Source organism: Amblyomma maculatum, chromosome 1, assembly GCF_055883805.1.
Source record: "Amblyomma maculatum isolate TAMU_Amacu chromosome 1, ASM5588380v1, whole genome shotgun sequence".
NCBI lineage: Eukaryota > Metazoa > Arthropoda > Arachnida > Ixodida > Ixodidae > Amblyomma > Amblyomma maculatum.
In genome coordinates this window covers 434,824,240-435,112,597 of record NC_139344.1, presented here as the reverse complement: position 1 = coordinate 435,112,597, position 288,358 = coordinate 434,824,240, and the positions used below count along the sequence as shown (strand labels likewise).

Genomic DNA, 288,358 nt, shown 5'->3' with positions numbered 1-288,358 from the left:
ATTTGCACACTACTGTTCAGTGCTTTGTGTGTGAAAGTAAAGCAGACAACAGGAAACTTGAACCTGTTGCATATTCTATTGTCTGCTTTACTCTCGCGACAAAGGCATTGAGCACTAGTATGTGACTGAAATTTCCATGGCACATGCTTGCTGAGCTTTACACGAATGTTATTGGCAAGTTTTTACACTAATAGCGGGCCCTGCAAGCATGTTCCGGGAAACGTCCGAATGTCCGCCTCCGGCTGCCCGTCGGACGTCCGTGGGACGCGATCCGGATCCACGAACGATAGTCCGACGGACGTCCGCTGTACGTATATCGAACATAACCGGACTTCCGTCGGATGTCCGAAGGTCCGAGAACGGACGTCCGTCGGTCGACCGTCGGACGTCTATGGCCGTCTGGGTTTTATCCGCTTGCGCTCAGGTAAGTAGTGTCAATCCATTGCGCCGCTGAACCAATGGTTACGGCAGGCTTTAAATGCGCTCTTATTCATTTTTACAATATTTGTGCAATCTGTCGCCAGGTGACACTCATCAGAAGACCCTACCGCTCAGAGAACGAGGTCTCGCACTCTACTTTCTCTCTTCTGTCCGCACGAGGCAGCGGAGGTTGCTCAGCTCAGCTGCCTCAGCTGCCCCGCCGGGGTGATGCAGTGGTAAGGCACCCGAATACTGTGCTGGAGTACCCGGGTTCGAACCCGACCTCGGCGGCTGCGTTTCGATGGAGGCGAAACGAAGAGGCATCCGTGTGCTTTGCGATGTCAGCGTTGTTTTTGTTGTGGCTGTAGGAAGAAAGAAAAGAAAATGCACGGGCCTGATACTGGCTCTGTAGCTGAACCAGCTCCGCTGCCGTGTGCAGGCAGAAGAGAAAAAAATTTGGAGGACGCTTAAGCTTCGCCTTCAAGAGTATAACGCGATAGCGTTATTGCACCTCGTTCGCATAGCCCAGCGCTACCGGCACTGGTAGACGGCGCCGCTTCCATCACACGCGTCTCAAGAGCGAGCCCGCAAGGCCCTGCAATACAACACCCGTCGACCTGCCAAGGAGTGTAAGACAATGCGCTACGGTGCAGCAATCACTGATGAGGCGCCCCGCGTCGGACTTTGCACTCACGAATCACGCGGTGAGCGCCGAGCAACGCAGCGTTCGGCGCGGCAACGAAACGTGCGCCTGAGCAAGCGGAACGAACCAAAGAACTCGGTGTCTCGGAGGGAGAAAGCCGGGTAGCGACGCGCCATGAAGGCGGACGCGATCATGGGGCTGACGCCTTGATGGGATCGTCCTCTATCTCGCTTGGGAGCACCACGCAGAAGCATAATTCCTCGGAAGCAGCTCGGCACACATCGCAGGGGACGCTTTCCCAGCAGAAGCGCTACGGCGCAGCGATCACGTCAGAGGCGTCCGGCATCAGACGCTGCACCTAGCAATCGCGCTGTGAGCGGAAAGAGGAGCCGCGTCGCCTAAACACCACTGTTCGATTGACGCACGCTGGATGTTGGAAGTGGAGAGAGCGAGGAAACTTATTAAACGCAAGGGTATTGAGGCATCCTCGCACCGGTACCCACGCGGCCCGAAGGGGAGAAGCGGGGGAGCGAAGATAGGGATCTAAAGAAAGGAAAGACGCTTGATTCTACAACCCGTGAGGGTGCACGGCGAAACGTCAGGGGCGAGTGGCGCGCCACGTGTCGGGGGTGGGCCGCACATTGCGAGGAGGGGTTCTTCTGTGTTTGCCACAAGATGGCTCTGCATTTGCGCAGAGCGCAGAAGAAATGTAGCGGAAACGTACTTCGCTACTCGTGTAACTGCGACTTCTGTAAATAACGTGCTCATAATTACCGATATACACCGCAGTATAACGTTCTACGGCACGTTTCTAAGGCAACACCGCATTCACTAGAAGCGCTTTTGTACCGCTTTCAAGCATCGAACTCGTGGCTGAGTGGTAGCGTCTCCGTCTCACACTCCGGAGACCCTGGTTTGATTCGGGCACCAAGTGATTACAGCGCTCGACTACTGTTCCCAAGAACCCGGGATCGATTCCCGGCCTCGGCGGTCGCTTTTCGTTGGAGGCGAAAAGCAATGCGCCCGTGTGCTGTGCTATGTCAGTGCACGTTAAAGAACCCCAGGTGGTCGAAATTTCCGGAGTCTTCCACTACGGCGTCTCATACCTGAGTCGCTTTGGGACATTAAACCCAACAAACCAACCAAACCAACCTGGTTCGATTCCCACCCAGCCAATCTTGGAAGTTGCTTTTTATTTATGAAGTGCATGCCGGGATTTATTGCCCACGGCCAACGCCGCCGACGCCGATGACACCGGCTTTTCTGCGACATGAGCTCCTTAACGCTGTCGCGTTAATAGACAAGACAAAAGGAGAGGGAAAGATGCGCCCCGCAACAAGGGCCGTTGTCCACCACCACCACAGCGGTGGCGGGTGCAATGACGGCCTACAACAGATAAAAAATTTAGGGACAGGCCAGCCCCCGCCGCAAGCGGCGGTGACCCACCTGCCCCAGCTCCCGATGTCAGCGCACGTTAAAGATCCCCAGGTGGTCGAAATTCCTCCGTAGCTCTCCACTGCGCCTCCTCTTTCTCTCTGTCCACTTTTACTCCCACCTTCATCCCTTCCCTTATGACGCATTAAGGTGTCCACAGAAAACAAGTGAGACAGTTACCGCGCCTTTGCCTTCCTATAAATCAATCAATCAGTCTTATACACGGCGAAAAAATAATTGGTTCCCGGGAAGAAAAAGGCGCAGTATCTGTCACATTTATTTCTTTCGACACCTGACCGCGCCGTAAGGGTGATTGATTTGATTTATAGGAAGTGAAAGGCGCGGTAACTATCTCACTTGTTTTCTGTGGACACCTCAACCGCGCCGCAAGGGAAGGGAGGAAGGTGGGAGTGAAAGTTGAAAGAGAGAAAGAGGCGCCGTAGTGGAGGGGTACGGAGTAATTTCCACCACCTAGGGATACTTAGGGCTCCAATCCGAACACTGTCTACTGCCGTACTCTGTTCGACCCCGAAAGGCATCAACGCTGACAATGGCGCGCCTACAGCACTGGTTGTAACGTGAATTGCAACAAGTGAATCCACACAACGCCTTACAGGCACTTTACCGCATGATGTGCATTACCGCGTCACTACAACTACAATTCTGTTCTGATCTCTAATCTGAGCATGGGTAAAGCGCAAAACTGCGATTTAAGGGCGAGAAAAAAACTGATTTATTTATAGGAAGGGAAAGGCGCGGTAACTGTCTCACTTGGTTTCTGTGGACACCTCAACCGCGCCGTAAGGGAAGGGAGGAAGGTGGGAGAGAAAGTGGAAAGAGAAAGAGGAGCCGTAGTGGAGGACTCCGAAGTAATTTCGACCACCTGGGGATCTTTAACGTGCGCTGACATCGCACAGCACACGGATCATTAACGTGCGCTGACATCAAGGGCGAAATAATTATATAAGATCTGGTCGCAGGCAGCGGCCGTGAGAGTGTTGCAACCACGGTGGAAATTGGTGCCACGCCGAAATCGTTGCATCACCTCCAATGGAGATTTCGCTACAACAGAGAGACCGAGGTTCCATAAGGGAGGTCTGCTGACCACCGTCTAACAGCCGCTTTCGCCTCATCGCACTTTAGTGGTCCAAAGTGCCCCCTATAATTTTGTAGCCATGTAGAAGCGTAGCCGCGAAGATGTAGCTCTCGCGTAAATCCAGGTTTAAATACGAACTAAACCACACTTATTTATTATATTATTACGGGATATTCCTGTCCATCCTTATATAGGTGTACGTGAGTGCGGGCATCTTGCCGTTTTCGTTTAGCGAAACGTGTTCATTTGAAAGCTACGCTGAATGTCCTTGAAGTTTAGATGGTAAGGTAAAATTAATTCTTAACTTCCAAATTGCCCATTATTTATATTCCTACCGGCATACCCTCTATATATCTCACTTGTGTATTGCGGTGCAGAGATCCGACAGGCTGAGTCCTAAAAATATCTGGGTGTAATACACCACTCCCAGTTACACCGGTGGCCTCATATCAGCAGCAATTGCCTGAATAGCGAGCCAGCTTTTAGGGATCCTAATCAGAATTAGCCACAAGAAATTCGGTATGCGGAGAAGTACTCTTTTGTTCCTGAGTTTCATTTATGTGATATCAATTCTGGAGTTCGGTTGTTTTCGTTTCTCAGGTAGTCCTAGATACAAACAACAATATTTGTTGCTTTTGAAGAGGCGCTCTCTACGGCTGTCTTTGTTTACCAAAATCCGTTTCCAATGCAGTCCTCCCATTAGAGGGTATGCACGAGATTTGAACTCTCGTTTTGAGCTTCTCACAGAAAGAACCTTTTCTATGAACACTTTAGCCTAATCTTGTCCACTGTGGAGATGGGAACTCCGTCTGCCTTTAGTTTGATTCTCGTTCGTTCTTTGAACAATCTGCTATCTAGTGGCTGATCCTAGAATCCTAAGTAAGTGGCTGCAAGAAAACGGTCGCCACAGAGAAGCTATAAAGGAACTAGTAGGCTGCGCTCAACAAATGGTATGTCTAATTAAACGCATCGCAAATCGCAAGTCGGGCATTAGGGAAGCAAACCTCTTATGTCTTTTACATGTGTTTGTCATCAGCAAGATCATCTACGCAGTGCCGTACTTACACCTTGTCAACTGCGAGAAGGCTAACATTGAAGCAATCATCAGGAAGAGAATAAAAACAGTCCTTGATCTCCCGATCATTCCCTTACGGAAATGCCATATCTGGACTTATAAAAAAAATCCAGATCAGGTATATCAGGAATTGGGCAGATATGGTATATTAGGACAGATTGGGGCCAGATAAAGCATATCTGCTCAATTCCTGATTTCGAGTACCAGATAAGGCATATCTGGTTGTATATGCCTGATCTGCCCAATTCCTGATTTTGAGTACCAGGTAAGGCTTATCTGGTCAGATATGCCTTATCTACCCAATTCCTGATTTAAAGATCTAGCCCGCATGGCAGGTAGGTTTTGAACTATAGATCTATATATCTGCATATCAACATAACACTATTACAACACACACAAAACAATTTCAGTATTCCAGCTAAATGCACGCTCAATCAAGTTTGCCAAGGAAAACCTGAATTTCCCCTTTTATTTCAAACCTTACGGGAAAATAGCTTTGAAACCACAGGTTTTCTTTTTTCCCTGCCTATATGGAATCGCTCAAAGACGGTTCTGAATTACGTGTGTATACCGAGGGTCAAAGACATGCTTATCTGTTAGTAAATATTGAGATTCTACTCATTTACGCGCGATACTATAACAAACTAACGAGATATCTGAACAGAATAATGTCTACACGAGAAGCTAAAGTGAAATACATACCTATTAAATTAGATATTACATTTTCATTCTGCTCTTTTACACACAGAGCTTTAACCAGTAAATGCTTTTAGTTTGAGCTGGTTTACTTGCGAAGCTAACTAAAATAAATGGCTAATAATCGAACTAGACTATTAAAATGAAATTTAAAGGTTTGTCGACACCCGGAAAAGGTACCGCTAAACCGTAGGGCGATAAAACACACACTGCTGGGACAGCTGATAATACCTAAACCTCAGCAAAGTACATATAGGCTGTCAGGAAGTACTGGTGTTACCTTAAGCAGAGACTGCAGTGCAAAATGAGCGAACGCGCCTAACTCGTGGTTGCTTTTCAAATTAGGAGAGAAAACAAAAAAAGCATGTCCGATGGCATTTGTCATGACAGCGACAACTCTGCCCCTAAACCAAATCAAGCATGAAGCTACTTAGTAATAATAATAATAATAAACAACGAAGGACCCTATCCACTCACTGAAATTTGTCAAAATTGCTAGAGCGAAAGACAAATAGCAACGAAATGTACGAAAAATATCACATACTGGCAATTACTATCCAATTTACTGATTGGAAAATTAATTTGCCATCAAAATAATAAAGTGAACAATATCCTGAGGCTGGCAAGTGCTAGTTCCCGACGAGAAGTATCACGCTCACGGTTTTGGTGATCGGGCGTGAAGATGAGGCGGCACGATGAGGGTGCGATCCGACAAAATGGTGAAGATTTGGCCGGGCCACCCAGCGCAGAATCCCCGAAAAGCTCATTCGACCATCAGGTTCGCTGCCAAGGCTGGGGAGGCAGCTTGCACCCGCAGTGGTACACAGTAATTTCCGCTGAGCCAACGGTCAGACTGAAGTTCTTGTAGGTTTGCTGTCGCATTTTTGTTACATGCACACAGCTAATAGCGAACAGGCGCTGGCACACGCACACACACCAGCATACACAACATGCAGCCCGCCCGCCAGCCGCACTGAACTCCGATGTCTGCCGCCGAAAAGGAACGAGATACCAAGTACTTAGGCGCACGGAGTTGAAAGGGGGAGGGGAAAGAAGCAAGCACACACAAAACGGAGAGCGCGAGGCCTCCGCGGTATAGAGCGTGGCAGCGAGGAGGAGAGATGAAATGCGAGCCAGCTACGCAGGGGCCGCCGCTGTCTGAGAGGGAAGAGGGGAACGCGGGAGAGGAGGAGTCACTGTCTAGCTACTGCGGCCCTCGACGAAGCAACCGCCAGCTGTCGCTGAGGGTGAGTCACCATCTGACAGCGCGGAGGGGGCCGTATACTGAACTGCCATCATTTTCTTGATATTTTGAATCGCTCAACTTAACCGAGCATGCTTTTGTGCACCGGACTGCGGCCGCATTTTAAATGAAAATACGAATTAGTAGGCGAAAAGAGGAGCATGTAGCTATAACCCAGCGCCCTCCTGGATTAAGGAACACATGGTGTAATAATTATAGTGCAGCGAAATCTCCAGAATATTTGAAATATCAGCCGTAGCTATTTTCTAAATTGGATACAATTAACACGCAGGCCATGCTGAGTGTAGAAAAATTGAAGCTCGACCACATGATGCCAATATTGGATATTTGCAGAAAGTAGACGAAGGCCATATATTGCTAATATACAGTGACTATGGCGCCTACATAATTAAGGCCCCAATGAGGTTATATAAAGTCTTGTTGATGCCAGGCATATGGCCCTGGTCTGTCTATATAAGGTCATGACGATGCCATATATGCCCTTTATCAGGCCACATAAGGTCGCGAGGAAACCATATATGCCCCTGATCAAGCCATATAAGGTCCCGTTAGCCGTTCAGATATGGATTATATGTTGCATGATATGGCCAAATCTGAGCCATATAAAGGCAACATTTTGTACATTTATGACCTTATCTGGCCCAGATAAGGACTTACTTGCTGCCCTATACATTTGTATCCGGCAGCATATGTTCCATATCTGAAGCAGATATGGGATTTCCATAAGGGTTACGTCTACGAACCGGCTAATGAAGCAGGGCTGCACAATACACTGGAGGGTGATAGAGGCAAGCCAAATCTCTCAGTAGGAAAGACTGGCAAAGACCTGGACGGGAAGAAGTATGCTGCTCAGTTTAGGCATTCGATACGAAAGTCAAGGGGATGGATATCCTGATGGAAGACCGGCATAGACTAAAAATCCTGCCGCTGCCACGAAACATGCATCCAGAGCATCACCAGGAAGGAAGAAAGAAAAGGGCGCCAACGCTGCGGAAGATATATCAAGGAAGACAGTATGTGGTCAATGTCGACACCGCAGAGTATGAGGAAAGGCAGGTTATGGTTTCGGGAGCGTCATTAAAGAAAGCTAATAGGCGGCTCGGTTAGGACGAGCTTAGTACACACGGCTGAAGAGGTGGTGATTGCCTTTACAATAGTATGGGACAATGGCTACGACGATTATAAGTGATTCGAAAACACTAAAATGCAATTTTCTCAAGGGAAGGGTCTCTCCACAGGTAAAAAGGATACTGAAATCTAGTCGGCATGAAGGAATAATCCTGCTAATATGGGCACCAGCCCACTCCCAGCTTCGGAGAAATAAGGGAGCTCATAAGCTTGCCCGCGGTCTCACCTTCCGGGTAGACTCTGACGCTCAGTACGCCCTTAGCAGGGACAGGCTAGTCAGCTATAAAGAGATTACTGAGCACTATCGGTTAATTAGGGTACAATACTCTCCGGCTGATAGGACACTAAATAAGGTCCAAGAAAAAATTTGAAGGCGATTGCAAACAAGGAAGTTTTCGAATCCAGCTACCCTAATTTAGTGGTCCCCGGAACAATTCTCAGATAGATGAAAACTATCTCAAGATAAAGCGGATCTGGCACATATGATATGGATGTTTCCAAAAATAAAAATATAAGTGAACCGGCAAAAATGAATGTTGGGAGACTCTACTGTTGAGCTCACAGCCTGAGACTCAGCTAAGAGTAATCCGATTGGCCGAACACGCCGCCCGGGTCCAAGAGCTCCAGGCCGCCGTGTAAGCGGCTAGGTTGACGACTATCCTATATCTGCTGGACATTACAGTTTTACCACCCCCACCCACCACTTCAGCCTCTGCCTGGAGTAGCTTCTCTCAATTTATTTGATACCAAGCTCTGTTTCTTGATTACCATAGGCTGTACGATACGGATTCACAATTTCCATTTACTCAGTCGTTGGGGCTCAAACTTACAGTTTCACGTAGGTCAGTGTGAGAGTTTAGTATTGTTCAAGCTACTTCTACACTGTTATAGACCAACACCGTGCTTACAAACAAAGGGGACGCTCGCAGTGCCGTAGCCGACTGGGGCTGAAAAGTAGGGTTTCCGCCCATAGAAATACATGGAACCGAAAGATTTCAAAAACGTTTTCTCATTTAACTTGGCACCTATGATGTCGTTATTCGACACAGAGCAACCATGAACATACTAGAACAGATCGTGAAAGTATGCAGTCTCATTACCGAGGCGAAGCATTTTTAAAACATTACGAAATGTAGGGGGGTACGAGTTGGGAGGGCGACGTATAGAAACACATGTACACACAACTTCAATATTTTTCTCGTTCCGCAGAGCACCAGAAGTGGTGGCCGGCCAATAAACGTTGGCCAGCGCTTTGAAGCAGCGTGTAAAAGTATGATGCGTCATTACGGAAATGCATTGAGAAGTCTTCCGGACTAGCGCAGGCGCTAGTGTATTTGATTTTTTCTCCGAGTCGCTTCACTGCAGAGACCATCCAGGCATAAATACCTGAAGGCATACAATTATTTTGAAACAGGTGGGTGCGTGCAAGGTAATCAACGAGCATATATGCTAGTTAAGTATTTTTTGTTTATTTTCTTGTTCCCCTTAGTATCGGTATGGTTCTAATATATCGTTCTGTTCTTTCTGTGTGGTTTCCTCGTCTTTTTTTTCTCTCCATACGGAGCGGATCATGCAGCTCGTGCACGGATGTAGGAATATAAATCCTCTGAAAATTTACGACTTGCTCATTACATGCATGTATCGCGACGCAACTACATATGCATTCATTTTAATACTTACCCCCTATTACTTAGCCACTATCGATGTTTACAAAACGCAATGATGTGCCCGTTATTTTGCGTTTTATTCCTCTCAATTTACAATATGCACCGTGTCTCGACGACATCATGGCTACCTTACGCGTCTCATGCGCGTCACCAGCACTTGCAATGATTTTTTTTACTTCCGCCATACAACATGATGCTGGGGCGTGGTACAAGATCGTCAAAAAAAAAAAAACCCGCTTAGGCAACTCACCTTCTCGGCGTGGGGGTTCGTCTGAAAACGCGCCGCACATATTTATTGTAAATATACTTTACAGAGATGTCAGACGCAAACTGTTGCACCCGTATATTCATGGTCTTAAAATAAAGCACCAGCTCTTAACAGATGACTGCTTTCGTAGGCGCTAAGTCAGCGTCTTTGTGAACTGTTCTTTACATATATTTAGTATGGACTGCGCTACCGCAATCCATTTCTAACTCCGTTTCTAGACAACGAGGGGTAATAAAGGTAGATTACCTCCGCAATGTGTTTACATGTGTGTGTTTACATTTGTGTTTACATATGTTTTTATGGGTCGCCCTCCCAACTCGCTCTCCCATACGCTTCGCGCTGTTTTAAAAACACTTCGCCTCGGTAATTAGATATCTTACTTTCACGATCTGCTCTACTATGCGCATGTTTGTTCTGTGCCGCATAACGGTATTATAGGCAATCCGTGAAATGAGAACAATGCTTTGAAATCTTTCGGTTCCATGTATTCCTATGGGCGCTAACCTTATTTTTCACCCCCTGTCGGACCAGCCTGGCGGCAGAAGCGCCACCGCATCATGGTTACGTCACAGATCAGCAATATTACGCTAGGTAGAACCCGGTAGCCCGTGGCTGGTCGCGCCGCGCGCCGCTTGACCTTGAGCCAGCGCTGCGCGTAACAATGGCGTGCCGTCGCCATGGCAACGAAGTTTCCATAGCAATACGATGACATTCGCTTGCTCTCTCATCTCTCATCCTTGCTCTCGCTCCGCGGCAGTTCCGCGGGCAGAGGAGAGGAGGTGATACTTCGCCCGATGCAATCAGCCAGCCGTGACATTAGAATTCACGTTACTCTATGCCCTGGACGGGAGCTGCTAACTCGGGTCGCTCATTTCACATGGGAGGGTGAAATCAGAATTAGCCTGCCTGATCCATGTGCATTTTCGTTACCCCATACGACAGGCAGGCATGACTATACGGCTTGGTTGAAGCGTGACTTTATAAGAGGGCTGGTAGCTTACGCTCTCGCGTCACACCCTTAAAGGATTAGCTGAAGTGTCCCCTATGTAAGCACCTTACACTGATAGTGCGTGATAGGGGAATAATGTAGCAGGCAAAAGGAGCTTCCGCCATTGATTTCGCTTTTCAACTAGGGTTAACCAGAACAAAACCGCAACTAAATTTTGACCAGTCGTTACCATCTAATGCAGAACACCTGAAAACCACTGTAATAAATGGCTACGTGGAAGATTTCTTACAACGAAATCCTCGTTACTTAGCTATGTTCACAGATATTTCCCAACGCGATGAAAAACAGCTCTAGGCATATATTCCCGGGCACTCAGTTGGAGTTTCTCTGTACAATTCCCAGAAGATACACGAATATTTACTGTTGCATTGCTTGCGGTTGGCATAGCAACTCAAACATTTATTACTCACGTAATCATACTCGCTAAATGACTGTCAATCTCAGCTGCACTGGAAAGCCAAACGACACATCTTTTGATGCAAACGCTTATGTTTTTCCTTCCTTTGCATTTACAGGAAGTGCGTTTTCAATTTCTGCATTGCTTGCGATTGGCCTAGTCCTTCAAAAACTTCCCTGTAATATTACTCACGTAATCATACTCGCTAAATGACTGTCAATCTTAGCTGCACTGGAAAGCCAAACGACACATCTTTTGATGCAAACGCTGATGTTTTTCCTTCCTTTGCTTTTACAGAAAGCGCGTTTTCAATTTCTGCATTGCTTGCGATTGGCATAGTCCTTCAAAAAGTGCCCTGTAATATTACTCACGTAATCATACTCGCTAAATGACTGTCAGTCTTAGCTGCACTGGAAAGCCAAACGACACGTCTTTTGATGCAAATGCTGATGTTTTTCCTTCCTTTGCATTTACAGGAAGTGCGTTTTAAATTTCTGCATTGCTTGCGATTGGCATAGTCCTTCAAAAACTTCCCTGTAATATTACTCACGTAATCATACTCGGTAAATGACTGTCAGTCTTAGCTGCACTGGAAAGCCAATCGACACGTCTTTTGATGCAAACGCTTATGTTTTTCCTTCCATTGCATTTACAGGAAGTGCGTTTTCAATTTCTGCATTGCTTGCGATTAGCATAGTCCTTCAAAAACTTCCCTGTAATATTACTCACGTAATCATACTCTCTAAATTACTGTCAGTCTTAGCTGCACAGGAAAGCCGAACGACACGTCTTTTGATGCAAATGCTTATGTTTTTCCTTCATTTGCATTTACAGGAAGTGCGTTTTCAATTTCTGCATTGCTTGCTATTGGCATAGTCCTTCAAAATCTTCCTTGTAATATTACTCACGTAATCATACTCGCTAAATGACTGTAAGTCTTAGCTGCACTGGAAAGCTAATCGACACGTCTTTTGATGCAAACGCTTATGTTTTTACTTTCATTGCATTTACAGGAAGTGCGTTTTCAATTTCTGCATTGCTTGCGATTAGCATAGTCCTTCAAAAACTGCCCTGTAATATTACTCACGTAATCATACTCGCTAAATGACTGTCTGTCTTAGCTGCACTGGAAAGCCAAACGACACGTCTTTTGATTCAAATGCTTATGTTTTTCCTTCCTTTGCATTTACAGGAAGTGCGTTTTCAGTGGATTTCGATGCACTGTGGCATTCCTTCGAATATGATAGGCGATGTCTTTAGTCAATTTAGCTCTAAATGGGCATGTTGCCAATGTTGTGTCTGACATTATTTCGCTAAATATATCCAGTTTTGAATTAATTAAAATATTACAATCCTTGAGCAATGAGGCACTTCTTCCGAGTCCATCTTTCGCTACACAAAAGGGAAGTTTCAGCCTTGGTTGCATTAATGCCGGAAAAGGTTATGCCACCGTAAAACGTAATATTTTTTTTAACAGACTAGCTCAACTGAATCCTTTAGCTTACTGTTATGATTGAAAACGTTAATTTCAGAAGTACAGATATTTTTGGTGCACACGTGGAGCCCTCTATCGTAATGCATATTCTCAATCTAGAAATGTGCCGTAAGGATCGGCTGTCTTTTAAATTTAGGTTAGTGTCATCCCAATTCTTCCTAGTTGAACAAATTTTGTGTACGCAAATGGATATTTATTCCCTTTAGCAGATTCTGCGGGCATATTTTGATGCTCGTAGACTATTGTTGGACGGTATTCATTTATTTTGGTATGTCAACAAATGGGGCGTGCCGGTATTTCCATCAGAAACTCCTTTGGCCATCGCTTCAACAGGATTTCACAGATGAATCCGGTTGAATATCTTCGTATGACATCAGCCAGAATTAGATTGGAACCTTCATATAGATAGCAATGTGCTTAAAAGAGACCGTGTTTTAGGCAGGCTGGCATGAAGTTAAAATAATATTGAGTTGCGTTGCGAAACGTTATTCTTACTATAAAAAGCCTATGTCAGATTTATATTTTAATTGGTAGTGTGCTGTTCTATGGTGTGCGAACTACAAGATTCAACAGTTATTCTTATTTGAAAGGTGTGCTGTGCGCCTCTCCCTTGGTCTCTTGAAATCAGCTTCAAACGCATTACTTTATCTGGAGGCCCGAATCCCTCACACAATTATTCCTGCTTCCAACTACTCACGGTGCGTACTTTCATCAGGTACTTTGGCCCGGTTTATTAAGTCAGTACTAATAACGTTGTGTCTCAACCGGCGGTTTCTTTTTTCAACGTGGCCACGGTGTCAATTGCCAAAAGTTAAGCTAACGCAAAAGCTTTCATTCCTGGTTGTGTTTGAGCTGGATTCATCGCGGGGGGTTAATAACTCGTAAGCAACAGTGGAAATTCATTTCGACCACATCGTCCCTCCCATGCGAAGCACTTGCCAGAAAACGTTTGGAACGCTTCTCTCTGCGAGGGAAAGTTCCACGCCTATACCTAGGCGCTCTAGTATGGCTCTGCCTGCCTTCTCTGATTCTAAATTTGCTGTCCGTAACATTGCGGGGGGCAGAATCTCAACTGCGGCGCAGAAGATACTGAAACTGACGATGCAACCATAAAGAGAAATTGAGGTGATATGGATGCCGGCTCACTTGGGGAATCCGAGAAATGAGGCGGCTCGCAACATGGCTCGAAGTTTCGTCAACCGAGTCGGTGGGTCTTTCGTATTCATGCGTTACTCCAAGGTGGGACTGTCATCTTTTCACGATATCACAAATCATATCATTACAGATTCGAATGGCACAAATTTCAACCACCTGAAAAAACTTTGGATAAGGCACAGGAGACAGCTCGGAGGAAACTCCAGCGAGATCCTTCCTTAACCCATATCTATTAGCAAAATTGTACCCTGATGACTTTAACCCCGCGTGCAGGTTCTGTGGCGAAGCAGCCACGTGTGGTCACATGCTATGGCAGTGTAAAGAAAAACCTCCACCGGAAGATCTAGTACAAATTACTTCTCTTGAGTGATGGGAGGCTGTTCTGGTCATCTCGGACCCGGGCATTCAAGCCTTGGTCACCGAGTGGGCCACCAAGGTAGCCGCCAGCCATGGACTGGAGGCCATCTAGAGTGGACCGTCTGCATCTCCATTTTCACGAAGTAAATGTTTTAGAATTCAACCTTCTCTCCGTTCACATAGGCAATGCCCTCCTCATGTTATTCTCGGTACTTCCGTCAGCTGCGAAAAGCGGCAGTTGGCATCTTTTCGGAGCATTTCGCTTGAGGCTTTTCTGTCCGCATTCCGGTTCACATTCCTATACTCTTTGCGGAAGTTTTGTCTAATGTATTCCCTTTACACAAAATTTTATGTCTCGAGTCACACGTTATCATTCTCGCTCAATGTTTGACAGTTTTAGCCAGGCTTGAAACATTACAAAAATATTATTTGGGCCGTTTCCTTCGAACGTTTATTCCATTCACATTTAAAGAGGTTCGTTTTGTCTTGGTTCAAGGCCATGCAGGTATTCATTCAAATGAAGTGGGTTGTTATCAAGATCGGCACTTATTTCGTCAGTGACATATATCGTCCCTAACTTCAGCGGGCTGGCGATTTCCAGGTTTAAGCACATTCCAGGAAGGCTACATGGTCCCTTACTAAATACCACTAATTATCAGAACTTAGTACATAATAGGAACATCCCGTCATGTGAAACCAGAATGTGTGAGGTATCAATTACGCGGCTCAGGTACACGATTCCAAGTTTGAATTTGTATTTATGCAGATGTGGGTGGACACATACAAAGCTATGTGACACAGGCGGGGTATACTATGGAGCATTCCTCCTCCCCTCTCCGGAATTCACACTGCCATATATGCTGGTGTTTCTTTTTGAGTGTATATTGTACACTGTTTCTTTTCTTAGGTTTTACTCCATTATGTTTAATTACCACGTTTGCTGTAATGCTCTGTTATCGTTTGTTTTCCGTGTTGCGCGTTGCTGTGAACTGTATGGGCAACTGTGACCCCGCCAGGCCTAACCGCCTTTTGTCGCAGTTCCTTCTTTCATTTTTTGAAAGAAAGAAAGAAAGAAAAAGACGTACGTGGATCCAGGCTAGGTCTGCTCTTGTCTCTGCCAGTGACACTATCATTTGGTACAAGCGCCAAAGGATTTGCATTAAGTTCAGTATGCGGGATTCTCTATGAATATATAATTGCAGTTGGAAGGTTTAAATTCTAATTCTTATACATTTCTTGGTGCCTTCTTTTTCCACCAAAATAATCCAGACCGAGTCTATCATTTTCAACAAGGTTGATGACTGGGCACGTTGGTATGGGTTCATACTTAACCAGCCAAAAGACGAGACACAGCAAAGAGGAGCCTTGTCCTGTCCTCCTCTTTTCTGTGTCTCGTCTTTTGGCTGGTTAAGTATGAATCTATTATTTTCACCTAGCCACCTGGGGATATATTTCCATGTACATACCACTACACCTTGGCCAATCCCTACATGTGTTTACATGCCATGTTTCAAACGGTCTAGAAGAAGGTTAAGTAATCGTGGTGCCCGGCGCTGCGGCATTGCGAGCCGTTGCGGAATTGGGAGCTGTAAAGAGTGGGTGATCCGTTCGCGCTTTAATATGAGCCTCTGCCGTCATAATCGTGAGCGAAGCTTTTTCGCAGCGAGCTACGTCCTAAAAACCCATCAGTTCCATCGCTAGAGCAATGTACCTTCTCCATATGCCTAACCTTACAGATCGTGTCTCTTGCGTGGGAACGGTAACTGGTAGAGAGCACTTTGTCAGAGTCGGTCAGCACCGGCGCTATATATGTATGAAATTGGAAATGCCCTATTCAAAAGATTAGTTTGATTAAAATACATTTAACGTATCAAAGCACATCAAGCTACAATGGACACTGCAGTCGAGGACTCCGGCAATTTATAGCACTTCGGGTTCAAATTTACACTGTCATGCACAATACATGAACGCCTTGCGTTTATCTTGGATTGAAACGCGGACTCCGCGGCCGCGATCGAAGCCAGTTCTCTCGCAGCCGCAGCAACTGAGGCACGACTATTAAAAATGGTGCACATGTTTGCATCTGGGTGTCCACTGCTACTGTATTTTCACACTACCAGATCACGGTTCCTAGCGCATACAATTTGTTGCTTCTGAGTACCCGGTTCAAGGATCCCGTCACACCTGAAGCTGCCAGTTCGATCAGGAGGTGAGCTGATGCTGTTATAATCGTAGCTTCGCGATATTTCTGCAAAACATTTTGCTGTATTTTTTGCCGTCTCTTACACGGCTTTAATTGCAATGGTACGTATTTTACGAGGTGTAAGTGTAGGATAGTCGGTTCATTGCAACAAAGCAATTCAAATGCTAGGGCGACATGGTAGGTTAGGACACCGCTTAGTAATGTTGTAAGTTTAACGATGGACAATCGCAAGTATATTATTGGTACAAGGGTAAATCGTCCCAGAACAGTCGATACCGTCAATCCGGAGCCAGAGCACTGAGCTATCAAACCTACGAAAATCACATGTGCAGCCTATAGACAGATTCATCATCGTCATCAGCAGCAGGTGGAGTATATCCACTCTCCCACATTCCTCCTACTATGTGGGTCACAAGGTACCTGACTCTACTTGACCCCAAACATTCCTCTGCACCTAAAGAATAGGAAAAAAGTAAAACGAGCCAGAAACAGGTCCCAAATAAACTAATGCTCACCACTTCTTCCCATATGCTCAGATAGTACGTATTTTCAATCACTATTTTCTACACTTCCAACTACCTGAATTTTTGCGGCGTTGCAACACCCTGGCTCCAATTGGGTCTCTGTTCCACATCTCTTACTCGCAAATATACACTTTACACAAATCCGTGTTTTATCACGATTTTGGACTTCTGAGCAATAAATGGTTTTTATGATGATATGGGTGATACAATAAAGTTCAGTAACGGTGTTAACGCAATTAAACCTCAAAAAACGAAACCCGCGGCTAGACTGCGCAAGACACGCACGTAACATTGTAATAATAACTTATATCTGTGGTTTCAGTGCACTGATAAATACACACATAGGATCAACTCGGTCTAAAATAGGAATCGGATGCTGCGTTGCTTGATTGCAGGACTTATTTAGTGCCGCCAACAATGCGAACGGCGCCATGAGGCATTGCGCGTATGACATGCTGAAGCGCTTGCGCTGAACAGCAGCTGTGAACTTTATATAAATATCTACACAGCACCTTTCTCACGGGTCATTTCAAGACAGATATATGCCTATACATTTAAAATGGCCAACACAATGAGATTGCCCCGTGCGGCATGAACAAACACCCAACCATGTTCTTTCCATCCTTACAGTTTAGGCATCGAATCTGCGCTCATTGCAACATGGCCATATTGACATGAAAGTGACGAAACCGCAACAAATGCTGAACATGAGAAAAAGGAATATTTTTTTTTGATTCAGAAGCGCATCATGTCATTGCTCAATGTTTAGCTCTTATTTCTTCTTGCGACGAATTAAAGGCTCTGCCAATATGCAGTGCTGTCTAGGTAAAGGATGAATGGTATTTAAACGCTTGTATTTACAAATGACTGCTTACAGCTGAAGATTTCTGCAATGATTCAGTAAGGATTACGTGTCGGTCCTAATGTACCACACACTAGCAGTTTTCGGCCTTATACAGCTTCCTACCTGGGCTTTACTTGCAGGCTCGGACTGGTACGCACAACACCCTCGTTTAGCGATGGCTTCCGCATCTGAGGGATCCCGGGACAAGCCTGGGCGCTCTCCAAAGGCGGAGGGAGAGGTGTCCAAGCTGTTGTCTCGGAAGAAGCGCAGTGCTCCAGTCACCGTAGCGCCTAAGGACGAGTCCCACTCATCACAGCCTGCTGAAGAGGGATTCAAATGTGGATCCTCGATTAGGATATCTTGCAGAATATCTGCAGGACCTGCCGATATCCGCCGCCGGCGCTCGTTGGCCGGCAGCTCCACCAACCGCCCTAAGGGAGCGGCTATTAAGAGGGAAAAATACGAGTCGTCAGGCTGCCCTTCTCCAATCCTCGCAAATCCCAGCCCCGTTGAGAGGGCCAGCACATCGTCTCTTCAACAAGGTGGGCCGATTCCTCCATCTCAAGCTCGGGACAAAGGCTCTACGCATGACCATATGCGTGAGGAAGCCGTTGGACAGGCCTCCGGTGTACTAAGTGGTGCTTCTCAGGGTGAAATGGCAAAGGAGGAAAACATGCTTGTAGCGGCGACTACTATCCAGCCTCCTCCAGCTCCTGGGAAGACGTCTACCACAGGCGATCCGCCCAAGGCTACTTTAATTCGCCCGCAGTCTAGAAAGTCCCCTTTAGACGATGTAAAGGTTACCGTGTCTCTTCAGAACATTGCGCCTCCACCCGAGTCTGGCGCTGATACCAGGGGCAGCGTGGTGAAACCAATGAAGAGCATCGTGATGAGCCCCACTATGGGAGATCTAAGAAACTTCGACTTGAAGGACATCGTGAGTTGCTTATTTTGACATTTCATGTCGACGTGCATTCTATATTTGAGGCGTCGTATGCCACATATGCAAGATACAGCTTACGAAGCGGCCTTCTAAGTTAGGTTTTCACTTATTCAGATATTGTCACATCATCCCACTATCATCCGCGGATATGAAGATTTGAAGTGCATGTAAAGAAACCGACACTTAACTGCCCCGCTTGAACATCAAATAAGAAAGAAAAAAACAATCATTGATATATTTTAGTCACGCGGGTTCCTGCTCACATGGCAAAAAGCACAAGGGTACTACATTATTTAGGGCAAAAAGATCATTATACACTTCCCAATCCTCTTCTTTATCACATCGTAAACTTCGCTATTCGGAGTTCAGCTCCGGATTTACCCTCGGTTTCTTTCGCTATGACCTCAACTTTGATCTCAAAATCTTTGTCTTCGCTAGCGGCGGGGTCCAGGCGTCCACATGGAAGAGTCTGAGATACTACGATTTTCCCCCTTTCTATTCAAATATTGCGTGACTTCCACCGAACAGTGAAACAGATACTGGGCCTTATTCTCCTCCTCCCCCCCCCCCCCCCCCCCCCCCCCCCGTGAAATATATATCAGGCGCCCCTGCGGGGCCGGTAATGGTTTTGCCCCATCGTTTGTGGCAGGGGCCCGCCTACCACCGGCGGTTGTACCTTTTTTAAGCTGTCATTGAACCCGTCACCGTTCAAGTGGCGTATGAGGGCTGTTGCAACACGCGTCTTTCTCTCTCTCCTCCTCTTTTTTGTTGCTTCTCTATTTTCTCCTATCTCCGCAGGACGTAGCGGAGGTGGTTAAGCTTCAGTGCCAGTATCAGGCCCGTGCATTTTTTTCCCACTTTCTACTATCGCAACCACCTCCATTTCCATCCCAAGAACAAATATAGTGTGTAATTGATCAGTGGATAATTCATGATTTAAATAATTTGTTTGGTAGGTTTATAGGGTTTAACATACTAAAGCAATCCAGCCTATGAGAGGCGCTGTAGTAGAAGAGTGCAGGAAGTTAGACCACCTTGGGCTCTTTAGCGTGCACAGACTTCGTACAGCACACGGACACATCTTCGTTTAGATGCCATCGAAGCGTCGCGCCGGCCGTCGGCCATCTTAACCACTGCAGTAGGGATCAACCCTGGGTGCTCCGGCAAAGTAGTCGGGCATCTAAACTATTGCACTACAGCGGCGGAGCAACATGCTGTGCACAAAATTTTTAGACTGAAATGGTTTGATTACCTCTCTTGATACACTTTCTAATTATTCCCACCCATTTGTGCACGCAATTGATGACCTTTCCCACTCGTTCACGTTCAAACATATTTCCCGCCACCGGAAGCTAGGCCTATGACACAAACTCCCGCTTTTACGGTCAAAACAGGCTCGGGATTCCCTTTACGGTTACCCGTCGACCACATGTGAGGTTTGAGAACACCGTTTTTAAACGTTAGGCCGGTCAACCAGCGATGTACGTGTGTAAGTGTGTCATTTATCATGTCCAAAAAGTCATCTTTATTCTTTTACAAACAATGGAATATTTATAACTAGAAGTCCGAATCACACTGCATAATAATCGAACAAAAAAACGCCACGACCCGATAGTGATGAAAACGACTCAGTTAATGACAAGAAGAAAAAAACACGATGAAGAAAACACTGCGATAAAAAAAGACTATAAAGATAGCGAACCAAGTATTCAATATATAAAAAGTAGGGACAAGAACTATAAACATAACGAAGCAAGTATTCCATATATGAAAACTATGGAAAAGAGTTACACAGAAACCACATCGTAAAAATACTAAGTCAGATCAAGTTAAAACAGACGCGAAAACAATTTTCAATTAACCTACAATATATGCCAAAAAGGAATTCTCATGGCTTTCTTGTTAGATCAGGCGTAGAACTCGCAGAGTTGATCGGTAGCGGCGGCCGTACACGAGGAGAAACGATGATTTGATCGCGGGCTCGGTGAAAAACGAGACGCTTTCCCAGGGCGGCCCCGAGAGAGGCTTGGAAGACTGAATATTCCCAGAGCGCACTGCCGCGGGCTTGCTGCTGCTTTTTTTATACTCCATATTTTACAGGAAAAAAGGCGCATATTTGTCACACATCTCCGAGGACACCTATACCGCGCCGTAAGGGAACAGAGGAAGATGATGAGGTGGGGAGGTAGGAACATTTTATTGCCATTGGAACAAAACGTGAGGGCGACGCTCCTATCATGGCACTCAATACATGGGAGGCACCCTTATAAGGCAAAAAAAAGTCCTTGAAGTGCAATCCTCTTGATAGCACTGGAAACGATGTTCAGTTTGTCTTGAGTTGAGGTGCTCTTCATGAGAGACTCCCAGTAAGACTCTGTAACATTCGGTGATGGGGGAGGAGGAAAGGTGGCGCATGTAAGAAGGATGTGTAGGAAGTGTCATGAGGTGCCATAGTGGTTACTAATACACAAGCATCAAGTGGGCATGTCGGCTGGTTCATGTCATAACGAGTTCGTCCATGCGAGTATGTTCTAGCGAATCGAGTTATGACAAAAAGAATGATTGCATTAGAAGATAAAATCTCACGGAGAAAATCATTTGGTGCATGTGGGTTGATTCGGTAATTAGAGGCAATTAAGTAATCAGACATGGAAATAGCGAGGACTGGTGATGGCGATGTCGAAGTGGTGTCACGAGGTACTCTATTTCTGGTGATGTAGGCCTAACTTCCGATGGCTTAAAATTTGAAAAGTCAGAAAGTGAACGAGCGGGGAAAAGGCGTTATTTGCGTGCACAAGTTTGTGGGAATGGTTGCAAAGTGTGCAGAGAGAGGTAATCAACGAACAACAGTCTGATAAATTTGGAGACCCCCGCAGAACCTGCAGTGGAGAAATGCTAAAGTCTGAGCGTTGCTGCTGAGCTCGGTACATCGAGCACCCCTTGTCGAGCACAGCCGTCATCCAATTGAAACTGTAAAATTTCACCGACATTCTGTAATTGGTTTAGAAGAAAGGAAAGGTGCAGTATCGGTCACACGAGGAATCCCGCTGAGACATCTCGCGGACGACACGCTCGCTTACGCATTTCTCCAGTGCAGAGTATGCTTGTTTCCGCGAAAACGTATCTGTGTGATGTGCGATGCAAGCGAACGTTAAATATCCGCAGAAGGTCCAAATTACTACGTAGCCCTCAATTACGGCTCCTCTTACACTCTTTTCACTTTCACACTCAATTTCCTCCCTTTCCTTACGCGCCATTCAGGTGTGGTGTTAAAACATTTATTGTGGGAACCAGGCTACATTACAAGGGTTGAAGTGGTTCCTGATCCAGGCTGGTGTCTGTCAGGCCGTGCCTGGCAGCGACCGCTTCAGTCAACCAGCATCTTTTGCTCTGCTGGGTCCGAGCTAGAGACCGCGATCTCCCAACCCTCTTGGTCCGTGAGGCCACGATGGGGCGGTGGCTTGAAATTTTCGCATAAACACATTATGTGACTGAAGGTGGCTCTAGGTGCGCCGCAAAGAGAGCATGTGGGGTCGTACCAGCCCGGGTGTGACAAGGCCGACCAAGCTGGAGAGGGAAAGATTTTGGTTTGTAGCTGTCGCCAGATTATTTGATGGGGTTTTGAGAGAGAGAGGTGTGGGTGGGAGATGTAGTCGACATCTCGTTCTCGGTAATGAAGTGTTATGTCATGATAGGTGAGAAGTCTGTCCCACGTGCTTCCCCAGTCTTCGGTATGCCCCGCTCGGTTGTCGTGCGCTCGAGCAGTTGAGTGGGCAGCCTCGTTACCGGGGTTACCTGCATGACCTGGTACCCAGACGTTGTGATTGGGTCGGGGAGCTGTGGAGCCCGAGGTTAAGATTTGATGGGCGACTGGGTGTGTTTTCCCTTTTGCGAAATTTTGAATACCTGGTTTAGAATCGCTGAAAATGAGTGTGGCAATGGAAGTGATGGCTAGCGCTATGGCTGCCTCTTCGGCTTCTGTCGACTGCTTCTGCCGAAGGTATAAGAAATCACACTGATGACATATGCCGTGCGGTATTTGTATTCTGTCGCGTCTACCTGGCCCGCTTCGGTGTCAGTCGCATGAGCTTTGATTAGCGCCTTGGCTCGAGCTTCTGGTCGTGCCTAGTGGTGAGCAGGGTACATATTTTTAGGCAGAGGTTGTACGGTAAGTTTGTCCCGGATATGTTGGAGAACTAAGTGGCTGTTTTCATTAGGTGGATCAATTGGTTGGAGTTTTAGCGCGGCGGGGATGAACTTGCCCGTTTCTTTGGAGGAAAGTTTGTTGATCTCTGCAGTACGATGGGCTTCAACTAGTTCTTGGATTGTGTTGTGTACTCCTATGTTTAGAAGGCGAGTGGTAGGACTATGTTTTGAGAAGTGAAGTGCTCTTTTGTAGGCCTGACGAATGAGTGCGTCCACTTCCTCTGTTTCTGCCTTTGTAAGATAGAGATACGGGAGTGAATAGACCATCCGGCTGATGAATGCCTGTACAAGGCGCCGGAGATCGTGCTCTCGCATGCCTCTGTGCTTGTTCGCTATTCGTTGGATGAGTCTGATAGTTTTATGGGTGGTGATAGTCAATTTCAGGATTCTTTATGTGTTGAGTGCATAGTTTGCAGGAACATTCCCAGAACAACAAGTTTGCTGGTCTCGGGTACTTGGAGCCCATCTATGGTGATGCATATGATGACATGCTTTTGCTTGGTAAGGCGGGGGTTTGGGTGGAGCAACAGGATTTCGCATTTGGTGGGGAAGCACGCGAGGCCGATGGAGGTTGCGTGCGTTCCCACTACGTCTGCTCCTGCTTGAAGAGTGTCCTCTATGTTTCCTACATTTCCTGTAGTTATCCACGGGGTAATGTCGTCCGCATAGAGGGTGTGGGAAAGGTTTGCGATTTGTGTTAGTTTGTCAGCCATGAGGGTGATAATAAATAGTAGGGGATAGAGGACTGATCCCTGAAGTGTTCCGCGACTGCCTAGAGAGAAAGTGGGTGATTCTATAGGGCCGAGTTTCAGTTTCGGGGTGAGGTCGAGTAGAAAGGCTGCAATATATGAGCGGATGCGTTCTCCTACCCCTAAGCTGAAGAGGACGTCAAGGATTCAGTCATGTTGTATATTATCAAATATTTTGGTGTGGTCCAGAGCCATTAAGGCTCTCGAGCGGTTTCGATGCTGCGGATGTAGAATTTCTTCGGAAATTTGAAGCATGATGTGTTGTGTGGATAAGTGGCTTCGGAATTTCAGAATCGTGTGTAGGAAGAGACTGCGAGTATACATGTGATTGTGCAATCAGTTAAGGATTTCATGGAGGCGAAGCAAAGAAGCCTCCGTCTGCTGTGAGATGTCAGTGCTGTTGTTGCTACTGTAGGAAGAAAGAAAACAAATGCAAAGGCCTGCTACTGGCTCTGTAGCTGAGCCACCTCCGCTACCTCGCTCGGACAGAAGAGAAAATAGAGAAGAAAGATACAGAAAGAAGAGGGAGAAAGACGTGCGTAGAAGCAGCCGTCGTCCACCACCGAAGCGAAACGGGCTCAATGACTAACTACAACTGATAAACATCTGGTAGCCCCCTCCGCAAGCGGCAGTGACCTACCAGTCCTAACCCCGTAGGGTCACGAGACGTCACCTCTAGTTCCCGATGCCAGTTCTGTTGTTGCGACTATACGGAAAAGGAAAAAGAAAATGCACGGGCCTGCTACTGGCTCTGTGACACTTTCTCTAGAAAGATTGTGTTTGGATGATACGCCATCACTCCGGTCGCGTGGCATTCCTTGGCGCATGTTCATGTGTGGGATTGCAGATGCCTGGAATGCTAACAAGGAGAACACATCTCTAAGAATCTCGCTAAATATGCCAGATCACGAATACAGATCTCGCACACAACTTTCGCGTACGGATTTCATTCCATGAGCCTGAAAGCCTTTCACCTTAAAAATGGACACGTGATTGTTTACTCGCTTGAGTTCCATTGTAAACGTTCCACGTTCCCGAAATAATTCCCACGGATAACTTTCGAACGCTTGTCCACGCATGTCAATGATTTCTAACACTGTGTGGACAAAATGAAAAGTAAATATTGACGGAAAATGGGTCACTCAATGTGAAATTTATGTTAGTTGACATGCTACTAACCTTCAAAATCTAATGCTGAAAATAGCGTATGAACACACCTACGCCCATAACACGTACGCCCATAACCATCGAGCTCTACTACCTGCTGAAATTATACCTACGACTTAGACTGTACTCAACAAAAGAATACTATATAAGTCAACAGCACAGATACAATTTATGCATCTTTGTGAAATCCTTGCTCCGGGTCTTTCAATCGATTGATACCTATTTTTTACGTCGTTTGACTCATCATCGACGTTGCATTTGTTTTATAGGCTGACAGCTTTTGTGCCATCCGACGATGGGCGTCCTTGAAATTTCGACAAATGCACTCTGTACGAAAACGGTACAGATAACCATAAAAGAAAAAAAATTAACGGGGGCATGCCCACTTTTGACCTTACTCATTGCGTACTCCTCTCGCGATGAGTTCGTACAAGAATCCCATCTTCACGGGGAAATTTTCTCTCAGTGCACCTAATAGAAAAGAAACAATCAGGAGCCATAACGCTTGTCAAACTGCACTTTAAACTTATGTTGCTCAATAACAGAGATATGTACTCATTAAATCAGCTGCATTAAAAATCGCATCATAAAAAACGGGATCCCAGCGCAATGTTCTGTTCACAAAAATGGCACATTGCAACTCCTTCGTCCGCAGTAAGAAAAAAAAAAGAAAAAAATTGTTGCTTGTTCCTGTCTCTAACGTCAATAATATTTTATTCAGCATAATATGTTACCTGGCGAGTACGCCCAATTGGCTCAGTTCACTGATTACAAGCTCCGCAACCAATAGGTACGTGTAGAGGTAATTATCAGTAACCGCAATTGCAAGTGGAAAGTCGCAGGGGCGAGGCTAAAATGAATTAGGCTTCATAAACTTCATCGGTCGCCTTCAACTCAACATTCTGCACCATGTGTCAGTCCTAAAATGGGGGTGTTTCAGTGCCGTACTCGATTGTAAACTCGCGAATCAGCCTAGACATCGACAGGGAATGAAATAAACTAGCACGGCGGGATCACATATTGACTAGTAAGCGGGTAGATGGAATACAAAGGCAGTGCACAATACGTTGAAAAATATGGATTATTGTTCGAGCAATCAACAATAACCTTAAAGCTATTGTTACGAAGCTGCAGAAAATGGCTATAGGAAAAAGAAATACCAACATGCGATCTCACCACATAAAATATCCCAAAATATCATAGCGCATGTAACCCCACAGGCAAAGTTGAAGTGAAGAGAGGTTAAAAGCGGATCATAAGCGCAAGGAATTCCGACATGACGAACTATAACTGGAGTCACTCAAGGATGCTATACACCGTTTTATATAAGTGCTGTTCTTTTGTGTAGGTAGCGCCATCTGTCGGCTAAATTGAAAATAACCACCATGCTGATATGTGCGGTCGCATCCGCTGAACGAGACGGGTAGCGCACATCAGCATCTCTGAGCTTTAGCATCCAAATTTTTGCTTTCGCAAAGCTTCTAACTGAAAGAAAAACGCTTTTCACCAGTAGTCAAGCCAGTCGATCACAAATGACCGGAATTTACACGCCTGATCTGGTCGACCGAGGACTTCAAGTCTAATTACAATTAATGTGTAATTCTTACCTGGTTCAGAGAGGCGGTGTCGCATCACTTGTCCCGAGTGTGGTCAACCAATCAATGCAGGACAGCTTTCGGTCCGCTTTTTATCGTTGAACGACTTCTATAGAGGGGCTGCCGAAACAGTTTGAGCAGTGAAAGCGAGGTATTTTGCCATTTCATTATTATTTAGAGGAATGCTACTAGCGTAACATTTGTTGTGCCCAGTGATCATTCATATAAGTTGTTTACTGCTTGAGCGGCTACTACGTCGAGTTCTCACTCCTACACTGCTGTAATATTTATACAGGTTCATTAATCATTTCGGGTTAATTTTACTCACGCTAGGTCACTTTTGTTGGGTGACAAAGCTGAGGACTTCGATCAATAGTATAGCATTGGCATATTTGGATATCCGATTTCAGCATTGCCTGCATGACTGAAGCACCGGATTGCCGATGCGTGCGCTGATTGGTGATGGCTATCCTCGGCGGCCAAAAACTGCTATCCTGGAATTTCTGCGACTGGCCTCTACAGCTACGCCTGTATGATGCTACCGTCATGTATATATTAGGCGAGATGAAATACAAAATGGACACTTTTCCTTATAAAATTATGACTTTATGGAATAATGTCCCACAATGACATCAGCGAAAGTTGCTTTTATAACGATTTTATTTATGATTACTGTCAGCCATCATGAGAGGCTGTAACAGGAGTGGGAATTCGGAAAAATGACAAATACAGAACACGATGAAAACCAATAGTCAACCTTAGAACGTCTCTGATAACACACAAACAAAACAAAAATACATCACACATAAATTGAAACAACACCTAGCTTACAAAACAGTATGTATGACCTCATCGCCCTGTGCTCTTGTGATGGATTAAATTTTCTAAAAGGTTCAGAAGGACATTCGATGTCCATACAGGTCCAAGGACCGCACAGGGAAGACGATCCTTCGAACTGGAGTTTTCTACGTATGCCGTTGTAAAGGACATGGCGTGACCTTTAGTACGTATGTACATTTACGAGAAAGGAAGCTTCAGGAGGCGCCTCAAAGAATGCCTAACTTTGCCCCAGTAACACAAAAACGACTCCTAACAAATGCTCCTAGAGTACAAAGCGAAGTTACGGTGCAGCTGACGGACAGGAATTCTACCCTCATGCAGTAGAAAGCTTTTTTATCTATGCGGCCTCTCGAGGAATTGCACAAATACCAGTAAAGGTGCAAAAGGCGCCCGCAGAGCCGTTAAACCGTCAAGTGTTTTATTTTGTGACTAAATCTTAACTGTAAATATGTAGCGTAATGATGTTTTATCATTTACAAGCTACAATTCGTAAAATGCTTTCATGTATTTCTTTTCGCCATCAGGTGAGGAGTCCTCGAGAGACCTTCAACGGTGACGCATGCTTCTTGCTAAAGAATGAGTTCTTCATGCCCTTCGTGGCTTTAGCGACCATGCTGTTTGTCCTCGTCGCGATCTTGTTCTTTGCTCGCCCTACCACACTAGAACTAAAGAAAGGGTTATGCGTCACAGATGACTGCCTCTCACACGAAAGCCTTCTCGAAGAGACTCGAGGCTTGGAGGTCGACCCCTGCCATGACTTCAGTGCCCACGTCTGCTTCAAGTGAGTACCTCCAAGAGAAAGGAAGAACATTAGGGATTTTGATAAATCCGTCATGGACGATATGGTGTATTCTTGGCTCCTCCACATGAAGAAATATATTGTCAAAGGGTCCACGTCTTTTCCAGTTTTCAATAAGGTATTAGCTATGTATGAGACATGCATGGGTAATTCGTCAACGTACGGTAGCGACTTGACGAGTTTCCGGCAGTTTCTTAACAACATCAGCCTACTGTGGCCGAATCCGCCAAAAAAAAGACATTGACGCACTCAGGGTTCTTCTCAGTCTTGCTTACAAACGGCAGGCAGCTTTTTGGTTTGAGCTGCGAGTCTTCTCTCTTGGAAAGGGTGCGTATCAAGGCAGGCAAAACATTATGCTAACGCCGGCTCGCCTCATCACCCGCTACCGCCTTATACACCACTCTGTTATAAGGAACGGAAAAGACACCTACTTCAAGTACTGGATGGACTTTTACAAGGCGCTTTTTGGCGACCCTACAAGAGCAAAGAAAGAACGGACGCTTATGGCAGCCTACATCGAGGGCAACATTCTAGAGACATTACACGAGGCGCTGCAGGCATCGCCTAAAGAAGCGGCCATGTTCCCCATAGGCGAGCTTGAAGTGTACACGAGTGGCATAAATTCCTCGCGGTGTCTCAAAGAGCTGCAGCACGTAACCACCCTAAACCCCATGCTTATTCAGGAGGACGTTTTTACTACGACCAATGTACTCTTCCTCCAGACAGTGGGCAACCTGTTCGCGAAATACACCAAGAATGAAATACTGGATTTTCTGGGATGGCGATTCGCTCAACACTACGGACCAGTGTCTGACAGCACTCTCCTGATGGCGCGTTTCGGTGATCACAGAACAGCCAGTAGGTTACGACCTGCCTTCTGCGGATATCATATTGAGGTGCCCTATAAGATGCTCCTCATAACAGCGCACTACATGTGGCATCTAACGCAGACAGACAAGGAAATGGTCGACGCCGGCTTCAGTCGCCTCGTGTCGACGGCTCTACGCTTGGTTAACGACTCGACTTGGTTAGACACAAAGAGCATAGATTTGGCCATCGATAAACTTCGCTCTGCTAGTATGCGGCTGTGGCCTCCTGCCGCATTCCTGAATGAAACTGACCTCGAAGAATTATTTCGATCGTTTCCAGAGGAAGAAGACTCATTTGGCGCATACTTCATACACTCTCGCCAGAGTATACAAACGATAAGCAGAACGGCGGAATACGACACAATGCTTGAAATGCCAGAAAACTACGCATTGCCTTATTTCGAGTACGACTATTTTGACAACACCATCGGTGTCGCCATCGCTGCCGTAGGCCGCCAACTGTTCTATAGCAAAGGCACTCTGGCCATGTTCTACGGAGGATTCGGCTTCCACCTCGCCTTAGAACTGGTCAAGGCGATGGATCAAGTGGGCACCCAGTGGCATCCGGACGGGAGATTAGTTGAATCTTTCCTCAGCGCCAACTCACAGGCTGTCTTCCACGAAAAGATCAAATGCTTCAACAGCACCAAGTTAAGGGACAAAGAGAGTGTGTTTCCTGAGATACCAGCGCTGCAGGTCGCCTACTCTGCTTTCCTCGACGCCGCCAACGAAGCCGGTAACACAACGCAGATAAGTGCCGACCTGACGGAAGAGAAAGTTTTTTTCTTGACGATTTGCTATATGACGTGCACCCGGCAAGACTTCATGAATCCGTTTGCTGCTGACTGCAAGAAAATCGTGCGACACTCTTCGGCTTTTGCAAAAGCATTCAGATGCCCCGAATGGTCCAGGATGAACCCCAGAAATAAGTGCACCTTTTTTTGACAGACATATTTTGTTTTTGTGTCAATGATTGAAGCTTGGCTACTTTCCTGTGTACTGTTCTTTTTTTGTTTGCATACCAAAAACATTGACAGGGCTTTATTCGTGCACAGTCTTTCGTTTATTGCATTTTGTCTGCTTGTACTCTTCAAACATTCAGTGAGGACTTTGAGGATTACAGATATCGTTTTTTAGTGCCCATTTAGTGAGTGTGGTGATTTAATTCTTATAGTTATTGGCACTGTTTTAGTAAGGCTTCGCGCTCTTGTGTAAAATAGCGTCAAAAACAGCTTTGAATTACTCCCAGAAAAACACAACTTAGAAATTCGCAATGATTCCTGCTTAAACCAGTAAACGGAGGAGGCTTCCACATTTGGCTGTCCGATCTTATTTTGGTCAAGCTCCGTGGAAGTTCTAGAAAAATTGTTTTTAATATACTCGATTCAGTTGTAACAACCAAGGCCAAATGCGAAGCCTTTTGACGAATCACGATGCCTTCTTCAATGTATTTTGGAAAGTGTTAGCTCGTCAATTGTGGGTGCACTCTAGTTACAGCGATCGATGGCACCCTAGTGTGTAAGAAAGGCGGTGCTCAGTGTTCCTGCGCCTCCATTATGACGTTTTTCATGCTATGACACTTTCAAGCGAGCTACAATGCCGGCTATAGTTGTGTGTTCATGTGGGTTTCCTTATCTAATAAAGTAAATATATCAATCTGCGCTTCTCGGTATATGATTTTTTGTTCATATGGCACCATTATGTTGTTTGCGAGACTATTTTGGTCTCTCAGTTTGCTTACATCTCAAAATGTTCGACCCCGAAATACTTTTCTTGGATGTAAATTGTTTTCAGAGTCACATACCGCCATAAGCTTTCTTTCTCTCTTTAGACATGCCTAATTGGCCCTTAGCCCCGAGCACAGTCATATACTCGAGTATTCCAATATATACTCGCAACCAAAGCCACCAGCGCGCTCAAAAATACATTGGTCTCTTTGTACTTCGCTGATATGAACAAGGGCTGAAGACAATCGTTGCCTAGGTTGAAGGAAAACTCAAGCAAACGCTAAGCAACCCCAAAGCTTGTGAGACCCACAAAAGAGTCTACAAGCCATCCTGATGGCGCCAGGGTTTGAGTAGATGGGTCGAATCAAATATTTTACTGTTCAGATAGCACTCGCTCCAACATTTTCTTCAAGACGTCTTGGTGAGCCAGTTTTGGAACGTTTCTACAGCGCCTAGTGCATTTTCTATATGTAAAAAGTTGGAAACAATTGAACATACCTTTCTAGACTGACACGATGCGGGTTTTCTTTGGGATGTCTTGAAACGCACCCTGAAAAAAAGTTACCTTTGACGCCTTTTTGAATACGTTTCTTACCATACGCGGAACTTGGTGAAGTGTCTTGCGACCTGTTAGGTTGCTCTGCATGGACAGTGTTCGGCGCACGCGAATGGATGTAAGACATGAACGTATTATTGTGCATCCTGCTTATCAGTATTTCACTGAAAGCATCGTGTACATACAGGAAGTGTTCGGGCCGCAAAATTCTCAACCTGAGGGGTTGCCAGTCTTGGACAAAATAAAATCATTTAATCCATTCTATCATCGTGCAGTAGCCATAAAGTGATTGTTGCTTTTATTATCATGTAAATGTATTTTGTGTTTGCATGTACTCCCAAGACGGTAATAAAGAGAAAAAAAGCCGGAGCGGTGCAGTGGTAAGACGCCCGACTACTGTGCCGGAGTACCCGGGTTCGATCCCAACTTCGGCGGCTGCGTTTCGCTGGAGGCGAAATGAAGAGGCATCCGTGTGCTGTGCGATGTCAGCTCACGTTAAATATCCCCAGGTGGTCGAAATTTCTTCATAACCCTCCACTACGGCGCCTCTTCCTCTCTTTCCACCTTTACGGCGCAGTTAAGGTGTCCACAGAAACAAGTGTGACTATTATTATTATTATGAAACAGTTTGTACAGTATTAAAATCAACAGGCTCACAAAATACGAACAGCAGCTTCCAATCCTCTCACATAGCTACCGCTCACAACCAGTACCACCTGCTTAATAACTTTTACGGCGCCAAGAAAAAAAAAGTGGCTTACCTTGGTTAAGCCTGGTAATTGTGAAAGCAATAGCTACGGCTACGCCTAGGTTCAGCTGGTGGTGTAGCTGGTTGTGGTGCTTGTGGTTATGCTTATGGTTATGCAGTGATTCACTCTGGCCACGGCATATGGTTCAACTATTGTTTATTTCGGGGTGCTACCTTGTTATGGACAGACCACGGCATATGGTTCAACTATTGTTTATTGCGGGGTGCTAACTTGTTATGGACAGACTGAAAATTGATATCTTGAATATCCAAGGTCACCCTTTCAACATAACAGTTATCCAAGTCTATGCACCAACCACTACTGCTGAAGAAGCTGCCGTTGAGAGATTTTATGCTGCCCTGCAATGCCTTTTAGACCGCACTCCATCAGACGTCCTTTTTCTCATAGGAGACTGGAATGCTAAGGTGGGGAGTGAAGAAATATCCAGAATTACAGGCTAGTTCGGTTTCTGTGTGCCAAGTGAAGCTGGGCAGAGGCTCGTCGAGCTTGTCAAGAAAAGAACCTGATCATAGCGAATACTCATTTTCAACAGCACAAGAGGCGCCTATACACATGGACTTCACCGGACGGTCTGTACAGGAATCAGATTGATTATAATCTTAGCCGGCAGAGATGGAGAAGCGCTATACAAGCAGTAAAAACAAGGCCTGAGACCGATTGTGGCACCGATCATCAGCTTCTTGTTGCCAAATTTAAGTTTCGATTGAGGAACGCAGACAACTAGAAGGCGTTTCAGGTATAATCTGGATCAAATTTAATCAGAATATGCTGTGGAAGTGAGGAATAGATTTCAAGAATTAGATCGAGAAGACAGAGAGCCTGAAGAGATGTGGACTGATGTTCGTGATATAATACAAGATGTTGCTGCTAAGGTAGTTCCAAAGCAACAGAAATGCAGGAAAGCAAACTGGTTATCTGAAGAGGCTCTGCAAATTGCTGAGGAAAAGAGGATGGTAAAAGTCATGGGGGAAAGAGAAAGATACAAGGTTCTCAATGCGCATTATCAGAAAATAGCAAGGAGAGATAAGAATGCCTTCCTGAACATACAGTGCCAAGCAGTTGAGGACAACAGCTAATTGAGGAACACGAGAGCTCTGTATAAGACAAATAAGATATCAAGAAGGACCCGGATGTGCAAACCCAACATAAGACGGTTGTGATTGCTGATCTAGAGCCGGGCATCCTGAAGAGTCAAGTTGAATGGGCCCTAGCCAGCCTTGCTAAGGGCAAAGCTGGCGGAATTGATGGCATTCCAGCTCAGTTGCTTCAAAACCTCAATCATGATGCTGTTGACGTTCTTTATAGATTATGTCAGCAAATATGGACAACCCTGCAGTGGCCGGAGGATTGGAGGTGGCCAGTTTACATCCCCATTCCAAAAAAACGCAGTGCCAAAGATTGTTCCAAATACCACACGATCGCGTTTTTTTCGCATGCTAGCAAGGTGATGTCGAAAATCCTCCAAGGTAGGCTGCAGCAGTATGGATCGGGAGCTTCTGGATGTGCAAGCTGGGTTTTGCAAGGGTAGATGAACTAGAGAACAGATTGACAACCTTTGCTGGATCATGGAAAAAGCAAGAGGGTTCCAGAAACCCATCTACTTCTGCTTCATTGATTATGCGAAAGCGTTTAGCTGCGTAGATCACAGCAGATTGTGGCAAGCTCTCTGAGAGATGGGAGTCCCAATTCACCTCATCTGTCTCCTCAGGAACCTGTATGAAGGGCAAAAGGCCACAGTCAGAACTGGGCATGGTCTTACTGATTGGTTTCCGATTGAGAAAGGAGTCAGACAAAGCTGCATACTGTCGCCCTGCCTATTTAACCTGTATGCTGAGTGAATCATGAGGAAGGCCGGTCTGGATGAGCCTTCAGCTGGAATGAAGATTGCTGAAAAACGTATCAACAACCTTAGATATACGGATGATACCACTTTAATAGCAGAAAGTGAAGAGGAACTCAAGAGACTTCTGATGCGCGTACGAGAAGAGAGTGAGAAGTTTGGGCTTAAACTGAACATTAAAAAGACAAAGATCATGGCTTCTTGGCCTATCATGTCCTGGAGCATCAAGGGACAAGCAGTGGAAGCTGTAACAGATTTTCTCTTCTTGGGCTCCAAGATTACCCCGGAAGGAGACTGCAGCCATGAAATTAGGAGATGCCTGCTTCTGGGAAAGAGAGCCATGGCTAGCCTTGACCGCCTAGTAAAGAGCAGAGACATTAGTCTGTCAACCAAAATTCGTATAACTCGTGCTAAAGTATTTCCAGTTGTGATGTATGGATGCGAGAGTTCGACTGTGAAGAAGGCTGACCGCCGAATTGACGCGTTTTAATTGTGGTGCTGGCGGAGACCCTTGAGAGTTCCTTGGACTGCCAGAAGATCAAACCAGTCGATATTGTCGACCATAAACCCTGAATGCTCATTGGTAGGTCAGATTCTAAAGTTAAAGCTCAGCTACTTTGGTCATCTGATGAGAAGAGAGGAGTCGCTGGAGAAAGAATTGATGTTGGGAAAGGTTTAGGGTCACAGCAGAAGGGGTAGGCAGCGAACGCGATGGTTAGATGGCATCCTCGAGGCACTGCAGATGAAGTTATGTGAGGTTAGCAAGACAGTGAGATACCGGAAAGCGTGGCGTGATATGGTCCATAGGGTCACGAAGAGTCGGACACCACTGAACGAAGAGTCGGACACGACTGAACGACTGAACTGAACTGAACTGACCTGGTTATCCCATTCATAACTAGTAGCGAGGCAAGGAATGCCGTGGCTGCAGCTATATACTTAGTTGTGGGTGAGGGTAATTCAGAATATACAACTGCAGCTCCCCCACCGGCTGCAACGGCATTCTTTACGCCAGCAGAAATGAAAGCATCCCTGGTTCCACCTGCCGCTAGGCCACCTTCTATAGTATCCAACGTTGCACCCCCGGCGGTAGCTGCGGCTGCAGCCCCATAATTCTTAGCTCTAGGAGCATGTGACACAACTGCAGCCCCGCGGTTGGTAGCTACCGACTCGCGAACCGACGGCGCGAGTTGGGGCCCCTGTTTTTGCGGCAGATGGGATGACGTCACTGCGGCTGTAGCGCTCCCTCACGGAGGGAGCGGGAGTTAGGCCGCGGCTGGTAGCTACCGCCTCGCGAGCCGACGGCGCGAGTTACGGTCCCTGTTTTTGCGGCATATGGAATGACCTCACTCCGGCTGGGAGCGGGACATAGGCCGTTATTGGTAGCTACCGCCTCGCGAGTTGACGGCGCGAGTTGGGGCCCCTGTTTTTGCGCAGCTGTGATTGGCGGCGCGCCAATGGTCATGCTAAAGGTCAATGATAGCTACCGCCTCGCTACGCGAAGGGCTGAAAAGTGAAAGTAGTATTGCTTTCGCAATAAAATTAGGATCAAAAGCTTTGCATTATAAAGATTCGGCTTCTGTTGCACACTGAAACTTTTAACCCGTTTCGCCGTCGTTTACGCAAGCACAACCAACCGATTTTAATGTTTGCTAATATATTTATTCTCTCGAGCGTGTACATCACTTAAGGTATCAGAATAATATGAGGATAGTAAAGAGCTGGAATCGCACTGACATGAGCGCTGAGAACCAAATGTACGCTCACCAAGTCTGAAATTTCAAAAGAAGCGCGAGACATGAAAGAAATGAATATAAGCAATAAATAATTACTTATCGGTTGTAGGTCTCATGAATGGAGTACATAGCCCATCCATAAATATTGTCGCTTCGGAGACTATGATAAAATTTGCACTAAATTCAATAAATGCGAGGTAAAAATTGCGATAACACTCACGGCATCTTTAGCGCCGAGAAAACATTAAGAAGCTATAGTGGCTCTGCTCAGTACAGGCAGCATGCTACCAAAACTATACACAGGAAAGCGGGGTCATGCTATCGAAAAAGATATATTGCCACAATAGTTGTTTACATTTCTTAGACACGAAGATCAGCTTGCTTTGTCAGAGTAGAACAAATTTTTCCCAAAATATTTTTGTAACATTTAATGCGGCTAGTGGCAGGTTGTCACGTCAGTCGTGATAACCCCGTTTCGGCAAGATTTCTGTTTTAATCACGACTTGCACGCGAGTCTGCACCTTCCTCTCTTAAGCTTCTGGTTTTTGCTTTTAAAGGTACCAAAAACGCAAATGGAATTCAACTTTCTGGAAGCAATTTCCCTGAATACAAAAGGCGCCCGTGTGCTGTGCGATGTCAGTGCACGTTAAAGAACCCCAGGTGGTCGAAATTACCGGAGTCCTCCACTACGGCGTCTCTCATAGCCTGAGTTGCTTTGGGACGTTAAACCCCACAAACCAACCAACCAACCAACCAACCAACCAACCAAATAGTGGAGAATCATTGATGCACTGCGTTATTGCAGAATGCCAATCCGTCTGCACTTATCTTATCAAGGATGCTTGAAATGGAGTGACAAAAACTGTTTTTCCGCCAGTTCTGCTTTATATATATTTGATAGCATATATACCCTACATAGTTCTGAAATAGCATTAATTTTTTTTCGTTTTGCCCCTGCTTTCGCGAATCCATGTCCTCCTCCTCAAGCGTCAACACTTTCCGTTTGTTTCTGCATCCACGCTGTGTACTCACTCTCTCTCTCTTTATGCTATGCCCATTGTTATCCTTTCTGTAGCCACCATTGCAGCGAACAAAGAAAACATCTGAGCACCTTGCTTAACTGTGTTCTAGGCAGTTTCTCAATCACACATCAAGCAATCTTCCTTACCATTTTCAACGGCAGTTTTTGTATTAATCGCTCAATAAACCTTGCTTAAGTTTTTTCGTGGAGGTTTTTGCTTCACACACCAATGAAACATTGCTTAACATTTTTGGGGGTTGCTTTCTTGCACCGCACATCAAAACAATTTTGCTTAACAATATACGAGGGGCTACTTGAAAGAAACCAAACGTATTTCCTTTTGAACCTAAGTATTCACATTTGCAGCCCAAACCTTCAATCTCCTTTAAAGTACTCTCCACGTTCACTAATACAATTGTTTAAACTGTCATTCCACTTTTCAAAACATTTTTAAATTCATCTTTTGTGATGCTTGACAGCACCTGCGTCGTTTTTTTCTTTGTCTCTATAACATCAGCAAAACGCTTTGCTTTCATATATTTTTTTTATTCTCAAAAAAAAAGTCACACCGGGCAATGTCCGGTGAGTATGGGGGGTGAGGAACAGGGGTCATACCAATTTTGATCAAATATTTATGATTGCACGAACTTTTTCAATATTTTTTTGTATTCGGGCCGTGGAAGGATGACCAGAACGAATTTTGTCATGAATTGACATTCCACTCATTTTGAAACGGGAGAACCGCTCAAACACTTGAGTTTTCCCCATAGCATCATCCTTGTACGCCGTTGTTAACATTTCAAAAGTTTCTGTTTTATTTTTTCTGAGCAGAAAGCAAATTTCACCGCCACACGCTGTTCATAAAAGTCAGCCATTGCAAAAACGACGCTCAAAGAAAACAGTTGTCACTATAAACTGTGCCGAAGCTAGTACGTGTGATCTGCAGCGACACCACTTGGCTGACTGACTCTGGATGGATGGATGGATGGAATATAGGAGCGTCCCCTTTGAAACGGGGTGGTAGCAGTAGCTATCATGCTCATTTTTCTCTCTACATCTTAGTTATTGATTTAGAATGGTTTACTAAACCACCATTCTATTTATTAAATTTTGTTCCTACATTACTAACATTATGTCACTTCTCTGCTTTTAAGCCACCAATCTTCCAGTCGTTTTGTGCTAGTTTCCACCGCCGGTTTATTCACCCGGCCACTGTTATCTCTAAACCCCAGAGCTTCAGAAACAGTGATTGCGCCTGCACCAACTTCCGGATGGATACCATTACATTCGAGTATAATATGGTCAATTGTTTCACTGGAGTTTCCACATAAAGCACATGCGTCATCTCCATTGTTAAATTTCTTTTTGTAGCTGCGTGTTTTAAGGCACCCAGATCTAGCTTCAAAAAGCAGGGCACTGCCTCTTGAGTTATCAAAGAAATCTTCCTTCCTGATCTGCATTTTCCACTTTCGGTATAATTCCACACTCTCTTTCTTTTCCATCGAATTTATCCAATTTTTACCTTCTGTGTTTTTCACCTGTTGCTTAATGCTCTTTATTTCTCCGTCTAGCATACTTACTAGTTAGTTTACTAGTTCTTTTCCTCCATTGTGAGTCAACGCTTTTTAGGTACAGGTATTTAAATACTTTAGCTGCCCATCTGTTACTGTCCAATTTCCTCAGGCGTTCCTCATATAATATTTTACTCTGAGCTTCCCGTACTTCGAAAGATGCCCAGCCCATATCTTCCTGTACCGCCTCATTTGTAGTTTTGCCGTGGGTACCTAGTGCTAATCGTCCAAAGGATCTCTGATTTGTTTCTAATGTCGACTGTACCTCTGATTTTAGGCACAAAACCGCATTTCCGAAAGTGAGTCCGGGAACCATAATTCCTTTCCAAGCACGAACATTGGGTAAGCATTGCATTGGGTAAGCACGAACAGGCTATCATCTAAGCGCCTACCATTTCTAAAGCCGTTCTGAAGTTCTTCGAGTATCTTGTTACTTTCAACCCATGCTTGCACCTTTAATTTCACCGCCTGCATGGCTAACCTGTACATAACAGATGTTATGGTAATCGGCTTGTAGAATTTTTGTGTGCATCCTGTCTCCTTTCCCTGTATAAATCAAATTCATTTTACTCTGCCGCCAGCTGTCCGGAATTTGCTTATTCGTTATGACTGTTTCCAGAGCTTTTAACAACGTTTTCTTACTTTTTGGACCGAGTTCATTAATCAGCTTGATCGGAATTCCATCTATTCCTGAAGATGTGTTTTTGGGAATATTTTTTTCTGCCTTTTTCCAGTTTAGATTGGTCAGTTCTAAGCTGCTTTGTATTCTGCTACCTTGTGTTGCTTCCTGATCAGCGGAGATTACCCTATCGTCGCTCTTAAATGACTCGGCTATAACTGATGTAATGTAGTTCACTGCGTTATCTCCCTTTAAACAATTTCCCTCGTTATCATGAATCCGATCCTGGAATATTCACTCTATGCGCTCCAAGTGGCAAAACACGGTACTACAAAAGCGCTGCCCATCAAATATTAGTTCGCTCTCTTCTGTGTACCCCTTCTCGTATCTACGGCAGTTTCGTCATCAGCTGGCATTAACATAATTTCCATAAGTTCGGCCCCATTTTGATCCGCTAAAAGCGGGCTTTCTTCTAGGTTTGTTGTTTTTGGACAACCAGAGCACAGAACAGTTGCAAGCTAAGTAAAACAGGTATTCGTGCGCTGTTGGCATGCCATATTCGGAATCTCAGGCCATGAAACAATATGTGATGCATCGCAGGCGCTCCGCGGAAGTCACCGCCCGGCCTTTTCGCATAAGTATGCGGTGTGTGAACTTGTTGCCTAATTGTTTATCATTATTTGCCACAAACTGCTGCATTTTTTTTTCACTAGTGCGTTTCGTTAGTTTACCTTCATTTCGAGTTATTTGTTTCACCCATTCCGCACGTTTCCTATCTCTTTACCATCTCTTTACCATTTACTTGCCATTTTCTGTTACATAGCTCTTTGCGCTGTTTTCAAGTTAAGCAGGACTTTTTACGTTAACCACCACGATTAAGCTCATAGGTGAGTACAGGTAAGATGCAACTGTTATACACTATCCCCTTGTATGATACCGGTCTACGAGTACTAGCCAAATGAGCTCCATCTTAATCTTATTCTTCTGTTTACTTGCCTTTCATTGCCCAGATCGGCGGTTACTACCTTTCCTAAGAAGACTTAATCGTCTACCAATTCTAGTACTTCGCTATTTATTGTGAACTGCTGTTCCTTCACGAGGGTGCCGAAGCTTACATTAGACTTCTGTATATTAAATTTAAGGCCTGCTTTCCAGCTTTTCCTCTCTTTGTCATGACAATAATTGATTGCCATTGATCCCCTGAGTTACATAGCAAAGCAATATCAACAGCAAATCGTGGATTGCTAAGGCACTCTCCATTAAACCTTATCTCTAACAGGTTCTTTTAAAATTCCCTGAATACTTCCACTCAGCAAGCAATTTAATGGTACTGGGAAGATTGTGTCTCCTCGACTAACGCCTTTCTTGATGGTAAATTTAATACTTTATTTCTTTTTCCGCTTATACTACGTCTAACGTTTCCATTTATTATAATATTTACGAGAAATATTCGTTTGATGTTTGTTCTACAGGCAGTTTACCTCAATCTAGCCATAAAGCTGTTGTATTGGTTGAGCGCAACGCTTAGCGTAAGCGTAAAAGGTTGAAAAATTACTGAAACACTTAAAACTCACCCTTACCAATATGGCGCTACGGAGGCGTCTGGTGTGCCACTATATTGATATACTGACGAAGATTCGCAGTTTGTCTATTATAGAAGCCCGCTTCGAACTGAGAACGCTAAAGAAACAAAGACGAGTTTCACCCAGGCGCCATCTGCTCTTGCAGCGCCGCATCAAATCGCAGGTGAAGCCTGGCCTCACCACAAGACGGCCCCACTATGCCACGCCAAACAAGAAAGGAGCGCAAATATGCATTTTATTACTACTTAAATAAATATAACTTTTCAGTATGCACATATTCGCTTAGGCGCACACGTAAGATGTAATTTGATGCGGATGATCTCGTGACATGCATTATTTCGCGGCCCAGTTGTAACATGCTTACATTCCATGTGACCGAATGGTATTGAATATGAATCTCGGCTGAAACGATGGAAATTGTTCTTTGTATTATGCGTTAGGTAATAGAGACTTACACTCATCTTGATTAACATTGCAAGGCCTAGTTTCCAATATAAGGCAAAAGTATTTCTTTCGTCATGAGTGACATCCCCAGTGTGTCTGCAGTGTTTGGGCCGAGCCTGTCAGCAGAGTGTACCCGCAGGACGAAAACAGGTCCCGAGTTCATATTTGGTCAAAGATTTGAGTTCCAGTAATGGTCGCTCGTTCGAGCATCAGAAGTGGCCATGGGTTCGAATCCACAGAAGGTCTGTGGATCGCATGCATCCTTCGCGTTGCGGCAACTACGGTGCAGCGGGTTACGTTGAGGGTTTGAATCCCTCGCACGCGTCACAGTAGCATAGCAACTGTGACGCCAGATCTCCAGCCAACGCAGGAGCGCTGAGAGCGTTAGTTTTCGCCTTCTACACGTACGATGTCCTATTTGTCTCCAATTTGTTTTACAATGCAGTCATTCATGCGTGATGTGTCTTCACACAACACCGGGAAATGTAGGTACTTATTGCGCCACCTCTAGTACCGATGGTAAGCCCTTGTTTGCTTGCTTGTCTGAAGACAGCTAAACCAGGCATAATTACCACAAAAATTGTCAAGCTGAAGCACGAGTGCGTTTTGTATACGTGGCGGCATTAGGATACCTCTTTTGGGCACAGCAAGAGAGCACTGTCAATCGTCGCCACCGATTCCCCTTTGGAGTCGATGGCCCATTCCTCGCACTGCTCATTGTCTGCCGCCGTCCTCATCGAATTCCATTCGTGGGCACTGTATCCAGAATAAGCCGCTGTTCATCGCCCCCATAGGTTGGCTTAAGAAGGCACCCATCTTTACAATGTGCTGCCACTAAGGTAACCAAACAGAAATTTCATCCAGCTTTATCTGAAGTCACATTTTCACTCCATACAGTCTCGAACCAAAAGAGAAAAGGAAAGCGGCGTGCAAGCATGCATAATTCCCATTTGGCCAGCTGATTTTCGTTTAGGTTTCAGGTTTCGTAGGGGTTCCTTGGTTATGTCGTTCCACGAGTGATGGACTCAAGCCCACACCCTTCTGTGGGCTTAGAACCCACGGTCACTGCTGGGGCTCGAACGCGCGACGTTTACCGGATTACAGCAGTAATTTTGCTGTAATCTTTCCGTCACAATTGCGACGTGACTTGCCTAACCTAATGCCGACGCCATCCAGGTGTTACCGTCAAGGTACGGCTTCGAAATGAGAACCTGGCATTTCGGCTACATGTGTGTCTTGCTGGAAATGAAACTAACCTGATTTCCGCCCCAGAACTCTGAGACTAGACCGAAATTTCGTTGACATTCAGGCGGGGTTCAAGCGATTTCTTTAACACAAAAGCGCTCCAGATATCGTTCTCCAGGATATCGGCGTCAGCGCTTAGAGCGAAAAATTGCGACCACGCGACAGCTGATAGTTGGCAGGTGCCATGCGCAGGAACATATAGGCCGACGTGTTTTGTGAGTTCAAGAGACCGCCTAATGTTACCGCGTGGGCGGAAGCTATTAGATTCTCCATTATCATCTTACATTGCATTCCCAAGACGTAATAGTAATTAGCTGTAAACTAAATGTACGGTGACATGACGAATATACGGTACAAGTTGGAAGGGGCCTTCTTGCCTTTTATTTATTGCACACCCCACACCTCATTCAATGTTGTGAAAGCTTTGAAATGAGTTTTTGGCAGTTATTATGCGGGAGTATACTTTTTTCTGTCAACACAGGTGTTACATATTACCCACCCTTATAGGACATTTTTATATGCTGGGGCAGCGCTAAGCCTATTATGTGCCAAGGCCCGGCTTAGAGGTCTGTGATCTCTAACATTGTGCAATGATGATACTGGCACCTCGCTCTTTACTGCTACGTAACAACTTCAAAAGAAGGCTTTCTAAAGAGACAGAAAAGAGAACGACACAAGAACGCCATGTCTGTTTTATAATTTGGCACAGGCTGCTCGAGACACGCGTTAGATCGTAACTGTTCGCACTTGACGCTCCGAAAAACCCTTCTTCAAATTCTGTATTTATTCTGCTCTTGGGGTTCTCATTTTCATTTTTTGAGCTCCGGTCAGAAGCCATTTGATAGCCAAGGCAGGATTGGGTAAATAACGTATTTATGGAATGCGTGGCAATATCCTGCCTTTATGAAAAATGCTGTGGCTTAGCTAGGCTATGCCCGGTTATGCCAGTGAAAGCTTTGTTATACTTGGCTATGTCCGTTCTTCACCTAGTTCAACCTCTGCTTGAAGCAAGCTGCCATTCATTCATCTCCGTTTTAATGTTTTAGGAACCCGCGCAATATCCGCGGGTTGTTTTTACCCAGTTTCCCGCTATCAACGAGTGGTCTAGGCTATAAGTCGAGATGGGAGGGCTAGAAAGTTAACCGGACATTTTCGAAAAGAAAAAGTCTTTTTCTTCTCATTTTTTTACGCCCGGAAAACAAAAAAATCCACACAGATTAGATGTCTCTAAAAAAATGAAAACATTTACTAATCCTTAACACTGATAGATCTGCTCCTTATTGGAAATAATCCTATCGATGTTATAGATCACTATATTTACTTCCTATCATTCGGATTTCGTGGCGTAATTTAAGCTCAGGTGAGAATCCTTGTCATAAGTGCTTCATCTACGGAAAGATTTTAGTGCGCCGAAATATTACATTTATATTTAGCTGTTTCGCTGAGAGTTTTCCTGCTCAGTGTCGAACTGTGAACATATAACATTTTCTCTTGTTTCACTTATCTCTATATCGAATAAAGTTCAGAGGGGGTAATTAGGCCGTAGCCTCATCGGGGAGGTTTCGTTCGGGTGTAAATACCGGTGCATAAGCGGCAGCGCCGGCCGATCCGCCCACCGACCGTTGATGCAGTGACTGGACGACGACGTGCGTCGCTGATCATTTCATAGTATGTCACAGTGCTGTGCTATGACGGGACTACAATTCAATGATATCGTTTTCAGCTTGATACGCCATTATTTGGCGCTAGCGATGGGCACTCGATCAGGAGAAAGAGCATCTAATCACTTTTTGAAAATGATTTAAAATATATTTCGACAGTTTGTTATGTCCAGCATTTGGCGGTGGGTTAGCTTAGGGACGAAATCCATAACATGCTTTATATACTCACAATTAGATGTCTCAAAACCTTAGGAAACAAAACAAAATTTGAATGCACGCAAAATCAATTGCAAGAAAAAGGAACTGAATCTCAATCGCTGGAAGACATATAGGAAGAAGCGAACATAAAAACTTCGCCACTACTCCTTTCTATGTCATTCGTTTATAAAAAAAGCGCTGAACATAACTGACAAATCACGCGTATTGACTAGAACGGATAAAGAAGGAAAACACACTGAAAAAGACCCTGCATTTTTTCATAAGGTTACTAGAGAAAAAGTTAACTTTTACCAAGACTTCACAACGTAACAAAAGGAGCCGTTGATATCACACGACGAGAATATTGATTAAAAATACTGAAATATGTGCAATGCTTATTTCTGCATGATTGTTTGGAAGGCAATATGTATACTCTGAGTCCACATTATTATTTACTCAAAAAGGCACACGTAAAAGTAACTGTATATAAAAACATAATAGGAACCTACAGAAATGTATCATGTACGTTCATATGCTCACGTGTTCACACGTTTGAAGCAAGGAAAAATGAGAAGACCCTGGACTGTATAAGGGAACATATTGTAATATAAAAACCACCACAGAACGTAGATGTGAAATGAGTAGGACAAACTAAACAGAAGAAAACAGAAGAACATGAGCAGATTTTATTCGAACATGACTGGGTGTAAAATAAAGAGAGCATTTAAGGTACAGCGGAATTTGCTGGCATTAGTCCGCCAATTATAAATGTTTAAAATCCGACATTTTGCGTCATGAGGACCATCTATGCGCGCAGACTATACATGATTTTCTGTTTTGGAGATCATTTGTCAGAGACCGAGAATAACACAGGTGGATGAAAAGCATGGGGGACGAGACGTGGGTAAACGTTCCCTGAGAGGCGCATACGCCATGTAACCGTGCTAAATAACATTAGCTCTGATATAAAATCAAGTTCGATATGCGTGCAGCACAGTGGCAGCGAAATTTAACGGGTTACGCGACACAAGCAGATGTCAAATTTTATAAATTATTTTTATTGGTTCGTGATTGGCATTCTGGGAAAGATGAAGGATGTGGTGGAACGAGTTTCCTATCCTTCGACGACGTTCAGGTGATGGTCAACGCTTCGCTTCAGGTTGAGTCTGCACTGGCACACGTGGCCAAGACACCTGCCTGAAGAACCACCGTCACCAATGCATCGCAGGTAACAGGTCGAAGGATCGCAGGCTTGTGCTTCAATGCATGGCACTGACGCTAGCGTGAGCACGACGAGAGTAGCCATGAACAGCAGTCCGGTTCCGTGGACCATGGTAGGCAATGTCGAGGTGCTGCATTAAAGTAAAATTGTAAATATTTGAAGAGCAAGCTTTTTTTTGGAATTGTTAAATGTTCGCCTATTCGGGCTTTGTTTTATTTGTTCTATACATTTATTTCGAACATATTACTAGCTTCTTTCGAGGCTGTTGCTCAGATGATACTGTACTTCGAGACTTGGCACGAATTGGCTATGTCAAGCCCCGGCCATGACGACAGTATTACAAATATTAAAAAAGCACAAAAATTAAAAAATATACCAGGTGTAAATTAACCCAGATCATTTCACCAGCCCATGTCTTTCCATTCCATTTCTTGCCGGAGGACATGTTGCAGCTGGCCTTTAAAATTGGTTGCATCTCCTTCCTCCGTAAAAATCATGCACTTATTCAATGGTTCAATGAATTGCTTTGGAGGTAAATTCAACGCCAGCAGCCTCGCGTTTCTATCCTTGGAATTTTGTCCGAGCTTACTTCGGAACTGTCCCAATCGAACAAGCATATGACTGATTTCAGCCGAAACAACTGGAGAAACAAGGAAAAAAAGGAGAAATATACAACTGTAGCTTTTCATTCTATGTAATCATCCTTTTGATGACACCGCCGCAATCAATAGTCCCTTTCGGATTGCAACTTCGCAGAAATTATACTATTCGTTCTATTTTACAGATAAAAGCAATATCTACTACCCGATGACCTTCGTCGCGTCTTCTAAGGTTTCCTAAGATAAAAGCAACGATCTTAGATATCAATCTACCCTGATTCGTACTTAGAAATACTTAAAACAAATGTACCTGCGCGTGTAAGATATTGCATCTAAAATGAATTAAGCAGAGCCCCCATGACTGGTAGACAAACTATGGCGGCTTTTTTCCTTGTTTCGAGGAAAAGCAGCCGAATAGTTTTCCACCTCATTCTGAAAGCCATATTTCAGATATATCCACAAATAAAAATTAATGAATAAGTGACGTTATAAGATTCGTAGTCCGTTCTCAGGCTTCGCGCAATAAAAGGAATGATAATGTCGTAATTAATGCATCTAAATCTAGCTTCGCCGTCTTTTCATCTCCTCACAAACATTTCCTGCATCTCTACATATTTCCCTCAATTCTCACATGCTTTTTGTCACTGATCATGTCATGTTTCTTCGCATAGATCTTGACTGTGACTTAAAATTTAACAGACATATCCTCCCTTTAAAAAAACAGCATACGGCATAAGGGTGCTCATCAAGGTGCGAAATTACTTCAATTTAAACACGCTCATTTCATTCTAATATGCTTTCATTCATAATCATATAAATTATTGGATTTGGATAAAGAACACACATACCGCCGTTACAACACATACAAGATCAAGCCATGCGCATCATTACGTCTAATGGCGCCCATACTGCAAGCTCATAACATCCTTGGAGTCTCATCCATGTTTCATTATTCTATTGGTATCCTCATATTTAGATGCATGAATGGATCACTTCCCATTTCAATAATTAACAGTACCCAGTTCCCGCGACTTGCTTTCACTCGGTTTTCATGCCAAAACAATTTTTTATTTCTTCCAAAACTTAGAAATTATTACGGCAGATTCACAGTTAATTTCTCTGCCTCATTTCTTGTAGAATTATTACCATTCAGTATAAAACAATCGTCTAACATTCATGCTTTCAAGCGTAGTTTTAGTACTTTTCTGCTCTAGCACCAAATTATGTTTTTTTCATTGATAGGAAATACTTATCACACATAAAATTTTTTCCTGTGTTTTACGTTAATATAACATGTTCCATAATTATGTTCTGTTTATATTCATGCCATCCTGTATTTCGGCGTGTTCTACATTTATATTACATAAAGGTTCAGTTTTCATGCGCTGGTGTTTGTGCGTAACCGTTTTTGTTTTGCATGCTTTTAACAGTAGGTCCCCTGTGCAGCCAATAGCTTTGGGGACCCTCCTCCTGTGTTTACCAAAATCTTCGTATTCAATTTTTTCTCGTTGAATAAACTCTGATTCTGAGGTCATGAGGACTTAGTAAAGTTGTGATATAGGCTATGGTGATGAGAAATTATGTAATATACAGAGAAACACAACAGACAACTGCTCAATCAGATTAGATGAGAAATTCTTCGTTCAGAACTAATGCGAAACACCATGAAGTTTGCAGGTTTGCGAACGTAACTACTTAATTGTCCATCCATAGGTATCGCAGCTGCTTTTCATTTTTAAAGTTTACGGCTTTGGCGAACAGTTTCTTTCTGTCATGTTTGAGGTACTCTTTACTTAGACAGAGATGAAAACTTCACCGAAAAACTCAACATTGATTGTGTGTGGACGGGCCTTGCAGGCCGTTCACATATGGTCATTCTTCTTGTAAAGACACGTGCAACTATTAATGATGGTATTTTTTATATTCTTTAGCAGTGACAGTACTCGGTGGTCAAGCGTGTTTTTCTTATAAGCAAAACAAACAGCAGAAACGACACCCCCGAGGCAAGGCAACAAGTGAAGGCTGTCTTCCAAATCTGCTCTACAGATTTGCGGCGACACAAAAGGGCACAGCCAAGATCAAAAACCCAGATGGGAGAATAGTTGCCATCGCCAATGTGCTTGACTCTGGTTACGCAATCCTCTCATTGCGTAGAAGGGACGCCATGAATATCTACTGTCGCAGCTCGCCAACCATTTACATGAACGCTTCGTTTTCGCGAGCCAAAGCTTTTTGAGGAGCAGTAAGTTCCGCCTTCATGGATCACTGCCTTGTCGTGGCGGAGGGGCTTGCGAAACTCGATGAAGTCGTGAGCTCTGCTGTGTAGGGCCACCCAAGATAGACAGGACACGACAGAGAGTTCTGACAAAATGTGATTCACTGGAGAAGGTAATGGCAACCCACTCGAGTATTTCCTGCAAAGAAAACCCTATGGCCAGTCACAATACCATCATCGATACGGCGCCGGAAGATGAGCCCCCCAGGTTGGAAGGCGTCCAACATGTTACTGGGGATGAACAAAGGGCGATTCCTAGTAGCTCCAGAACGAATGAAGCGGCTGGGCTAAAGCCAAAAGGACGCTCAGTTGTGGATGTGTCGGGAAGCGACCGGAAAGTCCGATGTTGCAAGGAGATATATCACATAGCAACATGGAATGTAAGATCTATGACGCAAGGTAAACTGGATATCATCAAGCGAGAAATGGACAGATTGAACATTGATATCTTGGGTATCAGCGAGCTCAAGTGGACCGGAATGGGAGAATTTAACTCCGGCGACCATTATGTCTTTTATTGTGGGCACGAATACAAGAGAAGGAATGGGGTCGCTCTCATAGTAAACAGAAGAATGGGCAAAGCAGTGCTAGGGTACAACCCCAAAAACGACCGAATGATTTCACTTCGGATCCAAGGTCACCCTTTCAACATAACAGTTATCCAAGTCTATGCACCGACCACTGCTGCTGAAGAAGTTGACGTTGAGAGATTTTACGCGGACCTACAATGCCTTTTAAACCGCACCCCATCATCAGACGTCGTTTTTCTCATAGGAGACTGGAATGCTAAGGTCGGGAGTGAATAAATATCCGGAATTAAAGGCAAGTTCGGCCTTGGTGAGCCAAATGAAGCTGGGCAGAGGCTAGTAGAGTTCTGTCAAGAAAACAACCTGACCATAGCGAATACTCATTTTCAACAGCACAAGAGGCGCCTGTACACATGGATTTCACCGGACGGTCTGTACAGGAATCAGATCGATTATATTATTTGCCGGCAGAGATGGAGAAGCGCTATACAAGCAGTAAAAATAAGGACTGGGGCCGATTGTGGCACCAATCATCAGCTTCTTGTTGCCAAAATTAAGCTTCGATTGAGGAAAACGCAGAAAACTAGAAGGCCTTTCAGGTATGATCTGGATCAAATTCCATTAGAATATGCTGTGGAAGTGAGGAATCGATTTCAAGAATTAGATCTAGAAGACAAAGAGCCCGAAGAGATGTGGACTGATGTTCCTGATATAATACAAGAAGTTGCTACTAAGGTAGTTCCAAAGCAAAAGAAATGCAAAAAAGCAAACTGGTTATCTGAAGAGGCTTTGCAAATAGCTGAAGAAAGGAGGATGGCAAAAGGTATGGGGGAAAGAGAAAGATACAAGGTTCTCAATGCGGATTTTCAGAAAATAGCAAGGAGAGATAAGAATGCCTTCCTGAACATACAGTGCCAAGCACTTGAGGACAACAGCCAATTAAGGAACACAAGAGCTCTGTATAAGACAATCAAAGATATCAGAGGAAGCTTCTGTGCTAAGCTGGGCGTGATAAAGGAGAAACGAGGCAAGGACCTCACTGAAGCCTCAGAGATAAAGAAGAGGTGGCAGGAATACACAGAAGAACTGTACAAGAAGGACCCGGATGTGCAAACCCAACATAAGATGGTTGTGATTACTGATCTCGAGCCGGGCATCCTGAAGAGTGAAGTTGAATGGGCCTTAGCCAGCCTTGCTAAGAACAAAGCTAGCGGAATTGATGGTATTCCAGCTATGTTGCTTCAAAACCTCAACCACGACGCTGTTAACACACTGCATACATTATGTGAGAAGATTTGGACAACCCTGCAGTGGCCACAGGATTGGAGGAGGTCAGTTTACATCCCCATTCCAAAGAAAGGCAGTGCCAAAGGTTGTTCCAACTACCGCACGATCGCGCTTATTTCGCATGCTAGCAAGGTGATGTTAAAAATCCTGCAAGGTAGGCTGCAGCAGTATGTGGATCGGGAGCTTCCGGGCGTGCAAGCTGGGTTTCGCAAGGGCAGAGGAACTAGAGACCAAATTGCCAACCTTCGCTGGATCATGGAAAAAGCAAGAGAGTTCCAGAAACCCATTTACTTCTGCTTTATTGATTATGCGAAAGCGTTTGACTGCGTTGATCACAGCAGATTGTGGCAAGCTCTCCAAGAGATGGGAGTTCCAATTCACCTCATCTTTCTCCTCAGGAGCCTGTATGAAGGGCAAGAGGCCACTGTCAGAACTGGGCATGGTCTTACTGATTGGTTTCCGATTGAGAAAGGGGTGAGGCAAGGCTGCATACTGTCGCCCTGCCTATTTAACCTATATGCAGAGTGCATCATGAGGAAGGCCGGTCTGGACGAGTCTTCAGCTGGAGTGAAGATTGCTAGAAAACGTATCAACAACCTTAGATATGCGGATGATACCACTTTAATGGCAGAAAGTGAAGTGGACCTCAAGAGACTTCTGATGCGCGTACAAGAAGAGAGTGAGAAGTTTGGGCTTAAACTGAACATTAAAAAGACAAAGATCATGGCGTCTTGCCCTACCAAGTCCTGGAGCATCAATGGACAAGAAGTGGAAGCTGTGACAGACTTTCTGTTCTTGGGCGCCAAGATTACCTCGGAAGGAGACTGCAGCCGTGAAATTAGGAGACGCCTGCTCTTGGGAAAGGGAGCAATGGTTAGCTTTGACCGCCTAGTAAAGAGCAGAGACATTAGTCTGCCAACCAAGATCCGTATAACTCGTGCTATGGTCTTTCCAGTTGTGATGTATGGATGCGAGAGTTGGACTGTGAAAAAGGCTGACCACCGAAGAATTGACGCGTTTGAATTGTGGTGCTGGCGAAGACTCTTGAGAGTTCCTTGGACTGCCAGAAGATCAAATCAGTCGATATTGTCGACCATAAACCCTGACTGCTCATTGGAGGGTCAAATTCTAAAGTTAAAGCTCACCTACTTTGGTCATCTGATGAGAAGAGAGGATTCGCTGGAGAAAGATTTGATGTTGGGAAAGGTTTAGGCTCGCCGGAGAAGGGGTAGGCAGCGAACGCGATGGTTAGATGGCATCCTCGAGGCATTGCAGATGAAGCTATGTGATGTTAAGAAGATAGTGAGAGACCGGAAAGCGTGGCGTGACATGGTCCATAGGGTCACGAAGAGTCGGACACGACTGAACGCCTGAACAGAACTGAACTGAAGTTCCGCCTACTTGTTTTAATTGAGTGAAACTTTCTTTAATTGGTTGCTGAAGTATTACACCCAATCACTCAGTCACGTTACTGCCGAGATCTGGTAGAACAGGAACGGAGCAAATATGTTCTTCGTTTTACCCAAAAGTGTAGCCGCCAAGGATACCAAGTAATCATTTAGTAGAGATTCAACATTCGCGAACCTTATTCTGCGCTAGAGTGCATCACATGACCACCAATAAAAAAACTTACTATTCGGCACCTATTTCGGCTTGAAAATTTATAAACCGATCAACCTACTATCTCTTACCTGCATGGTATTTATTTACTAAGATATTCGCTAACAGAATGAGGGCCCCCCACCTTAAAATTCAAAAAATTAAAACACCTTACAGACTTTCGTAAAGGCTTCGAGAAAACTGATCACATCCGCACTGTAGAAAAATGAGCATTATATAAATAGTAGGCATAGTTTGCAAGAAAGCGTTGCCTTTCGCCGAAACCTCAATGGTTATGCAGGCATTGCGAAATCAGGGTGTAAATGAGCATACGTGAAAGTATTGAAGGATTTCTTTAGTGGCTGCACTGGAACCATAGCCCTCTTTTTCAGAAAATAATGAAGTCCTCTTACAGAAGGAGGTAAGGAGAAATGATTTCCGCTGTGCTATTCAACACGTCATCACAGGACTCATTCGTGGACCGAAATGAATAGACAGAGATAAATAATAATGAACATTACCACATTATTGCCCCGTTTGCAAATTGCATTGTCTGTTTCTCTAAATGAAGGTATGAATTGGAGAGAGAGGGAGAGAAAGAGAAAAGAGAGAGAAGAGAGAAAGGCAGGGAAATTTACTAGGCGATTCCCTGTAGACTACCCTACACGTCGCGAGGGAAATCAAGGGGGAAAAAAGGAAAGATAGCACCAAGGAAAGGAGTCTGTCAGATGTCCAGAGATCTGTAGTAAAAGGGGGTAGACAGTGTAAATATAAAGTCGGGAAGTTAAATCTGAGTCTTTTAAAAACTTCAGGAGCCCCTTCACTGCTTTCCTATCAAATGAACGCGTCGTATAAGGGCGTAGAATCTTAGCTTTCATAAGAGGGCGAGGGTCCAAGAGGTGGAGTGTAGCTGCCAGAAAGGTACGCTCACTCTTAAATACAGAGCAGTCACACAGTATGTGAGCAATCTTTTGAACACACCCGCACTGCTCACACGTTGTGGAGTCAGCCATTCCGATGATATGGGAATAGGAATTTGTACACGCCACTAAACCCTAAACTGGCACAACAGAACAGCCTACTTATTTATGCAGAAAAATTTATTTTCACAAGACTGTGAATGAAATGTACTTTACTATAGACAGCGAGATGCTGAAAATGAGAACCCCAGTCGGAATGAAAAAGGAGTTTGAATGAACAGGACATAGTGTAATTCCTAGCAAGGTTACCGATAGTTGCCAAGCGTAAGTAACATTATTGCGAGAGAAGACTAACCTAAGAGAGGGGGCTAGATGTACGGATGAAGTTGGGATGTTTACGGCGATGGGCGGTCTGCAGCTGACACAAAAAAGGGGTTAATTCGAGAAATGTGGTAGAGGTTCTCGTTCTGCTGTATGTTTTGGTTTTAGTTTGTTTTAGAACATTATAGCTAACTGACGAAATAATGAACAAAGGATCTCTGACTGCTGACAGTTGTTAACATGAATTTTTAAACATTGCTATTGCGTCGTGACGAATACGTTTTACCAGACATGCTCTGTACTTTTCTCCACTAAGCAACACAGCAAGGGAATTCAGTTGTCCCGTTCAAGTCAACGTGGAAGCACAGCAGTAAAGTTTTTCGAAAGATGTGTGCAGTGCTGGCATCTAACCTGTACGTCTTTTTACATATTATGGCTAGGCGCATCATTTCCGATGCCGCTACTTTTCCTTCCCCGATAGCCATTCTTGGGATAAGTTTCTTGTCACCATCCTCAGGTTGCACAATCCTATGCCCTCGTCGCAACCTGTTCTTTTCAAAGCAGCCACCCCATGGTTCGTACTATGCTATTCACCTGCCGATTGCACCGTACTCACTTTATCCATAACTTCCCAAGCTACAAGGGCAATGTTTGAATTCCACGAGCGTTCTTTCTTTCCTCTACGCTTCTTTACTGAGGGCGACGTTGCTGGCGGAGGAGACCAGTGCTTGAGGAACGACCTGATAGAATATAACACATTTAAATGTAATTTTCAGAGCTGCAGCTGTAATACCCCCTTAATGTCCGTGATTAAAACCCTGGAGGGCATGTACGCACTTGGCATGTGCATAACTGCGCACTGAACGTTATGCTCTGAAGCTGGTGGGCTTTGTGGAAAAATATCATTGTCTAGGCTGACCGGGAACGCTAAAAGCAATAGTGTCAGAAGGCCTTGCACAGCGCGTTCGTTTCACTCTACAGAAGAGTAAATGACTGATTTATCTAAGCAGCCATCTAATACCGGCATCAGTGTCACAAATGAGGCCCGCTGTTGGTTGATTGGATAAGCCCTTCATTTCCATAGGTTATCGGCACGGTCTCTTTTTATAGATATACTTGTTTTCAATAGGTCTCGAAATAAACTTTCACAGGTGATTTGATATCTTGCTGCACCGTGCTACTCCTGCGCGAAAAAAAAATAATAGTCTTCGTCCTGGAAATACGCTGGCGTTCAAATATTGTTTTTATTTATTGTTTAATAGTGTAGGTGAGCCGGTGCCCTGGAAAAATCCAGAATCACTGGCTTCATCTCAAAGACTTCTTGATCCCTATTTAATGGCTTGCCATTAATGCTAGCCATTTCAGGGACGATTCCAGTGTTTCTTTCTTCATATATATATATATCAATCCGGCTTGTCGCTCGCTTTTTCCTACAAGCAATATGAGAGTACGGCATTTATGTTTAGACACTATACCAGCGCTGCTTCTTACCAACCGGCTGCCTGGAAAAAGACGATGTGTGATTGCCGTATCGCCTAAAAGCCATTGGTGTAAACTTAACGAATTGTTTAAGAAAATTAACCACTCAGATATATCTGCTAATTGCATAAAAGCAAGAAAGTATGCAAAACTATTACCAACAATGTATTTTGTTCTTGCCTCTGAATATTGCAGCAGCATAGAATGGCCAATGTTCTTAGTTTCTGGCTTTAATATTCTAATAATTACGCAAGAAAGCACCTCTCGCAAACTTTAACTCATTCCAAAGATACTGTGACTGGGCAGCACATAGATATTTTACCACATTATTCGTTTTGAGAACACCAGCCCGAGTGTGATTTATAAGAATATTTTTTTACCCATTGAATTGGTGCAATACAGATATATATCTACTTCAAGATATGAAAAGAGCACAACCGCTAAAATTCTCCCAGTATTTAGTTATCAGCCATAAATCCTAGACAATGCGGAGAGCGGTACTAAGAAAGCAATACTTCTTGTCTCACCATTCGAATCGCTACAAAGTTTGAATTAACTCTGGAATAGCTGTTAAACGGACAAAAAAGTAAACGAGAGAGAGGAGAGCAGAAAATAAAGCGAAAAACAGAGCTTCCCTAAGAAAACGCAGCACCACTTCGTAGAGCTTCGCTTCGAAACTTAGTGAGTGTTTGAAGAACGTTAGAGAGGGTAATTCTGGTTCGAAGGAGCGGGCGAAAAACTCAATACGCTCTCTACTGTCATTCACGCCTGAGTACTTGCTTCCAAGCAGCGACACTTCAAACCTCTGAAAGCATGTAACACGCTCATCGGCCTTCATCGGCCATCGGCACATAAGTTGCCTGCAATGGTCAGTCATGATCATTAGTCGTACTGTCATTTTCAGGGGTTCTAAAATTTTTGCTCACACTGCGCTATTTGCCTTGCACTGCTGTCACTTCGCTAACTTCTGGAAATGGCTCCTTTTCAAATTTTCCTCCAATGAAGTATGCGCCAAACTTATTTTCAGGGTTATGCGCATAATTGTTGTTCAAATCCAGAATCAATAACACTTGTTTAATAGCACTGGCGAAAATGTATAGAAGCGAACCCCGGCTTATAGGATTCACCACATTTGTTACTAGGTCGTTTTGAAATGTTTGCAATGCCACTGGGAATAATTGAAAATCACCTGGACCAGGGAAGGTACTAACAGCTAAAGCAGTTGGTCTCACACAATGTATGGCACTGTGAAAAAATATCGCCCACACCTTTACCTAAAACGAGGAAAAAAGGAGTGTCTAGTTTCGCATAGTTTAGCGTTAGCATTCCATCGGAAATAGAACGACGCCACTCACCGTATGGCTCACACGAAGACAGCAGCCCCGTTGTGATCAAAGCAGCTCTTGCTTGGTGGTAAGTGCTATGCGTGCATGGAACCACGTTCTTATAGCGCGTCGGTATTTCTATCCCATGAAGAGCAACAAACTGAGGAACGCGCAAACAACTGCGAAGGTAGCTGACCAGCTGAGCTTTTCGCGATGGCATGTTTTGGTGTTTCACAGATTCTGCACAGTTAAGCAACACAAGAGCGCAAGAGAAGGTAGAGGAGCTCTCTGAAAGCCTAAACTAATTTTCAGGGGCAATCAACAGCGTTCCTGACGACTGGGCCTTTCCCGAGGAAGGAATGTGCTTGCGTCGTCGCCACTCTATGTGCAGAGCAATAATGGGAAATAAATTATAACCCCACATACGACCCATCTACGTGCAAGCTTGGCAAATAAGCGTGATAAAGCAATTAACGGGAAATAGCAGTAGCAGTAAACCGCAGTTTAAGACCAAGGGCGGCTTCAGGAAATGCAATTTGTTTTGTCTGCAGGGAAGTGTGAGAAAACCCACCCACGCGCACTGAATTAAATGAACCTAAATTGTTGACGTAAGTATCTTGAGAATCATTGTTCTTTTTGCAGAAAACGGCGTTTAACCATAGACTTGAAAGAAATATTAGTAGCATTTTTAAAGCTTATGATGCAGAGAAGGTTGCCCTCATAAAGAAAGAAACTACCTGTGTTCAACTGCCTATAGAAAATATTTCCTTCAAGTCACGAGCTTGAAATCTTCGTTGCCGGTTTTTCCCGAAAAAAAAAAGGAACAACTACCAAAAGCGTACGCTAATATATATGTACAAATAATAAAATTGAAAACAGAGAAAGGAATACGCAATCGTTTTTTTTTTTTTTCAAGGCTAATAAGGTACACGCCGTTCAAGAGAACCAAATATTTTCAGGCAGCAGAAGAATTATGCGCATAATGACTTAAATATGAGAATGGGAATTTTGAGGCATACCTCCGGCTATTGCAATTGTGTTCGGTGAAGACCTTTTATGTGCTACAGTGAAGGAGATGTACTGGCAAGGAGAATAGGATACTGTGCTGACAGCGAAACGAAACAGCATGTTCTGAGACGCTGAGAAATAACGGTGTTGGTTTTTTTTTTTTTTTTTTAATGCAGGAGCACAAGGAAAGGTGTTTTGCGCAAGTCTCTCGACAGAATTCGCATCGCGTTTCAAATATCACGCTCATTTTCCTGGCCTGCTCGCACCTAAACTGAACGGCGGTCGCACGACGTGTGCGGAATAAAAAAAAAAGGTTGCGTCTCAAGTTTCCGGCCTATCTTTAGGCATCAGTATGAAGCAATATGGTGCCCAGAATACAAAGTAATAGTTAATGCTGTAGAAACAGTCGCCTTCGGTGTTTCCATTGCGTTTATATCCAATAGCCTATAAAAATTTACGGCCCCGCTTTGTCAACAGATTTAGGAAAAGGAAACATCAAGGTAGCTTCTCGCAAATAGCTGGCTGGCAATTTATCTGGGATAAATAACATCACATTCTTGTCGCAAGTACGAAATTCGCCAGAGAAAAAGTGGATAATGATTTTTCTTGCTGGTCATAGCTTTGATACACAGTATCTGTAGTATCTTGGGAAAATGTTTTGCGCGCACAGAGGATAACTAAAAAAAGACTGGAATTCCACGTAAGCAAGGACAGCATCCAAGTGACTGCGCACATGCAAGAAGAACAATTATTTATTTTTATTTCTTCAAATACCTTCAGGCCGGAAAAATTTGCTAAAGGCATGTGTTGCAGCTTCTCAGATACTACGCAGCAGGGCAGTGCGAAACGTCTTGAAGCCACACTTATTACGACAGAATACTCTCACGTTTGGAAATGTAAGCGGCGTAGTAGAATAAATTGCTGGCAAACCTAGGCTACTTTTTAGTGGTGTATAAGGCTAATATAAACAGCAGCCTCCTCGAATAATAGCCAGGACCCCAGCATGGCGATCGTAATTTGTGCATAATGGCCTGTGTTCGCTTGTGGGAACACATGGACAAGCATTGAAAGGGCTCAGTGAATTTTTGAGATATAAACTGCACAATAGAGTGGCCGCAACCCCTGCGTCTGCGCCCCTGAACTGCATATGGAGCATTTACTCTTTGCGCCGCATTCTGCGCAAGCTCAGAGTACGTTAATAAGTCCCTGGCTGTTTTATTCATCCCAGTGACATCCCTTGCGAAAACCTCACAGACACATGCGCGATTGTGGGACATTAAAACATCTAAAAGTTTCAGTTGACAGTCTTGCTATAAAATTGACGACTTGTTCACCCACCTTTATTCGTCCTTGTTGTGTTCAGCGTCCCGTTTAAAACTTTAGTATGCTATATTACCTTAGTCCGTTCACATAGTGACCAAAGCATCACTCATGAAACAGGGAGGTGCTTGCTTGTCCACTTCCCTCTACTTGAGCGAAATATTCAATGTTTCCAGTAAGCGACTTAATGAAAACTTTGAAAATTGTTAAGACCTAATTAAAGATATCGTAAGCACAAAAACTCTAAAATTGAACAACCGTGGAGCACAAGTAAGATGAGTCGAAAGGGTTAATGGTTCGTGGTGAAAGCAAATGTTGTAACTTCGATCTAATCACAATATTTCTTCATAGCAACCAATGACAGCTATGCATATCGCATCTTGACAGTTTCTTATTCGTGATTCAGCATCTGCGACGCCAAAAACATTTCCGGCGGTCACAGATACAATGTAAAACTACTGCTAGTAATTCTTCTTTTCCAGATCAGGGAAAAGAGCATAAAATTTATTCGTTTTGTAAAAGAGTAACCCCCAGGGCACCGCAAGAACGAACTGGTCTTTTAAATGTGAAAAGAGATTTCCCAGGGAGTGTGCTGAGGTTTCGGGCACTAGTTGCAGGTGGTAAATGGCGTCGTCGTGTATGATGTGGCGTTTCGTCGCCAGGAACAACCGCAATCGCTTTTCGATAGATTGAAGCAAAGGTTTCGAACAAGACACATAAGTACAATTACAGACAACTATTGTTTTAATTTTTCACAGGTATTCCTTCAAGAAACCCTCCACTAACAGTTCTTGGCTGTCATGGAAGAAGCTTTGTGGTCGGAGAAATAGAGAGCGATTGACTTATCGGAAGGAGGCGGGAAACAGCGCGTGGGCCTATAGGGACATTGCGCGACGAACAGATAGCAGCGACTGACTGATGCCGCTGACGCCGCAGCGAGTGAAGCTAGTGAGAACGGGATGTACGCACAGTGATCCGCTCATAGGGAACCGGCGTTTTGACAGCCGGAGAGCACTGTCACCGCTACGCAGGAAGAGGCGGGGGGGGGGGGGGGGGGGGGACCTCTCCTCCTTTTTCTGCATGGCGGTGACAGTGTTCTACGCGACTCATTGTTTTGACTCGCTAGCGGCGGCAGCGGCATCAGTCAGTCGCTGCTAGCACTGCTCGCGCCACTCTGCTGTACAGGAGGGAAGGGTAATTTGCAGTATATTTGTATGTTCGGAGTTCGCGCAGTTAAAAAAAAAATAAAATCTGAATAGCAGAGCGGGTTTTCAATACACGGACATCTGGGTTATGGGCCCAGCTTGCTTTCACTGCGCCACTCTGCTTTTTTTACTTCATAGAAAAACTTGCGTAAAAAAAAAAGGAAAAAAACTCCACTCACTTAAACTTGTCCATGTATGAAGTTACCGGGCTGCTTCATACAAGCCCGCGATATCCCTATCCCGACAATGCACCATCATCAAAACATCAAAATTTTGGGAGGCAAACACATGCATCTAGATACGGCATCAAGTTTGGAGGTTCTTCACGTGCAGCATACACTTTCCTCACCAAGCACACTGCTCCCGAAACAGGGATTTGGACGATCTTGGTGGCTCTGCGTGCCTGTCCATCATGCGGCTTTTTCAAAAACTGAACAGTCCCATCAGCACAAATAGATCGTAAGGTACGACAGAGCTTTGTCAGGAGGCAAAAATCTAATTCTATATGGCTTAATTTCAATGTCCTTTTTAAGAGTTCTTTGCAGTATGTCCCAAAAGAACATAGCATCATGGCACAGAATAAAGCAATGATCAATTGTCTCAGGAGCATTACAGAGACGACAATTCACCGACCAGGGCACAAATATCTCCTTATCACGAAGAAATGTCTTGACAGACAATGTCGCTGTCTGCAATTTGAAAAAGAATGTTTTTGCAGCTACCTGAATGTACATTTGCCTAACACGCTTTAGAACAGTGGTGGCTAAAAACACCAGAGAAGGCTGTCGATACAACGGTGTAGGAAACAAAGACTCAGTGAGAGCCTGGGTCATCTGCTTTCTCGAGAGACTATACAAATAATATAAAGAGAAACGCACAGTGAGAAAATTGAAAGTGTCAACAACCTCCTTAAAGAATCCCCATAATGGTCCCTCACGAGCCTGCCCAGTCGGCACGAATAAGTAAGGCAAATGTGGACTAAGACGCCTATTGAGCACAGCTGCAAGAAACGGATGGTTTGCCGATTTAAAAAAAAAAAACGGAAAACAATTTGATGCACAAACAAGTAAACAAGGCTCATTCCACCAGATTCTAAGAGACGGAACAAGTTTTCACGCAGCATGGGCTCCCATTGAGAGGGCCACACACATGTTGCAAATATTCTGTGTATAACTTGTACCTTCCTCCTCGCCCAATGCACGACATGAAGGACATACGCAAGCTTTGCAAACAAAAATATCCTACAGTCCTGTGCCCTAGCAAACACTGAGATTTCTCTGCACACCCAATTCTATGTTTGTCGACGAATAGGTACGATTTGTGAATCGCAGTAGGCTGCGCTAATGCGACCTTGGTGCGACGGAACCCCTAGGTACTGATCAGAACTACAGTCCGAGCATACGCCGCCAAACTGGCTTGGTCTTTATCTAAATTAAGAGCCGTGCCTGATACATCGCACAGCTGTTCAGTCAAGTGTAAAGCCTCAAGAACACTATTTTTGTCAGAATAAAAAAGGGCGATATCGTCCGCGTAGAAATCTTAACATCCCATTGAGCCAGAGAGAAACCACGGATGGCTGCACTGTTAATTACACTGAGACAGAAGGGTTCCAGATATAAGGCAAACAACAGTGCAGACACTGGACATCCTTGACGAACAGACGATTCAAGCGGTATTGGTTTCGTTGGCTCCTAATTAACAATTATTCTTGTATACGAGTTCATACAGCACAGTCTTATGCCTTTGAGCAAAAACGTCACCAATGTTTGCATGCTCCAAGATGCCTGACAAGACACCGTGCCAAACTTCATCAAACGCCTTTGCCAGGTCATTTGAATCAGAGCTACTTGGCCTGTCTCCTCTGATAATGTCCCGATTACTGAACGTGAATATGGATGTGTGTTCGAATACTGCACGTCTGATACATACCTCAGGCGAACCTAGTCCATAATACCAGCTGCAGACGACAGTAAATAACTTTAGCAAAAATATGTAATCAACATTACGGAGGTAATGTGGACGATATCTTTCAACAGTTTGCAACCAATTAGCACCTTCGCTTTAGGGAATTAATATTGTGTGGCCTGAATAGAAAGTGGGAGGCAGGAAACCCACATCATAATATGCTTGCAAAACTTCCATGAAAACAGATGTTAGGCAAGACGAAAATGTTTTATAGAGTTCGCTAGTAATACCATCTGGGCCAGAAGATTGTTGGTTCTGAAGTTCTGAAATGGCTGATTTAATTTGGTTCAAAGTGATGGTCCCTCTACTACAGCACACTTCTTATCGTCTGTTCGAGGAAAGTTCTCAAGCAAGAAATTTTAATCGGAACTTTGATTTGGATCTTCAAAACTGCCGAACAGCTTTCGATAATAATCATACAAAGCAACAAGAATACTAGCAGAATCACTGTATGTGCCAACACCATACTGAATTTCCAATATATCCTTCGTAAGAGCATTCTCTCTTTCATCACTCAGGGCCTCGCCGGGGTGGCGCAGTGGTTACGGCGCTCGACTACTGTTCCCAAGAACGTGGGATCGAATTCCGGCCTCTGCGGCCGCTTTTAGATGGAGGCGAAAAGCAAGGTGCCCGTGTGCTGTGCGATGTCAGTGCACGTTAAAGGACCCCAGGTGGCCGAAATTTCTACTCCTTCACTACGGCATCTCTCATAGCCTGAGTCGCTTTGGGACGTTAAACCCCACAAACCAAACCAAACCATCACTGAGGGCCCGACGTGAAGGTTGCTCGTCAAGATACCTTCGAGTCCTAGATCTTGTCAGGACCCCCGTGTATCTTTCCGTCACAAATTGTTGAAGCTCTGCATTAACGTTATTATTTCTTCAACATAGGCACTCGAGCTAACCATCTCTAGCTCATGTAAAGCTCATCTCTAACCTTGTAAAGATAACCAAAAGAAAACCGCACTTCCAGCACCTTGCAAGAAAAAACAACCTCGCGCAGGTAGCCAGTCACAGAACCAGGCATGTTTTCACATGACACAATCCATTCAGGGAGCAGCCACTGCAATCGCACTTGCATCACAGTTCTTAGAAAGATATCTTTTTGATCACGGAGGAATATAAACCGCGAAACCACTTGACGCAAGAAAAATGTGCAAGGTAAAGCCCGCCCCTTTTAACAGGTATAAACAAATACGTCCGGGCGGCTCACTGCGCCACTCTGCTTGACACAAGGGAAGGGTAACTTTCAGTGTATTTGTATATAATTTGCAGTATATTTGTGTGTTAGGAGTTTGCGCAGATAAAAAAAATGTGAATAGCAGAGCGTGGTTTCGATCCACGAACCTCTGGGTTATGGGCCCAGCACGCTTCCACTGCGCCACTCTGCTGGGCACAAGGGTGGGGAAATTAGCAATGTATTTGTATCTTCGGGGTTGCTCAATGAAAATAAAAATATCAGTAGCAGAGCGTGGTTTCGATCCACGGACCTCTGGGTTATGGGCCCAGCACGCTTCCACTGCGCCACTCTGCTGGACACGAGGAAACGGTAATTTGCAGTGTATTTGTATTTTCGGAGTTTGCGCAGCTAACAAAAAATTTAATAGCAGAGCGTGGTTTCGATTCACGGACTTCTGGGTTATGGGCCCAGCACGCTTCCACTGCGCCACCCTGCTTTTTTTCATTGCCTAATTTATTATCAGACTTCACACATATGGAACATCACACGCACATACCCACACAGAGAGAATATTACGCGAAAAATACACAAGGGTTAAAACCACACGACTTGGCCTGCCCGATCCCTTACAAATCAGTCATTTGCAGCAACACTTTCATTCCCGGAAGCCATTCAGGAACTTCGTCTTGTGTCTTGAAAACTTCAGTAACACTGGCAGCGACGTCGAGAAAATACTGTCATATTTTCCTCGCCTCAATGTCTGCATGCCTGAAAGCTATTATGGATCGCCAGATACTGTGCAGGCCCAATAACATGATCATTGCCAGCCGTAGCCCATCATCATCTTCAATTGGTAAAAATCGAATTCCGAATGCATCCACGGGTAGTTCTTTTTTAGTTGTTCGTTGTAGAAAATCCCAGAAGAAAAAGGCTTCCCAACAGTCTAAGGAAACGTGTTCGATAGTTTCCGGTTCGCGGCTTATAAAACAGGGATTTCCCCAAGGTACAAAAAAACTTTCATTTTTAAATAAGTTTTAACTTCAAGTGTATTGTTATGGAGTTTGAAGAAGAAAGCTTTTGTTCCCCCTCGTACAGCCATATTTTTTACTCGTTTAAGGACTGACTTCCATGGACCTGCACAGTACAACGAGCTGTACAAAGGCATCGGGAGAAAGACATCGCACAAGTCATTGTAAACTTTCTTTCGCGTCACAGTTGAAAAATATTTAAACGAAAAGCGGACTTGCAATACACGGCATGACATGTACACTTCTTTAAGAATTCTGAACATCCTCCCTTGCATGCTCGCAGAACTTACAACAAAATTTGGTAGCACTCTGTTCAATCTAACCTGACACACAGTTCGTAAAAATGGGTTCTTTGTATCACGAAAGAATATAAAACGGTTAACCACTTGGCGCAAATACCAATGCGCCAAACCAACTCCTCCAGAGCGGACGCGATGAAACAAGATGGTTCTGCGGATGCGGTCCCATGTACTTCCCCATACAAACATGGCGACCACACGGTGAAATCTCTGCACATTCACACGAGAACAATGCAGTAGTTGTAACACGTACAATATCTTGGTAACAAGAAATAAATTACAAATCGGAGCACGTGCGACCTCAGACCAACCGAATCCTTTTAGTCTGTCGGCCTTCTCACGAACTTCTAAAACCTGCTGATTCCAATATGACTCACTGTCACGGCAGTTTTCCAGTGGCACTCCTAAATACTTCACTGGGGTTGTTACCCAAGGCATCTTCACAAAATTCGCAGGGGTTGTGTGCCACTCTCCATGCCAGAAACCCAGACACTTATTCCAGTTCACAGCACTACCACTCAAAGAACAAAAGTCCTTCACCAATTTGACAACACTGCGAATGCTTTCGTAGTCGTTACAGAAGACGGCAATGCCATCGGCGTACGCGAGTATGCGGACCTTTGCTGCATGCAAACAAAAACCTCGGATACTGCGGCTCTCTAAAATGCTCAGACAAAATGGTTCAATATACAAGCAGGAAAGCAATGGCGATAGGGGGCAGCCTTGACGTACAGAGCGCTGCACTTGGATGCGCTCACCCACCTTCTTATTTACTATCAGGCGCGTCGTGCACCCTATGAACGCCATTGCGACTCCATTGCAAATAACTGAGCCCACATTTGCATGCTCTAAAAGTGATAACAAGACATCATGCGGCACCTTGTCGAAAGCTTTCTCTAGGTCAAGCTGGGCCATGGCAGCACTCTCATGCAAGGCATCGCAACAGTCCAGCACAGACCGTGCCTTGTGGATATTAGTATATATGCTTCGGCCTTTAATGCCGCTGGTCTGATGCGGTCCTACTAATTTTTCCATTACAGTTTAAGCCTTTTAGCTGAAATTTTCATAAAGATCTTATGTAATACCCCTTCAATGGGGCCTTTGAGGTTGAAGTAAATAAATAAATAAATATTTTGTGTTTGTCAGGGATATTGGTCTATAAGCGGTAACTCGCTGAAGCTTGGCTTCGTCAACCGTTTTTGTATTAAAATTGTATGGGCTGTTAGAAAAGACGGGGGGAAGCATACCCTTGTTATAGACCTCATTAAGTAATGTAGTTAAAACTGGGGCGAAATTGTCTTCGAATTTTTTATAAAGGGCGGCTGTAAGCACGTCTCGTCCTGGAGACTTTCCAGGGTTGATGTTTTCTATGGCTTTATTTACTTCTTCGAAGATTGGCAGCTCTAAACGTTTTTTTTTTGTTTCGTCAACCAGCATTGGCATAAGAGAAAGGCTACTGGACTTGTTCTATTTTAGAGCTTTGGGCTCTCAGTGCCGACGTGGGAGCTGCCCTCTACACCTGGCGCCTAGCCGATTGTCCTCCAGGACCCCTACTGTGGGAAATAAAGTTTTACCAAACCAAACCAAACCTTCTGTGTGACTAAAAAGTCCGCTGTAGAATTCACAAAAGGCCCTCTCTATGTTCGATTTATCTGAATAGACTGCAGCATTCCATTCTATTTTTATATCCAATTTTTGCTGACGTGCTGCTTTTCTAATCGAAGAGCACGTTTTGTGGGCATTTCACCAGCTAACAGGCGCTGTGCCCTCGTCCTCACCATCGCACCTTGATATCGCTCCGTATCTACTGCCTCCAATTTATGCTTGACGGAGCTGATTTCTTCCATGCACGAGCCCGGCTGTTTGCACTATTGCGTCAGTAGAAACGTGAGGTCCTTTCAAAGCGCCTTTTCTTTTACCTTTTCTTGCTGTTTCATAGCACACGATCATTCAATCGTATTTATCTATTTCCTGTTGAAATCTTTTTCATTTTTCTCCTTGCGATTCTTTACTGGCAATTCACATCTCATTTAAACTTGACACTACTTGTCTCACAAAACTATCGTCTTTCAGAAGCCTCTCATTAAGTTTCCAATTTTCCCATACAAATTTGTTTCGTTTTTCATTTCTTTTTCCAATCCCAAAGACAACAAGACAGTGGTCACTTAACGGCACTGGTTGTAAGTGGTATTCACAGCAGTATGGTATTAGTTTGGCAGATACGTATGCTCTAACCAAACGTGCGTGGCTTCTTCCCTGGAAATGAGTGAAAAGCGCTCCAGTACGATTTCCGATGCAATCGCCCACATCATCGAGATGGCATTGCTCAATTATGTCACTCAAACAGGCAGTACTCGCATCTCGAAAAGGCGTAGCACTAGTCTTGTCTCGGGCCACTCTGCTGGAAACGAGGGAAGGGTAATTTGCAGTGTATTTGTATGTTCGGAGTTTGCGTTAATATAAAATTTAAATAGCGAAGTATGGTTTCGATCCCTGGACCTCTGGGTAATGGGCCCAGCACGCTTCCACTGCGCCAGTCTACTGTTTATTTTTCTTTATTGCCTAATTTATCATCCGATTTACACATATAGAACATCACACACACACACACACACACACACACACACACACACACACACACACACACACACACACACACACACACACACACACACACACACACACACACACACACACACACACACACACACACACACACACACACACACACACACACACACACACACACACACGCACGCACGCACGCGCACACAGAGTCAATATTACGCGACAAATACACAACATGGGTTAAAACTACGCGATTTCGGTTGCGTAATTTATTACAAATCAGTCGTTTGCAGCAACACTTCCATTCTCGGAAGCCACTCAGGCTCTTCGTCTTTTGTCTTGAGAACTTCAATAACACTCGCAACGGCTTCGCGAAAATACTGCCCTATTTTCCTCGCATCAAAGTCTGCAAGCCTGAAAGCCATTCTAGATCGCCAGATACTGTGCATGCGCCTGATAGTAAATAAGAAGGTGGATGAGCGCATCCAAGTGCAAATCTATGTACGTCAAGGCTGCCCCTTGTCGCCATTGCTTTTCTGCTTGTATATTGAACCATTTTGTCTGAGCATTATATAGAGCAGCAGTATCCGAGATTTTCGTTTGCATGCAGCAGAGGTCCGCATACTAGCGTATGCTGAAGACATTGCCGTCTTCTGTACCGACTACGAAAGCATTCGCAGTGTTGTCAAATTGGCGAGGGACTTTTGTTCTGTGAGTGGTAGTGCTGCGAACTGGGATAAGTGTCTGGGTTTCTGGCATAGAGAGTTGCCCACAACCCCTGCCAATTTCGTGAACATGGCTTGGGTAACAACCAAAGTGAGGTATTTAGGAGTGCCACTGGAAATGGAAAACTACCGAGACAGTCGAATCATATTGGAACCAGCAGGTTTTAGAAGTACGTGAGAAGGCCGACAGACTAAAAGGATTCGGTTGGTCTATGGTCGCACGTGCTACGAATTGTAATTTATTTCTTGTTACCAAGTTATTGTACGTGTTACAAGTACTGCATTGTTCTCGTGTGAGTGGGCAGATATTCCACCGTGTGTTCGCCATTTTTGTGTGGAGAAGTACTTGGGAGCGCACCCGCCAAACCAGCTTGTTTCATAGCGTCCGCTCTGGAGGAGTTGGTTTGGCACATTTGTATTTGCACCAAGTGATCACCCGTTTTATGTTCTTTCGTGATACAAAGGACCCATTTTTCCGAACTGTGTGTCAGGTTAGATTGAACAGAGTGCTACCAAATTTTGTTTTCAGTTCGGCGAGCATGCAAGGGAGGATGTTCGGAATCGTTAAAGAAGTGTACATGTTATGTCGTGTATTGCAAGTCCGTTTTTCGTTTTAATCTTTATCAACTGTGACGCGAAAGTAACTTTACAAGGATTTGTGAGATGTCTTTCTCCCGATCCCAGTGTACCTCTGATTTGTACTCTTCAGATCCATTGAAGTCTGTCCTTAAACGAGTAAAAAATATGGCTGCACCAGGGGCAACGAAAACTTTCTTTTTCAAGTTCCATAGTAACACAATAGAAGTTAAGACTTATTTAGAAATGAAAGTTTTTTTTTGTACCTTGAGGAAATCACTGTTTCCATACCCCGCAAACCGAAACTATCGAACACGTTTTCTTAGACTATTGGGAACCCTTTTTCTTCTGGGACATTCCACAATGAACAATTATAAAAGACCTACGCGTGGATGCATTCGTAATTCGATTTTTACCAATTGAAGATGATGATGGGCTACCGCCGAACATGATCATGGTATTTTGCTGGCGCCACTCTGCTAGACACGAGGGAAGGGTAATTTGCAGTATATTTGTGTGTCATGACTTAGCGCAGCTAAAAAAAAAGTTTGAATAGCAGAGCGTGGTTTCGATCCACGGACGTCTGGGTTATGTGCCCAGCACGCTTCCACTGCGCCACTCTGCTTTTTTTTTTCTTTATTGCATGAATTGGTAAAAATACATCAGTAAAAGATTGTTGTTGCCATGCCCCTTGGCTGACAAGCGTGTCTAATGGACTTTCATTACCACAAGTTCGCCCATCAGACTCACGACCTCCTCCGCAGCGTCTTGCTACTTCAAATTTTTTTTTTAGTTTATACACTTGTTCAACAAAATAATCACATACAGATCGTGCATCAACATCACAGTGTCTATAGGCCATCCTACTCTTCCAAATACTGTGAAGGATTAATAGCATGATGAGGTCATACTGAAAATCATCATTATCAGTTGTCAAGTACCGAATTCCACGTGGCGTCAATGGCAGGTCTTTTTTAACTGTCCTTTGTAACACATCCCAGTAAAACACCGCATCCCAACAATCCAGGAACACTGCGCCACTCTGCTGAGCACGAGGGAAAGGTGAGCACGAGGGAAAGGTAATTTGCAGTGTATTTGTATGTTCGAGGTATGCGCAGCTAAAAGAAATTTGAACAGCAGAGCGTGGTTTCGACCCGATGACCTCTGGGTTATGGGCCCAGCACGCTTCCACTGCGCCGCTCTGCTGGACACGAGGGTAGGGTAATTTGCAGTGTATTTGTATGTTCGGGGTTTGCGCAGCTAAAAGAAATTTGAATAGCAGAGCGTGGTTTCAATCCACGGACCTCTGCGTTATGGGCCCAGGACGCTTCCACTGCGCCACTCTGCTGGTCACGGGGGAAGGGTAATTTGCAGTATATTTGTGTGTTAAGAGTTTGCGCAGCTAAAAAAAATTTGAATAGCAGAGCGTGGTTTCGATCCATTGACCTCTGGGTTATGGGCCCAGCACGCTTCCACTGTGCCACTCTGTTTTTTTTTCTTTATTGCCGACTTGGACATTCAAAACAAGACGAACAATAAAACGTGCCAGCACACTTTCGCGTGACACGGCGGGTTAAAACTTTTTCAGTTTGATCAAACTGTCAAGCACATGAAACCATTGTGGCTGCTCGGGGAGTGTCATATGCACTTCCCTGAACCGCACAACACTGTGTATTAAATGTTCTCGTACAGGATTGACTTGTATATCTGCATTGTTAAACTGCATTCTGGTTTTCCACAGGTTGTGGAGGCCCAGGAGCATTATTGTATCAAAGGGAAACTCCTCTGTATTAGGAAAAGGTAAAAATCGTATGCAATATGCATCTAGAGGCCGATCTTTTTTTTTAAAGTTCTCTGAAGCACATCCCAGAAAAAATGGCATCCCTACCGTCCAAAAACACGTGTTCTATCGTCTCTGGTCTGTTACACAAGAAACAGTTTGTTGACCAAGGGACGAGGGACGAACAGCATCCATATTTTGACTGATAATGTGCTAGTGTGGAGTTTAAAGAAAAATGATTTGACTGGTGGTGATATTCGCATCTTCTTAACTCTCTTTTGTACATCACCTCCTGGGCCTGGACAGTGCGACAAACGGTATATCGGTACAGGAAGCATTGTGTCCACTAGGTCCGCATACAATTTTTTCCGCTTAACATTGCACAAATACTCCCTGGAAAAGCGCACATGCAGCAATCTGTACGCGAGCACCACTTCTCGCAAGTACCCTCTTACTGTACCACCTACATTGAGACACGAACTGACAAGAAAATTAGGAAGGAGTCTACCAAGCCGAACTTGGATTACTGTTCTGAGGAAGACATCATTTTGGTCACGAAGGTACATGAAACGCGAGACAACTTGTCGCAAACATAAATGCGCCAGACCAAGCCCTCCTTTTTGTACGGAAAGAAACAAATTTGTTTGGCTCGTCCTTTCCCAGGTCGACGCCCAAATGAAAACGGCAAAAACACGATGAAGTTTTTGTAGGTTTGTCCTCGAAGCACTGAGCACATTCATCACGTACCACACTTTAGCAGTAAGGAACAGATTACATATAGTGGCACGCGAGAACATGGACAACTGCCTTCCTTGCCACGCATCACTTTTTTCCTTGGCCCTCGATGTTTGGTCATTCCAGTACGGATCTGGGTCCCGGTAAGAATCAAGGGTCACTCCTAGATGCAATGCTGGAGTGGTTGACCAGCGCAACCGAGAATAGTGTTCGGGTGTGACATCGCAGCTACCATGCCAGAAACCGCAGCTTTTTTCCCAGTTTATCTGGGCATCTGTGCAGCTGCAAAATATCTGTACTACATTTGTCACCTCACAAATACTTTCTCTATTTGCACAAAAGACAGTGATGTCGTCGGCATAAGCCAGGATTTTCACATGCACTGATTGTAGCGTGAATCCCGTTATGCATTCATTATTCCGGGTGGCCAAGCAAAACGGTTCAAGGTAGGCTGCGAATAACAATGGCGACAGTGGACAACCCTGCCTCACAGAAGATCGCACTTGGAGGCTTTCAGTGAGTTCTCCATTCACAACAATCAGTGTGGTACAGTTTTTGTATGCCATTCTAACGCCCTCTAATATTATTCGGCCGACATTTGCATGATCTAATACGGCAAACAGAACATCGTGAGAAACGCGGTCAAAGGCTTTTGCCAGGTCTAGTTGTATCATCGCCACTCGGTCATCAAAATGAGTCACAGCCTTCTAGTATGGATCTTGCCACGTTTATGTTAGTAGCGATACTTCGCCCTTTTATGCCGCATGTTTGGTGCGTGCCTACGAGCGTTGGTATAACACCCTGCAATCTTTTCGCTAGCACCTTCATGAAAATTTTGTAGTCGACGTTGGTGAAGCTTATCGGGCGATAAGACCCCACCAACAGGCGCTTATCAGGGTCATCGGTTTTAGGACTTAGCACTATGTGGGGTGTTGTGAAAGACAGCGGAATACGTTTTTTCTCATAGCTTTCGTCAACAACCTTCAGCAGAGCCTGGGCTATTGCAGGTTTGAACACTTTGTAGAAAGCTGCACCCAGTCCGTCAGGGCCAGGGGCTTTACCTGCTGGCAGGGCATCTATTGCATCCTCAATTTCTTTCACGGAAATCGGCTGCTCAAGCCCTGTTTTAACTTCTTCCTCAAGTTTCGGCATAAGTGGAAGGAATTCACTATAGAAGCCCCGTTCAGTTTTTCGCGACTGACAAAGCATATCTGCGAAATGATCACAGATTGCGTTCTTGATTACACTACTGACCGCCGAAATACCTGTGCTAGTTCTTATTTCTCGTATTTCCTTTCTGCACGCGTATCGTTTCTCATCTGATAACGCACGCTTCGTTGATGTTTCCCCCGCCCAGAGCTGTTCCGTCCGCGCCCGAATAACTGCCGCACTATACTTATCTGTGTCCATTTTTTCATGCTGGGCTTTGACACCCCTGATCTCATTAAAGCCATTCTGCTGGACAAGAGGGAAGGGTAATTTGCAGTATATTTGTGTGTTAGGAGTTTGCGCAGATAAAAAAAAATGTGAATAGCAGAGCGTGGTTTCGATCCACGGACCTCTGGGTTATGGGCCCAGCACGCTTCCACTGCGCCACTCTGCTGGGCGCAAGGGTGGGGAAATTAGCAGTGTATTTGTATCTTCGGGGTTGCTCAATGAAAATAAAAATATCAGTAGCAGAGCGTGGTTTCGATCCACGGACCTCTGGGTTATGGGCCCAGCACGCTTCCACTGCGCCACTCTGCTGGACACGAGGGATGGGTAATTTGCAGTATATTTGTGTGTTAGGAGTTCGCGCAGATAAAAAAAGATGTGAATAGCAGAGCGTGGTTTCGATCCACGGACCTCTGGGTTATGGGCCCAGCACGCTTCCACTGCGCCACTCTGCTGGACACGAGGGATGGGTAATTTGCAGTATATTTGTGTGTTAGGAGTTCGCGCAGATAAGAAAAAATGTGAATAGCAGAGCGTGGTTTCGATCCACGGACCTCTGGGTTATGGGCCCAGCACGCTTCCACTGCGCCACTCTGCTGGACACGAGGGATGGGTAATTTGCAGTATATTTGTGTGTTAGGAGTTCGCGCAGATAAGAAAAAATGTGAATAGCAGAGCGTGGTTTCGATCCACGGACCTCTGGGTTATGGGCCCAGCACGCTTCCACTGCGCCACTCTGCTGGACACGAGGGATGGGTAATTTGCAGTATATTTGTGTGTTAGGAGTTCGCGCAGATAAGAAAAAATGTGAATAGCAGAGCGTGGTTTCGATCCACGGACCTCTGGGTTATGGGCCCAGCACGCTTCCACTGCGCCACTCTGCTGGACACGAGGGATGGGTAATTTGCAGTATATTTGTGTGTTAGGAGTTCGCGCAGATAAGAAAAAATGTGAATAGCAGAGCGTGGTTTCGATCCACGGACCTCTGGGTTATGGGCCCAGCACGCTTCCACTGCGCCACTCTGCTGTATGCGGAGAGCAGAAAAACGCCGGCAGCATGTGAATACACATCACGTGGTAGCCTCGCTGACGCAATGCAATGCAATTATTTCGCTTCAGACTCTCCTCGCCAAAGAACGACCTTGGCACGGCGGCGGCGGCGGCGGCGACAGCGGCGGCGGCGGCGGCGGACGGTCGATTGCATGCCTTTGGGGCTGAGCAGAGGTGAAGGCGCAAATGTCCGCTTGCGCATAGCCACAGGCAAAAACGAAATAGAGCAGAGGGAAACGGCTCAGGACAGCTTATTTTGAACGGATGCCTGTATGCTTCATAGAGGATTGCAAGAAATAAAAAACTGCAACGAATGGGCAAATTAGAAAAATAAATCTCTCGCTTCCGTTGCAGTACGAAGAATCGATCACGCTTTCAAAAATGTTTGAATGTAGGATAGAGTGCTCCCCGGTGTTAACATTCTTCTTTAAAAACAACAGTATACACACATAACGTTTTGATCTAATGTGTAGCTACGGAAGAAACGAATGTGCGGTGCAAAATCGATTGCAAGATTTCGGGAGAAAAAGAAGGACCTGATTTGCAAAGACAGTATGGATTTCAACCTGCTACATCGACGCAGTCTTCACTGCAAGATAAAAAAGAGAGCCTTGTTTCTGACGTGGAGCGTAAACTTTTCACCATTGGAATATTTCTCGACCTTTGTAAAGACTTTGATTCAATTCAGCATGAAATTTTGCTGAAGTTGGAGCAGTATGATATTCGTGGTTTTAAACTGAAATTATTTGGGAGCTCTCTAACAGAACAGAAGCAGTCTGAATGGCTGCAGGCGGTGAAATCCGACACAGGCTCGAAGAAATGTGGGGTCATACAACGTATTATCCTTGGTTTACTGCTCTTCATTTTGTACATTATTATCATTGTAAATATACATTTAACTGGAAACATGGTCCTTACACTGGCGATAATAACGTATGTTTCTCTGATTCCAGTCTAAGCATCTTTTAGAATTGTTCTAATAATTGGCGTGGAGAATTAATGAAATGGTTTGCTGCGAATAAACTAGAACTAAATGAGCAAAACTGAAATTTGTGCTTTTTCATGCTATAACAAGCCTCTCGTTCATGATGTTAAACTGTGTATTATTTACACTGAAATACTACATGTAAATTCTCATAGGTTTCTTGGAGTATGTTTCCGTAGTGACATGGGCTGAACCGATCAGGTCAGTAATGTACGAATAAGGGTAACGAGAGCGATTGCGCTACCTACCTTCGTAACATTTGAAGAAACACCTCTATTTTTCTCGTGTCCATAGTCATCTAGTCTACAACCATGCAGCTTGAGACACGTGTAATAAGACTGGCTCAGTAAGTTTGCCCTGCAAAAGAGATGCTTGTGTATGTTGGGCTGAAACCCTGCTAATGATAATAATATGTTTGATCTTTACAGTCTAATACCCTTCTTACTATTTTATGAATAGTTCTCAAATCTTTTAGTATCATCATCATCATCATCAGCCTGACCATACCCACAGCAGGGCGAAGGCCTCTCCAATATTTCTCCATTTAACCCGGTTCTGTGCTAGTTGCATCCACTTAACCGCTGCGGACTTCTTAACCTCATCCGCCCACCTAACTTTCTGCCGCCCCCTGCTACGCTTTCCTTCCCTTGGAATCCAGTTCGTTACCCTAAGCGACCATCGGTTATCCTCTCTTCGCACTACATGTCCTGCCCATGCCCATTTCTTCTTAATTTCCACTAGAATGTGGGCAACTTGAGTTATTTCGCTTACACACTCTGCACGCTTCCCATCTCTTAATGTTACCCCTACCATTTTTCGTTCCATAGCCCTCTGGGTTGTCCTCAACTTAAGTAGAACTTTTTTGGTTAGCCTCCACATTTCAGCCCCATAAGTGAGTACAGGTAAGGTGCAACTGTTGTATACTTTCCTCTTGAGCGATACCGGTAAACTGCTAGTCATAATATGCGAGTGCTTGCCAAATGCGCTCCATACCAATCTTATTCTTCTTGTTATTTCCTTTTCATGGTCCAGATCTGCGTTTACTACCTGTCCTAAGTAGACATATTCGCCTACTACTTCCAGTACTTCGCTACCTAATGTAAAATGCTGTTCCTTCCCGAGGCTGTTGAACATTACCTTAGTCTTCTGCATATTGATTTTCAAGCCTACCTTTGTACTTTTCTTGTCTAGGTCATCAATCATTATTTGCAGTTCATCCCCCTAGTTGCTTAGCAAGGCAATGTCATCAGCATATTGTAGATTACTGAGGTATTCTCCATCTACCCTTATTCCTAACTGCTCCCATTCCAAGTCTCTGAATACTTCCTCTAAGCAAGCTGTGAATAGTACTGGGGAGATTGTGTCTCCTTGAGTAATACCTTTCTTTATTTCACCTTTCTTTTTTCTTTTAGTATAAAAAAAAAATAAAACAAGACTTTAAACACTTTTCTCGTCTTTATATTAACAGAAATATTGCATATAACCTGCGTGCAGTTTCTCTAATAGATCAAAGCCTCGCCCAACCTACGGCATCCATAGTAGTGTTCATCTGATAATTGTATCACGGAACAAATATCCGGGAATAATTGCTTGTGGATGGAAACGTGTTGCAGTTCAACAACTCAATAAAAGAGTGCCCTATACCTTTAAAATGAGTCTACGTAACATATGGCTTTAAGTGCTTGAATGTATGTTTTTGGTTACATGCTTTCCTTTATGCCATAATCAAGCCGAGATTTTGCTGCTTTTTGTCACTGACCGCGATGCACTGCCATGGTATTTTTCCCTTCTCTGTGTGAAGATGTGTACATGTATGATTTCATACATTCCCGTTGTCCTATCGTACTACCGACCGCTGATGATGTTCTTGATTTCTGTATGAGCTACTTTGGATTCAACACTATAGTCAAACGGGCGAGTTGGTGGAACATACTGGATGGAAAAACAGCGCAAAAGTCAAGCACCACAGTAAAGAAACAGAACATGAGCTCTGTCTTTTTACTGACAAAGGTGACTCTAATTTGTTTATTTGGATGTCGCTGCATGACCTGTATTATTGTTGTGTTTATCCATCAGTGCTGTGTGCCTCTCTTCCGATCTGTAATGCGGGGATTAGGCCTCATCAGGAGACATTAGTCTCCTTTAGCCTCTCCCTGCAGGCACCATGTAATGTTGCCCGAAATAACCATGAAATGATGAAAATGATTTTAAAGTTTCTTTGATTTTTGTGAGGTTTGAACAGAAGTGTCATGGGGACTATAAACATACAATATTAAAACGATTTGATGCCATCAGTGCGGTGCCAATTGTAGCTATGTAACTGACCTACCAATAAATGGTGATTAATTGCAGAGTTGTATGCATACAAAAACACTGAATGAGCATTTATTTATCATCATCAACAGCCGGACTATAACCTGTGGCGGGAAAAGGCATCTGCAATATTCCTCCAATCAACCTGGTCCAGAGCTAGCGGCGCCCACCTGACCCCCGTAAACTTCGTAATCTTATCTGCCCACCTAACATTTTGCTGCCGCCTGCTACGTTTCCTTCTTCTGAATCCAGTTTCTTCGGTGACCATGGATTATCAAGCTTTCACATTATATGTTCTGCCCATACCCATTCCTTCTTGATTTCAACTAGAATATAAGCAATTCAAGCTTGTTCCGTAATGTATTCGGCTTACTTCTTGTTTTTAAAGGTTCCTATACTCCTCTTCTTTCTATAGCTCTCGGCGCGGTCATCAATTAAAAAAATTCCTTTCCTTAGCCTCAAACTTTCTGGCACAAAGGTGAGATGGAGGAGCTATATACGTTCCTCTTGAGGGAGACTGGCAAGTTGCTAGTCATAATCTCTGAGTGCTCAACAAACGCGCTGCATCCCAATCTGGTTGTTCTAGTCATCAATAGCTTCAGCGGCAAGAGGTTTTCTTCGGGATTTCCCCGTGCGCTGGTAAAAGTATAGAGAGCACATTCTGTTTATCTGTATGCCTGCTACAGCCGCACATGTGTGGAGTGGGACGCTAGTTTTGCAGTCGTGGGAAGTAGGTGCAAAAAATATAAAAGAAAGTAGCAGAACGTGGTTTCGATCCACGGACATCTGCGTTATAGGCCCAGCACGATTACACTGCGCCACTCTGCTTTTTTTTCGGTATTGCCTAATTTATTATCATATTTTACACATAACGAACATCACACACACACACACACAAACACACACACACACACACACACACACACACACACACACACACACACACACACACACACACACACACACACACACACACACACACACACACACACACACACACACACACACACACACACACACACACACACACACACACACACACACACGCACGCACGCACGCGCACACACACACACACACACACACACACACACACACACACAGGCAGGCAGGCAGGCAGGCAGGCAGGCAGACAGAGAACATTATGCGACAAATACACAACATGAGATAAAACCACGCGATTTGGCTGCGTGATCCATTACAAATCAGTCATTTGCAGCAACACTTCCATTCTCTGAAGCCAATCAGGCACTTCGTCTTGTGTCTTGAGAACTTCAATAACACTCGCAACGGCTTCGCGAAAATACTGCCGTATTTTCCTCGCATCAACGTCTGCATGCCTGAAAGCCATTCTGGATCGCCAGGTACTGTGCAGGCCCAACAACATGATCATATCCAGTGGTAGCCCATCATCCATCTTTCAATAAACAAAATACAAAGAGCTGCAGAAAACCGATATACCCTTTAAATTTAAATGATGAGCTGAGTATGGCTCATAGCATCGCAGCAGAGTGGCGCAGTGAATTGAAGACACTGCGGCACTTCACTGTGCATACCGGGTTTATGCAGCTGATTGTATTTTCTTCATTGCATGCCGTGCAGGCAACGAAGTCACAGGTACGCGGAACGTTCTGGTTGGACTGGTGCGCCACACTCAGTCGCCTGTTACCTAATGCACAAGCAGGTCCAGGCGTGGACACCACACTGCGATATCGTAATGTACGGTACGAGAAGTGCTTTTGGAGAAGTTAGGTTCAATGTCATAACTGACGGCTGTCACTTGGCAATGCTTATATCCTGCGATGAAGCATTCGTCGATTTCAGCTCACTATTTCCTTAACTATACCTGACGTCATTTTAATTCACTAAAACGTGTGAATGCTACCGCCGACGGCACGCTGATTGTCGGTAGACGATGTTGTATTCGGCCATCGTAGATGAGACCGTAGGGTTCGGGCGGCGCAGCAGTGTATGCGTAGCACGGCTTGGATTGATGTAGCACTTTATGTTCGTACCAAACAAAGATGAATGCTGTGAAAAGGATGCCCTGCTTAGTACTGGTGCAAAAGCAGCATGCCTGCACAATTAGGTGCAAAGCTTTCGGCAACAGCGCCTGCCGCGGAAGCGCTAGGAGACGAACAGCACTACTCACTACCTGCCAGAGGTACTCGTCGCTAGGCCTAGTCGGTTTCGCTGTAGGGCGGCACTCTGGAACGCCTGTACGCTATATTGGTCCATCTTCCGTCACTGGTTTAGAAAGGAAGCCCACCGCAGAATGAAATAAGCTCGATAAATCAAGTGTTCTGTGACCGTACTCTATCAGCCTAATTTCCACTTCACAAGTCGCCGCGGCTGTTGCCAGCCGTTTCAGCCTTCCTCGACGGACCTCGTACGTCCCCTCGGCGCTTCGTGGTTTGCTCTTCTTGCCATGTGAGTCATTATCGATTTCAGTTCTTCGTAGCGAAAACTACGCTCGGAGGCCATTTTTATTCGGCAAAAGCTGCGAATGTTTCTCTCCCCGATTGCGAGATTCACACGCATGAAAGCGGCGCTCAAAACGGGGCACAAGAGCAGTGCCTCAGTGCGATGTGAACCATAGTCCCGGGAGCATTTACGTGCGCTCCTTTGTCGTCAAAACAGCTTTACATTGAACGAAAGGCCCTTCTTCTAAGTAATCTTTTCTAGCTCCTTGTATAGAGTAGGAATGAGTGCGAAATCGTAGCGAAGCGAGCGACTCCCAGTATCGTTGCCACTAAAACCAAGTTTTCGCGATAAAATGCAGCATCACCCAATTGCAGGAGAGCAGGTTGGCGACATCTGTTGGAGGGCAACAACGACATACTTCAGGATTGCTCGTGTTAGGCTTCTGTTTATTGACGAAAAATAAAAACCTGGCAACTACAAACCGAAACCAAAGCTGGTAAACGTAATAATCACACGACAATAAACTGTGTACTGCGATTTGGTGCTTTCACGCCGTGTCCTATACTTACAGGATACCTATGTACTAATTACACCACAAAGATAGAACAGAAAAATTTAGTGTCTCTACTCTTTAAGCATAATGAATAGATAACTATCGTTTCTGAAGTAACTATAAGCCTTAAAATTAGGGAGGCCAACAGAAATGTTTGCAGCGGGTCAATGTTAAATCAGTAATCATGTAGATAATATGAACAATTGGAAAGAGCGTGAGAAGGGCATCACAGTTTAAGAAAGAATATGCAAAACAACATGTGAGTATACATACATTAAAAGCAATGCCGTAAGTGCAGGACCACCTGTCTTCACCAGAGTTCCTTGGTAATCCGTGCTTTTCCCTGTCAGCTTTTAGCAATACAATGCGATCGAAATCATCGGCGCATCCGCATATAGTGCGACACCCGCCGTTGAACGGTGAGCTGACTAGACTACGGTTGCTGAAGAAACTGCGCAATTCTATATCCCGTGATCGATGTGGCTCCGCAACAGAATGACGTCACCGTCTATGAGTGTTTCCCGTGACCTCCGGCGCTCGTCGAGTGAAGGTGGCAGCAAGGCGGGCAAGAAAAGAGTGGAAAGAGTGCATTTGTAGGAAGCGATAGGGCATGAGAGAGAGACAGATTGATGGGAAGATTACTGCTAATGACTGCGCCCCGCCAGACCATGGGTGGCAGGAAATAGCAAGGCACGTGGCGGTTCCCTCCAGATTATCACCCTTCTCATTCAGAAATTACTTTCGTGCGTCACGTTTATTCTTTGCGCTTTGTTTTTGTCATTGGGGTGGCGCTGATGGATGCAGCTTGTTTCTTCCGATTTCAGCAACTCAGAAGCATTTAGTTTCATAACCAGTTTGGAGAGCTGTTCCAAAACAAATACATTCTTGCAATGCGGTGAAAAATGGCAAAATGTAGCATTGCTCAATTATGAGTACTTAGAACCAGCACATCGTCAACGTTTCGTAATGTGTAGTTCGAATTCGTCTAATACTAGTTCATCTTAATTGAGCTTTGACCTTTCGAAAAGTCCTCAAGAGTCAGGTGGCTCTAAACGTAGATTGATACATAGCGTAAATACATGTGTGGTAGTCGGCCGCTGCACAGAGATATGAGCTATTCATTGCCACTTTAACTTCTGCAGTTTTAATATGCGCCTCTGGCAAGGTGGAAGTAGCAAAAGTTTCATAGACTACCGCGTAACAACAGAACGAGACACCTACAGCAGCTTACTGGTTCCAGCCAGACGCCCGACACATTCGTCTAAAAAGGCTCGATCGAAGATAGAAATTTTATGTTCCGCGTGACATTCCTGAACAAAGTTTCACGGAGAATCTAGGCTACCGGCCCAGCGGATACTATATTACCGAAAGAGGTAGCTAAAAGTAAGCAGAAATATTATTACAAAAGGGGCACGTTGGTATTCTGGAACAAGAAACTTGAATTGCATTTCTTATGCGCGTGAGTATTATATGTATTTCCTTGTTCTTGATAACATACTTTTAGCGTTTGAAAAAGTGGCCATCACAGTTCGCTGAGCGCCCCTTCATCATGCATTATCCCTACCTAGTTGATCCCAGTGACAATAGCTGTCTGCGCACGTTTTGTTTCTTGTTCATACGTGAGCGCTTCTTACATCATCCTTGCCACTACTGCATTCAATTTTTTATTATGATCTAAAATATACAGGGCGTTCCAGCTAAGATGAAGAAAGATTTAAACAAATAAAAGTAATCTTTTTATGAAGTTGAGGGCGGATGAATGCAGTTAGCGTTCTTGTAAACGTACTCGCAGGAATTTTTTGTATTCCTTATATTTAAATTAGTCAACATTGTATAATTAAGTTCTAAATCGCTCCGAAGGTTCAGGTGTTAATAGGCATGTTATTTAAAGTCATGATGATGGTTAGTCTAAGGTGTGTCTGATAATGTAGCTTCAAGGCAGGACTTTTTGTTTTAAAAAAATGAAGCTGGCGCGGATTCAAGAAATACGTCGTTACAGTGCGTTCCATGTGCCCGAAACCGCTGCGATTATAGCTCTATCACGCTCGAACCATTAGAACGCTGCCGAATTCGCCCCTACTGTGCTGCTAGCGAGCAATAATCTTTCAAGGAACTGTTAGTTTGGTTGGTCCGGTTGGTTCGGCTTGCGGGGTTTAGCGCCTCAAACGACTACGGTTATGAGATTTCATGGAAGAGGACTCGCGAACTTTCGACCCGCTGGGGTTCTTTAACGTGTACTCACATCACACAGTGCACGGGAACTTTGCTTTTCACCTAAATCAAGACGTGGCCGCCACGGCCGGGATTCGATCCCGCATTCTTGGCGACAAGAGTCTAACGCCGTAACCACTGCACCACCACGGCGTGGCTTAAGCAGCTTTTAGCAAATCTAGTTTATATTCGCAGAAGAGACAAGCACGATACGAAATTTCTGTATGCGTGTGTTTCTCTCGAAGGCAATGTCGCTTAGCACACTGCCCGCGTTGCTGCCGATCACACCACCACCTTTGTTTGCAAAAAATGAACCATATATATCCAGAAAGTACCAATCATAGGAGAGTCACAGGCTTCTGCCGAATACCAATCACTCACAACATGGAGGGGGGGGGGGGGAAGATATCGCTAAGGGTCTCGAGCAGCTATTTTTTTCCTCAGCACCATCCCCATCTCGTGGCGAGTCCTTCGGACGCATTGCCCAATGATCACATATAGTAGACGTGCATGCTGCATTAAAAACTGGTGAACCGCTGGCATATACGATAAAATCCTGTTCGGACGCGATGCGAGCATCGATCAAAGCAGGAGCCTCATTGGTCAGTGTAACAGAATCAAGCTTGGACATGATGGAGTATTCATCGGCCTCCCGGCTACACGATTCCTACTGCGTTTTCTAGAAACAACTCACCCGTATTTGTACTCACTGAAATTAAGGAAAGAATTAAGATGTGTCTCCATTAAAGCGGGATACAGCTTCACAAAGCGTATCTCACGCTTAAGCTGTTGTAAGCATGACTACATACATGTCATACGCCTGTGCCGAAACGTTGATGTAGTCGGTCGCATTCTCATCTATGGTTAATCTGAGTAACCAAGCAACCGCTGAGTAGTTAAATCCTTCGCATATTCACGTGGTCAGTGTTCGTTAAAAAGCCCCAAGAGTTTAAAATGTCTGAAGCCCCCCATTGCGGCGTCTCTCCGCTCAGAATGAAACGCACAGGTGGACAACTTTGTGACTTGTATTGCGAGGTGAAGAGGTCACGGTCTAAAATGCTCTAGTTTGAATAAGCATTTTACACTTTTCGTTGCTAACAAGCAAATCTTCAGCAAACTTTGTTTAAAGTTATCGCGCACTGCAGTGGACGAGACGGCCTCTGTTTCTTCACCACCAGAACAGTGAGAGAAAAAGAAACTTCACCGAGAAGCGTAATGTGTGGACGTGTACATTTACAAAGAAAGATGCACTAGTGACTTATTGAAAGTAAGTTAAAAGTACTAGAAGTGGCTAGACTGGCCGCAGAAAACACCTTGAGCATGTAGAACGAATGCTTCCAAGGATTCGCCCAAACAACTGCTTCAAACAAAGCCACCGATGTATTGTTAGTTATTAAAACCAGCATTTTTTGAAATTCGCGGGCTGCTAGGCCCTCGCGTTGTAGTGAGATTTGGAACTATTCTGCCGGGAGATCATATGCCACAACTACAGAGAGCGACAAGCTACCGTTTACATCCACGACGGCCACTACTTCAACCGGACACACATCCAGTAGCTGCGAAAGTCGTCTGCTCGAGTGCTACATGCACGGCATGCGTGAACCCCTGAGCTTGGCGCTTTGGTTCGTGACGTTAACCGAGAAAGTGGTGGCGTCTTACTGATAGTGCACGTCGGCCCCTGTGTGCGAAAAGCGCACGAGTAACCAAGTCCTGCATGGTTTCCGTTTCTCTTGTACTCTGTAAAGCCAACATGAATTCACAGGCGATCAAAACTTGTTAAGAAGTAAGGACAAGAGCTCGTCTTTAATTCGCACAGATTGACAGCTTCAGAAGTGGTACGAAATGTCTGCTACCCGACTGAGAAGAGGAACATGCAGCTTAGTTACTTCTGGCAAAGACGGTACATTCAATTCGTTATGCACAACAAGAGATGCCTCTCGCTGACCACCGTGTAAGTGCTTCTTCTGGCTACAAACGACGAAGACATATTTGCACGCTTGTAACTCGCACGCTTGTCGGCCAGCATCCATTCAAAGGCGTTGCAATCGCGTCAACTCCGCGAGGAGATAGGCCGCCGTTGGTCAAACCGCAAAAGACGCTACCAAAGCTAAAGACACGGGAGACTGACCGACAGTGCGAAAGAAGGATCCTTGTAGAATGCCGTACTCGGCAGGAGTGTGCAATAATTTGCGCTTAATGGATCAGGTATATGAAGGGAAGTGCTTCTCCTCGGCGGCCGCCGGTGTCGGCAGCAGCCTAGCCACCTGCAGGCATGCGGTCGCAACGACCCGGGTCGTTCGAGCTGCTATCGACATAGTTTTGAAAGGTGATGAAATTAAAGAGGCCGGTGGCCGCGAAAAAACGCGAGACAAGGTTGAAAGTTATGCAAGCGCTGACGGGAAGGGAAAGGCAGAGATCGATGAATGCGTGGACGGCGCTCGGGAAAATGGGCGCGACAACCGGAAGTCTGCGAGCCATGCGTCACCCGATGACGTTTTCAGAGGCGTGGCGGAGTTCCCAACGTGTTTCTTTGTTTGTTTTTCTCATCTCTCGGAGTGTTAAGTAGAAACAGGAGAGGAGGAGCGCCATTTTTATTTGCCAATATCGCCGGTTTTAATGAATCTACCTGAAATATTCCTGCAATGAATATATTTGGGAGGAAGTACCTATGTCTCGACAACTTTACTTCACATCATTATAGGCATTTCGTAGTTCCTTTATTATTATTATTATGCTATAGATTGGGCCAAAAGTAGAGTGCACTACGCAGTCAAAATGGTCATTGAAAGGTAGGCACAGTTGTCTGTACCTTAGTTTCAGTGTCATTTTCATCCACTGCGTCGTGGATAAAGCAGGATAACACCATTTCGAACAATGGTGTTATCGCAACGCAACCACAGCTGGCTGAGATAGCTGGCATGATAGCTCGTGGCTGATTTAATTTGCAGCGATGGTTGAAATGTTCGTAACAATGCGCAGAAAAAATTTTCCATTTGGTGCGTCTCGCTATTGCTCTTGTTTGTTGGGTGCTCCTGAGCTGAGAGTGGCATTGCTGTATCGCCGCAAAAATTTCCAAGTTGAAGCGGCTGGTACGCCCGCATTTGCCAGGGGACCATGATATGTGCTTATCTAGTAGAATAGTGCAGGCTAGTAACTCAAATCATGAAGTACAACATTTTATTGCGGAAATGCATTTAATGACTTTATTTCTCTTTTTCTTACTAAGCCCTTTCGCACTCAGGGAAAATAACATCTCGACTGCGAAGCTATCACATGATTCGCCCAGACCCACCCGGGTTGGAAGAGTCTTTGGCTCCCCTATTTCTGGTTGAGGCTGCTTGTCACATCTGTATCTGTTGTTAAACCCTCCATCATGATTTGGCACGCATCTAATCGGTGCGTGGTTCTACCGGAGCTGATCGCGCAGGCCACGGTTAAACCGTCGCCATTTGACATTTGGTTCGCGGATTGCGACACATGTACAGCTGCAACAGCAGGGCCACAAACGCACAGCCACAGAAAGTTTGTCCACCCCACTATCGCATGATATAAGAATTGTAACTAAATAATCTGCATCCTATCAACGTTCCTCTCGCGCATCGCTGTGCAATACTCCTCGATCAGTGCAAGGCAGCATAGTTGCCTAGCCGGAACCATATGACAGACCTGTGCTCTTGCTTTTTATTCTCCTCTCAGCGACAAATATCGCTGAAGCATGCAAGTAATAGGGTTTTGTACACATATGGGCGCAGGTAAAGAGGGTAAAGTGTCTAGGTCGATATAACGAGTCTTAATCACATTGACCCCATTGACGGTTGTGCTCAAGAGGCAGATGTCGATGCACGTACAGGAGTCAGACGCGACACAGAAATAGCAGAAATAGCCATAGCTTTCGAGGCAGACATCCCGCCTCGCAATGCATAAGCAAAGACCACAGCTTATCGAAGCTTAATTAAGGGTGCGATTGCCCCACTTTGGGCATCGACGCCCAAACTGATGACCCTACGCTGGGTCAAACAGTTGATGTGGATACCTTGTCGCTAAGGGCAACGCCTCCCCTAATTTTATATAGAGGGCTTTTATTTTTTAATATCAAAGGGAATAGATGGGAACGAGGTTGCACACAACTCAGTCCGAGTTTTTTTCCCCCAGGAACCCGACAGGTGTAGCTCGTCCACTCAAAATATGGTACCAGGTGTTAAAACATCTCAGATTATAGTCGCAGATACAACTACCACCTACTAAAACATTTATAAAAAATGAAGGGTGATTACAATACTCCGTTATGCAAAATTTCAGTGAAGATTTTAGCGTTTTTGTGATATAATCACAGAATAAAATTGAGGGATGCTTCAATATATGTACCTTTGTAGAGCTAGAAAGCCCTGCATAATTCTCACGAGCCAAAAAAAAAATTCTCAGAGCATGTAAAAGAAGAGCCACGAGCGAGCGATGCAGAGCTCCTCGGGGCTCATATTTCTCTACCTCTGAGAAATGCTTTATTGTTCGTGACTCACTCGTAGTTCAGTATGAAGAAGAAATGAACAAGGGTAAATGGGGTACGCCTCAGTTCGCAGATGAGCCAACGCTGGTCTTCGTCTTGTCTTTCGTAGATTGTATTTGTCTTCGTCGCAGTTCGTGATTTTGACTCTTTGTCGCTCGGTTACATCTCCAACGGCTGGCACCAATGGCGACGCTACTGTTTCGTCAAACTGGCGCTTAAAAGCTGCGCTATAAGAATGAAACTACACACTCGGACATTATTGAGTGTTTATATACAACGAAAAATGCACACAGATTTTGATGGAACCAAAATAATCATCATCATCATCAGCCTGATTATACCCACTGCAGGGCGAAGACCTCTCCCATATTTCTCCACTTAACCCGGTTCTGTGCTAGCTGCATCCACTTGACCCCTGCGAACTTCTTAATCTCATCCGCCCACCTAACTTTCTGCCGCCCCCTGCTACGCTTTCCTTCCCTTGGAATCCAGTTTGTTACCCTCAGCGACCATCGGTTATCCTCTCTTCGCACTACATGTCTTGCCCATGTCCATTTCTTCTTCTTAATTTCTACTAGAATGTCGGTAACTTGAGTTATTTCTCTGACCCACTCTGCACGCTTTCTATCTCTTAATGTTACCCCTACCATTTTTCGTTCCATAGCCCTCTGGGTTGTCCTCAACTTAAGTAGAACTCTCTTGGTTAGCCTCCACGTTTCAACCCCATAGGTGAGTACAGGCAAGATGCAACTGTTGTATACTTTCCTCTTGAGCGATACCGGTAAGCTGCTACTCATAATCTGCGAGTGCTTGCCAAATGCGCTCCATCCCAGTCTTATTCTTCTTGTTATTTCCTTTTCGTGGACCGGATCTGCGGTTACTACCTGTCCTAAGTAGACATATCCGCCTACTACTTCCAGTATTTCGCTACCTAATGTAAACTGCTGTTCCTTCCCGAGGCTGTTGAACATTACCTTAGTCTTCTGCATATTGATTTTCAAGTCTACCTTTCTACTTTTCCTGTCTAGGTCATCAATCATTATTTGCAGTTCATCCCCCGAGTTGCTTAGCAAGGCAATGTCATCAGCAAATTGCAGATTACTGAGGTATTCTTCATCTACCCTTATCCCTAACTGCTCCCATTCCAAGTCTCTGAATACTTCCTCTAAACAAGCTGTGAATAGTACTGGGGAGATTGTGTCTCCTTGCCTAACACCTCTCTTTATGGGAATTTTGTTACTTTCTTTATGCAGAACTATGGTTGCTGTGCAGCCGCTATATATATCTTCCAGCACTTTCACGTATGGCTCGTCTACCCCCTGATTTCGCAATGCCTGCATCACCGCCGAGGTTTCAACTGAGTCAAATGCTTTTTCGTAATCAATGAATGCTATGTATAAGGGCTGGTTATATTCCGAGCATTTTTCTATCACCTGATTGATGGTATGGATATGATCGATAGTAGAGTACCGTTTCCGAAACACTGCTTGATCCTTTGCTTGATTGCAGTCCAAGGTTGTCCTGATTCTATTAGCGATTACCTTAGTAAATACCTTATACGTAACAGACAGTAAGCTGATTGGTCTGTAATTTTTAAGTTCCTTAGAGTCCCCTTTCTTGTGAATGAGGATAATGTTTGCATTCTTCCATGGTCTCCGGTACCGTCGATGACACCAGGCACTGCGTATACAGGGTGGCCAGGTTTTCTAGCACGATATCCCCCCCGTCCTTTTAGCAAATCTGTAGTTATCTGATCCTCTCCAGCTGATTTCCCCCTTTTCATAGTTTCTAGTGCTTTCTTGACCTCGTCCTTCGTCACTGGTGGAACGTCTGACTGTTTTTCCCTACCGCCAATCTCATTACGGTCCTGACTACTTTGGCTACTGTAGAGATCTGTATAGAACTCCTCGGCTACGTTGACTATCTTTTCCATATTAGTGATGACGTTGCCCGCCTTGTCCCTTATCGCATACATCTGGTTTTTGCCTATGCCCAGTTTCTTCTTTACCGCTTTAAGGCTTCCCCCGTTCTTTACAGCATGCTCAATTTTCTCCATGTTATACTTCCTAATATCAGCCACCTTGCGCTTATTGATTAGCTTTGATATCTCGGCCAATTCGATCTGGTCTGTTGGATTGGAAGCTTTCATACTCTGGCGTTTCTTAATCAAATCTTTCGTCTCCTTAGACAGCTTACCGGTATCGTCTCTAACTATCCTACCGCCTACTTCTACCGCGCACTCAGTAATGGTATCTCTGAAATTATTGTTCCTTCCCTCTAGGGTAATGTCGCCATCCTCAGTTAGAGCTGAAAACCTATTCTGTAGCGAGATCCTGAACTCTTCTGCCCTCCCCCTCACCGCTAATTCGTTGATGGGTTTCTTTCTTACTAATCTGTTGCGTTCCTTCTTCAGATTTAGGCTAATTCGGGACCTCACCATCCTGTGGTCACTGCATCGCACTTTCCCGATTACCTCTACATCTTGCATAATGGCGGGGGTTGAACACATTATGAAGTCGATTTCATTTTTAGTCTCTCCGTTAGGACGTTTCCATGTCCATTTCCGATTCTTCCGTTTGCTGAAGAAGGTATTCATGATTCGTAAGTTATTGCGCTCTGCAAACTCAACTAGTAACTCCCCCCTGCTATTCCTAGAACCAATGCCATAGTCACCTACTACCTTGTCTCCTGCTTGTTTTTTCCCTACATTGGCATTGAAATCGCCCATTAGTACAGTATACTGCGTCTTTACTTTTCGCATTGCCTATTCTACATCTTCGTAGACGCTTTCAACTGCCTGGTCATCATAACTACATGTAGGTGCATAGGCATGTACAACTTTCAGTTTATACGGCTTATTAAGCCGAATTACGATGCCTGCAACCCTCTCATTAATACTATAGAATTCATCTATATTACCCACTGTATACTTATTGACAAGGAAACCTACTCCTAGTTTTCACCTTTCTGGTAAGCCTCGATAACACAGTACATGCCCATCTTTCAGTACAGTATATGCCTCATTCGGCCTCCTAACCTCACTAAGCCCTGTGACATCCCATTTCATGCCCTCTAGTTCCTCTAACAGCACTGCTAAGCTAGCTTCACTAGCTAGGGTTCTAGCATTAAACGTTGCCAGGGTCAGTTTCCAATGGCGGCCTGTCCAGCGGACATTTCGCTCTGAATTACGGAGTAAGATTTCATTTTACTCCGTGGTAGCAGCAAACAACTAGACGCGGTAGAATTCACTGGGTGGTGAATGACTCTTACACAGCCAGTTTTTGATTGTAAATGAATTCGCAAGGACCTCCTTATCGGCTCTGTACAAGCATTGAGACCAACGGCCTGCAGAGAGCGAAAGAAAGCGCAATCAAGACGGAGCGCCGTTGTGTGAACGACGCTGCACACACGCTCAGTTTTGTTTTATATTAAATTTTTCACCATCAGCACCCACGCGCGTTCAACAGACATAATAAGAATGCGTAAGCACGCACCGTGATGCCAAAAAGTGGCGAGGATTTCAATTAGATGCACTCATTAGAGTGCATTAGTAAGATGCCCATACACGTGGAAAGCCACCCGACACCTGCAAAGGTCCGCTTATAGGCATGCAGACATACCGGCATGACCTTGGAGTAGCCTGTCTTGCTCATTGGCCAAGGGTTCTGCAATATTCCATTCATATCTCACCGCGCATCTCAAATAAAGAGCCTTAGTTGACAGCTCTTGCGTGTCACGTGGTCTCGTGACGTCTCACAACCCGCCCCCTAATCATCACCTCAACAACTTACCTGCCACTTATTGCCTGTAGGTTTTCCTTCACAACAAACCTGGTTTTTATCCTCAACGGGCCTTTCATCCTATCGCGTTAATGCGTTAGTTTGCGCATAGCGTAGATTAGGCCACACGTTTTTCATGGAATTGGCTCTCTGTGTGCCAGTTGCAATTGGGTGGATGCATGTTGAAATTGATAAAATTAACACTTAGCTCTTAATCACAATCCTGTAAATAAGTCGAAATGATTAAATTGTAGCTTTTTACAGTCTAAAAAGTAAATTGGTTATAAGGAAGGAAATACTCAGCATATAGCGCACTTTTTTCATGGATTCCTTATGCGCACATTAAGGGAAGGGAGGAAGCTTGGACAAAAGTGGAGAGGTTCCGTTGTAGACTGCTGCGGAGTAATTTCAACCGCCTGAAGATCTTTATCGCGCATTGACGCCCAACAGCAAAGCGGACGCGTTTACGTTTTGCTTCTATCTAAACACAGCCCAGGACGTTCAGGTTTGAATCCAGGTACTCCGGTCTAATCGCCGACCGTACTCACCCACCATGACAGGGCGAATTCCCTAACAGCGACTTCATGTACTCTAGGTGAATGCGCAGTGAAGAAGTGAGGCATAATCTAGGCTTAATGCTAATCTTGCTTTTAAGAACTAGCTAATAACATGCACTGGCGCACGGCCGTTTTTTATTGTTGTCTATATTACATACGCGTTGGATTTATTTCCGTTTAGTTGAGCGGAAATTAGATTGTGCCATTGCGACTTGGCTCGAGAGTACGTTTTCACTTGCGGCTATGATCTGTATTGTGGGATGCTCATTTCTTTGTCACGTATACAGCCTTTGTAGACTATAAAGAACTTTTAATGTGTACTGTTGGGATTGAGGGGAAGCTCGATGCATTTTAAGTGTGAACAAAACAACTTAAAGGTCAAATAAACTTTGCATTGCACCCAGTTTGATACAGCCGAAAGCGGATCGCTCATAGCTTTTACCGTAGGGTGAAGGTCCAAAGTATAAATCGCACTTGAAGTGCGGTTCTATGTGAAGCACTTCCTGATGATTCAGGGACGCTGAAAGAGAGCCACTGGGTAGCTACCCCTTTTCAGCTTATTTCCTTTTTTTAGTTTACTTTTAGAGTGAAAACAAAAGCAACAAGAAAAGATTAGTGCTTACTGGGCACACTACGGATAGACATCGCTGTGGACTGCTGCCCCTTATAGGCTCATGATTTCTTTGAGTCTCTTTATTCTTTTAAATAAAGCTCTTAAAACATAGGCATCCTGAGGAGCCACAACTGCAGTGCATGCTTTTTACGTCCTTGCAAAAAACTGAATATTTTAAATTTTGTTTTATGTTTGTTGTGCCATTTATGTGGTAACGACGTGCGTCTGTTTAAAGGCAGTAAAAGCATTAGGTAAGCTAGGTTACTTGGCAAATATATCTATACTCAAAAAATGAGTGGAAAAAAAGAGTCTATAAAGCTAGAAATGGAGAAAGGATGCTGACATCGCATACATCCTGAATTAATGACAAATATGCGAATTTTCATTCCTTCATAAAAGTCATGAAGGTACTCTGAAAGCGCGTAACCTTATCTGCCGTATTATTTGCTCCTTAGTGTACTTCTTAGAGCGTTATATCGATGCCAGTGTGAAGAAGACAAGTAAGAGAAGCAGCAGACGGCGAAGTTCCCGTCTTGAGCTCTGATCGATTGTCCCTGGTCTAAGCCAACACCGGGATCTCTGTGTTACCGGCTCTGCGGCCTTCACACGCCTCTTTGCTAACTTTGAATCTGGTGGAGGTGCTGGGTGATCTTTCATGTACCGTACGCGCTTTCAAGCCGCAACTGCAGCCAAGGACGCATTCCCAGGGTGGAAACACCTGTTCACAAGAGCAGCGGCCATTACGTAGCCTATCTCCTGAATTCAGTCCACTTCCTGATCTACGGTCTACAAGCACACAGACTGTAACTATGAACACACAAGAGGTAGCTGCCAATGTCCTGATTCACCAGCGAGACCCCCCTCGCTTTCATGGTCTTCCCCATGAAGACGCCGAGCAGTGGCTGGGCCAGTTCAACCAGGTGGCAACCTTTAATGCCTGGGATGCGAACGCGAAGATGCGATATGTCTACTTTGCCCTGGAGGACTCGGTGAAAACCTGGTACATCAATCATGAATATCGCCTGCAAACATGGGACACGTACAAAGCATGATTTCTGCAGTCATTTATTTGCACATTCCGTAAAGAAATTGTAACTTGTTTGAATTGAAGATTGAAGCTGGTTGGACTAGTTGGTTAATCATGACTTCAAAACAGCGCAGGTAGAAAGAAGGGACGAGAAGGCACAAGGGAATAGAGAGGTTCTATTTGTTACTTCTCAGAACCCTACATGAGTCATTTAAAGATTGCAGACTTATTCCAAGAATAAAAGTGGCATCGCAGTCATGTTTCGCGCATATTAGAATAGAGATATTTTTTTTTATCATCAGTAGCACACAAAAGACTTTTGTCGGCATTTAGGGGTGGGCACTACGCACAAGGTCCACACGCAGTTTTGTGAAGCCACACTACTCAGGGGTACTGACGCCAGTAAACGTGCCCTGTCTTGTCTTCTGATCAGGATCAAGGTCGTAATTACCTTTACTGCGGCTTTGCTAGAGCTTGCGGAATGCCTTCTCTGTACTCTTAGGCAAAACTGGTTTCTTACGAAGAGCGAAATAGGGGCAAACCAGCCATCAAGGCAGTCTGGCCTGCTTTTATTTTTTTCAACAGTGAAAAACTGGCCTGTGACGGCTCCAGTTCTACTTGTTAATCCGTCTCTTGTAGCGTGATTATTTTTTTAGATAATAGCAAAATTTTAATTCTTAGTCTGTCATTTATTTCGCCACTTTGTTTAGTGCTGCTGTTTTGAGATTTTGTTTCACCACTCTATGTGCATAAAGTTTTCATCCCTCTTAAGCAGACAGTGTGGTTCCGTCCGGGAGGGGCATTCTGACTTACACACTAACATGTATAATTTGTTTGTCGCTTGATAAAAACCATCTTCGAATAATCCTGTCCTGTCTGTCTCACATACTCACATGTATATTTTGCTTATCGCTTCATAAAAAATCATCTTCGAATGATCTTGTCCAGTCTGTCTCTTTCTGAGCGTTTCCCGTTTTGGCGCTACATCTTTTCAAAGGAACATGCACCAACTAGCCCTCCACCCAGTACCGTCTTCCAAATTTAAATTCTGAGGAGAAATATTTGTGGTTTGGTTGAAATCAAGGATATTTACCATTCTACATATTCGTAGTAATTCTTAAGTGTGGTGATGTTAGTCTTCCTAAATCTCTAGGAAAGAATTAGGTTGTATTCTCTAGAATCACGTAGAGAATCAAAGGCAAAACTGTATGAAGGAGCATTAAAAAAGGGTAAAGGGGGGAACCCTCAGTTCGCAGGTCGAGCCAAGGTTTCAACAAGGGGACATGAATTAGTCTGAGAAAAGCGCTGATCACTGGATGAAGTTTAAATACACTTTTGCTTCCGAAGAAGAAAAGCTCGGGAGGGGAGAAAGTGGGTGAGAAGAAAGTAGGTGAAGGAGTGTGGACGGGAAGGATGGGTAAGAAGAAAGTAGGTCAACGAGTGAAAAAATATAAAAAAATATAAAAATCTTCAATATGTATTTGTCAGCCTGGAACCAGGGATCCTGTAGCCTGCAAGAAAAATAAAAGCGGTAGTACCAGAAAAAAACACTAATACTGGGTAGATGGTTAGTCTGTAATTAGGCAGGTGTGGCGCACATACACATTTCTTAAAAAGGGACAGGCTTTGCAAAAGGTCCTGATTAGGAATATTTCTACAGGGGGACAATTTTTTTTTTTTCATAGAAGCTGTGGTTCACTTTGGGGTTATTATTCTATTTCTTTGTCCATGGGCTGTAAAAGTTTAGTTCGCATTAAAATACGAGAAAGCCTCGTATGCCTAAAAAGGCTCCTGTGTACAAAAATCTAAATCGTTTATGCTTAGGTATTGCGCGACTGTCATACATGCCCTGCGAAATGAAGTACCTACCATTGATTTTTGTGGTATAGACGAACTTATCAGGTGTAAAGGCAAGGATTCCGCTTTTTCGTTTAAGTGTAAGCAAACCTTTGAACACATTTCTCCATTTTGTGTTGCTTTTGGTCTGCTTTTGTGGCCATGCCTTCGTAAAATAAAATGGATATGCCACTCAACACATTTCTTTTTTTAATATGACGTAGAGGAGAATAATGTAGTTCAGACAAAAACTCGAGTTATTGGTGTTATAGTGGAAAAGGAAAGACGCGTACAAGGGTAGGGGAAGTAGTGAAAACATCGGATAACTTAAGTGGCTACTGTTTCAGTTCAGTTTATTTCATAAAGGCTCCCAATCAGGGGGTTCTGCATATGGGATGGGTATCTACTTGAAAAGCGAACAAACAGCGACGGTTACAAATTTTGAAAAAATCTGTTCGCTACGCTAGAAAAACAGATGGCGAAGCGATCGCGATGACGTCAAAGGGAAGGCCGTTCCTGGCTGTAGCTGCTCGCAAAAACATCGGAGCAGAAACAGTACTAGTCGGCGATTGAGGGGATGCAATTTGCGTAGGATGACTTGTCCGGTGTGATATGCGCACTATGGCTGTGATATACCTTGCTTTATTCATCGAAGAGCAACGAAACCTCTGAAAAAAGCGAGGCTATCTATTCAGCGGCTAAATAAAATTGCAATTAGGGTTTCGCCTTCAAAGTTGAAACACTGGTGTCGTACGAGTATGAGGCATGAATAAGTCAGCACGATTTTGAAAAGATTCCGATGCTGTGTTTAGATATGCTTAATATGGGCTACAGATGGCAGATGGATACTCTAATTTCAATGTTAGAAGTGACTGTACGCGAGCAAATTTACCTGAGTTGGCGAAAGGCGGAGACGACGCATAAGAACGCCTGATGTATTATTTGATGGTTAAACAATATTACTAATATAGATACTACTAGAGATCAGGAGAAATGTTGGCACCAAGATATACTTAGGATTCCATTAGCTCAATTGGTGTATTAGAAATCGAGTAATAGGAGCGGTAGGGATTATTACGACGAGAAAAAGACGAGGTTACATTTAGTAGGATTAAGGGACATAAACTAATAATTTCATCAATTTATTTCCTTAAGGTTTGCCTGAAAGGTGCGTTGATCATCACGACTGTTAATGGTACGGTAAACCACACTATCTTCTGGGAATGAAAAAGAACTGAACAAGGGTAAATGGGGTACGCCTCAGTTCGCAGATAAGCCAACGTTTCGACAAGTGAACTTGTCGAAAGACACGTCCACTTGTCGAAACGTTGGCTCATCTGCGAAATGAGGCATACCCCATTTACCCTTGTTGAGTTCTTTTTAATACCGTGCAAACCATCTTCTTCCTTTCGTTCTACCTGGATCATCTGGGAACATTCTTATACTGCAGAAAACATACATGGTTAAGTCTTTTTATTGTTAGAAAACATATACCTTAAGAATAAAGGGAACCAAGGACAGACTCTTGCAAGACACCTAAAGTAACTGGAAGGGCTTTAATCTGGTGGCATTTGACTGACTGAGGACGATTGGTTAGGAATTCTTCAATCCATTTTAAAAAATTAGGATGTAGGTTGAGTGGCCAAATATTGAGCAATAGCCGGCAGTAAGGAACCTTTTAAAAAGCTACTGAAAAAAAGAAGGCGCTAAGATCCTTACCTATAAAATTGCAACTGGGAAACGACCTAACGGTTGACGACGAGCTATATGTAATACGGACACACGAACGACGAACAGTTAACAACGAGCTCTCTGAATTCTAACAAATGAAAGAACAGCTTACGACGAGCTCAATGCACTAGTACTGTTTAAGCTCAACACATACTGCGATATAGTTGCCTTTATCGTTAAGACATATTGTTTTTTGAAATCTATGCTTTTCAGTAGAGAAATGATAATCGGTAATGTATATCTTGGTGATCCATTTCGGGAAGATAACTGACAAATGATAGTTTTTTGGGGCTATTGGGTAGTATCGGCTTAAGTGTGTTTGCTGATCCTCGTGTGGCATTCGTTGGCCGGTGACTGCGATTCTAATTGGGTAGGTTGAAATTTAAAAACATTTCAGCGAAGTTATTTACCTCAGCATGGTATATGTTGTTGCGGAGCTAGTTGTAGTCTGCAAACTAATGTCGGGGTAGTTAAAATCGCAAAAAAGAAAGACGTGAGTATTTGGAAAGACGTTTATTGAAGGTACTATTTAAATGACGCGGGAAGTCTGGACTAGTCCGCGGAGGTCTGTAACTCCAACGCCGGCAGTCCAAATTCAGGGAAACGAGACAATAATTTTATTTCAAGAACACAGTATGATATATCAACATTAATTGCACATGAATCCCCCCCCCCTCCCAAGCAATTTCGATCATTTCGATATTTATGGTGATCAGGTAAATCGGGTCAGGACTTCAGTGCCCATTACCTCACTACTTAGCCAAGTTTTCGTTAGTATAAGTGTGTTGGTTTGGTTTGGTTTGGTTTGTGGGGTTTAACGTCCCAGAGCGACTAAGGCTATGAGAGACGCCGTAGTGGAGGGCTCCGGAAATTTCGACCACATGGGGTTCTTTAACGTGCACTGACATCGTACAGCACAGGGACGCCACTTCGTTTCGCCTCCATCGAAACGCAGCCGCCGAGGCCGGGTTCGATCCCGGGTACTCCGGCTCAATAGTCGGGCGTCTTACCACTGCACCACCCCGGCGGGGCTTGTAAGTGTGTTGCTCCTGGATGACAAGATGATGTTTGATATGTACTCACGCATAGGAAAAAAGCTACGGTCGTTAGTGAAAATTATTGAAAACGGAAGCGCATTGCCATGCGGTGCAGTCGATGTTTTGTTGATGTTTGATAAAGAGGCGACTGCTCTACAATGTTTTAACGGTGTCAGGAAATTCACCAAAAATGTTCTATTTTTATCATCTATGCAAAGTTCTGAAGCGTGAAGAGTACCGTGCAGGACGTACTTTGGCAAATATTAGAAATTGCCTTCGCGCCTGCAGAACAAAGCGGGAAAAGCCTTCTCCAAGAGAAATTCAGGGGGCACTTTGGCTCACTGAAGTGCTTCAAGGTGGAAGCTTTTTCCTGGCACACTGTTAGCCATCGACTGCGAGACTATTTGTGATTGACTAGTGCTTTATTTGGCTGTATACCTGTCGCCGTCGACGACGTGATTCGAAGGCTGCATTCCTTGGCGTACAAGATCGGCCTCCCAAGACTGCAGCTTGCGCTTCGCCGCTTTAGCGCGCTTCGTGTTGGGCGAGAGCGCAGCTCGAGGCATCCTCAAAGGTGGCCGCTGCAATGCGAACTGACGATGTCAGCGACGGCGACAGCTTTATTTTCGCCCATTGCACCACTCCCACTGTTAATTTTGCAAGACCCAGCCATGTGTTTGGCGCGGCACGTTCCCAGCCTATGAGATCACCACTCTACCCCTACACAGTGCGTTCCGGCCCGCTAAGCGTAATTAGAGACGGGTGCCATTCGATAGTAAGACGTAATTACCGGCAACTCAAAGTGCCAATCCTCTAAGCATTAACTTTCACCAGTTGCCTAATTAGCAAAAGTATAATAATTAGCTAATTAGTGTATTATACTTCAGTCAATTACCAGTACAAGGCATAGTTATTAGTAAATCTTAGTTCCTATTCAGCAAGGGTAAACTTGCGCTAATTGTTATATATGGCTCTACTAATCTCTACTATGCTAATAAGCGAATTAGTGTAAATGACTATCACTTGGCTCAATTGTAAATACAGCCTCGCTTGACTACGTACACTTGTAGGACAATAATTGACTAATAAATAACCTCAGTGGGTTAATTATGCCATTTTGTTAATTACCGGAACTTATAGACTCACTTTGGTGCATCACTATGCAATCCCTATAATTGGTTCCACGGTTACTAGCCAAAGTGCAATTGGCCTCGTTTGAAATTCGCACACTGTGACGTCACGACGAATTGAAGGTGACATTTCTGTCGACAACTCCTGCTTAGAACGATAAGGCATTAAGGGCTTCCGCCTTGATACAGTAATCGTAGTTTTTGAATTGGCGACCTTTTGATATAAAAGCGTCATTTGTAGATTTTTTTTTTTTTGCTACAGGGACAAATTCGAGCTGCTGAACGATTTTCGAGGCGAGCAGTTCTATGTCAGTAGATTGCTCCTGTATTCATTGAATATTTTGACATATATCGATTATTAGTTTCTAGGAGTCAGGGTGTTATAGAAAATAATGTTATTGCGTAACCAATTGCATTCGAATGAAAGGAAAGCTTAGCAGAGGGCCGCAGAAAAATAGGCGAGCGGATGAGGTTAAGAAGTCCGCAGGGATCAATTGCGTGCAGGTAGCACAGGACCGTGTTAATGGCAACAATATGGGAGGAGCATTTAGCCTGCAGTGGGTATAGTCCGCCTGACGATGCGGTGTAGTTTGAGTGGAAAAGGGTTTTAAGTAAGCATTGCTTGGTTCACCTTGCCTAGGAAACCTACCATTTTGTCTTCCTTGATGCATGAACATTCTCAAACTTGAAAACTTGAAAACTGCCTAAAAAAAACAAAAAAAACTCAACAGGCTACTTCGAAATACATCAGCTGCTGTTGAATTGAAAGCAGTTGAGCGAAAAGAATGGGGATGACAATAGTAGCTCGCAGAAAAGGAAGACGCTGGGATTTCTTCTGTATCTATTCATTGTCTTAGTTCTTTTTTGTGGTGCCTATTTTCCAGAATGATGAGCCTATTAGCCGACAGGAATATATCCTTCGAGTTGAAATAGACATTGCAATATAATGTGCTTTTGAACCCGTATTTTAGTAGAACACTGAGTTCGTGATTGAGAGAGCATATATCGCTTTCACATTGTGATACACACTCTAGTTTTACTGAATTTGGAAAATAAATCTACCGGTGTTGTCATGGCGTATATCTGAAGAAACGGAAATAACTAAACTCTATATAACCGAAGAATAGCATGCTGAAGGGCCATTCATATGTTTTGCTTCTATTTTCAGATTCTATTGTTTTCATAGACTGGTTATGCAAGCTCTACAAAATGCTATTTTAGTTCTTTTTGCAGCTCCTCTTCATGCGTTATTTTTTATGCATATTACATCTTTTTTGACAACTATTGTGAGGCACATTTTCACCTGTGATTACAGAAAAGTTTTCTCTCCGAATTGAAAGGGTAGTGTCTGCGATCTCTTGTTGAAATATACCTTACCGCTCCCTGAAGGTCTGACAGGAGGGCTGTTCCCTCTGCATTGTAAACTAAAACTGTATTACACGCGTAATTCGTTCTCTGGCCAGAAAATACTTTTGGCAAGTTTTCAGCCCGATGACAGCAAGCTGTACAGAGCATACAAATATTTTTCCTGCAGGGCTAGACAGCAGCACGAGTGTTATATTTCGCACTCCAGAATAAACTGCTGCGGCTAAAACATTCGTGATAACTGCGAACATTGCGTACTGAAAACATGCTAGGGCACACACATACATAAAAATTAAAATATTTATTAATTACGGTATTCCCTAATGGAAAATATCATGCAGCGCTCATCATCAGTATCATGCAAATATCATGCCGCGCTATGTTGTCAATGGCGCCATCAGCATTTCGACGACCTAGCGGTAAACAGTCTGAAACTCCTGAATCTAAAGCGGACCAAAATCAATCGGCTGTGCGGCTCTGAGTGAACCAGCGACACCATTAATTTTATATTGCACTGGACCAAGGAGGTCATACTAGCACTGCATTATTAGTATAACATCCTTGCTCGCGACGCGCTTGCTGCAAAGGTTACGGGGACGTCATCGGCGCGGATTACTGTGGCACAATGAGTCGCCACCGCAGAACCTGTCGTCATGTTGCTTTCATCTTACACTTTACTCCTCACGTTCTCTTTGCAACTTCTGTGTTTCATCGGCCGCCGCTACAAGCGCTCGATCTCTTATTATTTCGGACGTATTTTAAACTAAGTAGTGTCTTTATTGTTTAAAATTAGATACAAAATATTGTGAGCTACGAGTGCAGCTGTCCATGACGTCAGCCAAGTGAAAAGCTGATACGCCATGCTTCTCCACATCTCGGGCAAAGCAGCAAATGAAATATTCATTGGTTGAGTTGCTCGGCATTTTATTTTCAACATTACGATTGCTATTGTGTTTTTGCGGTGTTTCAGTTCGATGAGCAGGCGCTCTTCCACTTGACTTCAGATTTGTTGACCAAAAGAATCAGCACCTTGAAATAACTGCACAGCCTACGAACATGCCAAGCTGGCTGCCAGTCGCTTATTTAACTGGAATAGAGCAAAGCCCGTCATTTTGGCTGCTCAGCCTCCCTTTTCCTAAACGCAACTGACAGAGGACACCAGTTGTTCGTTTCTTACGGGTACTTCAGGTGAGTAGTAACTTTAACTTTAAATTCATTCTCAAAGCATTTACGTTAATATATTGTTTCAGGAGTGGCCGAAAATGTCACAAGACGACGAAAACTTTTTGGACGCTGGGTGGAAGAACGACGATGAAGCTGAAGCTGTTGTGTGGTTCAGCACTGGTGTCTCTGAGGCACTTAAGGAAGACTCTTCGTTCGGGAACGCCCCATAACAATTTATGAAATAGTAAGCGATGATATACTCTCGACGAGGCAAGCTGCTCCACCACAATAAATTTTAAAAGTCCAGCCTGAAAGTACATAAATGAGCGATATGCTTGTTCCCTGTGGTATGCATATATACTGCTTGTGGGCAGTAGGGGTGTGACGCCGTTCAAGTCGAAATATGAAATGAGGGTGTGTTTTCAACTTAGTTCAACACCGCGTCAAATTTGAGATGATTCTTCCTCGGAGGTTATTCGAGCACAAAAGTTTGAATACGAATAAATGCACAAAAACAGATGACAATGCTCCTAAAGGATGGCTTTGCAAGCGTAGTGCAGATTTATTAAACGTTCTCGCTACTTTACACTTGTTTTATATGAATTTAAATGCATTGAACATGTGCCACAGAGTGCAGGGTATTTGCCCACCTAGATGTTCTCTTTAGGTGCCATGAGCAATTTTCGTTGATTTGAAATCCCATGTGCGCTAAAACGTGAGTTCTAGATTCCTGCACTTTAAGGGGATACATATATACAGTCGAGTGCAAGACTTCAGCCACCATCGCTTTATTCACAGGAGGAGGATAAAACTTGTTGCGTAGGCGCTGTCGATGAAATTGTCCCTATAAGAAAGAAGGCCCGGAAGATTTCTCTCGTTCGGAAAAGTATGGAACCACAAGTCCCTTTCTCGGACCTCGCGAATTTTTATTATTGCAACCATGAAAAATGCAGTACCTTGCACCCCTTGCCCTTAGCTTTAGCGGCGGCAGCGTGGGTCGGATTCCCGCTCTAAGGTTTCCTTGCAACACGAGTTACAGAAAGCTACCGCTCTCTTTGCGTGTCAGACGTGCAGCATTTAGCACACATTCTTTTACAGCAGGCGCACATAGTAATATACTAGCAGAGCGAGAGGACTGTGAGCGGAGGGTAAGATAAACATGACGTAAGAGCTTCAGAAAAATAGACGTTTCGGATGTCGCAGCCAGGGGCACCTGCTCATAGAAAAATAAGACTTGTCACTTTAGGAAGTGCAGCTTTATCTTATGCAATACCTCTTTAAAAATGCTGTTGCGCCAGCCGGTGTGGAATATCCAGGATATTGATCGTTGTTTTTACATCAAATATTTTTCAATCACTTATTGTTGAAGCGAATGTTATGTAGCCCAGCGTTGGGTGATGGCTTCAAGCGGTGGCAGATAGCAGGTAGAGAGGCCACACAGTTGAAAAGAAAAAAAAAACTAATCCATAAACGCCGGGCGCATTGTGACACCTGTCTCAGTCGACGGTCGACGGACGACATGGTTCGGTCTAAGCAGCATCCTACGTTCGCTACTTGATTATGGTGTGTGCATGCCGCTTGACCCGAACAGTTACCGTTTTAGCTCTGGCTTCGCAGTTCTGTTTAGCCACCGACGATGAAATAGATCTACAAGCAGGCTTGACTCCGGTAAGCAAACTATGATCACAATCGCAATAGGAGGTCAGTGAAGGAAGTAATTTGTAGTCAGTGGTTTTATATCCTCAGAAGAACCAATGTTGCATAACAGCTACAACCAAACATTAATGCCTACAAGCACAGCATACATAAATGCTCATATATAGTCTTACATTGTTACACACAAGCACATGGGTACGTGTATATATATATATATGATTATATATTAAGCAGATTATTTGCGTTGGCTTGAGAACACGGTCGAAATGCAGGCGTGGTCAGACGGAAGATATATATATATATATATATATATATATATATATATATATATATATATATAATGCTACAGTACCAGTGCTTCGAACACAGCAGGATATAATTGCCAGTCGCGGAGCACAGCTTCAGGGCAGTTGCTGTGCGCTGGAAAGAAGCGATGGCGACAGCGATTCTATCCTCGGCCCGCCTGCGCCTATTACCCTTCGCCTACCATCCTGTGTTCTAGTGAGCTCCGCCAGCGTGATTCAAGCTTCTTCAGTGACGCAGATGACCAGAACGTTGACGATTGGCTATCAAAATAAGAACACGTAACCGCTTATAAGTGTGACGATACCACCAAGATCAGCAACGTTCTAATTTACCTGACTGATATAGGTAATGTAAGGTTCCGAAACCATGAACCAAATCTGGCCACCTGGTCGGCCTTGAAGGCGAGCTTTTCGGAGCGTTGGAGCGCCCTGCAGTGCACACACTGCGCGCTAAATGCCTCCGCACCCGCGCTCCGCATCCCGCAGAAACATTTACCATGTTACATAGAAGATATCGTGGACTTCTGAAAGCGAGTCAACCCGTCCATGTTAGAAGCTGAAAAGATAAGCAATAAGCTCCGAAAAGCTCGCCTTCAAGGCCGACCAGGTGGCCAGATTTGGTTCATGGTTTCGGAACCTTACATTACCTATATCAGTCAGGTAAATTAGAACGTTGCTGATCTTGGTGGTATCGTCACACTTATAAGCGCTTACGTGTTCTTATTTTGATAGCCAATCGTCAACGTTCTGGTCATCTGCGTCACTGAAGAAGCTTGAATCACGCTGGCGGAGCTCACTAGAACACAGGATGGTAGGCGAAGGGTAATAGGCGCAGGCGGGCCGAGGATAGAATCGCTGTCGCCATCGCTTCTCTCCAGCGCACAGCAACTGCCCTGAAGCTGTGCTCCGCGACTGGCAATTATATCCTGCTGTGTTCGAAGCACTGGTACTGTAGCATTATATATATATATATATATATATATATATATATATATATATATATATATATATATATATATATATATTCCGTCTGACCACGCCTGCATTTCGACCGTGTTCTCAAGCCAACGCAAATAATCTGCTTAATATATAATCATATATATATATATACACGTACCCATGTGCTTGTGTGTAACAATGTAAGACTATATATGAGCATTTATGTATGCTGTGCTTGTAGGCACATGGATTTCACCGGACGGTCTGTACAGGAATCAGATCGATTATATTATTTGCCGGCAGAGATGGAGAAGCGCTATACAAGCAGTAAAAACAAGGCCTGGGGCCGATTGTGGCACCGATCATCAGCTTCTTGTTGCCAAAATTAAGCTTCGATTGAGGAAAACGCAGAAAACTAGAAGGCCTTTCAGGTATGATCTGGACCAGATTCCATTAGAATATGCTGTGGAAGTGAGGAATCGATTTCAAGAATTAAATCTAGAAGACAAAGAGCCCGAAGAGATGTGGACTGATGTTCGTGATATAATACAAGAAGTTGCTACTAAGGTAGTTCCAAAGCAAAAGAAATGCAAAAAAGCAAACTGGTTATCTGAAAAGGCTTTGCAAATAGCTGAGGAAAGGAGGATGGCAAAAGGTATGGGGGAAAGAGAAAGATACAAGGTTCTCAATGCGGATTTTCAGAAAATAGCAAGGAGAGATAAGAATGCCTTCCTGAACATACAGTGTCAAGCAGTTGAGGACAACAGCCAATTAAGGAACACAAGAGCTCTGTATAAGACAATCAAAGATATCAAAGGAAGCTTCTGTGCTAAGCTGGGCGTGATAAAGGACAAACGAGGCAAGGACCTCACTGAAGCCTCAGAGATAAAGAAGAGGTGGCAGGAATACACAGAAGAACTGTACAAGAAGGACCCGATTGTGCAAACCCAACATAAGACGGTTGTGATTACTGATCTCGAGCCGGGCATCCTGAAGAGTGAAGTTGAATGGGCCTTAGCCAGCCTTGCTAAGAACAAAGCTAGCGGAATTGATGGCATTCCAGCTGAGTTGCTTCAAAACCTCAACCACGACGCTGTTAACACACTGCATACATTATGTCAAAAGATTTGGACAACCCTGCAGTGGCCACAGGATTTAAGGAGGTCAGTTTACATCCCCATTCCAAAGAAAGGCAGTGCCAAAGATTGTTCCAACTACCGCACGATTGCGCTTATTTCGCATGCTAGCAAGGTGATGTTAAAAATCCTGCAAGGTAGGCTGCAGCAGTATGTGGATCGGGAGCTTCCGGACGTGCAAGCTGGGTTTCGCAAGGGCAGAGGAACTAAAGACCAAATAGCCAACCTTCGCTGAATCATGGAAAAAGCAAGAGAGTTCCAGAAACCCATTTACTTCTGCTTTATTGATTATGCGAAAGCGTTTGACTGCGTAGATCACAGCAGATTGTGGCAAGCTCTCCAAGAGATGGGAGTTCCAATTCACCTCATCTGTCTCCTCAGGAACCTTTATGAAGGGCAAGAGGCCACTGTCAGAACTGGGCATGGTCTTACTGATTGGTTTCCGATTGAGAAAGGGGTGAGACAAGGCTGCATACTGTCGCCCTGCCTATTTAACCTATATGCAGAGTGCATCATGAGGAAGGCCGGTCTGGACGAGTCTTCAGCTGGAGTGAAGATTGCTAGAAAACGTATCAACAACCTTAGATATGCGGATGATACCACTTTAATGGCAGAAAGTGAAGTGGAACTCAAGAGACTTCTGATGCGCGTACAAGAAGAGAGTGAGAAGTTTGGGCTTAAACTGAACATTAAAAAGACGAAGATCATGGTGTCTTGCCCTATCAAGTCCTGGAGCATGAATGGACAAGAAGTGGAAGCTGTGACAGATTTTCTGTTCTTGGGCGCCAAGATTACCTCGGAAGGAGACTGCAGCCATGAAATTAGGAGACGCCTGCTTCTGGGAAAGAGAGCAATGGTTAGCCTTGACCGCCTAGTAAAGAGCAGAGACATTAGTCTGCCAACCAAGATCCGTATAACCCGTGCTATGGTTTTTCCAGTTGTGATGTATGGATGCGAGAGTTGGACTGTGAAAAAGGCTGACCGCCGAAGAATTGACGCGTTTGAATTGTGGTGCTGGCGAAGACTCTTAAGAGTTCCTTGGACTGCCAGAAGATCAAATCAGTCGATATTGTCGACCATAAACCCTGACTGCTCATTGGAGGGTCAAATTCTAAAGTTAAAGCTCAGCTACTTTGGTCATCTGATGAGAAGAGAGGAGTCGCTGGAGAAAGATTTGATGTTGGGAAAGGTTGAGGGTCGCCGGAGAAGGGGTAGGCAGCGAACGCGATGGTTAGATGGCATTCTCGAGGCATTGCAGATGAAGCTATGTGATGTTTTCTTTTTTTTCCGAGGTTGTTCCGCGGCCGCCTGTATTGTGTATTGTATACAGATGACTTCCGGCGGCCGGTGCCTTGGGTGGATGACCCTTTGGACCTAGCCTGCTCTCCGCACCTGTATGTGTGTGTTGTGCGTGTCCAGCTGGTTCACCTGTATGTGCCCATATTCTGTTTGTATCACCTCTTGCCAACACTATAAGAAGCCGAACAAGAATCATGTATCCTCAGTCTTGAGAAAGGCAGGGCTCCTGCCGAAACATCAACTCCAAATAAACTTGGAAACAGTGCGAAGAAATTTTTCACTACATATATATATTTATATATATGGATCCAGCCGCTCAGGAGGAACTCGCTGCGAAACATCAGGCGTGGCGAATCAGCAAGGCAGCGACCAGCGGCTATGAAGACGAAGATTAGCACACTACAATATATATATATATATATATATATATATATATATATATATCATCAGCCTGACTATACCCACTGCAGGGCGAAGGCCTCTACCATATTTCTCCACTTAACCCGGTTCTCTGCTAGCTGCATCCACTTCAGCCCTGCGAACTTCTTAACCTCATCCGGCCACCTAACTTTCTGCCTCCCTCTGCTACGCTTTCCTTCCCTTGGAATCCAGTTTGTTACCCTAAGCGACCATCGTTTATCCTCTCTTCGCCCTACATGTCCTGCGCAATTCCCATTTCTTCATCTTAATTTCCACTAGACTGTCGGTAAGTTGAGTTATTTCTCTGGCCCACTCTGCACGCTTCCTATCTCTTAATGTTACCCCTACCATTTTTCGTTCCATATAGCCCTCTGCGTTGTCCTCAACTTACGTTGAACCCTCTTGGTTAGCCTCCACGTTTCAGCCCCATAGGTGAGTACAGGTAAGATGCAACTGTTCTATACTTCCCTCTTGAACGATGCCGGTAAGCTGCTAGTCATAATCTGCGAGTGCTTGCCAAATTCGCTCTATCCCAATCTTATTCTTCTTGTTATTTCATTTTCATGGTACAGATCCGCGGTTACTAATTATCCTAAGTAGACATATTCGCCTACAACTTCCAGTACTTCGCGTCGTAATGTGAACTGCTGTTCCTTCCCGAGGCTGTTGAACATTACCTTAGTTTTCTGCATATTGACTTTCAAGCGTACCTTTCAACGTTGCCTGCCTAGGTAATCAATGATTATTTGCAGTTCATCCCCCGAGTTGCTTAGCAAGGCAATGTCATCGGCAAATCGCACATTACTGAGGTATTTTCCATCTGCCCTTATCCCTAACTCCTCCCATTCCAAGTCTCTGAATACTTCCTCTAAACAAGCTGTGAATAGTACTGGGGAGATTGTGTCTCCTTGCCTAACACCTTTCTTTATGGGAATTTTGTTACTTTCTTTATGCAGAACTATGGTTGCTGTGCAGCCGCTATATATATCTTCCAGCACTTTCACGTGCTGATTTCGCAATACCTGCATCACCGCCGAGGTTTCAACTGAGTCAAATGCTTTTTCGTAATCAATGAATGCTATGTATAAGGGCTGGTTATATTCCGAGCATTTTTCTATCACCTGATTGATGGTATGGATATGATCGATAGTATAAAATACTGCTTCCGAAAACTTGCTTGATCCTTTGCTTGATTGCAGTCTACGGATGTCCTGATTCTATTAGCAATTGCCTTAGTAAATACCCTATACGTGACAGACAGTAGGCTGATTGGTCTGTAATTTTTAAGGTCCTTAGAGTCCCCTTTCTTATGAATGAGGATATTTTTTGCATTCTTCCATGGTTCCCGTACCGTCGATGACACCAGGCACTGTGTATACAGGGTGGCCAGTTTTTCTAGCACGATATCCCCCCCCCCCCCGTCCTTTAGCAAATCTGTAGTTATCTGATCCTCCCCAGCCCATTTCCCTATTTTCATAGCTTCTAATGCTTTCTTGACCTCGTCCTTCGTTACTGGTGGAAGGTCTGACTGTTTTTCCCTGCCGCTAATCTTGTTACGTTCCTGACCACTTTACTACTGTATAGATCTGTATAAAACTCCTCGGCTACTTTGACTATCTTGTCCTTATTCATGATGACGTTGCCCGCCTTGTCCCTAATTGTATACATCTGGTTTTTGCCTATGCCCTAATTCTTCTTTACCGCTTTAAGGCCTCCCCCGTTCTTTACAGTATGCTCAGTTTTGTCCATGTTAAACTTTCTTATATCGGCCACCTCGCGCTTATTGATTAGCTTTGATATCTCGGCCAATTCAATCTGGTCTGTTGGATTGGATGCTTTCATACTCTGGCGTTTCTTAATCAAATCTTTCGTCTTCTTAGACAGCTTACCGGTATCCTCTCTAATTATCCTACCGACTACTTCTAGCGCACACTCAGTAATGATATCTCTGAAATTATTGTTCATTGCTTCTAGGGTAATGTCGCCATCCTCGGTCAAAGCTGAATATCTATTCTGTAGGGAGATCCTGAATTCTTCTGCCCTCCTCCTCACCGCTAATTCGTTGATGGGTTTATTTCGTACTAATCTGTTGCGTTCCTTCTTCAGGTTTAGGCTAATTCGGGACCTAACCATCCTGTGGTCACTGCATTGCACTTTCCCCATTACCTCTACATCTTGCACAATGGCGGGGGTTGAACACATTATGAAATCAATTTCATTTTTAGTCTCCCCGTTAGGACTTTTCCATGTCTATTTCCGGTTCTTCCATTTGCTGAAGAAGGTATTCATGATTCTGATATATATATATATATATATATATACGTTCTACGTCCGCCGCTATGGCTGAGGGTGGCGCTGGTGAACACTCTCAAGGTTCGTATGCAGACAACTTAAATACCCAAGCAAGTAGCAGAGGGGACAGCGGCCGATGTAGCTCAGTTGGAAGAGCACCGGACGCGATATTCGGAGGTCGTGGGTTCGGTTCCCACCATCGGCACGTTGTTTTTTCTTCTACTTTGTGTTTAATTATCTTTCGCCTAAACAGATTGCATTACTAATTTCTGTGATTATCTAAGCAAACATTAAAAAAAAGACATACAAGTACCAACCCCAACGCTTTCCTTGGCCTCGCCGACTGTTGGCTCTTTTTCTTCATGTATTATAACGAGCACCCTCATTTCCCCTTAATTGATCTGCTTGTAGCTTACGGGGGTCTCGGTTCTGGCAGTCTTGAAGCCATAGGTAGCGTAAGAGGGTTCTAGCACAGCTTTCGCCCTCGCTCTTGATCACGTTCTACGTGACGCTGGCGGTAACAAAGGACGTTCTACGTCCGCCGCTATGGCTGAGGGTGGCGCTGGTGAACACTCTCAAGGTTCGTATGCAGACAACATAAATACCCAAGCAAGTAACAGAGGGGACAGCGGCCGATGTAGCTCAGTTGGAAGAGCACCGGACGCGATATTCGGAGGTCGTGGGTTCGGTTCCCACCATCGGCACGTTGTTTTTTCTTCTACTTTGTGTTTAATTATCTTTCGCCTAAACAGATTACATTACTAATTTTTGTGATTATCTAAGCAAACATTAAAAAAAAGACATACAAGTACCAACCCCAACGCTTTCCTTGGCCTCGCCGACTGTTGGCTCTTCTCTTCATGTATTATAACGAGCACCCTCATTTCCCCTTAATTGATCTGCTTGTAGCTTACGGGGGTCTCGGTTCTGGCAGTCTTGAAGCCATAGGTAGCGTAAGAGGGTTCTAGCACAGCTTTCGCCCTCGCTCTTGATCACGTTCTACGTGACGCTGGCGGTAACAAAGGACGTTCTACGTCCGCCGCTATGGCTGAGGGTGGCGCTGGTGAACACTCTCAACGTTCGTATGCAGACAACATAAATACCCAAGCAAGTAGCAGAGGGGACAGCGGCCCATGTAGCTCAGTTGGAAGAGCACCGGACGCGATATTCGGAGGTCGTGGGTTCGGTTCCCACCATCGGCACGTTGTTTTTTCTTCTACTTTGTGTTTAATTATCTTTCGCCTAAACAGATTACATTACTAATTTCTGTGATTATCTAAGCAAACATTAAAAAAAAGACATACAAGTACCAACCCCAACGCTTTCCTTGGCCTCGCCGACTGTTGGCTCTTTTACTTCAGGTATTATAACGAGCACCCTCATTTCCCCTTAATTGATCTGCTTGTAGGTTACGGGGGTCTCGGTTCTGGCAGTCTTGAAGCCATAGGTAGCGTAAGAGGGTTCTAGCACAGCTTTCGCCCTCGCTCTTGATCACGTTCTACGTGACGCTGGCGGTAACAAAGGACGTTCTACGTCCGCCGCTATGGCTGAGGGTGGCGCTGGTGAACACTCTCAAGGTTCGTATGCAGACAACATAAATACCCAAGCAAGTAGCAGAGGGGACAGCGGCCGATGTAGCTCAGTTGGAAGAGCACCGGACGTGATATTCGGAGGTCGTGGGTTCGGTTCCCACCATCGGCACGTTGTTTTTTCTTCTACTTTGTGTTTAATTATCTTTCGCCTAAACAGATTACATTACTAATTTCTGTGATTATCTAAGCAAACATTAAAAAAAAGACATACAAGTACCAACCCCAACGCTTTCCTTGGCCTCGCCGACTGTTGGCTCTTTTCCTTCATGTATTATAACGAGCACCCTCATTTCCCCTTAATTGATCTGCTTGTAGCTTACGGGGGTCTCGGTTCTGGCAGTCTTGAAGCCATAGGTAGCGTAAGAGGGTTCTAGCACAGCTTTCGCCCTCGCTCTTGATCACGTTCTACGTGACGCTGGCGGTAACAAAGGACGTTCTACGTCCGCCGCTATGGCTGAGGGTGGCGCTGGTGAACAGTCTCAAGGTTCGTATGCAGACAACATAAATACCCAAGCAAGTAGCAGAGGGGACAGCGGCCGATGTAGCTCAGTTGGAAGAGCACCGGACGCGATATTCGGAGGTCGTGGGTTCGGTTCCCACCATCGGCACGTTGTTTTTTCTTCTACTTTGTGTTTAATTATCTTTCGCCTAAACAGATTACATTACTAATTTCTGTGATTACTAAGCAAACATTAAAAAAAAGACATACAACTACCAACCCCAACGCTTTCCTTGGCCTCGCCGACTGTTGGCTCTTTTCCTTCATGTATTATAACGAGCACCCTCATTTCCCCTTAATTGATCTGCTTGTAGCTTACGGGGGTCTCGGTTCTGGCAGTCTTGAAGCCATAGGTAGCGTAAGAGGGTTCTAGCACAGCTTTCGCCCTCGCTCTTGATCACGTTCTACGTGACGCTGGCGGTAACAAAGGACGTTCTACGTCCGCCGCTATGGCTGAGGGTGGCGCTGGTGAACACTCTCAAGGTTCGTATGCAGACAACATAAATACCCAAGCAAGTAGCAGAGGGGACAGCGGCCGATGTAGCTCAGTTGGAAGAGCACCGGACGCGATATTCGGAGGTCGTGGGTTCGGTTCCCACCATCGGCACGTTGTTTTTTCTTCTACTTTGTGTTTAATTGTCTTTCGCCTAAACAGATTACATTACTAATTTCTGTGATTATCTAAGCAAACATTAAAAAAAAGACATACAAGTACCAACCCCAACGCTTTCCTTGGCCTCGCCGACTGTTGGCTCTTTTCCTTCATATATATATATATATATATATATATATATATATATATATATATATATATGAAGGAAAAGAGCCAACAGTCGGCGAGGCCAAGGAAAGCGTTGGGGTTGGTACTTGTATGTCTTTTTACGTTAAATGTTCTCGCCTCCTATATATATATATATATATATATATATATATATATATATATATATATAGGAGGCGAGAACATTTAACGTACTTGGCCGCTTCAAAAATTATAGAGCGAAGTGTACGCTTCATTTAAAGAAACATTTTACTGGACTCGACGTTTCGACCAGAGGCACTCCTGATGAAGGCCAGCTTCTGGTCGAAACGTCGAGTCCGACAAAATGTTCTTTAACTGAAGCGTACACTTCGCTCTCTGTCTCTCTCTCTCTCTCTCTCTCTCTATATATATATATATATATATATATATATATATATATATATATATATAAAACTTGCGTATTTTCTGCTGTCAAGTAACATATTACGTTGTTCTGTTAAAAAGCAAGCGCCCGATCAGTACGGTGTCCAGAGCGAAGCCATACTCACACGAAGGCATGATGTTAAACGTGACTAGGACTTTTTGTTAGGCGCTCTTCAATAATTTTACTGAAAGACGCAAACTGATCTCCATGACTTTATTGAGGTGCGGTAACGTTTTTTTAAGTGGCTTTATCTTACCTGGTTTTTTCTCACCAATAGGAATGCCGGTTCTGAACATAAAATTAATGAGTGCGCTTGAAACATGAAATAGGAGGCTTAAAATGAGCTTAATATGACTGAGGGGAATGATATCCAAGACCGCACTTGTCACTTTGAGACCGTTGACAAATATGAAAACGGAATTTGGGGGAGGGGGGGGGGGATGAAGGCGAAAAGCAAGAGGTTGTGTCATTATTCGTACTACGGAAAATGCTACAAAACGCATCCTCAACCTCTGATGGGTTGCAATATTCCTTCTCATAATCGACAATCTTGGCAATGGTATGTGAGAAGGATTTAAGAAATACTTGACTATCTCCAAATTTTTTCCGACGTTGTTTCCGCAGCTTGACATGTTATGTTTATATTACTTATTTTGCGCTGTTTTCAATGATCAGAGAGAGTGTGAAAAAATTATTTTCATTTCGGAAGTTCAGTTTGGAAGGGTTGATTATTTCTTTTCTGCCTCTTCTCTAGTGGACACTAACTTCAGCAACACATCTGTTATTCATAGGTTCTGTGATGGGCTGTTCGTTTCTTAGACGTTTCGTTGCGAAATTATGTGTGGAATTATATTAGCAGGAGTGTAAAACACAGTGAAAAAACTCGTTGTGAGTTTTACAATGAGAGTGCTTCGGACCAGTCAGCCTCAGATACGGCGGAAACGAATAACTGCTCATCGAGAACAACTTTGTGAAACGTAGCTGTATTAGACTAAGGACTTGAACAAAAGCTTTACAGGTGGGATTTTGGTCGGCAATACCTTTTACAACACACCTGCAGGTAATGAACAAGCAAAGCTAAATAATAAGTGGTCAAATAGTGTGCCTGGCTACTGTGTGCACAGCGTGTTGAAAACTTTATCAAGCACCCATAGCCAAAACCTTGAAAACTGCGATAAATATTATAAATGGAGGATGAGGCGTTGCTAAAGTTTATCTTGATATCCTTAATTACTGAACTGTAATTTTCAAATGACCACACTTCAAAAACATGCTCAAGAGCATTGCCAAATTCAGACGTTGAAGAGGATGACGACCTATAAATACAGCCTAAAGAAACGTTTTTCGTCAATGTTTGTAATAGAGCGATCAAATGCTAACCAAACCGACTCAAAGTTAGCATTCTTAAATTCAATATCATCTCTACGCTTATACGTGATGTAAATGACAAAAAGATGTCCACTCACCCCTGACGACTAAACTCATTTTGTTTGTTTTATGGGGTTTAACGTCCCAAAACGACTCAGGCTCTTTTTAGAGGCGCCTTGTCGGAGGGGTCGGCAAATTTTTTATCACCTGAGGTTGTTTAACGTGCACCGATATGGCGCAGCACATGGGCGCCTGGCCTTTCGGGCCCGGCGAAAAGTGGCTGTCGAGGCTGGGATTCGATCCCGCATCCTTGGGTACATTAGTCGAGCTCCCTAATCACTACGCCACACCAATGGGGCCCGGCTCAAAGCCTTGTAAGAGCACTCAGAACTATAAGAAATGAGACAATAGAGGTCTCGGTGATGATCAGCGAAGCAACTTTAGAGGACGACAATAAACGAAAAAGAGCGTCTTCATTCAGAAAGAAGGTATTGGAAATCATCAGAGTTTTTCGGAAAGCTGCAGCTAATAAAATGAAAAAACAAAAATGAGTGCAGGATGATAAGAACCGTTTTAACTCAGCTGCTGTTAGGTAAAACGAGATAGTGGCTGTGTATTCGAATATCGGTGTTGTTCAGAAATTCGAACATCACCGTCTAGGTTATTCTTATTTGGAACTTATCTGTTCATAAATAGTGCCAGTTGTTGGCCTTCTATAGTTCGAAACTTTTGGTAACAAGGACCTTGTTTCTTGGATTAAATGGTAATTAAAAATTAATAAAAAAGAAATCAGCAGAAAAAATGATCAGCGGGAACTCGTCATACAAAAAAAAAAAACTCTTGAAAACGACCACTAAGCGTGTTTCAATAGCCACCCATTGAACTGTGCACGAGACCCATAGGATCCATTGGGGCCAGCGCGATGATGTCCTTACATGTATTTTAATACCGTAAAATGTTACATTTTATATGCCCACAAAAAAGTCCCTTTCCGGTTTAACATATCAAATGGTAAATGCGTAGCAGTTACAAAATTAGTGCCGTCTCTGGTACCTTAGTTAGTCCGGCGGACAAAGGAGGCGCAATAGTTACTTTGGAAGAGGCATGATTACATGCGCCTTGCTCTTAGCCAGCTTTCCGGCAATTTTTTTCTGGTAATGCATCCACTATAATGCAGTATACAGTCGAGATAGCTGGTCACACGACATGATGCACTACGAAGCCGAGTAGGTGACGACTCATAGGATGGACACACACACACACACACACACACACACACACACACACACACACACACACACACACACACACACACACACACACACACACACACACACACACACACACACACACACACACACACACACACACACACACACACACACACACACACACACACACACACACACACACACACACACACACACACACACACACACACACACACACACACACACACACACACACACACACACACACACGCGCGCGCACACACACACACACGCACACACATACAAACACACGCACGCACGCACGCACGCACACAAAAGGACGATGCTGCACTGATAACTGAATAATTGTACACTAACATCTTCTTCGTTCTCCACTTCTAAGCTCACACAACACCTCATCTTTTGCAGTCCTCCCAATGATCTAAAACGTCTTTCTCTTTCTTCGATAGGAGAACGGAAGGCGTGCTGACGCAATCATGACCCGCTAAAGATATCGCCCCGGTGTCCAAAATCTCTCTTGTTAATCGGTCTTTGTTCTTCCTCAAAACTGCTACTTTAATAAATTCTGCAATGTTCCAACAATGAAATACCAAATATCCGTACTATCCTGGGAAGCCTCAAGAACACTGGCAAAATAAATAAATAATTTGGGTCACTTGCTAGTCGTGGTTAGCCAAGTCCCCAGCAGGCTTCACACTCTGCCTAAGTATGAACAGAAAAGCCAAAGCTGGCTGATGGGAAAGCTACTTATGTCAGCTCAATGCATAATATTATTCGTAACGTTACCTTCGTTCATACCCATTAGCTCTCACTTTCTCAGTGATCGTATCTCATGTTGTAATAATTAGTTTCTTTTGCTCATTTTGCTGTTATTTGCCCCCCTTACTCAATGCCCTTCTGGGCCCTGTAAGGTATTATGAATAAATATCAAAGACCTAAACGTCCCGCTTGATTGCTTGCTTGCCTTCCTATATGTAGCTTTGCTTTGCCTAAATATGCCTCATGAGAATGGTATGCTGTCTAAATGAAAGCTTATGATGGGCACTGCCTCGATAGGCCATTTGATAGCTCCGTTCCAGGTAATTTTATATAAACCACACTTGAAACTGACAACTTGATATTTGATATTTGATCTTAACATTTAAAGTTATGCATTATGGTCAGGTCAGGGGAACTTAAATCAGGACAAAACAAGGCCTATTTCAGCTAAGATTTTATCATTTGAAATATTCTCAGAAGCAGTTTAAAATCATTCTTGTATGAAAATTTATCATAGCTTTTTTTTCTGCATCATGAGGAAAAGTTAAAATGGCGCTTTCATTTCAGTGTCTAACTGATTTCACCCATAATTCTTACTTTCGCACTTTTACTCTGCTTCAACTATCATTTTTCTTGATGGGACAGAGTAAGTGCGCAATGAGAAACTATAGCTTCTTCAACAAGACACGGTAGCTGCAATGAACATTGAGAAACTAACATTTCTTAGAGTGAAACAATTGACTTTAATGGCCATATGAAATCAAGTAAAATTGCGCGAAATTTTGAGAAGCTCTTGAGAGAAAAACGGTCTTTGATAAGGATAGCTGATACTGTTGTAAAGCAACAAAAATTCACAAATCTACAGAGCGTACACCGCAACAAGTCAGCCTCGTAGTTATAAACATCGCTGCACAGTGTAACAGCTATTATAAAACGACATCACAATAATCTAAGGCAAAGCGAGCAGTCGAAGCTCTTCTCACGGGGTGTACCGAGAGCCGTTTACTCATATCTTAAAGGTTTACGTGGCCTCCCAACTTCTTACGAAAGGTCTATTCCTGCTTTTAGTGATTACTCCCACCTTGCAAAGAATCCGATCTGAAAGCTTGTTTGCAAATTATCATTTCGCAAGTACTTGTTAGAATCAAAAAGGTAAAGCCAAATGAATACTTTCATGCTACCCAGAAAGCGTGGTCTATTTGGTTAGGTGTAACTAAGCCACTTGAAATAAATTAGACAAACTGCAAATCGGTTAATTTTTAGTAACCACAATGCTCACTACACGAAAGATGCTGAACCTGGGCGTGCGGGATCGAATCTCGGCCGTCGCTGTCGTTTTTCGATTGAGGCGGAAGGGAACGCGCCCGTGTGCTGTGCGATGCCTATTCATGTGAATGAACCCCGTGTGGTCGAAATTTCCCGAGCTCTCCACTACGGCGTCTCTCATTGCCCGAGTCCCATTTGGACTTTAAACCTGCTCAAACATACAAACCAATCTATTACAAGGAAGTTCTTTTCGCAGCGATATTATTTGGAGGAGGAGCTCCAGTTGTGCAAATACAATATATCCCCTGAAGTGGAAACAAAAAAGTAAATAGAGTTTTATTTAATTAGCGAATTACTAAATCAGTCTGTCTCATACTGATGTGGCTCATTAGAATTCAGTCGCTTAGGGTAGCAAACTGGATTACAAGGGAAGGAAAGCGTAGCAGGGGGTGACAGAAAGTTAGGTGGGCGGATGAGGTTAAGAAGTTCGCAGGGGTCAAGTGGATGCAGCTAGCACAGAACTGGGTTAAGTGGAGAAATATGGGAGAGGCCTTCGCCCTGCAGTGGATATAGTCAGGCTGATGATGATGATGATGATGATAGTCCGAAAGCTAAAGCAAAATCTTTTTTCTTAAACTTATAAAATAAATATGTAATATTAAAGCCCATTTGTATAATGATAAATTGACTGGCACTTCCTTCATACATAACCGCGCCCACACAAGCATACACACACACACACACACACACACACACACACACACACACACACACACACACACACACACACACACACACACACACACACACACACACACACACACACACACACACACACACACACACACACACACACACACACACACACACATGTACGCACATTGCATATATTGCACAGAAAAGTGCATTGAGATGAGCGACTCCTCTGACAGACATATGAAGGGAGCAAAGCCGCCAAAACTGAGCAATACACTGAGAAATGTTTCACACTTTCTTTCAAAAAACATTTATTCCCGCGTTCCTTCCATTGCTTCCTCCGAATGCTCAAAGGCGAAGCCTAAATATGCCCTCCCTCCTCCCTTCTTCTTCATGTATTATTTTTTTTGCTCAGTGCGAGCTGATAAGGCACTTTGGCTACCCGTGCGAAATCAGCTATGCCATCACCGAAGACGGATACGTGCTTGAAGTTGATAGAATTCGGCATGGGCGACACCCCTGTGACACCTGCGAATCGGGACGGCAGCGCCGCTACCCCGTGCTACTCCTTCCAGCATTGCTATCTTCCTCAGACCTGTGGTTCCTCAATTACCCTTCACAAAGTGCGGGTAAGTAGTGGTATCGCGAGCTTCAAATAAGGTGCTGCGGCGGACCAGCTATATTCTATGACGGCACGCATCTAGCACAAAGAGTTGCACCTTGTTGTAGCGGTAGGAAACAGTTTTATCCAAAGTTAAAGATAAGCTGTGTTGTGAACAGGCTCTCATAGTGGCGTAAGCGATACTTCTTGGTGGCATGCACTCAATGGCTTAATCGGTAACTCTAAATTAGCGCATTTTCGCTTCGACCAGTTTACGCAAGGCCTCATGAGTGAGAGCTCCATGCTACACTTTTAGAGGTCGTAGCAGGTGTCGAGGTGGCGGCTGTTCTTTTGGATTGTCCCGCGAAACTTTTGGGAGTGAATCGGTGTAAGTATATCAGAAGAGTGAGATGAGCGTGAGCCTGGCATTCCCCTTGGCTTTCCCTATGAGGAATTAAAAAGCCCCAAGATTCGTTTTCAAATTTTGCGTCTTCAATAATCTTATGGTATTAAAATCGCATATTCTATCAACAGCAATTAGGATAGCGTAAACAAAAAAAAAACGTCGAAATAACAAATATGAAATTGATTGATAAACTTTATTAGGGAAAATCGAGTTTGGGGTAGTTGTTTAGGAAGGAGCAGTAGTCGGCAGTCCTCTGTCCATGAGTACATTGGCCTCATCAGCGGCTCTGGCCCGCTGCCAGAGCCACTGGTGCTGTGCGTCCGGGTCGGCTTCCACTGCTCAGGACGAGGGCTATTTATTTTAGGCATTATGGGGCTTGCCGTACATCCCCATGTTGTGTGGTATAGTGTAGCAGTGTCTCCGCACCAGACACATTCGCTTTTGTATTGTGTTGGCCATTTCATGTGGTACAGGGCTCTGCTTGGATATGTGTTTGTTTGTAGGCGCCTAAGTGTAGTGGCTTGTTCTCGGCTTAGTGTGTCATTTAGAAGTGCGCACTTTCTACGCCTCTCCCTGCACACTCATATTGTTTCCTCGTATGTTTCTGGCGTTGTAAAGGCTGCACCTATGGATGCCTTCGCCCGGCTAGCGAAACCTCGGACGACGGCATCTACTGTAATGTTACCCTCCATCCCAGCGTCGGGGACCCAAACAATTGTGTTTTGCCTACTTGGGTCTGTTCCTTCTGGCCGGCCGGCTAGGAACTCGTGTGCTATGCGATGAATCCTGCTGTTTTGGAAAATTCATGATCGCCGTGCAGACGTTTTACTCTCTAGTGCGTCCATTTACGACATCAGGTTAAATAGTGTGGGAATCAGAAGCGCAATAAAGTACTTCATAGAGACAGCTTATGACCAAACCCAACTCGTGTCAGATGTACAACGACCAAAAAATGCTATGAAATATAAGCTAACGTCGTAGTATCGAAATCACAACGCGCGCGATACGCCAATGTCACAAATGAGCTGTATAATGCCTGGTTGAAGAGTTTGCGTTTTCAGACTGATATGAGGTGGAAGGGCGACGACACTAAAGGACACCTATATTGCGAAAGGATGTACTTCACATCATGACGCAAGCCCACACGCTGGTCGGAATGTGTCATATAGTTATAATTTGTATTTTCTACGATTTCTTTATGCTCCACGCATTTCATTGTGCGCTTTGTGTTTCCTTTAGTAACTGTCACGGATAATGCCTGGGATTCATAGCACATAGCTAGTGGTACGCCGACCACGGCAAACTTCATGTTGTCAGGCGTTCCGAACCATGGGCTAAAAACCTTTGTATATTGGCTCTCAAAGCGTAGCGCAGCTGTGATGCTGGTTCTGACGGGGTGCGCCATCTATGGCAGAGAAATAGAAACTGGCGAAATGGGGGCTGCGACGCTCAAGCATTCTCCTTGCTCTGTCACATTCCCGTCCCCTGCTTTGCTCCACGTGGAGAACTAAGGGGTGAACCTGCAGCGCGTCGAGGTGTACCGTAAGCGGCACGTTAAGAACAATCTGCTTTCTTACTTTTATTTTCCCTTGTGCTGTACGATGTCAGTGCACGTTAAAGAACCCCATGTGGTCGAAATTTCCAGAGTCCTCCACTACGGCATCTTTCATAGCCTGAATTGATTTGGGACGTTGCACTCCACAAACCAAACCAAACCAAAACTTTTATTTTCCGTGAATCGAACTTCAATATAGTTTGAGAGTTTGTTGAAACGTTTATACTGCTTGAATCCGACGTTCAACAACTACGATACAAGACAAGACACGATGCGCGCGCTTCAAAAGTCCGCTATCGCATTTACACGCCGCGTCCTTTGTATTAGTTGCTCATTTTAAGCGACAGCTTATACAACTCGTTCAGTTGAAAACCCGCAGGTATAGTACTGATAGTAGACCAAACTGCTTGTTGGAAATAATCGTTAGTTGCGTAAAACCTCGCGCCGTTTTAACTTGTGGTTCTAGTGATAGTTAACTGATTTGTGTGCAACGGGCGATGACGAGCTAAAATATCAATGTAATTGATTATTGTACGGAGCAAATGAAAAATCAAGCAACTGAAAAAGGACGGTTCAGATGTATCCAGAATGCTTTGAATAAAAAACAATGCTTTCTGACGCTAATTTTTACGTCACGGCTACGCCTGTGGACGAGCGTATGATTAAAGGGGTCATTCCATAGTCACCCAATATATTCTGACGCCCAGAAAGTGATAGAAGGGAAGATAAGGTCGACAAAGAAGCTGTCAGTGCTGGGGCTCACAAGTGGACACAGCTGGGTCTTCGACGTTCGTCCTCCGGCAAACAAACCCCGCTCGTAACATCTTGGTGAGAGATACTGGGTAGACGTTCACCAGAAACCCTGAAGACGGATTCCCCGTTTGAACCGCGTCGACGTCGCACTCTTGCTGGCCGGCCGCCATCTGTGCCTATGTTTTCTGTTGACAGCGGCGCCCTAAGGTTCGTGCCTAACAGCTCATGGCAGCATCACTGGGAAGCGCATTCATTCACGGGCTCATCTAGCGAAGACATAGATGAGTGGCTTATTCACTACCAGCAGGCAGCGGGTGAGCCGTTACAAAAAGTGGGACTCTTCCAGCCAACTAGCTAACGTGGTCTGCGCGCTCAACGACAGAGCCCTTACGTGTTACGTCAACCGAGGACACTTTCACTTCCTCAGACCACTTCGTGGCAGATGGTAAAAAGGGGTTTGGAGATTCTGACGTGAAGTAGAAGCGAGCTGCAGAGGCGCTCTCTCAAAGAACTCATCTTCCTGGGGAAATGTGCGCCAAGTAGATCGAGGAAGTCTTCAAGCTGTGCAAGCTTGTCTTGCCTCGCATTACGGAGTCATGACAAAGTTGGCCATCTGCTAAAAGGGTTTCACCAAGATATCTATAATTTTCTTATCGGTAAATCAAGCCTTGGCTCAGTGACTGACGTGATCCAGCATTGCCGCACATTCGAGGTGCCGAAAATGCTTTAGATAACACCTAAGTTCGGACGTTTGGCTAGCGTGACGTCGGTGGACGCTGTTGACGCTACTTACGTAACATCGTCTGGCCATCTGGCCTCGACGATCCGTCAGATTGTTTGGGAAAAAGTGAACCGGTCGCTAGAGCTAGCTTGGGGTTCCGCAGCGCTGCCCCGTCGCATCAGCTGCGTCCGCTCCCTACAACGCCTTTAATGCACCGGAATTCGTTATTCGAGCGGATTCTATGAATACCGGGAACCGCAGCAGCTGCAGCAGAGCAACACACCGAGGGCACCCCCAAGGCAATGGATCCGCAACCGATACGACAACCGTCGACGCAACGCTATGAGTGGCGACTACTTGCTCGCGCAACCTTTTCCTCGACCTCCAGTGTGCTACCGCTGCGGCCAGCTGGCCACATCTCAGGATAATGTCCTCGCCGCCAAGCATCACGTTACAGCTCCAAGAACTATCCTGAGCACGAGGAGTACTATCCTGGTTCTTCTAGGCGTTCGCGCTACCCTCCTGATTCCGTGCACCCGTGGCATACGGCGTTGCGGTATCTTTCACCGGCATCGATCAGAAGCATGACACCACCAGCTACCCACGCGCGCCGTTCTCCATCGCCTCGGTGACGCTCGCCGCCGCCGGAAAACCAGGCAGTGCAACCGATGGAGATGAGGTCGCTGGACTTTCGCTGCTGGAAGATATACCCCTGCCTGTGCTGATATTACGGAACGAAGTCCACGTTTTAGGTGATGGTGTGCCTGTGATGGCTTTGTTGATACCGGGACCGCCATATCCGTAATGAGTGCTTCAGTTAAGCATCACATTGTACGAAAAGTGTTATTTAAGTAGGATAAAAGTGTTTATATTTGTGCTGTGAGTTTTGTGCTGTAAGTGGCGAACTATTGCTTGCTATTGGGGTGTGCTGTGGTAAAGTTTCATTGGGTGGGGAAGTGTTCCGTGCGAAAATGGCAGTGCGCGTTTGATCAACACACGACGTCAGCATTGGGCTCGACTTTTTGAAGATGTGTTGCGCAATATGTCGACTGCCAAACTGGTGAGATTAGCGTCGGAAAATGTGTTATCTCCGGTCTGATGGAAGGCTCGTGTAGCGTTGTGAAGGTTTTTTGTTCCTAAAAATACCCATGTGCCTCCATCTTCGGCTGTATGCGCAGCGGTTTCCTGCCGCGACGCCACCCTCGACATGTCTGAGGTGACTTTAAAACCTGTGCACCTCACCTGCATGATGAAAAATGTCTTGATACCTTATGCCATGGTCTCTGTTGCCAAAAACCGTACTGCACTCTTGGCAGTGGATTGCTTAACCGAGTGCGTTGTTCTGCCCACAGGTCTAAAACTTGCATCCTGCAGTACCAACCCGCCAATATGTCTTAACATGATTACCGATGCCATAGTAGACAGTGACAGATACCCAAAATGAATCGCGATTGCTTCGTATGATTGACCCCTGGCTCTCAACGACGGAGAGCCGTGCACTGCTTGCCATTTTAGGGCGAGACTCACCCTCGTTATTTTCCCAACCAGGCGGCCTATCTTTAATTCCTGCATCACATGCTCTACAGAGAATCGACGCTTGCGCCTCAGATCCAATTCCGCAGAAACCCTACCGAGGGTCAACGTCTGAACGAAAGTTGATAAATGAACGAGTGAAGTAGGTGTTACGAAGGGTGTTATCAGAGAGTCGAATAAGAAGGCACTATATGCTGAGAAGGAGGACCCTACCACACCCTGACCTCACGTTAGGCAAAGAGGCAGTAGCATGGAGAAAGCTACAGACAAATACATATCCGAACCCAGTTCTATAGTCAACCATCTATGGCCGGAAATACAATGCGACCTATGTTCGTTATGTAAGAAGAAGGGATCACTACATCACATAATATGGTAGTGTGCGAAGTCAACAGGCAGGGCTAAACGTATATCTAAAGACACCTGAGAGACTCTTCTCCGAAGCTCAGACCCAAGAGCCCAAGAAAAATTGTCGGTCTGGCCGAAGATGGCGCCATTGTCCAAGAACTACCGGCCAGCAACTAAGGCGACAATCGCACCTTCCGGCTATAACCCCCGAATAGCGGGGATAGTCACACTGTTAGACAAATAAAAGTTCTACCTCTCTTTCTTGGGCTGCCCCGGTGATTCTTATGAAGAAGAAAGACTGCACATGGCGTTTTTTCGTTGACTGGCGCCGTTTAAATGCGGTTGCTAGAAAAACATGTACCCTTTTCCACGTATAGACGACGCCATTGACTGTCTTTTTTATGCCTTCTACTTTTCCAACGTTGACCTCAGATAGGGTTTTTATCAAATACTTATCCATTCGACGGACAAAGAAAAAACTGCATTTATTACACCCCGATTGCCTGTACGAATTGAATGCAAGGCCAATCGGCCTCTGTAATGCCCCCACCACCTTATACCCATTCATGAAACTATACTCCGCGGATTAAAATGCGATTTGTGCATGGGTTACTTGGACGACGTCGTAATTTTCGGTTGCGGGAAGACGTTGAGTAAGCACAATGACCACTTAACACTTGTGCTTGACTGTATGTGCAAAGCTGGCCTTGTGGTGAACTTGAAGTGCCGTTTTGAAGCACGCTAAGTGCTAGTTCTTGAACATCTCGTCAATAAACGTCGTCAGAGCTGATCTCGTAAAAAAAGTCTGCAGCGGTCCGCTCATTCAAGCCACCCCAGTCCCCCAAAGAACCACGAAGTTTGCTGGGTGTGTGTTCGTACTTTCACCGTTTTATTGACCGCTTTGTTGATATTGCACACCCCTGACAAGCCCCCTTCATAAAAATGTAGCTTTCGAGGGGACATCTGAGTGAAACTCCGCTTCCCGCCAACTTAAATCTCTTCTCACGTGCCTGTGCTCCGCAACTTCCATCCTTCAGCGCGAACAGAAGTGCATACAACGCAAGCGGTGTTAGAATTGTGCGGTTTTTGCCCAGCACTGCGACGGCAAGGCGCAGCGTCGTGGCGTACTCGAGTCACTCCCTTAGGGAGCAGGAGGGGATTTATACTGTCATGGAACAGGAATGCCTCGCAGTCGTTTTTGCCCCACAATGCTTTCGTTTGTATCTTTATGGACGCTACTCTCGTTTACCATTGTCACATATTACCATGCCCTCTGCTGGTTAGCTAATCTCAGGGACTCATGTGACTGCATTTCATGATGGGCCCTATGGTTACAAGAGCACGATTTCACGGTCACATAGAAAACTGGTCGCAAGCACAGTGACGCTCAGACTGTCTTTCGCGCCTGCCTCTTCCTACGACGGAATCTGATGCCGATGACATCGAGACCTGTGTCGCGTCGATATCACTGGCTTTTCCTGACATCGAAAACGCGGATCCCCACATTTATAGAAGAATAGCTAAGGGTTCCGACATTGGAACCTCTTTTCGCAGCGCCTCAGGTTCAGTCAGGTGGACACCAATTTTATGTGCGTGATCGCCTGCTATAGAAGGAAAACTATTCCTTTACGGGCCCCCGCTTCCTCTTTGTTGTTCCGAAGAGCCTATACCATCCTATTTTAAAGGTCATGCACGACGTCTCTATAGTTGCGGGCGTCTTGGAACTGCGAGAATGCTCCTCGGCGCCCAGAACCTCTTCTATTGGCCAAAAATGCGAATAAATACTCAGCAGTACGTCACCAGCTCCACTCAGTGTTAGCGCTGAAACGTCCCACAAGCGTGACACCGGGGTAACTTCACCCCATCACACCACCATGTGCACCATTTGAGCAAATGGGTGTTGATCTCTTTGGCGCCTTTTCGATATTCCATAATGGGAACCGTTGGATCGTTGTTTTCGTGGTCTACCTCGCTCGATACTGAGTGATGGAAGCCAAACCTGCAGCCAACGCGTATCAAGTCTCCTGCTTTATGTTACGGACGATATTGCTCCGTCACGGACAAGCACGAGTTATTATTAGCGACCATGATCGCCAATTAACCCCCGATATCGAGGAGGAGATGCTCCGCTTATATGCCTGTCATCGCGTTATCATCCCCAGACAGACGATCTAACTGAACGCACCAGCCATGCGATCGCTGACATGCAGTCCATGTACGTCGACGAAAATCATGAAAACAGGGGCAGTGTCCTAAGGTCATTACGTATACGCTTACAATACCGCCCGTCATAAGACCGCTGGCTTCAGCCCATTCTTTCTGCTCTACGCTCGCCACCCACGATATACCTTGGACACCAACATCCCGTTTTCTGCCAATAGTGACGAATATTCCTCTGTAGCCACGACAATATGCTTTGCCAAAGAAACCTGTTGGCTTGTCCGCCTTCGCATCTTAGTCTCTCAATATGGCTCGAAAACACACTACGATGCCTACCACCAGCACGTATATACCATCCTAGAGATTCAGTCTTGCTGTGGCGGTCTATCAGGAAGCGGGGTCTTTAGAAAAAGCTGCTATTTCACTAATATGGACCGTTTGTCGTCCTTGTTCAACTTAGCGAGCTCTATTCTCGCATCGCTCGCCTCACCAAAAGTGAAGTTGCGCACGTCGTTCGGTTAAAGCCTTACCGATCATGCGACACTGTTTAAGTCGCCCAGCGGGCTTCAGCTCCTCCGGGGAAGAGTGACGCCCAGACATAGAGACAAGGGATGATGCCGAGCAAGAAGCGGCTCGTGCTTGGGCTCGCAAGTGGACACAGCCGGGTATTCGACACTCGTCCTCCGGCAAATAAAACCTCGCTTGCAACAACATTACAGTTTTGTAGTCTGGCAGATAAGACTGGACCTTAATAATTTATTTCCGAAATTTCAGAGTCCTAGACGCATTCCTTATTTCAAAAGAAGCGACTAAATTTGACACCGCGAAGCTCCTCCCACCAACAGCGATCGCCATGTTGAAACGTTTGATGACGTCACAGAGGGATACCGGCCACCGCATGATGTGCTGGTGTGCCGGCGCCGATAAGTTGCCGATACACTGTACTGTGTTCGCGCCTGCTAAGATGACCCACAATTAGTATACTCAACAAGTTTCTGAAATGTGAACACAGACTGTAGTGAAGCGCTATTATTTCTTGCCTAGACATACACCTTCGGCGCGTCCGCCACCATCATTCGATAGCAGAACTGCCCCCACCGCCGTATACACATGTGTGCCGGCCGTGCCCATCGCGCAAGCCGTCCACGTAAGTGAAGATACCTTTCGCCAGCTTCCGAAAAGCATGCTAAAATGTGTTTTTCTGGTAATAATAGTAATATTAGGCAGTCAAAAAAGCAGTTAAAAAAATGAACGCTTCTTGTGAAATGCCGAACATTATGATGGGAATTCCTCACAGCCGGTGCGGTTCCCGTGTTCTTGTAGGCTAGTTCCACTGGTAAGGCTTCGCAAAAAATAATAATTTTCTTTACTACGAAAGAGTGGTGTTCAAAGTAAAGAAGTTTTATGATCAAGAGGTCCATTTACTGAAACGCAAAATGCTTGCAAAATGCTCAGAAAGGCAACAACAAAAACTGGACGCGAATTGCGTGTGTAAGTTCTATGCAAAACACGGGTCAGGAACCTAGAAGATCCGCCATTTATTGATGAGAAGGGTGCTACAGCAAAACAACGGAGAAAAAGGGAAGAGATGTAGTACGTTGATACGCCAAGGAAAAGTTGGCAGTGAATAATCTCATCCTGCAAAGTCCAGTATAAATATCTGAGTATCAGGAACAATTTCTGGTAAACGCGGATGACTAAAGGGGTAGTTTAAGGAGAGAAGACAAATGAAGGCAGGAAAACATTGACATCATTAAATATCTCAGCGACGACATAAATCTGTTTAGAGGCGATGCCGATAATACACTATTGGGGAATTCAACGGCCATATCAAGGACCTGAATGGATACATTAAGTGCAATGGGGAGGTAAGGCTAAACCTATTTGAGTGGCATAAACTAGTTATTATAAAGAGACAAAATATATGTGAGGAAAAACTCCCGTTGGAATTACGGAATAGGAGACGACCGGTAACTATTGCTTAATGTCGCAGAAATATTATGGCCAATTCACTAAGATGGAAGTATATAGGAGGAGCTGTACAGTCAGGGAAGTGATCATAAACATGTTATTCTACAATCAGTAGCCCTGTTCAAGAGAGTTACAAAGCAATAACAATAAACAAACAAGAGTATAAACAGCACTAGTAGCAGCTAGTAAAGACAAAGGAGGACAGACATTTTCCTTGGAAAAATGGGGTTATAATCCGGTAGCGCTACTCATAAGTAAGAAATTAACAAAATAAAAGTAGCATTCCGCTGGTATTGACAGAGAGAGTCACGGAGCTGGTGAAGCTGGGAAATCAAGGAAGCCATTGAACAACGACTGGCAGCTTCAGAAGAACACCGAGAGGCGAAGAAAGTGCAGCTATCAACGGAAGAAACACACCGAAAATAATAATACTGTGTACAAAAGAAAATGTTTTAATAGACGCTCGTCCAAAGAAAAATCAAATAGTACATTGATCATAGGATTGCTAAAATTCATGATGCAGCTAAAGGCGGGCCAAGAAAATTCTGAAACGGTATAAGGTGCTAGGTAAAATAAAAAAATCAGAACTGAATTCTAGATATCGACGGGAAAACTTTGAGGGAGACAAAGTTGTAAGCTGCATTACATCAATTATAGCTGAGTCGCTTAGTAAAAATTGGGTAATGCCACCGCGTGAAGAAGTAACACAAGACAGCAAGAGAGAGTGGGCTTAGAACTTACTAATATGAACTAGAAAAAAAAACGAACGCAAATATTCCCAAGTGCACATCAGCAGGGATAGATGAAAATCCAATCAAGCTGGTTAATGCATTTGGTCCAAGAAGCAAAGAACGCTGCTAAATGTTTTGGAAAGAACCCAAACCATAAGCAAGTTCCGGACAGCTCGTGTCACGGTAAAATGAATTTGAGTTTTAAAGGGAATGAGATATGACGCAAATTAAACCCTACAGGCATATTATGATAACATCTGCTATGTACAGGCTGGGAAGGCAAACGGTGAAATTACAAATGCAGTCATGAATAGAAAGTAATAAGATACTAGAAGATCTTCATAACAGGTTGCAAAATGGTAGGCGAATAAATGGCAATCTATTCGGGCTTACGCAATTCATAGAAATAGCTAGGGTGGAAGCGAGACTTTTGTCTTTAGCATTCCTATTCATAAACTGACATACGGCGAAATAAAGGAGGGAATTCCTATTTAATATACTAAAATATTATTGTATACGTCGTGAGGTGACAGATTTCCTACAGAAAGTATACCGGGTAATAAAGTAGAAACTGCATGTACGGATTAAACGGAAATATCGCAGAGCGGCGCCTGACAGGTTTATGTATGAAGACGATATTGTACTATTAGCAGATAGCCAGGAAGACTTGCAAACTCTAATTCTTGTGGAGAAGAAGGGGACAATCTAGGCTTCTGTTTTAGCCCAATTAACTTGAGTCTGTTAATTTTCAGTGGTTAAATTGGTCAAATGCTCAACTACGAGACCTTTATATACCCGTAGTGGCAGAATATAAATATCTCTTGGTATGCATAAATGAACGGCTGACATGCATGGGGAAAAGCAAGAACAGTATGTTATCATAAAAGGGCGAAAAGATGCCGAGATAATGAAACAGGTCAGTTTGGGGATGCAACCAGTGAAAGGTACTAAGGAGTACCTGGAAAGGAATTATGGTGGCAGGGTTGACATTCGGGAATGCTGTTTGGATCCTAAAGGCAGGTGTACAGTCAAGATAAGAAATAAATAGGAAGGCTACTGGATTATTAGCACTAGATGCCCACAAAAACCCGCAAACGAGGCAGTACAGAGTAATACGATCTAGGCACCGTTTGAAGCACTGGAAACTCAAAATAATATATGATATGAGGGACGATAGTATCAAGTGGGCAGGTAAAATATTGTAATACCTACACCCAAGACGGGTTGACGTGAAATAGAAAAAAAGAACTAGAAAATTAATCAGTAAATAAGCAGGACACAGCTAGTGACGGAGAAATACACTTAACTGGCGGGCGAAAAGAACAGCAGATCAAATTGGATACATTCTGTGGAAGTGACGTCAGAGGAAGAAACCTATCAAAACTGAAAGAGGCAGATCAAAAAATATTTTTTCTTTCATAACTCAATAGGCAGTACCCTACGCCTTGAAGCTATATCTAGATGCCTTAAAAGAGGCAGCCACCGAAAAAAATTAGCCAAGGTGACGCATGTGCAGTGGATGCTAAATCCGTAGACACCGATGAACATCTTGAAAAATGAACATCTGACTCGAATGTGATGTTATCCATCTGGATATCGACGCAGGCGCTGTCACTCTCCCTGAGGCTCTAGTGTTTGAGACACTAGTGGTCGGGGGATGAATATATATGCACGTTAGTAAAAGGTGATTGTAAGATTGCTGGCTGAAAAGCAGGAAGATCACATAGGGTGAGAAGATTAGGAATAGATTCATGTGAAATGAAGAAATAGATATAGGATTAATACCAACATTAAAAAAACAACAACAAAATCATTAGGAGACTTTCAAATTGGGCTAGTTGGTGCAGATAAAACCTCAGCCACGCCCAACTTATTAGGAAAAACTTTAGAGCAGTTCAAAAGAGCCCACAAGGGGCTCACATTTACTCATGAGGTACCTGCAAACAACAACCTACAGTTCCTTGATCTAGCTCTCACTCTTGAACCACATTTATGCTGGCAGTACAAAACGCGCAACGAGAAAGGTCTACTACCGTATGACTCTGCCCATTCAAAGCTGATCAAACGAAATATGGCCATGTCATGTTTAGAGCAGGCCATAAAGAAATCATGTAGCCACAAGATGCAAGAAAGCTTCCATTTGCAGGCAACACGGCTGAGAAAAGCAGGCTATCCGACACCATTGCTCGTTTCAGTGGCGGAAAAAATAATGAGAAGGCCAGTACGAATAAGGGACCAAGACAATGTCAAAGAAAAGAAGAGGCCAGTGGTTATCCCATACGTCCATGCACTTTCCCACAACCTGAAAAAGGTTGCACAAAGACACGACGTAAAAGTCGTTTTTTCCGCACCCAAAAAATTGAAAGCTATGTGCGCGAAAGTAAATGAAGAATACAGTGCCGAGAAAGAGGAGTCATGTGGCGTCAAACATGAGACAAAGTTCGTGGAATGCCGCGAAGGTGTAGTATATAAGATACCGCTATCATGCGGGCGGACGTATGTTGGCCAGACCGGTAGGTGCGTCAATGAGAGGCTCAGAGAACATAGGCGCAACTGCGGTCTTGTCAACTCACCGGGAAATCTGGCAGCTCACTGCGCCAGATGCCAAAAAGAATGCACACCTAACTTTCGGCAGACAGCAATACTGCTCAGTTCAAGGGAGAAACTAATCAGAGAACTGTGGGAAGCATACTGCATACAATCAGGAAAAGAAGGGCCATGTGTAAGCGTACCTTCTATCGAGCTTTCTAATCAAGAAAAAGAATTTTTGGAAATATAGTAACAAGCAGCCAAGTCAGAAGGATAAGGCATGTTCTTTAATGCTGGACAGAACGTTAAAAGATATGTTGCCTTGACGATGTGATCGCGGAATTTTTGTTTTATGTTTTAATTTTGTTTTTTGTTTTGACAATGCCTATACATACATGCACTCAGAAATAAACCTGCAGTTGATAGTTTGCGCACATCTGTTCTGTGTCGTCTCCGATTGTGTCCCAGTTCCTACGTAAGCGCAACAATGCACAGGAATAACAACAAAATCCCATCATTGCGGAACCTGGCACCAACTCGTTTTAAAGGGGACAATCTTGTAATCTGTGAGTCAATTATTTTGTTTCGCATTACTACACCTAAGCATACTTATATGCACCCCTGAATTTTTTTCATGAGGTTTCCTATGCATGATTGGGGAGGAGTTCTGATTTCCGAGAGAGTGTGAAAATATTCAGCCGTCACAAAAAATGTGAACTAAACAGGCTCACATAAACGTGTCGGTTGAGGACAACCTACTCCCAACGCTTGCGTATGGATTTTCATTTCGCCTTATTATCAACAACCTCTCTTAATGGTGACTAATTACAGAGGCGAGATCGCTGGCGTATATAAATATTGCCTTCTATTGCAGGTTTTCTCCTTGCAGACGATGGCTTCGATGTCTGGGCGATGAACTTCAGAGTCCTTGCCTTATTCTCACCATCAAGAGCTACAGAAAGAGGACGGCAAGTATTGGAAATGGAGGCAAGTTGAGCAGTTATGATACTCGATTTTTATATAGGCTTCGTGCAGGATTTTATCATGTTCATTTTAGTTCGCTGCTAGGGCACACGTTTAGCACCATGGTGGAGTTCCATTGAGTTGCCACGATGAGTCGCTTGATCTTGACTGTTCAGAAAGTTTCAGATTCCCAACTGCGTGATGCGAACACATGTGTCTGAGCTCGTAGCCCTTGGTGATCTGCACCACACGGTAAAATGAATTGTTTCGTTTAATTACTTGACAGTTATGTGTACCCAGATTTTGACTAACTTGACTAGGCGAAGGCTATGAGGCAGAATTGATACCATTGCCGTAGGGGCCGACTGATGACCTCAACAGGGGCACCGCAAAAGTAGTGGAAATATTGGCTCACAGAGTTGACCATAGGGGCAGTAGCTGAGCAGGTGAAATACTCAGCAAGCCCGTAATAATATTTTTGGAAAAACACGAGCATGGTGGCAACTGCCACCACACATATCCAAAAAAGAACGCTCCAATCTTCCATATTCATCAATAATTGGCACCGTGAGAGATGTAGAGAAACTTTCTTTTTTGCAGCATACTAATCAAGTACACACAGGGCCCACTGTCCATTCGCTTCTTACGCCCCACAGTTGTAAAGGGAAAGAGCCGGCCATTATGACAGGCGACATTGCGGAAACAGAGACGGGAGCAGCACGTCACAATTAAGTCGATTTACAACCTTGAGTTAATTGTAACCTTAAAATCAAACTATCTGTCTTATTTTTTAATTTTAGTTTGTTGGTTGGTCGGTCGGTCGGTCTGTCGGTCGGTCGATAGTGAGAAGCAGTTTACACAGAAACTTCATGCTGAGTAAAAATGTGAATTTTAGGAATTAAAGCATACTGCGTCTATTGTCCCTGCAGTGTTTGCATAGTTACTGGCTAAGCAGCAATCAGGTGATGAAGAGCGGAAGTCGGGTAAGGGAGAGCCGAAGCCGCGAGAATCATTCTGAAGCGACAGCACTCTGCTCTAACCATGCTCTGCGAAAAGGATTCTACACGAAGCGAATTTTTCTGCCGATATCTGAACTACTCAAGGGTTATACGTAAGATGAGGGTAGCACAAAGGGACATGGAACGAAAAAAGATAGGTGTAACGCTAATTAATTGGAAGCGTGCAGAGTGGATCAGAGAAATAACTGATGAGACTGACATTCTTGTCCAATTAAGAAGAAATGAGCATGTGCAGGTCATGTAGTTCGAAGAGAGGACAGCCGATGGACTTTAAGCGTAACCTATTGGATTCCAATGGAAGGTACCCAAGTAGCACAAAGTGGGCTATCAACATGGGGCCCCGGTGAATCCGATGTAGGCAATGAAGGACAGCCCCGGTGGGCTCAATGTGGGTGCTGCAAGAGGGGCCGGCGTAGGCCTGAAGAGGGCTGTCGACACAGCCCCGATGGGCCCCACTAGGGTCCGATGCAGGCAGCCCTTGCGGGGCTGCCCACATTTTTGTCGCATGGCCAATAGGGCACATCCCGCAAACTCCTCCCTATGGTCCTACTTTGGACCGATTCGGGCAGCCGCTTTGGATGAACATTTGTTTTTATTTCGGTTAGACCCACATATAATGACATAGGACCGATGCTGGTTTTATAACGCAAGCCATACTTGGGCTTGCCAACATTATTCTCATAGGGGTCCGATGCAGGTGCTTTAGGTAAGCCCAAGTCCAAGTTCTCCTAATCAATATGTATGTACATAATTAAGTAAATATTTTATACATATCTGCGCTTTGTAAAAAGCCACCATATTAAATTTTACAATAATTCATAACATTAATCTAGCCTAAATGAAGAAATGAGCATGTGTGGTGACGTGGGTTCTGAACAGCAATATTTTGCTGAGAGTTGCCGGCTGTCCACAGCAACCGCATAAGGAGAAACAGTTAGCAATCAGCATGTTTTTGTATTTTTAGCGCAATTCGCATGAGCGCGAGAACTAAAGCCATGTAATATTTCAAATGACTCAAAAGGGCAACAACTGTTGTACAAGTCATCTATATTAGTAATTTAGGGCAGCATCTAATAAAGATAAAGGTTGGAAAGAATGATTGCACAATTGCACTCACGCCTTCTAGCCCCATTATGGCCGATGTGGGACCTACAGCAGTTTTTCGTGCGCAGCCCTAATTGGGCTGGGTGTTCTTCAACCTCAAGCCCACTTGCTGTTGCACGAACCTTCAAATTTCTCACAAGGGGCCGATTTTGGTATCATGTGGCAAGCCCGCCTTCCAGCACCATTACTGTCAATGTGGGATATAAAGCTGTTTTGTGCGGGCAGCCCCAGTTGGGCTGAGTGTTGTTTTTGAACCTAGAGCCCACCTGATGCTGCACGTGCTTTCAAATTCTCCAGAAGGCACCGATTTTGCTATCTTGTGGGCACGCCCGCCTTCCAGCCCCATTACAGACGATGGGGGACCTAAAGCGGTTTAGCTAAGGCTGCCTCATTTGGGCTTCACGAGAGCTTGTCATAATTGAGCTCGTAATCATATTTCACCTGCCCTCAAGTAAACTGCAAGGGGCTGATTGGGGCAGCATGTGGGTACGTCAGTATTTTTTTTTGCCCCACTACGGCCGATGTAGGTCCCACAAAGATTTATTGGGGGCGGCCTCATTTCAGATCTTTGTGGGCTTTCTCATAAAGAGCTCACAATTAGGTTTGATTGCCCTCAAATATCCGAAAAGGGACCCTTGTGGTCTGGATGCAGGAATATATGGTCTGCATTATCTCATAAATGCTGCGCTGCTTAGTTCTACTCGAACAAAGGAACTGCACAAACGCTGAGGTTAAGTTCATTTGCCTGTCTACGATTAAGCAGCGCAGTATTTATGAGATGTTCCAACTAGCCCAGTCCAAGCAATTCTTAGCTCTGCATTAGTTCGAGCAACGCCGCTATGGGACCCACGCAGCATGAACAGGGGCACGTCCAAATGGGGCTTGCCCGCTTTTGCCCCATCGGGGACTAATGCAGGTTTTATGATGGTTGCCCCAACCTCACTTGCCCATATCGGACCTACTAGGGCCCCACATTCTGTGCTACCTGGGAAGTGCATATTGTTACGAAGCTGCAAGCCGATGAAAGCAGGAGAGCAGAGGACAGAGAAATGGTCGATGACAGTGAGATGACTTTATGAATTGTCGCGTCTGTCGCGAGTGCTCCTGTCCGGGCCACCACCCGCTTCTTTTTCCTTGATAATCTGTAACACGCCCCGGGGCCACCGAGTGATCGCCCCGATTGTTGACTAGGAAGCTCACCGATGTTGATGAATGCATGATATGAGGATCGACATGTCTGGATGCTTGAGGAAGAGAAAGAAGGAAGAGTAGAACGGCTTGCCGGCACGATGATTCCCGATGAACCTTGGCCCACGACACTCTCGGGCCACATGTTGCCACGACTAGATGGCGGAGGCCAAGACAAGCACCGCATTGCATATGCAGGGGAGGATGTCTTAAAGTGTGACGGTGTCGTGGGTCGTGGGCTCTTTGGTCGCCGCATCTGGTCAGTGGAGTCACATATGGTTATTCGGGCCTCTTCTTGTGGTCATGTGTGCCCCCCCCCCCCCCCATCTCGGGTCAGTCTCTCTTTCTTCGTGTCTGCTGGTCGGAGCGGGGGGCAAGCCGGTGAAAACAGGAGAACAGAGGACAGAGAGATGATCGATGACAGTGAGATGACGTTTAATGAATTGTTGCCGGGCCCAGCACGAATGCTCTTGTCCGCTTCTTTTACCGTGATCGTTCATAACAATATATACAGCAGTCCAGCTGCAGCATCAGGCAGAATATCTCAATGGCCACCGAGAAATGCGGATGGCATAGGCAGCTGAGAACAGTTAGGGTGAAGTGAGTTTCGCAGTGCCCAGCTGACATTTGTCCTCAACGATCCAAGCCTTTCGGAACACTTGGGAGAAAAGAGTACTTGCGGGTTCGGCAGGAAGAATGTTTTGTTGCACAATTGCAGCTTTCGCCACAATGTGCACTTCAAGTTAATGTCCTATCTTAATTTGAGCAGACACGCAAGCAGAAAGCTGGAATTCAAATGTTTTTCAACATTTCTCTGATATCCAAGGATACCAAAAAAAGGCCACCCTGGCAAACGTCTCCAGTATTCGTTATCACCCTATACTGGCGCCTGTTGTCCTTGTACGTCATTGAACGACTCATGGCTGAAACGACCAAGCCAAAGCCGAGTTTTTGTATTTATTGCGCCGTCAGAACACTGTAAATATAGACCGCCGGTGCCCTCTGTGGTTAAACACAACGGGTCCATTAATGGGGATTAACAACACCCCACGCGGTTCACTCAACGCCTTACCATCACCTTTGAATCTAACCAGAGCAGAATAGCCAGTTGACTACCGGTCCCAGTTTTAGGATTTTGGAGGTCAGTCCTCATTACCTTGCCATAACTAAAGTAATCCAGAAAACTACTTTTTCACTTATTCATGTGTCACGCGTTAAACATTTGGGAAATTAGCAAGGGCTACTGAAATTGCATAGCATAATTTTCATTTTTTTCTTCGGCTGGTTTTACACACTTCATTTTTCGACTCACCTTTCAATGAAGATCACTGTCAGCACAACAATGCAAAGCTCTCTTCCCCCCAAACTGTACGCTGCTACCTACGCCTTCCGTGTCCCCTTTAGCCACAAGAGGCATACGGTAGATTTCCTGATGATGCTTGGAGACGAACTTGGGAGACGATTCTGCCACATGGGACTTGTTATTGTGCCTTCAGGACCATTGTGTATTTGTTGCAGTCAGCTAAAGCGCCGGGTGACAGACCCTTTCTTCGCCCCCTTGTCCTAAGAAGAGCTCGGAAACCCGCAGGTTGTCAAACTGTCATTTAAGCTGGCCGACATGACTGGTTCGGCAATGTTCCAACGGTGTGTGCTTCGCGCTATCCAGTTCTACAGTCCAGTCATATAGGTAGAGTTGTCGACAAGACCTGCGTGAACCTGTGCGGTGTGTGATTTCTTTGTGTCCTCTGCTAACTCTGCGGGAATCGTGATATGTATACGTTGTGTCCTCCCTGTGGTGAAAACCACGACTACAGAGAAAGTGGCATTATCGCTGATATTCTATGAATTTGTATATGGGCCATACTTATTCACTAAGGGCATAAAGGTGATAAGTATTGTATAGAGTATGAGGCAGACAGATGCACCAGCAAGTTATTCTTGCTATTTCTGATAGGCCGAAGCAGCAGCTACCGACTAGCCACAGCTCATCTACACTTCGTCTTCTTCCCACGACACGATGACCGATGATGATTACGCTCAGATCAAGTTCACTCACAGTGCTTACAACCTTCCCCCTCCCGAACGAAAGCGACTATCCTGGTCGCAAATTATATCTGAAGGTCGCCAGTTAAAGCGTTTAAAACACGACACGTGCACAATATCGGTACCGCGAAGCCGACGATCGCGAACAGGCGATGCAGGTGTGACGAGATAGTTTACAGGGAAGGTTTGTTCTAGAACCGTGTACGGGCCAATAAAACGGGCCGAAACTTTTCGCACAAGCCAGGGATGCGAGTTGGTGTCCAGAGTAGCACTTCGTCGCCAGGGCGGAAAGACACTGAGCGATGGGGTCGTATCATACGTGCTTTTCTTAGAAGCTTGAGTGACTTCAGTTTGAAAGCGGCGACGATCAAGGCAGTGGGCGATACGAGACACGAAATGTTAGTGGGAACACGCGGCAGAAGGAGTGGAAGCTGAGAAGAAAGATGCTTCGAGGAAAAGGTAGGGTGGCGGCCATAAACAAGTAAAAACGGAGAGTAAATGGTGGGTCGTTGAACGACAGTGCTGTGGCGAAGGTGATAAAGAGGAATAAAGAGTCCCAGTTGTTGTGCTGAGGGTAAATCTAGGTGGATAGCATATGAGACAGGGTGCGATTAAAGCGTTTTGTGAGGTTATTGGTCTAAGGATGGTAAGGGGACGTAGTTTTTTACACCGTGCCTGAAGAATGAAGTACTGCGGCGAGGACAGTGGAGAAGAACGCCTTGCCACGATCGCTAAGGAGAGGGCGAGGCGCGCCGTGGGGAAGGAGTATGGTGTGGAGGAAGAAGTTGGTGATTTCGGAAACGGAGCCAAACGAAGTGCTGCGGTTTCAGCGTATCGGGTGAGGCGGTCGACGGCAGTAACAACCCACTGGTTGCCAGCTGGAGTCAAAAGCGGGAGTCCATACAAGTCTATTCCGACGACTTTGAAAAGCATGAAAGCACGTGGGAGAGGTTGCAAGAGACGCGCAGGAGACCGCTTGCGTCGTTGACAAGGTATGCAAGACGCTACATATTTCAATACTGAGGTTGAAAGGCCAGGCCAGAAGAAACTACTTTTGATGCGGTGGTAGGATTTGTGGTATCCAAGGTGACCTGCGGTGGGGTCGTCGTGAAAGGCTCGTAGAATATGAGGACGCATGGAAAAGGGAAATACGGGAACCCAGGTGTGGCCCAGTGGGCTGTAGTGTTGTGAAAATGATGTCCTATCTTGTAACTAGAAATTGTTGAGCCGATGACGGAGACGGACGTTTGGAGACCTAATAACGCCGGTTATACTATCAATCAACTTTCGACAGTAAGCGTCAGCACTGTGGGGATGCGCAAGATTGCAGTTTATTGTGGCGTTGCAGCAACAGAGGCGGCGCTCAAAATCTGGATAACTGTAGGATTTTAATGGTGTGACTCCGTTTGAACAAGACAGGAATGCGAGGACATGTGTTGCGATGGCGAAACAATAGGCCAGCCCGAGAGAGCGTCAGCGTCCTTTTACTTCTTGCCTGATTTGTAGGCGACAGTGAAGTCATACTCTTGAAGCCGGAGGATTCACTGCCCGAGACGACCGGACAAATTTTCAAAAAGGGTAACCAGCATAGGGTGTGGTGGTCAGAGACGACCATGAAGTGATGGCCGTAAGGGTAAGGACGAAATTTCTGAACAGCCTAGACGACAGCGAGACACTCTTGCTCGGTTATAGTGTAGTTTCCTTTCGCAGGAGTCAGAGTTCAGCTTGCATAGGCGACATTTTCAGCAGAGGTATCTTGGCATTGTAGAAGGACAGCGCCAATGCCATGGCTACTGGCGCCGGTTTTGCAAAATAGTCGGAGCTTTGTCATCAAAATGGCACAAGACGGGCCCCAAGTCACAGCACGCTTCAGAGTTTCAAATACTTTTTGCAAGTAGGAGACCAGACGAAAGGTATGTCGTTGTGAAGAATCGCATGTAAAGGTGAGGCAATAGAGGCGAAATTGCGGATGAATCTGCGGAAGTATGATGTCAAGCCGAGAAAACTGCGGAAATCTTAAACCCGAGTTGGATGGGGAAAGTGCAGCGCCCTACTGAAAAAATTGTATGTGAGCTGTACAAGAAAGTGTGAGAGCGAATGAGAATGTATAAGAATATGTGAGTTCTTGGTAGATTAAACGTGGATTTATGAGAGCACGTAGAGCCACTGTGCAGGAACGCATGAGATTGTACAAGTTCTTGTGAGTTTGAATGAGCCCATGAGCGAGCTCACAGAAGCACGCACAGCCACTGTGCAAGATTGAATGAGAATGAGCTGGTCACGTATTTGTGCGACTTGTAGAAGCACATGGAGCCAGTGCGTGAACAGATGCTCTAAGAGAGCATGCAAACTACGTGGCCATGTACATGCTTGCATGCTAAAAAATTAGTCGTTGAGACTGTGTAGGTCCTTCCAATATGAAAGAGGTCAAAGTTAGAGCTTTCATATAATGATTACTTCATGATTATTTGCGACAGGTACACTTTTTCATATTTCACAATTTTGGTCTTGGCTTGCAGCACATTTTCAACATTAGTAGAAAAGTGCTTGCTTCCATTCATTATGAAGAAATCTTTATATGACAACATGCACGCTGAGCAACAACTACTCGACATATCAAGCTTACTGTAAAGCAATGTCAAAAGCGAGATACTTCAACTAGATCTAATAGCATCATTTGCTTCTCTTTCAACCGTTCGTTTCTGAAAGTTGGACGCAGCCATAGATGCACGACAAAGGCTGTGTGCACAACATTGATGTGTTGCCTGCCAAGCAGATGACGGTCAAACTGGCGATCAAAATCTCCCTTACATTGTGTTTTGCATATGAATGGAGACAACTCACTATAACTGCACACTATTACCACCATTAGGCATCACAAGTTTGTATGAAGAACTGGCTTGTAGTTTCATCTGTAGAAGGAAAAGTAAATGTGATAGCAGAAATGTGAAAGCCAACTCCAGTACTAAACTTCACGAGCTCATATTCACTTTTAAAGACCACAGAAAGACAATTCTCAAACGACTGAACAGCACTAACAGATGGGATGGGAGAGAAGATGACAACAATTCTGCTTCTTTATCTCCCTTACTATCTTAGAGCACTGTTCACTTAATCGACTCATTATAACCAACCAGCCTGACTCTCTTTTTCAGCACAAGGATAGGCTGAGCAAAACAGCTCCTACAGCCTTTTGAGTTTTGACTTGCACATCTACACCTATATACACCATTTTTAAGTTTCCTGAGACTATAGCAAAAATTTGCTGAACTGCACTACTCTGAATTGAAGCTTTCTGCTGCGTAATGACACTTGCAAATGTTGTCCGTCTCAATGTCAAATAAAAAGAAAAAAAAGAAAGGATTGAATCGGTGATCTTAGACTAATGAAGAGATACACAAATCCTAGTACTTTATGAGAGGCGATACCAACAGTATGTGTTGCATCTTGAAGCTATGCACACTATACACATATATGCTGAATCATCATATTGCAAGGAAATGTATTTTATTTGGCATATTTTTCAGTGTAACTGTAGGCTGCGTCACGCGAGAGGCATTGAGGAAAGCTGCATGTGCAACTCCACGAATATATGTTGTGCAGTTTCCACCAGCAGTGCATAATCATTATGCTGCATGGAAAGAGCAGCTTGATTGCTTTAGCTTCTTTACTGTATGCTGTAGGCCACAGAGATAAGTTGAAATATTTGTATGGTCAGTTTCTTAATTGAAGTATAGAGCGTGCAAACACCCCACACTGCCTTCACTTGAAGCTTGACCGGTAAGCTATTTTTGCATATCGCATATCTTTCCTGATTGAGAGTTCAGGCTTTCACCCCACTGTCCTTGCTTTTGCTATAAGCTACAGGCATTCAAAAATTTCGTCACCATTTAAGAGTTAAACACTGAAGTAGTGAGGCACATATCACACAAGAAATTATCGCTCTCAGGTGACCAGTTCGAGCTGACAGCCATAGATGTGGCGCCCATAAAGGAACAGCGGGCGAGCCGAATTGGGCTCGCCCACTGTTTTTTATGAGCGAGCACAATTAATTCAGCATCTTCTGTTTCCAAACAAATCACTTGATCTGTAAAACGCCGTATAGTCTTTCAATATTAACAAACAAACAATTGCCACTGTAACTGTTTATGAACAGGAGTTTTCGCAAGGAACTTGGCAATGAATTTGGGCCAAAGCTCCGATTCGCCGAACCACAGACCGCGGTCAACCTAACGTCCATGACAAGCAAAGCACGCAGTTTGTCCAGCATCGCGAGAAAAGAAGCGAAACTCACGGTGGTCTTTCGCTAGCACTGCTAATTTTTGAATGTACAAACTACAGGCGCGTATACACGACAAACATGCAGCGTTAGCGCGTAGACGCCCGACATCGTGCTTGCCACTGTTCGGCGAGCAGCAAAGTCGTTAGGTCAGCGACTTCCGAAACCGAAACAAGTCGAAACCAGACGAGGCAGCCGAAGCGGATCGAAGTGCTAGCCGTAGCCATTATGAGTTGGTGGCGTCGCGCCTTTTTCTCTTGTGTGTTGTTGGGGGCCTTGCTGCTGGCGGCTCTTTATTTCGAGATATACGAGGCACAGAGCGCAACAAAATAGCTCGTGCGATGTGCAGAAGCCTGGTAAGGTTGTGTGCATACCTGTGCAAAATGTGTGCTCGCGTGCCCGACAGGTAGTGCGTTTCCTTTGTGCGCTCTCACTGCAAACACTACGCTGACGACGGGACTATTGGAGGGCGGCCACCACTCGGCATACATTTGACATCTCGGAGGTAAGTTAATTTCCATCTTCCCTGTACATTCTCCTAAAAACTTTGCGCAGAACTGATGATGCATGCCAACACAGCGCTAGTTTGTAAACATCAAGACGCGCATGTCATTATAACATACGGTAGTGTGCTTTTGACGAGGGAAGGGTGAATGCGTTTGCAGTGTCTAGGAAAAGAGACAGTTAGTGCCAGGGGCTGCACGCTCAGAGTAGAATATGCCGTACAAATCATCACTCGTAAGACCATTGCGGGGTGCACGATGCTGGCGCCTACTGCAATTCAGCCTTCGGCAAGAATTTAGAATGGGCCAGTTCCAAGTGCCTCGACCCGGGCCTTATGTTGCGCTGCAGTTGAAGATCCGGCGCTTGTGCAGTTGCAACTACACGGATTGAATAAGTGGTAAAACCTACCTGCGTTACAACAGGGCTAGATCATTATTCTTATGTTCCATAAATATTGCGAATTATGAGATATGGAGCCGGCGAACATGCGACGGCAGTATGATTCAGCAGCAACCGTACTTAAACTCCATTGTCGAGCCTTGGGTAGCAGAAGGGGAAAAAAAAAAGTTTTGAGCTATTTTGAATTTTTTCGCCTGTATTGGACTTGATATTTTCTTTTTCATACTTTGGTCGTGACTGAAGTAATCCCCAAAAACTACTAAGCGCATATAAATGACAGACACCAAACTCAGACCTTCAGTCCAGAAATGTCAGTAAGGTGTAAAGGTAATTATGCATTCAACAGTACCAATAGTATTGATTTTCTTGTTTAATTATTTACAAATGAAGCGAAAAAAAATCTTAGTGCTGAGATGCCCCATTTTCATCTTCTCTAATATGAAATGTGAATCAAAATGTGCAGTTTTTCTGTACTCAGTATACCACTGATTCATCACAGATGTGAGAATATGAAATTCATGCAAGTTTCAAAATGAAGAGTGCATGCAGAATTCCAAGCAAAGCAAGCCTTTGCTTAAAGTATCATTCAGTTGTGGTGTTTTTGTTTAAATTTATGCATGTTTTGTAGAAGCAACGGTAGATGTTGATATGGAATTAGTGTTGTGTCTGGATCTAGATTATGAATGGCTACCACATTTATGAATTGCTTGGTTGCCACATGCACTTCCAGACATTGTTTGAACAGTCACATCACATTCTGCATTTGGCTTCTTTTTACTTTTTTTGCATGGAACTGTTTCCACTTTAGAGTGTGTAGCCTTTCACAATTCATAATTGATCGGGTGAGCATGTTTTGGCATGATAAAAGGTTTGGAAGTTCGAGAGCATTGACCCTTCATGATGCACAAGGGGCAGACTGCTTACTGCACTGGTACCACTATTTACCTAGATTCCTAGATATCACTCATATTTCTATACAGAATACATGTTTTCAGAAATCCATATTTCTTGTCTGACTCTGCACATTCTTCAGTTGACATAATGGGAGCTAGGGACGAACTTTTGCCTTTCTTGGTGCACTGCTCCTATTTCATTTAAAGAGCCGCCACATTTTCTGTAACCCGATTTGGGGTGCAAACACTGCATGTTCATAGGGTGGTCAGGGAGCAAACTTGGTGGCCCTGTGAAGGCCATGAACAATATGCTGATGATAGGCTGCCTTTAGACTGACTGGCTTGCATTTCTCGGTGTGTTTTGTATGTGCGAGGGTTCCATAAGCTGCCACATATATTGCTTTGATTTGATGTTGAGGTGACTGGCATGATTAAAAAGTAAATGTGATGATCGAAGTCTTCAGAACATTCAGAACATGCTGGGATTGTACTCCTGGCTTAAGTTGCAGACATTGTTTGCTGGTTATACCTTTGAGAGGAAATCTAGTAGATAAAGCTATGGGCAGAGTGCTTGCTCGGTATTCCAACCTAACCACCCAAATGTCACTGTTTACTGGAAACAGATTGTTCAAGCTTCCAGCCTTCCACTTGTTTACTCGTACATTGCAGTGAAGTGCATTTACGCCTTGGCACATGGCAGGCTCAGGGGCTCGTTCATCGCCACTGTACTAGGTTAGACCTCCAGTTGACTCGAAATGCCTTTTGCCATTGCCATGAAATAGTGTTTAAAAGAAGGTTCGATGACAGAAATACTGTTTGCTCTCTTAGTAGGTAAAGAAGAGTTAGCATAACATTTCTTTCGAGTTACATTACCTGGCATCTCTAGATGCGCGTTGTGCCTGCTATGGGCACTGAATTCTTGGTGTGAGATCAGAGGTTCCTGCAGAATCGCAGACTTTTATAATGCTACTTAAATTATGAGCAGACCGAGGTGATAGATGACAAGACTTTACTAATAGTCAATTCCAATCACAGGGTTTAGTGACTTACAGAGCATTATTTTCTGCTCTTTTTGGAGTAACTGTATTCCAAATGCAGATCCGGAACACAGGTCCCATCTTCCCAATGCAGATGGGGAGCGATTGCTGAGCCAAGATCGGTCCCTGGAGCAGTGGATTGCTCTTCCGAAATCAACAGAACCGGCTAGAAGTTTGCTTGAGTATTTGTTCAGCTGCACCTTCTATTTCCAGTAGCATGCTCTGCTGTGCTGACTGTGCCCTCTGTGCTCCATAATAGATGATTATTACTTGCCACTGCTATGAATGCAAATTGCTGTCATGAACTAGTGCTTACTCTTGAGGACAGCAAGTCTAAGAGTAGCAGTATTATGCAATAATCTTTTTTAAAGACCTCAGCTCGGAGTGTGACTAGAAGACTTTGTGCGGAAATCATCTTTATGTGCTATTCATGATCTTAAAGCCATTCCTGAACTCTGAAACAGTGAAAATGGTGAACTGCGACTTCCTTTTATTAGAGAATAGTGCCAAAGAAATTTTACCCTGCTTGCCCGCACTCGGCTATACGAAAGAATGGCATAAACTGTTGATGTCAATGCCATCCCAAGAAGCAGCGGGAGAAATGCAGACCTATTACAGGTTTAAAAACAGCTGGCACGTGTAGACGAAGCACGGGCTAGCACACAGAATAACAGGCAATTCTTCTGTCAGTTCATGGGCACCACCTACTTGCGCTGGCATGAGTTCCAAACGCAATGGGGACACAATCTGTACTGGATGCAGGTGCTCTTTTGCGGAGCAGGCAGACCACTTCACTTCTGGGATTGTAATTCACTGTATGTGCAGAGGAAAAGCAGGTGAACGTGTCTCTGCTGGCATATGTCGCATTGCCTGCTGTCATCCTTTTTACTTTCAATATGTGCTAATGACAGGAATGCTCATAGCACAAGTAGAGTGAAGACACTGATCTGCGCCATTATGGAAATGCCAAGATGTTAGCATGGGCAAACATCTCTTTGCATCACTGCGAAGCTTGCTAAGGCTCAGTTCAATATACGAGCAAGCTAATACAATGCGGGCATATGTCAGAGAGCTCTTTAGCTATGGGCCTACGCAACTGCTGCCATACCTTTAATGAGAACTCTTGACTAAAAAGGCAACATTTTACAAAGAGCAAAGTAAATGATAATGACTTTTTTTTTTTTCATTTAACAAAGCTGGTGGTCACAGTGAAGAACTCATGCCACGATTGTTAATATGCCTCTACTGCCCCATTTGTAAAGCAAGCATATTGAAATTCTCGAATGAGAATGGTTACAGTCGTGAGCAGCTCTGTTAGATGTATGTCCATAAGGGTGGCATATTGTTTCATTGTTCAAAAGAATTCTAAACAATAGGTGGTTTGGAACTTAAAGGAGAAAGAACAGAGAAGCTGGCTGTAGAGGCAGAAATACTGCAAATGGTGGGTGGTTGACAGGTGCTAAGCTGTCGGTATCTGCACTTTGCAAGGAGCCTCATGCTACTCATTAGCCGCAGCTTGGCCATACCCAGCTTATATAAGCTTGGCTTGTACAAAACATGCCTGCAAATGTAACCCTCTTCAAGGCTGCCTGCACCCCACTGTGGTTGTTTCAGTGTTTAGGGCATTAGACTAGTGAGCTGGGTGACGCGGGCTCGGTCTGAGCCGGGGTGGTTACATTTCGGTGGTAGCAAAACGCTAAGTCCCCATGTGCTGTACAGTGTCAGTGCACATTGAAGAAGTGCAGATAGTCAAAATTATCCAGATCTACCTACTATTGCTGACCCTCATTGTCTAAGTTTCTTTGGCATGTTGAACCCTGTCATCAAATCAAGGTTGCCTACTGTTAGCGTTAGTAGATGACCTTCGTAATGCCACAAAGTCTGCTCCTCACCACTCTCCGAAATTTTGTTGTTTGCAACTCAACTCAGGTTACTTACAGTTTGATGACCCCTTTTTCTGAAACACTAGCCGTTGACGAACTCACTCCCATGCAGTGAACTCTGAGAAAAGTGCTGATTTAGTCATAAACATTTTTTTTTCATGAGAATTTCGTCAGTCATATGACCATTGAAAAGTCATCTGTTGATATGTTCATGTAACAAGCTAGGTAGCTTTATAGATGGCTTGGATATGATATCAGAAGTGCTATGATGGTGAGCTATGCTTAGTGTCTGCAATACCTTCATGATGAATGTGGTGAATGCAGATGACATTTTGCTCCACTTTTATTTCACCAGTGGGTGCCTGGTGAGTTGTCAGTGCAAGCTATTGAGTTTCACTTTCTTCATGCAGTTTACAGAGCTGTGGAATCTTGATAATAGCAGAAGTATTATATTTATGGTTCACTAACTACTGTTTTTTTTTTAATATAAAATAAGTAAATGCGCAGTCAGCAACCCTGGAGTGCAGCGTGCTATTCACCTGGACACCATAGATATTTTAATCATGCCATACCCCTTTGTTACTTTCAGTTTTCAGTTCTACAAGTCTTGATCACGGTAGCTCATCACTATACTCGGGGATAACTGTGGCTATGCAGCTGAAGTTAGGCAGAAAGGAAGAGGCAACATACCTCTTTCCCCTTGCCATGTAGAGTGGGTTACTTCAGCCCTAGTGACCTTGCATTAACTCTCCAACTTCCTCCCTTCACTTCAGCCCAGTACACTCCTAGCCCAAATAGTGAGCAAACCACTCTTCACGGCAAGGGGACAGAAACTTTTCTCCTTTTCTTTCGTACCTAGACTCGGCTGCATAGCCCCAAAACATTGCCTCCATGTACAGCAAGATTCCATGCCACATTTCTTCTCAGTGTCAGAGCACCCTCTGCTTGCTCTGTACCGCCCTTGCAGCAGCCCAGTGTTTTGTTTACCACAGAAAATCATGTCTGTGCAAGCTGTGTTGGCATGGAGAGCTGCATATCTGAGCCAACTTTCATGCTTTATGATGAGGCTCTCATTGATTGGCTTTAAGTTCCATGAAACGTGGTCATGTGTGTTGATTAGTGTCACATGAAGTAAAATTTCACTGACTAAAATACAATCATAAGGATGTAATTTGGGTGAGTTGGTAAGGTGTCATCTTGAAAGTAGCAGCACGAAAAAACAAGGACGTGAAAAGAAGCAAGCAGATGCTAACTCGCAACTAATGTTTATTGATGCAAATAAGAAATATATAATGCCAAGCAACACTGCAAACCGCTCAGTCACCAATAAGCAGACAGCAAAACATGAATCACTAAAACTTCCGAACGGTTCCATTTGAGTTGATATAGGTAGAGGTCAACTTGGCTGTGCATTGTAAGAATGCACTGGTTGCTTTCAGTTTCTTTCTGCTGTGCACATTCTGGCTGTCATCCATTGCAAATCAGCTGAGAAATCATTGAAGCTAGACATATTTTACAACTAGGTAATGAATGTGTTAGTGAGCCATCCATCATGTTACCATGCAGTGAGTTGGGTTATCTAGATAGGGAACTGTTCTTAAATTTTAGTGATTCATGTCTTGCTTTTTGCTTATCAGTGATTGAGTGGTTTGCGTTGTTGCTCGTCTTCTCTATATATTTCATGTGTGCTTCAATAAACATTAGTTGTAAGCTAGTGCCCGTATTGTCTCCTTTCATACCCTTGTTTTTTCTTGCTGCTTCTTTCAAGATAAAATACAATCTTTGCTACTTCGGTCATAAAATGAATTTTATTGAAGTTCCACATCTCTTAGAAAAGTAGTATTGTAGTTGCAGGCATGTATTAGGCCCTGCAGTACCAATTAAGGTGCTCGCTCGATGTAAAGCATAAAGAAAGGGAGGGCTTGTCTGATCTCGAACCTAGTGGGAACTGGTGGATTATGGATAGGCTGTTAAAATGCACTTGCAGTTAAGGTCAAGTAAATACTTTTTTATTTGTAACTAGGGGCACTGTGATGCCTGACTTGCTCTTTTGCCAGGCTGGCGACGAGATGGAGTGAAAGGAGTTATTTTATTTCACTGTTGGTATATCTCGGGTGATGTCAACATTGTTTCTTCTCTGGCATTGTAGGCAATCGCCCTTCAACTAATTGAATCCCAAAGTGAAATTTTGAATTAAAAAAATAATAATTTAAGATTATTTAGCAGGCAGAGGCAAATTTCATGCAGTGACCTGCACCAGCATGTCGTGCATCATTTCAAGAAAAAAAAAAACAGTATTGTGGTGTTCCTACTCTGTGCCTTTATTTCTTGCTCACAAAGCCTCTGCATGTACGTGTTGCACCATATTACGTTTTCACTAATTTCTTGGGTCATGGTACTTTTTACCTTGCAGCAAGTTCCATGTGGCTTCGTAAGCAATGGCTCCTTCAAGCTCTATACCCTTTGCCGGAATTGTGCTGTGCTGTGGTGGGCAAGAAGCAGGACATTGATGTAAGTACTGAAGACATCTTTCAGTATGTGTAGTTTTTTATTTGCCTAACCCACTACTGCATTTGTGACCCCTCATGTTTATTTTGACATTTAGGTTTCTTCAGTGTTTTCTTTGCTTGCTGCCGTTGCTTATTGGCTATGACATTTGGCTGTTGAGTTTGAGAATGCGGAGTGGAATGGTGCCTGTGGCCTGTTGATATAGGCAAAATGCAAATTTGCCTGCCCACATTTGGTGCCACTGCATAGCTTGAAGAACTTTTGTGGAAGAGGGCTCTGGAAATTAACCCAGAGCCCTCCTTCTTGACGTCTCTCATAGCTCATGTTCAGCTTTAGAGTAATAAAAGGACATTGAGGACAAGCTGAAGCTGTCTTTTATTATAAATTACTGCATTCTATCCACTAAAGTGCTACTTACTGAAAATGCGAGCTTACTTTAAGATAGGAAAAGCCAGAAGTTTTGAAACAGATGTCATTACCAGCTGATTTCATAAGTTCTACATGATGCATCCATACTTTATTGGGCACAGGCCCCAGAGGCTGGGCTGGTAAGCCATTCCCTTCAATATGATGATCATGGAGTGTGGTTTACACAGGTCTTTGATATCACTGAGTACGCTTGGTTTTCAGGAACTATTTCAAGGAGCTTTGGAACTCCTGAAATTATTTGCTGCTTAAAATTCTCAAAAAAATTGCATGGTTTTTCTCTAAAAGCAGGCCTACATGAAAACTAAAAGTGCACTTCAGAGGGAACAATCGAAGAGAGCATGAGCCTATATAATATAAACCCAAAGTGACAGCCTGGCATGCGTCTAGACCACGGTTACAGGTGGCTCTCTTTTTCGCAGTTGCCACCTCTCTTGTCCCTATTTAATTTTTCTTTTTTTCAGCATGTTTGTCTTTGTTTTCCTAAATTTCACACATTTATGCAAAACTACTGTGAATAAATTTTTCTCAAATTGGAACTCCTTGAAGACCTTTCTGGAGGGTTATTTTTCTGGTCTTCCTGTCTTCAACTAGACCCGTTGATGGCTGCTTTCTTATAAATCAGCTCTGACAAATTTCCTCTCTAAAAGGCCCCCCTGCACTTTTTTGGTAGCTAAACTGAGTGCGAATATAATTTGTATGTAAAGTGAAAAGAGAAAACAGGGGAGTGTTATTGATAATACTATGCCATATGTAATCATAGACCATGAATGAAGTATGGGGTTTTTCTGGCAGAATATTTCTGCAATGCTTCTCTGCTCAGCGCAAACCCCTTCACTGTGGCGACCAAACCTGTTTTGGGGGCAGAAATAGGTGGCTGCCAGGAGACATTTCTTGTGACAATGACCCCATCCATTACCTGCTCCACTCAGTAACAAAATTCATAACCCCCCCCCCCCCACTTCCGCCCTTCTGGTTTTCAATAGTGAAGGCATGCTTCTCGTCAGATTCGTGCATAACATGAGGTTTGATACAGAAATATTCAGCATTGCACCCTCTGCCCCAAAGGGAATTGGGAGGATATTTTTGCATGTCTTCAGTGCACAATCATGTGATACATCAGTGACATAGCCTATGTGTTACGTACACATATCTTGTGGAGTTTGTATTCTTTTTTTCCTTGAGAGAGAAGCGCTGCTCAGTCAAAAAGCATGATGCAAGGGAATTTAGAGTGAGCGCCGATTCTGTGCATTTGCTATCTTTTGCTTAGCTTTCATTCTTTTTCTTCCGGTGGTTTAGTGGCGTTGGTGGTATTCGAGCAATGCAAGGACACGGAGTCAAGAGTGTTCTTCTTCACAGTGCGCTGCAGGGATTGTGCATTTGTTTTCCTCATTGTAATGAAAACATGCAAGGCTAGTGCATGAGTTACTTGCACACACGCACGCCACACACATGCTGTTTTGCAGTGGCAGAAAAGAAATAACTGTCAAGACTGAGAGCATCTTCTAAGGGCACATAAACGTTGGTGTTTGAAGTTAAGTTGTAAATTCATAAAAGATGTGGCTTAGCTTATGAACCAACAATTTTCCGGCACTATCGTTTCACACAACGGGTTTAACTTAAGGTACAAGGGTGGCCGATCGAGGCCTGTGCTCTAACGTGCTGCGCACAGAAGCAATCAAATCTTGAGCGCTCCCTATACTGCTGCTCAGGTCAAAGCAACCCAAACCTCATTGAAACAAAAGTGACGTGGCTATGTCACTCCTGCATGTCCTGCATGGGCTTTTTTTTTTCATTCTACTGGGAGAGAGTGAGAAAAGGGTTGCCCGGTCTGTGCGGGAAGGACGCAAGGGTGCTGGGATGTTGGTCCTTTAAAATGAGTGGCGGGTGGGAAGGGGGAGTGGAGGTAATGGGAGGGGAGTCTAGCTGTCCTGCGAGCTAAACGCACAGCAGTATGCATGCTTTCTTTTTTTTTATTTAGCAGTGCGGAAAAAATGAATGAATCGAGGGGGGGGGGGGCAGGCTGGCCAACGCAGGCAGCACGGTTTCAAGTGAGTGATGGCTTGGAGCTGCCTCGGCAAAGCACAGAGCAGTGTGCATGCTTGCTTTTTTTTTTTTTGTAGCACCGAAGGTTTGACTGCTTCTGTGTCCGCACATGGGCTGGTTTTGTACCTTGAGTTAAGCCCCCCATGTGGTACAAGCCTGAGTCGCTTTGGGGCGTTAAACCCCATAAAGCAAACCTTATGTGAAACATCTTGTATAATTCCATTGCTTAATCCAAACGTCAAAGTTTACGTGCCCTTTAGAAGATGCTCTGTCTTGACAGAATTACTTTTTTTTTGCGCCACTACAAAACTGCATGTGTATGGGCACGTATGGGCATGCGTGTGTGCAAATAACTCTCACTCTGGTACTCAATATATATGCAGCCCCGCACACGGCAAGTACTCTTGCACATTTTTTTTAGACTGCAGAAAGCAAACGCACCATCCCGGTGACATGCTGTGAAAAAACAGACTCACGACTCCAGAATCCCGCATCGCATTGCATACCAGCCGTTCCACCAAACTATCGGAAGAAACAGAACGAAAACAAAAAATTGCAAACACACAGAATCGGTGTGCACTACACTCCCGCGCATCGCGTCTTTTGACTAAGCAGCATGCCTCTGTAAAAAAAAAAATCTAGGAGATATGTGTTGTGACATATAGGCTACATCACCCATGTATCACGTGACTGTGCACCCAAGATGTGCAAAAATATTCTCCCACCAAGATTTTGCTATATAATATAGGTGACGCATTGAGTTTTGCAAAGGGTCCAAGTAGGTCATTGTGCTCCTACTTTCTCCCTGGCCAATTCAAGGGGTGAGAGGCACCTAAGAGCACAATTACCTACTATAATCTATATGATCTCGAATGGGCCAGGTGCAGCAGACAGCTTGTGAGATTGAGTATAGTGACAGGAAATCTTGACTTCATAAGAATACATTGACTTCAACTCCACGTAGCCCTGAATGCCTGCTTTTCATTTATTGGCAGTTATGTGACCTTGAGGGCTCATAGACTGGCACTCAACTTGTAAACACTTGACATCTTATCATTTGTTCTCTCTGTGGGCTTTGTTCTGCGGGTTTACAAGCTTTTTACTAAAGTGGATACAGTGAGTATGCACAGATCTGTTCTCTGAAGCATTGGCTGAGTGACAGCCCAGGTCAAACCTGGTTAACTTAGAACTTCTAGCACATTATTTTTTCTGGGTATGGCTTTGGTATTCCTCCTGACATCCCAGCTTCTGACACCAAGTAGGCATAATCATGGTCTATCACTAACTCCAGTGCTGTAGTTGATCATCACATACTTCTGTGGTGCTGCACATTTTAAGTATATGAGCAGTGTTTCAGAACCTACTTAGTGCAGAGCTACGGTACAAATTTGAGGACTAATAGTAAGTTTGCTCTGCTTGGTGGCTTCCACAGACAAGGACACACTTGTGGGGAAGGCATGTTGCATACATACCTGCAGCCAACCCTTCCGACTTTTTAGAAGACTTCAGATGTTTGACCAAACTTTCTGATTGCACGATCACTGCCCTAAATCTTCCGATAAGGGGCTTCTGCCTGCAAAGAATGGCTTTTGCGGAACCAGCACCGAGGAATCAGCAGCCGCATTATAATTTCAAGCATCTCCATCAGAGGCCACACTAGCACCATCGGCATCATTGGTTAAGCAGGAAATCAATCAAAACAGACTTTAGCCGAGCAAGAGTAGGTGTCGCTGGCTGCGAAAACAGTTGGTGTACTGCGCTTCTTGTAGGCAGTGATGCACAGCTAATGCAGCCACAGTAGATATAGATGCTGTGCTGGCTTTGCTTTCGATCTCAGCTAAGGGCAGCCACTCAGTGTACTTGAGGTTAAAGGCTTTGCCCAAATGTCATGTTATCTGATCCTTCTTATTGAGCTCAGCCGCATGCCTTATGTTACTAAGCTGCTCTATGCTCAGCAATGGCGTGATTGCTCTTTTTTTTTTCGGAACCAACGCAGCCAACGACGGTCACGGATGAAATTACGTGTAAATGGGCTAGTTATGGTTTTGCATTAAAAAAATTTAAACAGCGCTCCGATGGTACTGAGAGAAAACTGGTGGTGGGCATGCAGATCAGTTTTGCGCTGGCTATAGAGACGTAGTGAGAACATTTGGTGGCGGCCTGCAGATATCTCGACGGACGCACACCTTTAGACATGCATTGCATGCTTGCTGCTGCATGTTTTTATGCTTAGGATGTTTAGATTAGGACGCATCAGACACTGCCTGAAAGTAGCAGCTGCCTCCCCCTTTTGTACACAAATGCTGCCTCCCCCCCCCCATTTTTGCAGTCTTCCCATTTTTGGTCTTAGCAAGTACGTGTTGAAAATCAGTATGCAGAAGACTAAGGTAATGTTCAACAGCCTCGGGAAGGAACAGCAGTTTACATTAGGTAGCGAAATACTGGAAGTAGTAGGCGAATATGTCTACTTAGGACAGGTAGTAACCGCAGATCCGGACCACGAAAAGGAAATAATAAGAAGAATAAGATTGGGTTGGAGCGCATTTGACAAGCACTCTCAGATTATGACTAGCAGCTTACCGGTATCGCTCAAGAGGAAAGTATACAACAGTTGCATCTTGCCTGTACTCACCTATGGGGCTGAAATGTGGAGGCTAACCAAGAGAGTTCTACTTAAGTTGAGGAAAACCCAGAGGGCTATGGAACGAAAAATGGTAGGGGTAACATTAAGAGATAGAAAGCGTGCAGAGTGGGTCAGAGAAATAACTCAAGTTACCGACATTCTAGTAGAAATTAAGAAGAAGAAATGGACATGGGCAGGACATGTAGTGCGAAGAGAGGATAACTGATGGTCGCTGAGGGTAACAAACTGGATTCCAAGGGAAGGAAAGCGTAGCAGGGGGCGGCAGAAAGTTAGGTGGGCGGATGAGATTAAGAAGTTCGCAGGGGTCAAGTGGACGCAGCTAGCACAGAACCGGGTTAAGTGGAGAAATATGGGAGAGGCCTTCGCCCTGCAGTGGATATAATCAGGCTGATGATGATGATGAAGAAGTACGTGTAAAGGAAGCTGGGGCCACTAGTAGCGCGATTGAGCCTTGTGAACAATGTCAACATCTGTGCTACAGGCATCAATGGCTTGCTTGTCACATCAGGGTACTATGTACTCTATGGACACACGGTGCTGTCAAAGCGGTTGGTTCACTTGTTCTGTGGAGACATATTCACGGTAGGCAGAAGGCATGGCTTTTCAAGTGCAGTGACCATTGTGGCTCCAAGCCTTGTTTGGAAACTGAAATCAGCGAGTTGAATTTGTTGGTTTGGGTGTATATGTAGCGAAGAAGCACGCATATTTTCTTCCCTCTCCCCTGAGCCCTGCAAGCTTAAAGATCAAGTGTAGCAGTAACTTCAAATCAAATCTTAATAAACAAATTTGGTCACTAAATTTCACAGCATTTCTCAATGCATATGTCATGCTCTACATAAACAATATCACAGCAGCAGCGACATTTTGCCTAACATTAAGCGTTTTCAGCTGTTTTTCACAGCTGCCTTTTCATGCAGCCTGTGAATATCGAGTTTGCTTCTGAATGTTCAGAGGACTTGACATTAGGACATGAGTGTTTTGCGTGTGGAATAGTTAATTCAAATTTTACCCTTGTGGCCAAATTCAAAAACATGTCTCCACTCGACGCTACCTCAGCTCCATAAAGTGCAGAAAACAGTCTTTTCTCTACTTAAGGTTCAGTTCAAATTCTTGAATGCTTTTCAGCATTTCTTCCGACTTACCCTTCAGAAATATTTCTCCACTCCAGACAGCACAAGTGGCATACGGGGCAAGACTAATGGCGAATTCGAGCGGGAGAGCAGGCACCCTCGAGAGCACTTCGAAAGTGCTCTCAGACAAGTGGGTGCCCTCCAGTGGTAGAGCAGGAGTAGAATCACTGGCTTCCAATGGTAGAGGAGGAGGTCTTTTCCTTTGCTGAGAGCACCTGAATGCACTCCCGGCTGCTCCCTCATCTAAAGCGAGTGTAGAGGAAGTCACATGACATAAAGCGGTGTATCCGCACCATCTTTTTTCTTTTCTCAAGTCGGTGACGCTCTAAATGGTGGCTGCAAAGCATTGCTCAGGTTTGAGAGTCACTGCTGGCATCGAAAGGGCCAAAGGAGGCAGATCGCCGCGCTGTGAGAACAAAGGCATGCAAAGCAGTTCTACATGGAGTGTTTGCTTCTCGGGTTGCAACTGCTGCTACTGCGGGTAGGCGGAGAATGCTGGGGAGGGAAGTGCGGTCACAATGGTCGTGGCGTACTGCTCTCGACACGCAGAGAGCGTTCCCGTGGGAGGAAAATTACACCCTCGCTCGGCGTGCTCCTGTACTTCTCTGTACTGCTCGGCACCTCTGCTCTCGTCCCCCCAACCGAATGGGCCATAAGGCCAAAATTTGGCCCGGAAAGTGCATGCCACTACGTGTAACATGCTCATTTTCTAATGCCAAGTCCTTGTGAACAGCATCGACAAGCCGCCTCAAGAGTCACAGGCTAGTAGGCTGTGGCGGCCGCTTTTCGATGGAGACTAAAAGCAAGGCGCCCATGTGCGGTGCGACATCAGTGCACGTTAAAGAACTCCAGGTGGTTGAAATTTCTGCAGTCCTCCACTACAGCATTTCTCATAGCCTGAGTCGCTTTTGGACGTTAAAAAAACAGTCACAGCCTAGTAAAATATGTTTTGCAGACTGCATGAACAAGTCAGCTGTGAAAAATGGCTGAAAACAATTCACATCTATCAACATTCACTGCCAGTGACATATGGTTGATGTAGAACAGGATTTAGGCATTGAGAACTGCTCGAACTGCTGTGAACTCTAGTGACCTAGTTGCATATTTGCCCTCTGAGTGCTCAGCGGCGAGTGTTGAGCACATGTGAGGTTCAAAGAAGCATGTTATTGCGCATGCACCCAAGCCAACAAATTTGTCTTTCCAGAAGCAAATGCCGCTTCTGTTTCCAAGCAAGCTAGGAGCTTTAATTTTAAGCGCACTTGAAAAGCCATGCCTTCCACCAACTGCAAATATCTCTCCACAGCTAAAAAGACAGAATTGACCCCCCCCCCTTCAGCACTGCATCTAGACATACAAGTATATTTGAGGCAATCAGAAAGCCATTGATGTGTGCAGCACAGGTGTTCCATGGCACAACTGCACCTCCGGTACCTCGCTGTCTTCCTATTTACAATATGACATTCCCCACGATTGCACCACTGTCCACAGTGGTTCACAGAAACCACTGCACATGTTTCATTTGCTGTTAGCCATCAAATGCTTTCTGCAACTTGGCACTCGGCGTGCTCTGAAATGTTGCTAAGGTATCTGGTGATGACTTGAAATGCGTTTACACCACAGTAGCATAATGCGATGATCAACTACAGCATTGAAATCTGCAACTGACGATAGTTATCCATGCTCAACGTCAGCCGCAGAAACTTAGGAGGCTTTTCTTGGTCGTACTTGAAACGATGTTTCAGTATTTTCGCGTCAGATTGAGGTTCTCGGAGCCAATGCTTCAGAGAGTGGGTCTGTGAATCCTTATTGTATCCACTTTCATGAAAGGCTTGGTATGCAGTAGAACGAAGTCTGCACAGTGTGTGAAAGCTGCGATGCCCCATGTTTGCAAGTGGAAGTCTAGGTGTCCCCATAGTAGTGTCATTGCCACTTATAGATGCTCTGCTTTCTCATGCACTCGAGGAGCAATTCAAGTGGAGCTTCATTTCAAAAAAAAAAAGGGCCTCGAGGACCGCTTGGAGTAAAGGTCTTAGTCAAGGCATGTTTGTGAATATCAGTTAACCTGATCCCTATGCACTGTTTCCACTGCCTCGGGTGGTTAGGGTATTTCTCGACCTTATTGGAAGGAAGGCTGAGGGGCCGTCATGAATCCTAACCAAGCTTTTAGTAAACTTGGGGAGAGTTGTGCCACTTCTACATGGCATTCTCGATCACCATTGAAAGATTCCATCATCTCACTAAGCTCTTGTACCCCGCTATTGCCATTGATAATTCGCTGCTGGGCTCAAGTAATACTCGTGCACTTTTGAAGATGTGTTATCAACTGTTTTTGTACAAGTTGCAATGATGATATACTTTCCGTACTGTTCTGTGTGCAATTTTGTTTTTCTTCTATGACCATATATGTAGAATTGCATAATCTTTCATTTCAGGTTTGGTTTTATTCCTAGCTCTGTGTGCTAAGCCATATCTAGAATGCACACTTCTATTTCTCAAAGTCCAGTCTCCAGTTCTGGACTGCTCTGTTCACTCTAGTTATTGTAGCTTTCCATGAAGCAGTGCTCAGATGTCTTTGATTGATAGGATATGGTTCAAAGACCCTTGAAATATCTGTTCGACTAAGGTGTTAGATTTTGTGATGGACTGATGCTGAACGCCTGTATTCTTGTGTCAGTTCGTCATATTTCTGTAGTTCAGAATCGAAACTTTTTGAATTGTTATCAATTAAAAATAGAGCACCTAATTACCCCTTTCTCAGAATGTTTTGTAAAGACAGCTGAATTTTCGGATTTTGGAATATAGTCCTGCTTTTTTTTTGCCTTTTGCAGATGTCGCACAGCGAAAACCTGTATCCAAGCTCGAATCCAACAGGCCAAGAGCAGCTGAAGAAGGAAACCTGCATCCAAGATCGAACCTGGTGGACCGAAAGCAGATGTTTTGTGACCACACTGTATCAGCCAATAAAGCCAATCCAGGTGACCACATGTATCTTTTGGAAGCTTGCATTCTTTGCACTTGAGACTCATCTCATGGAGAGCATCATTTCTGCAAAACATTTTGTGTCATAACTGTAGCAGAAACTGATTGAGGCCTTGCACAAGGCCTAAAGCTGGCATATTAGTATTATGCACAACACAAACATGAGGTGTGATGTAGGAGCCTTGCAACCATGCAGAGTATCACCATAGCATGGTAGCATTTCCATGCCGAATGTCTCATCGTTTGAGATCAGACTAATGTCTTGCACCTTCAGAGTGCACTCATTCCTTGCACTAAAGGCCCTAATATAGTCCGACGTTTTCGACGCAACTGGCGAAGTCTGCGACGTCAGCCACGGCACGTCGGCCATGACGGGCGCATCAAAAAACTGCCGCTTCTACAGGATGGCGCGGCTGGCGTGCCCGATGCCGCGGCGCGCATGCGCACAAGACGCCCTCGAGGGCTGGTACATTTTTGGGGTGCATTTTCGAGCAGACGATAGGGCACCTACAGGGACCTGGCTGCAGCCTATCAAGGCACTAATTACTATTGTGATGAAGGCAATGACGCGATGTGTTTACTGCGAATGTTCAAATGGCACAAAGCATTTACAGGCAGCCGTGGAGACGTCCAGCCCAGCAACGGCCTGAGCCCGCGTCGACGACGGCTACAGACGGAACGATGATTGTGTACGTGCGTGTTTTACTGAAAACTAATCAAAATTTAAGTGTATGTACGATTACAGAGGAGTTAGAGATTACACAGTAATGAGGATCACATTCTCGGCTGGCTGCAGCTCCTGTAGAATTCCATAAATTTCGCGAATTCCCTGGTTGTTGAGCCGCTGACGTTCCGTGAGGCCAAATCGAGTACGGCCTTCGATTCCGGCGTGTACCGGTCACAACTCTATGCGAAGCCGCTTCCGCAGTTTTTGGTATTCTTCCAATGAATGTACTGCAGATAAGTGAAACAACACCATCGTTACACCTTCTAGAGCAATGCATTAGAACGAGCATGGTACACACACCGCAGCGAAGAACTCACAGCTGTGCCCAGCCGCACTACTGACAGTTTGCATCCCAGGCATTTTTCTTTCCTTTGAACGTCTGTGTATAGTCAATCCGCTTGGTATCATTAACGCAGGGCTGCCCTCGAATTCCTTCTAGCAGCTTTTCCGCAACAGTGTCTGAAATGCGCGCGTGGTTATAGCGCAGTCTCTGTCTACATGCAAGCCGCCATCTTCACTGCGCGTGAGGAATGCTGGGATGGATGGCCGACGCGGCTGAGGCGGTCGGCGAGAAATAGGCGAGATTCTGTTTGCGCGTCAGCGACGTTGGGCCGCGTCGGCTCGCGCTCGCTACGTCCATCACGCCGTGACGTTGGACTATAGACCTCGGTTTTTCGCCGACGTAACGTCGCGGAGGGCGACGTGCGCGCGCGCGTTACGTCGGACTATATTGGGGCCTTAAGTGAGTGCCCACATCCATGCACTCTGAATGTTGATAGCTATGCACAAATTTTGCCACACACACACGGGTACAAAAATCTTCACAGTGTGCACGCCTTCGCGCCGTGAACATGTTGCACGTTCTCCCACCGTGCACACATCACACATCCTCGCTCGCACATTCTCACTCGCACATTCTCGCTCGCACATTCTCGCTCGCACATCCTCGAATCGCACATTCTCGAATCGCACATCCTCGCACGCACAAACTCGTGCTGTGCGGGTCGATAACCACGCACAGATAATCACGCAGAACCTCGCACAATATTTTCAGTAGGGCGCAGCAGTGTGTTTTTCAGGGTCAGGCTTAGTTCCTTCGCTGCCTACGAGATGGCCAATAACTTTAATAGATTTCATTGCAAAACGAGATTTCTTCGTGTTTAGCTGTAGGCCAGCGCGGAAAGTTCTGTCAAACCTTTGTCGAGACGAGTAAGGTGATCAGAAAATGACGAATAAAAAATGGCGATGACATCTAAGTACCAGAGACTTGTTTTAAGTTTGACGCTACGGAGAACTGTGTCTATCATGCGCTCGAATGTAGTAGGAGCGTTCAGAGTTCAAATGGCATTACATTAAATTTGTATAAAACCGTCTGGTTTTATAAATGCGGTCGTCTCATTATCATTTCATGCATAGGTATCTGCCAGTAGCCTTATCTTAAGTCAAGGCTGAAGAAAATTTGGGCACCTTGTAAACAATCGAGGGCGTCGTCAATTCGAGGGAGGGGATACACATCCTTGCGAGTGATTCTATTTAGAGCGCGCAATCTACACAAAACGAACCAAACCGTCTTTATTGCGCTACCACAACAAGCGACGACGAGGAACTAGACGATGGGCGAATGATGATGAGTACAAGCATGTCAGCAACATTTTCTAATAACCTTGCGCTCGGTTGAAGACACACAATATTGCCGGCGTCTAACTATGCCTGATCCGTTGGTGTGGATGCGATGAGTTGCCGCAGCGGTTTCACTCAATGCGTCGGAATTGACGTCGAACAAGTCTGCGTGCTTGTTCAATACAGTGAGCAATGCGCGCGGTCTGCTGTCAGGACGGTGCTGATTCTGAGATGAATTGCTGCACTGAGCGAGACAGGGAATGAATCAGAGTGATCGGAGGTGTAAATGGGATGAAGAGAAACAGGCAGGGCGGAAGCAACTGATGCAAAAGCTATTTATCAAGATTTATCATTCTCTCACCTAACCAATTTGGTTTTAGAATGGGATTTTCTACTGAATTAGCTGTGATCGCCCTTAAGGATCAAATTAAATCTTTCATTGATGCGGGTAACATCGTTGGTGCATTATTCATCGACCTCTCCAAAGCATTTGACTCACTTAACCATACTATTCTATTCAATCAGCTTGACGCTACCGGAATAACTGGGCATGCCCTTACAGTAATCAAAAGCTAATGTAAGATGGGGGTTTATTGGGCAGATCAGCAGGACTCGATCAGCAGGACTGGGCCGATCTGCGGCGAACACAGCGACAGCGAACAGTCACGCGAAGCGATCACGATGCCACTGGCTGGAATGTCCCTCGTGCATTTCTTCCTCTTCACAATTACGCGCGGGACGATTAGGAGACATCCTGGCGACTTACGGCATGAGCAAGACGGCAGGGTCGTAATAGGGTTTCAGGCGCTGGACGTGAACAATCTCGCGTCCGCGCCGGTGTAGATAATGGGACGGAGTGACAGGTTGCACCACATAATTAACCGCAGAGGTGCGCTCCAGAACTTGGTATGGGCCATGGTATTTAGCAAAACGTTTTGAAGACAGTCCAGGAACATTGGAAGGTATCCACAGCCACACAAGAGCGCCAGACGAGACGTCCGGTGTCGAGTGTTGGCTGTCATGGTTGGATTTATGGCGATACTGGGTGTTAGCTGTAAACGCGAGGGCAATTTGTCGACAGTCTTTCGCATACTGGGCTGCTTGAGACGCAGGAGTATACTCTGATATGTCTGGCTGTTACGGGAGTATGGTGTCGATTGTAGCAGAGGGGTTACAGTCGTAGAAGAGATAAAAAAGAGAGAAGGCAGTAGTAGACTGCGTTGCAGTATTGTATGCGTTCGTGACATAAAGAAGGATAAGGTCCTAGTTTGAGTGGTTGGAAAAGACGTACATAGAGAGCATGTCACCAAGGGTACGATTGAAACGCTCAGTGAGGCCATTAGCCTGGGGATGATAGGCGGAGGTGGTTCTATGAATAATGTTGCATTTGGTGAGCAAGGCTTTCACAACGTCACTCAAGAAAACGTGTCCTCTGTCGCTGAGCAGCTCTCGAGGTGTGCCATGACGAAGAAAAAATCGCTGCAAAATGAAGGAAGCTACTTCTGACGCTGTGGCAGATGGAAGTGCGGCGGTTTCTGCATACCTCGTCACATGATCAACGGCTACGATAGTCCAGCGGTTGCCGGCCGCAGTGTAGGGAAGCGGCCCGTACAAATCAATGCCGACGCGGTCGAAAGGGTGTGGTGTGCTGGGTAACGGCAGCAACTCTCCAGCAGAACGTTGAGGAGATGGCTTGTGACGTTTACAGGTGAGGCATGAGCGAACGCACTTGTGTACGAATGTGTACATGCCCCGCCAGCAGTAAGGCAGCCAGAGACGAGTGTATGTCGTGAAGACGCCCGCGTGACCGGATTGAGGGTCAGCGTGGAAACAGCCACTGATTTGCGAAATTAGCAGCCGGGGAATAACTAGCAACCACTTGCGGCCATCTACGCAGTAGTTGCGGCGGTAGAGAAGGTTATCACGAATTGTGAAGTGGGAAGCATGGCGGCGGAGAGCGCGCGATGGAGCAACAGCTATAGGATTGGAGATAAAATCGAGGATAGAATTTATCCAAGGATCTTGTCGCTGCGCTGACGGCATGTCATGGATGTGAAGCGATGGAGGGGAATCGTCGGTAGAGGAAAGGCTCGCGACTTCAGCTGTAAGGGGGCAGCGGGAAAGTGCATCGGCGTCGTGATGCTTGCGGCCGAAGCGGTAAACAACGAGGACATCATATTCCTGAAGGCGAAGAGCCCATCTTGCCAGTCTGGTGGGCGGGTCTTTCAGCGAGAAAAGCCAGTAAAGCGCATGGTGGTCCGTCACTACGTCAAAAGGGCGACCATAGAGGTAAGGGTGGAATTTACTAAGAGCCCAAATAATCGCTAAGCACTCTTTTTCAGTGACAGAGTAATTGGATTCAGCCTTCGTGAGTGTACGGCTAGCATAGGCGACCACGTATTCAGTATAACCTAAATTGCGCTGAGCGAGCATAGCGCCGAGACCAATACCACTGGCGTCTGTGTGGACATCAGTAGGCGCTGTGGGATCAAAGTGACGTAGGACAGGCGGTGCCGTGAGGATGTGGCGTAAAGCATTGAAGGCATCGTCACACGCTGGTGACCACGACGAAAGGTCGGAACTGCCGGACAGAATTTCTGTCAAGGGAGCAGCAATGGAAGCAAAATTCATAATAAAGCGGCGAAAGTAAGAGCACAGCCCGAGGAAGCTAAGTAGATCTTTGATGGAAGTCATTTGGGAAAGGCTGCTACGGCACGAAGTTTGGCAGGGTATGGAGATACACCTTCTTTGGAAACAGCGTGGCCGAGAATGGTGAGCTGGGGGCGGCAAAACGACATTTTTTTCAAATTTAGCTGCAGTCCAGCATCAGATAGGCAGGTCAAAACGTGCTTCAGATGTTGGAGGTGTGTGTCAAAGTCAGAAGAAAAGACCACAATGTCATCGAGGTAGCAGAGCCACGTCTTCCCCATTAGGCCACGCAAAATGGTGTACATCATCCGCTCAAATGTTGCCGGAGCATTACAAAGGCCAAACGGCACAACTGTAAATTTGTACAAGCCGTCGGGAGTTACAAAGGCAGTTTTGAGGCGATCAGCCGCTTCCAAGGAAACTTGCCAGTACCCGGAACGTAAATCTAGGGAAGAAAAGAGCTCGGCGCCTTGCAAACAATCGAGAGCGTCGTCGGTGTGTGGGAGAGGATAGACATGCTCTTGCGTAATCTTATTAAGGCGGCGATAATCGACACAGAATCGGATAGAACCATCTTTCGTTTTTAAGAGGACGACAGGTGACGCCCAAGGGCTGCTTGAGGGCTGAATCACGCCATTCTGGATCATTAGGTCGACTTGCTCTTCAATAGCCTGGCGTTCGGTTGCAAACACACGATAGGGGCGCTGTCGCAGTGGTGCGTAGGTGCCGGTGTCGATCTGATGAGTGACTGTAGAAGTTTGACCCAAAGAACTTTGATGACAGTCTAAGGAGGAGCGAAAGTGATGTAGCAGGTTCAAAAGCCAAATGCGCTGCTCTGGAAGAAGATCGGCGTCAATAGAACGAAGGAACACGTCTGTAGAGGGGGGAACAGGCGCAGGTGAAGGGGGGCTGAGCGCTGTCACGGCAGAGTGCAGCGCGTCATCAGGTTCCTCAGAGATAAGAAGAGAAGCGATTGGCTGGATACTTCCGAGGCATTCACCATTGCTTAAAGCAGTAGGGGAGTTAAATGGCTTAGAGACCCATAACATGGAAAGGCCAGCGGAAATGGCGAGCACTGCGTAGGGCAATGGAAGGCACTTGCGGCGCAGGAAAGTATGGACTGGTCTGAAGAGAACGGTGTCATCGCTAACAGAGGCACAAGCGACACGAACAAGCACTGAAGAGCAGGGAGGAAGGTCGGTATCTTCGGCGACGAGGGCTTTAGCACAGCAATTTGATTGATTAGCGTCTGGTAAGGCATCGGGCACAGTCGAGAACCCTACTTCAGCTCGAGCACAATCGATAATAGCAGCGTGACGCGACAGGAATTCCTAAAATTACAGCGTGTGAGCAACTTGGCAGCACGACGAACGCAATCGTATAAAGGCAATTCTGGATAACTACTCGAGCGGTGAACGCTGCTGTAGTGCTGAGCGCTGGCCGTTCGCAACGAAAGTCCCGCCATTGGCGTCTTCACTTCCTTTAAAGTGCTATATAGTTTTGCGTTCATTACCGAAATCGCAGCACCAGTGTCAATTAGAGCCATGACAGCAACGCCCTCGACGACCACTTCAATAAGGCTGGCCGGAGACAGATGAGAACTTGGAAAGTTCGACGGGGTCGCAGATCTCGCCTCAGGAACTGCGGCCGCTAGTTTTCCTCACGTGAAGCGTTCTGTCGACGCCGCATCGGAGAGATAGAGCGGCGTCGCGGCGACGGTGAAAGGCGGTCGGACATGGCTGAGCGGTTTGGGGAGAAATGACGGCAGGCTGGAATCTCAGTAGGCGTGGAATACTGAGGCGTCGGAGACCAGTACCCAGAGCCATGAGTAGGTGGTGCCTACGCTGGGAGACGGTTGCGGCAATAACGAGAAATGTGTCCAGCAAGCCCGCAAGTGTAACAAATTGGCCGGTTATCCGTCGTGCGCCAGGGATTACGTGGTCTTGAAGCTGGTCGAATAAACTGCGCAGGTTCTCGCGCAGGCGCAGGAGGCAGCTGAACGTAGGCAGGTGGCGGCGGAGCATTAGTAGGTGGTTGTCGGGCAGCAACAGCCGCATATGTTAACGGCGCTGCGACAGCCATGGATTGAGGGGCTGGAGGAATAGATTCAGCTAACTGTTATTGAATAATTTGGCCCAAACTGGGAGCTAGGTGTGAGGAAGGTTCTTGATGGCAGGACATAAGGGAGAGCTGTCGAGCAACTTCTTCCCGAATGAAGCTCTTAATTTGTGGCAGGAGAGCAGAATGTTCGCTTGCATCTGTCAGGCCAGCAAGGGACTCAGAGTGCATGGTGCTCGCGCAAGTTATGGCCCTTTGTTTCCGCAGTTCATTATAACTTTGACGCAGTCTGACCGCTTCCGCGACGGTGTGGATATCTCGAGTCGACAGCATCTGAAGGGCGTCGTCATCGATGCCTTGCAGAATGTGCTTGATCATGAGGGCCTCTGACATCTGTGCGTTAACGCGCTTGCACAAGTCGACGACGTCCTCGATGTAACTCGTGAAATTCTCGCCAACTTACTGCGCCCGAGCACGCAAGCGCTGTTCAGCGCGGAGTTTCCTCACAGCCGGACGGCCGAAAACTTCAGAGAAGCTGGATTTAAACGCGGACCATGATGGAATGCTCACTTCATGGTTCCGAAACCATCGATTTGCTACGCCGGTGAGATAGAATATCACGTTGCTTCACTTCGTTTCCGCGTCCCATTTGTTGCAAGCGCTTATTCACTCATAGGATGTGAGCCAGTCCTCGACGTAGTGGTCGTCAGTGCCGCTGAAGATGGCGGGGTCTCGCTGGCGGAGGGAGCTGGGACAGATGATGGCCGAGCCAACTTGTACGGCTTAGTGGTTAACATCCTCAGGCATCGCAGGAGGTGGTAATGTGTGGCTACGGAGTTCCAGGGCGAGAAGATAGATCTTAACCGGCAGCTCCACCAAATGTAAGGTGGGGGGTTTATTGAGCAGATCAGCAGGACTCGATCAGCAGGACTTGGAAGATCAGCGGCGAGCACAGCGACTGCGAACACAGTCACGCGCAGCGATCACGATGCCACTGGCTGGAATGTTCCTCGTGCACTTCTTCCTCGTCACACTATTTATTCGAAAGACAACAAGCGGTATTCATATCAGAAACATATTCAAAATACAAGACTACTAACATTGGAGTTCCACAAGGTTCACTTCTTGGTCCTTTCTTATATTTATTGTAGATAAATGACCTCCCTATGTGCCTTAGAAGTTCTAACTGTTTTCTTTATGGAGATGAGACGACCATCTAACCTCGGGTTCACAGAAAAACAAGGTGGTAGAAAAACTGAATGCTGATGCAGACATTGTATTCAGCTGGTGCCGGGATAATATGCAGTTCATTAATGCATCCAAATCTAGTTTATAGTTTTAAGCTCACCTCATAAAATTATCTGCGAAACCCCGTTTGTTAATATCGGCTCAAACTCTGTCATTGCTTCTGATCATGTGTCACTTGTAGGTGTGGAACTTGAAAAACATTTGAAATTTCGGACTCACATCACATCTATTTCTTGCAAAATGGCTTATAGCATTAGAGTTCTAAATAAAGTTCGCCCGTATTTTGATATTCCCGCGGTCATTTCTCTATATTACTCGTTCATCCACACTCACATTGAGTACTGCATTTCCATCTTGGGAAACACGTACCCTTCGCATTTATCTTCCCTGCAAATTATCCAAAATCAAGCTATACGCATTATTACTTGTAGTCACCACTCAGAAAATGCCCTTTGTTAGCTCCAATCACACAGTATTCTTTCTGTGAACAAAATATTCGACTACAGTCTATGTACCTTAATGTATAAATCTGTTAGAGAGCTACTTCCATTTTCTCTAACCACCAATGATCAAATACCGCGTCGTACCGACACACGTTTCGCCACAAATAATGACTTCTTGCTGCCTAAACCAAGCACTAATTACGGGAAACAAGCAGTCCGATTCTCTGGTACCACTTTTTGGAATTTTTTACCAGTATCTATCAAACAATTATTAACTATATATGCCTTTAAATCCGCTCTTCGTCCATGTTTGTTATCACACTAATCGTATTTTTTAAAGATAAACTGTTCCAGTGTTATCCTTTATATCTTTTTATGAATTGTATTTTATGTTTTCATTATGTGATTAGGTGTATAAGCGTTTTCATTACAACAATAGTGCCTGAAATAAATTCACATTTCGTTCACACCATCTCACTGATGCGAAATATTGTGTAAATTTTGCAACTGCTGATTATATATTTCTTTACAATATTCATAATAGGAGGTCCCGTGCAGTCCTTGACTTTGGGACCTCCTTTTGTATTCATGTTTTGTTAACCTTTTACGTGCAATAAAAAACTTCAGACTTGTAAAAAAGGCGGCGAGAAGTGAAGAAGCGCTGGAGAAGCGAAGAGACACGATGATTATAATACCTCTTGATGGGAGACGAGGGCTGAGTGTAAGCAGGACGTCGTCATCGGTGACGGCGTCAGAATTCACAGATGGAATATCTTTGTTTCCCGGATAGAGGACGGGATCAGCAAGCATAACTAAACGGGCGGGAGGTGGTCTCTATTGGCAAAAATGTTGCATCCAGTGACATCAATAGTGAGAAAAGAACACGCAATGTCTGCTGAGGCGTTTTGGAGGAAACCCCAACCAAAGATGAGTTGATGGACACAAGAAGATAGGACAGCAAACCCAATAAATTGCGAGATGCCATCAATATTGACTCGGGCTGTACACGCTCCACAAGGGTTAATATTCTGTCCATTTGCAGCAGGTAAAGGAGGACCGGTGTAAGGTGTGCGCACTTTTCGTAGTTTTAAACACGTCAAGTTCTTCATAGAAATAGCAGTGCCCGTATCAATTAAAGCTTCCAGTACATTTCCTTCAACAAATACAGTCAACATGTTGGATGGGAGCAGAGGAGGAATTAGAGCGACGGCGGGCGGAGAAGTTTACCTGCGGAAAATGCATAGGTTAGTTTTCCGTGTGGCGGGCAGAAGGTGAAAATGGAGGCCGAAGGGGCGACGAAGACCGGTGAAAGGGTAATGGAGAGCGACGACGCGATGGCCGTGCTGTCATAGACCGGTCAGGGGAAGTCGACGTAGAGGAAGAGCGATGGAGGTCATTATCCCTGTAATACTGTCGAGGAGGAAGCTGCTACGCGTCGTCACGTCGAACGTACCCGTAGCTCGCACGCTCATCACGAAGTCGTTGGCAACAGACGCGTGTTACATGACCGCGGATGCCCCAATAGAAACATACTGGACGATGTGGGAGAGACCGCCAATTACCATACACTGGTGTCGCGGGGATAGTGCGGCGAGGCTGTGTGGCACAGGCGCGTGATGGGCAGGGCAAGGGGGAGTTGCCGCAGTGAATTCAGCATACGTCGGAACGTAGGGAGGAGCAGATGGTTCTGTAGCCGTGGGACGATTGAATGAAGCAAGCTCCACCTTAATGATGCCACGCAACTCAGGAGATTGAACAGTTGGGCGTGAGAAAGCAGGCACGAACGAAATATTATTGTGGAGCTCTTTCCGTATATATAGAGCGAATCATGTTGCGCAGATCAGCTTCGCTAGTTTCGCTCGGATCCCAGATGGTGTTGAGCCAGCGCGACTGTAGATAGTTAAGTCGCTGGCAAGTGGTACGAATGTCTGCAATCGTAACGGGATTTTGAGCAGCTAGATCTGTGCAGTCAAAAGATACAATTTTTTTTTAAATATGGCAAACATGTTCAGCTTCGACCATGGTATCCTTGACTCGCCGGCAAAGGGTGAGTAGGTCTTCAATGTAGGATGTGTATGTTTCTCCTGGAAGTTGCACACGGGTCTCCAGCTTCTTTTGGAAAGAGGCCGGACCAGCACCAGCAGTTTGAAATATGTGGTGGATCTGTGTCGTGAACTGAAGCCAGTCAGGAATGGCGTCCTCATGGTTGCGAAACCATGCCTTAGCCATGTCACTAAGGTAAAACGAGGCTTTGAGTAGCTTCAGTCAGGAATGGCGTCCTCATGGTTGAGAAACCACTTCTTAGCCATGTCACTAAGGTAAAACGAAACGTTGAGTAGCTTCGTAGGAGCGTCCCAGCCGGTAAAAGCACTGACCCGATCATACTGTTCTAACCAGTCTTCCACGTCGTCACCGTGGAGACTGGCGAAAACAGGACGGTCGCGCTAACGTTAGGTAACTGACCAAGTTTGATGGGTCAAATGGTGAGGAGCAGGGGCTCAATGACACATCAGCTGTGCAGAGGAGGTATGGGCAGTCGTCGGATGTACATCGGTAGCGGCAGACGCCAGAACGAAAGTCATAGCAGGCGGATGTGACTGCGCCATGGCGGTTGATGTGCCGCCAAGATCACGACTGGAACGGAGCTCCAAGGGTTCCGCGTTGAGGACGCTGCGATCAGGACTCCCCTCCACCACTTGTGAAGCAGAAGGATGCACCAGCAATTTACCCTTTCTATTTCAGATAGGCCGAAGCAGCAGCTGCCTCCTAGCCACAGCTCACCAACACTTCGTCTTCTTCCCACGACACGATGACCGATGATTATTACGCTGAGATGAAGATGAAGTTCACTCGCAGTGCTTACAAGATATTTATTTATTATCGATAGCCTCATAACCCATAAGGTAATGAGGACAGGGGCACATAATGGCAAAAATAAACTCGTAAGAAAAAGGCTTATATTTCGGCTTTATCGTCCCAAAGCGAATAAGACTATATGGCACGCTGCAGGGAGGACTGCGAAAATTTCGACCACTTGGGATTCTTTAAAGCACTGACATCGCACAGCATTAGGACGCCCAGCTTTTCTCCTGCATCGAACGGCTGCTGAGGCCGGGAGACGATCCCACATCCTTGGGAAGAGAAGTCGAGCGCACTAACCGCAGCGCCACTCCGGCGGGGCGTAAAAAAAGGGGCAGCGAACACGCTCACACACGCACACACACACATACACACACACACACACGCATGCACGCGCGCGGTGCGCACGCGCGGGCGTCAAATATGGTGCGTATTACTGTGGCAATAAATAACTATTTGAAAGATTTTACATCTGTAGAAAACGTTGAACTTCACACGAGTATTAGCGTCAAATAAAATAAATTCGGAGAAACCAACATTTAAAAAGGTCTGTGTGTAAACGCCAAAAATATGTCATACAACGACATTATTAGTGGCAAAATTGAACATGCCAAGTGGGTAAAAGTCAGAGACTATAAATGTGGCATATTTCTTTCTAGAAAAAGTGCTGAAATAAACGTACATATTCAAAACCAATTGAACAAATGCTATGCTAAACCGTAACTGTAATATAGCAATAAAATATCATCTTAAACTCATCGCCGTCATTTGCAGTTACAATATCTCCTGATAGGTGGTTCCACTCCGGCAATGTTTTGGAGTAAAAGGATATATTGAGGATGCCCTACGGTAACAAGGAAGGCCAATGTTGCGCACAAATGATCGATGCAGGGCAATTGTAGTTCGGTGCTGTGATTGATGCAAGTTTAAGATTGGAGTATACTGTCCAAAATAAAAATTATAGACATAGGCGCGATACTTACCTGCGCAAAGCAAGAGAGGCTAATGACATACTCTTCTTGATTTCTTTGACGCTGGACAAACGTACTTAATTACGTGCAATAACATGGGCTGCTAGAGTCTGCAGAGCATCAATGGCGTTAACAAGCGTGGCAGTGAAAACGTGCCACACTTAACATAATCTAACTTTGAGCGAACAAGTAAGTGCTATAAAATTTTGACACGGGCCAGTTAATAAAATGCGTTTCAGGTATCCAAGCACGCCATTAGAGGACGCTTTTTTGTGCAAAACTCGACGTGTGCTTTCAAACTTAGGTTTGACGGCACCATGATGTCGATTTATTTGTAAGTTTCCCCAGCTGTCAGTAAGAAAGAAATATTTTTGGCAACGGGATTTGGATTTTTGCTGCATGAAAAGGCCATAATATTGTATTTAGTCACGCTTTTTCATTAGCCATTGCGAGCTCCAGATAGGGATGTTCGAGTCTGCCTGGGGTAAATCAATGTCAAAAGTGTTTTTTTTTTATTATTTTACGGTAAGTGATAGAATTAGTGTTAAAACGTCGTGGTGTAGGAAGAATACTGGAGGAAAAGAAGAGCGGAATAGTTTAAGGGAAAAAAATGGCGATTAGTCGGTGTGTGAGCGGGTAGCGATCTTTGCGTCAAGCCTATGTGTAACAGAACATTATTTTGTGAGGGACCCGCTGCTTAAATTTGTGATTTTGGTCGAATTCAGTACGGGGCTAACCCAAAGCAAGTTGCAGATATCGTTATTTCGAAACTGCAAAAACCTACAGACATCTATAATTCTCTGAATCCAGGACACATTTGAGTTATGTTAAGCATGATGAATTACTCCGACTCTGATCCTCCGAAAGGAAACCTCCTATTCACAATTAAGGCCAAAGTTGACGATGTCAGTTAACCCACTTATTCATACCTGGGGGTGAGAGTTGGCAGCTGTACAAGCCCTCATATTCTGTTTTAGGTGATTCTTTCTTGTGGAGAGAAACGTTGCATCATCAGTGCCATGGCGAGCTTCCTCGCGGGTCCCGAATTCTGCGCCCGGAGTCCAAGAATTAATGTTCACTTATACACCTTCACATTGTGCATTTGAACATGCTCACACTTTCAGTAAAAATATATTGATAATATTGATGACGAATGTTGCTTATTGTATAGAGTGTTTGTGAGTCCCTATGACGAGAATATCGCATCATCGGTCAAATGCTCACTTGAGAGGGCGGAGTGTGTCAGGCGTTAGTTAAATTGTATACATTTGAAAGGCGTAAAAGAAAAGACGCTTGCCTTGGGCTAGGAGCCAGTCATTGTAGGGCCATTGGTTTAACCTACACTAGCTTCACCAGTGTAGCAAAATTTCCAATGCTTATAATGCATTTTCGTTGCACTGGTGTAGGTGGTGTAGGTTAAAAAATAGCCCTTTAGAAACGCCGTAACCAAAACTTTCCTCGCCAGTAGTTGCCTGTACACAGTGCACTACTCGAAACTTTTTGTTACTGTATTCAGGTAGCAAGACTGGCGATGTCTTTATTCCGCGTCGCAGTTTCGACGAAATGGGGCGTTACGATGTCGCTGCAGGCATCGACCACGTGCTTAACGCTACTGGTGCCTCGAAGCTGACGCTCTTCACCCTGTCCCAGGGAGCGACCACTGTGCTGGTGCTACTGTCCACGCGACCCGAGTACAATGACAAAGTGAGTAAACATGAGGTCAATGTTTCATCGTTCGGAGGACCTGCTAATGCCACTGACCCGCAGTGAAGGCTCGAAAGCTACAATAATCGTTTCTGTGGCAGGGAACGATATTATTCAGCAGTGATTAACGATACACTTTGAAGACCAACTCTGGTCAAACCTGGAAACTCCCTTTCTCCAGTAAAAATATATATTTGGGATGACTCCACGTCAAATTGTCTCTAAAATAAGAGACGGTAGATTTTAGTCTTCATCCACAAACCTTTGCGGCAATCAGTGCGTGCGGTAAAAGATTACTTTCTTCTTGATGGCCAGCTGAAGCATTACAGTTTATCACGGTGTTAAGAAATTCCCTGACACCAAAGGTACATGTTCACAAATTTGGGAAATGCCATAACGCGATGACAGGATGGGGCGCTGCTTTCCCATGATTATACTGAAAAACCTTTATCTGCACCGAGAGTAGGGCGGCCTTCTTTGGCAAAACATTTATAGAAAGTTGCAATGATTGAGGGCGTAGCATTTATCCGTAGCGATTCCATTCTATCTTTATTACTTCCCTTTTTCTTACTGTCAGAGACCATCATTCTTTCGATGGGCAATATTTTGTTTGGAATCGAGTCCTCAACAGTATATGACTCATACAATTTGTTCTTCAGGTGGACCTTGTCGTGGCCTATGCTCCAATGGCGAATATCAGTCACATGAAACACCCCATGCCCTTATTGCTGGAAACGTTGCACCAGATAGCTGTAAGTACTTTCAGTACCGTACAAGCAGACTTTCTGCGCGGGTTACCTAACTGCGGTATCACATTTAGGCTATAACCATGTTCAAAGACACACCTCGAACTAAGGTCAACGACAGGGTTAATCGATTGCGAGTGGAAACCAGGTTGATAAGCACAACACTTCCTTACACAGATCTCCTTCGTACAGCGACCCTAGAAGCTCTCCCACTGGACACTAGATCCAGGACCCCCTCCAACCACCGCCTTCTTAAGCTGCCAGTAACCCACCAGGATATGCCATATACAGAGATTGAATACGGGCTATACGCACATTGTCCCAAGGGTCGGATTCCTGCACAACTTCAGAAAAAGCACAAGTAGCGCTCTTCGCCTTGACTGCTCTACACTTTAAGCATGGGATTTCCTTGCCTTATCACCTTACCATGCCTTACTCTAATGCGAGAGCGATATAGAGTTTCGCTAAGGCAACACTAAAAAAAACGTACACTTGCAGTTGCATGCATGTATCTCAGCACCGATTAACTACGGACTCTTGAAGCTACCATATATGACACTACACATATATGACACTACGAAAAATGCACGAACATTATTTTCTCCTGCCTCGATGCCTTGATATTTCGCCATTTCTATTCCTCTTCACCTCTCGTCGTGCTGGACTTATCTAGTCTCTGACACGTTTCACTGGTGATCCCGTCTCAGAGAATAATCGTTACTTCATATTTCGTTGAAACAAAGTTCTCTACTTTTCCTCTTCTTCCTCCTCCTCCACCTCCGCCTGCCTCTCTCCCTACTCCTAGAATAAGAGTACGAAGACTGTGTCTCTGGTCTCCTTTAAGAAAACACGCGATATTTATTTTGCTCAAAACAGCGAATGCATGATGCACATTTTGCATTTGTAGCTCGTCACTACATTTGAAGGAGCTCTCAGTCTTCATACTGCGTACTTTTCTCGGAGTACAAATAGTGGCGTGCTATTCTATGCGTACTGTATACTCGAAGTACAGTCGTGTTTTGCACATCAGATTGTCATTTCTACTTAAAATGTTATATTTGCATATTATATTTGCTTTACGACGCTTTATTTTTGTTGCATTTTCTGCATTTCGTTTTGCTTTCGAACATTCAGTGAGTATTATGGTACTTCCACATGAAATTAGGCCAGGGTCTTTTACCACAGGCCAACCTCTCCTTCTTTCGATTCATTAAATGCGTTTTTCTCTATATCTCAATTGAGCACCGCTTGCGTTTTACGACATCCTAGTCGAAATCAAGAATAATAAATGGATTATAGACACATTATTTGATCCGAAGGCAAGATAGCCGATGCTTTTAACCTTAGCGGAATCGACCACAAGAAAAACATATGTTACACTTGTGCTAATAATATGCATTCTTTTATTAAAAAAAGTATATAAATGAAAGATTCCAGGGGGTACACAAGTCTGATTAGGTACAGCACGACGAAAGCATTGTGAGTTCTCTTACGCCTCCTAGTCTGCTAAATTCGCTCGTCACGCTATCCAGCCTTGGCCGCATTCGACAAAATGGCGCATGTCTATGACGTATTTATCTAGTTTTAGTGAAGTAGTGGCACAAATAGACCTTCATGTAGACGGCGCTGTTCACAGCACAGCGCGAGAGCGTTCGCACTTGGAAGATGATGAAGACTGCGAAGTTTACTGCACAGAACGCGAGTGGTGCAGTTTTACATGAGCAGCGATCAGCTGCAGGGTAACAAATACATTGTTTAAGAGAAAACAAATGCGACGATAGTATAGGGCTCTCCTGCCTGGGCAAAGAATGCTGATCTCTTCGAATGGTGGTTCGATTCCTGACAGTGACACTTTTTTTATTGTTATCGGTTTGTGGGAACGCGCTACGACGACTGGCTCTAATTACAATGTCTATCCACGCGATACATCAGCCGAGAAATGCTTGCGTATCAAACACGATGTCTAGATGCATAGTTGAATAATGCGTTATGACTTACTGTGCAATTTTAAGTGCCCTTGACGTCAAGCCTTGCTGGCTTTTGTGTCATCGAACATAATGTAGGAGTACCAGAGAATACAGTTGCATGATATGGGTTTTTTTACAGTGGAAGATATATTTCATGTTACTTCTATGTTGTATGTTGCTATACAATGTACGCATTTCTTTAGCGAGCTGCCTCATAAACAGTATTCAGAGCAGAATGTGTTTCTTTATTATTTTGGCATATGTTCATGGTTCTTGTCAAAGTTACCTGATATCTTTTTTCCTTGTGTAAATGTTTGAATCTACCTTGATTCCACGTAAGCGTGTTTTCGTTGCATCTCAGGCTTTACAAATCAAGTCATGTGAGCTTTTAATATCATGGTTACTTGTTACCACCTAAAGCTGGTGACACAAAATTATTATTATTCCTCCGCTTGAGTGCACGAGGGTAACACTGGCGAACAATGTAATGCTTAGGTTACACGCATCGGAAATACGCACAAAAGAATAAAAGCTATATATTAGGGCATAAAATAATTGCTCTGTTACTTTTACATAACTGAAAAATTAACAGGCTGTAATATTATCTTCTTATGCTTTCATTGCCTTCGCGGGCCGCTGCCTTTCTTAGCAATACTAGGCAAGAGCAGAGGGAGGAGGAAAAAGGTTAAGCATTCCGACGAGTATAGATATTTTTTTATACTCTTGTTTAATATTACAGGAATATCGAGAAAGAAAATTTTGAGAGTATTAAATAAAAAAAATTGGCTGCTCTAAAAAGTTGAAGAGAGAACGATGCTAAGGCCCTTGCGTCCGTGCAATTTACGAAGATTGGTTATTCGGCGAAAGGCCCACTACCATCAAGTGCCGAATTCTCGCCGGCTTCAGCGCCGGGCAAACACACAAATGGTGGATATTTGCCGCATATTGACTTGCAGACAGGACATCCTGAACGTTGATATGAGTATCGGTATTGAGGCCATGTTCGTGCTACGGCATATTTTAGGGAAACACCGACCCGCACCCTCCGTAGCGCAACCTCCTCTGCGCGGGTACCACCGCTGGGCAGGGTTATCGCACACTGTGGGATACAGATGTTAGCGGGAATAACGCAGTTGCAGCATTAAAGCACCCTGTTAGTTGGTGGTAGTGGGCATTTGCTCTGAGCTTTGCGTAGTCCATTGATGTTGATGACAAGGATGAAGTTCAACAAGAAGCGCAATGAAACATATGTGCTCATTCTTCTTTCCTTAGGCTGGTATGGACCCTGACAACGAAGGAGCGTACCTCTATCTTCGACCCGTTTTACACTATTGCTACGGTCTCTTGGGTGACGCGTTCTTCTCTTGGGTTGTCGATACATGTTTCTTCATGCGTTATTACCAGCGAAACATGGTGAGTGGTAATAGGCTGCCCCACTAATACATTTTCTTCAGCCAGGGGACACATTCAATTCTACTATATGCTGATTTCAAACTGACAAGATACCGCTCAGAAGTCCCCGCATGGCGAGCGAACTTGTCGCTGTTGTCATTAATCGCTGCCTGCCATGAAAGAAAAAAGGCATAAAAGCAACATAAAATCACGCTGTGCGAAAACGCGTTTTAGTGGCTTCCTGTTATTTTCTACTTAAGGATACAAACAGGACACTGAGTAAAATATGGCAGCTCACGTTATAATTTGCATCTGGCAAAAACTACCAAACAGTAATAAGGATGAGATGGAAATAATATATTCTGGAAATCGTTCCGCATATGAAGCATATATGTTATTTTTGTCAGAAATGGTTTTGTTTGGCTTACTTGTAAGTACCTGATCAGTTCAGTTGAGTCGTTCAGTCGTGTCCGACTCTTCGTGACCCTATGGACCACATCACGCCACGCTTTCCTTGCTCTCACTATCTTCCTAACATCGAATAACTTCATCTGCAGCGCCTCGAGGATGCCATCTAAACATCGCGTTCGCTGCCTACCCCTTCTCCGGTGACCCTCAACCTTTCCCAACATCAAATCTTTCTCCAGCGACTCCGCTTTTCTCATCAGATGATCAAAGTAGCTGAGCTTTAACTTTAGAATTTGACCCTCGAATGAGCAGTCAGGGCTTACGGTCGACAATATTGACTGATTTGATCTTCTGGCAGTCCAAGGAACTCTCAAAAGACTCCGCCAGCACCACAATTCAAACGCGTCAATTCTTCGGCGGTCAGCCTTCTTCACAGTCCAACTCTTGCATCCATACATCACAACTGGAAAGACCATAGCACAAGTTATACGGATCTTGGTTGGCAGACTAATGTCTCTGCTCTTTACTAGACGGTCAAGGCTAGCCATGTCTCTCTTTCCCGGAGGCAGGCGTCTCCTAATTTCATGGCTGCAGTCTCCTTCCGGGGTAATCTTGGAGCCCAAGAAGAGAAAATCTGTCACAGCTTCCACTTTTTGTCCCTTGATGCTCCAGGACTTGATAGGGCAAGACGCTATGATCTTTGTCTTTTTAATCTTCAGTTTAAGTCCAAACTTCTCACTCTCTTCTTGTACGCGCATCAGAAGTCTCTTGAGTTCCACTTAAATTTCTGCCAATAAAGTGGTATCATCCGCATATCTAAGGTTGATACGTTTTCCAGCAACCTTCACTCCAGCTGAAGACTCGTCTATACCGGCCTTCCTCATGATGCACCAGAATATAGGTAGGGCGACAGTACAAAAATACAATGACGGCCTACAACAGGCAAAACCCCCGTTAGAAAACAAGCCCTCCCATTCACAGTCCCGTAGGACCAGGAGCAGCCACCTCCACCACTAAAGTGCGATGAGGCGAAAGTCTTTCAAAGCCTTTCTTGTTTTTTATTGCATCTGCTTCTTTCTTTTCTTTATTGCAGCATAAGCAAACATTCTAAAAACAACTATATGCTCTGTGGTGGGGCGTTCGAGGAAGCGCCAGATGAAAGGCGCCGCACTAACCGGATCCGATGCCCGGCGGGGTCAGCTTCGTATATGCGTGGATCTCCTGGTGATGTCTTCGATCATGCCGTCATGTAACGTAATGGACGATGATGTCACCAGTTGATGTTGTCACAATCTTGCGGTGTCCTTCAGAATCTTGCTAAAAAATGTGACACTTCTCGCGGACATTCATGATGGCTTTCGTAACAAAACTAAGGAGGAAAATGCGCTCATCTGCAACAAACGTCAATTACGGCATACCAGCCTAAATAGTCATCTATGATAGAAATAGGTAAGGCAATCGGATTCTCGAAGAACCGAAAAGAAAAACTTTCATAACCACTGGAATGTCTACACTGCAGAAATAAGAAGGCCTAAGCGTTGCTGGTGGACACGGTGCATCGCGTTTGCTCTCATTATCATTATCATAAAGAGCACTGTGAAATACCATTGCTGATCTCATCATTCTCATCATCACTAATTTCAAGGTCTATCGCTGTTATCATCTTCACGGTAGAAAAGGAAAATTATGATATGCGTTCAGCGATCCCTGGTGTGTCACAGGCCATTAAAACACTCGGCTGGAGATCCAAGGGCTCAATTCCCGATGGAGACAGGATTTATTTATTTTTAACTCTTTCTCACCTCATTACGGTTTGCATGAGGATGTCACACTCTTGAGGTATCCCGCAGAACCTCGCGAAGAAATATGATACCTCTCGTGGCCGGAAGGACTGGGTCATGGCCATGATTATGAGTCATTAAAACCTTTCTCCTTAAAACTATTAGTAATTGCATAAAATACTAACTACTGAGGACGCCCAAATCATCGAGGCTTCCAATTCATCATTGCTGCATTTTCTTTGCACACTCAATAGCGCCAATGTTTATGCATTTATTGCCATCTTCTTACTTAGCACATTCTGCTCGTGTTTTAGAGAGATTCTATTTCAGTTCTAAAGCTCCTACCATATCGTTTCATCTAAAGACACAAAGTCGCCTTTGACACTAGCAAACAGAATTTGTCAAGTGGTGTGAGAAGAACCAAATTTTTTATGTAGCTAGATAATTTATATTATTTGCTTGAAAGCTGTCCTTGTTAAAAATTTGTCGTCTTTGCCTTTGAAGTCGTCATAACCCAGATTTAGAAAAATGTGTCGTAAAAAGAATATCCATATAATAGCCTTTAAATACTTGTAAATTATCTATTGTTTGAGCACTTTCATGGAGGTGTTACGTCTTTCGCTTTTCTTTAGGCATCTGTAACAGGATAATATGATATGGCGATTCTAATCCACAACACATGCATCTACAATTGTATGCAGTTTATTTACCTGTAGGCGTCCACCTGGAATCCTTCCTATAGGGTTTCTCTTTCTCTCTGTCCATTTTCGATCCTGCCATTCCTTCTTCCAGTACGTAGCTGTTCAGGCATCCATTATAGGCCAAGGTCTTCTAGCCAGCCTTTGAGGTGGAGGCCCCCGTCTGCCAGGTTAGCATGCCGGGGGCTGGTGTGATCGGATTCTTATGGTGGCAAGAACATTCTTTCAATCAATCAGTCCATAAAAAAAGTGAGACAGATACTGCGTCTTCCCTTTCCCGTAGCCTAATTATTGTTATTATTACAAAGACGTCAGTGTGCTGTATGATGTCAGTGGACGTTAAAGATATTACTCTAAAGGCTGCCACCACGGCACCTATTTCTCCTTTTCTGCTTTTGCTCCCAACATCCTGCCTTCCCTTAAGGAGCGGATCAGGTGTCGACAGAACAAATTTAACAAATACGATGCCTTTCCGTTCTTGTAAATAATTTTATTTCTTTATATTTAAATGTATTTAGCCTGGTCGCAGTGTCTCAGTGCTTAAGACGCCCGACTAGAAAAAGATACCCCGGTTTCAATGCCGATCGCCAGCTACTGCATTTCGGTGCAGGCGAAATGGAGAGACGTCCTTGGGCTAGCTGTGCAATGTGAATGCACAATCAAAATCCCCAGGTGGCGTAAATTATTTTGCAGCCAACTATCATCATCATCATCATCCGCCTGATTATACCCACTGCAGGGCGAAGGCCTCTCCCATATTTCTCCACTTAACCCGGTTCTGTGCTAGCTGCATCCACTTGACCCCTGCGAACTTCTTAATCTCATCTGTCCACCTAACTTTCTGCGCCCCCTGCTGCGCTTTCCTTCCCTTGGAATCCAGTTTGTTACCCTCAGCGACCATCGGTTATCCTCTCTTCGCACTACATGTCCTGCCCATGTCCATTTCTTCTTAATTTCTACTAGAATGTCGGTAACTTGAGTTATTTCTCTGACCCACTCTGCACGCTTTCTATCTGTTAATGTTACCCCTACCATTTTTCGTTCCATAGCCCTCTGGGTGGTCCTCAACTTAAGTAGAACTCTCTTGGTTAGCCTCCAAGTTTCAGCCCCATAGGTGAGTACAGGCAAGATGCAACTGTTGTATACTTTCCTCTTGAGCGATACCGGTAAGCTGCTAGTCATATTCTGCGAGTGCTTGCCAAATGTGCTCCATCCCAATTTTATTCTTCTTGTTATTTCCTTTTCGTGGTCCGGATCTGCGGTTACTACCTGTCCTAAGTAGACATATTCGCCTACTACTTCCAGTATTTCGCTACCTAATGTAAACTGCAGTTCCTTCCCGAGGCTGTTGAACATTACCTTAGTCTTCTGCATATTGATTTTCAAGCCTACCTTTCTACTTTTCCTGTCTAGGTCATCAATCATTATTTGCAGTTCATCCCCCGAGTTGCTTAGCAAGGCAATGTCATCAGCAAATCGCAGATTACTGAGGTATTCTCCATATATCCTTATCCCTAGCTGCTCCCATTCCAAGTCTCTGAATACTTCCTCTAAACAAGCTGTGAACAGTACTGGGGAGATTGTGTCTCCCTGCCTAACACCTTTCTTTATGGGAATTTTGTTACTTTCTTTATGCAGAACTATGGTTGCTGTGCAGCCACTATATATATCTTCCAGCACTTTCACGCATGGCTCGTCTACCCTCTGATTTCGCAATGCCTGCATCACCGCCGAGGTTTCAACTGAGTCAAATGCTTTTTCGTAATCAATGAATGCTATGTATAAGGGCTGGTCATATTCCGAGCATTTTTCTATCACCTGATTGATGGTATGGATATGATCGATGGTAGAGTACCGTTTCCGAAACCCTGCTTGATCCTTTGCTTGATTGCAGTCTAAGGTTGTCCTGATTCTATTAGCGATTACCTTAGTAAATACCTTATACGTAACAGACAGTAAGCTAATTGGTCTGTAATTTTTAAGGTCCTTAGAGTCCCCTTTCTTGTGAATGAGGATAATGTTTGCATTCTTCCATGGTTCTGGTACCGTCGATGACACCAGGCACTGCGTATACAGGGTGGCCAGTTTTTCTAGCACGATATCCCCCCCGTCCTTCAGCAAATCTGTAGTTATCTGATCCTCTCCAGCTGATTTCCCCCTTTTCATAGTTTCCAATGCTTTCTTGACCTCGTCCTTCGTTACTGGTGGAACTTCTGACTGTTTTTCCCTACCGCCAATCTCATTACGGTCCTGACTACTTTGGCTACTGTAGAGATCTGTATAGAACTCCTCGGCTACTTTGACTATCTTTTCCATATTAGTGAAGACGTTGCCCGCCTTGTCCCTTATCGCATACATCTGGTTTTTGCCTATGCCCAATTTCTTCTTTGCCGCTTTAAGGCTTCCCCCGTTCTTTACAGCATGCTCAATTTTCTCCATGTTACACTTCCTTATATCGGCCACCTTGCGCTTCCTATCGGCCACCATAGTTGGCCACCACAGCCAACTATGGCCTGTGCTTTTCATTACGCGGCCTCTGGCAGCACCCTTCCCTTACGGCGTGGGTCATGGGTCAGCGGGAAAAGTGTGACATGATTTGCGCCTTCCTTTTCCTCAAAACCTTGTTTATTTTTATTTATTTAAACAACTCCCTCTCCCCTATAGTGATTCAGTACTCAAGATATCCGTGACTAATATCCAGAGTACCGGGTTCAAACGTCTCCTATACTGATTAGTTTAGAGGCGTTGGTTCGAACCCGACTACCGGCTGTTGCATTTTATTGGAGGCAGAACAGAGAGGCGCCCGTGTGCTAGTGCGAAGGCCGTGCACGTTCGAGATACCCAGGTGCTCAAAATTACTCAGTAGACCTTCACTGGGGCACCTCTTTCCACTTTCACAACCACATTCCTTCCCATACGGCGCGAGACAGGTGTAATCAGAGAACGTGTGACAGATAGTTCTATCCCTTTTCTAAAACCAATCATCATGATTATAATTATTATTGCTGACAGAAATGAAATTCCGAGAGCACTATAGAATATGCACTGCATGAATGTGAAAACGTGAGAGCTGCTCGTGCACACAGTACTCTTGCTCACATCATCATCATCAACTAAATGCACCGTCATTATGATTACTAATACCATCATTGTCACTATCACTGAATACATCGTCATCGTCATCCCTAATGTAATCCCCACTGTAGACAAGGAGGTTTATGATGTGTGCTTCGTGATCCCGGGCGTGGCGCAGTTTGGTTAAAGCGCTGGGCTAGGGACCCCGACGGATTGAGGTTCGATTCTCCGTAAAAACATGATTTATTGACTTATTTTCAGCTATCATCCTCATGGTAGACAAAGAGAATTAAGATGTCGTTTCACGATGCCGCATAGTTGGTTAAAGTGTTCGACTGGGGATCGGAGGAAGGGGGTTCCATTCACGGTGGAGACAGGAGTTTTACATTTCTAGTGACATTAGTTTTGGTTTCGGGTAATGATGTCATTTCATTGACAGCTATATTGCCACCGGACATAGACTTGCGGGATTTTCTTGCTCTCTAGTGTGGTTGTAGGAAATTTGATGTATTGGAAGTTCATGACTATCTCTCTGTTGGAGAGAAAGTATCTAAAGTAGTTGTATGCTTTCTCGCTTGTCCCCATTTTTGTTCAACATAGTAATGAGAAAACTTTCCCCTATATTAAACTGAATCGAAAACTAAAACTTTAGCATGTGTGCGGGCGACATAAATCTCAGGATAAATAGAGGCAGTGACCCTGAGATAGAGTGGAAGCTGCAGACAGCCGCAGATGCAGTAGTCAAATACTCAGCCGACAGGATTCTATCATGCTCTCCGCAGAAATCGGAGCTTTTTATCAGCAACCCAAAAAGCAGAAAAAAGAAAGAGGCAGACATAAAAATCAAAGTCGAAGGCAGGTTACGGGAATGTTTAGAAGAGTGCGCTCAGAGGCCACGGCCACAAGAAACGCAGCTTCCTAAAGTTGACGCAGGCTTACATCATCAGCCGCATATGTTACGCCACTCCCTTCCTCGATATTAAGAAAGTTGAACGCGACAGAATTCACATCCTAATTAGAAAATGCACCAAGCGGGCAATACGACTCCGTATATCCATTGCGACAGAGGAGCTGGAAAAGATGAGGATTCACAATAGATGGCAGGAACTTAATGAAGCGGTCCGAATCGCGCAGCTAGAAAGATTACAAAAACGGGAAAAACATAGACTGGATAGGCCTTTAACCAGACAGAGGCCTACAAGAAAAATCAGACATTCCTTTCGATACGAGGAAATACTGATTGATCCCACCCTTGGCGAGGAACATGCACCCGGTACCTAATAAAGAACGTAGAGAACATAGAAAAAAAAACCATTGCAAAAAGAATGAGAAACAAGACAGCGAAATAAGTAGCCATTGTTGATGCATTGGGCGGGAAACATGGAGCGGCAGTCTCGGCGGTGGTCAATGGAAACGGTATCCCCGAGATCATGGCCTCATCACGCACCAGCTACGCAGACACAGATGAAGAAGTTGCAATAGTGCTCGCTAGCGTTAGTACGCAGTGAAACGTGTTATTATCGACCACAAAACTCCTGTTTAAAATTTCGGAAAAGAGAAGATCTCGGAGGAAGCCAAGCGCATCCTCTTAGCAAACCCTAGTAATCAAAGAATATCTTATATACGATGCTCGAATGTAGTGCCCAAGAATGCGGGTTCGATTCCCGGCCGCGGCGGCGTTTTTCGATGAAGGCGTAAAAGGAGGCATCCATGTACTATGCGATGCCAGTGCGGGTTAAAGAACCGCAAGTGATCGAATTATCCGAAGGCCTTTACTACGGCCTTTCTCATAGCCAGAATCGCTGCCTGCCTGAGGTTAAAAGCCAAAAGCCAATCAAACGATTTTATTACTGTTATAGTTATTCCACTTTTGTCTTATGCAGTTTCATTTGAGTAACCTTCCTACACATTATGCCGCTTTCGCGTTCCGCTTTCAAAACATCCATGAATGGCACTCGTGAGAAAACATTAAAAAGGCCGGCTTTTCGACGCTGCCGAAAATGTTTATCGAGCATCAACTCATGAAAGATCACCATTGAGGACGCACATAGATGGTATTAATGCTGTCCAGACTGACGCTATGTATGTTTAACTCCACCGGGGTAGCGCAGTGGTCAGGGCGCTCAACTCTGCGCCCAAGGATGCGGGATCGAACCCCGCCTCGGCAGGCGCTTTTTTGCGGAGGCTAAAAGCTAGGCGCCCATGAGCTATGCCATGTCAGTGTACGTTAAGATGTATCCGCACGACCGACCACGGACCTGTTTTGGTGCACGGTCCAAGCGTCAGGTGAAGTCCCACTTCCGGTTTATGAGGTCCGTGCCAGGCCCGCGGACCGGAGCGGGCAGAAACGGCTAGGCATTTTTCCCGGACCGCGGACCAGGGATCTGGCAGCGTCTGTAAACGGAGAAAGTGCGTTAGCGTTCGATTAAATCGAATAAGCTAGCCCCCACCATCAAAATGCACTTTGAGAACGTTTTCAAGATCACCAGGTAAGATCGGCAGTGTCTAGAGTGCGTCCGACGGCGTTTCTATAAAGACTTCGAGCAAAACCCTATGATGCAACCTTACAGCACTGCTGCCTCGTCGAGTCCCGCACGGGTCTACAAAAAATGTTTGTAGAAAAATGTCGCAAAGGATTGGCTATAGCAGCATTATGAAAGTAGAGAAGTTCGCAAACAAACACGTATGTGCCACAAAGATTACTGCGAGCTTGCCGGTACGCAGCTACTTGAGCGCGGCGGACGACGGCTGCCCACGCGCTACTGCCTAGTCGTCGCTAGGCCTGCATTGTTTCGTGCACCACAGCGAATGGTGCTTGTACTTCACTAGCGCTACACTAAATGGTCTGCCCATTAAAAAGGAAAGGTCTACCCATTGTCCTGTAAAACAAAAAGAAAGACATGGCCAAGTGGGCGAGGACTTAGCAGCGAAGCTAGCGTACAAGACCGGCCAGTGAGCAGGCGCGGCACAAGCGGCAGCTCCTATGCAGCTGCAAGCAGAAACTTACTTGTTTTCACACTATACGAGCCACTGTGTGTGAGCCAACGATCCTCATGAAGCGGTCAGTTCGGATTCGCCTTTATGCAATGCCTTAATTTATTCGCGAAAAACCTCTTCCGCTACGCATGCCGGAGGAGAGATATCCGTCGCTGCCGTACCATCGTTGACAGCTTGTAGAAGGCGCGGCAATAAGGATAAATGAATAAATAAAATAATAAGAAAATAAATGAAATAATACTGCATCGGACGATCCTTTAGCACGCTATTTTCACACAAGTCGGAAACCCCTCCAAACACGGTGTTATAGTCACCTCAGATATTTGTAAATGAACCTTCGTTATGCGATCGGCCAACGGGCAAAGGTTGCAAGTGCAACCGTGAACTGCTATTTGAATAACTGCGGATAAAATCGGGAGCTAAGCGTAACCACTGTTAACCCAGCCGCTTATGTTGATGTGGTACCTATCGGGAATGCTTTCAAACGTAGGTACTAGTTAGTGATCTAGGTGCGCCAGTGGACGAAGCCGGTACTCTATCTACATACTGTCCAAATGCACACAAAGCTTCCCATTTCGAAACAATGCCCTAAAAATGCGAGGCCGAGTGCTACGAGCGTATCATGAAACTACAAGGTAAATAGTCTATCCCTTAGGCCCACACCGTGGTCCGGCTTGTCGGCTGCTATTTTGGCTATGGATGCTGTAGCGGGAAGGACCGTACGCGGTCGACACCACGTCACCGATCCGCGGCTCAGTCCGTGGTTCGTCGTGTGGATACACCTTTAAAGAATCCCAGGAGGTCGAAATTTTTAGAGCCCTCCACTATGGCGTCTCTCATAGCCTTACTCGCTTTAGGACGTTAAACCCCACAAACCAGTGGCGCCAGCTATTGGTGCAATGTCGTCGCAGACTTTAACTGTAGCTTAGTTTCTATATTTCTCTTTTTTTAGGTCTTACGATGTTTTGATCTCATGATATGCATAGGGTGGCGATGTAGGCTCACTTTCCTAACGCTGAAGCAAACAGCTGTTGTATAGGGGTCGACTGCGGCGTTAACCAAAACTCGTTAAATATACTCAGGCAGCTAATGCTCTTACATGAAATAATACGGCGGCGACGCCTGTCAGTTCTCACTTCTAAGTTTTATTTGCTTGAATTTTCCAGCTTTCAGGTACTGTGTAATCAGCCTAAATTTCGAGTTTAGGTGAAGCCTCACTGACAGCTGTATTGATTTTACTCGTTGTCTATATTAACCAATAAGATTGGTTTTGCTTTTCAGACACGCGTGCCGATATACTTGGGTCACTTCCCTTATGGGACAAGCTTTCAAAACGTTCATCACTATAGTCAGGTAACAGTAAAAATTGTTTCTTCATTGTGATATACTGAAACTGAAATTGAATGGGGGTAAAAGAAACGACGTAAAAATTTAGTGGTCACGTAAAGTTTACCGCGTATTTTATTTATTATCACGCCCAGTCGGTAAAAACTACAAAAAATTTTCTGATGTTACGACAGAAGTTCTGTGCGGTTTTTTGCAGGGAAACCTATTGTGACAACAGAACATGCTGTAGTAACATCAGATATTTCTGTAGATACAGCAGAAACGTGCTACAGAACTACAAACAGAAATATACTTCAGAAAAACTACAGAACTACAGAAAAATATGATGGTTACGAGAGAACTACAGGATATTTTGTCGTATTTTTGACACAGTTCTGTAGTTCTTTTCGACTGGGCGTCATTGGAACTACGGCGAGAATTAAAACTTTTCTTAATTATGAACCTTTTGTTTGTGACCCTGCTGTCTCTGTTCAATAACACTACGCAGTTTGGAAAAATAATGCGCTCCGATACCGATATTCATAAATATATATTTACACCAAAGTAAAAAGCCGTAGATAGTTAACGGGACTGTTGTTGCTATAGGTAGACAGATTGATGGTACGAACCTCTGCGGCTAACTTTATTATTACGAACGTTTATATCGAGCAAACCTTGCTCGTTGCACTTGTTCAGTGTAACACCGGTTAAAATTGAAAGTGGTTTCGAATTAGGCTGGTTTCAATTTTTACGAAATAAAAAACGCAGATATCAAGCATTTAGAGAGATTGGCATGCAGCCGCAGAGCTAATGTTTTCTCGAGAAAGCCTGCGGCATAGCTCACATGGCTATTCATTCGAAAAAGCTGCATCTACTGACGTAATCTTTGAAAAATATTCGCTGTAGTCTGTCCCCTGTTAGTTTTACCCAAAGTGCAAGTGCGGACTACGACTTTTGCACCCTCGCCTGTATACTTGCATACCTGTATGCGATAGTATGTAAAAGATAAAGGTTTGATTTTATTTGACATTGCGACAAAGGCCATCCTAAACATTTACAGCACATAGCGGCACATGAGAACTACTCTTATGCAAGAGTGAAATCAAAAAATGCAATAATGTGCGTATTCATCAAAAGCCTCAAAGCACAGTGCAGAAGTACTAAAAAAAAACATTTATGTAACCGGCTACAAAGGAAAGACAGCCAATTTTGTTGCTCTCTTTGCGCTGAATTTTCCTAAGCTCACGGGCGCAATGCTTTCGTTGCGTAACGCTTTACCTTCTTACTTCTTGAAATGCACAGACTTCTGCACAGTTGTATATAAACGCAGCCATATTGTTTCGCTCTTTCCGAAGGGCGTATTTGTGGCTGTTTCGAAGCCCTCACTCTGCGTAAGCTCCAAATGTCGCAATTTAGTCTTGCACTGAGAACTCTCAAAGAACAATTAATGGTTCTTAAGCCCTGTATATATCGTATAGTGCCTGGAGTGTTCTGCGGATTGTCATTTGGTGACGTTTACCCTGAAATTAAAACATTAAATAAAATCTTTAGTAATAATTCTTTGTCTGAAATCATGAGCATTTTCATGAGAATACGACGCTTTAAAAACTCAAAAAGGCCACGAATGACTTATTTGGCATATTGCGAAGAAGGCCAACATCCACTGCCAATAAAAAACTTTCCGAGGTCACTGGAGAATTATGTAAGTCTTGGCGTTGCTTTGTTGTCCGCAAGACGTGTAAGTAGGACCCCGCGAAGGACAGATATTGCGCCTTTACTTTCCTGTAAAGCAATTATAGAACGCCGGTGAACCTAGATGTATTCAGTGGAACAGGCTCGACAAGGGACGCGGGATGTGCTTTCTGCAGCAGCAATGCTCAGGCTTTCGCATTTCTGCGCTCCTCTCGAAACGTTTCAGACTGCAGTTGGCTGATTACCACTTTTTACGCAGTTTCTAATCATTCCCACCCATTTGTGGGCGTAAATGACATCCTTTCCCGCTCGCTCACGTTCAAACATTTGTAATTTCGCGCCGCCGGAAGTTAGGCCCACGTCACCGGAAGTCGTGAACCATCCTCTGGACGTTAACATTTCCCCTCCCGGCTATTTCGATGTCTTATTGAGTTAGTTGGCTCTAATTATTTAAATAAATAGCCCATATCAACTATTTTGTCACTTGCACACCTTTACTTGCCGCTTATTCGACGGTACCATTTTTTTGCCTTACACCAACTAGTTTCTCCTTTACAACTCGGAGAAGGCGATGCCAACACCAAACTCGCCTACATAGCCATAGAATGCTTAGCATTAAAAACACCCGTCGGAACATACTTACTTCACTCATTAAGTGTGACGGCGGGCGAGTTGGAGCTTACATTTGAAGCGCTCATTCAGTCATCCATTAGGTCAGCGGCCGTAGACTATACCGTGGATGTAGGAAGGGAGAAAGGTTCTAGAGAAATTCCTGCCCAGCGTATTCTTTGTGATCTTTCGTCACGTGGTTGTTCTTCCTTTATTTTATAATATCAATCGTCTTCGTATTAATAATATTACTTCACATTTATTACCCGAAAAACCCACCTATGCATTCCATGGAGCCTACGGCTATTGGTTGTTTCGCATGTTTCATAAAAAGCCCCTCATGTTTCGCAGATTTGTATTTTATTCGTATATTAACTGTAATGCATCATTTCATCCATATCTAGCAATTTTTAAATCGAATGAACTTCAATTTCGTGAAGTCGAAACAATGATAAATTCAATTTGTGCTCCTTCATTTTTTGTTTAGAAGCTCACCTTAACAACAAAGGGAGCGTCCCTAAAAATTACTCTTAATAAGATAAAATAGTCCTAAAATTTCAAAGGAGCGGATATTTATCATTGCGGTAGCTGAAGATGCTTTTCAAAGCCCAATCAATTCGAACAATTGCTTTAAGCACCTAATTTTGACTTACCAACCTTAACCAAAATTAATTATAATGTCAACTCGTAAGCGTCTTACCTAATTACATTTTCCTTTACCGCCGCGGTGGTTCAGTGTTTATGGTGGCCGCTTTTCGATGGAGGCTGAAAATCAGGCTCTCCTGTGTTGTGAGAAATCAGTGCACGTTAAAAAAAGGTGGTCAAAATTTCCGGAGCCCATCACTATGGCGTTTCTCGTGTCCTTTCGTCTCTATTTCCCTTTCCTTTTTATTGGCAGTTTTCTTTCGTGCTTTTACTGGGAAGCTAGAGCAAACGGAACACGAAACGAGCGCTTATTCATTAGTACGCATAAAAAAAAAGAGACACAAAGCTTTTCCTGAGGGCAGGTGTAACAATTGAACTCATAGAAATGCAGTTTTCAGTAAACCCAAGCCGTTCTATGCCGCGAAAGTGGAAGTAGCCCAAGGAAGTCGGCAATTGAGACACCAGTGGGGGTCCCTAGCTAACCTGGGTGGGCACATACGAAAGTTGCAGATGAGAGAGGTGCCCAAGAAATAAGGCAGGGGTGGAAGCCTCCTCTACCTCCTGCTGTTTTTCGCAGCTTTCCAGAGCGTGTACTGCGGCATTGTGTAATATTTTAATCTACCGGATATTTTCGTTGGCTACTTAAAAACGTTCTGCAAGTCTCCACAGCATTGCAGACTGGTCGATTCTTTTTTGTAGATTTTCATTTATCGGTAAAGCACTAACGCCTAGCGTTAAACTTCTTTTAGATGTACCAGAGGCAAGATTTCGTAATGTATGACCACGGTAAAGAAGAAAACATTCGTCGGTATTCTCAGGTAAGTTCACCGACCATTCTTTGGGGAGAGAATCAATTGCTTCAGAGTCTGATGGCAGGAAATACTGGAGTGGGTTGCCATTACCCTCTCCAGTGAATCACATTTTGTCAGAACTCTCTGCCGTGACCTGTCTATCTTGGGTGGCCCTACACAGCAGAGCTCACGACTTCATCGAGTTTCGCAAGCCCCTCCGCCACGACAAGGCAGTGATGCATGAAGGGGAAAAAGCAAACTGGTTATCGAAGAGGCTTTGCAAATAGCTGAGGAAAGGAGGATGGCAAAAGGTATGGGGGAAAGAGAAAGATACAAGGTTCTCAATGCAGATTTTCAGAAAATAGCAAGGAGAGATAAGAATGCCTTCCTGAACATATAGTGTCAAGCAGTGGAGGACAACAGCCAATTAAGGAACACAAGAGCTCTGTATAAGACAATCAAAGATATCAAAGGAAGCTTCTGTGCTAAGCTGGGCGTGATAAAGGACAAACGAGGCAAGGAACTCACTGAAACCTCAGAGATAAAGAAGAGGTGGCAGGAATACACAGATGAACTGTACAAGAAGGACCCGGATGTGCAAACCCAACATAGGACGGTTGTGATTACTGATCTCGAGCCGGGCATCCTGAAGAGTGAAGTTGAATGGGCCTTAGCCAGCCTTGCTAAGAACAAAGCGAGCGGAATTGATGGTATTCCAGCTGAGTTGCTTCAAAACCTCAACCACGACGCTGTTAACACACTGCATACATTATGTCAAAAGATTTGGACAACCCTGCAGTGGCCACAGGATTGGAGGAGGTCAGTTTACATCCCCATTCCAAAGAAAGGCAGTGCCAAAGATTGTTCCAACTACCGCACGATCGCGCTTATTTCGCATGCTAGCAAGGTGATGTTAAAAATCCTGCAAGGTAGGCTGCAGCAGTATGTGGATCGGGAGCTTCCGGACGTGCAAGCTGGGTTTCGCAAGGGCAGAGGAACTAGAGACCAAATTGCCAACCTTCGCTGGATCATGGAAAAAGCAAGAGAGTTCCAGAAACCCATTTACTTCTGCTTTATTGATTATGCGAAAGCGTTTGACTGCGTAGATTACAGCAGATTGTGGCAAGCTCTCCAAGAGATGGGAGTTCACCTCATCTGTCTCCTCAGGAACCTTTATGAAGGGCAAGAGGCCACAGTCAGAACTGGGCATGGTCTTACTGATTGGTTTCCGATTGAGAAAGGGGTGAGGCAAGGCTGCATACTGTCGCCCTGCCTATTTAACCTATATGCAGAGTGCATCATGAGGAAGGCCGGTCTGGACGAGTCTTCAGCTGGAGTGAAGATTGCTGGAAAACGTATCAACAACCTTAGATATGCGGATGATACCACTTTAATGGCAGAAAGTGAAGTGGAACTCAAGAGACTTCTGATGCGCGTACAAGAAGAGAGTGAGAAGTTTGGGCTTAAACTGAACATTAAAAAGACGAAGATCATGGCGTCTTGCCCTATCAAGTCCTGGAGCATCAATGGACAAGAAGTGGAAGCTGTGACAGATTTTCTGTTCTTGGGCGCCAAGATTACCTCGGAAGGAGATGCAGAAATGAAATTAGGAGACGCCTGCTTCTGGGAAAGAGAACAATGGTTAGCCTTGACCGCCTAGTAAAAAGCAGAGACATTAGTCTGCCAACCAAGATCCGTATAACTCGTGCTATGGTCTTTCCAGTTGTGATGTATGGATGCGAGAGTTGGACTGTGAAAAAGGCTGACCGCCGAAGAATTGACGCGTTTGAATTGTGGTGCTGGCGAAGACTCTTAAGAGTTCCTTGGACTGCCAGAAGATCAAATCAGTCGATATTGTCGACCATAAACCCTGACTGCTCATTGCAGGGTCAAATTCTAAAGTTAAAGCTCAGCTACTTTGGTCATCTGATGAGAAGAGAGGAGTCGCTGGAGAAAGATTTGATGTTGGGAAAGGTTGAGGGTCGCCGGAGAAGGGGTAGGCAGCGAACGCGATGGTTAGATGGCATTCTCGAGGCATTGCAGATGAAGCTATGTGATGTTAAGAAGATAGTGAGAGACCGGAAAGCGTGGCGTGACATGGTCCATAGGGTTACGAAGAGTCGGACACGACTGAACGCCTGAACTGAACTGAACTGATGACTTTGTTGCCGAATGCTGAAAAGGATAATGGGTGAGCACATAGCATGCGTGTATTCTAAGCGCTGTTTATGTCTCTGTTCTAGTGACTGATGCTAGCTCTAAACGAACCATAAAGCTTGATTTTAGAAATATCCATTTGATACGTACAAGGAGGAAGACGAGTGGACGCACAAACGCTGTCTAGAAAATAATATTTACTCGCCTCATTAACGTGGGACGGGCCGAGCCATATGGTATTGTCTGAGGTGGCGAGTAATAAAGCAACAGCTTCGCCGCTATTGCGTTTCTGCCTGCACTTTCCACCTGCACGAAGTGAGATTTATTCGGCTTCTACGTCTAGCAAAATGCACCCAAAATTCCAGTCTATAAACGTTGTCAATATGGGCAGTTGCTAGGGTTAGCGCATGAAGCTGGTTTACTATGTCACTTATTCCTTGTGCAAAACAGAAGGGAGAGATATTATGCAATTTTGCGCAAGCGACAGTTTCTACTTTCTTAATAATGTTTTCCACTTCGTGCTGACGCAAATAGAACCGCAGTTAGAAGAAAATTAGAATATCCTTACTTTATAGTTCTCGGTTTTGTCCTAATGGCAATGGATACCAGCTAACCTTACCCAAATAAGGCTAGGCTCAAAAGTAAAGCTATATTAGCTGTAAGCGTTTATTGGCTAAATGTATTGCCTCAATTAAAAAAATTCACCTTAGCACCTATTCTACCTTTCTTAGTCTCTGTCTTCGTCCTTGTGGTGACCAAACAAAATAGATTCATACCGACGCGCCCATTTCACTGTCCTGTTGCCTTTACGCTTCAGTGTGCATCAGATCAAAATGACACGTTTTATGGCTACTTGATTACGTGGTCCGCGTGTTGTTCATTTTTTTAAAAGTGTTTCATAATGATTGGTACGTATTGTTCTTGTATTTGAAAATTAGAATATATCTTATCCTAATTTAGGTCTTAATTTATTCATGATAAATTCACATTGCAAAATGGTCTACATGGATGTCCGAGGCGAAAAAAACAAATATGTTCACGTAGCGGTGTCACAAGGCCGTAGGCATCAAAGGAGGGCACAGACGGGATGCTAGATACTAGTACTGAAATTAACGCTTTATAGGGCTGACTTACGCCCGCAAAAAAGCAAAGCAACTCGGCGGTGGCGATAGCAACAAACATGCTCTTCGGTCGTCGAACTAGGAATGCCGTTACACCATTAAACGCTCAATTTAAAGGCGGCAAAACAAACATGTAGATAAAGCTGCAAAAGGTGACTAGCACAACCTAGAACATTGCAGAAGCATATGCGAGTGGCAGAAATCTTCGACGATACGGCCGCATGCCGGCAGCTGTTGAAAAAAGAACAAGTAATAAAAGCGGTCTTCTCACGGTCTCGCTCGTCAACCTCTATTTGCCAATATCCACTGCGGAGGTCAAGTGACGAAAAGTGAGTGGCATGGCGAAGGCGATCGAGGGAGTCGTCTATGCGCGGCAGGGAGTACACATCCTTTTTGATGACGTTGTTGAGGCGTCTATAATCAACGCAGAACCTTAAGGTTCCATCCTTCTTCCCGACAAGGACAACAGGCGAAGCCCACGGGCTCGTCGACGGCTGGATAACGTCGTCCTGAAGCATTTCTGTTACTTGGCGGCGAATGGCGTCACGTTCTTTTGAAGACACCCGGTAAGGACGCTGGCATAGTGGAAGTTGGTTGTCGGCAACTATTATTCGGTGCTTCGTTAGTGGCGTCTGTCGGACCTTGGAGGTTGATGCAAAACAATCGCGGAACGAATTGATGAGATTCTCTATGCAGCGTTTCTGACTGGGCAAGAGGTGTGGGTTCAAATCGGTCTGAATGGCTGTAGACTTCGCATTATCGAGGTCTGACGTGTTGGATAAAGCGTACTGGCCTGTCCATTCTCCAAGTTCCTCAAAATAAGCGACCGTTGTGTTCGCGTCAAATGTTGGGGTTCACATGTGAAGTTTGTCACTGACACTTCGGCTTGCCCACGGACAAGTTCGACAAGGCCCCGAGCTACACAAACTTGTCGAGTGAGAAGCAGTGACATGTTAGCTTCGGCAATGCCACGCGTGTCGGTGCTGTGATCACATTTGACTGTGACGAACTTGCTCGCTCTCGGAGGGATTGTTATGTGGTCGTCAGAGACGCGCAACATCGTTTTCCGGAAGTCCGTGTTGCTATCAACGGCTCGCTTGGTTGAAAACGATACTGTGAGCTGCTCCCGAAGGTCTATAACGGCACCATACTCTTGCAGAAAATCCATGCCTAGAATCAGATCTTTACAGCAGTCTTTTAATATGGCAAAGGTGCCAGTGAAAGTAAGACGGCAGATCTCTATGCGGCAAGTGCACATGCCAATCGGCGTCATGACATGGCCACCGGCAGTGCGCATCATTGGCCCAGACCAAGGCGTCAGAACCTTACGGAGTGTCGTTACTAGCTGGCTGCTCATGACGGAAAAATCGGCGCCGGTATCCACAAGTGCGGTCACATCCCAACTGTCGGCAGTTAGAAAAATTTCCCCGGAAACAATGCGTTCGCAGCACGTCGGTAAGTTCGTCGGATCGGGTCGTCGCCGCTCGGGCCGTCGCGTCAAATCGTCGGGTGGAGGCTGTTTATTCTGAGCCGTAGCGGTGGCCTCACCCCCGGAGGTCGCCGTGTTTAGTTTTCCCGGTGAGGGGACGTGCCTCTGAATTGCCCAGAGGAGGAGTATCGACTGGGTGACCCAGAACGCCTCGGGAATGACGATCGCGGCTGCCGTTGCTATGACGTCGGGTGCATCTCCTTAGCAGCCAGGTATTCCTCAATCTCCTGTGGTCTTTCTCCATAGCGAGGTCGAGGCGCGTTCGGTGGCAATCCTCTTAAGCCCATTCTCTGGTATGGGCAATTGCGTAGAATGTGGCCAGGCTCGCCGCAGTGATAACAGAGCGGCCGTCTGTTGGGTGTGCGCCACAAGTGTGCCTTGCTGATGGCGGGACGCTGGTCTTGCTGTGGCTCGACGGGGCGCAGATCTTGTTGCTGCTCGACGGGACGCAGGTAGCGAGGCGGTGGTCCGGCAACGGGGCGGAATGAATGTGGCTCGGGGGCAGGTCGACTTAGGACATCACTATACGTCATAATGCATGGCTCTGATTGTGGTGCTGGTGGTGGCTGCACCGCTCGCCGGATTTCATCACGAATGACGTCTCCGGTAGAATAATTCACTGCAGGTGGTGCATTCAAGTGGAGATTCTGCAGTTATTCGCGAACGATGCTCCTCACAAGCTCCCGCAATGCCTCGTCCCTAGCTGCTGGCACGGACGCGCAGTAGGGTGTGGCCGCTACGCTTGCCTGACTGCCGTATTGGGTACAGCTTTCCTGCAGTGAGCGTTCCATGCTCGTAGCTTCTCTCGCGAAATCTGCGACAGTTCTTGGAGGATCACGAATGAGGCCAGCGAACAACTGCTCCTTCACCCCGCGCATGAGGTGCCGTACTTTCGTTGCCTCGGGCATGATAGTGTCGGCCTGATTGAAAAGTCGCGTCATGTCCTCTACAAACATGGCCACGCTCTCATTTGACTGCTGAGACCTCGAACGAATTGCTATATCTGCGTTTTCTTTGCGCGTACTCGAGCTGAACGTTGTGAGCAACTCACGGTGAAAGACGGCCCAGTTGACGAAGGACGTCTCGTGGTTCTCAAATCACGTCTTGGCCGAGTCTTGCAGCGCGAAGTACACATTCATTAGCTTCCGCTCGTCGTCCCATTGGTTGAATGCGGCCACACGGTCAAAAGTGGCCAACCAGTCTTCGACATCCTCGAACCGGTCACCGTGGAATGATGGCGGTGATCGAGGTGCGAGAAGGACGTACGGTGGGGCGTTGCTAGAATTCTGACTTGTCTTGCTGCCCGTCGTGGATGTCATGGTTCGTAGCGGGTGGACAGTGGCTCAAACTGAGGTTGTAGGACTCGGAGGCGACGGCTGGCTTTATGGACAGGAGTCGCGTCCACGCGTTGATGAGCAGCGTCACTGACGTCTTCGGGGGCAACGTACATGGGATCTTACCCAGCACCTCCACCAAATGTCACCAACACACGTAGCAAGCAGCTCAACAACCGAGCTGGCCCTTTTTAATCAAGCGAAACTCGAGCGAGACGAGGATGACACTCAGCCACGCGCCAAGACATTCGGCCACTTGGTGGCACTAGAAGATGGGCAGCGGTGTGTGAATATGAATAGATCGCGGCATTACTCCTCTCTTAAATATGTACCATCACAACAGGTACAAAACAAACACACGATGATAAACTAAATACGCGAAATTAACAGAGTTAGGGCCTTTAGAGCGCGTAAAAAGGCTTTAGGAGCACAACATGGATGATTTATGGACGCATCCTGCACCGCAGAGATGTGGTCATGCAATCGGGACTGACTTTATAATTAAGCGGTCCGATGCACCGATGGACTTTGTATGAGCCGAAGTACCGCCGCTAGTGTTTTTGACTCAGTGCACGGTGGCGTACCGGCGTCCAAACCCACACTTGGTCTCCCGGTCTGTACTCTGCGTCGCGTCGTCGCAAGCTATACCGCCGGACGTCGGTGTGTTGCCGGTCTTTGATGCGCAACCGAACGATTCGTCGAGCTTCCTCTGCCCACTTCAGGTAAGCGGCGACGTTGGGGTGTGTTCTGTCTCGTGCGGCAGCATCGTGTCGATCGTCGTCATGGGCTTGAACGGTGTAAGTCTGGTTGTCTCCTGGATGGCCGTGTTATACGCGAAGTCCAAGTACGGCAGGATGGCGTCCAAGGTCTTGTATTCGGCATCGACGTACATAGCAAGCATGTACGCAAGTTTTTAATGCGAAAGCAGTACTTCGCTATGTTCACAGATTGATGTCCGCAGACCGCGTCCCCAGGCCGGTGGTGGTGGTGGTGAAAACATTTATTATAATGGTTGCATCGCCCTCGCAGCCTCTGACTCCTCCTCCAAATACATCATAACCGACTCGCGAGGGGCTTGTCGGAACGTGCAGAAAGGGTGGACTGCTCCCCTAGCTGACCGCATATACCAAAATTGCAGTCGAGATTCAGATCCCGCGTACCGATCTCTCGTTTGGGCTCCAGGTCACCAAAGTCTCCAAGGGAATGAGGCAGCCGACGCCGCCGCCCGCGCGCTTTCTCTACGGGCATTTCCCAAGGGACCCGACGCGGACCAGGATTTTGATTTCAGTCCCAGGCCGCGTCAGCACACCGCGCCAGCCAAATCGTGTCCGCAGAAGTTGTGAGTAATTAAGAGGTGGTGGAACTTATGAGAGGTGCCAATCAATAGAGGGTGACGTAATGGTGTGTCGGAAAAATAATTAGGCCTTTAAGTTAGGTAATTATTACAGGCAAAAAGTGTAAGCATTGTCCGCAGCAGTTGGGAGTAATTGAGTAGTGGTAAAAATTAATGACTGGTGTCAATAGATAGAGGGTGCCTTAATGTGTCCGAAAAAAAAATTAGGGCAAGAAGTTAATTAGGTAATTACTCAGCAAAAAATGTAAAAGTAAAAGCGAAAATGGTCTCATCAGCCAATAGCTTGGCGCCACATTGGAATGTATCAAATACTAAAATAGTTCATTCAATAAGTAAATCAGGTTGACGTCAAAGATGTGACGTCCCGCAACCTGAAGTAGTGCGGAAAAAGGACATAGGAAGGGATTGGTGCGCAATATAAAACTAACAAATAATTAAATGGGCAAATAAGAAGGGATTTATTGTGAACTCAAGCTTGTGACGGGGGGGGGGGGGGGGGGGGTAACGCAAACTTGCGCCGTATTTAAAAGTACCGCGGTCTAAAATTGGTAACCATGAAGTGAAGTAAGCATCTAGAAGCAACGAGAAGCAACCAACATCAGCATCCGTGCTTTCGAATTACTCCAATGAAGATTCTGCAGCGCTGATTACATTTCCAAACGTCCTGTAAGGTCGTTTGTTTGCGGGTGGGAGGCGGTCGTCCTCCGGTGGCTTGTCTAGCTGTACTTCATAATGGCTTGAGCTAGCTTCGCCATAAATGCTGTTCCCCTGTCTGTGATGAGCACTTCTGGGGCGCAGCGGAGTCGTTAGGCAGAGCTTTTGCTTCGCCGTAACGGGTCATGTAATCAGTGGCCACGATGATCCAGTTTTTTCCCGTCAATGAAATTGCGAAGAATCCTAGGAGGTCCATCTCAATTTGTTGAAAGGGTTTAGTTAGGAGTTGTATCGGGTTCAGGGGGACAGCATGTCTCGTCGGAGGTTTCTTGCGTCGCTGGCACTTATGGCATGTTTTGACGCAATGGGAAACATCCGCAGCAAACCAAACTTCTCCCATGATTCGGTGCAAAGTGCGTGCAAGGCCGCGATGTCCTGCCGTTAGCTCACCGTGACCCGCCTGTAGAATTTCCTCTGTGAGGTTTATAAGCACAACAAGAAGGTGAACGATCCTGCTGGATGCAAAGTTCTTCACAAGGAAGTCATTCCGTAAGGCGAAGGACGGCAGCTGACGCTTGAACACACCAAGAGTGGAAGCGGTCTTTCCTTCTAAGTAATCGGCTAGCGATTTCAGCTTAGTTTCAGATCGTTGTTGTTCTGCGAAGCTGCTGGCGCTTATCTGTTCCAAAAAGGCGTCTTCATCGCCTTTTTTCGGTGGCCCATCAACGGGGGCTTGTGACAAGCAGTCAGCATCGGAGTGCTCACGGCTGGACTTGTAGACAACTGTCAGGTCGAATTCATGAAGACGTAGCCTCCTTTGGGCAAGGTGGCCGGAGGGGTCTTTCAAATTTGCCAGCCAGCAGAGCGCGTGGTGATCGCTTACCACCTTGAATGGTCGGCCGTATAAGTACGGACGGAACTTTGAAGTTGTCCAGATGATCGCGAGGCACTCTGTATCGGTCGTCAGTAATTTGCTTCGGCTTTCGACAGCGAATGGCTGGTATAGGCTACAGGAGCACAAGCCAAATGGATTTACCTTGAATTCGAAAAGGTCGTCTGGTGTTACGAACGCCGTTCTCTCGTGGTCTCCTTCGTCGACCGCAATTTGCCCGTACCCGCCATTCAAGTCCGTGGTCGAGAAATACCAAGCGCTGCAGAGACGGCTTATAGTATCGTCGATGCGAGGGAACGGTTGGTTGGTTGGTTGGTTCATAGGAAGGGAAAGGCGCAGTATCTGTCACACTTGCTCTGTGGACACCTGAACCGCGCCGTAAGGGAAGGGAGGAAGGTGGGAGTGAAAGTGGATAGAGAGAAAGGGGGGCCGTAGTGGAGGGCTACGGAGTAATTTCGACCACCTGGGGATCTTTAACGTGCGCTGACATCGCACAGCACACGGACGCCACTTCGTTTCGCCTCCATCGAAACGCAGCCGCCGAGGCCGGGATTCGATCCCGGGAACTCCGGCACAGTAGTCGGGCGTCTTACCACTGCACCACCCCGGCGGGGCCGAGGGAACGGGCAGATATCCTTCTTCGTGACGATGTGTAAACGGCTGTAATTAACACAGAAGCGTAAACGGCTGTAATTAACACAGAAGCAAAGCGTGCCGTCTTAATTCTTCACCAGGACGGCTGGTGCCGCCCAGGAGCTGTTCGGTGGCTGAAATACGTCGCCGCGACGCATTTCCTCAATTCAATCGCGGATGGCATTGACGTTCGCGTGCCAATACAAGGTAGGGGCACTGACAAAGAGGCGGGGTGTCTTCGTCTGTACTAATGCGGTGCTTTGCCATTGGAGTCTGTCACACCTTTGATGGTGAAGAAAATCAATCGCTGTAGCTTTGAAAAAGACGGCGAATCTGGTGTTGCTGGTATCGGGGAAGTGCTGTGTTGATGTCGAACGTGGACTCCTTAGACAGGTTGGGCGTATTTCCTTTGGGTCAGCCAAGAAAGGCGACGACGTATCGGCTGTCCGGTATCTCATTGAGGAAGGCGATGGGCATGTCCTTGTTGAGATGCTTGTATATTTTTATGGAGTTCGTCACCAGTACCTGCGTCTGTCGTCCTCGGATATGGGTGACACATCTTGCTATGCCGAGCCCTCTTTCGAAAAGCTACTGTGTGCTTCTTTGGATGATGCCTTCGGTAATTTCGATGTGTGCGTTGCCACGCAACCGATGATGCTTCAATGTGGCGGAATGGTTATGTCTTCGTTGAGGATGTTTAGAACGATGTGATGCGTCAACTTCATCGTGGGACGTATGACCTTGTCCGTGAACAGCGTGATGAGCTTTGACAGAAGGTCAATTATCACTCGGCGCTCATTCAGAAAACCCATGCCCAGAATCACGCGCCGGAACACTGCTGCAGAACCACAAAGCTGATAGGATACGTCCGTCCATTCCCTGTTAGTATTATGGTGCGTCGTCTTGACGGCGCAATGAGGTTGCCCCAGCGGTCTGAATCAGCAGGCCATCCCAAGCGGCTGTTACTCTCGGAGCTGGGAGGCAAACGGTACACTAATGACTGAATAAGCAGCTCCGGTGCCTACTAGGGCAGTGACTGTGCGACCCTCGACAGCAACTTCAAGGTCGCTTATTCGCGTGTTCGTATTGCACGTTGGCTTCGATATCTGTTTTGTCTTGTGTGTAGGTCTCGGCCGGCGCACACCGTCGTCACTTCGCTGGGCGGCGGTGCCTACTTGAAGTCTGGTTGTGATCTCGTCATCGTTGTCATGTGGAGCGGCGATTTAGTGGCTGCGTCAGGTCGTCGGCGGCGGATCTTCGGGTTTTCGCCCTTACCCAACCTCACCTCCAAAGTTGCTCTTTTATTATCCCCTGCATGGGCTAGGAGCCCTAGTTCTGTTATTTTTGTATTTTGTTTACCTTTATATGTTTGTTCTGTAAGCACGACGCTCTTTTTAAAAGGGAAGTAACGTCTCGATCTATTCAAATCTTTATTCTTTTTTCGATAGCTGCCTGCGTGTGGTCTTATCACGCTGATTTTGTTACGCGGATCAATTCTGTATTCTTTGTTTGTTCATGTTCGGTGAACCGAGGCGCAGCTTCATCAGCTTCATTGTCGCACAAGATGCCCCGATATGGGTCTTAGAGATTCCAGCGTATGCTTCTGCAGTGTTCCAGGTTGTGCTAGTCACCGTTTTCTGCGTTATCTAGAGGTTTCTTCTCCACCTTTAAATGGAGCGTTTGTCGATGTGACGGCAATCCCATATGGCATTTCTAGTTCGACCACCGAATAACACGTTTGTTGCTTTCGCCGCCGCAAAGTTTCTTAGTTTTTTTGTGAGCGCTGGTTAGCCCAATAATGAGTTAATTTCAGTGGTATCACGCCTGTGCCCTCCTTTGGTTCTTAAGGTGTTGTCACCAGTACGTGGCAACATTTAAAAGACCTACGCATTGCGAAAAATGTCTTTCAAGTCGACTGTGAATCCGCCAAGTATAAAGCAGCCAGAACCTTCCACAGGCCTTGAACTACACTATTTAGATATTTGCTGACTTACAGGATCAATTTTTGAATGCTTTCTTTCGCATACAAAAAGCAAGTATTTATGTAATCCCAGGCAGGAATATCAAGTTAAGTGTATGATTTTGAATTTTCAATGCTTTCCGAAGAGTGACATTTAGGCGTTTGCCCGCCGAATGATTTAATGCGCACGCTTTACGTGACTATGCTTGAGGGATGTGTTACCAGACATTCGTCGAGACGTTTATGTCTCACTCGACCATGCTAATAAAAAACACATGAATATTTGCGATTGAAGGTGGAAACATGATCCTGGATTTCACATTTGGTGCATGTGGAGCAAATAGAAGCATAAATGCGAATTAATTGAAACGGGGGTCAAGATAGCCAACCGTAATATTGGTGACGTCCAAAGTGGTCACGTGATACCTCATGTTTTGGTCACGTGACCTATGAGAATTTTTTAATGCCTGAGGCAATTTCACAGGGTAGCGGCGCAATGGGAAAGAGTGGCGGCTGATTGGTAGACGGTGACCCGTCGGAAGAAATTTGCGAGAGCACTGCGAAATTTGCACAGGAGAAACCTGTAAGCCTGAGCGTTGCTGTGTTGTTCGAGGAATGTGACAGCGAGATTTCGCGAGTGAAAGGTACTGCGCCTTTCCTATCCTGTAAAGCAATGATAGAACACCACTGAAATTTGATGCGTTCAAGGGAACGCTAGTTGTGTTGACAAAGGGCGCGCGGTGTACCGTGTGCAGCAGCAATGCTCAGGCTTTCGCATTTTATTGCGAAAGCACTACTACGCCAGGTTTCGCCTTTTCGCCGTACCGGAGCCAACCCTTCAAGGTCGGTGGTCGGACATGTAACTACTGAAGTCATACCAAAGCGAGGGACAGGGTAGCAAGTCGGCTCTTCAGCGCGCCCTAGCTACGCTTCATGGTCGAGCGACGGCAGCCGTCGGTCACGGGACTACTGACGTCATACCATGGCCTCCGAGATCACCTCCGCGCGCACGTTTCTCTCCGGCCGTTCCAATCGGCCGGAGAGAGCGTAAGTTGGAAAAGGGGCGTGCAGAGGTGGCTCGCCACCTGTGCATCATGTGTTCCGCCGCAGCTTGGCGCAAACTATAAAACACCAGTTTCGTCAGTTTGCGCTCGTACCACAGGCGAGCTTCCAGCTTTAAAATGCCACGGGCAAGACGGCAGCCAACAATTTCGCTATCGTTAAAGTACTAATAAAATAAGGCCTACATGCGCAAAGTTAGGCAGCGACCACCCGAAGCTCCATGCCTGCCCGAAGCATGGATGCGTGCTCTGGCGCTCTCTGCTGCGGTACCGCGTCCTTTTTTTTTTTCTTTTTGTCGCGGTACATTTGCGAGTTCATTAACCCGCTAAATACAGTATTTACGAGTGCGGCGACTTACATAAACATCCATCGCACGAATGTAATTTTCTAAATGGTTCCGCCACAACCATCTGATTATTGCTTACTTAGATGCATCTCACGATAGCTTTTTTTTTTTTCTCGCACGGTTTTAAAGCAGCCTCACAAGATTATAAGCACGCAAGTTCGATAGAGTCCTTACGGAAAACAATTTACATGGGTTTTTATAATATGCCTTATGGCAAGCTTGCGTAATCAACAAAAATATTCTATAAAGGCGAAGGGTAATCGGGGCACGCTCAGGCACCTCTGCCATCATATGCAAGGTTTTTGAAAGTGATCCCGCTAAAAAAGGATCAGCTTATACGATCGAAAGTGAGAAGATATTACCTCGTTTTTAAAGTACGCGGCCCGCCATAGCATAAATGTGCGCAATTATCACGCGAGTTTCAGCTGATTTCTTATTTTCACTCGTTTGCATATGCTACAGACTGGGTGCAGCGCTTTTATTTTTAATTTTTACTTCTATGCCTATACACGTAGAGGACCAAGCCGAGAAAATGTGTTAATTCAAACGAATTATGATTAGACTATAGAATGGCACTATCATACACGCCTGCCACACTAGTTAGCAATTTTTCATTAACTTTCACTGATATGCGAAACTTATCAGGGCACTAAACATCCGCCGGATGTAATGATACTAGCCACTTTCTGAACAAAATTACGAGGCAAACACTGTGAGCAATTTAAAAAAGACATGTTTCTTTATTTACAAAACTCATGAGGTGGACAAAGAGAAAAACAATATGGGCAAGCACAATCAAACTCATGAGGTGGACAAAGAGAAAAACAATATGGGCAAGCACAATCAAGAAGTACACACACACACATTTCGTTATTTACAAAATTCAATCACCACATGATGACTACTTGCGTAGTTTTCTAGTTTTCTATTCGCAAAGATAAAACTCGCCAGACTAAACACGCAGCTCCTATCTTGCTCAGCAGTTTGCTTTTTTTTCCGGTAAGCTGTTCGATAAATTACTATTTTTCCTGCGTTGATAAGCTGTGGCCTAAGCAACTTTTCTATGATTATCTTCGTTGTTTCAGTGGCATGGTCTTGTCTTGCTGCACAAAGAGCACCTCTCGAAGTAAGCAACATAAGCTAGCGACATTTACGCAACACATGGAATGTAGCGATGTACGCTCCACTAGAATTTGTTATATTTGCAAGCAAGCGCAGAAGCCTTAGGATTAAAAATAGGGAGGAAAACGAATCTCTCATCAGTTCACCAAACTGCAACAAGACCTTGCAGCTGAGAAACATGCATGCCTTTGACCACTCGAGCATGCGCTCGTAACCTTGACTGCCGGCTTCAAGAGTGACCTTTAGGCACTCGAAGACTACCACCCACATGCGGTAGTCTTGACGAGTAACTGTTTCACAAGCAAAGAAAGCTCTACACGAGCACAATGCGTAAATTCTAAGTAGAACGGAACGCATTATGTAAACGCAGCAAGGACATCAACACTGTGCTTCGGTAGTAAACACAACACTTAAATTGTGAAACATTTCGGACACACCTTGCGGTTAGTTTTTGCTGGAAAACCAACTAAAAATTAAAGGCTACGTTACACGCTCGTAACAAATTTTTCGTCAATGTACGCGCGAAAAAAACGAGAGAACCACCAGCGGAGATACGCCGCGAGCGGGCTGGATGATGCATCGACGCATAGGCGCGCTCTGCCGCCTGGTGGCGCCTGGAGGAACTGACAAACTTACAACATTTGACTGGGGCGCGCGCCGATTGGAACGGCCGGAGAGAAACACGCGCGCGAGGGTGATCTCGGAGGCCATGGTCATACCAGAGCTAAAGACGTGGTAGCAAGTCGGCTCTTCGGCGCGCCGTCGCTACGCTCCACGGTCGAGCGGCGGCGGTGGTAGGTCACGTGACTACTGACGTCATACCAGAGCGAGAGACGGGGGACCAAGTTGGCTCTTCAGGGCGCCACCTGCGGACGGCGGCAAGCGATTGACGTCATACAAGTTGCAAGACCTTGCAGGCCTTGCTGCGGTTCATTAGGCTACAGAAAGAAGAATCTGTGAATGAATAATAACGTTTGGAGACGTCTAAAAAATATCCCTTTCATTTCGTGGGTACACAAGAGATTAGCAATGTGCACCATCACAAGCGAAACACTTTGCGTAGCCAAGCGGACATTGCTGCAGTTTCCAGGCTTAACTAAAGCTAAGCCCCAGATAATTTCTTCCACTGCTTATTCCGTATAGGTCTAGGAATTTTTTGTAGGTGCTCGTATTTTTCGGGAGTCAGAATGATATAAAAAAAACGAAGTATTTTATTTCTGCTGGGAACGCTGTGCCACAGAAATCTTACCAGGGAAGCCTTAGTTGAATGGGAAGAGTTAATGGTATTTTTCCACGTATTGTATTATGACTGTTGTAGAAGCCGCAATAGTGTTCTTCCTCACGCATGAAGAGGGTATCAACAAATGGGGAGCGACAACTAATCTAATAATCTCGTCTAGAAGGAACGTCTACTTTGCTAAACCCACATTAAAAAGGCCGCACATCCTTCGTGAAAATCGTAAAAATCAGGTATTTTACAAACCGTGTACTGGGTCTCCTACAGAACTTGTGGAAGTCACTAAATGTATGAGCAGCATCGAAAGTATTCTGATCTTTAGTAGACCTGCAGCACTGAGGAGGCGTTAGGGGAAGTATGGTAAGGCTCGAAATTGATCATTTTGGCCCGAAATGTTGACTAAGCATCTAATCAACCTAGCCATGACGATCGCCACTTTTGCCACACTGAGGTTGCCACACAACTTTGGCGCCAAAGGGAGAGGTGTCTGGCGAGCTGCGTTGTCCCGGATTGTGTCACCAGGATTAACGAACTCTAAATACCATCATCAGCAGCAGCAGCAGCAGCCTGATTATACCCACTGCAGGGCGAAGGCCTCTCCCATATTTCTCCACTTAACCCGGTTCTGTGCTAGCTGCATCCACTTGACCCCTGCGAACTTCTTAATCTCATCCGCCCACCTAACTTTCTGCCGCCCCCTGCTACGCTTTCCTTCCCTTGGAATCCAGTTTGTTACCCTCAACAACCATCGGTTATCCTCTATTCGCACTACATGTCCTGCCCATGTCCATTTCTTCTTCTTAATTTCCACTAGAATGTCGTTAACTTGAGTTATTTCTCTGACTCACTCTGCACGCTTTCTATCTCTTAATGTTACCCCTACCATTTTTCGTTCCATAGCCCTCTGGGTTGTCCTCAACTTAAGAAGAACTCTCTTGGTTAGCCTCCACGTTTCAGCCCCATAGGTGAGTACAGGCAAGATGCAACTGTTGTATACTTTCCTCTTGAGCGATACCGGTAAGCTGCAAGTCATAATCTGCGAGTGCTTGCCAAATGCGCTCCATCCCAATCTTATTCTTCTTGTTATTTCCTTTTCATGGTCCGGATCTGCGGTTACTACCTGTCCTAAGTAGACATATTCGCCTACTACTTCCAGTATTTCGCTACCTAATGTAAACTGCTGTTCCTTCCCGAGGCTGTTGAACATTACCTTAGTCTTCTGCATATTGATTTTCAAATCTCTAAATATACCTTGATCTTAAGTAACCGTGTCAATTTCATGGTCACTTCCTTCATTTGTGATCCGCTATGATCCACGAATTACTCACAAGTGTGCACAGCTTAGAGACACCGAATTTTTTCACTCCATTAAGTCATGTCTTTAGTAGGCCATCAAATATTTGTTTAATTTATTCTTCCTTGTTTGAACCCGATCGCTGCAGCCTCTTTTAGATGGAGGAGAAACGCAAAGGCATCAATGTACTTTGTAATGTCAGTTAACTGTAAAGAACCCCCGGTGGTCGAAAACTTCTGGAGCTTTCCTCTTAGACATCTCTTTTCGTTTTCTATGAACATTGAGGACCTTCCTACCCTTCCATTGCGGTCCGGAACGAGCTTCCTCGAAGTGCGATAATTACAACACCTATCCTTTGATATAATTGCATTTTGTGTTTTGCGAGATTTTATGCTTACGTATTAAGGATGTTATTTACTCGTCCTAAAAGTCAAGACCACAATTCCCTATTTTTGCTTTGTCTAGGCCTCGGACTATAAGGGGCCTAATACCTTCGCGTAATAAAATTCAATCCCCGTCTATATGAATTTGAGAAAACTCCTTCGCGGCAGTAGTGATTACAGCACGCGAAAAAGGAAAGGTAGTTAGCACAGTAACTGCCCGAAAGCATGTTCGGCACCTAAACTACCTAAAGACAGGAAAAGTAGAGGAAAAGAGCAGTCAACGGGAAATTGTGATAGATTGCACAGTGTGATTCAGGGATGCCCTTTACAAACAACCTACATAGGTTGTCTCTATTATCAGAGCAGTACGATTCGTGTAATACAGATAGTTAAAGGTATTTTAGCGATACTGTAAACTTGCAATGAACGAAGTCATTTTTGAGTTTACAATAAAAACAAATTGTTATGTGTCTAAGGAAGCACATCAATTTCCATATTTGTTAGGACATGCTCTAAACTCTCAAGCTAACATTCTGAGCACGATCAAATGAAGGCTGGTTGTAATTTGCAATTTTAAGCTGGTAATACTCGATCTCGGTTATATTAAACTCGGATATATTGAATCATCGCCAATATTTGACTGTGCTAGAATGTGAGCTTTCATTGTTTCTGCATTTTGGAGTGGACCTGAACATCGATTTGTCTGTTAATTCTGGTCGCGAGTGACGTACCCTTGTATATATTAGCATGTTAATATCAAAGGTCTATAGACGAGCACGGCATCGTATATAAGTGCACAAGCAATCCAAGGAAAAGAGGTTTTTTAAGCAGTCAGGTGCGTTTTGATAAAGTTGTGTTTAAGTAAAGAGTATGCATTAACGCATAAAAGGAGGTAAGAAAGAAGCAAGAACAGTTGTTAAACAAGTCAAGAAAGGTTAACTATTCAAAGGAAGCCGCGAAGGGAAAGCTGATGAGGCCCATGCGTCTCGGCAGTATATCATGATGGCTTCTGGCGGGAGAATGAATGAATGAAAAACTTTATTTACACAAAGGGAATTCTCCCGGCGTTGGTGGGGCCCTTAGTCCAGGGCCCCAGTGGCCTTTGCCGTCTTGCGCGCTCTGTCAATCAGCTTGAGCTGGTCGTCAGGCGTCGAGCAGGACAACGCAGCCTCCCACTGCTCCGGTGTTGGTGTGGTGTTTATTGGTGCTACCTGTGTTTCTTGACAGGCCCATGTAACATGGTAGAGTGTAGGGGGTTCTCCGCTGCTGACAGGTGATTGATTTATAGCAAGGGAAAGGCGCGGTAACTGTCTCACTTGTTTTCTATGGACACCTCAACCGCGCCGTAAGGGAAGGGAGGAAGGTGGGAGTGAAAGTGGAAAGAGAGAAAGAGGAGGTGTAGTGGAGGGCTTCGGAATAATTTAGACCACCTGGTGATCTTTAACGTGCGCTGACATCGCACAGCACACGGACGCCTCTGCTTACAGGTGGCGTACGCTTTAGTGCAAGACAAGCCCACAACAGTGGCCTCCGCGTGTTGTGGTCGAAATTACTCAGTAGCCCTCCACTATGGATCCCCTTTATCTCTTTCCACTTTCACTCCCACCTATCTCCCTTCCCTTAGGGCGCGGTGCAGGTGTCAACACAGCAAGTGTGACAGATAGTGAGCCTTTTTCTTTCTGTCAAACAATTATATATAAGTGGTTATTATTTGCCTCAGTATCTCGAATGTGGCAGACAGGACACCCTTGACGGGAGTATAACTATCGGAATAGAGGCCATGTCCTACTTACGGCAGGAGTGAGGGCAACCCCTACGCAGATTCTTCAGTGCAATGTCCTCAGCGCGGATAAGACCGGAGGATGAGGATTGCTGGACGTTTGTAGCGTCGGAGGTGTTTCTCGTTCGGGGGAAGGTAGCGTTCATAATCAGGAACTGAGGCCCGCCGGGGTGGCGTTGTGGTAAGACGCCCGACTACTGTGCCAGAGTTCCCGGGTTCGAGCCCGACCTCGGCGGCTGCGTTTCGATGGAGGCGAAACGAAATGGCGTTCGCGTGCTGTGCGATGTCAGCGCACGTTAATGATCCCCAGGTGGTCGAAATTACTCCGTTGCCCTCCACTACAGCTCCCCTTTCTCTCTCTCTACCTTCAATCCCACCTTCCTCCCTTCCCTTACGGCGCGGTTGAGGTGTCAACAGAGCAAGTGTGACAGATACTGCGCCTTTCCCTTCCTGTGAACCAACCAACCAAGGCCTTGATGAGGGTAGCGTGTCGAGGCTTATTTCTGAATCTCCAGAGCTTTGTGAGCTCAGCCAGTCACGTGTGAAGAATTCATTTCGAATAGGCAGGGGGGTGAGAGCAACCACAGGATGCATTTCCTGGCATATTTCTGGGCTACGACTGGCGCGTTGAAATAGGTGTGTTGCTTGAAGCGTGCCAGAGCGGATGATAATGTGGCCCTTAGGAAGCAAAGTAACAGCGACTACAAAACAAAGCGCTTCTTGGATAGCAACCAGTACACCATAAAATGAGGAAGCAAGTTCCTCGAACTGAAACCTTAAAGTCGTATTTTGTGTACTCTTGCAGTGACGTATATACTGCAGTTGCCATTCTGAAGCCCTCGATGCAGGCGCCTAGATATGCAATGATCGAACCTTGCTTGGGCCAGATGGCAGTCTTTTTCTATGATTTTCACGGAAAGGGACGACAACGCATGAGATGAGGCTGGTCGACTAATAGTCGCTTTGTTGTACCGTAGTGCTTCTACTTGTGCCAGAGTACCTGGAGTAAAATGTTGCGCAGATAGATCTAGTGATTCATATCGCCATCAGATAATCATATTGACCGCGCGCCAAGCACATGTAATAATAATAATTGGTTCACACAAAGGGAAAGGCGCACTATCTGTCACTTGTTTTTGTAGATACCTGAACGGCACCGGTAAGGAAGGAAGCAAGTAAGGAAGAAAGGTGAGAAGGTGGGAGTGAAAGGTGAAAGAGAGAAAGGAAAGCGGTAATGGAGGCTCCAGAATAAATTGTTCCTGGCCCTACGGGGCTGGGACGGTAGGTCAACGCCGCTTGCGGCGGGGGCTATCCAGCCACCAAATATTTATCTGTTGTAGGCCGTCATTGCACCTGCCATTGCTTAGGTGGTGGACGACGGCTGTTGTTGCGGCGCGCGTCTTTCTCTTCCTCTTCCTTTTCTTTTTTCTCTATTTTGTCTTCTGTCTGCATAAGGCAGCGGAGGTGGCTCAGCTACAAAGCCAGTAGCAAGCCCGTGCATTTTCTTTTCTTCCTTCCTACAGCCACTACAATGATGACCACCAGGGGATCTTTAACTGATTTATTTATAGGAAGGGAAAGGCGCGGTAACTGTCTCACTTGATTTCTGTGGACACCGCAATCGCGCCGTAAGGGAAGGGAGGAAGGTGGGAGTGAAAGTGGAAAGAGAGAAAGAGAAGCCGTAGTGGAGGGCTACGGAGCAATTTCGACCACCTGGTGATCTTTAACGTGCACACGGACTGATTTATTTATTTATAGGAAGGGAAAGGCGCGGTAACTGTCTCACTTGTTTTTTTGTGGACACCGCAACCGCGCCGTAAGGGAAGGGAGGAAGATGGGAGTGAAAGTGGAAAGAGAGAAAGAGGAGCCGTAGTGGAGGGCTACGGAGTAATTTCGACCACCTGGGGATCTTTAACGTGCGCTGACATCGCACAGCACACGACGCCTCTTCGTTTCGCCTCCATCGAAACGCAGCCGCCGGGGTCGGATTCGAACCCGGGTACTCCGGCACAGTAGTCGGGCGTCTTACCACTGCACCACCCCTGCGCGGCCAGCACACGGACGGGGACTTACATCACACTGATGTAGAGGAGAGGAGGAAGAACATTTATTTCCTCCGAATATGGCGCGGCAGCCACCTCCGGGTCCGTACGCAGGCCTCCGGAGAGGCAGTCTGTCGCACCGCGGCCGGAGGACACCCGGCCCCGTCTTGGAGAAGAGGTCTTCAGCCTCGGCCGCCAGACGGACGGCGAATTGCTGAGTTTTTAGAGCGCAGCTCTTTGGCGTCCGTTCCTGGGTTCCTGGGTTGGCGTCGGCGTCGTCGTCGGCCTCGTAACCAGCTCCACTCCCCTTTCATCCCCCCAGCGCTAGCAGCGACCGATTGATACCGCTGGATGCCGCTGACGCCGCTAGAGAGTCAAGACAACGTGACTGAAAATATGACTGATTTTATTTATAGGAAGGGAAAGGCACGGTAACTGTCTCACTTGTTTGCTGTGGACTGATTTAAAACTGATTTATTTATAGGAAGGGAAAGGCACGGTAACTGTCTCAATTGCTTTCTGTGGACACCGCAACCGCGCCGTTGGGGAAGGGAGGAAGGTGGGAGTGAAAGTGGAAAAAGAGAAAGAGGAGCCGTAGGGAAGGGCTACGGAGTAATTTCGACCACCTGGGGATCTTTAACGTGCGCTGACATCGCACAGCAGTTTTTTGTGGACACCGCAACCGCGCCGTAAGGGAAGGGAGGAAGGTGGGAGTGAAAGTGGAAAGAGAGAAAGAGGAGCCGTAGTGGAGGGCTACGGAGTAATTTCGACAACCTGGGGATCTTTAACGTGCGCTGACATCGCACAGCACACGGACGCCTCTTCGTTTCTCCTCCATCGAAACGCAGCCGCCGAGGTCGGGTTCGAACCCGTGTACTCCGGCACAGTAGTCGGGCGTCTTACCACTGCACCACCCCGGCGGGGCTGACTGCATAGAACACCGTCGCCGCCATGCAGAAAGAGGAGGGGAGGGTCCCCCCCTCTGTTCCTGTGTGGCGGATAGAACACCGTCGCCGCCATGCAGAAAGAGGAGGGGGGTCCCCCCTCCTGTTCCTGTGTGGCGGATAGGGTGCTAAGAACACCGGCGCCGCCATGCAGAAAGAGGAGGGCAGGGTCCCCCCCCTGTTCCTGTGTGGCGGATAGGGTGCTAAGAACACCGTCGCCGCCATGCAGAAAGAGGTGGGGAGGGTTCCCCCCCCCCCCTGTTCCTGTGTGGCGGATAGGGTGCTCTTCAGTTGCCGACGCGCCGGTTATTTCACGCAGGCCCCGGCACGTCGATGAATACGTGAACACCTTTCCACGGCTAGACCTGGTTCTTGGCGCTGTGGAAGCGAGGGTATCATATTGATTGCGTCGGCATCGGCGGCGTTGTCCCTGAAACCAACTCCGCAGCTGGGGTTGACTCACTATAGGCGTCAGCAGCATTAGTCAGTCGCTGCTATCTCTTCCCTCCTCCCTTTATCACGTTGTCCGCTTGCTGCGCGCTTCTGCCCCCATCATTTGCCGCTGGATGTACACGCCGCCCCCCTCCCCCCTCTTCCTGCGAGTCTCCGGTTGTCAAAGCGCCGGCTCGAACTTAATTCCTTTCTTAGCTCTACCGAAGACCATCTCCGCCCAAGAAACAACCTGCCGAGGCCCAGACGCCAGCCACGACATCGACTGTACCGAATCCGCGGACACGCGGACGCCCTCCACCTTTGACCAAAAAGCGTCCTCTGCCCCGCCTGCCCTCGGAACACCTCAAGATCGTCCTCCGTCCACAGGGCACGCTGAACCTTCACACCGTAGGCCCCGCACGACTTGCACTTGCTATCTACGCAGCCGCCAACGTCGACCACCGCCTAGCGGTTACTGCCGACCAAGTCCGCATACACCCCACTAACAACACCATCACAGTGAGCACGCCTGACAATGCCCGTGCAGTGTCTTACGCCAAGATCGGCACCATCACCATCGACAAGACAGTAGTCCCGGTTGCCGCCTATGCCCCAGCCCCGGACAATTCCGTACGGGGGATTTTGTACCGAGCCTACAGTTACGAAAACGATGCCGAGATCCTGGCTGAGCTCCGCGCTCGAAATCCCGATCTCCCCATCGTTGCTGCGCGTCGTATGGGCAAGACGCAGCACTTCGTCGTTACGTTCGCCAACACCGAGCTGCCCCGATACGTGCGGTACTTGGGGTTTACTTTCGAAGTCTTCCCTTTGAAGCCTCGTCCGGAGGCGTGCTTCAACTGTCGCAAGCTGGGTCACCGAGCGGACGTGTGCCCCCAACCACGAATACCTACATGCCGCCGCTGCGGCGTCGCTCACGACTCCCCACCAGCCGGCCAACCACCTACCTGCCAAGCCATGTGCATCGTATGCAAAGGCTCACATCCAACAGGCAGCAGAAGCTGCAAATACCGCTTCGTGTCTAGCCACAGGCGCAAATCTTCAATATCCCCCACGGACACTGCCACTGACCCAGACAGTTCGCCAAGCGGCCGCCAGTCCCGTCCCCGAGAACGCGGCCACCAACAACCACCTCCAAGGGATGAATCCTTCCCGCCACTGCAAAGCAGCAGTCCCCCAACTGACCTCGCCACAAGTCCACCACTTCAGCTGCAGGAACCAAGAGATGACTCTTTTCCCCCTCTACGTGGACGCAGTGGGAGCAGAGATAGGAGCAGGTCATCGTCCCAGAGACGCAGCTCGCGGATCAACTCCAACTCCGGAGAAGAAGGAAGACCTGCCAAACATTTGGCATGGAAGACTCCACTTACAGAGAAGCAACGCCGAGCACCCGACCCACAGGTAAGGGAGCTGGCAGAGTTAGTCCGACAACTGCAACAACAGTTAGCTCAGTCTAACGCAAAAATCAAACAGCTAGAAACTGCAAATGCGCAATCAAAAAATGAACAGTCGTCTGTGGCTTGCGCTCGCCTTGAAGTCAGCCGCAATGAGGACATGGAAGTAGATCAAAACCGCCGTAACAAACGAAAGGCACCTTCGGTACCTCGGCCAGATACAGATGACTTAGAGAGTAATTATGAAGAGAGATTTGCAAAAATAGACCAAAGACTAGCCAAGGTGGAGGAAACTATCCAGAAATTAATACCACAGCTTAACAAAGTCACTGACACAATGGAAAAGTTTCCGACTACTTTCGAAACTGTCCTAGCTAAACTCGACACGCTTACAACCAGGGTTAACGCACTAGCATCCCCTAGCAATCTGATATCTCCAACGCCAAATGCAGGCTCTTTGCCTCCCGCCAACACAGCATTCTCACGCCCAGCTGACGGTGCTTCGGCGCGTCCGTCCCCCAGCAGCATTCTCCGACCCAGCGTATTGCAACCCGCGCGAGCGGAACCTTACCCGACACGCGATGGCTAGTACACCTGTTATAGTGTGGCAATGGAACTGCAGGGGATTCCGAGCCAAGCGCAAGGCTCTGGAATATGCAGTTTTGGCCCAAACAAACAGGCCGGTAGTCATAGCACTTCAAGAGACGAATACAGAAGTAAAGCTTGCAGGGTATACAGCATACAATGAGAAAGTGTCGGCTGAGTGCCGGCCGATCACAGCTACACTTGTACACCGTAATCTAACTGCAAACCAATTAGATTTGGAAATACCGGAGGTCTCTCATACATTTATACAAATCCTGCCGAACAAACGAACAGAATCTCCCCTTTACATTCTAAACGTATATAGTCCACCTAAAGACAACGGCACGAAAATAGCCACACTCTTCCGTAAGGCGCATGTAGCCGCTCATAATGGAATGTTGCTGACTGTTGGAGACTTTAACGCACCCCATGCAGAATGGGGCTACTCAGTTAACAGTAGAAAGGGAACTAAATTATGGGAGACAGCCCAGGCGCTAGGGCATACCTTACTCGTCGACCCTGATAAACCTACGCGCATTGGTAACAGTGTAACCAGGGATACGTGCCCTGACCTTACCTTTGCCAGAAATATCCCCGATGCGAGATGGGAAAACCTAAATACAAACATAGGAAGCGACCACTATGTACTATGTACCACTTTCCGAGCTACGCATTGCAAAATGCGTCGCCAGGAAGTGAAGCACACGAACTGGGACGCCTTTACTGGTCCCAGTTCGTGTCCGAACTGGTCCGCTCGCAAAGGCCAGCGGAAAGTATAGTAGATTTAAGACAATGGACGGAGCGTCTGTTGCAAGACGCCGCAAGCACTTCAAAAACTGTTGCCCTTGAGGACAGCAGCCCCAGTCCGGACGCTAAGCTAGTGCACATGATTGAAGCACAAGGAAGTATCCATGCTCGATGGCGTAAAATAAGCATAACCGACGTTTAAAAATTCGGCTAACCCGGCTTGAAAAGGAAATCGAGGCTTACTCGTGGGAACTTAGCCGAGAACAGTGGCATCAGACTTGCGACCGCCTTAATGGGCAACTGGGCAACAAGAACACGTGGTTTTTACTTAGACATTTACTGGATCCTACGAGAACTAAGGCAGATTCCCACAAGAACCTACATAGGATCTCGCAATCTTTCCAAGGCACCGACGAAGAGCTCATGACCACTTTAAAAGATAAATACATTAACACCTCCCAGGATATACCCACGCCAGATGGGTACTCAGGATTGGATAATCCTCGCATGGATAGCGTCTTTACCGTAGCAGATATTAGGGCTGCTCTTAACAAAATTAACACCACCTCGGCACCGGGGGAAGATTGCATCACCAATAAGATGTTGCGCAATTTAGAAGACCAGTCAGTAGAGGCTCTTACGGACCTCTTCAACAGGTACTGGACAGAGGGCAGCGTCCCTGAGGAATGGAAGCACGCTAAAATTATTTTCATACCTAAACCGGGCAAAAGACTCGAGATGGGGAACCTCCGCCCAATCTCGCTAACGTCATGTCTCGGGAAGGTAATGGAACACGTTGTCTTAAACAGGCTCCTTATGCACACCGATGCGGAAGGCACGTTTCCCCCGTACATGATTGGGTTTCGAGCAGGTCTTTCGACTCAGGACATTATGTGGCAAATTCAACAAGACATTCTAGATACAAATCGCATAAGAGCCACGCGAACCATCCTGGGACTCGATGTGAGTAAGGCCTTCGACAATGTGTCACACGCTTCCATCCTCAATCACCTCTCACAGTTACACGTAGGCAAACGGACATACGACTACATCGCTGCCTTTCTGAATGCGCGTACGGCTACGCTCCATTTCGTTGACAAAGTTAGCGACAAAATTACACTAGGGACGAGAGGAACACCGCAAGGCGCCGTACTTTCACCTTTTCTCTTCAACATCGTTATGAGCGGCCTCCCGCGTCTGTTAGATGATATCCCACACATACATCATTCCATATACGCCGACGACATCACCATATGGACCAATTCTGGCTCCGATGGAGATATTACAGATTCATTACAACGAGCTATCGACACGGTACAGTCTTATGTGCAGGAAAACGGCCTTACCTGTTCACCGGCTAAATCAGAACTATTAGTTATAAGGAACAAACAAGCTTCACAGGTAAAGCCAGATTCTCGAGAACCTATCCAGTTACACATTGACAACCATCCGATACCCCCGGTAGCCACGATCAGAGTTCTCGGAATGTTGATTCAGAATAATACGCAGAACACAGAAGCTATACGCCGGCTACGCCTCACGGCGCACCAGATAGGTGGGCTGGTGAGACGCATTGCCACACGTCGCAGGGGTATGAGAGTAGCCGACCTGTGCAGGATTATCCAAGCCTTTATGATAAGCAGAATCATGTACGCTTGCCCGTACTATCATCTGCGTCGTAGGGACGAACATGCACTTAATAGCATAATTAGAACAGCATACAAAGCGGCCCTTAGCTTACCAGTATACGCTAACTCAGATCGACTACTGCAGTTAGGAATTTTTAACACACTATCTGAACTAATTGAAGCCCATAAGACAGCACAAGTGACCCGCCTGTCACGCAGCCTTGCGGGACGCGTAATTCTCGACAAGCTCCACATCCACCCCACTGAGGAGGTGTGCGCAACATCCCATTTATCGGCTGACATAACTAGTAGACTAGTTGTTAAACCAATAGCCAAAAACATGCTACCAGGTAGACATGATGCCCGCAGGAAGACAAGGGCACAGACCCTTGAGAAACAGTACGAGGACGATCCACAAGCAGTGTACGTGGATGCAGCTCAGCACATCAAAAACGGAGCATACGTGGCATGTATGGCCACTCCAAAGTCAACCTTCATTAACGCTATAACATTTCATGCTAGCTCCATATGCGAGGCAGAGGAAGTAGCTATCGCACTGGCCATCGCGGATCCCCACACCAAAACTATTCTAAGCGACTCAAAAAGCGCCGTTCAAAATTTCGCCAAAAATTCTGTAAGCGCACTCGCGGCGCGAATTCTGCGCAACCGATCTCTCAATCACAACATCAATCTCGTATGGGTTCCGGCTCACGCGGGTAACTCCGGAAACGAAGGGGTCGACCGTCTAGCCCGAGGCTTAACCAACCGGGAGACGGGAGATCTATCGGGAACGGACGCGCCTGTGGAGGCACCGCGCACATACGCGGAGGTAACAAACTTTTATCGCGAGCTAAGATGCACGTACCCCGCCCCTCACCCCGACCTCGACCGGGCGCAAGCCACGACACTCAGACGCCTACAAACAAAGGCCATTCTTAGCCCCTACCGACTATCGTTAATTACAAACGGAGAATTCAACCCTGCATGCCGGCACTGCGGTGACGGGACGCAGGCCACTCAAGACCATATACTGTGGGAATGCGCCAGCAATCCCCCTCCAAAGACACTCTTGCCAGCTCCCTCAGCGGAGGAATGGGTCAAGCTGTTGGCCAGCCCAAGGAAAACTACGCAACTGGCCCTCGTCACGCGAGCTCAAGAGGTCGCTCCCGACTGGAGGCCACCCTAGACTCGCCCCAGCCCGAAATAATTTCTTTCATTTCGTGGCAATAAAAGTTGTTACCACCACCACCTTTCTTAGCTCCTCCTCCAATGCAACCCCTGTGCGGTGGCAATCAGAGAGCCAGATCGGTGGCGGCGGATCTGTATCTGTGCACCGCCCGAGCCGAAACTGCCGCTGCCGTTCTTTGTTAAAGGAATACGTGTGAAAAATAAAAAAAAAATCTGTGATAGCGCATACATGTGTTGCTCGATTTCTTTGCCTCAATCTATCGAAAAGGTGGAACAGCTTATTTGCTGTGCTCAAATTTCGCATTAGGAAGTAACGTAATCGTCGGTAATTTTTTCGTCGGAGCTTCTTAGAGTGGTCTTCCATTCATCACCAGTTTTAATCGAGTTGCGTCCTGGGGCACGAACGCATCTCCATATTATGTGATCTGACGTTGCCACGTGGCCACATAATTTGCAAATTTCGGTTCCTGCACCGTCCCTCTTCCTCCCTATGGCACCCGTTCAACTCCTCCACAGGGGCGAAAAGAAATTTCGAGCTTGGAGTCTTCTCCAGTCGTGTGATTCCTTTTTACTCGGGGATCTATCCGATGGCGGATATATGCTCCAGTCTTTCTTCAGGTTGTCGGTTACATCCTTAAACGTACCAATACATTCTTTACTTTTAGATGTTGTTGTGGAGGCGTCCACAGCACCCCGAGGTAGCGAGGAACGGGCGAGCATGTGGGCAGCCTCGTTGCCGGCGAGACCGGCGTGTGCTGGGGTCCAGATAGGGTCACGCTTTCGGCGAGAGACGGCTCGTTCAGAATATTTGCAGCATGATTGCTGACTCTACACTTTTAAAATTCCTAACCGCCGCTTTGCTATCGCTGATGACGTGTTTCACGCCTAGTCCTGCAAAGGCAATGGCAATCTCCTCCTCCTCCACCGGTGGTAAATCTCGGTTTCTTTCGATTGCTATGGCGATCCCGGTGTCTAATAGAGAGACCGAGGTTGCATCGCCTTCTTTCCCGATCGCTGCATTGGTGTAGGCGACCGATCCCGGTGGGAGTTTGTCCAATTTGTTAGCGAGGTGCTTAGCTCTGCTTTTCCTTCTCCCCTCGTCGTGTACGGGGTGCATGTTCTTCGGTATGGGCGAGACGTATAGATGCTTGCTGATTTCTCGATCTATGCTTTCTCTGACACCACAGTATCACCAACGAGAACGGACGTGCTTCGCATGGGCTCTGTGAATTCCGGCCTCTGGACCCCTAATTGTTTACACCACGTTCCTTAATTTAGCTTCACAAGATCCTTGAGTGCGCCCGGACCTGGCAGAGCCAAAATTAGTGAGTGCAAACTTTTTGGAGGGCATTATGGCATTCTGTGTGTCGACAGCGTGCGTCTCACGCCTGGTGTAGCGAACGAAGGCAAAGAAAGCGGCGAGACCCGCCGTCGTTGTGGCATTTCTCGGTCTCCCACAGGCCGCGGAACCCATCGCTATGCAAATGTTTATAGAAGGGCAACCCGTCACCCCAGAAGAGCTTAAAGACGCTTCCTGGATTACTTCATTCAAGTACCAGGAGTTCTACCGCAAGCCTAACGCCGCTGGCCCGAGCGGCAGCAGTAAGCCCGATGGTGACGGCGTCTCGTCCACATTGGCGAGGAACGCCGGCGGCGACAACATGAACGCTCAGACGGCAGACAAAGGCTAGGGCGCCATTCATGGAGAAGATCCAGCTCCCACAGCTGCCTACCGATTATTTCAAGGTTGTCTTCAGACCGCAAGTTCCGATCGACTCCCCTCTCAAAGGAGGGGCCACTCTACTTCAGGCAATTGGCAGCGCAGCTGACATCAAGGACGCCCGAGTGTTCGAAGATATTGCCCAGCGACACCCAGTCAACCAAACGATTACTATCAGCACCCCAAGCAGTGCTTGTGGAGAAGCCTATAGGAAAGTAGTGGCCTTTACCCTCAACCACAAGACGTAACCTGTCAAAACCTACGTACCAGCTCCGGATCTCTCTGTGAAGGGCATAGTACACAATAAATACAGCGGGGAATCGGACGAGCAGCTGAGACTCAACTACAGACACAAGAACCCGGATGTTGATGCTATATCCGCAAGACGGTATAGGAAATCCAACCTCATTGTTGTCATTGTGGCTGTTACGACGCCTCCCAGAGTGCTCCGGTATCCGGGAGCCCTGCATAAAGTGGCTCTGTTTCTCAACCGGGTGGAAGCATGTTTCAACTGTAAAAGAACAGGACATAGACAGGACGTATGTCCCCAAACTAAAAAAGTGACATGCCACTGATGCGGAGATAACCATCCGCCAACCCCTGAAAACCAAAAACCGACCTGCAAGACCCAATGCATTGTATGCAAAAGGCCCCATAGTACAGGCAGCAGCAACTGCAAGTTCCGCTTTGTCAAAGGCAGAACACCAGAGACAAGCGCCAAGAAGACCGACACTGACAATTCCCAACAGCCAACTGGAAGACCAGAGACCCGGAACGCAGCTGGCTACCAGAGAGACTCCTCATTTTCTTTCCCGTCTCTGCAAAGGCATAGGAGCAAGTCCAACCAACGCAGGAGCGATTCCGAACGTAGGTCAAGGGACCCCAGCCAAAAGAGGGACACCAAGAATGTCTGGAACGTCGCGGATGACAAAGCCATCTCCTGGAAGAAAGAAGACAACGGTGATAAGGTGAGGGATCAGGCAAGAGTTATTGAGAGGCTTCTTTCACGCATACATAAACTAGAAATATTGTAAAAACACAAACAAAACTCATTCAATCACTCAAAAGTGAACAATCTGAAAAAGAGCTAGTTACGCGAACTTCAGATAACCCACCCATGGAAACAGATCACGTCTCTCCAACTATGAGACCGGCGCCCAATGAGGAGGTGGAGACACCTACCACTAAGAAAAAGATTGAAGATGGCTCCCAAGGGAGTACCCCAAAAGTCCCGCTCTGTAAAAGAATAAATGAGATACAAGAGCGCTTAAATGACAAAGTGTCAGAACTTGCGAACTTCATTGCTGGCCTCGGACGTTGGCAGAAGGAGGCCACCCAGATTCTGCGAGAACTTAAGATTGCGCTTGAGAGTACAAATCAGCAGATTAAGCACTTAGGATCGGTACTGCATGGCGTGATGGGACAGCAGCAAATTACCGTATCTCCATCCGGCGCGGAGGGGACAAGCCAAAGTAAAACATGGATTCCGCCAAATGGGAAATAATTACAGTCTGGCAGCGGAATTGTAGGGGGTACGCACGCAAGAAGGCCAACCTACAGATCCACATCCAGAACACCGCTGTCAAAACCAGACATTGTCGCACTACAAGAACCCTCCAGAGTGGCTACTCTTTCAGGCTATGTTACCGCTACGCAACTGAGAACTAGCCGCAGATATCCAGCAACGACTGTACTGGTCAAAAAGGATATCAGCTATGCGCAGCATGAAATTGAGGACGTAAACCTAGATTATGCGCTTGTTGAAATCACTCCCGCCGATAAGGGACAGCGGAGCACCTACATCCTCAACGTATATAGCTCTCCCAAGGATCACACCAAGGAAACAAGTAAACTCCTAGACAAATTGTGAGAAAGGCCAGAGGGAATCAGCTTATCATAGTTGGAGACTTCAACGCCCATTACGCTGAATTGGGTTACCCGAAGACTAATGGTAAAGGCACAGCAATACTAAGGAAGATTCGGGAGCTGGGCCTCACGCGACTGAATGATATTACCAAATCCACGAGAACCGGCAACAGTATATCGAGGGACACTAATCCTGATCTGTCACTATCTCGAAACGCGATCAATCTCACATGGCTCAATACTGGGGAAGACCTTAACAGTGACCACTACATTCTCGCCATTACAATACAAACCAACTTACGTAATAAGAGGGCATGGAACTCCTGTATGCACACCGACTGGGATAAATTCAAGAAAGACAGGGATAGTGATGCGCCGTGCAGCATCTCGGACTTGGAGAAGTGGGTCCACGATATATGCGTAGATGCCCTTAAGCACACCAGTAGCATAGAAACGAACTGGGAGCAAACCATCACAGACTCCAGGCTAGTGCACATGTGGGAAGCCAGACACGCGCTCATGAAGAAATAAAAAAGCAGAGAATTATACGGAAGGTCAAGATACGCTTAGCATGGCTTGAGGAGGATATTGAAGATCCCGCCATTAACCTTACAAGCCAGAACTGGTATCAGGTATGCGACGAACTTAACAGGTAGCTTGAAAAGAAGAACACGTAGAGCCTTCTCCGCCACCTCATTGATCCAGCCCAGTCCAAGACAGTCAACAGAAACGCTATAGGCCAGATCATCCATGCATATCGCGGAAGCGGTGAACAATTGTTATCGTCACTACAAGATAAATATGTAAACTCCAGCAAAGATGGAGATTTGTACCCGGGCTACACGGGACGCGACAACCCAAATCTTGACGAGCCTTTCTCGGACGCAGAGATCTGGGCCGCACTCTCTCAACTCAACACAAAATCTGCGCCTAGACCAGATAAAATTAATGATAAGATGCTGCGGAATCTAGATCTAAAGTCGCTCACGGATTACTTGATTGAGTGCTGCGAGAGTGGCAGCATACCACAATCCTCGAAGCACGCCAAGATGATTTTTATTCCAAAACCAAACAAGATGGTTGGTTGGTTTGGTTGGTTTGTAGGGTTTAACGTCCCAAAGCAACTCAGGCTATGAGAGACGCCGTAGTGGAGGACTCCGGAGATTTCGACCAACCTGGGGTTCTTTAACGTGCACTGACATCGCACAGCGCACGGGCGCCTTGCTTTTGCCTCCATCGAACAGCTGCCGCCGAGGCCGGGATTTAATCCCGCGTCCTTGGGAACAGTAGTCGAATGCCGTAACCACTGCGCCACCCCTGCGGGGTCCTAACAAGATGTTAAACCTCGATAACCTAAAGCCCATTTCGCTTATCTCGTGCTTAGGTAAGCTAATGAAGCATGTTGTGCTTAATAGACTGCAGGATTATGCCGAAGAATACTCGCTTCTACCACACACTATGGTGGGCTTCAAAAAGGGACTTTCTACACAGGATGTCATGCTTCAACTGTCACATGACATCATTAACAGATCTAAAAAGGTAAATACACAGGCTATCCTGGCTATCAACCTAAAGAAGTTATTTGACAATGTCTCCCATTATACTATACTAGAGCACCTAAACGAAATTAATCCTGGACGAAAGGCTTACAACTATATCGAGGCATTTCTGAGTGAGCGCTCGGTGGAACTGCACGTGGGCAATTTGAAATCCGACTCTATAAAGCTGGGAAACAGAGGCACCCCTCGGGGGCTGTTCTCTCTCCGTTCTTCTTTAATCTGGTATTAATCAAGATCCCGGGCAGACTCGTCAAAATACCAGGAGTACAGCACAGCCTCTACGCGGACGATATTACGGTGTGGGCAACTAAGGGCTCTCATGGTGAAATCGAAGCCGCTCTTCAAGCAGCTGCAGACGTCATCGATGAAGAAGCCAGGAGAGCGGGCCTAGAATGCTCCCCTGAAAATTCGGAGCTTATAGTGTTTCATAAAGGCAAAAGAAATGCGCCCTTGACGACGGTCATTATAAAGGGGTGTGGAAGCAACAGAGGTTCAAGAGATTAAGATCCGGGTGCCCAGGCTACAAACGAACTCTGGAAACGCGCCAGCAATCCACAAACTGAAATGGGCGGTTCACCAAACAGCCAGATTAATACAAAGAATCACTAATAGAAAACGAGGCATTAAAGAACACGACCTCTTCATACTCATAGACGCCTTCATCATAAGCAGGATTACATACTCCCTCCCGTACTTAAGACTCAAAAAAAAACGAAGTTGAGAGAATCGACACCATCATTAGAATGGCTTACAAAACAGCAATTGGCCTGCTTGGCTCGACTCTCAACAAAGAGCTTCTCAAACTCGGGGTCCACAATAGCTACGAGGAACTCAATGAAGCACAATGAACTGCCCAAATAAGGCGCCTGTCCAGCACGCCCGCCGGTAGGACAATACTTGAAATATTAGGTATTGAGGGCGAACTCCTACAAGACCTCCCTCAAACTATTCCACGTGATATCCGAAAGAGGATCACCATCAAACCTCTTCCTCGGAACATGAACCCCCACGCCCATCAAGGCCGAACAAAAGCTCGAGCTAAGAGCCTGCACAAACCATGAGCCGGCTACAGGATGTCATCTATGTCAACGCCGCAGAAGACGCGGAAGACCCTAACAAATATTCCATATGTGGAGTCACACAGCCCAACACTAACCCAGCGAGACTCGTTCCGGCGAAGACTGTTTCCACATCCATACCTCTAGTGGCGGAGGAGGCCGCCATCGCCGCGGCCATCACTTTTACTCATGCAACAACCATAGTAAGCGACTCCAAACTGGCAATCAGTAACTTTGCTAGAGGTAGAGTCTCCAAACCCGCCTCACAAATACTCAGTGAAATGAGAGAATCTCCTCTCTCGAGAGATATCGAATTAATATGGACCCCAGCTCATGCGGGGAATGCGGGAAAGGAGACTGCCCACCAATACGCTCGAGAATTAGCTGGCCGAGCGGCGGCGCAAAATGAGGAACTGGAACCCTTCGGTGAGCCAGCCGTATGATACCACGAACACACTGCACATTACAAAGCAATGAGAAGAACATTCCCACCACACCATAAAACACTGACCAGATAACAAGTAATGTGGAGGCAGCTTCAGCCTCCCCAATTCAAACAACATATCAAAATTCATAATCAAGGATATGAATCCCTTCTGCCGGTTTTGCTGGGAGAAAGACAACTTCGAGCATATGATCTGGGCGTGCAAAGCCCATAAGCCTCCCTCAGAACTCTTGCCTGATCCCTCTAAAGAAGCTTGGGACAAGCTAAGGTCCAGCGATGACCCTGGCGTTCAGTTCAAGGCCGTCGAATGGGCTGGCGTTGCCAAAAGTCTCCAGGGCCTGCGGCACGCTAGCTGACTTCCCCTATTCCTCCCACTTATTGTGAATCAAGTTTTATCAGCAGTCTGACACTTTCGCCTTCCCCGGGCGCTAGTAGGTTGACCCAGTCAAGGATTTGTCTACCCGCCGCCGTTCCTGCGAGTCGCTCTCTCTGGGACAGCCTAACCGCCGCAGCTAGCTCTGTCCACTCATTATGCAACCCCATTTTCTCTAGAATATCGTTAGAAGTAGTTATGGGGAATCCTAGAGCGCACTTCGTGCATCTCTTAATTATGGTGTTTGATTCGCGTTCTTCGGTCTTGTTGATATTTAAGAATGGAGTCGCGTAGCAGATTCTGCTCGTGACAAAAGCTTGTACGAGTCTGAGTCTACTAGCCTCCGTGAGACCACTCCTTCTGTTGGACGTCTTCTTAAATACTCTGACTACGAGCTCCGCCTGATCTTTTAATTTATTAATCAAACTTTTGTTACTACCCCTGCGGTTGATAATCATACCCAATATTCTAATTTCATCTACTTTCGGGACTTCGTTCCCGTTGACTTTAATTTTGATATCTGGAGTTATCTTCCCACTACTGCTGGTCATTACCAGGAGCTCCACTTTTGCTTGCGAAAAGCATAGACCTACGTCCTCTGCGCGTTTGCTGATTATATCTGCTGTCTCTTGGAGCCTGGATGTGATGTACGAGTTGTTCCCTTCGCACATCCAGATGGTCACATCATCCGCGTTTAGCTTTAAGTCATCGAGATGGCCAAGCTTACGGAGGAGCTTCCTCATTACTATGTTAAAAAGGAAAGACATGAACTTTTTGAAGCGACAGCTTCGCAACGCTAGGTACAGCCGGTCTTCGCGTGGCACAACGTTTGACATTCCAGTGACCCCAACGTAATTAGGAGTGGGTGCCCACAATACCGTGGTGACAACCCGACAGTATACTGCGGCTTCCTTTCCCCAAAACCTAGCAGTTCTTCGCGAGCACTAATTTCGATCTCCACGCGACCTTGATTTAATTAGGTATGGGTCCAAAATTCAGTGGGGTTCACCCAAAAGTATATTAGCTGCACCTTCCTTTCTCCCTAATCTGTTAAAAAAAGGAAAAATGGCCGTGCATTAGCTCAGCTAGGCCACGATATAAAAAGCCAAAGCATGTGTGCCTAGCGCTTGGCTACCTACTTCGCTCCAATCCGATGCAATCACATTCAATCTAGTGTGATCTAATACAATTCAAACCATTGTAATCCGGTCAAATTCATTGTAATCTAATCCAATCCAAACTACTGCAATCTATTCAAATCCAATTAAATCAAGTACAGTTCATTCCAGTGAAATACAATCGAACCACTGCTGTTCAATTCAATTCAAATCTGTCCAATCCAAACCAGTCCGACCGAGTCCAATCCGATCCAGTCCAATCTAATCTGGTCCAATACAATCCTGTCCAATGCTGAGTCACGGCCTTTCGATGGAAGCGTAATAGGTCTATCGAGCGGCAGTGGCTGGGTAAAAGCTCGCCCGAAATGCGCCACTGACAAGCCTGTCATCATCACTACTATCATCCTCACGCTAGAGGAGAATTAGGATGCGCTACTTACTCTGTTTAGCTATGCTCTTGCATTAAAGACGAGATTTCTTCTGGCTGCCCGACTACTGTGCCGGCGTACTCGGGTTCGAACCCGACCACGGCGGCTGCTTTTCGATGGAGGCGAAACGAAGTGCTGTCCATGTGCTGTGTGATGTCAGCGCACCTTGAAGATCCCCAGGTGGTCGAAATTACTCCGTAGCCCTCCACTCTTTCCACTTTCACTATTAACTTCCTCCCTTCCTCTACGGCGCCATTCAGGTGTCCACAGAGCCAGTGTGACCGATACTGTGCCTTTCTCTTCCTGTGAACCAATTATTAATATTGTTCTTGGTTACCACATGGTGCGGCAAATACGCGGCGGTTACTAGGTAACGGCTCTGTTGTGCGACTGAAATAATTAAATGAAAATTCACGGGCCTGCTACTGGCTTTGTAGCTGAGCCATCTCCGCTGCCTCGTGCGGACAGGAGAGAAAATAGAGGAGAAAGAAGAAGAAGAGGGAGAGGAAGTAGTGCGTCGCAACAGTCGTCGTCCACCACCAAAATGGTATCTGGTGCAATGATGGCCTACAACAGGTAAAAATATAGTGGCTGGCTAGCCACTATAGCAAGCGGGAGTGACCTACCAGCCCCAGCCCCGTAGGGCCAAGAGCAGCCACCCGTCCCTCACATGTGGTTGCAACGGCTCTGTGCCTCCCGCTACGCGAAACTGTTCGTAGCGAATTCAGCTTTCGCCACAAAACCCGCGCCCACGTGCTGTGGGAAGTCAATGCATTGTAAAAATCCCCACCTATGTCGAAATTACTCGGTAGCCTTAAACTACATGACGTCTTTCCACTTTCATTGCAATTTTGTGTCTGCCTTGGAGTGCGGGTTAAGGTATCCACAGAAAAATGTGAAAGATGCAGCGCTTTTCCTTTCCTGTAAACTGCTTAAGGCGAAAGCCTTTATGAGCTCATTGTTGGTTGGTTGGTTGCACAACTTTAATTTCCATCGGAAATGGGCGTCCTGTTTCCCGGTCCCGGCATGCGTGCCGGGGAAGACGGGGAGTCGTGTTCCCGTGGATTAGAGGCTGGCAGGTAGCCCCTGGCTTGTTGCAGCCTCTTCCCCCAGATGGACGGTGCGGTTCTGGATCGCAAGGTCCGCGCTTCGCAGAAGAGTATCCCAAGCTTCTCTACTTGTTATATTTCGTCCTATCCCTCGAGATTGTGGGCACTCCCAAATTACGTGGTCGAAGTCCCCCTCGCCTTAGGGCGTTTGAACCGATCATTGTCCCTAAAGTTTGGTAGCGCGTGAAACGCCCAGACCGGGTTCATGAAGGTATTAGTTTGTAGCCGCCTCCATGCGACAGCTTCTCGATTATTTAGGCTGACATCTGGCGGGGGTACCAGTCTAGGTCCCAATTTATAATGGTCAATGACCTGCCCGTAAGTTTGCAGACAATCGTAGTATGCCCAGTATTCGGTGGGCTCGACGCCTACCCGGAAGTAGAGAGCTCGGGCCAGCTTGTGAGCCGCCTCGTTACCTGGGATGGCAGCGTGAGCGGGTGTGCAAATTGAGTTTTCCTATTCAGCATTCTTTGGATGAGGATACTGGCTGGTGCCGATGATATCCTCCCCTTTCCAAAATTTTGAATGCCAGTTTTGCTGTCGCTAATTATGAACTTGGCTTCCGTTCCTACGCAAGCTAGCGCTATCGCAACTTGCTCCGCAGTCTCCATGTTGCGGCCTTTGATGGCTGCCCGGATACCGGCGCCCCTCGGCCATCGAGTACCGAGGCTACCGCCGCATCTGTTCTGCCACTTGCCGCATCAACATAGACTACTTCCTTCGCTCCCATGTTCTTCGAGCGTCGCTTTAGAGGTTCGGCTCGTTTGGCCCTTCTTTCGACATTACATTCTGGATGCATGTTTCTAGGGAAGGGGGGGGGGGCTACCAAGGTGTTCATACTTTTCCTACTAATTGTGACTGTTTTTTAACTTGTCTATCTGGGTTGAGGCTTACATTTACAAGGATCACTCTGCCCGTCTCGGTCGTGCTCAGTCCTCTCTAACTGAAAGACTCGCACCGCCTCCGCCAATTCTGCCCACGTGTTATGCACCCCGAGTTCAAGCAGTCGTTCGCTCGAAATACCCATGGAAAGTCCTAGTGCCTTCTTAACGCATCTTCGGATCAGGCAGTCTAATTTCTTTTTTTCTCCGGCCTTGATGTCTAGGTAGGGCGTGGCGAAACTGATTCTGTTCATTACGCATGCCTGCATTATTTTTAGTAAATTTCTCTCGTTGTGGCATCTTCCTTTAGTGGCTACCTTCCGCTAGAGCCCGAGGGTTTGCATCGCGTAACTTCCTAATTTGCGTGTGTGAGACGTGTCACGCTTCTTCGCAAGGTTCCGCGGGATACCACGGGATTGCACCGAGTTCTGTTTACGTTTGAATCTGTCAGAAAACTCTGTTGTGGATAGTGATCGATAATGATGGTTAGTTGTGGTTAGTGATAGTGGCAGTTAGTGACCATAATGATAGTGTTGATGACAGAGACAGTTGATAACAGGGACAGTGACGTCAGCACTCGTGAATGATTGTGATGTCATCGGCCATGGCAGGACATGACGCCATGACAGAATGGTAAGTCATCAAGATGTCACATCTGGTCATGTTTATAATCGATACGGACGTCATCACGACGTCACATCTGGTCATGACCAGTGACTTCACCAGGCGATTTACGCCTATACATTATTGAAAAAACTATTTTCCACCAGAAAAAGGCGATCAACCCCGCCCCTAGCAGGCAGTCCTGGGAGATGGCGGCCGCCTCGTTAAAGGCTGATTGGCAGGCCTTAGCAGACCTCCTCCGCGAGATGGATGATGTTCCGTTAGAAATCAGGGTCCGGGTTTCGCAGCAGGTTTCGCACCCCCGGAGAGTGTGGGCATTCCTATATTATGTAGTCGAAAGTCCCGCTCGCCTCACAATGACTAACATCTATTATGCTCTATCTTCTCGGCGAAAATATGGTACGCGAAGACCGGATTCGTATAAATATTATAGTATAAGCGCCTCTATGCAGCAGCTTCTTTGTTATTCAATTTTGGGCATAACGGGCGTACCAGCCTTCATGAAATCGATAGTTGTCGATTATTTCCACACAATTTAGCAACCGCTTATTGTTACCACAGTAGTTGTGGGGTCCCATGGCTTCCCAGAAATAAAGTGGTAGAGCCACTTCTTCCGAACCCTGTATACAGCTTCCCCGGACAACCGCAGCGTAGGCGGGCCCTCCTCGGCCGTTACGAAGGAAGCCACCACCTCCCTGCTTCGGCATCTGGCCGCATCAATGTAGGCAACTAGCTTTAAGTGCACGGCTGGCTCCTCTCTTCATTCTTTAATAAACTTCAGGTGCATACATTACCAGGGCGTTCCTTATCTCCCTTTGTATGTCCACTTTCTTTATCTATCCTTTCTGCGGGTTTATTTCTACTTTCGCAAGAATTACCTCGCCCATATTCGTCGCGCTAAGTCTATTTATTTAGACTTTAACCATCTCTGCTAACTTTCTCTACTTATTGTGTACTCCTAAAGCAAGCAGTCGCTCCGTTGATTTACACGTATATAGCCCTAGTGCTCTCTTAATGCATTTGGGTGTGAGGGCGCCTATGCAGTCCCTTTCCGCATCTTTTATATCCAAGTATGGCGTCGCGTAGCTCATTCTGCTAATCACGTATGCTTGTGCAAGTGAGGTTTCCCTTTCAGTCATCTTCCTTTGACTGCTATGCGCCTAATTAGGCCTAGAGTAGGTATCGTGTGATGCTCCAGCTTCTTTATTATCTCTCCATTGTACCAATTAGCCGGGAGAATCAACCCTTATAATTTAATATGTTTTACCTGGGGCATTTCTGTACCTGCCACCTCAATCATAAATTTATGTCAGTCAGTGTTGTGCCTCGGAGGGACTTTGAGATATAAGCAGAGTTCCGACTTTTGCGGTGACCACGCGAGCACCCTGTCAGCTCCAAGCTTGACAATTATGTAAGTAACAAACTGCAGTAGGTTCTCCAATTCCGAATCGCTCCCCTGGTTTACCCAAAAATTGAGCTCATTCGCGCTGATACTAAATTTAAGCTGTGCCAACTCAGTGAGTTTGTCTGGCAGCTTTCGCATTGGCATGTTAAAGCGGAAAGATGGCAACGAGCCTTGTGGCCTCCAACTGCTTCCCAGTTCTATCATAGGTGATTTTAAATTTCCCAAGCATATGCAAATAGTCGAGCCCGACAGAAAGTCCTTGATGCGGGTGTATGCTTTCTTCCCTATTCCGAGCTCGTTGAGCTCGTTTATTTGCGTAAGGTTGGAAGTTATCAAACGTTTCGTGAGTTTAGCACTGAGATTACATTCGCGTCTCGTGCGAGTCCACGATGTTATCTTTCAGTCGGAACATCACGTCCTGCGTGCATACGCGTGGTCTAAATCCGACCATCTCGTGTGGCCACATATTTTTCTGCTCCTTGAAGGCCGCCAACCACGTGTGCACGAAGTGCTCCATCAATTGTCGTTCGTAAGACTTCAGGGAAATTTGCCTAAGATTCTCTGTCTCGGCAGCTTGCTCGTCTTTGATATACTTTGATAGGTATCTGGTCGAGTCATCATCTAGATTTGTAAGCATTTTATAAGTAACCCTGTCAGGACCCGTGGCGGATTTGGTTTTGAGTCAGACAATATCTGTTCGCACCTTCGCCTCTGTAACGGAAGCGTCTATGACATCGCTGAGCGCCCCATCGTACTTCGGAAAGAGGAGGGGTGTCAGCAATGTGTTTTTATAAACTTATACATAAACTCCGCGTCGTCGTTCTTGAACGAGCGCCTGGCTTTTGGGTATTTAAACAGTCCAAGAGTACTGTGGAATCTGCAGTATGCAAATGCGAAAGCCTAAGCGTTGCTGGCGCACACGTGCATCACGTTTGCTTTCATTATCGTTATCAACTGAATGCACCCTCATTATTATTGGTAAAGTCATCATTGTCATTATCACTATTGCACGTCATTGTCATCCCTACTGCCATCCTCACGGTAGACAAGGAGACGTATGATGCGTGCTTCATGACCCCGGCCATGGCGCAAAACTAAATGCACTTGACCAAGCCCTCCTTGTTTAACATTTAAATGCACGTTTGTTGAACTTGACATTTCCCAAGCAGAGGTCGGTATGAACACAGCAAATAATCATAATAATCCTAATAATTGGTTCACAGGAAAGGAAAGGCGCAGTATCTCTCACACTTGTGTCTGTGAACGCCTGAACCGCGCCGTGAGGGAAGGGCGTAAGGTGGGAGTTAAAGTGAAACGAGAGAAATAGGAGCCGTATTGGAGGGCTTCGGAGTAATTTCGACCACCTGGAGATCTTTAACGTTCGTTGACATCGCACAGCACACGGACGCAACTTCGTTTTGCCTCTATCGAAACACAGCCACCGAGGTCGGGTTCGAAATCGAGAATTCCGGACAGTAGTCGGGCGTCTTACCACTGTACTACCCCGGCGGGGCAATACAGCAAACTCTCCATGAAGTTTTTGGATATTGCACCGCGACGCTCACAACACACTTATCACGTACCCTATTTTAGATATAAGAAAAAGGTTGCGGACGGCGCGCTGGCAAGCGAAAACATTGAGAGCTGCCGTCCCTGTCATGCTTTGGCCTTTTTATTCAGCTTTGTGGCCTGCTCATTACAGTAAGCGTCTGGATTTTGATAACACTCATGTAACACACCAAAGTACATTGCAGGAATGTTGGACCACTGATGTTGGGAATAGTAATTTGGCGTTTCGTTCCAGTCCCATTTCAAAACCCGTAACTTTTATTCTGGTTTATTTGTGCGCCAGTCGATCTGCAGTAGTTTTGAACAACAGCTGTCATTGCGCTTACAGTTTGCTTGTTGAGCAAAATGCAGCAATGTCTTCGGCATAAGCTAAGGCTTCAACATGTGCAGCCAACGGCATGAAAACTCGTATGCGTCCACTTTTGAGAATGACTGAGCAAAGAGGTTCAGGTAGGCAGCGAACAGCACGGATGACAGAGGCATCCCTGTCTCACTGACGGTCTTACGTGGCTGTTTCAGTAAGCTCTCCATTTACAATAATACTCGATGAGCAATGAAAATATGCCATTCTAAAGCCCCCCCCCCCCCCCCCCGCAATTGCGAAGCCCACATTGGAATGGTATAGAATTGAAAAACGGGCTTCGTGCGATACGCAATCAAAAGCCCTCACAAGATCTAGTTCCAGCACGTCATAGCATTCGGAGTGTAGTACAGTCATTCAATTACGGTTGGGCCGTCTGCTGCCCAAATTTGTTTCATGGTCTGAAATCATTAGTGGAGCAGTGAGGGCGCACCAGTCTAAAGTGGCGCTCTCTTACAGGCAGAGAAATGCGCGGTGCTATATAGACTACCCGAAACATATCATGAGGCAAACATTTATAAAGACTTAGTAGGCATAATGATGCCAGTGGCGATGTACCGTGTGGTGCACTGTGGCGGCCCAAGGGGAGATGTCCTCGAGAGGCACACGAATGTCAATCTTATCGTCAGTAAAAACCTTTTTCTTCCAACTCATACTAACAAAGTTTAGCCATAACATACATGCATGACAATGGCCTTTTCATCCCTTGATCGACTAACTCTTTCATCAGTAAAAAACCTGAAACAAAAGAACCGTTTTTGGATTGTTGAGATGGCAGGTTTTTCTCGGATATCCGTCAAAGAACATTAAGGAGTTTTCGATACATCCCTATGACATTAGGTTCTTGCATGTACTAGCAGATGACATTCCATTTGATGCTAGTATGTTCCTGGTCCTCCAAAGTTTGTGCAAAACCAGGATGCAGTACAACAAAGCAGATATCGCAATGCGATCTGTACGTCAGCCCTTCATTGAATATGTTATACGGTTCAGAGCAGCGTGTCGAGTACTTCCTGACAAGCCAACATAGATTACAGTGCTTGATGAACTGGAGCTGTCGAAAAAATTTTAAACCTGTCATATATCAGCAAATGCGTTGCTGACGTGTTTTAGCAATACGTTTTGCACCTGGAAACAATCCCTGGCGGGGCGAAGTTGGTTAAAGCGCTCGGCTGGGGATCCAAGGGATGGAGGCTCTGTTCCGGTGGAGACAGGATTTATTTAATTTTTAATCACCTTCCCCAGAACAGCCATCGGGAGTATAATAATAATAATAATAATTGATTCACAGGAAGGGAACGGCGCAGTATCTGTCACACTTGTAACTGTGGACGCCTGAGCAGCTCAGTAAGGGAATGGAGAGAGGTAGGAGTGAAAGGGGAACGAGAGAAAGGGAGAGCTGTATTGGGATGGCTACGGAGTAATTTCTCCCACCTGGAGATCTTTAACGTGCGCTGACTCCACGCAGTACACGGACGCCTCTTCGTTTCGTCTCCATCGAAACGCAGCCGCCGCGGTCGGCATCGAACCCGGGTACTCCGGCACAGTAGTCGGGCGTCTTACCACTGCACCACCACGGCGGGGCAAGGGGAGTATAATTATGTGCATTTCACGATCTAGGCCATGATTATCACGTCACTAGGTGATCGTTACAACGAAGAAGTGTGCACTTTTCGTGGCCTCGCGCAGCACACGGACGCCTCTTCGTTTCGTCTCCATCAAAACATAGCCGCCGCGGTCGGCATCGAACCCGGGTACTCCGGCGCAGTAGTCAGGCGTCTTACCACTGCACCATCCCGGAGGGGCAAGGGGAGTATAATTAAGTGCATTTAAAGGTCTAGGCCATGAGTATAATTAAGTGCATTTCAAGGTCTAGGCCATGATTGTTTATTCCGTCACCAGGTGATCGTTACAACGAAGAAGTGTGCACTTTTCGGGGCCTGAGGAAGAGGGTCATGGCCGCAAGTATGAGTAATTAAAGGTTTTCACTTTATTTTGTTACTAATTGATTCACAGGAACTGAAAGGCGCAGTATCTGTCACACTTTCTCTGTGCACACCCAACCCGTGGCGTAAGAGAGAGGAGGAAGGTGAAAGTGAAACAGGTAAAATTGAAGAGTGCGCCGTAGCGGAGGGCCGCGGAGTAATTTCGACCCCCTGGGGATCTTAACGCGGGTGGCAGTTGCTCTTCCCTGATGGGGCTGGTACAGGTGGGTCACCGCGGCTTGCGGCGGGGGCTAGCCTGACACCTAATTTTTATCTGTTGTAGGCCGTCATTGTCCACCCCACCGCTGGTGGTGGAACATGGCTGTTGTTGCGGCGCGCGTCTTTCTTTCCCTCTGCCTTTTCTTTCTTCTCTATATTCTATCTGCACGAGGCAGCGGAGGTGTCGAAACGAAGAGGCGTCCGTGTGCTGTGCGATGTCAGCGCACGTTAAAGATCCCCAGGGGGTCGAAATTACTCCGTAGCCCACCTCTACGGCTCCTCTTTCTCTCTTTCCACTTTCACTCCCACCTTCCTCCCTTTCCTTACGGCGCGATTGCGGTGTCCACAGAAAACAAGTGAAATAGTTACCGCGCCTTCCTCTTCCTATAAATAAATCAGTTTTAAATCAGTTTTTAGGCATCGGAGGTGGCTCAGCTACAGAGCCAGTAGCAGGCCCGTGCCTTTTCTTTCCCTTTTTCCTACAGCCACAGCAACAACAACGGGTGGCAGTTCATGGCCCTACGGAACTGGGAAGGTAGGTCAATGCCGCTAGCGGCGGGGGCCAGCCAGCTATCGAATTTTTATCTATTGTAGGCCGTCATTTATTGTTGTTGTGGCTGTAGGAACTGATTAATTTATACTAATGGAAAGGCACAGTAAATGTCTCACTGTTTCCTGTGGACACCGCAACTGAGCCGCAAGGGAAGGGAGGAAAATGGGAGTGAAAGTGGAAAGAGAGAAAGAGGAGCCGTAGTTGAGGGCTACGGGGTAATTTCGACCACCTGGGGATCTTTAACGTGCGCTGACATCGCACTGCACACGGACGACTCTTCGTTTCACCTCCATCGAAACGCAGCCACCGAGGTCGGGTTCGAACCCGGGTACTCCGGCACCGTAGAAGGCGTCTTACAACTGCACCACCCCGGCAGGGCACCACCTCCACTGCCTTGTGGAGACGGAAGAGAAAATAGAGAAGAAACTCTTATCGTGGACGACGGCTGTTATTGTGGCGCGCGTCTTTCTCTCCTTCCACCTCCACTGCCTCGTGCAGACAGAAGAGAAAATAGAGAAGAAAGAAAAGGTAGAAGGAGAGAAAGACGCGCGCCGCAACAACAGCCGTAGTCCACCATCAAAGCGGTGGCGGATGCAATGACGACATAAAACAGATAAAAATTCGGCGGCAAGCAGCCCCCGCCGCAAGCGGTGGTTACCAGCCTGTACCAGCCCCTTCAGGGGAGAGTACCGTCATTGCACCCACGACCGCTTAGATGGTGGACATAAGAGGGCAGAGGAGGAAGAAAATTAAAAGGGAGAGAAAGATGCGCCCCGGAACAGCCGTCGTTCACCACCGAATGGATTGCTTGTGCAATGATGGCTTACAACAGATAAAAATTCGGTGGCAGGCTAGCGACCTGCCTGTCGCAACCCCATCAGGACCAAGAACAGTCACCCTCCCTACGGGGCTGGGACTAGTAGGTCAACGCCGCTTGCTGCGGGGGCTAGCCGGCCACCGAATTTTTATCTATTTTAGTAGTCAATGCACCCACCACCGATTCGGTGGCAAACGACGGCTGTGGCGACGGGCGTCTTTTTTTCTCTCTCTCTTCTTTCTCTTCCTTTCTTTTCTATTTTCTCCTCTGTCCACACGAGGTAGCGGACGTTGCTCAGCTATAGGGCCAGTAGCAGGCCTGTGCATTTCCTTGAACCTACCCCCTCCAGACAAGACTCTAGAAAGGAAACAGATGACGACATGGAGGCATATGCAAGCACATGTTTATCCAAATCTGGTGTTAAACAAATATATATTCCGAGATTTTGAAGATGAGGGCTGCAGGATTTGCAGGCGGAGGGGCACCCTGAACCATATAATATGGGACTGTTTGCATTCCACCGGCAGGGCAAACAAAATTGATAGTGGAAAAGCTTGGGAGGCTTTGTTGGAAACTCAATCCCGGAGCACCAGCTACTAGCGGTTCGAATGGCTGAAGAGACTGCCGAGATCCAGGAGATTTTGGCCAGCATCTGAAGCGGATTCTCACCTGCCCCAAGGCGCCTCTCCTATAGAGGGGAGAACCTCGGGTAGAGAAGAGCCATTTCGGTCAGACAGTAAAGTTGACTCACTTCTTCCTACGTCGCAACAACAACCACAGACCGGCATCTTAACCAATGCACCACGGTAGCGGGGCTTCGCTAGTGTAATCTCAGATTGCGTTTTCAATTTTCGTGGGTCCAGCAAATGTCGGAACATGCACCACCTCCTGGAGGGATTCATGACTCCCTCCTTTTCATTGCACCTACTGCCCCAGTTCTGCACGAATAGCTTGAATGCGCATTCTTTAATTCCTTTGCCGTGTTTCATAATCCTCTTCCTAAGACTGCGGTTCAATTTTTGCTTCTTTAATCTACTTTCCATATTTCGCATGCCTCCCTCATTTGGAGCAGCCGACGTCTGCTATCTAGGGAGCTGTCTCGCCTTTTAGCGTCTTTGTCGCCTCTCTGACGTGTTTATTGAGCGCTTTGGCACACTCTCCCATGTTTTCGATTCGCCCGAGCTCCAAGGCTGCTCTAAGTTTTCTAAAACAATCTCGTTATAGTGTTGCGAAGAAGGTCGGCAGTTGCGCGAGAAGAGCCCTCGCGCTAGGGCTCCTCTCGCGCTGAAAACACTATGGAAAACCGACTAGCCCGACAGCAATTGTCCTCTTAAGGAACCCCTTGCAGCATCAAGCAATGTGTTCCTCACTGCTAGGTCGTTCATTTAACCTGTGTAAAAATTTTCTCGTTATTTCAATATGCTGCTAATTCTCATCTATATCACTACTCCTCACAGGCGACGCCACCACCCTACGAGCTGTAACGGATCCGAACTACCTTTGCTATCTTCTGCTCAGAAGAGGACCATTTCTCCAGCCCAAAGGACATCTCCGACTTGACAGCCAAAATGCCTGCCCGAAATGCTTTACACCATATTGTTCCCTATCCAGGCCTCTATCATTTTGATTTTTGCAGTGGGTTCAGGGCGACTGAAATCCTACATAAATATGCCATTGATGTCGTCCACAGACACACCAGCGTAAATTAGTAAAAATGTTTTGCCTTGCATGGCCAAGCAGTGATACGGTTCCTTGTCTTTGTTAGGTAGTGCAACATTTCTCACAGCCAAGTAAAAAAAAAGGTTCGTTGAAAAATAAAACCTGCTGGTGTCTTTCATTTCAGACCGCTGTCAAATATAATTACGAGTAACAATATGGTTGGACTCATTACAATTGATAAGTAATCGAGAAAATAACTAACTTCATGAATTAAGAACACGGAGCATTACAGGAATTATAAAGTCAAGAACATATATCAACTAAGGGCGAAAAGGCAGTTTGTATTAAAGTGAAGAAATATAGTATGGAACATTAGGTGCCACTGTTTTGATTTGTTTTTCGAGAAAAGCATTATGCTTGTGAGTTTTTGGTGAATGCGTTGCAGGAAGTCAAGATATTGTTACTGGGGTAGTTCAGCTTGAGGTTGCAGAGAGCGGAGACGGTAGAAAAGGCTTTCACACAACAGGCCTTTCCTGCAGGCACCAGCCGACACTGCTCGAACGTCGTCCTCGTTGTTGTTGTTGTTGTCCAAATAACTTATGGCACATACCCACAGAGGGGGATCGGCCAAGAATTGGGTAGCAAAGAATTTTTTTTTTAATATACTTGCATAAAAAAAATGATTTGAGGGGTAGAGCAAAGGAAACAAAACGGGAAATAAGTGAAATATAAAATGAAAAGTGGTATCACTCACGGGAGATTGACACTACAATTTTAGAACAAGTGATGTTTAAATATTTAGCAAGGCAAACGATTTGAGTCCAGTAAAAAATTTTGCATGGCGGTAAACACAGACCTGTGACTGTGCCCAAGGATTGTGGCGCCAAATGATAACAATGTCGGGCTGCTTAAACTAAGGCCAAGCTGTTGCAATAGCCTTTCCATCAACTGTTTTCTCAGCGTAGTAAAGCGGCGGCAAAACAATAAAAAGTAATCTAATGTTTCTTGTTCACCGCAAAATGCGCAGACGGGAGACAGTGCCAAACCAGACCTGTAAAGATAGAAATTTAAAGGTGGGATACGGCATCGCAGCCTTGTTAGTGAAACCTCAAGTTGCCGTGAATGACATAATTTTCTATTCCAAGAATAATTTAGATGCAGGTAGTCATCAGATCTTAAAAGATGTCCATTTTTCATATTTAATAGGACGTTTCTTCGAAACCTCGCTGCGGTGATGTATGCGGTCGCCGGAAGGATAGATAATACGGGGCCATTAAGGGACTCCTTTGCCAAATTGTCAGCATATTCATTTAAAGTCACATTGCTGTGGCCTGGAACCCATACCATGTGTACAATTTTCAAATGTTTAGGGATCAGGGAGACAAAGGTTTTTACTATTGCAGAATCCACCGACGAAGAGAGAGATGAACACAAGGATAGAGAGTCGGAAATTACTGCCACTTTAGAAAAAGAGGAGTCTAATTTTCGTAAAGCGAGTACCACCGCCAGAAACTCTGCCTCAAAAATTGGGGTGAAGTCCGGAAGCCGGACAGAAAAAGACCAGTCTAAATGTGGACAATATATACCCACACCCGCCTTTTCATTACTTTGAGATGCGTCAGTAGCTACAACTAAACTAGCAGAAAGACTTCTTAAATGGTCTTCTAATAATCCGTTTAGAATAACGGATGATAAGTTTTTAGCATTATTCGGGAATATGTCGTCAAAGACAATTTTAATAGATGAACCGATGGTTTGTATGGGTAGAATACTAGGAAGGGAAACATTTAAAGGGTCCAGCAAATTTTTGACCATAACTACCTGCGGGGTGTGAAATTTAGACCAATGGACACCGAAAAAGGAGGTCGGTTGACAGCAAAAAATAGACATAGATCGGTGAAACTCTGATTCATATATCCTTAAGTACGTCTGAACGGTTAGAATTTGTAATCTATATATCAAGGGTGGAATCCGGGCTTCAAGGTAGAGCACATTGTTGGCAACAAATTTTGGAAGTCCCAGACACAACCTAAGTGCTTCTCGCTCCAACAGAACTAGCGGTCGAATTTTATAAGTTGCTGATCCAGAAAACAAGACTGAACCAAACTCTAAAATTGGACGCACATACATAATATAAATCATTAAAAGGACATCTCTCCGCATTCCAGACCTGGGACGACTAATTCGGCGCAACATACCCACGGCCCGAGCCCCTTTCGTAGCAATATGGTTAATGTGGGGCTGCCATGAAAGATTATCATCATAAGTGACCCCTAAATACTTTAATGATTTAACCTGTGGTATTATTTGCTGCTGATACATTACAGACAGACTTACAGAATATTTTATGTTAAATACGAGGACTGCGCTTTTGTTGACATTTAATGTGAGACGCAAGCCACACAACCAATTCTCAATAGAGTTTAGGTAAGTTTGCAAGTGGAGATAAAGGGATTGAATATCCGATGCAGTTGCAAAAAACGCAATATCATCCGCATATACGTAAGTGCGAACGTCATAATTAACTGGTATTGAGCTGAGTAGTATGTTGAAAAGGACTGGTGAAAGGACTGCTCCTTGCGGCACTCCCCTGGCTTGCTTATATCTGCCAGAATGGACGCCATTTAGTGCACAGTAAAACTCTCGGTTTTTGAGGAATTCAGATATCCAGGCTACTAAATAATGTGGAAACTGAAGAGATTTCAATTTTTGCAATAGAATGCTATGCTAAACGCTATCATAGGCCTTGGCTATATCTAGCGTTATCAAGGCAGCGTACATTTTTTGGCGTCACGCTAAAGGAACTCGACTTTCGAGATCAGCATGCGCATTCCAGATGGAACAATTTTGACGGAAACCAATTTGGCAAGGGCTGAGGATATTTTCTTTATTCATGAATTCCGAAACACGTATAAGTATGACTCTTTCAATTAATTTTACAATGTTTGATGTTAATGCAATTGGTCTAATATTATCAATGGACAAGGCACCGCCTTTATTCTTAAGTAAAGGAATTATTTTGGCAAGTTTCCATTCTGGGTGTATCCAAGCATGTTTAATGGAATAATTTACTAGCTCTAATAACGTCTGAGGTGACTCGTCAAAAAGAATTTTTAACATTTTTGAAGTTACTTTATCAGGACCGGGAGCAGCGGCTGGTAATCTCATAACTATAGGAGAAAGCTCAGAAACGGAAATTTGGGGATCATAATTAACTGGTTCCATTGGCATTACAGGTATTGAGCCCGAAGGAAGTGCAGACGAGAAACGCTTCTCCAGTCCTTTGGCAATTGTTTCAATTGTGTCTATTGCTTCATGTGGAGTCAAAATAAAGGAATGTAGATTTTGTGCTTGCGGAATCTTTTTCCGCGAGCGTAAAAAACCAAAAAGAGCAGTTCGATTGCCAGATTTAGAGAGGAAATCAAAATGCTTAGCATCATACTCGTCCTTCGCTTTTGCAACTGTACGTTTAAAAGTAGCTGCAATGAACTTGTAATCCTGCCAGTTTTTCGGGCATTGGTGGTGGAGAAGCTTTTTCCATGCCGCCTTTCTACGTCTGTAATCTCGGGAACAATCAGCATTCCACCAATCAGCTGAAGTATTCCCCTTTGAGCTCCGTACCAAGATCTCAGACTTCTTACGGCAATCCTCAATCACCGAGCATAAGCGTTTTGATTTTTCTTCTTCATCCGTGTTAGTCAATGACTCAAGATTAGAGCGTAACGTTGACTGAAAGTTATTATAGTTGATAAATGACTTCAACTGACAAGTCGCTGGAGTTACAGGGTGATTAACCTCAAACGCAATCGGTATGCGGTCACTAGAGGTGCCACAATCAAGTGTCGACCAATTATTAACGAAGAGACTGGGAGAGGTAAAAGTTAAATCTAACACAGATTGACTGTGTTTTCTTATAAATGTGGCCGAACCCGAATTTCTACAGGAAAAGTTATTATTTGTTATCCAATCCCAAAGACGCTTGCCACAACTATCTGTCTTGTAGCCCCATGACACATGATGCGAATTAAAATCACCAGCCAGAAGAACTGAGTTTCGACAATTAACTAATAGCAGATCTAGAGGTTTTGTATCTTGTACACCGCTAGGGAAATAAGCATTCACTAAGGAAAACGGACAGTGCCCTGGAATTTCAAAGTCTAGGGCCAATAACTCACAATCTATAGAAGATAACTGGAAAGAAATCTTAGCCCTGTGACAGAATTTTGTACAGACAAATATAATTAAACCTCCTCCTTTTGATTGGCGATTTTGTCGGAATGAATGATAATTTTGTAAATAGAAATGCTTTTCGGCTGTTAGCCAAGTTTCTTGCAAAATAATTATGTGTGGATTATATTGAGAAGAAATGTAAACTAAATCTGTTGAAGCTGTTAGAATTGAACGACAGTTCCACTGGATAACTCTTAGTGCCCCTATGATTGTGAAATCTTGGCAGCCGCAACTGCCTGCCCCAAAATATTATCCTTTGGCTTTAATGTATGCTGATGTTTCTTTGATTTTGGTTGGGACCGCGGAGAAGAATGATTGGACATGGGAGACCCACACCGTCTTAGAATTCTCACATCTGATTCTACCATCTCTGCGTCATCAATGTTTTCATCGTCATCTGGGAGAGCAGCCTTGTTAGGCGAAGCAACAGTAGTGCTTTCAAGCAGTTGAGAGCTTTCAGAGGGCATATTTGTTATGAAAGGGGCTGTTCCTGATTGCAGGGCTTGCGTTAGCTGAACTGCCAGAACGTTAGAAAAACACTCTGTGACAGTAGCAACTATTCGGTCGACCATTTTATTCATTGATGCTTCCACTGCAGTCATTATCGCCTTTGAGATTGATGCATCCAGAGGCACACCTGATCGGGCTGACACACCTGCATAACCGTGTAATCGGTCCTTAACTTCTATTACAGCGTCATGACGCGAACAGCGTTTTCTATCTATTACCTCTAGAATTTGCAGCTCCTGTTTTCGAGATGGACACTCCAAGGAGTTTGCAGCGTGGGCTCCACCGCAAAGGCAGCATTTGTCGTGTTGTTGTGAACATGATGACGAATGATGACCATCGCCACATTTGGAACACCGCACGGAGGACTTACAACCACGAGCACTGTGACCATATCGCCAGCAATTAGTGCACTGCAGTGGCTTAGAATCAAGAGGATCCACACGGAAGATAAATGGCCATGCTTTTATCTCTGACGGGCATGAAGTTCCCGCAAATGTGGCAATCACCGACTATGTTGGTACCCGCGTATTATTAACCTCCCGGCTGCAACGGTACACCGCTTCGCCAAAACTCTCGAGAGTCTTCTTTTTCCTTCTTGTGCGCATATCAGTGCATGCGCCGCCTAACGTAACATTACCCCGCCGGATGAAAAGCACCTTCCCGCTGCGTACTACCGTCCAAACCAGTGTAGTACGGCTTTAGGCGTGCAACATGGACCGTCTCAGTGCGTGGTGTAGAGGTATGGCGTGCGGGATGCAAGGGCGCAATTTTGTGTGTCACTGGAGTCACTTGTAGCAAAATACGATAGGGTCCTGTATAACGGGACAAATGCTTTTTCGAGAGGCCGACGCGGCGAGCTGGGGTCCAAAACAGCACAAGAGACGCGCAAGAATAATGGGTGTTGCGATGACAGAAATCATAGCGACGTTTCTGGGAGTGCTGGGAGGCTGCGAGTCGGTTTAGAGCAAGAAAGCGGGCAGCATCAGCTCGGGTTATGGCTTCACGAGCATATGAGCTGGCTGCGGTGACAGACGGGAGCAGGCGGTCAAAAGGAAGCAGAGGTTCACGGCTGTATAGAAGATAGAAGGGGGAGTAGCTGGTAGTGTCGTGAAGCGACGAATTGTATGTAAATGTCACAAACGGCAGCGTTATGTCTCAGTCACGGGGGTCATCAGAAACATACATAGACAGCATGTCAGTCAGTGTCCGGTTAAGTCGTTCGGTAAGCCCGTTCGTCTGTGGATGGTAGGCAGTCGTGAAAGAATGACGAACATTGTACAATCGTCGGATCTTGTCGACTATACGCGCAAGAAAGCAACGGCCACGGTCAGTGAGCAGTGGGCGGGTAGCTCCGTAGACGAATATAACGTCGTTGATGAGGAAAGCAGCGACATCAGTTGCACAACTGGTTGGTATTGCTCGTGTGACCGCGTAGCGTGTGGTGTAATCAGTGGCGACCGCAATCCGTTTGTTCCCCGATACGGAAAGTGGAAAAGGCCCTAAAACATCCAAATCCACTTCAGAAAATGGGTCTCTGGGGATGTCGATCAGTTGCAGAAGTCGAGCTGGTAAAACTGAAGGCTTTATTCGGTTTTGATCGCGGTCACAAGCAGTCACGTAGCGGCGTACTGCGCGGTATAAGTCTGGCCAAAAGAACCGACGGCGCACACTGTCGTATGTGCGAGAGACGTCTAGATGACCCGCTGTGGGAACGTCGTGAAGCTATTCAAGGACGGCTGTGCGTAGGTGGTGAGGCACTACTAGTAGAAAGTCGAGGTCATCCGGTCACATATTGTGCCAGTATAAGGCGTCGTGGTGGACTAACAAACGAAGGGAAGGGTCATTGTGATAGGCGCTGAGACGATTGATAATTTCGCGAAGCGGAGGGTCCTGGCGTTGCTCACGGCGAATGTTGGAAAAGTCAGAAATAGAGAGCGCGCAAGCGTCATTGGCACATTCAGGTTGGCTTGGTGGGCCGACTGGATGACGGGACAGGCAATCGGCGTCTCGATGCAACTGGCCAGACTTATAGACCACTGAAAAATTGTACTCCTGAAGGCGAAAGGCTCAACGCCCAAGGTGGCCAGTAGGGTCTTTGAGTGTAGAAAGCCAACACAATGCGTAGGGGTCAGTGACTACTGTGAATGGCCGCCCATACAAGTGAGGGCGGAACGTCGTAATGGCCCAAACTAGGGCTACGCACTCACGTTCAGTTATGGACTAATTCTGTTCGGCGGCAGAGAGGCATCGGCTGGCATAGGCGATGACGCGAGGGGAACCGAGCTGACGTTGTGCGAGTACGGCACCAATTCTGTGACCACTTGCGTCGGTGCGTACTTCTGTGGGCGCTGATGGATCGAAGTGAGCCAACACTGGGGGACTGGAGAAGTGGCCAATAAGAGCGGCGATGGCGGTCGATTGTTCGTGGTCCCTGAAAAAGGATACCTCTTTTTTCAGAAAATGCGTAAATTGACGGGCGCTTTCCGCGAAGTTTGGTACAAATTGCCGGAAATATGAGCAACGTCGGAGGAAGCTACGCACGTCGCTGCGAGATTTCGGTATAGGGAAATCCCTTACAGCGCGAATTTTGTCGGGGTCCGGCTGGATGCCATGGGTGTTGACCAAATGCCCTAGGACCTTGAGTTCCCGGCGACCAATGCAACACTTCTTGGAGTTCAACTGAAGGCCAGCTCGTCCGCAGACGCCAAGAATAGCCATAGCACAATGGAGGTGGCCCTAAAAGGTTTATCTGAGCTTGGGATAATTAAAAGTGATCCCAAAAACGTGTTTAGATGCAATTAAATCCAAGTTGTTCGCTTTGAAGTCAATACAAGTGCTATAAAAACCGAGAGTCTAGACCTTCACATGAAGAACTGTCTTTAATGAAGTGTATTGAAGGGAAGGCCAATCGCTTATTTTTGCTGCTGTTTGAGGGGTGTGTGGTATTAGGGAATGTATGCTGTCCGCACTGACACGAGAAACATTGGTTCTTGTCTATCGTTCCTATCGTTTCCATGGCAACGTAGGGGCGCGGCGACGCCTTCACTGCAACCTCTAGGGTGGATGGAGGGACAATGATGATGTTGATTATCATGATGGGCTGATAGATTGACGGAGGCAAGGACAGACTGTTGAATGTATGCATTGTAAACATGAGAATGTATGCACATGCAATTATGAAGACTCCGCGCGCTGTCTTCAGCGGTACCGCTAACGGGGTGTGCGTTTGACCTTCCATTACGCCGGCTCTTCCTGCCGTGCGTCTAGAGTCCAAGTACCAGTAATAGACACCCTTCTACATTTGGTGGAGGTGCTGGGTGGAAACGTCGGTCTTAGATCTCCTTAAACGCACTCTCTCTGCACTTATAATGCCAGACGATGTACAACATCAAAGCATCAAAGTGCGTACAGCTTTCATCTGCGCCTGCTCGCTTCGCCAGCGGAACCCGGCTACCTTCAGCGGGAGCGATAAAAATGATGTCGACGTTTGGCTCATTTTTTTACGAACGGGTCAGATTCTATATTAAATGGGAGAAAGAAAGAAAACTGAACAATGCTACAGTTTACCTCACCAACGTGGCTAACTTGTTCACCCCCAATCATGAATCCATGAATCATGTTGCTTTCATGGTTGGCTGCTACCACGAAAGCAACATCCGTACGTGGTCTGCCTTCAAAACAACGTTCGCAGAAGTCTGGTCGCCCGGCTGTCACAAAATTGCTAACAGCACTTCCATGAACAGCCGCTGCCGGTCGGTAAAAGCTTTACAAGCTATATAGAAATCGACCTGTCCAAACATGTGAAAGCCATCATGTCAGAGGATGATACGATCAAACACATTTTGCCTTGGTGCATCTCTCGAGGACTCCTTCCAGATATTCTTAGCGCATGACTTGCGTACAGTCACTGAAGTCATCACGCTGTCAGATCATAGAGCTGCGCAAGCACAGGGTGGTGACGCTTCAGCCCCAAGCACAGGTTTAATCGCTTACCAGACTGACGCCTCCAGCGGACAACCCCTCGTTTCTGCAGCAAAAAAGCATTCATTCGTGAAGAGGTGGCGCAACAGCTTTCTGTGCTTCCTAGCCCTCAAAACCCGGCCTCGCCAGCATTGAGGCCGGCTATTCAGGAGCAGAATGCTGACCCGCTTCCATGCGTACATACACCATCAGTTGTCGCTGCTGCTTCTCTGGCTTACGCCGACACCGTTCCAAGACCTGTCGCCGTTCCTATGAAATATGACGAAGTCATCCCAACGCCTTTCGCCGGTCCCTTGACCTACGCCGGCATTGCTGTAAGACCTCGGCAGCCAAATTACAATATACCATCAGTGCCTGTAGAAGCGCCAGCACCCTATTTTCCACCGACTACCAGACCGCGCTATACCTAGCGCACAATAGATAACCGGCCAGTTTGCTGAACTTGTGGACAGGCTAGGGGCATATTGTCCGGTATTGTTTAAACCGTCTCCCAGGGTCAGCACCACCTACCCAAGGTTCAGGGTACTGGTCTTCAACGCCTCAGTATTCTGCCCCTACTGAGCCTACAGCAAGCCGTCCTTTCTCATCTAACCACTCTGCCCTCTCCGACTGCCACTCACCGTCGCCACGACGCCACTCCGCCTTTGTGATGCGACGTCGGCAGAAAACTCGCGATGTAAACTAGAGGCCGCACGTGCTGAGGAGGGAACTACGTCACTGCACCGCTGCGCCACTGTCGACCTACTGATGTCCTCATCCATCACCAGCCAACCTTAATGCAGTTACGGTCGAGGGTGTTTGTGTCATGGCCCTCAATGGCAGCACCGTTGCTGCGATTTCGATAATGGACGTACAACTTTGTGACTGTTTAAAAAAAGTCAAGACGCCATTTGCAGGGATTTCTTTGCAAACCTCCCCTGTTCAGCAAATAAAACCTTTAGCAGCGTGCACTGCTTTGGTAGTAGTCCAGAATTCCATTTATACAATTTAGTTCTTCATGCTGCCAAGTCCTTCACACGCTGTTATCTTAGGCTGGGATTGCCTGTCCCGTCACACCGCTGTAATCAATTTTCCACGCGCTGAAGTCGGGTTTTCTGTGCTGCCCGAGCCGGTACTAGAAAACGCTTCTTCTAGTCTACGAGCTAGAGCCCTAGTAGCTGAAAACTTTGACATTGCTCCCTCTTCTCTGCTTGTAAATATCGCTTTGACTCTGTATGCAATAAAACTTTCCACTTCATGCCAGCACATACTTTTTTGTGCCTAAAGTGCCTTCATTTTCCATATACTGCACCTACCATTTCTATAGGCTTCTCTGTGCTCTAGGTCTCTAACTTCTTTCCCTACCCACTGCTTTAGGCCGCAGTGAATGTATCGGGAGCCTACAACTTACCGCATCTCTTCTCCGTGACGAAACTGACGACGAGCCGCCCCTCACCATGACTGCGCTCAGCCCATCACTTTCTGCACCCGCTGCCTATTCCGCAGACGAGTTCCATCACTCCATCAACGCCAATCTTCCTACGCCTCAGAGAAAGCCCTTCTTGAACTACTTCAACAATTCGCCCATACTTAGAATCCCATCAAAATTCCCTGGCCCAAAGTTCAACTGTCACTTATTAGAACGACACCGGAGCCCGTGCACCACTGCAGCAGCCACCCTATCCTGTGTACCGAGTGCCAGGTTATTGAATAGCAAGTAGACCAGATGCTCGTATCTCACCGTGGTGGTGCAGTGATTAGGATGCTCGATTACTGTGCCCAAGGATGCGGTGTCGAATATAGTCTGCGGATGCCGCTTTTCGATGGAGGCGAGAAGAAAGGCGCCCGTGTGCATTTCGATGTTAGTGCACCTTAAGGTGGTCGAACATTCCGGAGCTCTCCACTACGGCGTGATCCATAACCTGAGTCGCTTTGAGACGTTAAAACCCGCAAACTAACCCAGGTGCTCCATAACGGCACCATTGAGCCCCAGGGCTTCGTCTGTTGTGCTCATTAAAAAGGAGGATGACTCCATCAGCTCCTATGTAGACTACCGGCGACTTAAGATTACGAAGAAAGACGTTTACCCTCTTGTGCGCATTCACGACGCGCTGAACTGTTTTCAATGGCCTGAGTTCTTTTCCTCGCTAGATTTAGGTTCCGGATATTGGCAGGTCCCGATGGAAGCGGCGACCGACGCAGGGAGACCACTCTCAACACGGTGGACCGAGTTTTGGACTTTTTGGAGCGCTTTTGCTTCCATCCGTTGTGGAACCGTGGCTCAGCCTAGCGGCAGAACGCCGGCGTCCCACAGCGGGAAGGCCGCTCCCGGCGAACATGGCAAACGCCAACCAACAACGCGGCTACGACCCGAAAGGCATGACATGGAAAACCTTGCCGCAGACCAGCCGAGAGCAAGCCTGCAGTGAAAATGTGATCCGTGCTTTTTAAAAGAGAGCACAGAAACTCCAAGCCAGCGCGCAAAGGAAGGCCACGTCAGCACACGGAGGCCCCCACGCGCAATCCGACTCAGAACCCTGTGAGCGCGCAACCGGAGGCCCAACTCAAGTCAGAGCTGCATGGAAGCCCAAGTTTCTGTACAGATTCAGACCATACGACGTAGTGCTAAACATCAAGCCACTAACGGCCACAAACGTGAAAAATTTGGAACACGGCGAGTTGGGCCTAGCCCTACGACAGCGAGTCGGGGAGGCCGAAGTAGACAATTTTTATTTCAGAGTGTCCCCGGACCAAAACGTGATCATCGTAGGCACGTCGAGCATCCATGCGGCAGACCGACTTGTCGGCGACTTTGCAATCCGAACGCAAGGGCAAGACTTCTATCTTCGTGGACACGTAAGGCAAAGTGAGGTTAACGTGGTACACCGAGGTATCACTGTGGCCAATCTGGAGACCACCGAATCCCTACGAGGGAAGGTGAGAAGCTTTCGCGGAGCGAGCAAAATCCTTGAGATCCGAAAGTTCGGCACTTCGAACAAAGCAAGGGTCACCTTCGAAGGGAAGTACAAGCCCAGAGCTGTGCTGTAAAACGCGCAAGTTGTACCGATAGCCACTTACCGTCGCACCATACCAGCTTGTAACCTGTGTGGCATGGTGGGACATAGGGCAGAAGCCTGCCCGACACCGAGGCAAGAAAACTGCGGACTCTGCGGAACGCAAGCTCCGTTTGTGGACGGGGTGCGGGCCCATCACGTGTGCAATCCAAAATGTGCGGTATGTGGCGGCGAACACGCCACGAACTCTAAAGACTGCACTACGAAATCCGAAGGAACGAGCAGCAACAACCCATTAACGAGAACAAGAAAAAGAAGAAAACCACGAAAAAGAAAAGAGGGAGCGAGAATCTCCCGCCCCCTTCGATTAACATGGATTCGAAACAAAACAATCAAGAGAGGAACTGGGCCAGCATGGTCAAGAACGAGAAGGAGCAGGTGAGTGGGGTCTCCCCTCCTCCTTCCAATACTACCTCTCCACCTACATAAATTTGGAAGATATTGAATTAAGAAAACAGATAGCAGCCCTAAAAGCTCAAATAGAGCTGCTAACCAGCAAACTAGAAACTTCCCTAGCTAAATCTCAGCCTCTTGAGGTAACAGCGCGGAACGTGGACGGGAGCACAAGATTAGAGGACGACACAACGAGCGCTGTTGTGTCTTCCTAACCAACATGCATAACCAACATGCCCAAGCTGCTATTCGAACTAACTACAAATCTCAGCCGCCTCAGCAAGAGGAGGCGATGGAAAGCGACGCAGAGCCTAGCATGGGAAACAAACTAGAAGCTATGATGAGGAAGATACAGGAATCCATTCCCTCCATAGTATCACGACAGATAGCGAAAGCGATGACGATTCGCAAGTATGCTAACACAAGGAGACCCACGAATCCCATAACTCACAAGATGCGTAGGGTGATCAGTGAGGGTGAGAAGCTTCAGCAGTTTTCCCTCCAGCATAACAATTTCCAGGCACAACATGGCGGGACGAACTAAGGAGAGTCCTATACTTTTAACACAGTGGAATAGTCGAGGCTTTAAATCAAAGACTAAGAGAGCGGACCTAGGATGCACCTTTCCACGTACGAGCATACTCCGGGAGTGGTGGCCGTACAGGAGCCAGGCGGGAACGCGAGCCTCACAAACTACAAAGCCTCACAAACTACAAAACGTTCCAACTCGATCCCCTAACATGCATCTTCGTGCACAAAAGTGTCACAGCAAATTTGATAGATCTGGAATTACAAGTCAGCTTTTCATACGTGATGGTGAGTATCCTGTCCATAAAAAAGGATGATCCGCCGCTCCACATCCTGAACGTGTACTGCCCACCTAGAGCAAAAAATGTAACCTTCTCTACACTCCTGAGTAGGGGTATCAGGGAACCGGGACGAGATCCGTTACTAGTGTTAGGAGATTTCAATGCACAGAGCCTCTCATGGGGCTACAACCGAGAGGACATACGAGGACGGAAGCTAGCGGAAGCAGGGTCCACATTAGGCCTAACCCTACACACCGACCCGGCGTACCCCACACGAACTGGGAACTCTGCACAGAGGGACACTTGTCCGGACTTAACTTTTCGAAACACGCGAGCCGAGTGGGTGTGGACGGATACGGAGGAAACATTCGGTAGCGACCACTGTCTGATCAACGTGACGATCCGCACTAAACCCCTTACCAGACCGACAAGGCAGACTAGGATGCCGGACTGGGCAAAATTCAGAAAAGAATATAATGTTAGTTCTATCCAGGAGCAGGGAGACCATGCCTGGACCAAACAGCTGCTGACCAGTCTCCGTTCGACGGAAACGCGGGTAAAGCTCTCTGAGGCGGTGACGGATGTGGACACGCACCTCCTCCACCTCTGGGAAGCCAGGCGCAGCATGGTTAAAAGATGGCGCAAGCAGAAGCATAACCGGAAGCTAAAACCCCGGATCGCGGCGATAACAAAAGAGGCGGCAGAATACTCGGCGCAACTCGCGGACGCTAACTGGGTAGAGAGGTGCAACACGGCATTTAGGCAGATGCCTGGCAAAAACACAAGGCGTCTCTTCCAAGCTCTCATAGATCCAAACTAGACGCCCACCGAGTCGCAGAAACACCTGCAGAGAGCGATACACGCATTTCAAGGAAATACGGCCTAGCTAGCGGTGACGCTCCGAGACCAGTACTTGACCACAACCCAAGACCCATGGGGAGAAGTGAGCACAACCCAAGTCCCAAGGGGAGAAGCTTACAGGTACAGTGAAGACTAAAATGTTGAGCTAGATTAACCTTTCAAACTATACGAGCTCAAGGCAGCCCTAGCGAGAATAAAACGCGGGACCGCGCCAGGAAGGAATGGGACCACGGTAAAACTCCTAACAAACCTACCAGAGCACGCGTACCAATCCCTTCTAGAACACTTCAATTCGATCTGGACGGGCGAAGTTCCTCTTCCCACCGAATGGAAGACGGCACTCATAACTTTCATTCCTGAGGCAGGCAAAGCCATAGATACGGACAATCTCAGGCCCCTGTCTCTCACGTCGTGCGTGGGCAAATTGATGGAAACAATGGTCAGAGACAGACTTTCCGAGTATCTTGAAAATAATAAGCGAGTCTTCGCCGACTCGATGTATGGCTTCAAGCCAAATAAATCGGCTCAGGACGTCCTGCTACAGCTTAGCAAAGACATATTAAATCTGATAGAACATCCGAACGGGGATAAGATAGTGCTGGCCCTAGATCTGAAGGGAGCCTTCGATAATGTGACGCCCGAGGCCATCCTGACACACCTTTCGGAGACGGGGTGTGGAAAGAACGCGTTCGAGTATATATAAAACGCTTCCTCTCAGACAGACAGGCCTACGTGAGGATCCAAAACGCAGACCATGGTCCCTTTCTATTAGGCACGAGAGGTACACCACAGGGAGCGGTGCTATCCCCGCTGCTTTTCAACATGGCAATGAAGAATCTCCCGGTCCACTTGGAGAAAGTCTCGGGTGTGCAGTACGCGCTGTACGCGGACAACATCTCCATATGGGCCACGCGGGGCTCTCTCGGAGAAATGGAGGCCAGCTTGCAGGAGGCAGCCACCGCTGTGAATGAGTACGCGAAAACATGCGGTCTTCAGTGCTCACCACAAAAATACGAATTCTTCCCTCCAAAAAATGCACAGACAAGATAAAATTGCGGCTTGCATCAGAACCAATACCTGAGAGAGAGGAAATTAGAGTACTGGGCCTTTTCATTCACCAGCGTAAGCTAGCGACGACCACGCTCGACAAGCTAAAAAAGGTGGGAGACCAGGTGGGCCGAATGGTCCGCAGAGTCTCAAACACGAAAGGGGGACTGAGAAGCAAAGATGCTCTACGACTGGCCAATGCCTTTGTAACGAGCAGAATCCTGTACTCGACCCCCTATCTCCACCTCAAGAAACACGACGAGAGCACCATCGAGGTGATCACGCGCAAAATAACGAAGAAGGTCCTCGACCTCCCTATACCCACGTCGAACCTGAGACTCCAAGGTCTGGGTATGACGAACTTGTTCGAGGAGCTGCGAGAAGTCCACCTCACGAGCCAATACACGCGACTATCGCAGACACCGTCGGGGCGTCGCCTATTAACCCGTCTACACATACAACACACGACTGTAACCGAGGAAAGAGTAAGTCTTCCCCAGGAGCGGCGATACGCCCTGCACGTAAAACCACTCCCCACTAATATGTCCAAGGACGACCACGAGGGTAGGCGCATGGCCAGGGCACAGGCTTTAGCTCATCACTACGAAGGGAAACCCGGAGTGTACTATGTGGACGCGTCCGGCCCGCACCAAGGCGGGTGGTACATGGCGGCAGTGATCCACGAGTCCAAAACGGTAAACGGGCTCACATTTAAAGCCCGAAGCGTAACACAGGCAGAGGAGGTTGCCATCGCGTTAGCAGCAACACACTATGATTCCAAAACAATCATAACGGACTCGCGAGGGGCGGGTAGGAACTTTCAGCAGGGTTGGGTCCTGTACCTGGCCTATCGGCTACTACAAAACAGCTCGGACGTGGCCTACCGACTACTGCAAAGCAGCTCGTACGTGGAAAGTCTATCCCTCCGCTTGATAGTCTGGGCTCCGGCCCATTCTGGGCTTGGAGGAAACGAGGCAGCAGATGCCGCCGCCCGCGCGCTTTCTAACCGGGCAACCTCGTCTCCTTCCTCCTCAAGAATTCACACCAGCCTACACTTTCAGAGAAATTACACAGCTGTACCAAAACAGACACAATATTTACCCCCACCTGTGTAAAGGGTTAACAAGAGCGGAGGAACGCGTGTTTCTGCGCCTCCTTACGAATACCATGATGTGCCCGGCGTCACTTAAACACTTTGACAGTGCCTTCTCCGGGGAGTGCCCGCACTGCGGGGAAATGTCCTCAGACCTTTTCCACATGGTGTGGGAGTGCCCCTCCAACCCTGCCTTTGCACCAAACCAAAACACCACCCGGGAGAAGAGGGAGGCAACCCTACTCGCCTGCTCCGACCTGAAGGCTCAAAAGGCCTTGGTCAAACTGGCAATGGCGGCAGCGGAAGCCACTGGGGTCCCGTACTAGGGACTCCACCTAGTGTTTGTGAGGGGAAGGGCACTAAGCCTGACCCCAGAGAAATCTTCATGTAACTCTATATTTTATTAAACACTTTCACCACCACCTCTAAAACTGCCTTTGTTCCCCCCCCCCGGCTAATACGAATTTTCTGTTATGCCTTTCGGCTTTTGGAACGCTCCTTTGAAATTTGGGAGGTGATGAACACACTTTTGCGTGGACTGAAATGGAAGACCTGCCTGTGCTATCTCGACGACATCGTCTTCTCTCCTCACATCGACATTCATCTCTACCGCCAGAAGCACGTCTTGAATTGCCTTTCCAATTCCGGCTTGAAGTTCAACTTGAAAAAATGTTTTTCTGCCCGTCAACTGACCACTTCAGGGCACGTTTTCTCAAAGGAAGTAGTTTCTCCACACCAAGGCAAACTTCTTGCTACCAGTGCCTTTCCCCCACCGAGATCCACCAAAGAACTGCGAAGCTTCCTAGGCCTGTGCTCTTACTTACGTCGGTTTATTCGAAACTTTGCCTCCGTTGCCTCACAGCTTCCTGGACGGACGGACGGACGGACGGACGGACGGACGGACGGACGGACGGACGGACGGACGGACGGACGGATGGATGGATGAACGGATGGATGGATGAATGGATGGATGGATGGATGGATGGATGGATGGATGGATGGATGGATGGATGGATGGATGGATGGATGGATGGATGGATGGATGGATGGATGGATGGATGGATGGATGGATGGATGGATGGTCAGACGGACGGACGGACGGACGGATGGATGGATGGATGGATGGATGGATGGATGGATGGATGGATGGATGGATGGATGGATGGATGGATGGATGGATGGATGGACGGACGGACGGACGGACGGACGGACGGACGGACGGACGGATGGATGGATAAATGATAAATAGATTAATGAATAATGAATAGATTCTGTCAGGCAGTTCCGACATTTCGATCAGGTCAACGTCATGCGGCGACGCCTTCAATGGGTTGCGCCACATCCCCTCAACACCGCTCGTCTTGCATTACTTCGACCTGGCGGCTCCTACTGCAGTACACAAAGACTGCAGTGTTGTCGGTCTCGGCGCTTCGTCTATGCAAGCCGAACGCTCACAAAGGCAGGGTAAAATTACTCAGTCACTGCAAACGAGTGTTTGGGAATAGTTTGGGTGCTACCCAGAATTCGTACTTACCTCTATGGCCGCCCTTTTGAAGTTGTGACCGCAGAAGCAGAACACCGCAGCCCGGAAAGCACCAACGCTGAAGAAATGAAATTGAATCCAAAGGCAATAAAAATGCTTTTGCGGACACTCATCGCCGGTGCCTCGTCGTTTCTTACTGAAAAAGCAGACTAGCTATTCAATACTTCACTTATGCATACAAAGGCTAACACACATTGTAGAACTTAACGTCGTAAGATTATAGTAAGTGCCATTGCACCTGTACTTAAAACGTTTTAAAGTAAAGCACAATACTTTGGAAAAGCTTCCAAAATGTGTAGTGCACATGGTGTTTATTGAATTGCCTATAAGCTTTTGTATTTAACAATGACAGTTACCCATATCCGGTCTGTGCAGGTAGGTTTTACAGCAAAGCAGACATCATGTACAGGATCGTGGTTTTTGGGGCTTGTTGGTATATGATTCCAATACACTATAGCGCAGCAAAAGACGAGGACACAAGAGACGAGAGACGAACACCACGACCGCTAACTTCCAACAAATTTTATTCTCCTGAAGCATCATATTTATACTCCAGAAAAACAGGAATCACATGTGCCAACAGTATCAATTCCTTAGAAAGACGAGCTCTTTATCTGAGAGGAGAATGGAAGGTGGGCTTACACACGCGCAACCTGAACTATTTATCTTTTCGGCTTCAATGATTACGTTAGCTCAACAGTAGTTTTTATTGTCTTTAGGCGGATTCTTATATGCTCGATCATGCACTGAACTCGGTGACGTCGGAAAAAAATGGATCTGAAAAATCAGTTTGACGTCACATTCGCATTCACATGGTCTTTTACAGATAGTCGATTACTGTCACCTTAATCCACGTAATCTGTCCCCGATCTACCTCTCACCACAATGATCTACTTCTGCATCTCATGCCACTGATTCAAGTACCCTGAATCACTTTTACTTAGTTTTCTCAGCTTGTAATAACCACGAAAACGTATTTAGAAAAACCTTTGTAAATTACACCGCCAGTCCGAATTGCGCTCGTACGTGAGAGTGAGTGGAAGTTTGGACACAGAATGGCGCAAGCGGTTAAGAGCGATACATCAGTGAAATATCTGCTGGAAGTACAATGGCTGCACTCTTGCACATGTGCACTGCAGGTGCTGGAGATCGCTAGAGGTAAGCAAAAAGAAAAAACGTGCAATCATGAAGCATCAGATGACACGCGGCGACTGAAAACGTTTATTCGTTGTGAGCAGGCCGAAAGCTTCACGCAATCATGGTGGCCGATGTGTGCGGTTTGACCCCGATATTTGTCGTGCTTGTGTCGCTGATTTTGCTCCTAACTGTGCGTACCGAGGATGAACTGGTCTTGCAAGCCCGCATGACACCCGTAAGCAAATTATGACTAGATGTTATGATGAGCATAGGGTTATGATATAAGCGTCTAGCCTTTATTGCTATAGTGAATAAAAAAGACTGGACAGATGAATGCACGCTCAAGACATGCACTGATAGGACAGAAAGTCAGCAAAAAGACAGAACAGTGCTTAGTGAGACGTTTAGGCCGCACTACAAGAAGCAATGCTCTATTTGAACAGTAGCTTTCTAATGCACATTTTTCAAAAACCATGGTCACTTTGTTGAACGGAAAATATTATTCCTGTAAATCAATGTCACGTATTTGTGATGCGTTCCATAACTGATCATTTAAATGTCTTTATGCAGGAAAAAAAGATTGAAAGTCTGAAATATTTCAAGTCTCTATACATTATGTTTCCGTCTTTTCTGATAGCAACAAGGTTTGGCAGCTTTCTGCTGCTCCTATATTAATGCCGTACCTTCTTCACATATAGGTAAGCTCGCACACAGCAGCGCCAGTGCATTTTTTTTTTGCCGTGAACTTTGCCTTTCACCTCCATTGGCATGTTGCTGAGGATAATAGAGCAGCGCCCAAAACATAATGCCCCTCATTTTTCCCCTTAAGCACTGTCCATTAAAATAGATCAAATTCAACATGAATGCAATGCATTATCTACCACACCTTTGTAGTACTTCCGAAATTATGTGAAATTATGTGACATGAATTTAAGTGGCACGTGACTGCTTCGCCGCATATTTTTCCTGTTATGAAGCTTTGTCATCAAGGGGCGAATGAAGCTCTCGTTCTGCTAAGTTTTGGATCCGCCAAATGCAAAGGTGAAAGTCAGACAGTACAATGTCGGGAATGTTTCGAGATTAAGCACTACAGCTCAGTCTGTACTTCCTAAGCATATTTATTTTTGGTTTTGTTTTCATTGACGGCGTTCTCGCGCATGCTGGCTCCGTGAGCTAGTATGAAAAAATTATATACCCCCTTGTTTCTTTGAGTCTCAAAACGATAGCCATCCAAAATTTACATTCATACGAATTGTAAGCCAGCAGATAACTGGCTGTAACTCTCAGGAATTTTATAGCTAAGAAGTGGCAGTATTAAAAAAATTGCAGTGTGCTTACGAGTGTAAATGGTGAAAGCCACTTTACGGGACTGTTTTTACCAACTGAATCGTCAATATCATCCTTACCAGTATCACTAACATCGTTATCATTACTATTACCATAATCAACTAAATGCACCCTGATTCTTATCGTTACTGTCAATGTTACATTATCCCTAACTGTAGCGTCATTGTCATCGTTACTATCCCGATTATCATTACCGCTAACTGCATTGTCAGTCTCATCGCTACTATCATGATTATAATTATAACTAGGTGCATCGTCATTGTCATCGCTACTTTTATCCTCAGGCTAGACAATGAGAATTCTCACGAGCCCAGCGTGGAGTAGTGGTTTGCGTGCTCGGCTGAGGATCTGAGGGATTTTGTTTAGACTCTGGGTAGAGACAGGTTTCTTCCTTCAAGTGCTAGCTCGCGTTGACATTTCCTGTGGGTACTTTCGCTGCCCATGAGCTAAGAAAGGCTTTGCCTTTAAGTAGCTCGGGAGCATGAATTGTCACCTCTTGCGAGCATAAATTTCCGGCATCTAAACATCAAGTCGTATACCACGAGGATGCTTTTCGTGATACCACGCTTGTTAATTATTTTAACTCGTAAGTGACACAGATGTGCTCTTATTTTTGCCCTTGAACAGGCAGGGGGTCGGACTTATTTTTGTCTTTCCACCGCAAATAGCCACTTATTGTGGTGCTAATGTGCATGATTTGCTTGAGATCATTAGTCGGAGACAGTCCTTACCCGCTAGTCCTCATAATAATTCAAGCTCCCACCAAGGTTGTTGGAAATAACAGAGTTTAGGGAGACAAGCATTTCTTTGCAGAGTAAAAACCTAGCAATCATATTAGTCATTGAGCTAAAGAGGGTCTGTAATCATTAACAGAAATAGGCAACTTTCTCCATCAGCTTTTTTCTGCGTCACTGTCTGCGCAGTGTCAGTTGATAAGGCACTTTGGATACCCGTGCGACATCAGCTATGCCAACACGGAAGACGGGTATGTGCTGGAAGTTGACAGAATTCGTCACGGGCGTTACTCCCGCGACACCTGTGAACGAGGTAGGCTGTGCCGCTACCCAGTGCTGCTTCTTCCGGCTCTTATGGCGTCCTCGGACATGTGGTTCTTGAATTACCCATCGCAGAGTGCAGGTAAGCAACTCCGTGAAGGATCCTGAGCTGTAGCGTCTAGTAAGATGCTAACTACGTACTATTATTTGAACTACAGTTGATGTGCAGGGTATCATGTCACGTGTAGGAATGCGATAAACATTTTCAACTTCTAAACTAAACTGCTCAGATTTCCCTTGAGGTGGCTCTTAACTAATATTTTCGCGATCTGAAGCCGCTTAATATACTGCTTCAGTGTACTCCCCTCATACAGGATATACGTGGCCTTTTAATGACCTGTCTTGTATGAGACGCAACATTGCGTATTATACAAGAGAGTTGCCCTGCCCTTGAAGCATAGCAAAATGCAATTACGCAACACAATGCATTTTGAACTCTCCTTTATTGAGTTGCTCTTTAGCAGCATTTGTTTTCTCTCGTGTGTTGCGATTTTTTGTACACCAAGAAATTATTTTATGTACTTTTCTGAATTCAATGAAAGCTCGGAACAGCCGTGGTGGGTAACATGCAAGATCATCAGTGATCGACACAATACGTGATCATTCCAACCGGTATGACTAAGAAGAATGGGCGACTAAATTCGCCGTCAGCTAGAATGGAGGACACACGAGAGAAAAGAATTGGGTTACAACCCGAATAGAAGCTTACGAAGACGTGAGCATTGTCACAAAGCAAAAGAAGGGTTACCAGTACTCAAAACATTAATATAATTAAAATAAGCAGTGAACTGTTGCAACAAAATAGCCAATCCAAAGAAAATAAAGGAAATGTCTGCTACACATGTTCTAAACAATTAGCGAGCCATTTAAATTGGCACAGCAGTGAGGCCCGCTATTTAACTGTGCAAGAAATTAACCATTTCAAACTACTGTAAGTAGATATAGTGATTTTAACGAGCATCTATTGTGCGCGGCAGTCCATGAAGTGGGTAGATTTAGAAGTTTTATTGAAAGCTATTTTTAAACATGTTATCTGAAGCCATCTGAGACGGATTGTCAACAACTTTTTTGTGAAAATTTGGAGTAGGATATGTGTTGATCAGTGGTATCGAATAATCTTTAGAAGAGTTGAGGTGCGGCTAGTTTGTTGCTTATGTTCAATAAAAACTCAAATGAGGAGAATAAACATAGGAGGGTACACAGAGCGCAGGCGAGACACACGCAATATTTCCTTCCTGCCTCTCGTACTCGGAAAAGGTAAACCTGATCTGATATCTTTGTATGCTCTCTAGCTAGCGCACGAAATTTCTTTCTTTGGGGATCTCACATATATATGAGAAGAAAATTACCATTGTTGCAACCAACGTTTCCGAGTTCGACTTGCGAAAGCACGGTTCAATTTGGTTTAGCTCTTGGTCTAATTTGTTTTTGTTTTCTTTGGTCTAAGTTCTGATTTGGTTACGTTTTGGGATATACACACATTAAGCTACGTGTTCACGTTTACGGCGTCGCCTCTCCTTTTCCAACAGCCGTACACGATGCAATTCGGCCGAAACAGTAGAAGGACACGGCTCACTTTCCAATCTGGTGTAGTTTGATGCGACGTCCCAATCGCGCGGGGCGCTTATGCAGGCAACCATCGTTGGCAGCAAGATGCCAGTCGCATCCTGTTTTGGGTTCAGTGAATGTCATTGTCACGAGAGCGAGCCAATCCTGTCGCCCTGCCAGTTCGATGATGAGCCGTGTCCCATTGCATGATTTAGAGGACGTTTTCAGCGTCCATCAACACGCCTATTACAGAGGCTGGATTCGCAGCCCCCTCACTATCTTCGTTTGTGCAGCCTCCTTTGGGTCAGCGATGGTAAGTTGGCGCTTGACTACGAGCTAGGGAGCCGCTGCTGCTTGGTTTGGCAAGGTCACACTCAGTATTAGGCCACGCAAATCCTGAAGTCCGGGTTAGATCTCGTAAAATAGTGCATTCGCATTTTAAAAAATCTGACTTACAATAAGCGCATGATTTTTGTTGACTATTGCATTGCTTGCACCAATTCTGAGCCAATTTTGTGTTTCTTATCAATCCTAAGCAAAATGTATGAACAAACTGCTAGTAAAACCTTGGAAGCTTTTTCTTATCCAAAAGGCGGGCAGAACTGTGTGAGTGACACGGCTGTCGCATGTACAATGTCGAGATAATGTTCATATCGCGTCTAGTGTGAATTATACGGAAAATCCATGTTCTTTGTTACACAGTATTAGATATATAAAAACTTTAAATGTAAGAATGTAACGGCCCAAAGAACTGTTCTGATGTACCCTGCAAATTAGGTAAAGGTGAACTGAAGCTGACCGGTATTTTATTTGGCTGAGCTTTCTGCTGGCTTGAAGGCATTCGAGATTAAAATTCAGTTTTAAATTTCTGACAAGGTGTTCTTAAAATCTAGAAACCACATGTCAATTTGACTAGAAATATTATGTGTCACAGCGTCTTCATTTAGAGCCGAGACTACCTTCGCAGTAATGCATATCTCTGCCCGAATAACATTTTCACCGACGGACAACTATTGCGATGGAAATAAAGAAACCACCCGCCAGGCACTATAGTGCAAATCCAGTTTTTAGTAACGCCGTGAAAAAGTACGTTATTCAGAAACTACAGGTATCGGTTTTTGCGCATCATCTGTAAGGTAAATAAGACACTCGATGGCCGCTATATAGTTTCTGACTGTATGCTTTAGTCATGCGTTGACTGCTTTGTATTCTGTGCCATACATGACGGCAACTCATTGTATTCACGTTGAGATGTATGCACAGTGATCCAGCCGTCGTAGGTAATGAGTGTATCCCAACTAGCTTTTTATATGAGAGAATAACAGGGTTAAGCCTTCATATATATTGCGCCTTCTTTTTCGCATTTTCCAACCCGACCATTCCAACTCACTTCTCACTTGTTACCGGTCTTCCATACAACGTCTCTACTTTTGCCCTGCACGCCAAAGTTGCCTCGACACTTATGGTTATTTTAAATATCCTTTTTCCTCGTTCCCATTCGACGTCCATATTCCCCATACCACGTTTTGCAAACATGTGCTCTGTAGCTAACTTCGGCCCAGGTGGCTATAGCGACACTGCAGGTGTAGAACACCTTCGACGTCTAACACTAAGCCTCAACAAGACTCCATCTCTCGTTGACTCTTACCTCCACCAGTAACTGGGTTCGGTTTTCCTTGACTTATAATGCTGCCCCGGAAGCGCAAATTGCAACTATTGAATACACTGCACATGTGAGACAAATCGAAGAGACGAATAGCCCGTGTAATGGCTTGCCTGTGCTTTTTCACAAATAAGACGGCAAGTCTTGGAGGCTCACAAAGTTTGGACGACATCTGAAGTACTACATGCGAAGTGATCCATTTTTATGGTGGGCACCTGTATACGATACCGGCAGTCTTGTAAGGAACATTCTGGACGCTGGTGAGAACAGCTGATATTTTGCATTGCCGCTAGACGGCAGGAAGTGGCAGTGAAATGCTTTGTTGAAACCTCCTTTCCTTCCGTGTAACCCTACTGCCCTCAGGAGCTACCAGACTGTCAAGATTGGAAAACAGTGCGATTGTTTTGACACCGAAACTATGAGTAGCTTCCGTTTAAACAGTCTTACAGAGAGATAAAGGAGTATAATGTACGGAAGTTCATCAGGGCTTCCAGAAATGGACCTGAATATAGCAGAATTTAAAAACATAGCCAGAACACGTGTTTATATCTGAATTCGTGCGGCCATGCTTAGTTATGTTTGGTAAATTGGATGCCGACATTACGTAATTACCTATGATTGTATGATTACGCACTATATTGTGAATATAAAGGTGTATCATTAAATTACCTGACTGGGCAGACCAATCGTGCCTATTTTTCAAACTCGAATATAGTTATTGTAGTCTATGGAGAAGGAAAGCAAGGTCAGCTTATTGCTTAAGAGATAGGAATTAGTTAGCAATGCTGTCAACCACGTCTGTATTCAAGAAAACCCTTTAATAGCTAACCACACCAACCCTCTCTTTGAAAACTTTTTCGTCTCAACATTCCATCATTAATCACGAAGTGCAACACCATGCGACTTCTGCAGGCACAAAGCCAACCTGCGAGTAGCAATAAAGTCTCTATTACGCAGCTAGGTCTGCGGATAGGGATAACCGGTGTGCACGGGCATTATTGTTAAAAGGCTGATCGTAATTTTCATTTATCAGGTAGTTCAAGGAATGACAGTTGAACAGCATGTTCCTATCACGTACAACAAAGGGTGAAAATTGCGGGCTGAGACTTCGTTCAAAATATGTGAGATGTACTGGTGTGGACGTAAGTAGACGAAGTAGGCTTTTCCTGTCTAATTAAAATCACGCCTTCTAAACTGGAGGTAACAAAAAAAAAATCAATATTTGTCCAAGCGAAAGGGCACTGCAGTTTACAACCGGTTCGCAAATGCTACGACTTCTAGTTTCAATTATGCAACGTGTGAAAAATGCTACAAGGAAAAAGCGTGCTCCGTTTACTTTAGGCCGCACCGGAACGTGCGACACGCTAAAAGAGAAGGAGAGTTCAAGCGCGGGGACGATGGAGAAAATGCTTCTAGTTACATGCGCGACTCATCACATGCGCAATCCAAACAGTTTGTTTTGTTTTTTTTTTTAAATGGGCTACCGCTACTTTGTCCTCTGAAGCCTTTGTTTACTGTTTTGTTTCTGTTTTTTCCGCGCTCATATGCAAAGTTTTTACTGCAGTCGGCCTCCTACATTCTTAATGAGCCATAAAGTGCTTCTTAGATATTTTATATTTTCATTAGAAACCTTTTTCAGTTCTGCAACTGGCTTGCCCCACAATACTGACCGAAGAACCTGTAACTTTGTTTCTACCTACTCAGGTTTCCTCCTTGCTGATGACGGTTTTGACGTCTGGGCAATGAACGTGAGAGAGTCGGCGCAGTATTCGTATCACAGAACACTGTCCAAAGAAGATGGGAAATACTGGAAATGGAGGTAAGTGGTCCACCCGTTTCCCATAGAAACCCAATTGCGTAGCATGCTCCAAGTTTTTGTTGGAATACGTTTATGCCTTAGTGAGTATAAAAGTGTTCTTTAGTGTTCTTTTATACCTCGGTGCAGTATGTCATTTTCAGGCCCTTTGCATGCTAATGCCAGGCCAAGATCTCTGCATCAATAACTTCCTTGTGGGGCCTCTCTGGAAATTATTACAGTTCTTAAATATTAGCGGCGCTTATAGATAGTGTAAATATTCACGATAAAAGGTACAGGCACTATCGCATGTATATGGTTTTCTTTTTTGAAGGGGACATCACTTCGTTTCTTTGGTCCCAAATGAGCGCACAGTATGGCCCAAATGTTGCCTAGTAGTAATATGAATATTTTGTTTAAGAACACAAATAAAGTGCATAAATAATACTTTGATTATCAGGGAGAATGTATAGGCTCATAATATGCGTTTGCAATATTTTTTATGCTGTCAGAAAGTTGAAGAAATAGTACACTGACGAATGCGGTACGCTAGCACCGTGACTACTGTTTTTTTGTTTTAGCCTTAGTTATTTTTTTGATTAAAGCCCATTGCCATAACCCGAAAATACTTCGATCTAGACAGTTGATGTTTATTAGACGCGCATTCTGATTCTTTGTTTTACCCTATTTAAAGAGATGGTGAATCATCTACATCCATCAAAAACACTCAGCAACACGGAAACAATCTTTAAAAGTGCTGTTATATTGCTCGAGGTTGTCAATAAAATTATTCATGGTACTCAGTTAAACTGGTGTCGTTTTACTCAAGTAGATCCTTTTCCTTCCCGAGATTTCAATAATGATGCTACACTGAAAGCGAACTGATAACCAGTTCCATCCCAATCTTATTAAAAAGCAAAATAACTGAATGATCATGTCAATGTATGACTACATGACTACATATGGTCATGTCTCGTCTCTCAGAGAGAAGAGATGTGTTTATTGCAGAAAGTTGCGGATTGGAAATAGAAAAATTTACCCCGGCGCAATTAAGACTAGTGGCGTCTAAATTGAAACGTGCTCCCGGGTGAGCACTTTCTGTAGCATCTGTCCTCAGATGGATACTGAAATCAGAATAGTGATGCCGAAAATTGTGTTGCATGGTTTTGGCGCTGCAAAGTATAAAAAACCATTGTTTACAATTAAATTAGTCTTAATCATTAGAATGGGGTAACTGTAATAGTACAAGGTGAATATCAAGCGGCAACTCGTTTCACAGTTTTAGTGAAAGCTGAATTTACGATGCAGCTCGATCCAAGTGGTATTTTAAATCTTCGGAATCAGCCTTCAGCTCAAATACTTACTTTTAATTTGCCTGCACGTATGCACACCTGGTTCTGTTCATTGTTAAAAGCGAATACGAATCCGCAACCCGCCAGCCAGTTCGCTATGGCTTATGGCCAGCCTGACAACACTTTTGTAATGCTTTCGCTAACACAGTCAGTAAAGCTACTGACTGCATGGCTTCGCATGCAGCTTCGACGAGATTGGACGTTACGATCTGGCTGCTGGCATCGACCACGTGCTGAACGCCACCGGCGCCACCAAGCTGACGCTCTTTGCCCTATCTCAGGGAGTAACCATTTCACTGGTGCTGCTTTCAATGCAGCCTGAGTACAACGAAAAAGTGAGTTCCGACCGTGCAGTTATTCACGCTATACGAAAACGAGCACATGCTTACTGCTACAACTACTTAACCATAAACGTGTAGTGGACAATTTGCAGACCATAAAAATTAAGCGAACGATTAGAGAAAAGTTGCATTTATTATACTACTATTTGTCATATACCGCTTATTATCATGTAGTTTCTTCCAATATATAAATTGGAATATAAACCTTTAGTTATTTTTGTACTCTTCTCAGGCATTTTATTGCTATAGTTTTAAGAAACCAGTTGTTTAGAATATCTTCCACGGGTTTTACGTGCGAAAAATTGCGCGCATGGTTCTAAAAGTTGTTATATGGCACGTGAGATGGTTGTGCCCTGACTGGTCACTATGTTGTCTGTTGTCAGAAGATGAAATGGTTTTCACAAGTCGGTAGGCGCCAACTTTAGTAGTAATGTTCGTAGGCGCTGCCTATCGGGGCTTCCCTTCATCTTTGCACTGAATGGCACGGAAAGGTTAGATCAGAATACAGTTTTTGAGGACCCGATGAGACTGTTTTAGACACAGTGTTCTCAGGTCACGCTGTCTTGTTCAAACTCCTTGGGGGATTTTTACCTAATACATTGATTACCTAATTATCGACGTTGCGTGGTCTTCTGAATAGGAAGGGGTCCATTACGAATGCTTGTTAGTGGGTATATAGGGTGTTAATGATTAAGTCGGTAATAAAGGCACGTACGCGTGAGGGGAGGAGGGCAATTAACCCTCGAAGACGGATCTTAGGTGTGCCCCCAGTTTTTATTCTAGATTTCATTGTGAGGACGGTGGCAACGACACTACATAGTACCTCAACGCACGCATTTTATACGAGGAGTTCATTGGTTTACCCCGGAGGCTTTTCAATCTCAATTGGAAGTTATCCAAAGGGCTCCTAAGGGCGGGAGCTGAAGATTCCTAAATATGAAGCTTCGACATGCTGTTGGGCCAAATTCCTCCCATTTAAATGCATACCAATCCGGCTCTCAATTTCAAAAATTTGCGCAAGTGCAGTTTTCAGGCAGCTTGGCCATTACCCTTATGATTCGAGGAAATAAAATATACGCCAGTGTTTGTCGCCAAGTTCGCGTTATCCCAGTTGCAATAATGCTTACATTTTACTTTTCAAACTACATTAGAGATTGCGAGCAATAGAGTAGAGAAAAATAATTATATTACAGGTGCCCTACACAACAAACAGTTTTGAAACAATTGAAAATTTAAAAGCAAGCACGCGTATCTCTTTAAATCAAAATGCATTTAATGTATTATGTGAAAGTGTGGTTGTAAGGCCATAAAAGTTGTTTGGATCACTGTGCGTTTTCTTGTGGGAAAGCTTTGCTGTATTGCAGCTGTTTGGATGCGATTGGAACGATGTCAGTGAATAATTACTGCCGTTACTAGAAATTTGTTCCACCTTGGGGGATTGTCCTGAACATTGGACCAACACAGTTCTCCGTGGAAGCTATTGATCAATTTGTTCTATCCTAACGTCTCATCTTCTGGCAGTCCTGACCAGCTCAGCTGCTACAGCGAAAGCCTTGAACGGGCAGAGGTCTAGTCCCGTGCTTGAAGTCCGCATCAGGATGAATGTTTCCTTAACTTTGATGTTCCTGAAAAAGTTTTATGGGCTTTCCTTGCGGCCGTATGGCTGCCCTCGGTTGGACGCCATTAAGCAATTACTTCCTTATTACAACTTAGAAAGTGCGCGCCGTTTCTGTTTACAATTTTATTACCATTTGTTAAATACACTTGTAAGTTTGATTTTGTCCACTTCTATGTGATGAATTCATTTAGCCTTTTACACTGCGGTGAAGACGTGCTGATTATGGAAATGGTTCTATTTAAAGGGATAATGCTAAAGGTTTCATTGCCCAGACACTCGGTCTCCAGCGTTGTGATCGAAAAGCACGGATATGGCACTGGCAGGTTGTAGACGCCAGCTGGTGTGACAGAACACATGTTCTTCGACGCTTTGTGCTCCTTAACGAGACCAAATGATATCAAAATGTCGCAAGGGACTCCCAACCCGCGTTGCTCATTTGAGGTGGGAACGTTGAACAAGAATCGCCCTTGCAATGCTCTTGGATGCCGAGTGAGGCACGCTAAACGTAAGTTAGGCAGATAGGTTTAGATTGCTTGGTTAAAGCAGGGCTGTATATGTGGTCTGCTAGCCTACTCTATCGCGTCATACTCTTAAAAGCGGAGCTTAATTGTCCCCCGTTACACCACAACTAGTGTCGGCGTTGGCTTCCTGAACGACAAACCAAAATCATGGCATTGGCAGGCGGTAGCTGGTAGTTGACATGTTCGCGAATTGAGTGTATGTAGGGTTGCATGATGTACCATTTGGCGTGAGCTGCCAACACGGGCCTCTCCATTGGCATGGGAGGGCAATATCAGCAGCCTGCGAGGACTCCTGTTTTCACATTGCCCCTATAAGTCGCGCAGACTAGTTTATACGGCCTGATTATAGCGGGGCTTTAAATGCGGGCTGTTAGCATACGCTATCGCTTCATGCCCTTCAAGGCGGAACTTGAGTGTTCCAAGCAACTTCGGTCCGCTGATGTCTTCATTTTCGCGATCGAAAAATCCCATAACAGAAAAAAAAAACTCCTTAGCGCCGTACACTTTCAAGTGACTGATGGAGCCGGGGTGGTGCAGCGGTTAAGGCGCTCAGCATCTGTGCCCAAGGATACGGGATCGAATCCCGGGCGCTGCGGCCGCTTTTCGATGGAGGCGAAATCAAGGCGTTCGTGTGCTGTTGGATGTTAATACACGTAAAAGAAGCACAGGTGGTCGAAACTTCGGTAACGCTCACCTGAGCCATTTTTCACAGCCTTAGTCGCTTTGGGACTTGAAACCTCACAAACCAAAAAACCAAACCAAATGAAAATGAATGATGCGATGTCGAGAGGTGGCAGAAAACCATTTCGGAGAAAGCTGCCTCACAGTAAAACACTACGGTCTTCTTATGCAGGCGTGCACAAAGAGTTGGCATGTAGGTACACTGGCGGTGGCGCGGCACCATGTTTGTACAAATCACGAACATTACACATGCGTTGAGCATTCAGGTGGTTTGCTCAGCTAGTTTACCGTATATTGCACGCATTCTGCATGTAACCTGGAGTTATTTAGGATCAAAATGCCGTCCACTATGAAACAGTCAGTATTGTTATTTGAGCGCCTAGCCGTTTATTATGATTTTGCCTGGACTTGATAGGGCAGCGGCGAATAATTGCTTTGTGATAAGCTAGTCTGCAGTTTGCATGTTAGAGGTGGTAGCTGAGAACATATATACTAGTGGATCTAAAGAGCTTTGAAAGCTATTTTTCAAAACTAGACATAGAATAGCCTTCGATTCCATATGAAAACCTTTTACTAAAACTAGAAAACGCGCACGAGCAAACGGTATCCCATTGGCTATCACTCATTTCAGCAGAGCAAAATATTTAATCAGGCTTGATTAGCACCGAACATAATAAAAGTCGAAAATGACGTCCTTCCTCTTCTCCCTCAACTAACCGAACACCGGCATGCAAGACAAAATGAAGACAAGTCACGGCGGTGCCCGTCCGCACACCGATCAACCTGCGTCTCCTGAGAGCATGCCGTGAGTGGGCGCACCTAGCAAGCCTTTATGACTTTGTACTGAAGGGAACACACGGGAAGCTGTCGCCGTAGTCGGTACCAAACGGGCGCTAGGAGTATTATTTTAATTATTTGTAATTGATATCCTCCACGTAAATCTTTTAAATGCGACTAAAAATCCTCACAAGGACATCCTTCGTGGATGTCATGCTTTAGATTATTGGAAGTGCCGTTTCAAGGCCCTTCGAAAAAAGCTATAGCTATTGAATTAGCTTGTAATGTTTTAGTTTATTCCAGCTCTTCAATAAAGCTTTTCAACTACAGCCCGACAATTTTACCAAGAATAGGTTGCTAATTTTTATATATGCACACTGTAGTTTGCTCAGAATCTACCGGATGCAGTCGTCAAATGGTTCAATGAAGCATAATTATTATTATTCAGTTAATTTGACTTGGATAAAAAGAAGTTTACCACGTCCTTTTTCCTCGTTAGTCTTATGATACCAGCAACGCAGAATTCTGCTTTTGAGTCTTCAAAAAGACATTCACTCAAGCGTTTATTTTAGTTGGGCTTCTACAGAAGGAATGAGGCGAACCCGGGAAACTTTTTTTTTTGCTTACAACAATGCAGGTTCTGAAATAAACGTTCACAAGCCTCCAAAAATGTATATTTTAATAAATGCACTTTAAACTTACAAAACCTGCCATCCCTTCCTCGCAAAGTCACAACGAGAAAGGATGACAAAACCTGGCGGGAGGGATACTTAAGTTCCGCCTTTGAGCGTATGAAGCAACAAACTGACGGCTGCCGTCCGCAGCATCATCTGCGCATTCTAACTCGCGGACGTATAGACCAACACCATGTTTACAAACAAAGGGGGCGCTCGCGGCGTCGCAACCGACTGGGGGTGAAAAATAGGGTTAGCGCTCATATAAATACATGGAACTGAAATATTTCTAAGCAGTTTTTTTAATTTCACAAGACACCTATGATGTACTTATTCGGTGCAGAGTAACTGTGAACATCATAAAACAGATCGTGAAAGTATGAAATCTCAGGACTGAGGCGAAGTATTTTTAAAACACCGGGAAACGTATGGGGGTGCGAGTTGGCAGGGCGACTCATAAAAACACAAGTAAACGCAACTTCAGTTCAGTTCAGTCGTTTAGTCGTGTCCGACTCATTGTGACCCTATGGGCCATATCACGCCACGCTTTCCGGTCTCTCACTATTTCCCTAACATCACATAACTTCATCTGCTGCGCCTCGAGCATGCCATCTAACCATCGCGTTCGCTGCCTACCCCTTCTCCGGTGACCCTCAACCTTTCCCAACATCAAATATTTCTCCAACGACTCCTCTCTTCTCATCAGATGACCAAAGTAGCTGAGCTTTAACTTCAGAATTTGACCCTCCAATGAGCAGTCAGGGTTTATGGTCGACAATATGGACTGATTTGATCTTCTGGCAGTCCAAGGAACTCTCAAGAGTCTCCGCCAGCACCACAATTTAAACGCGTCAATTCTTCGGCGGTCAGCCTTCTTCACAGTTCAACTCTCGCATCCATACATGACAACTGGAAAGACTATAACACAAGTTATACAGATCTCGCTTGGCAGTCTAATGTCTCTGTTCTTTACTAGGCGGTCAAGGCTAGTCATGGCACTCTTTCCCAGAAGCAGGCGTCTCCTAATTTCATGGCTGCAGTCGCCTTCCGGGGTAATCTTGGAGCCCAAGAAGAGAAAATCTGTCACAGCTTGCACTTCTTGTCCCTTGATGCTCCAGGACTTGATAGGGCAAGACGCCATGATCTTTGTCTTTTTAATTTTCAGTTTAAGCCCAAACTTCTCACTCTCTTCTTGTACGCGCATCAGAAGTCTCTTGAGTTCCACTTAACTTTCTGCCATTAAAGTGGTATCATCTGCATATCTAAGGTTGTTGATACGTTTACCGGCAATCTTCACTCCAGCTGAAAACTCGTCCAGACAGGCCTTCCTTATGATTCACTCAGCACATAGATTAAATAGGCAGGGCGACAGTATGCAGCCTTGCCTCACTCCTTTCTCAATCGGAAACCAATCAGTATGACCATGCCCAGTTCTAACTATGGCCTCTTGCTTTTCGTACAGGTTCCTGAGGAGGCAGATAAGGTGAATTGGAACTCCCATCTCTTGGAGAGCTTGCCACAATCCGCTGTGATCTACGCAGTCAAACGCTTTCGCATAATCAATAAAGCAGAAGTAGATGGATTTCTGGAACTCTCTTGCTCTTTCCATGATCCAGCGAAGGTTGGCAATCTGGTTTCTAGTTTATCTGCCCTTGCGAAACCCAGCTTGCACGTACGGAAGATCCCGATCCACATAGTGCTGCAGCCTACCTTGGAAAATTTTCAACATCACCTTTCTAGCATGTGAAATAAGCGCGATCGTGCGGTAGTTGGAACTATATTTGGCACTGTCTTTCTTTGGAATGGGGATGTAAACTGACCTCCTCCAATCCTGTGGCCACTGCAGGGTTGTCCAAATTTGCGGACATAATGCATACAGAACGTTAACAGAGTCATGGTTGAGGTTTTGAAGCAACTCAGCCGGAATTCCATCAATTCCGCTGGCTTTGTTCTTAGCAAGGGTGGAAATGCCCATTCAACTTCACTCTTCAACTCTTCAACGCAACTTACCGCAACGTTTTTCTCGTTTCGCAGAGCACCAGATTTGATGGCCGGTCATCAAACATTGGTCAGTGCTTTGAAGAAGTATGCTGCGTCATTGCGGAGGCCCTCTATTTTTAAAACTCCCCGAATAATCTATGTTATGGATCCAGACACCTCCAAATTGCTCATGTAGCGAATCACGTAGTTTTTTTACAGTCTGATATGCTGCCGCATGGAGTAAATTAGCTTGATAATTCTGTCCCTCAAGTGATACATCCTAGACAGAATTACATTTAAAAGGCAGTTATCCAATTCCGTACGACAATACGAACCGAACGAGAGCTGCGCATTGCAGCAGATGACAGCGCTGCTGGCGATATCCACCGCGGCCGCCTCCAGCTTTGGAGCGTCTGCTAGCGACAGCGCCGGTGGTGCATTGCCGTCTGCAACTGTGTGCGGTCAGTTTATTGTGCTGTGAACGGTCCCGCAAGTCGTCAGACTTGCAGTACTTGCAAGAGAATGTAGTGTGCCATGCAACATGATGTCGGGGCGTGATACAAGACGTTCACCAAAAAATGAGAAGGGTTCAACACTGCTGAACCGAGGAAAATGTTGCGGTAAGTGGTGTTTAAATGTGTTTCTATGGATCACCCTCACAACTCGCACCCGCATACGTTTCGAGGTATTTTAAAAACCTTTCGCCTCGTTAATGAGATTTCATACTTGCGTGATATGTTCTAGGATGTTCATGGTTGCTCCGTAAAGAAGAGCGTGATCATATGTGCCCCGTGAAATTACAAAATCGTTTTCAAATTTTTCGGGTCCATGTATTCCTGTGGGCGCTAAGCCTAGTTTTCACCCTCAACCGGCCCAGCCTGGCGACAGAAGCGCCACCGCATCGCGCTTACGTCCCAGATCGGTGTTGTTCTATACTTAACTGCTCGTCTAAGTACTAATTCCTTTGTTTCTTATCATCTACATATGACACAAATACTATTCAGCATACAATCATATGCTGCGATATTATATGAGGGACAAGATGACAAGATGCCATAAACCTCACTTAAGCAAACCATGCGAGAGTGCCTTCGTGGTCTAGAGGTAGCAGGTCTGAGTCGGAAAGCAAGTATTATAGAGGGTTCTAATTCCCTGCACTTGGAAGCCTGTGTTGGCAGCTGCCGCCAAATCCGTCATGCCAGGTGGTCGCATGGCGCCGCGGAACCCTACGACCAGTTAGAGACCAGCAATGGCAGCTACGAGCTATCACCTCCAAGATCTATGCCCTCGCTTTTTCACTCGCAAAGCCGAAGCTCAAAACGGCGATGTTTATATTCTCACAAAACGTAGCATTCAACACTATTGCGTTAACTGCATATTTCGTGGTACAAATGGGGCAGTATCGAAATATTTTCCGAAGCGTTTACTAATTCTATAAGAGAAATTATCAAAATATACGAAAAAACTTTATTCCCAAAACAAATATCTTCCCTTTCCTAGATGGTTCTATCACAGATATGGTGAGTGGGAGGAGGAATTGCTTTCAAAGTAGAGGAACTAGCCTCAATAAGGCTAAGAGGGGAAGCGCCAATGTTTAGGCTAAGCTATCAAAGGGGGACATTTTTTTTTTTTTTGCTCACACGTGGACAAATAATGCGATTCGTTAGACTGCCGACCATTATTTCCTTGCCGCCCAATGGTCCATGTTCGCCCTCCGCTATCCGCTCAAAACACGTTTGATCCAGTGTTATATTCGTCTGTGGTTGGTAGATAAATATGATTATTCTGAAACCTGAGAAATTCATAAAGCCCAGTTGGCCATTTTCAATAATAATCGCCAGAGTATATTGTTCAGGAGCCTAGACGCTGGTGACATAGGAATGCATTAAATTTAGGCGCTACGAAAAACCTGGCTTCCTACCGAACAAAACATGTTTGTATGAGAGGCGTTTCTAGCTTAGCTGCTATCGTTTTCTATTTCTGTTCTATTAGCCTAATACAGCACTGCTTCCAGGGTTGTTTTTTTCGAAAGTAAAAAATTTAATGTAATGCAATGCACCAAGTTCTTCTCATTTGTCCCTCAGGTCGAGCTGGTCGTGGGATACGCTCCAGTGGGGAACATTACCCACCTAGGACACCCGATACCACTGGTACTAGAAATGCTCCGGCAGATTGCAGTAAGTTGATAATTTTTACATGCAAAAGGATTCTCTAATGACTCATTTATCCAGTTTCTAGAAGTTGTCAGTCAATTACCCAATCAGTTCGCGTTTGCTCACGAGTGTCGGCATTAGACTAAGAGGAATAACTTCAGGGTCATGGCTGCGTATACTTTTGCGTCTTCCTCCATAACATAACGGTTATTACTCATTAGCACCATATTCAACTAATGAGACGCATTGAAAGCCCAATATTTCGGTGGAAACGGTGCAGCACTGGTAAATTTCCTTAAGGTAAAAAAAGCTGTTAAGCCTTGCCTTTCTTTAGCGCCAGTAATAATACAGGGATAAACGAACGGTGTGAATGGAGGCAGATATTACAGGAGCGCAGGAAAGCGTAACTAGAGTGTGAAGTCCCGTAGCATCGGTTATTTTCATGGAGAAAGGAAAGTAGGAGGTAGTGGAGAGATTCTCAACTACAGGATATTTCTCATGAACACAACAAGGCATGGAGAGAACGTAGAAGTTTCGATATGTATCATGCATTCCGGGTCAAAAAAGCAACTTCTGGCGTTGCTCTTTTGACCAAGAAATAATCGACCTTTTTCTCTGCGATCTGAGTTATTATCCTCACAAAGCAAAAAATTCTGCTTGAACACTTTAAGCTCCTTACTTGCGGTAATGCGAAAACATTTCTCTATTGGGCATTCAATTTCGCCACCACTGTTGCTATGGCAATGACCGGCGTGTTTCGACGTGTGGGTTATCGTGATTCACGGTTAGCGTAGTTCTAGGGTGAGGACTGAAAGGAAGAAATCGTTCGGAGACGGTGTTGAGATGAGCAAACGCAAAAAGGCTTTATACAGCTATGCCCAGCATGGAGCGAAGATCGAAGGAACTTGGATAGCAGGACTACAGCCTTCCTGAGTTGAAAGTCTCTCAAACTCCAACTTGCCCTCTTTGGTCCCAAGAGCACACCCTTTCTCTAAAAGGCGATAACATCCTCCTCTCAGCCGGTTCCGCCCACGTTGTCACTTATAACAGGCAGTCGGGACTAGAAAAGCAGCGATGGGAATCCAGGGTCTCAGGCAAAAGGCCACAGGTTCCCGAATCCGGTTTGAAACCGACGGCAACAGGTGTCCACTAATCACCCGCACATCTCGGCTACGCCCATGGTGCAGCAGGCCCCTTCCCTCTCTCCCGCTTGCAGAGGTCACTTTCCTATCGTACTCGCTAAACCAGGGGGAGCAAAAGAGGAAGGAGAGACTCCCGTACAGAGAAACGATGACTCTACACAGTCTGGTGGAAGCCTGACTGGCCTGGCACAACAGCGCATGAGCCGACAGACAATGCGCAGGAACGTGAACTGTTAGCATGCAGCTCAGCTGGTTGTGCGTGCCGAAATAATTATACTGCAGTTGCCCGCTGCCGTACCAACAAAGACGCGCAGTGCCTTGTCACCAACGAAGGATTTCGGCTGCCCATCTCTATTTGGGGCTAGCCTGACAAGAAAACAGGACCGAAGCCACAGCCAACAAGAACAAATTCCATTAGAAAACCACTCATACCGCCAGACCAAGAGATGCAAGACTGCGAGAGCACAAAAATCCAGCGTACATCTCAATGACCATAAACGATTTTCAGCAAACACAAGGAGCATACCAATAAAGAAGTTCTGCTCTGGGCCTATCCAGGGCGTTTGGCAAAGCTTTTAGCTCATTAAGAGCGATGAATACGCTTTTTCTTTGCTTCTCGGAAGGTATCGGGCAAGAGAGGGACGACTTGACTTATCGAGGAATGCTTTGACTTTTGCCGCAATGCTTAACCTAATGAACCAACATACCGTTAAGACGCACCATTCTGTTGCCTTGGCCAAAATTAAAAGCACCTAGGATGCACAGGTCGCAAAAAAAAATTCACACAAACTGAAAGCTTGGTAGTTATGAGTTCATATTGGGAAACTAATAAAAATGCATGCTCTGAAACAACCCAACCGAAACTGAAGAAGCCTTTCGATGAAGTTTTCCTGAGGGTAGCACCACTAAAAAGCTTGGCTCTTTCACAGCTAGGCCAGGATATACGTAGCGAAAGCATGTGTGCCTGACGATGGACTGCCTACCCCTCTCGAATTCAATCTAATCCTGTCCAGTCCAGTGTAATCCAATCAAATTCAGTCTAATTTGATACAATCCAAACAAATCCAGTCTAATCAAATCCAGGAAATCCAGTGCAATCAAGTACAGTTCGTTACAGTCAAATACAGTCCAATCCAAACCTGTCCAATTCAAACCAGCCCAAACGAGTCCAATCCAATTCAGTCCAGTATCTAGTTCAACCCAATTCTGTGCATTTTACACGCTCGCCCAAAATGTGCCTCTGACTAGCCTATCATCGTCACAGCTATCATCTTCATGCTTGAGAGGGAGAATTAAGAAGTGCTGCTCACCACCCCGGTCGTCGCGCAGTTGTTTAAAGCGCTTGACTGGGGATCCGAGGTATGGAGGTTCGATTTCCAATGGAGACAAAATTTTTTTAATAAGCAGATAGGCCCAGCGCAAAATTGGAAGCGGCTTAGCTCGGATATTCCATCTTAATCTTATTGCAAGTCCAGGTTAGTCTGTTTGTCTAGCTATATTGTTGTTGCATTAAAGACGACAATTCTTCTGGTTACTTCTTGATTGCCAGATAGCACGGCGAGCACGTGACGTATGCCAGCTGTGGCGTTTGCTTGGCACCGGCTCTTTGCCTCCTCGGAGCACCGCCACAGCGAAATCGCAAGTTCGTTGCTAATGTACCTTTGGCTACAAAAACAACTGCGGGCAAAGTAGCGTCTAACTGCGTTTTTTCTTTACTCTTGCAGAAAAAAACATTAGTATTCTCTTGAACTTTGCTGTGCGCTTCACTTAGCCTTCCTGATACCGCGCCCATCTCGGCCGCCGTCTAAGTGACACAGCAGACCTGAAGTGGCAACAGGCATTTGAACTAATCCTATCCTGGCCCTTCGGAGCACCTTTGCATCTTGCCGAAACATTAAACAGCATAGGTCGGGTAGGTTCACACAGTATCTGTAAAAAACAATCCGTAGATTAAGCGACAAGGAGCTTTTTTCTCGCGCCCTAACTTTTGTTTCTCAAGCCTTCTGAAACGAACGTATCCCGAAACATATCCGCCTTAATCTAGGACGTGCCTTTATTTACTTTGTCGTAGTCATCGCTGTCACTTTCTGCAGACGCGCCCCTGCTTTAACCGCCTTGCCGGGAAGGAAACGAAGCAGTCTCTTCACAAGCATTTTTATTGAAAGGCAATTTCCGCGTGCACACTCGTAATTTACCAAGAGTGAAATGTCGTCTTCTATGCTGTACAATGGGACAGAATCCTTCATTGTTGAGCTCACCTGTTCTCGGCCGAGGATACAGGGCTAGATCAAGCTCTACCCGCACGGCTCAAAGCGTTTTCAATGTAGTTTATTTTCAGAACATGCTCACTCTCGGCCCAGTTTCTTCTGTTCCTCACGTTGACTTTCCTTCTCTGCACGAAGCTCTTGCATATCTACAATCATTTCACAAGTATCTCCAGCCTCGTCAATCATCCCAGCCTCACGGATCATAAACTCCAGATAATCTTTTTTGTTTCACAGAACCCAGCGAAATTCTCAAGTCCTCGCAAATCTCGAGAATGTCCTGTATCTTGAACTTCTTCATTGTGACCTAACACTGTGTAGTGCAAACCACGCCGTCAATATGACCATAATACAACAAAATCAATATCGCCTGAAACCTATCTTCATGAAAATCACAATTTCTCCTAGTGATTTCCTTTGCTAGTGTGGTCTGGCAAACTGTGAGGTGAATCTCAGGCATTCACTCTGCCGCTGTACCTAGTGGCAGTCAGTCCTGTTGCTGCCGAGGTCCTTTGGAGCCCGTAACTGACTTGTCCATCCCACCGCTGCCACCAGTTATCATGATTCACAGGTAGCGTGAATAACAGGCGGAGCGCGGCGGGCGGCACCCGTCCCTTCCCCTCTCATCTCCACGGACAGCCACGGCACGGCAGTGCAGGCGCTGTCAGAGAGCGTGAATGCTTCTACCTCCGCGTATGAACTTTGGAACTCTCAATAAACATATAGTTCCGCTGGTTGTGCCTTGGTGTGCCGTTTTTCCTTGCCACTGACGTTGTCCGAACTAGCGGCGCGGCTTATGGCTAAGAGAGCCGAGCACGAACATTGAGAACCCCAATAAAAAGGCTCACCAACGCAAAGCCCGCTGGGAGTCCAGTTGGAGAGGATAGTTCATGAAGAATGATGAAATGTTAGCAAGGAAGTTATTCGATTTGTCCGTTCGAGATACTAGCCAGTATGCGAAGCCTAGCCAGCTGCCATAGGCTTCTCATGACCGCAGGGGTGGTCCGCCGACCGAGTCAATCTCTAGGAGATCCCAATATACTAATAACCTACTACCAGTCGCCGACGCTACTCCTTCCAACCCGCCCAGAAAGGTCGGCCAGTTGGACCTGCGGTACTACTTCCGCCCAGAACCCACACTGTGATAAGTCTGTTTTGCCAATTGTCTTCGTACCGTGTATGCCTTAAAGGTGGAAATGCGGAAGCGAACACTGCTGAAGCACACCGAGCGCGGGTTCAAGGTTCAGCTGCTCTGGAGACTCGAGAACCAAGATGAGTGCAGCGTTTCATGTATACGCTGTGAGTACTCGCGCATTCGGCAGGTTAGTTCACGAGCAGGCAGATGCCATTCGAACAAAGTGTGAATATGTGGACGCAAATGCGACATTACTAGGACTGGTGATAATTAATCTGGGAAACGAACTCCCAGCGGAGAGTACCCTTTCGTCGAAGCTTTCAGAGCGCGTGTATCCCGTAAGAGCAGGACCAGCCCTTGAGGTTACTTTGACCAGTAAATGCTTGTCAAAAGTTGGTATGAAGCTCATTATTTCTCATAAGAGATCACAAGTCTTATTCAAGGTACAGAATCATCCTACTTTTCAGACCAATTCGCGGGGAAAAGCCACTTGTAGTCCTATTGGCTTTAATGAACTTTAGTGTACCTGGAATGGCTGCGAGTGAGTTAATGCTGATGTATCCTTAGGTTTTGCTACAATACGCGCTAGGCAACGACGTCTCAGATGAGTGCCACAGAGCTACTTCGAGCAAACTAGAGAGCGCCCAGATCAAATTATAAAGCCGCTCCAAGATTCTTATGCGATATCACATAACTAGTGGACTCTGCAATTTCCTTCGCTGTGCTGATAAGCGCAAGGGCCTGCAAAATTTCGACAAGGCAAAGCGATTACACGACAAATGCCATTGGAAAGGCGAACTGCAGCCGTGGTAACACTGCAAGTTAGGTGGCTAGCTATGACTGGACTGCGTGCGCAAAGATTTTGAGTCTCACGGGGCGACACGGTCCTCGAGTGCAACTGCGCACTCAACGACGCGGCAGTAAGATCGCGATGTATTGTGCGCCCAGATGGGTGGGACCTTTCATGGTTCCCAAGGTTATTTCCCTGCTGTGAGCTGTCGCGCCAAACGGCGAATCCGTGTAACTCGGAAACCAGGAAAACCCAGATAAGTCTCTACAGGCATCCTACAACACTCAAACCCAGCGAACTCACTTTCGTGGAAAAATGCTATCCGCGTGAAATCATGAAAACTGCGGTTCTGTAGCACTCGCAGCCTACGAGATCGCTGAACTAATGTAAAGTGCTCTGAGCGTGAAATCACGCACGCTGCAGCGCTGGTGATGTCGATTGCCTAAACACTCGAGTTTACGATGGAGAAACGCAAGACGCCCCGCAAAGACAATTCTAATGAGCGAGCACCCTCGCAGACGGAGGAAAAATATTTGAAATCGGTGAGGTCGCCACATTACAAACTGCTGACGCAAAGCCGAGTGTTGCTAGAGGCCTAATGCCAAAGTACGCCGCCCATGAGTGTACAAAGGCCGGCGTGGTTCCTCTAAGCGGAGCTCTGCAAGGCACCTGTTGCATCGAGGGACAGAGCCTGCCGCCCTGATTTACGACCTGCAAGACATCGGCGTAGTCATAGGAGAGCAGCAAGCTACGGGCGTAACAGGGGATTGGTGACCAGATTAGGGGCTAGCGGCCTTCGCCCCCTCATCATTGCCCTGACAGCAGCGGCGCGGGGATTTCAGCAGCACGACTCCGCGGATGTACAGCCTCCACACAAAGCTGGCTTGCCACCGGGGCAGCTGTCCTCTCTTTGGCCGAGGCCTATCAGCCCGGGCACCAAATTCTGTCCTGCGACATGGCGTGCTCACGGACCAGCCTTGCGGTTCCAAAGAAGAAAGCGAAGCCCAAGTAGTGTTGATAATCAGGAGAGGGAGGGTAGGCGATTCGACGTTACCCCTGCCACCACGACCATCGATCTCTCAGTCATCCAATATTGATCTCTCGGTGACTGAAAGGCGCGAAGGGACGTTTCATGCTGACAAAATGAGCTAGGTCCCTGTAACTTTGTTAAATACATTTCACGGAGTTTCCCATTGAATGGGCACCTAGTTTGAATGGGCATGAGAGCGCCTAATCATATACCCGGTTTTCTTTCCTCCTGTTACTCTGCATAATGAGTTGACAGGGGACCCAGAGGCTTGCCATCTCTGCAACGAAACTCTGAGTCAAAATCACCTAATCTGCAATGCCCCGATTTTCCGGGAGCTAAAGAAACTGATACCCTTGGTCAAATTACCTGGGAGTCCTACATCCGCAGCCCAAATGCGGATGAACAAACGATCGTCCTACGCCTGGCAGAGGAGGCTTACTGCAAGACCTTCTCTGCGGCCACGGCACAGGAGAGCCGGCAAGGAGACCCTCCCCCTGGCTGAGCCCCTGCCCCGAGGTCTATGTCGGTGCAAATAAAGTCTTCTCTCTCACTCACTCATATACCCGGTACGAAGAGGGCGGAGAATGCATTTGAACCCCTGCCACTGTGCTCCTAAAAAAAAGTTCGAAAAATATTTTCTGGCAGATTCCGAAAGAATATCTCTTTAATATCGAGTGTATGACGGAGTTTTCAAGTCTATAGATTCGGAACGCTATATATTCGATTGTTGTACAGCTTTGGCGAAGAGTTGTTGGAATATGTGCGAATCCTTCACCTAACAAGCATGACAGGTGGTGTTCCGCGGGATGCCACCTGTCACAGACGACAGCAAGTAGTCTGGGAGAGGACGTTCCTCTAGATGTACTGAAAAGGAAAGAGAGAACAGTCTAAGAACTATTTGGCAAGGACGAATAATTTAAGCATTTACGGCTCAATATGTGACGAAAATTTAAAAGAAATTAGATTATGTAGTTGTGTGAATTATAACTTGTACGGAAATATTTACCTAGCAACCCGATCGCTTCCGTCGAAATTTGTTTTGCAAAGTTTTTAGTGGAGCTTTTTCAATCAGTAAATGATGCTGCAGAAGAAAAAAATCTTTTTGATCCAATAATTACTTGAGGGCGTGAAGAAAGCTGTCGTTTGAATACGCAAGGCCAGCATTCCACACTAGAAATCCGCCACTTGGGAGTACGTTTTTGTATTTCGCTTTATTTTATTTCGAGCTCCCTTTTATTGAACGATGTTTGTAACCCCTTACACAGAAGTATTGAAACAAGTCTCATTCTAGAAATATGACAAGGATTTTTATAAAATTGCTGCTACTAAACGAATCAATTGGTTTGCAGTTTATCGGGTCGGCTTGTTTCATATTGCCTTGAATGAGTTAAAACATTCAGCTCTATGTGAAGACAAAGAACAGAACTTCGTGCGCTTCGGAAACGTTCAAAAAAAGATGCTCGAGGCCAAGAAAGTGACAGAAGTTTCCCTGCTTCGTAAAGTAGGCAGCAGCACTGATTCGTTTTTACACCGGCTCACAAGCATGTCAGTTGCAGCTGTGGTCAGACTTAGCAAATGAGGGTACAAAATCGTTCTGTGGGCGTTTTTTTGAACTTTCTTCCACATGACAAAAACGTGCCATTGTTCTGTCCAATTAAATGAGTCGCTTGTGGTTACAAAATAAAGTTACCATATATAAAAATGGAACGCGATGTTGCGATGGCCTCTTTTTTTCCGGCCCTTCTGTATTTCCTCTGAGAGGTATTATTAAGAGAACAACGTATCCGCGATTTATGCCCAATGCGCGCGCTGTTTTATGACAGGCAGGCGCATATCAAAACAAAGCAAGCTCGGACGGGCCCGAAGGTGATGCTTGGCACGGCCTGCATTTAGCTTTTTTTGCGTGGCCGGGTCTGACACAATGACGTTTTGAAAGCAGTGTGTTATAGATAAAATTGGACTACCCTGTACGCCGCATCTCTGCTCAGCATCGTCCCTCTTCAACCCGCCAGTAGGTCTGCTTGTTCAAATGTCCGCGTATTCCTTGAGGGAAAAATTTTTGGTTCATCCTGAAATAATTAGTCTTGCTCCACTTTCTGCACATAAGTGCGAGTCGGTGACGTAGCACAGCATGCTGACAGTTTTAAATAGGTGAAGGTTGGTGGGTACCACAGTGGCGTTTAGTAAGCACGTTGCAATAATTGGCAGTGAATTTTGTCCCATTCTTATCGTCCGACCGGATAAATTCAATCAGTGTTCGATGTCCCCCTAAACGAAAACAGCTAGAGAAGCGGGTATGCTTACGCGGCCGGAGTCGGTTCACACTCCGTGGGATTGATAAGAAAGTTTGCACACAAAACACAAGCATTATCACTGGGACCATGTGTCGCAGGCCCATTATTGGTATCAAGTACAAGTGGTAAATATGTTGCTTCTCTATATTACCTGAAAATGATTGGTATGCGAATGAATATGGAAGCTTACTACCCGATGGACTAAATGTGTTGTCAAAAGAGGAGGCATTCCAGAGAGAGAACGCATATGTGCAGCGCCTAACTACGCGTGAATACACTGTAGAACTAAAGTTCCAGACGCATTTTTCCTTAACCTCGCATTTGGTCCCAGTGCATTACAGATGGAATGACATGAGTCTGCAGAGACAGGAAGTTGAGTGAACCTTTTTATTTTGAAGAATCAAGACTTTCTGAACGCGAATAGCCGCCATCTTCCTCTATTGTGCAAACACTTTTTACTATTCATTGCATTATCAATATAAGGAATATATAATTGAACCACAGATATTATTCTGGGCAAAAAGCAATACCTTTCCAAATAAATCCTCAAGTGCGTTTCATTAGGTTTCCGCAAAAATTCTTACCACCGTGTTGGGATAGACTCGTAGTTAGAAAAATAAAATAAAATGAAAATACATCATATTTTCCAGTATTTTGTTAGCTAAGAGTAAAGTGAAATAATAATCAATGTTTCGCAAACGCAGATAGCGTGCAGAGTACGCAATTAAACATTTATTTTAAAGATACCGATACGTGGCAAGCAACACAACAGCTGAAAACGCGTGAAGGTTCCGTCGAGCACCAACCTTCTCGTAGCACCAATGATTGTTGCTACCGCTTCGTCTTCCTTCTTTCTTTCCGTTTTTTATCTCTTTCTTTCTTTCCGTTGTCTTCTGCAATGTTCAAGACATATGTAGTATGTCACCCTCCTTCCCACCGAACAGCACCGTCCCGGTGCGTACTACGTCGGTGAAGTACGGCAGTATAGTTCGGCTCATTGGGGTCACATAAACCATCTCGGTACGCAGCATAGCGGACTGTCGTGGCAGATGCACAGGTGTGATCTCGTATATATGTCACGGGAGTGACGGGCCGTAGATCCTGGTAGCATGGTGAGAGAGCCCGGAGAGTAGTGTAAAACATTGTGATGAGAATCATGGCTGCGTTTTTTAGTTTTGGGAGGAACCCAGTCGCCGGCGAGCTATAGCACGGGCAGCGTCAGCTCGGGATATTGCTTCACGAGCGTAGGAACTGTCTTTAGTGGTGGGAGGCAGTGTACTGTCAAATGGAAGTGCAGGGTCTCGGCCGAATAGAAGATAGAAGGGCTTGTAGCCCATTGCATCGTGACGGGAAGACTTAATTGCGAATGTTACATATATATCCCTGTCACGGTGATCGTCCGATACATACATTGACAGCATGTCCATTAACGTGCGGTTGAGGCGTTCGCTGAAATTATTCGTTTGTGGGTGGTAGGCGGTGGTGGACTAGTGCTTAGTGAAGCAGTACTGGAGAATTTCGTCGACTACTCGAGCAAGAAAGCAATGGCCATGGTCAGTGGCAGCTGGCGCGGAGCACCATGAAATAGGATGACCTCGTGGTGAAGAAACGAAGCCACGTCAGTTACACAGCTGGTTGGTATTACTCGTGTGATAGCGTAGCGCGTAGTGTAATCCGTGGTCACCGCAATCCATTCATTCCTCGAAGCATACAGTGGGAAAGGCCCGAGGAGATCAAGGCCAATGCGGGAAAACGGGTCAATTGGGATGTCGATCGGCTGCATGGAGCCAGCAGGCACAACTGGAGGCTTCTTCCGTCGCTGACACCGGCCACAATAAGCCATGTAACGACGAACAGAGCAGTAGAGGCCTGGCCAAAAAAAGCGACAGCCGACACTGTCGTACGTACGAGATACGCCAAGACGGCCCGCAGTGGGCGCTGATGAACGATGGCACGCAGGTGTTCGTGGACTACGAGCAGAAGCTCGGTGCCATCTGGTCGCATATTCTGCCGATATAAGGTGCCCCTTTGGAGCACAAGTGGACGGCTGGACTAGTGGACGGCAGAAAAGATGTGTTCCTGAAGGCGCAGGGCCCGACGAGCCAGGCGACCAGTAGGGTCCTTCAACGTAGAAAGCCAACATAAGGCGTGGTGGTCGGTGATAACGGAGAACGGGCTGCCAAACAAGTAAGGGCGAAACTTTGTAATGCCAACACGAGGGCTAAACACTCACGTTCTGTGACCGGATAATTCCGATCAGCCGCAGTAAGGAGACGACTGGTATAAGCAATGACGCGAGTGCGACCTGCCTGCTGTTGGGCGAGAACGGCACCAATACCGTGACCACTGGCATCTTTGCGAACCTCCGTTAGCGCCATGGGATTGAAGTTTGTCAGGATGGGTGGATTGTTGAGGGCCGCAATGAGCGCAGAGAAGGCTTGAGATTATTCTTGGTCCCAGCGAAAGAGAACGCCGTTCTTCAGAAGAATGGTGAGGGGTCGAGCCGTCTCCGCAAAGTTCGGGACAAACCGCCAAAAATAGGAGCAACTCCAAGAAAACTACGCACGTCACTGGTAAAGCGGGATGTAGGAAATGCACTTACAGCACGAATTTTCTCGGGGTCGGGTTGAACGCCACGGCGTGTCGACCAAGTGTCTGAGCACCTTGAGTTCACGTTGGCCGAAGCTACACTTCTTCGAGTTCAGGTGAAGGCCAGCTCTTCGGCAGATTCCAAGAATGGCATCAAGGCGATGGAGATGGCTTTTGAATGAAGACGAAAATACAATGACGTCATCTAAATATCACAAGCACGTCGTTCATTTGCAGCCGCGCCGAAGGGCATCAGCTTGAATTGCTACAGGCCATCGGGAGTGACGAAGGCGGTCTTCTCGCGGTCCCGTTCGTCGACTGCGATATGGCAATAATCAGAACAAAGATCAATCGAAGTCAAATAGCTGGCATCATGCAAGGAGTCAAGGGCATCATCTATCCTGGGGAGTGGACAAGCGTCCTTCTTTGCAATTTTGTTGAGGTGTCGGTAATCAACGCAAGACTTCCAAGTGTTGTCTTTTTTACCAGGCACGACAGGCGACGCCCAGGGGCTGCTCGAAGGCTCTATACTGTTTTTTGCTAACATCCTGTCTACTTCATCTTGTTCGAGGCGGCGTTCAGAAATGGTGACATGGTAAGGTCCTTTGTGAATTGGGCTGGCGTCTCCAGTATCGCTGTACGAAGTCAGGAAGCTCGTAAGAGCTGTAGGCCGATCAGGGTGCAAGCTAGGTGCCACCATTCCTGATATACGGGCCTGTGGAGATGGGGACGGTGCAGGTCGTGTCCACACTCTAGCAGTAAGGTCAGGTAAAAGAGCGGCCGCTATAACGTCAGACAGTGGGGTCAGTTCGGCGAGAGTAATGCCTTCAGAAGAGCGTGCGCAAAAAGGCCGAAGTTCAAGGCGGGAATATAAGCGTTGTTATTCTTTAGGTGCACGATATTATGAGGGAGAGCGATTTTACGCGGCAGAGTCACGTCCGTTATAGTGCAAACAACGTAGTCGCCATCAGGAATGGAGGGGAAAGGCGACATGAGCGCATACACTGCATCTTCTGGTGGCAGGCGAGTAAATGTAGCGGAGCGGAAACGGAGCGGTTAAGTTTCAGAAGCTTGCTTATCAAGACAGACTGGTAGGTCTAGATGAAGCAGTCCAGAAGGACACTCATTGAGCACGGAATGTGCAGTCTTGAGAGTAACTGGATAGGACTGTAAATAGCACAGGGATGGGGCAGTCGGCAATGGTAATTCTCGCAATACACATACCAATGCCAGCAGCTGTGTTGCCATCAGCAACACGAGCAATAGACGAGGTAGCGGCCGTGAGGACTTCCTTGAGGCGTCGACGGAGCGAGGAACTTAGAAAGAAATGGGGGCACCAGTGTAAATAAGGGCAGAAACTGAGACTCCGTCCTCATAAATATCAATGAGGTTACGTCTGGGTGCGAGGGTAAGTTCTGAGTTGACAGTCCAGGTGGGTAATGCAGCCTCACTCCAGAGTTCTGCACTTTTTACCGGTGAACGGGATCGACGAGCCAGTGGAGATGGAGATCGGCTTGAACGACGTGCAGTGGGGGCGGTTTCGTTGTGAGGCTCATCTGGTTGAGGAAGATAATGTCCAGGCCCATCATAGGCGGTGCGGGACTCCTCTGGTTAGGCAGGGAAGCGTCTAAGTCTATGGTAGTATCGACGGTCGGCACTGTAATAGGAGCAAGGAGCGAAGAGGGTACGGCTACGGCAATAACGCGATGTGTGACCGGCGCGACAGCAAATGAAGCAAATTGGCCTGTAGTCTGATGTGCGCCACCCTGCAAGATTGCTACTAATGTAGCGACGTGAGGAATTGCTGGCGGCAGCAGCAGCCACTACACGAAAAGCGTGCGATGGTGACGATGGCTACACGGGACTGGAGGAGAGGCCGACGTTTGGAAGTTCCTGGCGAACAGCGGCATGGGTCATGGCCACGGTGTCGTTTAGCGGAGACGTGAGTGGTGCAGGAGCCAAGACTTCGAGTTCTCTCCGGATGATCAGTCATGTTCGCTGGATGAGAAGGCTGTTTCAAAGTCGCCAGGTCATCGCAGCTTGATGTAGCCGCCGTGTTCGGAAGGGCGCACAAAGCGATGTACAATATGTCGTTGTTTATCCTGCTCGAATTTTTGACAGACTAAAGCACCGAGTCGATGGTAGAGCAATCCGCGCAGAAGAGGATGTTGAACGCATCATCCGCGATACCCTTGAGGATATGCCCTACCTTGTCACTTTCCGGCATGTAGCTGTTCACCTTGCCGCACAACGAAAGCACGTCTTGAATATAGGCAAGGCAGGATCACGTAAGGGATTGGGTGCGAGTACAAAGTTTAGTTTGTGCTGCGAGAGCCCGCCCAATCTGCTTCCCGAACAAGTCCTGAAGCTTTTGTTTACAGATTTCCTAGGTCACTAGCTTTTGTTCGCGGTTTTGAAACTACGTGCGAGCTGTACCCGCCAAATAGAAAATTATGTTCGCCAGCATGATGGTCGCGTCCCAGTGATCATTTCTGCTGCAGCGCTCGTACTCATCCAGCCAGTTGTCAACGTCTTGCTTGTCTTCGCCATGAAAGATGGGAGTGGCGGATCTTCGTGAGTACGACGGGCTGCGCCGATGTTGCTGCAATGGTAGGGGCTACCTCGGAGGTCATTGTGGTCGTTGTTGGCGTCGTTGTGAGCCCAGGTAGGTGGCGGCCACTACGCAAATCCAGTTTTTCACAGCGTAAATTGGCTATTTTGTGTTCACCGGAATCTTGATTTACCTCCACCAAGATGACACGTGGCAAGGAACACAACAGCTGAAGACGCGGGAAGGTTCCGTTGGGCACTAACCTTCTCGTTGTTGTTGTTTACCCCATAACATATGCACATCGCAGGGGTATCGCCTAAGAATTGGGTAGCAAAACGTTTTGAAGTATACTCACATGAAAAAAAAAAGAAAAGTGATTTGAGGGGTAGATGAAAGGAAACAAAAATTGAAATAAATAAAATACGAGAGATTTACATGTAATTGTAGAACAAGTGATGTTTAAATATTTAGCAAGGCAAACGATTTGATTCCAGTAAACAGTTTTGCTTTGCGTTGACAAGACTAGTGACTGTGTCCAAGGATGTTGGCGCCAAATGATAACAATATCGGGCTACCTAAGCTGAGGCGAAGCTGCTGCAATGGCCTTTCCATCAACTGTCTTCGCAACGTAGTGAAGCATCGGCAAAACAATAATAAGTGATCTAATGATTCCTGTTCACCGCAAAATGCGCCGACTGGAGAAAGTGCAAAACCAGACCTGTAAGGATTGAAATTCAAAGGTCGCTTCCGTCTTTCCGTTATTCATCATCGTCTTCTTCATTGTTCAAGACAGATGTAACAATACGTAGCCAGCAGAATGTATATCATCATAGGTTGCGGTACCTTTATTAAGCCAGAGAGGTACTGGCGGCTAGCTCTTTGACACGGTGGCAGAGAGTAGTTTCGCATTATCGATATCTCTTTATACGTGCTTCGTACCGTCGATTGCATCTTGGTAAAAAATGCGACACCTAATATCTTCTCGCTATTCTGCGTGCCGCAATTTGGACTCATCCCTACAATTTCTACAAAACTTTCCAAAAACAAGCAAAAGAATATTGGTGGCTAGTGCCAATTGTAAATTAGCCTTTATGAGGCATTTGATAATAATCTGGATAATATGTTGTTTGTGTAAATGGTTGCTTGAGGCACAGAGCAAACTATTCAGTGGTAATAACAGGCACACACGCTGTAGTCTGGACAGAACCACGTGGTTGGTAGGGAAATATCTGCACTATCGGTATATACAGGTGACCTTAATATATAGAGATTCAGTTGGTTTCCACAAAAGAGCGAGTTTTTTTCTCACTTCAGCACTAAAGCTGAAAACACCTATGTTTAGTAATTCTCAAATTAAGCAATTTTGACATAAGAAAGGATGTGTGTGCTTCTTCCCTGCAATTCCGAAATCATCCTATAAATGAAAACAGCGGGAAGAAGGAAAAAGTTTTTTGTAGTGCTGTTCACGAGAAAACATATTTTACAAAAACGTAATGCATACGTCATGCGCCTACATTTTCGTAAATGAAGTGTGGAATGAAAACTGCGCACAGATATGTGAATTTCAATATCAAGCCACGAATAAGCAAATAATTGACTTAACTGGTTATATCCTACATGGATAAAAATGTACAAGCCGTTGGAAGAAACTGGAGTATCGAAACGAAATCTCACATCAGATTGTAACGTGTCCTGCATTTAGATTTCATAAGCTTTGAAAATGAATCGAGAACGCCGGTGAAATTTACCTTTTATTTGCATTCTGTTAACTATACATAATGCTCACAAAAATTGAATATTCCAGATTCTTAGCTGCGTAGAAATGGTCAAAATATAGTTTGAAGGGTTCGATCCCTGGAAGGCGTCAGTCATATTGAAGATTCCAGGGGAAGGGGGGCAGGCGAGCAAAGTACAATGAACAATTGGGCAAAAAGTTTTGAATTTTTAATATTTTTTTCATGCTCTGCCAGTCTTCTGCCGCGAAATG

General features: G+C 45.7%; 2 protein-coding genes, 2 long non-coding RNA genes, 10 other non-coding genes and 1 pseudogene across 15 annotated transcripts; 6 read left to right on the top strand and 9 right to left on the bottom strand.

Annotated features, from left to right (window-relative positions):
- Positions 1-28,327: 28,327 nt before the first annotated feature.
- On the top strand, positions 28,328-29,788 carry LOC146209453 (neprilysin-1-like). The gene has a single exon (XM_084580366.1). It carries the CDS (start codon positions 28,328-28,330, stop codon positions 29,786-29,788), a length of 1,461 nt encoding a protein of 486 aa, XP_084436492.1.
- Positions 29,789-62,184: 32,396 nt separating this feature from the next.
- TRNAM-CAU (transfer RNA methionine (anticodon CAU)) lies at positions 62,185-62,256 on the bottom strand. Its single transcript has one exon. It is a non-coding gene; the product is annotated as a tRNA-Met (tRNA).
- Positions 62,257-62,327: 71 nt separating this feature from the next.
- Positions 62,328-62,399, bottom strand: TRNAM-CAU (transfer RNA methionine (anticodon CAU)). Its single transcript has one exon. It is a non-coding gene; the product is annotated as a tRNA-Met (tRNA).
- An 8,888-nt stretch (positions 62,400-71,287) lies between these two features.
- On the bottom strand, positions 71,288-71,359 carry TRNAM-CAU (transfer RNA methionine (anticodon CAU)). The gene has a single exon. It is a non-coding gene; the product is annotated as a tRNA-Met (tRNA).
- Positions 71,360-71,430: 71 nt separating this feature from the next.
- On the bottom strand, positions 71,431-71,502 carry TRNAM-CAU (transfer RNA methionine (anticodon CAU)). The gene has a single exon. It is a non-coding gene; the product is annotated as a tRNA-Met (tRNA).
- Positions 71,503-71,573: 71 nt separating this feature from the next.
- On the bottom strand, positions 71,574-71,645 carry TRNAM-CAU (transfer RNA methionine (anticodon CAU)). Its single transcript has one exon. It is a non-coding gene; the product is annotated as a tRNA-Met (tRNA).
- Positions 71,646-71,716: 71 nt separating this feature from the next.
- On the bottom strand, positions 71,717-71,788 carry TRNAM-CAU (transfer RNA methionine (anticodon CAU)). Its single transcript has one exon. It is a non-coding gene; the product is annotated as a tRNA-Met (tRNA).
- Positions 71,789-71,859: 71 nt separating this feature from the next.
- TRNAM-CAU (transfer RNA methionine (anticodon CAU)) lies at positions 71,860-71,931 on the bottom strand. Its single transcript has one exon. It is a non-coding gene; the product is annotated as a tRNA-Met (tRNA).
- A 71-nt stretch (positions 71,932-72,002) lies between these two features.
- TRNAM-CAU (transfer RNA methionine (anticodon CAU)) lies at positions 72,003-72,074 on the bottom strand. The gene has a single exon. It is a non-coding gene; the product is annotated as a tRNA-Met (tRNA).
- Positions 72,075-72,145: 71 nt separating this feature from the next.
- On the bottom strand, positions 72,146-72,217 carry TRNAM-CAU (transfer RNA methionine (anticodon CAU)). The gene has a single exon. It is a non-coding gene; the product is annotated as a tRNA-Met (tRNA).
- Positions 72,218-90,986: 18,769 nt separating this feature from the next.
- Positions 90,987-174,506, top strand: LOC146209441 (lipase member M-like; annotated as a pseudogene).
- TRNAS-UGA (transfer RNA serine (anticodon UGA)) lies at positions 109,143-109,215 on the top strand. Its single transcript has one exon. It is a non-coding gene; the product is annotated as a tRNA-Ser (tRNA).
- On the top strand, positions 140,386-156,761 carry LOC146209442 (uncharacterized). 2 transcript variants are annotated; one of them, XR_014706514.1, is made up of 4 exons: positions 140,386-140,519; positions 142,909-143,029; positions 147,144-147,241; positions 156,313-156,761. It is a non-coding gene; the product is annotated as an uncharacterized LOC146209442 (long non-coding RNA). The 2 variants fall into 2 exon arrangements; XR_014706515.1 differs by having other exon boundaries at positions 140,387-140,519; positions 142,889-143,029.
- A 233-nt stretch (positions 174,507-174,739) lies between the features above and the next one.
- On the top strand, positions 174,740-188,874 carry LOC146209440 (uncharacterized). Its single transcript, XR_014703441.1, has 3 exons — positions 174,740-174,868; positions 185,088-185,159; positions 188,828-188,874. It is a non-coding gene; the product is annotated as an uncharacterized LOC146209440 (long non-coding RNA).
- Positions 188,875-248,542: 59,668 nt separating this feature from the next.
- LOC146209439 (lipase member M-like) lies at positions 248,543-272,609 on the top strand. Its single transcript, XM_084580357.1, has 7 exons — positions 248,543-248,566; positions 255,074-255,092; positions 255,173-255,306; positions 257,342-257,555; positions 262,389-262,503; positions 264,016-264,166; positions 272,508-272,609. Exons 1-7 carry the CDS (start codon positions 248,543-248,545, stop codon positions 272,607-272,609), a joined length of 759 nt encoding a protein of 252 aa, XP_084436483.1.
- The last annotated feature ends 15,749 nt before the right edge of the window (positions 272,610-288,358 follow it).

Bases quoted from the DNA above. Each gene is read 5' to 3' on its own strand.
- LOC146209439 (XM_084580357.1), top strand. From the start codon at position 248,543: ATGGTCAAGAACGAGAAGGAGCAG. The intron at 255,307-257,341 runs GTAAGCAAATTA...CTGTCTGCGCAG, and splicing joins TGCAAGCCCGCATGACACCC to TGTCAGTTGATAAGGCACTT. The intron at 262,504-264,015 runs GTAAGTGGTCCA...CTTCGCATGCAG, and splicing joins GGGAAATACTGGAAATGGAG to CTTCGACGAGATTGGACGTT.
- LOC146209453 (XM_084580366.1), top strand. From the start codon at position 28,328: ATGCTAACGCCGGCTCGCCTCATCACCCGCTACCGCCTTATACACCAC.